At 37.6% G+C, this 246,797-nt stretch overlaps 6 protein-coding genes across 12 annotated transcripts in view; all 6 read right to left on the minus strand.

Moving 5' to 3' along the window:
* LOC132156296 (hepatocyte growth factor-like) overlaps window positions 1-2,694 on the minus strand; it is a 31,868-nt gene extending 29,174 nt beyond the window's left edge. Inside the window, exon 1 of the mRNA XM_059565238.1 lies at window positions 2,478-2,694. Within this exon, the coding sequence (XP_059421221.1) occupies window positions 2,478-2,526 (49 nt within the window). The 5' untranslated portion in view covers window positions 2,527-2,694. The remainder of the gene's footprint in view (window positions 1-2,477) is intronic.
* A 19,232-nt stretch (window positions 2,695-21,926) lies between these two features.
* On the minus strand, window positions 21,927-119,830 carry LOC132156297 (voltage-dependent calcium channel subunit alpha-2/delta-1-like). Of its 2 annotated transcripts, XM_059565239.1 has the most exons (38): window positions 119,365-119,830; window positions 111,845-111,926; window positions 111,515-111,631; window positions 89,106-89,165; window positions 86,720-86,755; window positions 85,925-86,057; window positions 81,036-81,167; window positions 79,331-79,400; window positions 79,141-79,191; window positions 78,808-78,907; window positions 71,496-71,654; window positions 70,934-71,038; window positions 70,160-70,238; window positions 69,977-70,026; window positions 69,799-69,882; window positions 69,638-69,715; window positions 66,322-66,402; window positions 64,618-64,692; window positions 55,955-56,026; window positions 52,074-52,145; window positions 51,929-51,990; window positions 51,752-51,828; window positions 37,568-37,628; window positions 37,170-37,267; window positions 36,038-36,119; window positions 35,403-35,465; window positions 33,395-33,498; window positions 32,785-32,871; window positions 32,174-32,241; window positions 31,947-31,985; window positions 31,774-31,845; window positions 31,515-31,667; window positions 30,961-31,013; window positions 30,815-30,870; window positions 30,008-30,134; window positions 24,746-24,858; window positions 24,116-24,198; window positions 21,927-22,741 (listed from the first exon to the last, which is right to left on the minus strand). In XM_059565239.1, exons 1-38 carry the CDS (start codon window positions 119,484-119,486, stop codon window positions 22,625-22,627), a joined length of 3,273 nt encoding a protein of 1,090 aa, XP_059421222.1. In that variant the 5' UTR covers window positions 119,487-119,830; the 3' UTR covers window positions 21,927-22,624. The 2 variants fall into 2 exon arrangements, with proteins under 2 accessions (XP_059421222.1, XP_059421223.1); XM_059565240.1 differs by lacking the exon at window positions 71,496-71,654.
* A 3,828-nt stretch (window positions 119,831-123,658) lies between these two features.
* On the minus strand, window positions 123,659-130,309 carry LOC132156298 (uncharacterized). 2 transcript variants are annotated; one of them, XR_009437398.1, is made up of 8 exons: window positions 130,172-130,309; window positions 129,659-129,717; window positions 127,093-127,307; window positions 125,879-126,885; window positions 125,718-125,787; window positions 125,371-125,545; window positions 124,536-124,647; window positions 123,860-123,993 (listed from the first exon to the last, which is right to left on the minus strand). XR_009437398.1 is itself a non-coding variant. In XM_059565241.1 (7 exons), exons 3-7 carry the CDS (start codon window positions 127,292-127,294, stop codon window positions 123,828-123,830), a joined length of 1,620 nt encoding a protein of 539 aa, XP_059421224.1. In that variant the 5' UTR covers window positions 127,295-127,307; window positions 129,659-129,717; window positions 130,172-130,309; the 3' UTR covers window positions 123,659-123,827. The 2 variants fall into 2 exon arrangements, 1 of the variants encoding a protein (XP_059421224.1); XM_059565241.1 differs by lacking the exon at window positions 124,536-124,647 and having other exon boundaries at window positions 123,659-123,993.
* A 4,930-nt stretch (window positions 130,310-135,239) lies between these two features.
* LOC132156300 (protein piccolo-like) lies at window positions 135,240-185,949 on the minus strand. Of its 5 annotated transcripts, XR_009437399.1 has the most exons (25): window positions 184,925-185,949; window positions 172,614-173,078; window positions 166,172-172,406; window positions 164,118-165,850; window positions 161,817-163,953; window positions 159,264-159,290; window positions 151,362-151,450; window positions 150,967-151,042; window positions 150,610-150,735; window positions 148,953-149,061; window positions 148,554-148,621; window positions 147,869-148,080; window positions 147,690-147,740; window positions 146,657-146,787; window positions 145,683-145,709; window positions 145,032-145,125; window positions 144,103-144,174; window positions 143,557-143,836; window positions 142,632-142,826; window positions 140,826-140,931; window positions 139,641-139,708; window positions 138,848-138,976; window positions 138,564-138,709; window positions 137,698-137,900; window positions 135,240-137,256 (listed from the first exon to the last, which is right to left on the minus strand). XR_009437399.1 is itself a non-coding variant. In XM_059565242.1 (24 exons), the coding sequence occupies exons 1-24, from the start codon at window positions 185,930-185,932 to the stop codon at window positions 137,757-137,759; spliced, it is 13,728 nt and encodes a 4,575-aa protein (XP_059421225.1). In that variant the 5' UTR covers window positions 185,933-185,949; the 3' UTR covers window positions 135,240-137,756. The 5 variants fall into 5 exon arrangements, 4 of the variants coding, with proteins under 4 accessions (XP_059421225.1, XP_059421227.1, XP_059421226.1 ...); XM_059565242.1 differs by having other exon boundaries at window positions 135,240-137,900; XM_059565244.1 differs by lacking the exon at window positions 159,264-159,290 and having other exon boundaries at window positions 135,240-137,900.
* Window positions 185,950-186,305: 356 nt separating this feature from the next.
* Window positions 186,306-216,051, minus strand: LOC132155775 (mucin-17-like). The gene is made up of 14 exons (XM_059564468.1): window positions 215,221-216,051; window positions 202,578-203,399; window positions 201,666-202,490; window positions 200,674-201,573; window positions 199,625-200,509; window positions 193,777-193,935; window positions 192,604-193,365; window positions 191,549-192,373; window positions 190,590-191,366; window positions 189,644-190,411; window positions 188,674-189,498; window positions 187,617-188,510; window positions 186,396-187,415; window positions 186,306-186,326 (listed from the first exon to the last, which is right to left on the minus strand). The coding sequence occupies exons 1-14, from the start codon at window positions 216,049-216,051 to the stop codon at window positions 186,306-186,308; spliced, it is 10,314 nt and encodes a 3,437-aa protein (XP_059420451.1).
* Window positions 216,052-216,539: 488 nt separating this feature from the next.
* Window positions 216,540-217,473, minus strand: LOC132156301 (spidroin-2-like). Its single transcript, XM_059565246.1, has one exon. It carries the CDS (start codon window positions 217,191-217,193, stop codon window positions 216,546-216,548), a length of 648 nt encoding a protein of 215 aa, XP_059421229.1. The 5' UTR covers window positions 217,194-217,473; the 3' UTR covers window positions 216,540-216,545.
* Between the last annotated feature and the right edge of the window lie 29,324 nt (window positions 217,474-246,797).

Consider the following 246,797-nt stretch of genomic DNA (forward strand, 5'->3'; position numbering starts at 1 on the left):
TTAATCATTCTTATGACGCTTTAAAGCTGTATGCGTTTCTTTCTTCTCCTCATCACAGGAGATATTTCCAAGAACGTTTCATGACTTTTCTTGTGTAAACAGAAAATAAACACATATTTTCCAAATATCCTCTCTTGAGTTACTTAGAAGAAGAACGTCATAGAGATTTGGAAAGACATGAGGATGAGTAAATGATGAAAATCTTCATTTTAGGGTGAACTATCCCTTTTAGGAAACACTCTGTCATTAGGTGGACTCAACTACACAAGGCCCTGGTCAGACTAAACCTTTAGTCAGTTTTACCAGGCTGTTGAATGTTATCATGGTAAAAATCTCAGTTATTTAAAACTGCATCTATCTTTAAATGCAACACAGCTAAAAAATATCACACTTACAAAGATCCTAGTTGCCCCAAAACCTACTAATAGTAAGGTCACGAATTGAAAAGTCAGTTATAGGTTGGGTAGAATACTTGAAACAAAAGAAATCTGGCTCTGATCCTAGTGTGCGGCACCAAACCTTCTCAATTCACCATCCAAGCACATCCATGTCATGAGAACTGAGTTATCTGTCAAGCACATGGACGGAAAGCTCACATGATGTAAGCCTTTTTATCCTAACATATGCAAAATGCACATTTAGCTAGGTTTTTTTTTAACATCTACATGATTCTCTATCTCTGAACAAAGGATTTTTACTCCATTATACAGAATATATACTCTAAAATCAATAAAAACTGAACTGATCTAAACGTTGTGCAAGCAATAGGCCACATTGATCCTTCAATGTCACAGATGTACTGCAGATTAGAAACATAACAACTAAACACAGAATAATTAATAGGATCTGCGCAATAAAGCGGTTCTGATTTCAAAAGAAGAGTTTCAGAGTGCCACACGCCAACACTTCATCTCTCTCTTCAGCTCCATGCACACTGTCGTGACTCATTTATCCAGATGTTTTGCGAAGAAACAGCCCACTCACCATGAATGTCAACAACTGTGGAGTTTTCCGCAGTGAAACGTAATACAATGTTTGGGAACTGTGACACTTTTGATACATTTTTGATACAATTTTGATGCTATTTGATTCATGAACTTCTATTTGTTGGCATACTCAATGTATTTCAATAGTTTTAAAATAGATTTAAAAAAAATAACAATACTAATTTAAGAGATTATTAATGATGAAAAATAATAGTGTTTAATCTGATGATAAATTGTATGTAAAACAATCCTTAATAGTATAGTTAGCACTGGTCTTCAAATTTGATTGGCTGAGGGACGTTCCAATAGTGCTGATATACATTACAGTCCAGCAACATGTTTACGGTTTGCATTACTCTGCAGATCAGAGTATGTGATTTGGCTTCTTTTAGAGCTACTTTTATTAGTGAAAAAACAAGGCAAGACAACATGCCATATTTTATCAGAAACATAAAAGAAACATTAAAGTCTGTGTGAACCTGAAATTGCGACCATTTTTTATAGATTGTTTTGAGGCATTTCAGAGTTTAAAAAAAAGGAAAAGAAAAAGGAATGATAAAAAAGAGGGTGGGGCTTCATTTTAGCACACCTCCTCACCATCTCTAGGTCACAACAGACTGAAGATTGGAAGTAAGTTTTTAAGGATGTCCAGCCCAAGCCGTGAAACTGACATCATCAGAAAAGGCATGCCACTTCAAATGTGAAGCAAATGTCTGATTTTGAAAAAAAATTACGAGTACTATTTAAAAAATTATTATTATTAAATTTCATGGATTATTTGTTCACTGCAAGACTAGTAAGGTGCACTAACAATGTAAACAGATAATTTTAATTTAATTCATACTTTAACTATCCTATGAATACACTGTGCATTCAAAGTGATAATGCTGTGAAAAAACATGTTCCCATAAATATTTACATACTTATAGTAATATTATCCACAATTTGTAAATAATCAATCTGTAGCTTAAAAGTAAACAGTGATTTTTAAGAAGCACGTGAAATAACACATTTTAATAATAACAATGTTGCATTAAAAACCTATTGATACACCCAAACATTAGACAGAAGGTTGCATTAATAGTATATTAGGCTGTTGTTTATTTGTCCGTTACAAGGTGGACATTTGTCTCAGACTCAGTCCTAATTTATTAAAATGTTTCTATATGAAAATATAAGTAAACAAACAAACAAGCAAAAACAAACAAACAAACAAACAAAAAAGATACTTATGAGTTAATTTTTCAAATCCCACAGGCACCAATAGGAATGACCCAAAAATAGCATCATGTAAACTCGCGCAGAGATTGAGGTTATCTCCAGAACACTGTTATAAAAAAATTAACCATGTTAACCACAGTTTATTACACATTTAAAACACATTTACTACAGTTATTGCTATAACTGTAAAACATGAAACAGTTATTAAAGTAAAACAGGGCACATGATACAAAATAAGAAGATACTGAGAAAAAAAAAATTATAACTTACCTGAGTAAACCAAAACGGCCACACAGAGCAAAATTTTGTAAATCCACATGTTGTTTTGGATAGTTTTACGTGACCCCCAAAAATAAAAATGAGACGTCAGAAGTCTTGGCGTTTTCCCGCTTTGAATAAGACTACTTGTAAGACTGAAGTATGAAGGCAGCACGGTTGAAGCGGTGCTCGAGCGGACAGTGAGCAAGCGCGCGATGGACTGACTGAAGATGAGCGCGAGCTGAGATACTCTACATCACGCGCTCCCTCCCCTTTCTCTCAGCCCATTTAAAGTCGCCCTGCCACTGTCCATTCCGCCTCATAATATTATCGCATCCTGATAGACACCGAGGCCGTTGAACCGATCCGGGAAGTAAAATAAATGGAAATTGTTTATATTTGTTGCCTGTGTAATTTATTGGAGCGGATGGAAAGTGTTGAGGAGATGTCAACACAGCTGTGTGATGCTGACTAACCTCCCTAAGGATGTTTGAGAGGAAAGTTGTGAATTCATAAACTCTGGGCCACTCACGTTGTTTTAGTTTGTAAGACGAGATGGCTTATTTTACATTTGGTTATCGGCAACCCTCTTAGTCATGAACTCGGCAAGAAATTATTAATCACGTTCACTTTATCATTCACAAACATGCTATCATTTCACTGCCTTTCAAGGGCACAAGTTATTGAATGAATGAATGAATGAATGAATGAATGAATGAATGAATAGTCAGATACTACAAATGTACTGAAACTATTAAAATCACCAGTTTATTAATTGACTACGTAACCAAGCAACTAAATGTAGTAAGTAATATCTCTGTTTATATAATCCATTCGCTTTATCATTCACAATCATGCTATCGTTTCACTGCCTTTCAATCTACAGCAACCATTTCTGTCAAAATATTATAGATAAAACAGTAATAGTTTCCACATAAAATTGTATTACATAAAAGTATGTAGGGAAGTCGTGGCCTAATGGTTAGAGAGTCGGACTGGCAATCGAAAGGTTGTGAGTTTGAGTCTTGGGCTGGCAGGAATTGTGGGTGGGGGGAATGCATGTACAGTTCTCTCTCCACTTTCAATACCATGACTTAGGTGACCTTGAGCATGGCACCAAACCCCCAACTGCTCCCCGGGCGCTGCAGCATAAATGGCTGCCCACTGCTCTGGGTGTGTGTTCACAGTGTGTGTGTGTGTTCACTGCTCTGTGTGTGTGCAATTTGGATGGGTTAAATGCAGAACACAAATTCTGAGTATGGATCACTGTACTTAGTTGAATGTCATGTCACTTTAAAGTATTAAGTAGCCTAATCTCTCTGTTTATACTTTAAAGTATTAAGTAGCCTAATCTCTCTGTTTATACTTTAAAGTATTAAGTAGCCTAATCTCTCTGTTTATATTATCCTTTCAATTTATCATTCACAAACATCGAGCTGTTTTTCTTGAAATTTGATTTATGGATTCATCCCAACAGGCAGCACATTAAAATCCTGCATCTATGAAAATTCATAGAACCACACAAGATGAAGCTTTAAATTAGCAACTGCTTTCAGTTGGGGGATGGAGATCTACTCATTGTAATCAGAAGCTTATAATATTGATGTCACGATGAACGGAACTCATATTCCTGTGCCACGCATTTCAGATGGAGGGATGAGAGCAGGTTGGAAGCAGGAGTTGTTTATTAAACAGCACTACACTCAAGATGCTCTGCTCTTCTCTTGGAACGGAAAGAGCTCTTCTATTGTGCTCTGTGAATGAAATACACTCCATCCGTTTATTTGTAGTACATTCGTTTTTAAATAGGTATCCCAGACTGTTTTGCGTTTGGATGCATTTGAGCTTCTTTTTGTTTGGATAGAAATTTTTCTCTCAGTTTGGCATGTTTGTAAATGGCTGGTTTTTAGCCGCACTGTGTTTGTATTAGTTTAGTTAATAGGAACAGTGTTTAAGTAAATGTCCTCCGTGACTCTGTGATCATATTGCTTCTCCTTCCTCTGATGATGGAGGTACAAACCACAAGTGCCAAAGGACATGCCTGATGGCCTCATGGGAGTAATCAGTCAATGTGTGCATGTATCTAACACTGTTTCCAGGAGTCTCATTCCATATCAACATATCAACATATCTAGATCACATTTTACCCATAAAATTAACAGAAAAAAACCTATACAAAATTATATTTTTTCCATAATGAAAATGAAGGCTATTTTAGGGTCAAGACTTTTTTATTATTATTATTATTATTATTAACATTTTGACAATGTTTTCAAGATCTCAAAATTTCTCATTACCCTGTGTCAGGACATTTCCAACCAATTAATTTCAATTAATAGGTTATTCTTATTATAGTCCCATTATTTACTGTCATTTAAAATAATATAATATAATTACATATAGACATTCAAAAGTCTGCAGTCAATATATATATATATATATATATATATATATATATATATATGTGTGTGTGTGTGTGTGTGTGTGTGTGTGTGTGTGTGTGTGTGTGTGTGTGTGTGAATGTATGTATGTATGTTAAAGAGTGATAGGAATGAGAGACGAGTGGATCCATATGCCAGCATTTTATTTAAAGACGTGGTCACAAACACAGGTGGGGTCGAAACACCAGCAAACAGACAAGGCTTGGAAATAACACAAGAGCAGTCCAGTAAACAGGCATGGGTTGATTGACAGTGAACAATATCCAACAGGGCAAGGCAAAGAGAGATAGTTCTGGTAGACTACACAGCAATAATCCGAGCAGGGGCAAACAGAGTCCGAACGACAAGACCAAAGGGGTAATCGGAGATACACAGGCAAGAATCAGAACACGGGAAAACAGGCAAGGCAAGACTAAGACTCAACTGGGAAAGATCGAACAGGCTCCGTTAAGAAGCTGTCAACTAAATCAGTGATAAACGCTAAACAATACTGGGCGATTTGAGCAGGATCTGGGTGGGCGTTATATATTGTGTGTAATAGCTTTCAGGTGAGCATGTGATTGGTTACAGCTGAGTGAAATGGATGATGGGAAATGTAGTCCAGGGTATAGAGTAACAGTCTGAGTAGTGTGAGAGTCCATGTAGTGAGCAGGTGACCTCTGGTGGTGAGTGAACGGAAGTTCATAGACCGGATTCGTGACAATATATTGTAAATAAATGCCATACTTTTGAACTTTATATTCAGTCCCCATCTGTTTAAAACAATGATAAATGATAGAAATTTGAAATATCTCTTGAGCTGGAATAAAGTACATTTTATAACATGGTTAAAATAGAAAAGTTTTTTAATAATAAACAGCGGTAAAAACATAAATTAAATAATATTTCACCATATTATTGTTTTTACTGTATTTGTAACAAAATAAAAGCAGCCTTGTGTGTGTGTGTGTGTGTGTACATGTTTTTTTTTTTTATCCTGGAGATAACTCATATTTTTTCTTTCCTTTTCTTTTGAGAATGTGAAAATACATAAAGTTTTCTTTGAGGGGTAGGTTTAGGTTTAGGAATATACAGTTTATACAGTATAAAAACCATTACGCCTATGGAGAGATAATCAAATAAATGATTATCAGTGCATACTCTGTCGTAACATTTTCTGAAACCGTTCTTAACATCTCTTATGTTTACAAATTTATATATACATATATGTATATGTCATTTGAGTTACACTGACTTCACCTATATTAGTATTCGAAACTCAGGCTAACATCCTTCATTGTCGCATCATGCCCAGATGAATGACTTCTAGTTGCTTTACTGTTGCAAATCACTGTCAGCATGAATGTTCCGTCACTCCTCTACTCTTCCTGAAGCGCTGTCTATCTCCTTCTCTGCCAACATATGAGTGACTCTCTACAACACAAAAACAGTGTAGCAACATGGATCAACATGTCAGGAGCCCTTCCTCTGTGTAAAGAGGGTTCAAACCACCATAACTAAGAGCAGATGCATGCAGATTGCACAAGTTTACATCTGAAGAATCCCACCGTTGAAGTCAGAATTACGATATCTGTGGTCAGCCAGGCCTCTTAGTTGCAAAAATTGTGTACAACACATATGTGGAGACTGACAATAAATTAAGAAGCATTCATTAAAAGACATTTATATGTATGAGAAAAGACATTGATCAGCTTCAGATTATAACATGGAATTTGATTCACAGCCACATCAGTGAATAAGTGTAGTGAATGATATGTGTTCAGGGTGGTCAGAACCACACATCTAAAGGTCACTTTCAGTCTTCAAGGGAGAAGTTTTGAAAAAGTTCCTTAATTAAAGGGAACGTTCATAAATTGTGCATGTGGAATCTGTTACTTCATAATGACAGCACAAAGGTACAGCTGTGATTCCCACAAAACATGCTACTTTGTGAAAGTGAATCACATGAATCATATTCAGAATCTGCTGAAGTTGCAATATCTGGATCGCAACACAAACAGCGATTTTACCACATGTGGTTTGGTCTATGTGTTTAGCCCTTATTCCCACAAATAAACAAAACAACAGACTAATTCACTGTGTGTGTTTGGTGTCTAATGAAGACCATGTGCAGTGAACACACACACACACACACACACACAAATAATTCAGTGTGGTGCTGATGTGGTAAAGATGTGCAGAGCTACAGAAAACAGACTAATTTACCTTTCAATCATCAAAGGATGTGTTATTGCTGCTGTGCTTACAAACACAACCATACACATATTTACAAGCACACTTTAGCATCTATCTATCTATCTATCTATCTATCTATCTATCTATCTATCTATCTATCTATCTATCTATCTATCTATCTATCTATCATTGTGGTCGTTATGTTTAGGGATGAGGTTGGTTTAAGGGATCTAGATTATGTTCATGCAGAATGAAGCATAAATATGTGCTTTATAAATCCTATTAAACAACCAATATATAAGTAATATGCAAGCTAATAAGCAACTAGTTAGTAGCGACTAATGTTTTCTAATCTAAAGTGTAACCCTGCATCCTTTTTGCCACCTCAATTTAAATTAAATCCAAAATGAGAAATTGAATTGGAAATTCAAAGACATTTTCAATTCCGTTCTGGGTGGTGTACAGACCTGCTAAATATATTTTAAAATCGGGTTACATAAACCTTCTAAATCCACTGTACCACTTTAGTAATTTGAAACATTGCTGATGTATACCTGCACTATGACTTCTGAAAATTACGTAATGTTAGCCAATGGGATTTAAGCTTGCTGTTTGAGGATATACTTTATGCTTGCAACATTTTTCAGATGGTCTGTGAATGGTCAGAAAGCCCGACATCTCAATTCGAAGCTACACACACATATACACATAAAATGATGTAGCGATAAGGAGGAGTGGAAAACAAGGCAGACAGTAAACAGAAGAGTCCACTCCAAATAAACACACACTTCCTGTGTGTGACTCTCACTCTGGATTAATGATAGCTGAGAGTTGACACTCTTTCTTGTGATGCACTTCCCTGTGATAAAAAAAAAGACAAGACAAGACAAGACAAGAAAACACAGAAACCAACTTTATAAATTAGTAGAAATCTGTAAACTGACTTTTCATGATTGATGACATAAAAATTAAACCATGCATGGGCTGGTTTCACAGAAAGAGCTGAGATTAAGCCAGGTTCTTAGTTCAGTTAGGACATTTAAGAAGCTTTTATAAACATGTCTTAGAAAAAAGAAAAAGACACTTCTGGTGTACATCTTAACATGTAAATGACACTTGCATATTTCACGATAAGTCAGTGCAAGTTTATTTCACTTAATAAAGTTCAACCATACATTTTAGTCTTGGACTAGACTTAAACCTTGTCTGTGAAACCAGCTGGGAAATGGGTTAATTTTACATAAATTATAACACCCACACACACACACATATATTTCTCAGTTAAAATTCTCTCTTTCTCTCTTTAATCATAATGTTTTGAAATGGATATAGGAATCAGTCTATTAGAGGAATTTAAATAGTAATCAACATTTAAAAACATGTTGAACAGTGAGTTTGTTTCAGTTACAATTAATTTGATTATTTTGAAGTAGTTTCACCAAAGCAAAGCCATAATACATTGTATCTAGAGTCGACAGATCGGTCTTATGACAAAGCCATTGTGTTTGTGTCAAGAAGTGTTTGGACGTAGCATCCTTTATCATAGACCTGTCACATCACATGACCTAGCAAACATCCCAAGAACTTTCAGACAACACAAAAAAACATCAAACCAAATCAATTAAGTAATACAATTTACCTCTGTTGTTCCTGAAAGACCAGAAAGCTTCATGAAGGAATCTTATGACTTTCTTTTTGAAAATAAAGAAAAAAATAGATGAAACAGGTGAACAAATCTCATAAATAGATTTAAAACAATTCGCATGAAAACAAAAGAAAACAAAGCACACGGAATTAAATGAAATAAATAAATTAAATAAATAATAAATATTAAAATACAATGGCAAATTTTATTTGGGGGAAAAATAATTGTTTTAAAGTGTGAGAACAGAGGACTTATTTGTTTCACAGATCACAAAACATTGAAACATTTTATTGTGATTGATTTATTATATGGCCACACTGAATACCATACATGTGAAAGTACAAAATAATATTGACTTTGGCTTAGAATGAGAAACTTTGTGAGAAGGACAAAGTGAGCTAGCTCGTGTATGTGCAGTATACAAACATGTTGTTCTTTCTTTACAGTGTCTAATAGACCTATTAGAGTAAAGTGTTTCAATCACTTAAGGCGATCCAAAGGAGCCTGGGTAAATGCAAACACTAATGAGACGGTCGTAAAGCTTGTATCTTTCACATGGCGACTGCAAATGTTTGAATGCATCCTTTTAGGGGACAGTTTGGGGTACTGTTCAAATGACAAAATCAACTTTTTAATTCTTCAAAGAAACAAAACCCCGGCCACCTCAACTTGCACCTGAACACACAATAAACACACACACCAGTCTCTCTCAACCCCCTAAGCACCTGTCAATATGCATCCCCATAATTAGTTCTTTGATAGTATCCAGATTTGGAGGGTTCATTACAGGCAGCTGCACACAAGTCACAAGGTCCTGGTTGACTTGAAAAAAGGAGCCAGCCTGAGGGGAACACCGGTGAACTTCTGCAACGGGACCTGTGCGCACAGCTGGCCACTGACAGACCAAAGAAATGGAGAATGCCAACTCACACAACTGACTAGCCCCAAACGGAATGTGCAGAATATTTTTTTCACTGCATAGATTTTGGGGGGGAAACTGTGGAACATATTTAAGCACACGTTTATTTGTACATGCAAATGTAAATAGTATGTATATATAAAATAAGTCCTATAGAAATACATATTATATACTTATATGTAAGATATATAGTTCCTATGATTTCACGAAGTACAACATGTTCCTGGATCAACATCCTTGTTGATCCTGGAACAACATTTCAATCAACCAATCAGAATAGAGATTACATTTTTCAGAAAATATCTGTTTTAAGTTTACAATTGGGGTTAGGTGCTTCTAAACTCTAGTTACTCAGCCATCATTTCCCACTGATTTTAGGAATAAATTATGGGTAGGGTTCGGTTTAATGGTAGGGATTGGGTTAAGTGTTGATCCAGGATCATCAAAAGATGTTGATCCAGGAACATGTCTTACTTGGCAAAATCACGGCGACCATGCTGATAGAAAGCTCAGAATTCCATAGTGTATCTTCAATAAACAACCATGCAAGGGAATGCAGATGCTGCAAACTTTGTGGATAACTGTCATTCCAAATCTGTGTAGGGTTAAGTGGAGTTCTGCTGGCTCATATTTTGTGTGGTCCTGTTTTTGACACCTACTGTACGCACACAAACACACACTTCAAGGCACATGCAGTGTACAGACACAAATCTGTGGTTATAAATACACACGGCACTCTTGGGCTTTTGGGAACCATATCTACAACGGCCCCATGTTTGCGTGATTAGCTCTTGATGAGGCAGTACTAACGCCATCTGTAAATGTTTTAGCTTACGCGGACGCACACACTCGCTCTCCTTTCAGCCCGATTAGGTCTGAAATAAGCACGATAGAGGTGCTTAAAACAAATGTCATGGAGGTTTGTGTGCTTATGGCCCTGCTAGCCTGGTATAATAATTACCGTTGATGCTAAATGACCAACAGATGAGTCATTAGCACGTGTGTTATTCTGTCTTACATGTTTTCTTATATGTACGACTTTAAATTTGTGTCTGGGTGTGTTGAATGTGGGTGGGTGGTTTCGGTTAATGTCACATAGTCATGGTTTTGGTACCAGGAAACCAGTGGAACTAGTCGTTGTTGACAGAGCATCATCTATCAAGTGGTCATATTGAATGCAGCGCCGGAGGTCTTGTTGTTTGTTTTGCTCATTGTGGTTGATGCTAGGCCTTTTTTTCTACTTCTGATAGGCTGTTTTAACATTGAAAAATACTGACAGAAAAAATATAAGACTTTGTTCACACTGACAGTACACATGTTATTTTTAGGCAAATCTAACTGAAAACAAATTAGCATTTGTAGTCTGAATAGTAAATAAGCATTTTGGTCTGTTAGTTAATAAGCAGATTTGGACTTATATTTCACGCAAATATGAAAATCCTGAAACAGGATTTCTTTCAGCTCTGGAACACAAATGCAGATTTTTTATAACATTTCTTAAATACAGATGTCCAATATAAATATTTATCTCTTGATTAAGTTACCAGTTCCTTTTCCGGAAAAACTTTTTTTCATTCATATTTTAAAATAGGAAATTTAGCATCATCTTGTTGGCCAGCAACTCTCTGAACGTTTTGCATTTTAAAACCAAATTGCAATCTATTGTTTTAAATTGTGTATCATTCTATCAAATATTCTCCAAGATGGCATGGAGGGAGGCCCTGGTTTCCTTTTCCTGATTGTGAGAAATTCCCAAGGTGGAATGTCATTAATCTTGATGGCAACAAGAAAACTAATAAAGGAGAACTTTGGAATTTGTAATGTAGATGTAATGGCTACAAATCCGTCCTATGGCTTATTTGGGTCTTGGCAATTTAATGCGTCAAAGAGAATGAAATGTAATAGTCAATAAAGTAAGAGAAGAGGATTACGTGATCATGTTTCAGCCTCTGTTCTCCGATCGATTTTACACATGAGTGCATGCACTGCGCAACTGCCAGTTGAAGTTATGCTTATTGCACGTCTACTAGATCTAGAAAAGGGGGCTGCTGGAACATTGAGTGTGCATGTTTATTTGACTGGTTCTACATTGCTGTCTTACTCTATCCTTACTCTCTTATTCTACCATTAAAAAAGCTCCAGAGGATCATTACAGGCCCTTTACATATTAATGACTAATTACCATACAGCTCAGTAATGAGAATAACATGTTTCTCCTAATGATCTGAAAGGTCTGGCAGTCATGAACACTGGCTCTTGCTTTAACACAGCACATAGAATACAATATATACTCATCAATATTTCATTGCACCTAAATTAGAACTAATTCTCCTCTCTCTGTGCAAGAAGACTGTTCAATTTGAGTGGTTGCACAGATCTTTACAATTAGCCACTGAGGCGTGGAAATTACCTAAGGAGAAAGATTGGGCCCTGTTGTATTGTTTAATAAAGCCCCACATCAATATTTGCCAGAGCTGCACTATTAAGACTCTCAGCTAGTTTGATGTACGTTTGTAAGTATGTGCGTTTATTGCTTACAGGTGAGTCTGGCAATGGTCACTATTCCAGTGTTTGACTGCCATTATTCATGTATTCAAGTTGTTGCACATGCATCAGAACAGTATTATATATATATATATATATATATATATATATATATATATATATATATATATATATATATATATATATATATATATATACACTCACCTAAAGGATTATTAGGAACACCTGTTCAATGTCTCATTAATGCAATTATCTAATTAACCAATCACATAGCAGTTGCTTCAATGCATTTAGGAGTGTGGTCCTGGTCAAGACAATCTCCTGAACTCCAAACTGAATAGCAGAATGGGAAAGAAAGGTGATTTAAGCAATATTGAGCATGGCGTGGTTGTTGGTGCCAGACGGGCCGGTCTGAGTATTTCACAATCTGCTCAATTACTGGGATTTTCATGCAAAACCATTTCTAGGGTTTACAAAGAATGGTGTGAAAAGGGAAAAACATCCAGTATGCGGCAGTCCTGTGGGTGAAAATGCCTTGTTGATGCTAGAGGTCAGAGGATGGGCCGACTGATTCAAGCTGATAGATAAACAACTTTTACTGAAATAACCACTCGTTACAACCGAGGTATGCAGCAAAGCATTTGTGAAGCCACAACACGCACAACCTTGAGGCGGATGGGCTACAACAGCAGAAGACCCCACCGGGTACCACTCAACTCCACTATAAATAGGAAAAAGAGGCTACAATTTGCACGAGCTCACCAAAATTGGGATGTTTTCTTGGCACACTTTAGGCCCCTTAGTGCCAATTGGGCATCGTTTAAATGCCATGGCCTACCTGAGCATTGTTTCTGACCATGTCCATCCCTTTATGACCACCATGTACCATCCTCTGATGGCTACTTCCAGCAGGATAATGCACCATGTCACAAAGCTCGAATCATTTCAAATTGGTTTATTGAACATGACAATGAGTTCACTGTACTTAAATGGCCCCCACAATCACCAGATCTCAATCCAATAGAGCATCTTTGGGATGTGGTGGAATGGGAGCTTCATTCCCTGGATGTGCATCCCACAAATCTCCATCAACTGCAAGATGCTATCCTATCCTATCAATATGGGCCAACATTTCTAAAGAATGCTTTCAGAACCTTGTTAAATCAATGCCACGTAGAATTAAGGCAGTTCTGAAGGAGAAAGGGGGTCAAACACAGTATTAGTATGGTGTTCCTAATAGGGGTGTAACGGTACGTGTATTCGTACCGGACCATTTCTGTACAGGGCTTTCGGTACAGTGCACGTGTGTACCGAATGACCGAATGCAATATTTTGTGTGAGGAACATTGGTACATTTTCGTGTTTCCAAACAAACATATTAAGTGGCGGAAGTCTCCGCATTCAGCTGATTCTAAGACCGGTGACACACTGGCTGCGTGGCGTGAGCGTGGCGTTTCTGCTGCTTCGTGTTTTCTGTGTCTTTACACACAGCCTGACACGGTGCTGGCGCGCTGCTGCTACTGTAGGTGACATAGAGGGAGGCCGCCGACAGACCAGTGAAAGTGACGTGACATTCAGCCAAGTATGGTGACCCATACTCAGAATTTGTGCTCTGCATTTAACCCATCCGAAATGCACACACACAGAGCAGTGAACACACACACACACTGTGAGCACACACCCGGAGCAGTGGGCAGCCATTTATGCTGCGGCGCCCGGGGAGCAGTTGGGGGTTCGATGCCTTGCTCAAGGGCACCTAAGTCATGGTATTGAAGGTGGAGAGAGAACTGTACATGCACTCCCCCCACCCACAATTCCTGCCAGCCCGGGACTCGAACTCACAACCTTTCGATTGGGAGTCCGACTCTCTAACCATTAGGCCACGACTTCCCCTAAAGGATCTTGTCTTCACGACAACAATATCTATACTTCATGTTGAGCATAAATATAAAGCCTACTGATATAGGACACCGTCAACAGTATTGACGGCAAAATAGACTATGTTTGACAGGTGCAATATGCCAGTGTGTCACCGGGCTAAGGTTTTCAAAAGGCATCACGCGAGTATGAACATCACTACAACTAGGAAAAAAACGATTGTAATTCAAACGCAGCTCAAGTCGACATTTAAACAGACCTTTGCTCTTAATTCCGATCGGTGCAACGCAATAACGAAATATGAGCAGTCCTACAAGCTGGGATTGGTAATGCTGCACTGTAATCATAGTTATTTATTTATATTTTATTATATGATATTGGTTTGAGACTGAGAGTATTTTATTTAGTGGAGAACTTTGCAGCAGTATTTTATTTCTCATTCTTTTTTTTAATTTTATATATATTTTATTAAAAAGTATTTTTAAAAAGTGTAAACAAATTGTTAAAAAAAGTTTATAGTAATAAACAACCTGCAGTTTAATGTTTGCATTTCTTTCCCTTACTGTACCGAAAATGAACCGAACCATGATTTTAAAACCGAGGTACGTACCGAACAGTGATTTTTTTGCGTACCGTTACACCCCTAGTTCCTAATAATCCTTAAGGTGAGTGTATATATATATATATATATATATATATATATATATATATATATATATATATATATAAAGGTGCATCTCAATAAATTAGAATGTCATGGAAATGTAAATTTCAGTAATTCAAATCAATTTGTGAAACTTGTGTATTAAATAGATTAAAATCACTCAGACTGAAGTAGTTTAAGTCTTTGGTTCTTCTAATTGTGATGATTTTGGCTCACATTTAACAAAAACCCACCAATTCAATGTATACATTCTAAGGATTGATAAATCGAAGGATTTTTAATTATTTTAATTATTTTGAGAATTTTTTTATTTTTTTGTGATCATAGTTATTATCTGAGAAATTATCTAGCATTATCACGAATCATTCCTTACAAAGCTCAAAAACGTGTTTTTTTATTTGATCTAAAAAAAGAAAAAAAAAGAAGTGCGCTTCAGATTATGGGAAGGGTAATCTAAACATATATAAATAAACAAACAAATGTGTGTATAACTTATTTGGTGAAACAATATATTCTTCATACTTTACACAACGTACATTCTCCACCAAAATGGGGTTAAGTCTCCTCTTGTTTTTCCTTTAAAATTAAACACACAACACTTCACTTGAACATCCGCTCTGCTAATCCAGCCTTATGCAAAGCATGCTGGAAATTGGAGAACCAGTTTCAGTTATTGCTTTGTTAACACCAGCAAAAATGGTTACATGTAATCTTAAATCAATCAATCTTAAATGTCCAAGAATTGTTTTGAATTGCCTACCTAGAGGTGAACACACCATTCTTTGTGTCCTTGGTCAAATTTGTTACTCGAAGCACAATCTGTACTTTATTAAGGGACAGGAACTAATCCGTGACCCTCACACTCTTTACAGAAACAAACAGCACCTTTACAAATCTCAAACCAGCACTGACCAATTAAGTTTCAGTGCACAGAGGTCAGGTGTGAATTAAAATAGTATGTCTGGCATTGTGGTTGTATAACCTTCTTTAATGGTAGCTACTAGACCTCCTGCATCAAATAGCACTAAAATTACCATTAAAAAAATAGAACAGCTATAATCTGATCAAGTCATGTTGAAGGAAAGAAGAATATTGGGTACTTGTGGCGCATTACAATTAAATTCATAGAACTGTGACTTACCAGCAAACTATTTAAAAAACCGGACGCTATACTGTTCAAAAGTTTGGGGTCAGTACAGTTTTTAATGTTTTAAAAGAAGTCTCTTATGTTCATCAGGGCAACATTTAATTGGTCAAAAAAATACAGTTAAAAAAGTAATGTGAAATATTATTAAAATTTATTTTAATAGATTTTAAAATAGATTTTTTTTTCCCTGTAATGGCAAAGCTAAATTTTAAGCATCATAAATCCAGTCTTCAGTACAGTATCACATGATCATTCAGAAATCATTCTAGTATCTATAAAAGCAGTTTGAAATGCAATGGAGGATCACACTGCATATTGATTTGATTAAGGAAAATAAAGTTAATTTACTGGCACTATTTCCAAAAATATCTATACTTTTCCCCACAAATAATAGCTTAAACAAAAACTATAGGCCTACAAATGTCACGCTGCAAAACCTGCCACTGGGAATGTCTTTGTACACTGCCACAAGCCCTATAATTGATTGCTGAGACTATAGTCGGGGGCCCCAAAGGCCTCTGTGGCCCCACACAAGACCTCAGTACTGGCTCACATTAAAGGGCCCAATGTTAATCCAGTCCCTCTGATGCCTTTGCAATCTAATTCTAAGAGATTGTTTGCCAGCCAAGAGAATATTGCAAGTTTGATTGTTTAGAAAGGTAATAGCACACATAAAATCACACCTGTCCTGCCATTGTGTAATGACTGGAACAGAGAGCTTAGACTAAACCTAAATAGATTTATCTGTATTTTATAGATACACACAAAAGACCAGGTTTTTAATCTAAATATAAACAGTATGTACATTTTATAAATCCCAATGGATAACCTAAACATGAATAACCTACACGGATCTATGTTCAACCCTCTGACCGTTTCTACAACCTCCCAGTATCCTTGAAGTGTAATGAATACTGTTATTATTTAGACTTTTTATTATCTATGCTCAGGTTTGGCATAGGATAGATTTGTGAGGTCATATCTATCGGGAAGCAGAGCGATGGAGTGTCTCTCATATCACACCATGTTTGTTATTGGTCCATGACATGCTTGTTTTGAGATGGTAACCGTGCTCTGGGTCACAAGCTGTGCATCGACGACAAGGCATATCTGATTACGGTGACCCCATGCCCCAGATAACCATCTTAAACCCATCCGCCGGCCCTAAAAGCATCCTGCACATCCAGTAATTTGCTCTCCAAACACCACTGAAGAAATTAAATGATAGTCTGTTAAAAGCCAGAGGGTGGTGCATACACACACATGCATCTGGACCTCTTCTGCTCAATGGGTCGGAAATAACAGCCCAGGCCTGTCGTCATAGATAGCCTGTTAAAAGCCATCAAGAAGTCAGAAAAGTGCTCCAGAAGATTTGCTCTCCCAAAATCTGGACTAAGGTCCACGCTCCATCACCCTCAATAAAACGTTGTTTCATCTGCAGACGGGGATGTCCTCTTAGTGGCCGGGTGGGGTGTGCTTTCTGACTCCGTCTGTTCATAAGATGGGGAGAGTGAACAGGAAATGACTGTTTCATGGTTGCGCTAACTTTTAAAAGGCCACATTCCTGGGTGGGCATTCTTTTAGCAACTGACACAAAAACTAACAAAACAAAACTTGAATTGTAAATGTTTGCTAAAAAGTATTTTACTGAAAAAGGTAACGACCTCCTGAATGAAACTGGACATGTTCCAGATAAATTTTTTAAAGGTAATTTATTTGAAAGTCTTTTATTCCAATTGAAGGCAGTTTTTTTTTTTTGCATTACAATGCAAAAGTCTTACCGCCACTTTTGAACAATTCAGTACTTCCTTGAATAAAAATTATTGATTTCTTTCTAAAAAAATAATCTATAGATAGAATGATAGGTACATACATAGAACGATAAATAGAATGATAGATAAAACAATAGACAGAACAATAGATAGATCAGACAGCATGATAGACCGATAGATAGACAGACCGATAGATAGATAGATAGATAGATAGATAGATAGATAGATAGATAGATAGATAGATAGATAGATAGATAGATAGATAGATAGATAGATAGATAGATAGATAGAAAACAAAATACAATAATAAACCTGAGGTAGTAATGATACAATTTTATTGTGAATATATTGTATTTGCACAAGAATTACACATTCGTAAACTTTACAAACTTTTTTGTTTTATTTTCTTGAACAACATTGTTGTACAAATGTATACAAAATCATTTCAGGCGTGTCAAGTTCCACAAAAGAATATATATATATATATGTGTGTGTGTGTACCCAACCAAGTGAGGTGGGTGGGGCTTTGAGGCACATACCACGCCTCTTCCCCCTCCCCACCAATGAACACACACAGCACACACAGATCAAAAAGTGACTTCGATAGACATTCAGAAAAATAAGCATAACCTCAAGAAAACTTTCCGGCACACCAAGCACCAACACCAGTAAATACAGACACATGGCAGCCCTATGAGACAGCACAGCAGCTGAGAGCAGCATTCAGAAAACATAACAATAAATACACGCATCCAATTCCTCATTACATGAGTGGGGCACGTCTGTACATGTCTGAGCTTTAATGCGAAGGTTGAAATGTGAAAGAGCATCGCAGGAGCACCGTGCAAACCTGAACACATTTAAAGATGTCTGTCCCCTCTCATGTAAAGTGGAATGCTTTTTACAAAACAGATTTTATTGATTTAAACTTTTTGGATATATGATGTAGATTTTGGAGTGTCCTGTTTTCACTACATACACTTTTAAAAATAAAGGTTCTTTATTGGTATCTATTGTTTCATGAAGCTGCTTTAACATCCATGGAAACTTTCCACTCCCCCAAAAAAAGAGGTTCTTTATACTTGAAAAAAGGTTCTTTAGATGATTAAAATATTATTCATACCAATAAAAAATGCTCTTTTAAAGGAATAGTTCATCCATAAATACAAATTTGATGAAAAGTTACTCAAAAGTTAGTGAATTTGTCTCTTCATCTGAACCACCAATAGACCCTCTGCAGTGAATGGGTGCCATCAGAATAAGAGTTCAAAACATCACAATAATACACACGTTAAGACTTCTGAAGCAAAAAACTGCATTTGTAATAAACAAATTCATCAAGTCCTCTATTCATAACGTTGCCTGCTCCATTAAAAAAAAGTTTGTCTGAATCAGGAGAGAAATATGCACAGATTAAACGCTGTTTACAAGTGAAAACAATCCAAAACAATTTAAAACAAATAGGGCTGCCCCCTATTAGTTGACTAACAGTTAGTCAACGAGAAGAGGCTTAGTCAATCAAAATTTATTTTAATATCTTAAAATCACAGAAAAAAAAAAAAAAACCCGGAAGGGGCGAACGTAGTCCATGACAGACCGATTTTTAACAGCTGGTCTATTTGGTAATAACATTACATCTGACATCCAAACGTTTGTTTCGATTATCGACCTTAAATCTGGCTTTTCATCTGAAAAATTTAAGTAGTAGCAACATTACATTTCATAATTATTACTTCTGCCGGTGTGCTGTGGCAAGTTTTATGCATGCACTTGAGCAGTGATAAGCTATAGGCAATGAAAGGCTCATTATTATGAATTATATGGTTTATTAATATAAATGTGTGATTAGTCAAATCATTGCTAAAAAATGAATGACTACTAGTCAAAAAATGAAAAAAAAAAAAAACTAGCTGAAAAAAATATGTTCTTTGATTTTGATGTGAAAGGACAAAAGTGGATGGACTGTTTAACTGGAGGAAGCGTTATCATGGATTATGGACAGAAGCGATTGTTTGAAGTTAAAATGCCTTAATGATGGATTTATTTCTTAAAAACACACAGCTTTTCACTTCACAAGACATTAATTTATGGACTGGAGTGGTGTGGATTTCTTGTGGATTATTGTGATGTTATTATCAGCTGTTTGGACTCTCATTCTGACAGCACCCATTCACTGCAGAGTGAACTCCACTGCAGAAGATCCACTGGATCCAAACTCCTCTACATCTCGAATAGTCTGAGGATAAGTACATTTTCAGCAAATTTTCATTTTTGGGTGAACTGTTCCTATGAGAAATCTTCAGTTTGGTTTTTATCCTATGGGTTTATTCTACATTTTTAAATCAATTTTTTTTAAACGTGGCATTATATATATATATATATATATATATATATATATATATATATATATATATATATATATATATATATATATATATATATATATATATATATATATATATATATATATATATATATAAAGAGTGTGTGTTGTGTGATATTAAAAGCAAAAATATAAATCTCTTGTACACCATCATGATGCAGAACATATGAAAACACTTTGTTTTGAAACGGGCCAATAAAATCCCCAGCTGACTGCTACTTATAGGTAATTCGCTATTCTTGACTAACCGTGTAGGCACTGCCAGATTTCAAGTTTTTAGTTTTACCATAATCATGTCATTAACCTGTTTCATGTTTTGCGGACGTTCTTTGTCGGACAAGGCATGGGATCAATTTGCATTCGAACGGTGAAGTGGCCTCTGTGGGGTTTGTATACATTTCGCTGGCATTTTAAACCTGGTACAGTTTGTAAAGAGGGAAGTAAGTTCAGCTCTCTTGAATCAAATCACATCTCACATTGTCGTTTAGTGAGGTATTTAAATGTTACATCCTATGTCCTCCACCCCAGGCCTGAGATGAGAAATCCAGACACCGAAAGCCTCTGAGGAGTCCAAAAACGTCTATAATGATTCATAAATGCCCTGCATATTTAGTTCTGTAACTCAATGCTACATCAGTGAAGACAGAAAGAAAAATGCACCTCATTCCGAAGGAAAAAGTCTGACTTGGACACACAGGTGCAAGCGATATTCATGGATATCCAGTAAACTAAACACACACTTATTTTAAATCTACCTTGAGCATTTCTTTACATTTAATTGTCATTTGACAATTAAATCACTATGTCTTTAAACCTTCCGCCTTTAAATTCAGTTGCACTTAATATTATCACTGTAATTACGTCACTTTAACAGCCTCTTCGTCAAAAAGGCTTTAAAAAAAATCTATAAAGCTCCATAGTGTGTAATAAAGCCATCATAATTTACTTTTTTTTTGTATGAATAAAAAGCTATAGAACTCAACACTGATTTAAAGTTTATATTTTAGAATAGACAAAGCTTTTAAGCCATCGAATGTTAAAACTTCTCTGAAATGGAGAGAGAAGCATGTTATTTTATTCCTGGATACTTGGCTTTTGACTTGTGATGGATAAATATTTCTTTTTTCATAGCTCTAGGCATTGCCATTGGTTTTTGTTCTTCTTCCAGAACATTCAAAGGAACATGGAAATGTTCCCCCATTGGCAATAGTTTTGATTGATACCATCTAATCTCATGCATGGACCTTCTATCAAATAAATAAATAAAACAAACATACATACATTCATCCATCATAAATGCACAATTCTCCAGGGTTGAGCATTTTTATAACCTGTCATGTGCTATGTTTTCACATAGCGGTTCAACATGTGGATGTAATAGCTGACACGCTTGTGATATCATGTCTGTAGTGCTGGAACAAAATCTGACAGATGAAGTATCTGGACGACATACAGTAAAACACGCAATCGTCTGATAGCAGGGGCCCTGTGGACAGGATGGGGAGAGTACAAAGCATATTCAGCATGCTCTGGACACTTAGACGCAAGCGTGTGACTTCTGACACAACAAAAAAAGTCTTTGCTATACTAATTGGAGACTGTTCAGACTTAAGAGTTGTCTGCATTTCACATCAGATGATGCACTCATATATAGTTTGATCGCATATGGAATTTTCCTTAGCGAATCATGACATTCAACATGGCACTTTTTTCTATCGTTTATATCAGATGCTTACAGTTACTTCAGATGATCGAGGTTCATAATCAGCAACAAAAGAACGCTAAGCCCAAAATACCTAGCAAAAATAACGATAACATTTGCATAAATTAAAATTCATACTGAGTGAATCGCACAAATACTGCAAAGAAATGTCCAGGTCATTTGTCACCTCAAAAAAAAAAATAATAATAATAATAATTAACTTTTCTGTATGAAGAACATTTATACTAAATCTAAGATTTTGTGACTTTAATTTCTCCCAAAATCTTTTTTGTAATGTGAAATGCAAAATAATATTTTAAAATGTACATTTCTGAAATATAATACATAATGACATATTTCTTCATGAAATTTCCCCTACTGCACATACCAGAAAAAAAAAAAAAACATAAAACAAGAAAAACAGCCCTATGAAGAGCCTAAAGGGCTCGGGTGTGACTTCACTGACCTACTACTGGTGCAAAGCTGATTTCGAGCAGAATTCATATTGAGAAATTCAGAAACCAGAGCTGAACAGTCTTTCCTGTCCCATTATACCCTGCTTCATATCCAGGCTGGTGCTGTGAGCCATCTCTGATTATATTAGCCTGTTTATGGCACTAAACATTTTGCATGAACCATTATGTGATCATAATGTGGTTCTGCGTTCCAAAGTCAAAAAGTAAGCATACAGTATATACGTCTCTCGTGTCTGGCTGTGTTGCTGTTTCAGGTTGGTCTAAGAGGGCAGTATTTGGCAGTGAGTTGAGTCCTCGGGTCAGTTTTACAGTAGAGTTTGTAACTGCATAAGTTGTATTGTTATGGGTTGACTAACAAACAATCGTAGGTCATATCGTCGATGTGTGGTTATGTTGTGGTCTGTATAATAAGCAATTCAGTCATTAGTTTCTAGTCTGGAGATTTGCTCTGGTCAGGACAAATAGGTTCTGGTTCCAGTAAGCAGCCAGAGTAGAAGAAGCTGAAGACCCACCAACGGCCAGAGAGATGGACTCAAACTGCAGCCACCACCACAGTCAGTCGCATCCTCCTGCGGTCAATACAGAGACGTTAGTGACTTCTACCTCACATAAACACAAGTTTATAATATAGTTAGGTCATTTCAGTTTAGACAAAGCAGGAATCCAACTAATTTTTTAAACACCACATCTGGTTTGTTTATGGTTCAAGGTGGTCTGTCTGCTTTAACCAGTGTTATATTGTTAACTAAAACTAAAATTGAATTAAGGCTGAAGTCAAATAAAACATGAATAATAATAATAAAAAAAAACGCTCAACAATAAGATTTTTTTTTTACCTTGCTTAAGAAACTTACTCTATCGATTTAAGCCGAAGAACTAAAATGCTAAAACTAAAACTGATACATATAAATCTTAAAATAATAAAATTGAATAAAAAAAATCAAATAACAATAATAAAATGACGAAGAAGACTCAAGAAAAAAGCACCAAAAAATTACTAAAATTACAAAAATAAAATGAAAGCTGACATATAAAAATAAAAGGTAATTAATAAATACTATAATGATATACAATAATACTAACATAACATACTCATTACCAGGTTGGACCAGTGTTATTTTACTATCACTGAGATTTTATTAAAAGTCTATATTAAAGTTTTTCTTTTTTGTCTTTGTCATTTATATACAGTATATATATATACATGAATATATATATGAAACTGGATTTAGTTTGTTTTCCCAGCAGAAAGAAGATCCATAAAGGATGCAACTCAATCAATAGACAGTCTGATATACTTATATGTGAAATGAAAAATGAAAATCAAAACATGTTTTGGCTGAACTGAGAAGGAATTAATCAAACCAATGGCACGCATGCATAAACTTGCTGTAGAAATAATGCATGACCAATAATGACTGATGGTCTATGTTCTGGTCTTCTGAAACACAACTTGCGTGCTAGAGTATGTGTGTTGGAGGGCTTGCCAATGAAAGTCCTGGGATGCCCCTGGTTTGAGAGGCATAGGGGCGTATCATTAATGTTGCTGTCAAAAGGACGGAAACACATCTGGAGTTTCCTATGTTTATTCCACAGAAAATCTCTCAGGGAACTAGCTGAAAATGCACTTCCTACTTTCACAGCAGGAGGAAAGAAGTGACGTCCTGCCTTTAGGTCCATACTGAGGCACTGAGTAAACAATATAGGCCATTTTAACCTAGGTCTAGCCCCTTTTATGATATGATAACCAGATATTACTGTAAGTCCAGCAGGCTACAATTAATTCTCAGTTGGAGTTGTAAACAAGTTAAAAGAAAAGTTTGAAATATAAATGGCAGCAAAATAATAAGATAAAGATAAAGAAAAAAGAAAAAGAAGAAGGAAAACAAGCATTGAATGATGGAGATGCATTCTGATCATTGCCCATTTTGGCTATTACTTACATCTGCATTGTTGTCAAAGCAGACGTCTGGTCCTTTCCTGTACCGAGGGTTCTGGGCCAGCACACATGGATCAGGACCAGTAGCTGAAAGAAATCGATAAGGACAATAGCTAAGAAAAAATAAATAACACGCAAAAAAAAAATAATAATAATAAAGAAGAGAGGGAAAAACTTGGATTCTTAAGGACTAATTCATTCAAAAAATAACAAATTTCTTGGATACTTAGACATAAATAAACAGTCCTTTCACTTTGTTTGTCGGTTCTTGGATGTCTTCCATGTGCTCTATGATTCCCATTTGAATTATTAAAGACTCTCATTTCATGAATTCCTCATCTTCTCGTTCCTGGGTCCTTGACTCCTCATGTAGTGTGACATTGCCATTATAAAGCTTGGAAGAGTCAGGACATTTTTTTTTATATATAACTCTGATTGTATTCGTCTGAACGAATAAAGTCATATACACCCAAGATGGATTGAGAGTGAATAAATCATGAGGTAATTTGGATTTTTGGGTGAACTATCCCTTTAAGAATTAAACCCATGACTCTGTTGTTTCTAGCACCATGTTCTACTGTTTGAACACTACAAGATGACACTGTAAGAAACAAGTGAATCATTTAAAGGATACAGGGCTGTTCGGCTTGTCTCAGCGGTTTGGGATCGCAGGAGAGGCAGGAACTCTTTGCGTCAGAGATCAAAAATACTAAATTCGTGTTTGGAAGCTTCTCCGCCCGGTACATTCTTGAAAAAAAAAAAAAAGACAGGAAAACGGCAAAGTCATTAAGACTAACACAGTTCTTACAGGAACAGCTTATATCATAAGACAGGTATCATGGTTTATGCAACTCTAAAGTAAGCAGACATGAGCTTCAGCGAGACCACCCATGTATGACATTTTACGAAAGAAGCAGTAAACATAAGCAAGTATAAACGGGTGCCGACTCAAAACATTGTGTGTAAGTCAGCATAAGCTCTTTGTCAGGAATCAATTATACACATCTTACATATCCAAAACCATCCCAACATGTGTGGAAGTCTTTAGTAAGTGTAACAGGAGATGAGTATATTATATTGGAAATCTGCGTCAGTTGGCAGTTTGTTATGTACTGTCATCGCCGAATGAGTTTCAGCCGTGAGTTTTCTTTATAGCGTTCTCTTGTTCTCTTTTACAGCTCTCCTCCCTCTCTTTAAAACAGAGTGACATGGGTTTTTGCAGCAGCCTGTGTGCATGTAAACATATGTATGGTGATGTGTGCGTAAAGTTCTTTGTTACACATCACCTGCTCTCTTGGTATGCACAGGCTGTTTACCGCTACCCAGCATGCTCGGCGGTGCATAACGAACCTCAGATCTTAGCGGCCATCAGGGTCACACTCACACAAACACATATGCACACACACGGAGGGCTTGATGATCACAAAGAAGCTCCTAAATTTCAGTGGCTCACATCTGTGCGCCCTCTAAGGAATGCTTTATTCATGAGAGCAGGATAGGTTATAAGAGCACAGAAGAGTGCTTCAGGTGGGTTTATGTGGTCTCCATGAAAAACATCCTGTGAGAAACTATAGTGATGTTCCAAAACCTAGTGAGCTGCATACTTAGACTTCATTTTAAAAGGTTAGTTCACACAAAAATTACGTCATAATTTACTCAAACTCATGTCACTCCAAATGTGTATTACAAGACTGGACCTCACTGACTATTATTGTATGGAGAAAAAAAGACCTTGTTCAAAACATGTTCTTTTGTGTTTCACAAAATAATTATAGCAGTGCAAGCTATTTTGTGACCCAGAAATAGCAGCTTTGTGATCGCAAAATAAAGGTTGTAATGAGTTGTTGGTGGATTTTTTATGTTTAACACATTTACTGAATTTGACATACTTGTTTCATTCTGTAACTTATCTACTAGTCAAATCTAGAATATACACTACCAATCAAAAGTTTTTTTTTGTGTGTGTGTATATATATATATATATATATATATATATATATATATATATATATATATATATATATATATAGTACAGACCAAAAGTTTGGACACACCTTCTCATTCAAAAAGTTTTCTTTGTTTTCATGACTATGAAAATTATAGAGTCACACTGAAGGCATCAAGGGCTATTTGACCAAGAAGGAGAGTGATGGGGTGCTGCACCAGATGACCTGGCCTCCACAGTCACCGGACCTGAACCCAATCGAGATGGTTTAGGGGTGAGCTGGACCGCAGACAGAAGGCAAAAGGGCCAACAAGTGCTAAGCATCTCTCGGGGGACTCCTTCAAGACTGTTGGAAGACCATTTCAGGTGACTACCTCTTGAAGCTCATCAAGAGAATGCCAAGAGTGTGCAAAGCAGTAATCAAAGCAAAAGGTGGCTACTTTGAAGAACCTAGAATATGACATATTTTCAGTTGTTTCACACTTTTTTTTGTTATGTATATAATTCCATATATAATTCCACATGTGTTAATTCATAGTTTTGATGCCTTCAGTGTGAATCTACAATTTTCATAGTCATGAAAATAAAGAAAACTCTATGAATGAGAAGGTGTGTCCAAACTTTTGGTGTGTACTGTATATATATATATATATATATATATATATATATATATATATATATATATAATGTGTATCAGTCACTCCTATCGTCCTTCTCTGCTAATGTCTCCACTGCTAAAATGACATACTACCATAACAAAATTAACAATTCGTCTAACTCACGCATCCTTTTTAAAACATTTTCCTCACTTCTTTGTCCTCCTCCTCTCCCTCCTGCTTCATCTCTAATAGCTGATGACTTTGCAACGTTTTTCATTAATAAAATTAAACACATTAGTGCACAATTTTCCACACCACAATCAGTCAAGCTCATTTCACCAGCAACCTTACACTCATTTACATCCTTCTCTTCACTCTCTGAGGCAGAAGTCTCAGAGCTCATCCTTTCTAATCACCCTACCACTTGCCCGCTTGATCCTATTCCATCTCATCTCCTTCAAGCCATTTCTCCTGCAGTTGTACCTGCACTCACTCACATCATCAACACATCCCTCCACACTGGTGTTTTTCCCTCATTTACATCCTTTAGACAGGCTCGTATAACTCCACTACTTAAGAAACCCACCCTCAACCCATCTCTTTTAGAGAACTACAGACCAGTTTCCCTTCTTCCTTTCATGGCAAAAACACTTGAATGAGCTGTGTTCGATCAAGTCTCTACATTTCTCACACACAACAACCTTCTTGACAGCAACCAATCTGGCTTCATAAGTGGACATTCAACTGAGACTGCCTTGATCTCAGTTTTTGAAGCCCTAAGACTGGCAAGAGCAGAATCCAAATCTTCAGTACTTATCCTGCTTGATCTGTCCACCAGATCCTCCTACCAACCCTATTGGCAAAAGGTATCCCAGGAACCACACTTCAATGGTTTAAGTCTTACCTATCAGATAGGTCCTTCAAAGTATCTTGCAGAGGTGAGGTGTCCAAGTCACAACATCTAACTACTGGGGTGCCTCAGGGCTCAGTTCTTGGACCACTTCTCTTCTCTGTCTACATGGCATCATTAGGTTCTGTAATTCAGAAACATGGCTTTTCATACCACTGCTATGCTGATGACACTTAACTCTACCTCTCATTCCATTCTGACGATCCGACAGTAGCTATTCGCATCTCAGCTTGTCTAACAGACATTTCTTCCTGGATGATGGACCATTACCTTCAACTCAACCTTGTCAAGACAGAACTGCTTGTGATTCCAGCAAACCCATCATTTCATCACAATTTCACCATCAAGTTAGGCACATCAACCATAACTCCTTCAAAAATAGCTAGAAGTCTTGGAGTTATGATTGATGATCAGCTGACTTTCTCAGACCACATTGCTAAAACTGTACGATCCTGCAGATTTGCTTTATTCATCATCAAGAAGATCAAGCCCTTTCTTTTGGAACATGCTGCACAACTCCTTGTTCAAGCTCTTGTTCTGTCCAGACTGGACTATTGCAATCCCCTCTTGGCAGGTTTTCCAGCCAATTCTATCAAACCTTTACAATTAATTCAGAACACGCCAGCAAGATTAATTTTTAATGAGCCAAAAAGAATACACGTCACACCTCTGTTTATCAATTTGCACTGGCTTCCAATAGCTGCTCGCATAAAATTCAAGGCATTGATGTTTGCCTACAAAACTACCACTGGCTCTGCACCCATTTAACTAAATTTGTTACTTCAGACTTATGTGCCCTCTAGAAGCTTGCATTCTGCAAGTGAACGTCCGCTTGATTGTGCCATCCCAAAAAAGCACAAAGTCACTTTTACGGACTTTTAAATTAAATGTTCCGTCCTGGTGGAATGACCTCCCCAACTCAATCCGAGCAGCTGAGTCCTTAGCCATCTTCAAGAATCGGCTTAAAACACATCTCTTCCATCTTTATTTTACCCTCTTACTTAAACACTCACTATTCTAATTCTATTCTTAAAAAAAAACAATAATAATCTAACTACCTTACTAATCTTTTTGTATTCTATTTTCTTTTCATTTATTATGCAATTGTATGTGTGTGTATGTGTAAAGACCTCTAAAACTAGCTTGCTCTATTCTTTTTTTTTATTCTATGTTTTCTTTTTATTTATTATATTATTTAAAATCCCATTCTACGTGTACTGTGTTAACCTAACTGAGACTTGTTATAGCACTTATATATCATTGCTCTTTTTGTTGTTTTTGATTGCTTCCACTGTCCTCATCTGTAAACATTAATGTCACAAATGGTTCTATTTCAAATAAATGCTTTTCACATTTAAATATATTAAAATATTGTATTTATTTTAAACAACAAATATTGTAGTTATTTTAAACAACAAATATTGTAGTTATTTTAAATATATTTAAATTTAAGTTATTTTAAATTGTGATAATATTTTTAAAAATATTTAATATTATTGACATCACATTATTGAATCTATTGACACTTCTTGCAGTTTATCAGTCGGCTGAGGCTTTTTATTTTTTGCCTAAGGTCTTAATTCAGTATCAATACCATGGGACCAGAGGAATGTAATGTCAGCCAAAATGTAAGTAATGATTCAGACCTAATGTATGTAGGCAGTAGACAGCAAGGCAGCTCAGTAGGTTTTAAAACAGAGGCATTATATAACCTTTGAGGTGAGTGTGTTAAAAAAAATATATTTATATCCGTAGTGCTGAAAGAAGACAAGCAGACCTTAGATAACCAATGCAAAAATCGAAATAAATATGAAGTCTAATTTGCTGTAGTCTCCTTGATGTTCTGTTTAAGACATACTTTCACTGGCAATTCCTGCAGTCCTCTCATCGGTACATGCGTTCCTTTAGCCTGAGCTGGTGTTGATGTCTCAAAGACCAAGTTCTCAAAGATTGAATTACATATGCCGAAGCTCAGGTCTCGAGCTCCTGAGATCTCACAAATGGATTTCTCTTTATGGATCTTGTTAAACTTTACATGTCTAAAGTAGTTAACATGGAAGAAAAACTATCAAACGCAGAGTCACACGTGGGGCTCGTAAAAGAGGCATAGAGTTTCTGTCGGGCCGAGCGCCCCCACCCACCCCAACACGTTTCGCTTTAGCGGTGTAACATTAAACAGCACGGCCGGTGGGATTTATGGCCGGCTGGACGTCGGACGGATTGGGGGAACGAGGGAGCGGGCAGAGGGGATGGAAAGAAAAAGAAGGAAAACTGAGCTGCTCGATCCTTGGAGAGATGTCTTACCAGGATGAGCAATTATCCAGGAAGAGACAGAAAGACAGTGCTGACATCATCTGCACATGCTCACACGCACTCCCACACACACGGACTGAGGGAATGCGGATGGATTTATGCGCATACAAACATAAAAACAGTCCTCACCTGGAGCAGTTTCCACAGTCCATAGCTCCAGAGAAAGATTTGTTCTCGTTCTCAAAGAAATACTGAGTCTGTTCGGTGATACAGCTCTCTTTGGAGAACGCATCTGAGAGGTCATCCTCCGAATACACTGCAAACACACAAATACACAAGCAACACACTGTATGTCAAAACACACACGTAAATAACAGCTTAACAGTATGCATGAAATCAATTTACATTTTGCTTCATTTAAAATATAAAGTTCACTTTGACACAAGTTTGTTTATAGTCTCTTTATGACAAAAATTATGTATAATATTATTATAAATTAAATATTATATAAATATATTGTAAATGTTACATATATATATACACACACATATATATATATATATATATATATATATATATATATATATATATATATTTATAATATATTTATATTTATATAAATTATACTGTATATATATATATATATATATACACACACTGTGTATATACGGTATGTATATATCATTTTATTCTAAATTATATATTAATACTGCATTTATATAATTACTTATATACTATATATATTTATATACACACACATTATACACACACACACACAAACACAAATACATTACATTACAACACTAGAAAAAAATATATTTTATTTATATATTTTTTGGTTGAAAGGGTTTAAAGTAGAATTAAAAAGTTGAAAATTTCTTGATTAATAAATAAATAAATAAATAAATAAATAAAGTTTCTTGCTTTAAAAAACCCAAAGTTCCATGAATGCAAATAGAAGTGCCAGAATTTCTGGGTTTTGTTTCTGAAACATACCTGTTCCCACTATATTTGGGAGAGTCAGACTGAGAAGTAGCTGCTGCAGGACTGACCTAAAAGGAAGAAACAAATGAGAACATCCACCTCATCATGCAATCCTTCACCCTTTTATTTCTCAGCGAGTGGTGTCCATTTCTTCTTACCAGACCACAGTGGAGGCCCACCAGCCTACAGTCAGCATATCCGTGATTGTTGGCTGTCAAAAAACAAACAGTGAAAGTGACGTGACATACAGTCAAGTATGGTGACCCATACTCAGAATTCATGCTCTGCATTTAACCCATCCAAAGTGCACATACACAGCAGTGAACACACACACACACACACACTGTGAACACACACCAGGAGCAGTGGGTAGCCATTTATGCTGCGTCGCCCGGGGAGCAGTTGGGGGTTCAGTGCCTTGCTCAAGGGCACCTAAGTCATGGTATTGCTGGCCCAGGACTCGAACCCACAACCCTAGGGTTAGGAGTCATACTCTCTAACCACTAGGCCACAACTTCCCACGCACAAACATACAAATATATATGTATTCAGACACTCAATTCAAAATTTGGACTTTGTTTCCTAATTTCAGAAATCCACCACAAACCCTGCAGTGCATTGATGGTTTTCTGAAGCTGACAATAAAAAGTTCTTGTTGAAGGTTCTCCTATTGATCTGAAACCCTTTTTTAGTAGGACCAATTCAACTTTACCACGTATACAGAGCGGGGTCCGGCAGCAGCTTTAGTTTCTCTCTCCGGGTCGCAGACAGATTGGTAATCGTAGGTTTTATTAAAGGAGAACAGTGAGGTGTTGACCAGAGTAATCATCAGAACAGGGTCCACTTCACCAAAGAACTGACCTATCTGAAACATCAGAGTGCAAAGATGTTTGAAAAGAAACTGCTTCTTTATGTGATTGTCAGCACACAGTACCGCTGGACCTGGCATTAACCTTGTAAATATATTCTACCTGTGTGATATATTCATCTTGATTGGACATGAGCAGAAAGCCGCCATCATCCAGAATCACGCAGTCCACTTGCTGAGGAGTAAAACCAGCCATTCATCAGAAACCGAGAGTGAAAGCAGCTTTAGATAAGTGGCTGCAGAGATCAGAGCAGCATGAAGCAGTCAGCACCCTACCTTATCATTTCTGAGGCACCCGCAGATCTCATCCTTGCACTACGGAGAGGAAATTATGTGAGGAGAGAAGTGAGAATTCATGAAACAAGCCTTCTACAATGTTTATTAGAGCGAGTCAATTCATCTCCGCTCTCAGATGGCAATATCGGCCTATCTAGAGAGGCTGTGTTTGTGACTAAACAGCTTCCACATGTGCCGATAAGGAAATGGGAGTCATTTCTGCTTACATTTTTCTTGGTGGTAGCATTTATGAAGCTGTTCATCCAGGCCGTTACGTTGAGTTTGACTCCCACCACTGTATGACAACATAAAACACACACTGTCAGTGTGTTGAATGATTTCAATGATTTCAATGTGTTGAAATCGTACTCGCGTTAGGAAAAAAAAACATATAAAGAAAGATGATGAGACAAACTGAGACCCTGATGAACACAAAGCTCTGAAATTAATTCATGTAGAGGATGACCAAATAATGACCAAATATGATATATTTGAATATATCATAACATTTAATTTATTCATATTAGCCTTCAGTCTTCAGTGTCAGTTTCAGAAATCATTCTAAATAGCTGATTTGGGGCTCAGGAAACTTATAAGTGTTTAAAAAGATGATTTGTGGAAACTGATAGGTTTTTTTTTTTTGATGAATAGAAGTTAAAAAGTACAACTTTAATTTGAGATAGAAAATATTTTGCAACATTATAGAATGCCTTCACTGTCACGTCTGGCCAATTTAATGCATCCTTGATGAATGAAAGTATTAATAAAAAAATAAAATAAAATCATACTGACCCCAAACTTTTGAAAAGTAATGTAGCTGAACTTTTTAAGAGCTCACCAGCAGGTTTGAGTCTTGCTCCATTAATGTCCAAGTCCACTGCTTTACTGACAAGGATACCAGACTCAAAACCAGACTCTCTGCTCTCTGTTCCAAAGGAAAATACAACACAAATGCAGAACAATAAAATGCATTTAATTTCAGATTGGTCCTCTTTGCTTATTTAAACTAATCCAAACTGGCATGGTTTAAGTATCCAAATGCAATTCTTCTGGAAACACCTGCCAAGGTAGACATGTTACATCTCAAATCAAAATGTTTGCGAGATCTACGGTATAAGGGTTTCAGTCTGCTTTCACCATTAGCTTAAATGGTAAAACCTTCCATAAATACAAGGACCAGGTGTTCCCCTGGGGTTGCATTTTGGCACATGGGTGCTTCTAGTTCGTCTGTGTATTAGTCCTGCAGACCACACGTGCATGAATGTGAGGTAGTCTCAATGAATGGTAATCCCCCAGTAATATAAGCTTACGCGACCTTGGCAGTAGATCTGTAGGTACGCATTTCAAGTAGATCAACAGCTGTCTTTGTAAAGCAGTGTGACAAAGTGAGCACACGTCCATCCAAATGTAATAGAGGGGATGTGTACTGTGTAGTGTGTGTTTCTTACTGTTGATGAATGGGGCGGTGAAAATGTATACGTCATTGTCCAAACTCCTTTTGTAAAAACTTGAGTCATAGGTCTCAGAGTTTTCAACCCATTCTTCCCCAGCACTGAAAAAAGATTGAGAGAAAGACTTAAATTAAAAGGCATTTCAAACAAAATGATGAAATAAATAATATATAAATAATTTAATGATCAAACTCAAGAATGAATGAAAAAAAAATCCTACAGGAATCAAACAGCAAATGTATGGTTTTCATTAGAAAAAGGCACCAGGTTTTTTATCTTTATAGTGTAATGAAATCATTTAAGAATGAATACACAAAAATGTCTACTTTAATGTGTTTGTTCACTTTTCATGTACATATACTGCAAAAAGAAATAAAATTTAAATATAACTGTAAATTAGGTTTCTAAGGCTCACATAAAAGAAATAAAAATACATAAAATAAAAAAAATTAATAGAGCTGCAAGCAGAAATTAAGGGGCCAAACACAACAGAGGTAAAATGAAGAGCTAAAGAGCTGTCTTTAATTAATCCGTAAAGTCCAGGGTTCTCCAGCCCTGCTTCTGTAGAGCTACTTTGCTGGAGACTTAAGTTTCAACCCTGCTTCAACACACCTGTCTGTAACCCTGAACACCTTGCTTATCTGGTTCAGGTGTGTTTGATATGGCTTGAAGCTGAACTCTGCAGTATGGTAGCTCTCCAGGAGCAGGTTTGGAGACCCCTGTTCAAGACATCTGTTGATACAGAATTTTACAACTAAACTCAAAATGGCTGATACCCAAAAAGGCCAAAACAAGAAAAATAGGTATCGTTTGATTCGATATGCCATTCAGAATCTAACAAGAACAGACTTAGGATTTTTGGCCAAACAGTTCAGAAGTTATAAGCTTTATATATATATCTTTTGACTAGTAGGTGGTGCTGTGCCGAAACTACTTATGTGCCCTCAGGTCATGCTTGTTATAACCCATACCAAGTTTGGTCAGAATCCGCTAAAGTGTCGCAGAGATACAGCCTCAAGTCTATTTTTGCACAAACTGTGTCAAATTTGTTAACGCACTTTTCGAAAACGGCTTGGTAATTCAAAAAGCTTTTGATAAGTTTTTGTCAGAATCCTCTGAAGATGATATGAGCCAATTCCAGTGAAAATTGGACATACCATCTAGGACGAGTTTGAAAAAGTAGATTTTTCTGAAAATTCAAAATTGAAATTACATTTTTGGTATGCGTTCAACTCGGTATGAGCCAAGGAATCATAGAAACAAAGAATTTTGCTTTTAGACTTTATGGTTCTAGCAGAAACATGAATGCAAATTGGCCTGTTGGTGGAATTAGGTATAAGAGCTTGAATTAGAGACTCCAAATTTGCTGTGGTTAATGAAGAGACTGTTGCCCTATCTGTAGGAAAAAAATCATAACTTTCCTGGAAACAGTTCTATAAGATTCATAACAATACGCTAAAGCTACAATACGCTACAAAATTTTAAATGGTCCATGCTCAAAATAGCTGACATAGGAAACCTATGTATCATTTGATTCAGTATGCCGATGATGATTGGCAGCATGTACATGCTGACCTATGCCAGAAAATGCAAGCAAATAATAGCTGGGGCCGAGAAGTTACAAAAGAGTGTTTTGTTTTTAGAACCGAGGTGAGTAAATATGAATTGTGAATAAGTGCACCATTATAGCTTCTTAAACAACATCCTGCTGTTTTACACCACCAGGGCAAGTTTATGAACTCAAGCACTCACTGTTATAGATTTATGCTAATAAAGACAGGAGAAAGAGAGCAAGAGCTGCACATGGCTCCCATAAGAATTGTCAAAAGAGTCACTCTGTACCAGAAACATCCTCTCTCACTCTTTCTTTTGGTCTCAACCACAGACCCCTGCGGGGCTTGCCGACAGAGGAAAGATTGTAAAGAATTTAGCATCTCTCAAACATGCATGCACACATGGGGATGGAGAAGTGCACATATTTCACACAACTGTGAATGGAATTTACCTTTTAGGATACACACGTGTAATGCCTCCATCTGTAGCCACAAACCGGGCCAAAACTCCATCTCTAAAAAAAAAAAAAAAAAAACACCTCAGTATGTTTAGCATGTAGTTTAGAATGTTCCCAAAGACCACAAACAGAAACCAAACAACTTTGACACCTGTGAGTGTTTTGTTTAGGTATTCTAGCCTTGTACTTTAAATTCAATCACTTCAACATTCAGAGTAACCATTAACACATTCATCCTATAAATAAATAAATAATATAAATAAATAAATAACATAGGCCTAATGTGATATTGGGTCATTCTTCAATGTAAACATTTTATTGAAACACCATTTGTTTAATTGGAAACAGTTTTGAAATGTGTCATATGCATTGTGTATTGTTTTTGGACTCCCACATGGTCGGGTTCTTTAATCCTGGTTGTAATTGCTAGACTCTAAAAGTTTGCTTTTGACAATAAGACAGCAGTCTTATTCATGTCAGGACTTTAAATGGAGCTTTGTGTTCAGCAGCTTTATGAAGGCGTCTCTCTGGCCTGCAGAGATCTTTGTACTTGAAAACTCAAGACATTTTACACAGACGAAGATGATTGTTTTACATTGTTCCATGTGTGTGTTTTGCTCTAATCTTACACATTCTGATCCTTCCAGACTTTGACGAGGTCTGCCGTGAGACCGGCATCCAGCAGCAACCGGTTTACAAGAGTGAGATTACCTGAACAATACAGACAAAGTTTTTATAATCGATAGTTTTGAATTATGTCGTGGAAAACAGGATTTTCCCATGCTCGAACTCCAACCCCTGTTGACCCAAAAATTTGGAAACCAACTGCAAAACTGCAGAAATCTTCATTTACACAATTGTTGAGACAATTGAAACTAGAAAAATGAAAACAGAAATTGTTTGTCAGTTTGGTGTATATGAATATATTTTGGTCTGTAGCTAATCATAATAAAACATTAACATTAATAATAATAATAATAATAATAATAATAATAGTAATCTTATCTTATAAAACATCTTATAATTATCACAACAAAATTTACTGATGAGCCAGAATTTTCTTTGGAGCAGAAAACCTTTACAAGCATTACATAGACAAAGGAAATTTTTCTAATAAATAAAGATATGGTCCTTTAAATTTAAAAGCAACAACTTGATGACAAAATCCTTCCATACTTCTCAGGAGAAAAATAATGCCTATTTAGCAAAGATCTTTGGGTGTGTGAGTGCTGTAGCGATAGCATCTCTTTATAGAAAACAGTGAGTCACGATGGGTAAGAAGATTAGGATGACAGTGCTAGAGTCATTACAGATCAATTACAGTGTGATTAAACCGAGCACTGGCAGGGGTCACCTTCTCAGACAGCAGGACCGCCACACACGCTGACATCATTTGAGTGGGAATCAACCTGAGTCAGCCACTTAAAGAGAGTAATCTGAGCCCTCTTACCTCTGATATTACTACATCATTTTTCTAAAATAACCACAGTGGTTTGTTTTTGCAAAGGATAGTGCTATACAAGGGGCTGAAAAGTATTGGAAACTTTGAATATTTTAATATCACTGCAAAAATTACTCAGAAAACATTATTTTTGCTTTTGGAAGGCTGACCAAATAAGGGGAAAATAAATAAATAAATAAAGCAAGTAAGCACAGCTTATATTCATCACACAAGAAAAGGAAGGTCAAGTTGAGGTTATTGTATTGTGGGCCATACTCATATGCTCTCAGACGGATAAATGTGTTGAGGTTTGCACTCACACAGAGAACGATTTGAAGTTTTCCTGTCAATGTACTCATTGAAGTCCACCAAAAATTGGGTGTTGTTGGATGAGACTTTAAGGTCCTTGCAGTATTCCCTAAAAGAAAGAAATAAAATAAAATAATACAAAAACTAAATAAATAAAACAATCTGACAATCAGACAATCTGTCTGATGACCACAGTGAGACCTGTGTATTCATTTCACCAAACATATTTGCTGCTGCTGTGTTTGTGGGATCCATTGTTAATAGGAGTGAAATGTGGGTCTGAAGGTGTGAATTTATAGGCCTTGAAAGACCAATGGGGTCTAGATACAGTGAGTCCATAAACATGTCACTTCTAAACCCTGTGGGAGGTCTGCCATTTCTGCTCCATGTGTGTGTGTGTGTGTGTTACCTGGGTGCAATAAAGGTGTACCCATATTCCTCAAATTTCTCCTGCTTCATGGTTTCAAAGGCTACAGAAAGAGAGAGAGAGAGAGAGAGAGAGAGAGAGATTTAAAGACATCTGTAGACAGAGCATACTGAAAATATTACTATAGAGTAATATTACTATATATATTACTATACCATCGTTTCATTACAATTTCACCAAGTTAGGCACATCAACCATAACTCCTTCAAAAACAACTAGAAGCCTTGGAGTTATGATTGATGATCAGCTGACTTTCTCAGACCACATTGCTAAAACTGTCCGATCCTGCAGATTTGCTTTATTCAACATCAAGAAGATCAAGCCCTTTCTTTCGGGAACATGCTGCACAACTCCTTGTTCAAGCTCTTGTTCTGTCCAGGCTGGACTATTGCAGTGCTTTCTTGGCAGGTCTTCCAACCAGTTTGATCAAACTTTTACAATTATTCCAGAACTTGACAGCAAGATTAATTTTTAATGAGCCAAAAAGAATACACGTCACACCTCTGTTTATCAATTTGCACTGGCTTCCAATAGCTGCTCGCATAAAATTCAAGGTATTGATGTTTGCCTACAAAACTACCACTGGCTCTGCACCCATTTACCTAAATTTGTTACTTCAGACTTACAGTATGTGCCCTCTAGAAGCGTGCACTCTGCAAGTGAATGTCGCTTGATTGTGCCATCCCAAAGAAGCACAAAGTCACTTTTATGGACTTTCAAATTAAATGTTCCCTCCTGGTGGAATGACCTCCCCAACTCAATCCGAGCAGCTGAGTCCTTAGCCATCTTCAAGAATCGGCTTAAAACACATCTCTTCCATCTTTATTTGACCCTCTAACTTTAACACTCACTATTCTAATTCTATTCTTAAAAAAAAAAAATCTAACTACCTTTATAATCTTTTTGTATTCTAATTTCTTTGCATTTATTATGCAATTGTGTGTGTGTGTGTGTGTATGTGTGTGTGTGTGTGTGTAAAGACCTCTAACACTAGCTTGCTCTATTCTTTTTTTATTCTATCTGTTTTCTTTTTCTTTTTTCTTTTTATTTATTATATTATTTAAAAGCCCATGCTACGTGTACTGTGTTAAGCTAACTGAGACTTGTTATAGCACTTATATATCATTGCTCTTTGTTGTTTTTGATTGCTTCCACTGTCCTCATTTCTAAGTCGCTTTGGATAAAAGCATCTGCTAAATGAATAAATGTAAATGTAAATGTATAGAGATTAGAGTTGTATAGTTTGAAGTGGAATACAAGCAAATATGGCATAACAAAATGTTCATTTCATTTCATTGTATGTGTTCCTCTCGACTGCTTTAATTAAATTTTACTAGTCTTTCCCTGCTGTTAAAACACACATAAAACTAGTTTAAACTAGTCTTCAGTTGATCTAGCCGAACTGGTCTTCAGTTTATCTAGCTGGTATCCACAGCCCCAAACCTTCTAAAACCAGTCAATAGTCAGCATGCAAGACTAACAAAGACCATCAAACCATTTTAGGCTGGTTTAAAATAATTTTTTCAACAGAGATATAACATGTATCATCACTGCAGCTGCCATGTCAATTTTTTTTTTTGTTATCTGTATCAGCTTTGTCCATTGAAAACCCTATATGGGTCATTTAAACCAAACATTTATTAGAGAAGACACTCACATGCTAATAAAAATAAAATAAAATTCAGCATCGCGTTAGTTCAAGCAGGCTACATCAGTCAAGCTGTCCCTGACGTATACCAATCCAGCATTGGCACCTGTCACATTATCCTATTTAAATTCCCATTCTTCAGCATCTCTTCCATCGCATCGCTGCTTGCAAACTAAACTATTGCAGCATGTTTCAGAAAACTTATTGATTATTGAATGCTCTTTTAACCCATATCGCTGTGTATATTGTCTTGTCTGCTAATTGTAATATATATATATATATATATATATATATATATATATATATATATATATATATATATATACAGGTGCTGGTCATATAATTTGAAATCAATTTGAATCAAATCAATTTGAATCAAAAAGTTGATTTATTTCACTAATTACATTCAAAAAGTGAAACTTGTATATTATATTCATTCATTATACAATCACTGATATATTTCAAATGTTTATTTCTTTTAATTTTTATGTTTATAACTGACAACTAAGGAAAATCCCAAATTCAGTATCTCAGAAAATTAGAATATTGTGAAAAGGTTCAAAATTGAAGACACCTGGTGCCACACACTAATCAGCTAATTAATCAAAACACCTGCAAAGCCTTTAAATGGTCTCTCAGTCTAGTTCTGTAGGCTACGCAATCATGGGGAAGACTGCTGACTTGACAGTTGCCCAAGGAGGGCAAGACACAAAATGTCACTGCAAAAGAGGCTGGCTGTTCACGGAGCTCTGTGTCCAAGCACATTAATAGAGAGGCAAAGGGAAGGAAAAGATGTGGTAGAAAAAAAAGTGTACAAGCAATAGAGATAACCACACCCTGGAGAGGATTGTGAAACAAAACCCATTCAAAAATGTGCGGGAGACTCACAAAGAGTGAACTGCAGCTGGAGTCAGTGCTTCAAGAACCACTACGCACAGACATATGCAAGACATGGGTTTTAGCTGTAGCATTCCTTGTGTCAAGCCACTCTTGAACAACAGACAGCATCAGAAGCATATAAAGACAAAAAGGACTGGACTGCTGCTGAGTGGTCCAAAGTTATGTTCTCTGATGAAAGTAAATTTTGCATTTCATATGGAAATCAGGGTCCCAGAGTCTGGAGGAAGAGAGGAGAGGCACACAATCCATGTTGCTTGAGGTCCAGTGTAAAGTTTCCGCAGTCAGTGATGGTTTGGGGTGCCATGTCATCTGCTGGTGTTGGTCCACTGTGTTTTCTGAGGTCCAAGGTCAACACAGCCGTATACCAGGAAGTTTTAGAGCACTTCATGCTCCTGCTGCTGACCAACTTTATGAAGATGCAGATTTCATCTTTCAACAGGACTTGGCACCTGCACACAGTCTCAAAGCTACCAGTATCTGGTTTAAGGACCATGGTATCCCTGTTCTTAATTGGCCAGCAAACCCACCTGACCTTAACCCCATAGGTATTGTGAAGAGGAAGACGCATTATGCCAGACTCAAGAATGCAGAAGAGCTGAAGGCAACTATCAGAGCAACCTGGGCTCTCATAACACCTGAGCAGTGCCACTGACTGATCGACTCCATGCCACGCCGCATTGCTGCAGTAATTCAGGCAAAAGGAGCCCCAACTAAGTATTGAGCGCTATACATGCTCATACTTTTCATTTTTATACTTTTTAGCTGGCCAAGTTTTCTAAAAATCCTTTCTTTGTATTGGTCTTAAGTGATATTCAAATTTTCTGAGATACTGAATTTGAGATTTTCCTTAGTTGTCAGTTCTAAACATAAAAATTAAAAGAAATAAACATTTTAAATATATCAGTCTGTGTGTAATGAATGAATATAATATATAAGTTAAACTTTTTGAAAGTAATTAGTGAAATAAATAAACTTTTTGATGATATTCTAATTACATGACCAGCACCTATATATATATATTACATTTATTTTAACTTGATGGTGAAATTGTGATGAAACGATGGTATAGTAATATATATATTACATATCTTTTATCCAAAGCGACTTACAAATGAGGATAGTGGAAGCAATCAAAAACAACAAAAAGATCCATGTTTTATAGCTCCTGCAAATGATGCAAAACTACTAGCATCATTATATATATACAGTACAGACCAAAAGTTTGGACACACCTTCTCATTCAAATAGTTTTCTTTATTTTCATGACTATGAAAATTGTAGATTCACACTGAAGGCATCAAAACTATGAATTAACACATGTGGAATTATATATGGAATTATATACATAAAAAAAGTGTGAAACAACTGAAAATATGTCATATACTAGGTTCTTCAAAGTAGCCACCTTTTGCTTTGATTACTGCTTTGCACACTCTTGGCATTCTCTTGATGAGCTTCAAGAGGTAGTCACCTGAAATGGTCTTCCAACAGTCTGGAGCAACACACAGAGCATCTAGAGCATGTAATGGCTCTGAGGACATGCCGATAGTTAGTTGGGGGTAACTAAAACCAGTCAACAGAACAGCACAGGAGACCACCAAACCACTTTAAGCTGGTTTAAGTATTGTATTGCGGCCTAGTAAGTCTAGTTATCCATTGTCCACTGAAAAACCTGCTTTACAGGAGAAGCTGGCATGCACGTTAAGCAAACAAAAGTCATAATTAACAGCATGCAGAATGATTGCAGTGTTTACAGTTAAAAAAAGTGATATGAAATTCATGAAGGTCAGAGAAGAGAAGGGTGCAGTACTTGCCCTTGTTCCCTGTGGATGAAAATCCAACCAATCAAAAGACAAAGAGAAAGACAGTCCATCACAGTACCAAAAGACATCCAACATTGTAAACGGGATACTCTGGTAAAAAGCATTTAATATAAAACATGCTCATGAGGGATGATGGCGGTTTCAAATTAAGCGAAATCCTGGACACACAACAAAGACATGAGTTTGAGATTACAGACGTGAAGAAATGGATGCACACAGTTCTTTCCATTCAACACAGAGAGTTACGAGAGGAGCAAGTGGAAAGTTTGGCAGGCATGGTAAAATAATTCTGATGCTTGATGAAAACATCAAATGACATGATCGTTGAACAAATTGGCATATGGTATTCACGGTCAGCAAAAAAAGGGTCATCCAGTGTTTAGTGAAGTCACATCAGACTCTCTTTGTACATCAAAGGTGCACACGCAATCAGTCATTGATGTGAGCCAGTAGATCATCTCATAGGCCAAAACAGAACCAGACCATCTCAGCATACAGGAGAAGCTGATTTGCCTAGAATCTTCCGGACTCCACTTTCACCAAGCCAAACAAAGAATTAACCCTAATCTTTTATGTTAGAACAATGAAAATTGACTGCGATCGTAATAAAATCACTATAAACAAAAGAGCTAGACAAAACAACTCAAACAGCTGGTCCTAATATATTCTTGAGAACTGATGGCTTGCTTTGCGAACACAACATTTTGTTCATGGCTGATGTTCGAGACAGTTACTTTAGAAAATTGCTTAATCTAATATAAAGATTAATCACTAGAGGGTCAAAAGAAATAAAGTAGTGCTAGATGCAAATTGCATACTTTCACTAGAGCCATGAGATGCCATGCATTAGAAAATTTACTGGGTTAAGGTGTACATTTATTGGCTAATTTAAAACAGCTTTGAATGTAGCTCATCGGAATGGATATTAGAGCCAGAAATAGTCATGTTTTATTTTTTAAGCGTTCATCAAGTCTGGAGTTTATGTTCAACACTAATTAAACACACCAGAGCAAGCAAATCAAGATTTTTAGGATTACAAGAAGTTATTATAGGCAGATGATGTTGATCAGGGTTGGTGCTAAACTCTCCAAGGCCAGATTTGAAGAACTCTGTTTTACATTTTCAAGTGATGCACTTGATGTCAGGGAAACACACGGATTCAATTTGCAGGTACAACTCAAATTTATTTAAAGTCTCAAGCACCCCTCAGCTGAAGCCGAGATTAGGGGAAGGATAAGGGGTACAGTCACATGAGCCTTCAGCCCCTCCACCAGGCAAGGTAATTGAGGACCAGGGCACACAGTCCCAGCGTCAGAGCCGATGCAACGTCAGACGGAGTACAGCACAGAGGGGCCAATCGTCATTACTGACACAACGTCAGAGCTGAGAGTCTCTTGTAGGGCGCTGAGTATTCTGGCGATATCAGGGCAGGAACAGAAGACTGCAGAAACAGGAGGCTGAGAGCAAGCACCAGAAAAGGTGAACAGAAATCACTAGACTGAACTTGGAGCCTAAGAAGACACGACAAGACTAACTATAGGTCACAAAGTGTAGCTCATTACACCACAACGGTCGGACACCAGACTACACACGAGGGGAGCTTAAAAAGAGGAAGAGTTAAGGAATAAACAAGTCACAGGTGTGACAGCAGCTGAGGTAGAAATTAGGATAACGATGGGGAGGGAGTGGCAAAGACAACGAGCACATGGTGAACTGTCAAACACAACAAAAACCTGCTGATCAGACCGAAGTCATGACACTTGAAGGTTATTCTTAGGATTTTCAAGTATTAAACTTTGGTTGTATTACATTTATTTTATTTTATTTTTTAACCATATTTCTAAGTAATATGACTAAAGATTTCTGCTTGGCATATGACAAAAAGGGCAAAACAATTTCACTGGAAGAAAGAGGGACCACAGCCATCTAGAAACCAGAATATCATATACCCTTGATGGCAGGTAAGATCTTGACTTGGGCTACTACTATTTACTAATTAAATAGGGACCATGGTTCAAATAAATATAGAAGTTTTAAACCTGGAAGATGTATCACAGAATTAGTGCTGTTATTGTTAACAATAAATAAATAAATAAATAAATAATATATATATATATATATATATATATATATATAGCTGATAAAAGACAGGGATGCTGGCTTGATATGGTCTGTGCAGGCTACGCATCTGCTCCAAATTTGCCATCAATATAATTAGCACCATGTCGAATTCTTTTCTTCTCAAACCAGTGCTCTGGCATCTCTGATCTACAACAAAAACTTTCCACGGCAGCAAATAGTCTCAGTCTTGTTTTCCAGTACAAACATCAAAACATTCTTAAATGAACATACAATTTCTTGAGAAGATATTGTCGTTTTTTTGTTTTTTTGTTATTTATTTATTTTTTTAAATGTAGTGAGGTTTTGCTTTAAACAACAATATTTCAATATACAAATATTTTTCAAATTTGCAATTTTAGAAAATTTGTTTTAAACTGAGGTAATTTTGATAATTTTTTTTTAGAAATCAAGACAATATTTTGTCATGTTGGTTCAAGTAAATGTATCAATGTATGACAAACACAACAAAAATCCTGAGTAAAACCCAGCTTACACCAAGAACGATAACTATATTAGCGTCCACACAAACCAATGGCTGGTATATATTTAATATTAAACCATTTTAACTAGCCTATACTTTCTATTAATTAAAAAATAAGAATAATAATAAGAATTATTATTAGTAGTATTAGTATTATTATATAGACAAAAAATAATAAATGTAATTTTTGCAAAATTATCGTCTCTAGTGCTATTTTTTTCTCGCTAGTTTATGAATGGATTTTCTGAGGGTATGTGACAATGTTTTCAAGCTGCTGTCTTTCTGTGGCTGAAACAATCATTGAATGACTACATGATTACAACATGCCCTCGGATGTTCATTCATGTTTATTTTGTGCTAATTAGAATGCACTCCCTCTTCGCATGAACTGAAGCAAAGCAGAAGCACATGCCTCTAAAGAGCTCCACAACTGTATTTATCATTTGAAATTCTTAATAAAAATAATAGAATTTGAATGCTGAGACTTTGTTTCCTATTATCAAAAAAAACCTGCTCTGTCTTTTCTGTCAGCACGTTGTCCGTGTCCTCTTTGCTCGCAGTGTTTTTCATTCCATAAAAAATGAACACGTGGCATGAAGTTATGCGTTTGTTAGTTAGCTGAGGCTGGAAGGTACACCGGATGAGATGAAGCATGATGCAGCACACCAGATGCGTTCAATATTGAGCTCAAGGCTAAAATAACTGCTACTTTCAGTATGATTAAATAAAGGAAAGTTAAGTAGTAGCATATTAAAATTTGGGGTGGCACCCCTCCGGCTCCACCACTGACACCAAGAGATGATATAATGTTACGTCTTTCACCATTTTGGGAAGTATTGCAATGCATATGCACACTTTCCCCTAAGCGTAAAAAATGCTTTTTATGTCCAATATGTTCTTGGATACTCTCCAAAATGGCGGAAAACGTTGAAGAATGGGAGAGTTGAGCCAACTAATGTCACATGGACTGTTTTACCTATGTAGAAAAACGACAAATTTCAACCATGGTTGACAATAAAGATGTATTTTTATTGTATTGTATTGTATTGTATTTACCACATTTCTGGACCTGGGAACATTTCGGTTGAATTGCGTTTCTGTCTATTTAATCAAAAATATCTTAATTTTTGTTCCGAAGATGAACGAAGGTCTTACAGGTTTTTTCTTCTACATTTAAAATGATTTTCAAAACTACTGTATATCTTTCGTTATTGTTAAAGTTATCAGCCTTGGTGTGAACGTGCCTTAAGAAAATCATTTTTTGCAGTGTTGAGTACCTGGTGACACACACATGTGAGGCTAATCATGTAGAAACATCCACAACTTGTAAGATCCAGGCAAGTCCAGGGCCTGCCAGGTCCAAGCACCCGGGTCCATCATCACAGTTTTCCGTTACAACCAGCCATAAGGACCCGTCCCTCGAGAGAACTCCACATTCCACCTGTTCTTCTCATTATTTGCTCTACATGGCTCCCAAAAGCCACACTTCTCTGGTTCTGCCTTTCTGAAGTTTACATTTGGCTTTCGGCTTTGGTCATACAAGCCCTGTGGAGCTCCCAGAGTGCAGAGTCGGGCACCTAAGGTCTCCGGGAGCACTCTGAAGACCACTGCAAAACCTGACCCCTGCGCTGCTGCCTCTTTCCCCTTTCTCAATAACCATATGGACCTGCCTCTTTACGAGCCTGTAAACCTATCCCAGAATCCTTTAAATGGAGAGAGAGGGAATAAGAGGAGGAAGAGCGAGAAACAGATACCACATCTCACACATATCTGCATTAGCACTCGCCAGGATACAGAAATATCAGTTTTAGCACATTATAACACACACCTGAACATGCTTGCACATAATAAATTAGATGCACAATTATAACTGGCATACAAAATATCAAATTTCTGTGACTGCTTGTGCGGTGAGAGTTTGCACAAGTAGCTGATTGTTACTGCTTACAAGCCACAATATGACCTTCTGTGGCCCCTTCCAGTCTTCAAAACCTGCTTTACTCATTGTTTCACAAGCTAAAATTTCCTTTGTTGGCTTTCTTACTTGTAATGACTCAAGTTAAAGCTATGTGATCTTACAAAGCACTGTTATGCTAAAATAATTATGCTGATGAACAGTGAGAAGGGGGAAATAGCTTCTGGCTCGGAGCTCTGCATTCTAATATGATCCTTCTACACACATAGCCTCAGTGCAGTGTTGTAAGGATAAAAATAATAATTCATTTCATACTCCTTCACACTACAGGTCTATATAAGAAAACAAATGGCTTGTTGTGGAGAGGTGTGCTATTGCTTTTCAAAGCTATTAAGGTTTTTTTTTTATTAAAAAAAAAACATAATTAAAAGAGTGACCTGTGTCATACTGTATCTAGGGAATTTAATATAATTGAGACTTGTTGGTAGCGTCCAACCAACCAAATACATAAACACACTGTATATACAGAAAAGCACTGCAAATCCTCACAACACAAATAAATAACCAAACCAAATCTTTGATTGTGTTGTGAGAATTTGAACAGTTTTTTTTTTTTTTTTTCTATTGGCATGTGTTTTTTTCATTTGCAGCGAGTTGAGCTCTCTTGACTACCATACATATGTGCGCATGCATGTTTTGTCACGGCAGGGATCCAATGAGGCACGGAGATAGAACCAATTGCAGATAAGTCTTTATTCAAGGGTTAATCCAAAAGAATAACAGTCCAGGCAGGGGTCGAAACCAAAACATCCATCCAAACATAAACAGAACAAGAACAAGAACAAGAAGACAAGGCACGGGCAAGACAGATTGACGGACATGAATTCACAACGACTCCGTGACACATACTAAGACAGACCGGGTTATGTACACAAGGAGAGACAAATGCTAATGGGAAACTGACAGGGTGTGATGATAGGTAATTAGTGACAGCTGGGTGCAATAATTAAGCAGGGACGTGATGAATGTGATTAATGAAGTGAAAGACACCCAGGGAACACAACCCAGACACTGTGACAGTACCCCCCCCTCTACGGAGCGGCTCCCAGACGCTCCACGACAAGACACAACACAGAGACAAGGAGGGAGGCGGACAGGTGGAGGCTCAGGGGGAGGGACGGAGGGCCAGGCTAACAGAGGGGAACCGACAGAAAACAACAGAAAACGAAAAACCTAAGTCCATGAAGGACTTCACGTGGCGCCCACCAGGGCGGAACAGAAGACCACCACAACCGTGTGGTCAAGGCGGAAACCCTCCAGGGTGGAGCAGAAGACCACCACAACCGTGTGGTCAGGGCGGAAGCCCCCCAGGGCGCAGCAGAAGACCACCACACCCCTGTGGTCAAGGCGGAAACCATCCAGGGCGGGGCAGACGACCACCACAACCCTGTGGTCAAGGCGGAAGCCCCCCAGGGCGGAGCAGAAGACCACCACAACCTTGTGGTCGAGGCCAGAGTTCCCCAGGGCGGAGCAGAAGCCCACCACTTCCGTGCGGCCGGATCAACGGGAGGACGAGACTCTGGTAATTCCATGGTGTCTCTACTGGACTCCAGAAGATCGGTGCTGACCTGGCTCTGCTCATGAAGATTATTGGTGACTTGCATCTGTTCATGAAGGTCCCCGGTGACTTGACTCAGTCCATGAAGGTCCCCGGTGACTTGACTCAGTCCATGAAGGTCCCCGGTGACTTGACTCAGTCCTTGAAGATCACCGGTGACTTGACTCAGTCCTTGAAGATCACCGGTGACTTGACTTGACTCTGGAGGATCAGCGGTGACTAGCCCGGACTCTGGAGGATCAGCGGTGACTAGCCCTGACTCTGGAGGATCAGCGGTGACTAGCCCTGACTCTGGAGGATCAGCGGTGACTAGCCCTGACTCTGGAGGATCAGCGGTGACTAGCCCTGACTCTGGAGGATCAGCGGTGACTAGCCCTGACTCTGGAGGATCAGCGGTGACTAGCCCTGACTCTGGAGGGTTCACTGGCACCTGACTCGACTCTGGAGGGTCAACTGGCACCTGACTCGACTCTGGAGGGTCAACTGGCACCTGACTCGACTCTGGAGGGTCAACTGGCACCTGACTCGACTCTGGAGGGTCAACTGGAACCTGACGCGACTCTGGAGGGTCAACTGGAACCTGACTCGACTCTGGAGGGTCAACTAGAACCTGACTCGACTCCGGAGGGTCAGCTGAGACTCTCATCCTGTACAGCAGGGCTGGGCAAGCAGCCATCTTGGGCCATGACTCTGGACAGGCGGCCATCTGTACTGTGGTGCTGGGCTGGCGGCCATCTGGGGTTGTGGCGCTGAACCGGTGGCCAATGTGGGCATTGGCGCTGGGCTGGCGGCCATCTTGTACTGTGGCTCTGGACCGGTGGCCAATTTGGGCATTGGCGCTGGGTTAGCGGCCATCTTGTGCTGTGTCGCTGGACTGACGGCCATCTTGGGCTGTGGCGCTGGAACGGTGGCCAATTTGGGCATTGGCGCTGGGTTAGCGGCCATCTTGTGCTGTGGCGCTTGGCTGGTAGCCATCCTGGGCAGTTGTGCTGGACTGACGGCCATCTTGGGTTGTGGCGCTTGGCTGGTTGCCATCCTGGGCAGTGGTGCTGGGCTGACGACCACCCCGCCGGAAGAGACAGGAGTGGGTGGGGCATCCCACAGAAGCCGATGCTGCAAATAGTACACAAACTCCCAGAACTCCAAAGTTTCTAAATGCGCCATCTCCTCCTGAGAAACTGGATCATCCAGCCCGCTGTTAAAATAATCTTTAAGGGCTGCGTCATTGTATCCCATGCCCTCGGCCAGGGACCAGAACACCTGTGCCAGGGCACCCACCTCATTGCCCTCTTGGCGGAGGGTGATCAACTTCAGATACTTCACCCTCCGCTCCGCCATCCTGGCTGGGGAGCAGGAAAAAGACATACCGCTGGTTCCTTGCATGACGGAGTCGTTCTGTTACGGCAGGCATCTAATGAGGCACGGAGATAGCACCAATTGCCAAGTCTTTATGCAAGGGTTAATCCAAAAGAATAACAGTCCAGGCAGGGGTCGAAACCAAAACATCCATCCAAACAAGAACAAGAACAAGAACAAGAACAAGAACAAGAACAAGAACAAAAGGCACGGGCAAGACAGATTGACGGACATGAATTCACAACGACTCCGTGACACATACTAAGACAGACCGGGTTATATACACAAGGAGAGACAAATGCTAATGGGAAACTGACAGGGTGTGATGATGGGTAATTAGTGACAGCTGGGTGCAATAATTAAGCAGGGACGTGATGAATGTGATTAATGAAGTGAAAGACACCGTGGGAAAAGAGGACATCTAGTGGACACCCAGGGAACACAACCCAGACACTGTGACATGTTTAGACAAGCACCAAACATTGTTTAATAATTGACAGGTGTTACACAAACCATGCATTAAAAATATATAGGCTACTAAATTAAACCACCAAGTTAAGCATAGAAAATAAATACTAAATAAATCTAAGATAAATCAACCTGTCCTCCAACCAATACGCTTGTATAGGTCGTTTGTCCAAATCCCTGAAATACGACCCATCAGAGCGTATACTACAATTGTGCCCCTATCGGCAAAAGGTCTTTTTCATTTTAATGTTTTGTACTCTTTTATTTGCCCTCTGGTTTGCGTTTTGTGTAGCTCAGTTAGTAGATTATTGCGTTATACCTTGATATGTAATCATGCTATCATGGGATCGATCTCAGGGAACGGACGTGCACGAAAATGTATATGCTCAATAAATCTTAATTTAGCATGATTTCTGTGAGGGTTAGGAATAGGGGTGGGGTTAGGTGTGGTCATTCGAACGAATAAGCCACCTAGTAAAATATGTAGGAAATACTGTGAGATCGGTGTAAAACGGCCACACATTGCATTTAAATAAACGTGCGTTTTGATTGGTAATGACGTTATACATTAATTCATGATGACAGACGCAACGCGATACTGTCATTATTTTTACGCCTGCTAGAGGGCGCTTAACTTAAAAACATAAATATAGATCGTAATAAATGCTTGCACAAACAACCTATATGGTCGTTTTTTGTTGGAGGACAGGCTCAGATACATATATGTTAATAATTTCAATAAAACTGGCTAAAATAAGGAGAATAGACAGGAAGGAACTGTAAAAGACACTGAGATTTGCCCTATTGTGCTGTGCCATTTAAAGATATAACGATAGAAAGGATGGATCATAGAAAGATTTCTAAAAAAGTATCTTTCACACGTGCATTTATTTAGAATAAATGTGCATGTGTGCAGGTTTGTCTGGTAATGTACAGTATCGTCGTTGGTTTAAGAAACAGTTCAACTACAAAAAAAAAGAGAGCGAGAGAAATATAGTCACTAGTTACTCACCATTATGACATTTTTAATAAAAAACATGTTTTGATTAATGAAAGAATCATTTTTTTGCTACAGTTCTTTCAGAGTCTGATCTGTTTCTCGAATTCACCTGACTGATTTGAATGCCTAGGAGTCATTTAGACTACATATAATCATATAGTGATATTTTAGGTACTATAAACATTAGTTATATGAAAAGGAGCAACAGTATATAACAGTATATAGGTTTTGGAATGAGAAGATAAAGTCAATTTTCATGCAATCTTCCTTTAAGGAATGTTCTGGCTTATGTACAAGTTAAGCTCTATCGACACCATCTGTCAATTACCACGGAAATAGAAGTCTATGGAGCAATGAGATATGATTCTAAATCATTTTCAACTCATCTGCTAAACTGACAGCAAGCTACAATGCCATTGATAGAGATCAACCTGGAATATTCCTCCAAATGAGCTGAGCGCCTGTGTATCACACAGATCTGGACCTCTGCAGCACTTGTCCAGAGGGGAGGGAACGTTCGCAGTTTCTCTTCCCAGCCGGGGCCCCTGTGTGCTAGGGAGAGTCAGATCAAACGCCTGGCTACACTGCTCAGGATGGGTGGAGACCAGCTGGACCTCAGTTTAATACAGAGAGCAGCCCTGACAATCGAGGTCACACACACAAACAGGCAGAACTCTCTCATGAGCCGACAAAAAATATTTGCAAGCAGTCTCAATTATTTCATAAAACAATAGCTTTGCATGCCGAAGGCTCTATCCGATCTTTAATAAATGATAGTGTGTTTGTTTAACATGGGGAGCTGGTTTGAGTGTCTTGGGCGAGCAGACAGTACTCACACATGGCTTGTTTTATAGTGTCCCCCAGGTTTGCCTCGATGTAATTCAGACTGTATTCAGGCAAAACCAAGGCCAGGCTGCAGAACACCCACACACAAAGGAAAAAGACAACGTGTTTTATACACACAAATATTTAAGAGAGTTCTGAAACACTTTGAATAGGTAAAGCCAACAAACCTGTAGTCTGTCCCGTTAACCGGCGCCCAGGTGTACGTCCTGATTCCTCGATCAATGTATCTCTGATATTGTGAATAAAATGTAGAAGTAAAGCAAAAATAGGCAAAATATGATGCAGAAGAAAAACTATAGAAGAGCTACACACCTCATCTTGAGATTTAACAAGCGTGTCTATTGTTTTCTCCCCAGGGTCTCTGTCAATCATCAGAGTCCGTATCTGAGAAAGCGAGAGAGATCAGAATAATCAGTGTTAACTATAGTAATGACTTGAACCTCCGTTGTACTTTGACTTTTACACTCGTACTACAGTGGCTACGTTTACATGCACACTTCTGAATTAATTATGATTGATGAATTTGATTGTAGTGTTTACATGAACGCTAAATAAAGTGATCGGGTTGATGTGCGGGTTTATATGTCACAAGCTACAAATCGGAATATTTTTTGTGCACACTGCTCAAATAGGGAAAGTGAAAAGTGAAAGTGACATAGATAATATAGAGTTTTTCTAACTGTTTGCACATAATAACCACTCTCCTACACGGTTTTTTTATTTGTTTTAATATTTCCCCCTTTTATGGATAAATATACATATAACCCGCTGTATGGAAGCACATGGGTAGCGATATTCAATTTGGAATGTAATATGCAAAATGACAATTCAATATGTAAAATGACAATGCATTTCTGTATTTACATTTTCATTTTCCAATACATTTGTGCAACGTTTGGTGCAAAATGAAAATGAAAATTATATTACATAATTTTCATTTGCCATTTCATACACCAGTTTTAATATGCAAAATGAAAACTAATTTTAACGCTTTATAAGTTGCAAAATTAAAATGAAAATGTATTACAGAAATGATTAGATATGTATAACATGTTCAAGCAAAAACTGTGGCAAAATGATCATTTAAATGCTATTTTTCTTAAATGCATTAACACTCACAGTCAAGACACTTACGATTGCATTTTCATTCAGTGTCCCGCAATGAATGTAGCAAAATTCAATGTGCACATTGAAAATGCATTCCGAGCCGATCACGTGTCCGCCCCCTCGCGCCATGTCAATCACTGCGTGAACAAGGCGGGGCTTGTAGAAGGTCAGAGACTCAAATCTCAAGAAGAGGATTCAAGTGAGAGAACATGGACAAGACCGTTGGTCCGTGTACGTTTTGATCATTTCGGCTTATGGCTTCAATATTTCATTCGCACTTGTGGGCGGGGCTGAAACGCTGCTTTCATCTGATTGGTCGAATGGCTCAACCTTCAACTCGGTCTTTTCATTCTTTCAGGCAGAATAAGAGTCAGTGCGAGTGAAGCACTGTAATGTCTGAAACCACCTCTCACTGTAAATTAACATAATATTTGAATCAGATGTAGCTGGGCACATAATTCGTGTTGCTGAGATCTGCAACTACTAGGTTGTAGTATTGTATGAATATTGTCCCACTGATAAATACAGTGCAAATAGTTCTGTCTCTTTGGATAAAAGTGAAGTGGAAATAAAAATCAATAATAGACTGAACAGTTCCATGTCTGTAACATTTACTACTCTCATCTTTTAAGTCATAAGGCACTAGGTATGTGTGTGTGACATTAATAAATAATTGTAAAAATTAATATTGTTACATTTCTGAAATAAAAATAGTAAAATTAGCTCTATGCTGCTCAGTGCTCCTGTAGCCTACCCCAGAGTGCCCTCTCGCGGCTGTAGACGGTAATGTTTTCTCTTGGTTCTGAATAAATGCGAATTATATATGTTTTTTTCCTCGTCATGACGTATTTTTGGACTGATGCAACTTATACCAAAAATACTGGTAACATTATTATTATTATTTATTATGAGAGTAACTGACACAGACTAGAACTTTAATGTTTCACCAAATTCAGCTCAGATCTTGAGACTCGTCTGACTCGTGTTGCTGTATAACTGGCCAGACTTACCTACCCAAAAAATCCTATTTAATTTTATTTCATAAATTTAACTATATTTATTTCCACTTCACTGTTATCCAAGGAGACAGAACTATTTGCACTGTTTTTATCAGTGGGACAATATTTATACAATACTATAACCTAGAAATAATTAACAGGGTCTCTTGCAAGTCGCAGCAGCACGAATTATGTGGCCAGCATCATCTGATTCAAATATTATTCTAATTAACAGTGAGCGGTGGTTTCAGACATTACAGTGCTTCACTCGCACTGACTCTTATTCTGCCTGAAAGAATGGAAAGACCGAGCTGAAGCTGGAGCGATTCGACCAATCAGATGAAAGGAGCGTTTCAGCTCCGCCCACAAGTGTGAATGTAATATTGAAGCCATAAGCCGAAATGATCAAAACATACACGGACCAACGGTCTTGTCCATGTTCTTTCACTTGAATCCTCTTCTTGAGATTTGAGTCTCTGACCTTCTACAAGCCCCGCCTTGTTCACGCAGTGATTGACATGGTGGGAGGGGGCGGACACGTGATCGACTCGGAATGCATTTTCAATGTGCACATTGAATTTTGCTACATTCATTGCGGGACACTGAATGAAAATGCAATCGTAAGTGTCTTGACTGTGAGTGTTAATGCATTTAAGAAAAATAGCATTTAAATGATAATTTTGCCACAGTTTTTGCTTGAACATATGTTAGACATATCTAATAATTTCTGTAATACATTTTCATTTTCATTTTGCAACTTATAAAGCGTTAAAATTAGTATTCATTTTACATATTAAAACTGGTGTATGAAATGGCAAATGAAAATTATGTAATTTAATTTTCATTTTCATTTTGCACCAAACGTATTGGAAAATGTAAATGTAAATACAGAAATGCATTGCCATTTTACATATTGCATTGTCATTTTGCATATTACATTGCAAATTGAATATCGCTACCCATGTGCTTCCATACCGCTGTGCTGTGCTGCTCATATTTATCACGTAAAAAAGCCCCTTCCCGCACCTGAAAAGGGGTTGCCTTTCGATGAGCCTCCAAAACAAGGCTGTCCTGCTCACTTCACAGTTGCCGAGTGAAAGGAGAGTTTTATAATGAGAGGACACACATTTATACAACACTTTATTCAAAAGGAAGAGCCGCTTGTTCCGTGCGTCAAACGTCATTACGTTATTACTGCGTCATTGCACATGCGCAGTCCTTTCAATTTTGTGGTTCATTCCGATTGAGTGTTTACATGCATGCTCAATCGTATTAAAAGAGGAATAAACCACTGCCTTCAGTCCAATCGAAATTTCATTCGGATCGAGCTCAATCGATCGATTAAGGCATTTATATGAACGTTTTTCAGTCCGATTGAGCCGTCAATCCGATTACAAACGCATTATTTGGGGGCATGTAAACGTGGCCACTAGTGTTGGGTAAATTACTCTAAAAAAAGTAAATTATTACATAGCTACTACTTATCTTAGTGTATCATTGCAATTAGATTACTGCACTAATTACTCTCTATAAAAAGTATTGCATTACTTTTTACAAATTACTTTCTAAGTTCCACATCAACGTTGACCAGTAGAACAATACAAGGATAGATATGAAACTGCTGTGTTAATTCTTTCAAATTCTATAAAAATTATCCTTGAACTGACCAAAGTATTTAAAGGGAGAAAGTTACATTAAAAACATTAATTTTAACATTAGATACATTTTTATGTTAAATCCACTATTGTTTTAAATAGAATTTTAGTAATGTATAACACCCATCACTGCTCCTAAAGTAATTTTTTAATCCACAAACGCATTTCATTTTGTGCAAAAAAAAAAAAAAAAGCCTCAGTGACTTGTGTGGTCAGGCATTGTTAACTGCTATCATAAATCACTACTATCTAAGCTAACTATGCATCCCTTTTTTAGCACATGTTCTGTAACCTAAATGTAAGCATTTGTAAGTATTGAAGCACCATACTGCAAGTGTTTGCACATGAAATCAAAGCCTCTCAGGTGTTTCATCAATATAGCAATAAAAAAATGAATACTGTTTTGTGTTTGTATGTGTACATTGTGCCATACCTGGACTTTAATATCATTTTCCAGCTCTGCATCCAGAAAATCCAGTGTTACAGGCTCCTGGAATTTGGGGTTCTAAAGAGAAACAGAATTAGGTTAATATTTCTCTCTATAGTTTACGTTTAGCTTTGGGTTGAGTGTTAATGTACTCCAGGTCTAAAATACATCACAGTGAAAGTTTCTATTGAGCTACAGAAATATACAGTGTTTAAAAAGTTCATTTATGTAGGCATAAATCCGATTAATACGTTCTTCTACAGAGAGAAGAAAAAAATTATAATTCATCTCAGTTCTTTCATGAAAAAAAAAGTATTTTATTTACATGTAATCTCCTTTGTCTCCTTTTCATAAACATTCACATTTTTAGAATAATATAGAATGCACAGAATGTGTTCTGTATTTAACTATGCTAAGTTTAAATATAAAATAACTTAACATTCAGATTTAACCAGAGTAAATCTAAACGTATTACATCATAAAATATAAAATTGAGACATTGCGTCTCAGTGCGTACCTATTTCATTAAATGTGGCTGTCGAATTATGATTCATGTTCCTGAGCAAGAACCATGCAAATATTAAAATACAGATTGCTTAAAAAACCTTGCCTCGCTCCATTTTATGAGGTAATAAATAATTCCAAGAAAGAATGTTTCCCCTTTTGAAAAGAATGATTTTGTTCATCTGTATGTATTACAAGTCACATTGCTCATGTACACATTAACAACACTGACACCTACACCAAATCTATAATGTGAGAAACATTATAAGGTGAAATGAGGCAATCTGACTCTTACATGCAAAATGCAGTTCAAGCATGAATGCGGTCAGAGGAGAGGATGAGGAGGACAGAATCAAAAACAGAGACAATGAATGACATGAGACAAAACAATCCCATTACAAAAAGAAAGAAACATGGACAGAAAGAAAGAACAAAGAACGAAGAGGGACATATAAATGAGAAAGAAATCAAAGGGAAGCACTGAATATGAAAGCAGGAGCGTAATGAGAGACAGACGACACTGAGGAAGGATTTCAATGTGTCGGGGTCGCCCTCTGCTCCGCTACTGGCCCCCAGGGGACCCCCACATCGCCCAGATATGACTGACATGTGTCTGCTTCATGTGTCAATCTAGCAGAACATAAGAGAGACTGATGAAAACTATGTATGGCACTTCTTATATAAGCTGTGCAAATATGTCAACTATTTCTTTTCTAACATGTGCGAAGATATTCTGTGCTTGAATAGTGCCGGAATGCCCAGCGTCAGGCATACACATCCAGTCGTGGGCGTCACTGTTTACGTTGATTGTGATAATAGCACACCGCTGAGAATCAGTGACTAACCCCATTATCACACTAATTACAGTGTTCAAGAGAAAGATACAGAACTCAAGGCAAAAAAAAGGCCTCACTGAAAAATAATCTCATGCACACAACTACTGATCTGAAGCACAGCGCATATAGTGGCACCGGGTTAAAAATACCCTCTTGTTCTTTTCTTGCTGAAATAACACAAAACTGAAATAACTAATGTCTTAATAATCAATGTCCCCTAAAAGTATTTGGACATTTATGCAATACTTGAAAACTATTATTATAACTATATTACATCAGACAGTAACATAAATAAATAAATAAGACACTATTTCACTTATTTGGCTGTTGGTTTAGAAAGGTCAATACTTTTAAAAAGTTACATTTAAATAAAATTTTAATAAATAAATACATTTCTGATAACCTATTTCTATTTTTGGATTACTGTTTCGGAAGGTTGTTTTAGTAGAGGTCAGTTCACCTAAAGTGATCTACTAAGTCTCACAAAAGTTTTTAAACAGTATATTTATTGTTTTATTTAAAGCCTCTCAAACTTCCTTTTGTGAAATTATTTGCCTTTCTATGTTGTATTATTATTGTTGTTTTTTTTTTAATAAATGACACTTGGTTTGATATCTTATGTAATGCAATGACATTCAAGCATTTTTAAGTATGTGCATACTTCCTGAGGCCAAATTATGATTCTAAAACGCTATCAAAGAATTACCATCTTTAGCCAGTCCAAATATCTTTCATGCAGAATATGTTGACTAAGCAGCAGCCATTTTTATAAACAGGAAAAGAAGATTTATACAAGTTTGGTGACCCACCCAAATCACTTCCTCACCCTGAAACACACAGCTAATATCAGTTTTACAAAACATGTAACACATGAAACAAAACAGATGTATAATGATTGCAAAAAACAGATATCCTATCATATTATCTCTTGAATTGGATCTATGTTATACAAAACAAGTATTAGATTAATACAAATTAATATTAGAAAGGAAATCGTTTTTTAGTCCAAGTAAAAAAAGCAAATACATTTTGCCAATCAGGATAAAAAAAAGCAGCAGAATTTGTAAAACATGTCAGGCAGTCAATTCCCCCATAATGCCACTGTGGGACAGGCAATGTACCGTCTCAGCAAACATTTTTCCTTTCCCTTTTCTCCTTCTCATTTTTCACTTGTGTGTTTTCACTTGGACAGTAAATCATCTTTTTGTTGTTCGCATTACAAATGGAGGTCAAGTGAGAACACAGATCTGCTGTATGAAAAAATCATTACTGTATCCTTCAAGATTACAAGCACATGACATGAATACCAACTGTTTGAGATACACATTGGATGCGAGAGCTGAACGTGCTACGGTAGGCTGAACTCTCTGGTATATCTGGTAATGGTTGGAACACATAAAAACCATTATCTTTCTGATCCGCCAGACAGGAAATAACTCAATGAACTCTCATTCTGTAGACGCAAACAAACATCAGATGGCATGCTAGCACTCCTGATAACCGTTACACACACTTACTGAAGTCATATTTCTGCTGAAAACACCAGTATGACTGATCATAAGCATATGCTGTGTTTTGGATGCTGTGTTGTTGTGCTGGAATCCATACTAGACTGCTAAACTAGCTTAACTAGCAGGGTTGGACTGGTAAATTCTATCATTTAAAAATTTGGGGTGAGCAAGATAAAAAAAAAAGAGAAAGAAACAAAATAAATACTAATTTATTTCGCAAGGATGCATCAAATTGCCAAAAATGTCAGTAAAGACTTTTTTTCATTGCTGCAAAACATAATAAATGAATAAGAAGTTCTTTTGAACATTTTGGTGATCTAAGAATCCAGAAAAAACGTTTTATTGTTTGGGAAGCTTGAATTTAAAAATAAATAAAATAATAAAAGACAGCTTTTATCTCACAATTTAAATAAAATTAATAAAAAAAGTCATTTTAAATATTATAATAAAAATATTATATAAATTATAAATAAAAATAATTAAAAAAATACTTTTTTTATTTTTTATTCCCGGGGCAAAAAAAAAAAAAAAAACCTGTGAGATTAAAGCCTCATCATTTAAAAAGTCTGAAAATCCCAGAAAAAGAGTCAGAATTCTCTCTCACAATTCAGACTTCATCTTCTTGCATTTCTGAGTTGTGAGTTGTACAGTCAGAATTGCGAGAAAAAAAGTCTGAATCAAGAGATAAAAAGTTCCAATTATATTTCTTATGTTTTGTTCTGGGGCAGAAAAAAAATGCTGAGGTAACCTTGGAATTGCAAGAAAAAGAAGTCTGAATTGTGATTTGTGTGAGTATATATAACAAATTAAGGCAGAAAGAAATTGATTGGATTTATTTATTCTTCCTCTTGCTGAGTACATATGTGTTGTGTACAAAGTGATATAGCAAAGGGGTTCTAAAACTACAGTATGCTCAGTAATGATTTTTTGGCAATATATAAACTACAGTACAATGCCTCTAAGATTCCGATTAGGAAGGCATTCTAGATATCATACTACAACACTAGTGCAAAGTCACTCTATTTCTATGACAGAACGGACTGGATCTACCACAGTTTGCATGGTCTCACCTCAGGGAATGTAAGAGCAAGCTTTTTACTTAGCCTGCGGCGACGGCTCTGAATCCTGTTCTAATGAGAAATATGGAGAGGATTTCAGTGGAAACAGAAAGAGGGTTATTTATGGGCGCCAAATAGTGACTTGAGCTTTGAAAGAGACCACACTTGTTAACAATACCGTCATTGTAAAACACGATAATCCATCATAGATGAGACCGTTTGAAAGAAATAAAAGTGCATGCTATAAATCGATTGCCATCGTGTAGGCCTTCCTACTGTTTGAACACAATTATTTCGATCTCTGGCGAGCAGACAACATATGGCTGACATACTATGAGGGTTTGCTCAATTTCTACACTGTCAAAATCAAATTAGCCCTTCCTGCAGTGTTCAAAGTCTCCTTGATAGACTCTCCAAAGTTCGTTCAAAGTAGACGCTTTCTCTTAACTTTAGCCGACTAATTCAGTCATGTGTTTTGCACTGCTGGATACTGGTGGAGCACTTTGAACTGTTTCCAGTAGATCTGGCACCCCATGGTTTAGGGGCTTGTGTTTGCATATCAGCGCTGCTCTGGGTTAAGTATGGTATCCACGGTTCAGAGATTCAATCCATGCCTACGTGTCTCTATCAATCAGCCTGCCAATCTGCGGCTGCACCAGATCACATCTCAACATCTGTCCTTGAGAGATCAAGCCTTCAGATGTGATCAGAGCCGGCTCACTAAACTAAAGTAAAACCGACCGGATCGCACAGTCTGTTCCGCACATGGAGTCCGCTGGGAGCAATAAGGCTGGTGTTTATGTTTGTCATGGCACATGCATTTTGCTCATTTTTATGTCTTTAACGATATAGATGAGCACATTAAAAAATATATAATAATAATAATATTGTTTGCAAGTTATGTTACGAGTTTGTTTCGATGAAATCTTTTCAAAGGCTCTCCCATATGAAAGACAGGGAGTGGAAGAAATCTCCAAGTCTTTGTCGCTTCTTTTAATCCAAAAGCTGAAGGATGGAACTTTGAGGCAAGATGGAAGAATGTCATAACATTTGTTCTTACTGACGCCAAGGATGGAAATGTGTTCTGTATGTTTGATTTGACTGGCTTGTGGACTGAAGTTGATATTCTCGATATATAAGACCTGGAGCTTTGTTATTTTAATGTAGATTTAACAGCAAACATCGTACTTCTCTGACCTAGCATTTAAGCAATAACACTGACATGTTTCAGCAGATGTACCAGAATCACTACAGTTTAAAAGTATGGTTTTTAATAGTTTAAAATATTTCATCTATTTATTTAATTTAAAGTAGCCAATTTCCATTTTAATATATTTCCCTATCATTACCAATTTTGAAAACTGTTTTCCTGTTTAATATTTTTGTAGAAACCATTACACTTTTTTTCATGGTTTTTTTTTGTCCCACTTAATATTTTTATACAAACCATTACACCTTTTTCAGAATTTTTTTCTGAAAACCCTGAAGATCTTTTTTCTACGCAGCCATGATGTTGTAACTGATGCAGTATGTGGTCTGGGATTGTCATGTTGGAAAATGCAAGGTCTTCCCTGAAAGAGACGACGTCTGGATGGGAGCATATGTTCTAGAACTTGGATATACCTTTCAGCATTGATGGTGCCTTTCCAGATGTGTAAGCTGCCCATGCCACACACACTCATGCAACCCCATACCATCAGAGATGCAGGCTTCTGAACTGAGTGCTGATAACAACTTTGTTTTGGTTGTCCTTGTCCTCTTTATTCCGGATGACATGGCGTCCCAGTTTTCCAAAAATAACATCAAATTTTGATTTGTCTGACCACAGAACAGTTTTCCACTTTAAATCCATAATCCATTTTAAATGAGCCTTGGCCCAGAGAAAGGTTTGCACTTGTCTCTGTTTCCCCATTTTACCTAGCCATCCGTCCCTCCCCCTTGTCCTCCGCCGCTCCACCTCCCTCCTGGTCTCTGTATTCCTTGGTCTCTTCTTGGGTTCGGGTGGAGCATCTGGTAGCTGGTCCGTGGAGGAGGGGGTAATGTCACGCTGTCTGGTCTCTGTTTCCCTGGGTGTCCACTAGTGGTCTCACTTCCCCATAGGCACCTCACCATAGGCACTACAATTCCCACTCGCTTTGTCCCTTCATCACAGTAATTGCACTCCTGTTAATTGCACTCAGGTGTCTTCACTTGTTAGTCATTATCCTCCCTTTATTAACCAGTCCTTTTCTGTTTGTCTGCATGGAGTCTTTACTTTCCATCACCGGGTTTCCTTGTGTTCCTAGTTTTCTAGTTCCTGTTCTTGATCCTGTTTGTTTATTTGTTTGTTTCTGTTTTGGACTGATGTTTGGTTACGACCCCGGCTTGTTTTGACTCTGATTTTGGATTGCCCAATAAATCTCACACTGCTTTTGGATCTCACGTCTCCTGTGTACCCGAACGTGACAGTCCTGCACATGTTGAATTCTTTGCGATTGCATTTTGAGCTTAAATCAGAGAATGTCTAAACTATTTTTAATCTACAGCCAACCAGATATGACATATTTAATACATTTAACTTCGTTTACTTATGAGATTGTCATAGTGGGCTGGGATTGTCTAAGACTGCGTGATGGATGGTGCTTTTACCATCCAGACCAAGGATAAACTATGACCCTGAACACACACACATGATCACATTTCTCTTTCACATACTTTGTTTAAACGATGAAATACAGACTGGCCTGTGTGTTTGATGGGATACCAGAATCAAAGGAACCTGCAAACAGACTGGTATGTAAAAAGTTTAGTGGAGCTGCATTGAGAAACATGTATGCAGGTTCGCTGCCAGAAGCACGTCATCTTACTTTGGGCAATTTTGCAAAGGTTATGTGCAAAGCTCACACAGCAAAGAGGCTGTGTGCGCCGATCCAAAAGGAAAAAGCTATATGAGCGCCTGTTTACACACCGCAAATGCATGTTCGTACATTCTAAATCTACAGCTTTACATATGAGGTCAGATGCACTTGTCAATAATGATATGAGCTGAATCACTCGCAGATGCTTGATTTTCCTGTTTGTGTCACAGGAAAGATAACTGTAATGTGATATTATCGATTAAAAATCATGATTATTCACATCCAAAATAAATGTTTTTGTTTACATAATATATATGTGTGTAATGTATTATGTATATATAAATACACCCACATGCATGTATATATTTAAGAAAAATATGCTTTGTTTATATATAACTTATAGGTATATATATTTTATAACACCTGTACGTGTGTGTATTTATGTATACATAATAACACTGTACACACACATGTATTATGTGATCAAAAACTTTTATTTTGTATGTGATTTAAAAAATGCGCTTATAAAATTTACATGAATGGATATGAAATATATAAAAATGGGTGATATTAGGGCTGGGTATTGAAATATGTCAAAATTCAGTGCACTGCAATCAGAAAATTGAAACTGCACCAAATGGCACATAAGAAAAAAAAATGCCACAAATCATAAGTATGACATACAAAACTTAAATGATGACATAAGGTTAGTTTTCTGACATAAAGGTAATTACATCTGACATAGTCAAAATAGTCTGCCATAAGGAAATTATTTAATCTTATAATTAAGGCTTTAAATCTCATAATTATGATTTAGTATATCATAATTATTACTTAATACCCTGTATGTAAAATTATGATCATATAATTATTTGATCACAATTTTGGTATTTTTTGTCTTATGTGGTGGAAATGGGCTTCCACACCAACCTGCTTCTTCATTAATTAACCTGTGGGAGGTTAAATTAATTCTGATACAATGACTTGAAGTGTAAATGCAATACTGAGAGCAAATTAACTATAACACATTAATATATGATTATATTGACACAGCTATACATTGCTCTACCGTTCAAAAGTTTGAGGTTGGTAAGTTTTTGGTCTCTTATGCTCAACAGTGCTGCATTTATTTGATCAAAAATACACTGAAACAGTAATATTGTGAATTATTAGCACAATATTATTAGAGAAGATTATCTATTATAATATATTTCAAAATGTAATTTATTCCTGTGATGGCAAAACTGAATTTCAGCATCATTACTCCAGTTTTCAGTGTCACATCATCCTTCAGAAACCATTCTAATATGCTGATTTGGTGCTAAAAAAATATTTATTATTATTAATATTAATAATATTATGTTGAAAACAGTTGTGCTGTGGAAACTGTGATACTTATTTCAGGATGAATAGAAAGTTTACAAGTAAAATGTTAGTCCTTTTACCAGCAACTTTTAATCTGTTTAATGCATTCTTACCAAATAAAATTATCTTTTTTTTTTTAAATAAACAAAATATATCTTACTGACCCCAAACCCCTGACCCCTAAAATAAAATTAAGGCCCAATATATTGTATTGTCATGTGACCATTGATCAATTTGAGACTTCAACGCTAGATTCGTAACTTAAATGTGGTCCTCTGTAACATATGCTTGATATAAATGTGCACATAAACACACAGACATATGTGAACATGCCATTCAAAAGCACACACATAAGTGTGTGTAGGTGAGAATGAACATTAATATACAGCACATATACACCGACAAAAAAGGGAGGGGGATATAGAGATAAAGACAGAGATACAAAGATTAAAGATGTTAAATAACACCAATCTCAAACAAGGAAAAACCTTTTCCTGTGTCATAAATGTGCGGTGATGTCATATTTGAGGTATTTGGGTGGGGAAAATGCTTCAGTACCTTTGGTTGCAAGTTTGGATGGAGCAGCACGTAACCGTTAGGATCAATTGCGAAATAATATCCATTAGGACCAATCTGAAATGCAACAAAATGGAAAGAGGAGAACAGTGAGGACACCTCAAAACAGAAGACCACCATCAAACCCAAGTCCCTGCTTGGACCAAATGGGCCTGGTTCCTCAAAGATGCTGTGTTTAATCTCTCACTAGCGGGGTACTGTCTAATATCCCTGGAGAACACCGGCCCGAGCTGTCAATCACCCCCCCAGCACTTAGTGTTAATCAAATGTGTCGGTTCATCTGGAAACATTCCTCTAAGCTTAACAGAAAATCACAACCATTTACAAATCAAATGTAAGTACAAACAGATGTAATGTACAAGGGCTTACGTCCTCTTAAGAGCGATCTTACTGTAAGGAGGCAGACCGCAGAACAATAGCGCATTTATCTTATGCGTGCTGTGTTATTCTTATTACAGGGACTCAAAGAGTCCACAAAGAAAACATCTAACACATGAGCTTAGCTTTGTTCTCTTATAAATTGAATTATGTAGCGTTCAAGGAATAGTTCACCCTAAATGAAAACTTGTTGCCGTTTACGTGCCCTCACATCGTCCCAAAACCAGATTTACTTTCTTCTAAAGGTTTTTTTTTTTGATTTTCTTTTTCAGTGCAATGAAAGTGAATAGGGCTGTCAAGCACCAAATCTAAGAAGAAAGTACCATTGAAGCAGCATAAAATTAGTACATTTGATTCAAGCGCTATATACTATGTCTTTTGAAGCCATACAATTCTTGCATGTCTTGTCTTTGACATCAAACTGGTGCGACACAACTGACACTTCATATTTTATTCTACACTACTGTTCAAAGGTTTGTGGTTGGTAAGATTGTTTGTAATGTTTTTCAATGTCTCATATGTTCACTAAGGCTGCATTTATTTGATCAAAGAAAAAAAAACAGTAAAAACTGTGAAATATTATTACAATTTAAAATGACTGTTTTATAATTTAATACATCTCAAAAAAGTAATTTATTCCTGTGATTTAAAGCTGAATTTTCAGCATCATTTCTCCAGTCTTCACATGATCCTTCAGAGATCATTCTAGTATGCTGATTTGTTGCTCAAGAAAAATTTCTTACTATGGAAATAATGAAAATGAAAAAGATTTTTAGAATTATTTAATGACTAGAATATTCAGCAGAACAACATTTATTAAAAAAATAAATATTTTGTTACATTATAAATGTATTTGTTACGTTTGATCAACTTAATGTGTCCTTAAAATAAATTTAATAATTTCATTAAAATAAACTTTACAGAGCCCAAACTTTTGAACAAATAGTGTACATGAAGATTATATGTAAATGAAGACTGAAATGTACACTTTTTTTATTTCACCAGTTTTGTTTGATTATTTTAAGGCGCTTTATTATTATTATTATTAGTATTATTATTATTGGAGATTGTCTTCAAGGCCTCATTCACATTCATAGTATTAAAAAAGTGTGATCATCATAACATCATCTTTGTTGTTTCACGGAAGAAAAATGGATTTGGACAATCTGGGTTTGAGTAAATAATGATGGAATATTCATTTTAGGTCAACTATCCTTTTCACTTTCATTTATTTTGTATTTTTTATTAGACTGGAACACAAATGCTCACTGTGTTTGAGTTGAAATAACATGTGTTTGTGGTACTTACTGTGAAGCGGGGCGTCAGTCTTTTGATATCATCGAGAGACACATCCACCCCCATCACTCCTAAAATCAACTGGTTCTGATGCTAAAAGAGAGATAAAAAAACACAAGGTTTCCACTCTGACATGAAATGGAGTGACATTTACAAATAACTATGATGCAAAACTGTGCCTGGAAAGCATAAGACCTGGAAATTTCACAACAACACAAACTGTTGCAACTGTTTAAAAATACAACCCGAATTCCGGAAAAGTTGGGACGTTTTTTAACTTTTAATAAAATGAAAACTAAAAGACTTTCAAATCACATGAGCCAATATTTTATTCACAATAGAACATAGATAACATAGCAAATGTTTAAACTGAGAAAGTTTACAATTTTATGCACAAAATGGGCTCATTTCAATTTTGATTTCTGCTACAGGTCTCAAAATAGTTGGGACGGGGCATGTTTATCATGGTGTAGCATCTCCTTTTCTTTTCAAAACAGTTTGAAGACGTCTGGGCATTGAGGCTATGAGTTGCTGGAGTTTTGCTGTTGGAATTTGGTCCCATTCTTGCCTTATATAGATTTCCAGCTGCTGAAGAGTTTGTGGTCGTCTTTGATGTATTTTTCATTTAATGATGCGCCAAATGTTCTCTATAGGTGAAAGATCTGGACTGCAGGCAGGCCAGGTTAGCACCCGGACTCTTCTATGACGAAGCCATGCTGTTGTTATAGCTGCAGTATGTGGTTTTGCATTGTCCTGCTGAAATAAACAAGGCCTTCCCCGAAATAGACGTTATTTGGAGGGAAGCATATGTTGCCCTAAAACCTTTATATACCTTTCAGCATTCACAGAGCCTTCCAAAACATGCAAGCTGCCCATACCGTATGCACTTATGCACCCCCATACCATCAGAGATGCTGGCTTTTGAACTGAACGCTGATAACATGCTGGAAGGTCTCCCTCCTCTTTAGCCCGGAGGACACGGCGTCCGTGATTTCCAACAAGAATGTCAAATTTGGACTCGTCTGACCATAAAACACTATTCCACTTTGAAATAGTCCATTTTAAATGAGCCTTGGCCCACAGGAGACGACGGCGCTTCTGGACCATGTTCACATATGGCTTCCTTTTTGCATGATAGAGCTTTAGTTGGCATCTGCTGATGGCACGGCGGATTGTGTTTACCGACAGTGGTTTCTGAAAGTATTCCTGGGCCCATTTAGTAATGTCATTGACACAATCATGCCGATGAGTGATGCAGTGTCGTCTGAGAGCCCGAAGACCACGGGCATCCAATAAAGGTCTCCGGCCTTGTCCCTTACGCACAGAGATTTCTCCAGTTTCTCTGAATCTTTTGATGATGTTATGCACTGTAGATGATGAGATTTGCAAAGCCTTTGCAATTTGACGTTGAGGAACATTGTTTTTAAAGTTTTCCACAATTTTTTTACGCAGTCTTTCACAGATTGGAGAGCCTCTGCCCATCTTTACTTCTGAGAGACTCTGCTTCTCTAAGACAAAGCTTTTATAGCTAATCATGTTACAGACCTGATATCAATTAACTTAATTAATCACTAGATGTTCTCCCAGCTGAATCTTTTCAAAACTGCTTGCTTTTTTAGCCATTTGTTGCCCCCGTGCCAACTTTTTTGAGACCTGTAGCAGGCATTAAATTTTAAATGAGCTAATTAAGTGGATAAAAGTGTAAAATTTATCAGTTTAAACATTTGCTACGTTATCTATGTTCTATTGTGAATAAAATATTGGCTCATGTGATTTGAAATTCCTTTAGTTTTCATTTTATTAAAATTTAAAAAACGTCCCAACTTTTCCGGAATTCGGGTTGTAACCGCCTTGAAATTATGTGAATGTGTAGAGCATCCCTTCTAAACGGCCTCAGTGCTTGTCATCCATACTGGAAATGGATATTAACCTTATCAAAGAAGCCAGTGACGCAGTCAGTGAGTGGAAAATAATGGCAACTTTCAAAGGGTCAAACGGTTTACTAGACAAACAACGTACTGTATGGATCTTATGACCCCCAACTGGGAAAGTTTATGATAAGATACTGTTACTTTTCCATATCTGTTACTTTCGTAGTGTTCCTGAGAAGGTCACTGTCCACATGGTTAATACATTCAAGAGATAATGAGGTTTGCGTCAGTAGCTTTATCTCCTTTAAATGTGACAAAAATAGCAGTTTATTCCAAGAATTGGGCTATTATTAGAGCATTGTGCCTGTTAATGACACATCTGGTGTTCTGGTGTATGTTCATTCAAAAGTTTTTTTTCCTGCTTTTGGGGCACAGTTTGAAACATTGATCTTGTTTGTGCAGTTAAGGACCTGTGTGCATTTAAACCAATATATACGCACACTGTTTATTTTGTAATGTAACAACACACATTAACAAATCAGAAGTAATCTTTGCATTTTCTATATAGGCTGCGGTTAATGTAGAGAGAATGTAAACCTTTTACATATATAGGATCAATTTGACAAATACTTTTTCAGGTTTTATACAAAATTGACCATAAGACAAGCACTACTGAGACTACCATTGATAAATCTGGGGTCAGTAATATTTTTATTTTTTGTAAGAAATTAACTCTTATCCAGCAAAACTGAATCAAAATTAATACAAATAATAAATTATATATATGTGTGTGTGTGTGTGTGTGTGTGTGTGTGTGTGTGTGTGTGTGTGTGTGTGTGTGTGTGTGTGTGTGTGTGTGTGTAAATAGAATGAAAATAATAAGAAATGTTTCTTGAGCACTAATTCAAGGATGATGTGACACACAAGACTGGAGTAATGATGCTGAAAATTCAGCTTTGCAATTACAGTAACAAATTACATTTTAAAATATACCACAATAGAAAACAGTGATTTTAAATTGTAATAATAATTAACAACATTACAGTTTTTACAGTATTTTTAATCAAATAAATGCAGCTTTGGGCAGCATAATATACTTCTTTCCAAAACATAAAAACAAATATCATCAACCTTAAACACTTGAATGGTATCGTATATGTGGATTTAATAAACCTATCATTTATGTATAACTGATATTCCAGATTTTAAACGTCTTGTTCGGTCACCCGTTTTACCCTGAAGAAGCTCAAATAGATTTGTTTCGATTTTTCTGTCAATACATAATGCCCATATTTCATATGTGTCACTCCACATTATTTATTGTCTTAATTATTTCACTTTCATCCAAAATTATGCAAAGTAATACTAACAAAAAATGAGTGAGTGCTTCCATACTTTAGAAATAAACTGGAAAATCAAGAAAAAATCCATGGAAAATCCATCAACAATGGACCGACCTGGTTTCCAGATCCGCCCTCCCTGGATTTGGTCTTGTTGAACACAGGTAGCGTGCCAGTGATGACGAGGCCCAACTCCTGAAGCCATGAAGAGAACACAAAAGACAATCAAACACAATGCACTTACAGTTTCTATGATGTTTATTAAAAAAAGGTTGTACCAGAGCATCCAGGTACACGTTGGTCCACTGCACCTGTTTGGCATCTGCAAGGACCATCGGCCTGCCCATAACATCTAGATACTCCTAAGAAACCGTGAACACAAAGCATTTAACAGATGGTCATCCTTGGACCATATGAAAACAAATCACATTTGAAATGCTTTGGCAATACACAGACCTGTGTGTTTATGCGTATGGCTCCAATGGATGGGATTTCGTAGAAATATCCTAGAAACATATCATTTAGTTTATTTATTTTTAGCAATCCAGTGCTGAACCTGCTAAAAGGAGACTGTGAGATGTAAGAATGATTTCTGTGCTTCTGCCACTAGGGGGCAAACACAGACTGAGCAATACTTACCTTTATTAGCGCAGGCCATCCACTTTATTGGCCCGGTGTCATAGTTGTGTTGACCCACAGAGAATGTGAACACACGTACCTGCAATCAAACAGCTTAGTATATTAATTCAGAGCACCGTTTATTGTATTATGCCAAAAAGTTCACGCTTGGTCATATTTAGCTGAAAAATAAATAAATAAATATTACTCCAATATTAGTGGCACACCAAAAATGTACTATGGTGTGTTATAAAATGTGTCTAAATATATTGCATTGTAAAATAAACACTACATATAATAATTCAAATTGCTTATTTATTTAGAACCAACATTTCCTACAAAAATGTAGTTTCATTATAAGAATAGTGTATTCTTTAAAAAAAAAAAAACATTTGGACCAAAATTATTGGCACCCCTAAAGAATAAATTGGCATACAATCAAGAAAAGTGCATCCTGGAAGGGGGAGTGGCATTTAAGGCTTCATGTTTAAAATCATTTTGACATCCAACAATGTAGGCTGCCAATAATTGTGGGTTTGCTGCATATATATTACATAAAGCATGTTTTATTATGGATGACACTTGTTTTAGGACCTACTATATAAAATGTATAATATGTGTGTGTGTGTGTGTGTGTGCCCGTATATATATATATATATATATATATATATATATATATATACACACACACACACACACACACACACACACACGCAAAGTGTATTATTTCAACATGTTACACGTTAGTTAGAAATGTTTTATTACAAACCGTGTAAACTCCAGCTTCACACGCACCTTTTTGTCAATGTTGTATCTGCTAAAGACCTCCTCTGCCCTCTCCTCGCCCCCATCAGTAAATAACATTATGATCTTGTTGCAGTTTGCTCTGGTGATGTTTGGCTGAAATAAGCACAATCATAGCAGTTACACAGAACGACCAGCAGAAAGCAGCAGAACACAATAATACTACTACTAAACCTTCATCAGGGTTCATCAGAACCCTTCAAATACTAAGCAGAGGTGATTCCAGGATTTCAGCCTTCGACTTGTGGCTTAGTACAATATTTCTTACCTTAAGTCAGCTTATGACTGAATCCATCAGTGACTGTGGGAAGAATACTATTTAAACTGAACTTATCAAACTGTACAGTATTTTAACATCAGGTAAAAAGAGGACCCAGAGTGAAATAAGCTTTTACATTATTATAGACATTCTTTTGAGCCAGTCTGAAAGGAAATCACACAAAGTGCAGACTGAGGGACTGAGAAGAAAGACTGAATACGTGTTCAGTTTTTTTTTTCTATTTATAGATACATTTTTCAAACAAAATCTCCCAAAAACAGCAAATCTTCATACATTTGACAGCTGATTGAAGGCAAATTCGAAGCCTTTGGTATAGTTGGTGATGCCCTTGGCTGTGATGTTCTGCACTGCATCTTTTAAGATCTTCTTATTGCGAACGTTAGCTTGAACCAGGTGGTCGAAACACGCTGTGTTATTCACTTTTGTGTTAAACTGAAAAAGAAGAGAGAGAGGAAGAGAGAGAGAGAGAGAGAGAGAGAGAGGCATACAGTAAGTTAAAAACCATTGGCCTTCTCATTGTTCATTCAAAGCAAAATAATCACAACAAAAGTTACTTAAAAGATCTGTATACTGTGGTCAGAATCTCTGCAGGTGTTTGAGAGTATGCACATGCGTTGTGGTACAGTGATGAAAATAATTTGAGCTGACAAGCTGGATACCCTTACAAGTTTCTAATTTTCTGTTCAGATAGGGCTCTCTGTGTTCTGTCACTTATTGCGACTGACCCCTGTGAACCTGCTACTTCAAAGCATGAGAGACTGAGAACAAGAAAATACACTTGGGTGGAGGATGGAAATAGAGGGAAACAGAGGAAAAAAGAGGAAGAATGAACGCGGGAGGATAAAGAAGGGAAAACAGTACATGGTTTACTCCAGGCTCTAATAGTCCACAAATAAGGAAAAAAATCCTAAAAATAAAGTCACTTTTTATGGTTTCAACCTCATGATGTTAAAATCAATATTAAATTAACAGTTTATTTCTTATCTATTGTAATGAGCATGAAAATAATCAAATTTAAATACTGTAGCTATAGATGTATAGTAACAGATGTACCCTAAAACGATTAATCAAATAAGTTAAAATGTAAAGGGAATTTAGGGATCAAAAGTAAAAAAAAAAATAAATAAATAAATAAATAAATAAATAAATAAAAAAAAAAGTGGAGAGAGAAATAATAAAACAAAAAGGTAATAATAAAAAAAGAGTTGATAAACATATTTCTGTAAGTTTACGGATATATTCAAGACCTCTGTAAAGAGATTTATTTAGTTAGTTATAGTCAGCAAGTTATTTAGTGTTTATTTTCTAATAAAGGAAATAAAAGTTGGTTGGTGAAAGTAAAATTATATATATATATATATATATATATATATATATATATATATATATATATATATATATATATATATATATATATAAATATAAAAATTGGCAATTAAAACTAGAAGAGAGTTAGGGCAAAATCACCATATTAAAGGGGAAAAAAGACACTGCCTGTGTTTAAAACTAGCTACTTTTCATTTTATGTAAATTTTTAGACACTTAATAGTTAATTTAACTTATCAAACAGTTCTCACTACAAAAAAAAAAAAAAAAAAAAAAAAAAAAAGATGCTTTTTGGACACTAATTTGTACCTTATCCAGTGACGGTGCCTCCTGTAACACCAACAATGTGAAAAGTCAGAATAATTAAAAGGTGCAAGTCAATTACGGCTAATGAGGAGGTATGTGCAAGCTCATGCAAAAATTTAAATGATTACTATATCTCCAGCTCTCCCCGAGGATGTGAAAAAGCACATGATGCACATTCTGTGGCAAATGCCGTAGTGCAGTTTCCATCTATTTTTAATGATCCAGTGCTTATTTGTCATTGATGTCAACTCAAAAGGCTTCCCGACTTTGATTTTCTGGCCGGACAGAGAGTGACGTCTGCTTCATTAGGACACATGCGCCAGTCATTGATGTAACTGTGGGATCAGGTGTCTGTGCTCTGTTGAATGAGCCGGATGTCACAGTGTCTGCTGAATGAACCATAGAGTCACGGTTCGATTAGTCGCTCTAGCGTTGACTGAATATTTAATTAACGCTCTGAATTATCGCCACAGAGGCCCGTGACTCACTGCTCTCAGCATACGGTGGGTTATAAATAGAGGAATAGGACACACTGATGATACACAGACCCCTACACACACCAGACGGCAAACACTCGCGGTGTAGACGGCTTAGTTGATTATAACAAGAACACTCTAATTCCGTCCTGTCACGTCTCACCCCAGAGAAACGTTTTATTGCTCATGGGTTGCTCGTTCACAGCTCAGGGGAATTAAAGGAGTTTTCAATTATGCTTTAAGTTAAGTATTAACATTTCCTCAGTTGCTTCTTTGAAAAGTCCTATGGAGAAATAAAAATAGAATTAGGACCTCAATATGGAGGTGAAGGGTCTTTTTTGGAACTGATTAATAATAGGCCTCATTGATCTGAGCTTATGCACCTCCATATTTGAGTGAAATAAGCATTATTTTTGGATGATTTTGAGAAAAAGTTAAGTAAGCATAAGCTTAGAACAATAAGTTTTAGATATTATTATATACATATAAATAAAATATTTTAAATATGGATTATGCAGAATAATGACATATTACATAGCTACTCACAAAATTAAATCAATATTTTATTTTCATTTATTAAGTAGCCATTTAATAAGCATAATATATTCACTAAATTTCACATGCATGATGCATTGCATTGTTTGTTATATAATTTGAATCTAATCAAATTATTATCAGAGCAAATATTTATGCCTTTAATTAAGTTGCATAATCCAGAGTTAAAATATTTTTCATTAATATTTATATTAAACATTTTTTTTTTAGAAAAGCCAACAATCAAGGCAGGTGATACATTCCAAACTCTCTTTCTTCTCGCGTATTAGAATATTTGAAAATTAAATGGTAAGTGGAAATAAAATATTGCTTTTATTCTGTATTTAAGTTTAAATTAGTATAATATGCGAAAAGAAAGAGCATGGAGTGATACAAATTATTATACAAAAATAAATATAAAAATAAACAGGCAACCACTGTGCTTGATAAACCAGAATCAAGCAGTGTAGACCACAGTGTAAATAACAGCTATTAAATGAACTGGCTTGATATGCTGGATAATGTAAAAGCAGTTAGATACATGGTTAAAATCACTTTTGAAACCTTAGAAGAGACAACCAAAAATAAAAATCTGAGAAGCACTCACTATTTAGTCTCACTGCTGTATAGAGGAAACAATTAAGATATTACAGAGATTCCGGAAGCATAAATTTGATGGTAGATATTAAGGTCACATTTGCAATTTTTTTTTCTTTTTAGAGAGGGAGTAAACCCTGTACAGATTGTGTGTGGGAGGTGGGGGGGGGGGGGGGGGGGTTCATAAACTGAAAATCTTATTCCATTCTTCATCTCCAACCAGAGAAAGGGACATGTTTCCTGCAATAAATCCAACTATTGAAACCAGTATAACCACAAGGGACCAATTTTAAGATGTAATCTTATGTTCAACGTTCAAATTATTTGTCATGCTGCAGGTCAATTGCACTAGTCAATCATTTCCTATGAAAATCATTCCTATACTGATGAGTCAATATAAGTGATGAATCTGGTAATATCCTTGAACAATACAGTGGTGGTTGCCACAGCAGAGCCCTAATGAGCATCAATAACCTAAATATTTTTTTCGGACAATAACGGAAATTTGACACACTTTAGCTGGTCAGCAAAGAGAAAGAATGTTTTATCATTAATATGGCATACAGTATTTCCTTTGTCTCGTCTTCCTATAAATGTCACATTTGCATGGATATGCATCTATAATGATTACAGCTCTTATGTTAAGACAAGGCTGAATGTAGTGTTATCTATGAAAGAAGAAAGCATGCATTTGTTTAACCTGCTTTGACTAAGCCTTAAAAATATTTAAATACAAATAAAAAATATTTGAATTATATGTAGATTCAATTAATTATGGATTATGCAGCTGATTAACAGTGTAAATAATTGCTTTGATCATGGTTTGATTAAAATGGTTTGATTAAATATGCAATGCAATGTGTGAAATTTAGGCAATTTTATTCACATTTTATTATTTTGGTGCACCATAGTAAACTGAAAATAGATGAGAAATTCTGTTTTGGATAGGGAAAAAAAACTATGCATAATGTTTGAATATTATTGTAAAATTAATATTAAATTGTATAATCAACACATTGTTCTCATGAATTGTTTTCATTTAGATGTGGTGTATTTTACACTCAAATGCATAACCCAAACCCATTTTTATGATCCTATGTGTAACCGCCTGCATCACTGGCCCACAAATACTGTATGATCAAATGACCAAATCTCATCATTTCCTTCAAATGGCTTTTCAAAAATGTATGAAGATTTATGAAATCCTTGAGATGTTGTTATGAGAGCCTTGGTTACTGTGTATGTGGCATCATATTACAAACCCTTGTTAAAATGAGCAACATTTGTTTGTAGGAGACAGTCGAGAGCCCCCGTGCTGCACTCACGCACACACACACACACACACACACACACACACACACACACACACACACACACACACACACACACAAACACCAGTAGCAGGCATATATTGTGTATACATATCTACTGTGCTGTATGCAGTAGGCAGCACACTAGTATTAAATTCCAAACGCAGCCTGTATTACAATATATTTTTATTCCAAGACTTATTCTTCACTGTAACTTGACAGGAATGCATGATATATTTTGCAAAAGAAGGGCTTGGCTTTGTTTATCAAGCAAAACGTATACATATTCATGAGGGGAGCTTAATTAAAACCTTAATTAAATTATTAGATATTGTATTTGTATTGCATTGCTAAAGTCATAAAACTGTATATTGATCATAATAAAAACTAAACAGCTACCATATTTATTGCACTTGTTGTTTACACTGGTGGTGATCAATAGTCTATAAAATCACTACCATATTATAGATTTATAAATTCAACCAACACAATGCTTACAAAGCCCTTTTATTTAAAACCACAGATGCTCTCAAACTACTGATCTGTAAAAACACACACTCTATTTGATCTTCGGGTATCCAACTGATGCATTCTCGCTCAAATACACACAAACTACTCACACACATAACCAAACGCTACACTCTCATTGGCATATGCTCCCTGAAGCGAATCCTGTTGACAGATCTCACAGAGCTAATCCTTTATCGGAACAGTGATTCCCCAATGCAAGAAAACCTCACAATCCCCTGAGAAGTGAAAACAATAAATTAATCAAACTTTATTCACTGAAGATTAAGAAATGTGGGATGCCAAGCATGATTTTTGGGGTAATATAACCCTGAGTAAAAAAACTGAACAAGATTTTTCATTTCAAACCGGTTTCACTATCTTTTTATGCTCTTTTCCATGTAGTTACAATAATGGGGACTGAAGCTTTCCAGCTTAAGGCCACCAAAGCAACATTAAAGCATCATAAATGTGGTCAAATGAACTTGTCCACAATATTCCAAGTCCTTTGAATTCATGCAAAGTGTGAGAAATAAACATATTTTAATTTATTATTCACAATATTTTTCTCAAGTGAGCTGTCAGGAGGAACAGACCATTGTGATTAATAAATAAATCTAATTATGTGAAAGAATCAGAATCATTTGACTGACTCTGATCTGACTCAAATGAATCATTCATCAGCTACAGGAGGCTTGATGTAAAGTACTTACATAAATTGCTTGAAAGCTTTATGTTTATTTTAATTGAAAAGGACATAGAGGCAAAAAGCAATTAAGGTTTGGAACATCATAGGTGTAAGTAAATAATGAAACAATCTTCAATTTTGGCTGTAATAAAATGAATAATGAAATAATGCACTCTGCTACACTCATGGCAGGTTCAGACACGAGCATACTATGAGCTCCTTTGGCCAGAGGAAAAGTTGAGAACAAAGCTGGCAGCACCCAAGAAAAAGATCAGCTAGCCAAGATGGATTGGAGGCTCCTTCCAAGACGAATGATATACAGCAATTTCCTCCCTCTTTCTCTGGCCTTCTCTTTCTCACTCAGGCTGATATCTTCCAACCATTTTCAATTCAGCACACAGAGCCAAGAAGCAGCCTTTTCGTTAAGCGCCTGTTTTCAAGTGGCAAGCTGCAGCCAGATCCATATTTCATTACAACTCCTCTGTCTCTCTCTCTCTCTCTCTCTCTCTCTCTCTCTCTCTTTCTCTGTATCACACACACATACTCTTGTTGCATCGCTAGATACTCCTCACTTAAAATTGAATTCCAAGTAACAGTGTCTTGTTACATTTTTACTGTACAGCTGTAGCTAAATACACTTGTCACACTCTTCTGAGCGATTAATCCCATTCTGTTCACACAGTTTGTTATTTACACACACATTTTTCTTCTTAAAGCACTTTCTACAACCAAATTTTGTCGTCCAAACTTCAAGTAGTGAAAACAACTTTTATTAGATCCACAAAGTTGCTAATGCAGTGAAGCGACACTTTTTGGATACTAACAGATCAACTGAAATGCATATTTCTTGGAAGAACGAACTTCACATAGGTTTTGAATGACATGAGGATGAGCATCATGATGGTCTACCAAAAAATGAAATTTGCTGAAAATGTACTTACCCTCAGACTATCCATGATGTATATGAGTTTTTTTTTCCTTATTTGGAACAGATTTGGAGAAAATAGGCATTAAATCACTTGCCTTTTAATCTTCTGCAGTGAATGGGTGCCGTCAAAATTATAGTACAAACAGCTGTTAAAAACATCACAATAATCCACAAGTAAAACACATGTTTCTGTATGCTTGATTTGTGCATATTTCTCTCCTGATTCAGATGAGTCAATTTTTGACTGGGGAATGCATTATTATGGACAGTAGACTAAATTTTGAACTGGAAGCCACAGTTTAAAAATAAAAACATCGTAATGACAGATTAATTTAATACAAACACACAGCTTTTCACTTCACAAGATGTTAATTAATGGACTGGAGTTTGTGGATTGTTTGTGGATTATTGTGATGTTTTTATCAGCTGTTTAGATTCTCATTCTGACGGCACCCAATCACTGCAGAGGATCCATTGCTGAACAAGTAATGTAATGTTACATTTCTCCAAATCTGTTCTGATAAAGAAACATACTCATCTTCATCTTGGATTACCTAAGACTGAGTTTATTCTATTTTTGAGCAAACTATTCCTTTAACAACTATAAAGAAAACAACACCTTTGTCAACAGAACTCTTTGTTCAACGAGACTCCAAATTGTTGCTACCATTATCGCTATTCACATGTAGGCTACTAATTTAGCAGATGCTAATTGGATGCTATCCTAAGCAAATTACAAACGAATGTTACAACAAAACCGACAAATTCTAGAAAAAAAATTTACTGGTGCAAAACAATGTTCCAGAATTGCTTGGAAAAATATGGAAATGTGAAAAACAGAGAAAATGCAATGTTACTAGTTACAATGTTACTTTGCAAACAGTGTGCACACATGCCACATGATCTTACTTACATGGACAACATTGACATAATCATCATCAGAAAGTGTCTCCAGCATTTCACTGACAGAAGTTCGGATCAATTTAAGGGTCAGTCCAGACACACTTCCACTCCTGCAACACACCAGTACAAACACAACAGCAGTTAAAAATAAAGTTCACACAAAAAAGAAAACTCTTGTCATCATTTAACAACATGAGGGTGAGTCAAATGATAACTATGATATTTTTTTTTTTTATCATCGATGGATGGCTAGATGGATGGATTGAGCATGTAAGACTAAATGCAAATTGATGCAAAAAAAGTTTATAATATAATTTAAAAAGCACATACACATAATACTCACGCATCAACAAGAATCAGCATGTCCTTGGGCGAAGCGGCACCTTGAACATACCTGGATACAAAGAAAGAAATATTCTGGATCTCTTTCAAGGAGAATTTTAAACTGAGAGAACAAAGAATAGAAGGTTCAAGAATAAAAGGGAACAAATACAAATAATTCAGAGCGCACACACAGAACCACATATTAGTACCAAGGTCGCCGGCGCACATCATACAGGTCGATTTTACTGGGTGTTTTCCTGGCATCCATCCAAGGGGAAGCTGAATGGACAGAGACAGGATATGGAAATATGAGTGACCCCTGATCCCAAAATCCATTTGATTTGTCACATCTATGTCATGAGCACATCAGCAAGCCTCGCTAGAAACCTGTTTCTGTGACCAGTGGGGGGTGGTTTGTGGTTCATATTGACTGCAGTGAGCCGACATGTGGGGGAAAATAGGGCTTTGGTGGCCCCAGTAGAATTTCAGCTTCGATTTTTCTCTTTAATGGAGAAAATAACCTGGTGCAAATGAGGGTGCTCACCTGTGACTATATCGCAGCTGAACATCTAACAAGACGTGTTTCTTCATAAATGGCATCCCACTTTGGTTCTGACATTTAGTGAGTGGATTGCAGATGTAAATGCTGACAGATAGTCTGAGACACTGCGATTTGGCTGTAACAAAGTAATCGACCAGAGTTCTGCCGGCTTTAATTAATTGAAGTTTACAAGAACATCAATATTTTATAAGCGCATATGTATCTATAAGGAGACAATCAATAGTTGGGAGCCCACATCTTATTATATTACAGTCTTAAAGGAATACTTCACCCAAAAATGTGAAACCACACAAGCCCATATGACTTTTTTCTTCCATGGAATATAAATGATGAATTTCTGAAGACTAAACCAGGCTTTCCTTTCAATATAATAAAAGTGAATGAGGACTAAGGTCTTTAAGCACCATAATAATAATAAAAAATAAAAAAAACCTTACATAAATCATGAAAGTGGTCCATATTACTTGTGCACTATATTCAGAGTCTGAAAAAGAGAAACTGACTAATATGCCAGTAACAATAAAAAATTGTGATGATGCAAGTTCAAGTAGGGTTTTTTGTAACATTCTCTTAAAATATTGCCTTTTGCTCTTCATGCTGCATTCAAAAACATTCATGAGAAAAACATTTGTGAATGAATCATTCTTTTGAGTCAATTTGGTTCATACATCAATTGAAACAATGATTTGTTCAATTATCTAGTTTTCTCCAGTCCAATTATTCAATGACCCAGCTTTAACTGTTTATAGCCCAGTGGAGACTATCAGTGAATAATTTTGATCTGTTCCTCACACAAAGTGTTTGTATGGCTTCGGAAGTTATATGGACCTCTTTTATGATCCTCCTTTTTTGAAGATTGACAGACATACATAGTTTAGCAAAGTCATACAGGTTTAGCAAAAACATAAGGGTGGCAGAATTATTGGAGAATTATTCCTCTACAAGCAACACATATTCATTTCAGAAATGTAAACTCTTAGGGGACGGAGGTTCAATGGTGGCTGATACACTATTTATATGCAACGTTTTTTTAGTAAAGCCTTACCAATTACAAATCTGAAAGTAATGAAAATGAATTGAGCACCTAATTACTTTTCTCCTCTGTCATCATTAAATCTCAGAAGAATACAATAAGCTCTCTGCTGAGCTGCTGAGATATTTTATATTATAATTTGTAATGAAAATTTGGTGTAATCTGAGCTGGGACTGCATGCTATGTTTACCAATTAGAGACAGCGGAGTCTTGCAAAGGGATGGGGAGAATGTTTATCTGTGTGTTTGTGTGTGATTCTGATTGAAACATGCACTGAAATGTGTGAGTTCAGAATAAAACAGACACTACAAGCACTTACCTGGGTAATAGCGAGCTAATCCAGTAGCACTGCCGAACACTTGCCATAGTAGCGTAGGATCCTCTTCTCGGTTTTTCTTAAAGACATCCTCCAACGCTTCAGTCCAGTTCAGCTCATTTAACACAATGGTTGCTGGAAAACAGGCAATAATTTACAATGTTTCGTATTTTTCATTGATCATTTGTTATGAGTTCAGTCTGGAATCTAGATGAAACAAAACACTTTGCTGTGCTTTGTTTTTTTATTATTCCAATATGCAGGTTAGTGGTCAACAAAGGTTTTTTGTTTTGCTTTTTTTTTTGTACTATGGTAAACTCTTATTCTTAGATGCACTATAGCACATCATAGCTTATGTATATCTAAACAGATAATTTGGTAAATTAATTTGTAACTTAAAAATAAAGGTCCTTCACCATGCCATAGAAGAACCTTTTTGTCTGAATGGTTCCATAAAGAACCTTTAACATCTGAAGGAACATTTCTTTTTCACAAAAGGTTCTTTGTAGTGAAAGAAGATTCTTCAGATTATAAAAAGGTAAGAAAGAAACAGTTCTTTAAAGAATCTTTGATTGAATGGATCTTTGTGGAACCAAAAATTGTTCTTCTGTGGCATCACTGTGAAGAACCTTTAAGCACCTTTATTTCAAAGAGTGTATTTGCACTATACCAGTCAAAAGTTTACAATAAATAGTTTTCTTTTTCTTCTTCTTTTTTTCTGTCTGTCTCTTATGCTCATCAAGGCAACATTTATTAGATGAATAATATCACGGTTACTGTAGTAGGCTAAAATGAAAACCATTAATAAAAAATAATCACTCTGAATAAAATAAATGTTTACTGAAATAAAACAAATGTTAAATAAAAAAAACTAACTTTTTTTACTATAATTATTTCAGCCAGTTTCCAAGGCAATGTCTCATTTAAATGAAGTTTAACTTGAAATACTTAACTAAAACTGAAAAATTAAAAAAAAACTGTATAGACATAAAATATAAAACTGATTCAAAACAAACTGTCATTTATTTCTGTTATAATAAAGCTGAATATTGAGCAGCCATTACTCCAGTCTTCAGTGTCACATATATAATCCTTCAGAACATGATCCTTACTAATTCCAAATTTGACCAGTACTGTACATACAAACAAACAAACAAATTATTTATTTACTTCAAATTGAATTCAAATTACATCAAATTGAATGCAAAATGAATTCTTATAAATTATTTATTATTTATTTATTTTTACATCACCATTAACTAACGTCATAAAATATTTGAATACTTTAATCTATTTATAGAGGTCATGGTTATAAATGGTTATATTGACTTGCACAGTCCACAGAGAGGAAATGAAGTGAGAGAAGGAGGAGAGACACAAAGAGAAGCGTAATTTACTCTCATCTCAAATGCTGTTAACAGAATAATTCTGTGCTGTGCAGGGGCTCTTCATCTCCACACCCGCAAACAAGCTGATTGACTGTACTACATCATCACTGAAGGAACCATGGAAACCTATAATCATCCTATCAAACCTTTTGCTTCTGAAAAAGGCCGTGTGCTGATAGGCAGTCAGAATTGCCAGTAGAGATATGCTAATCAGGTGAGAAAACACCCTGCGTGTCAACAATTATTGTAATGAAGCATGAAAAATTCAGTGTTATAACAATCATAACTTCAGTTTTATTGGTTAGCATGGAGAAGAGGCAGGAAGGCAGGGTTGAGAAAAAGAAGCAAATGAGAGGCATATTTTCTTCATCCTTTTGTCTAAAAAGACAAAAAGACTGATCAATGACTTGAGAGGAACTGCAGCCTGTGCAACAAATCAGGTTATGTTTGAATTGAATAGCACATATTATAGTAATACTGACATAATCAGATTTACACTTTCTCTGAAGAAAAAATGTGAGCTGTGCCATATCCATCTGTTCACTTATCTATCCATCTATCAATTCATCTGTCATCCACTACCCATTTATATGCCCATTCATCCATCCATCCATCCATGTTTAACTAGTTTAATTAAACCATCAAAATATGAGGAACGTTATATTGGGAAAAGGAAAAAATTAAACTTGGTTAAAGTATTTAACTGACAAAATTATTTGGCTAAACGGCAAACAACAGCTTATCATGAAATATGGGGTTTGTTTTACCATGCAAAAAAAAAAAAAGCACAGAAAATAAAAAGCTCACCAAAAAAATTACAGTATACTTTGACTATAATATAATCAGTTTTTAATATTTGAATAAAGGGGTGAAGATAAAACTTCTACACACGTTTAAAGCTTTTTATGCACAAAAATTTGCCCATTAGCCCTTTTTGATTGAGGGGTAAAACATGAACACAACAATAAAAAAAAATAATAATTAATTAAAAAAGTGCACTTTGCTTTAATTGAATACAAACTGAAATCAAATTCACACCTCTAACATGCTCTGGCCACAGTACATTACGCCTTTTGACAGCCTTGCACTATTTGACAGTCAATATTATTTCTTTATAACATCAAATGTAAAAAAATAAATAAATAAAAAGATTTTTTTTTTCAGTACAGTATTGTGAAGTAACAAATCTCAACGCTTCAAAGTATTGATTATTTCATCAGGCTCTACTTATATTACATCAACCCTTTTGGATGTGAAGGAGGGTAAATTTGCCAGCACCCACTGTGAGTTGTCTGTCTTAATCATGGTTAAGTTGTTCTTGGTGTAAGCTGACTGTGGCACTGGGGGCTCACCCACCCTCCTCCATAGGAAACCCTAAATGATGTATTTCTTTATCCACGAAAATCCAATTTTCTCCCCGACGGGAGCAGCAGATCTGTGTTATTTCTGTGTGTCTATGTGTGTGTGTGCTGGTGGTTCCAGGCTATTTGTGGTTTCTGAGTGTTTGATAGAGGTTGATGTGTGCAAACTTCTTTTAGAGTCGCTAGAGAAAGCCACTAGGTTCTCATTGCTCATTGAGTCAACAACCTCTGGAATAAATGGCCATTTAGACACTTCAGTAATATTGGACATTCCTCACACACAACTGTGTTTCAGCACAGAGTATGAGAGGGCCTGTCGCCAACTCGATTCTATACACGTACTATGTTTCCTTCTGGCACAAGGTCGGGTCAGACCCAAGACCACACCAATTATAGCTCTACCTTTCTCGCCTTCCATCTATGTCTCTTTCTGTCACTTTGTTATTTTCCCTCTCGCCAACCATAAAATATAAGTTTAAAGGAAAAGCTTATACAAAAGATTTAATTCTGCCATCATTTCTTAAACTATTTTTTTACATATTGTCTCATCCATACAATTAACATGAATGGTAAAGAGACCTGGCAAGATCCAAAAATAATGGAAAAGTATCTAAGCAACTTGCAAAAATAGTCCATATGATGAGGTTGGCTGCAAAAGGGAGTCAATGTTAAAATGCCCAACTTCACAGCAGAAAAAACATGTTTACAGCCTGGTGCAAAAAATGATTTCAGTCTAAATAGCTAATTTTCCCCTTTATGACAACTGCGAGGGGGGTGAATGTTTTTATAACTCATCCGTTTAAATTATATTAAGACTTAAAGTTCTGCATAATTAAGGGCGTGGCCACTTGAGTGACAGGTGGATTGCCGCTGCTGACACTGCCGTCGTGCTAGGTGGCCGTGGCTTCAGCAGGTAGCTCCCGCCTTTTTGCCCATTTTTGATGGTCTGGGAGAGTCGCGCGGTGACGGGCTGCCAAGATGGCGACGGCCCGCTCTGCACACTTTAGGCTTTAAAAACACACTTCAGGAGTCTACGGGTGATGTCACGGACACTACGTCCATGTTTTTATACAGTCTATGCTCAAAATCGACAAAACAAAAATCTTTTGTATTTTGATTTATTTTTAATATACAGGTCTGTCGGAATCAACAGTATCCATGCACGTAATAAATGTACATAAAACAGCAGTTTTTCTAGGATTCATGCAATTTTAAGCAGCCCATACTTCAAAGTTCGGAAAATACTTCTGTAAAAATTTGAAAGAATCACATTTCAGAGTATAACAATATTCATTTCTGAGTGTGAGTGGGGGAATCCCTGGATCTTTATATGCCAATAACATTTGCTTTAAATCACAAAATTAACAGACTTTAATAACCAACACATAACCAGATGAAACAACCCTACCCAAAATGCCTTAATGACTCACACATTGAAGAAATAGCAATATAGCATTAGGAAATGACTCAGAGATAATTGCATAAAATAGTATACAATTACAAGACAAGTGTCAAGGAAACTCCCTTCTTAAATTACAGGGGCAGCCACCTCTGTAAGCATGTGCTGGAAAGACTGAAGCATCACTTGATCTCTGAACTGTTTCAGTATTCTTTATTTAAAAATAAGGCTCATCCTCCATATAACATAATGCTTAATACAGGGTACACCTGTCTACCTTGGGGTCATTTCAAATACTCTGTTTACCAAAGGCCACAATGGCCAAAGTAATTACCTGAATTTATTTGTCTTCCATTTTGTGTGCATGTATGTGTATGACAAGGTCAATAGGAAAGAGCCGTCTAACTCTATGGCTTGGCCAGCCTACTATCCCTGCTTAAAAACCTTTGTGAAATACGGTTTAAATAGATGCACATGCATACAGTAGGTTTTTTCCAAACAATCACACCTGCACTTATTCTGACAAAAGTTTCCTTAGAGAGTCTTTGCTGTCAAATAGATTCTCCTCCAAAAGCTCTTATAAAGACACACTTATACTCCGTTTTATAACTGACATCCAAAGCAATCAGCAGCAGAGCGTCTCATTAGATTCCCAGCAGTAGATAATATGTTACAGCGGAGCGGGCAGAGCGCTATGGAAGTGTGTCTGTGCGGGGGGGGGGGGGGGGTTGTTGGGTTACTTACAGCCGTCATATATGTCCGTGGGGATATGCACAGCTGTATGGTTGTAGGAGGTGAGGCGGTTTTTGAATGACGGGTCTTCTTTAAATTCAGGTCTGATCCGGTTTTTTCTTCCTTCTGTTTCATTGGCTTCAAGCTGGAAGAGAAACAACAACAATCAGCTCTGGTATTGTACATATTTCCATTAAATCCAGTTATGAACTTTCTGTTCATCAAAAAATGTATCAAGGTTTCAACTAAATATAATGAGAAACATTTCTTAATCACCAAATCAGCATATATATATATATATATATATATATATATATATATATATATATATATATATATATATTACACAAAATTTTCTATCAAATAAATGCAACTTTGATGAGTGACTTCTTTCAAATTTTGAATGGTATATGTACAGAAAAATCAGTCCTTTCTGATAGATAAAATAATAATAATAATAATAATAATTAAATAAATAAATAAAATTATTTCAGGTTCCTTCTGCCTTACTTTCCATATTGTACTTTTACACACTAGTCAACACACTCCCTCCATGTGTTTTACTCAGACTCATCCTAATTGTCAGCTGGGATGTATGGCACACAGCGAGTGGGTATACGCCAGCTGAGTCTGCATTAGCTGAGAAGATATATTCTCATCATATTTTGACTGCCTGAAATACTTTGACTGCTCACTGCCTGAAATACTTTGACTGCTCACTAACGCATGATCATAACCGGACAGAAGAGCTCATGTTATTCATGTTTGATGTAGTATCTGCACTTGAAAAAAAAATTGTTTACTCACATTATCCTTGGCATTATAGTAAACTATATCGTCCTCCTGCAGAGAAAAAGAAAAAAAAAATTAAAAAGAAAGGAACATTTTTCAGGTTTCATAAGGGTTATAAAAGCACCATTAAGATATGTGTTCCTTAACCACTGGGGGGGGGGGGGGTTCTCAGAGGTAAAAAAATTTTGTAACTTATGCACAACCTATTTTCTATTATAGGGTTCAAACCTGAAACCTTTTGGTTACCAGCCCAGATCTTAAAACACGTACAGTATGCCTGTGATATGTCCTCATAAAACCTCCCCATCATGCGAATCATACAGTGGAAGTATCACTGTACTAAGCCAACTATGCATACAGCATGTGTTCCACAGATCTGAACTTTCAGACATTTGCTTTGTAGCAAGTGGGAAATATATTAAGGCGATCTAAAGAAAGCCTGGTCCTACAGCAAGTGGTCATGATGACCAGCTGATGTTAAACTGCTCTGGGCCATCAGTGTTGTCGGGGTCAGGCATTTTTGAACATTCACAGCATATGGTGGGTGTGTTTGTGTGTGTGTGTGTGTGTGTGTGTGTGTGTGCCTACAGTAAAAATAAATCCGTGGAAGAAATGCAGAATGTATATTCAGTGAAATCAAATCTTCAGACATCTGCAGGGAGTGTAGGAAGTGAAATTAGATCCAATAAGCTGCAACACATTCCCCCACTTAAACACAAGACACATAGAGGAAATACACTCTGGTCATTGGTACAATCAGATTATTTATTCATCAGTTTATTCACTTGTTTGCATTTAATTGAAAGACTCTTTATTTGATTTAAATAAACAAAGAGGTCTAACACACCAAAGCATTTAGCAGTGAAACCGAGCGGAGGTATTATCAATTTCAATAGCATCTCCTGCCAGAGGTCTTCATTTGGAATGATTTAAATAAAAATCTGCAGAATTCAGAATTTATTCTTGTGATCAAGTAAGTCATTTTTGTTCTGCCTTAAATAAACATTAATGTGCAGGATGTAAACTGATACTTTGATTATTATTATTTATTTGTATTTTTTTAATGAATACAACTGTTAAAGTGATAGTTTGCCCGAATAATGCAAAATCTGTCATCATTTACTCGCCACCATTCCAAACTTGTACGAAATACCTTGTTCTGTGGAGAATTAAAGAAGATACTAGAAGAAAAATAAAGAAGAAAAATAATATTGTAGGGACAAAAAAAAAAAAAAACCTGAGACATTTCTCAAAATATTTTATTTTATCCTCCATAGAAGGAGAAAAAAACATACAGGTTTGTAACAATATAAGGGTAAGTGAATAATGACATTTATGAAATTTAGATTTTGAATTTTTGGGTGAAAAAAACATTCTAAAACAAATATGTCGGTGGACATTGATGCGAGAGGACAGCAGCGTGATGTTTTCACTGGATGAAGCGTTATTATGGATTGTGGACTCATATTTTGGCCAGAAATGGTGATTTAAATAGCTACTTTTCACTTTTGTGAGTGAACTATCCCTTTAAGTCTGGATATGCGATCTGATTGACTGAAAGGTCACACAGAACCATGCTGTTAGACCACCATAGTTGCATGATAAGTCACTTGTGAGTAGATATGGTTGACTAGTCATCCAGCAGCCAGCTAGCTAGTCGATTAGGGAAGCTGGCCAGTTAGTGTTGATATTTTTGGCAGCAGTGTTTTAATGAGCATGCTGACAGTGTGCTGTTACACAGTTGCACTGTAAAATTCTCCACCAGAAAAGTATTTAAATTCATGCCACCACTAGATGCACTAAGATAGATCTCTTTGGACTTTGCATTGCCGCATTACAGCATTGCATCTCGTGCTGTTTTTGAGCATGTCAATTTAAAAAAGTCAAACTTTAAAAAAATGTGTCTTAAAATCCTTGCTTTCAATTTGATCTATCTCTTTTTGAAAGCAAAAATGGGTCTTATGTAAACAGTACCCAAGAAATGTGGGATGCATGGCAGATTTTAATTTCAATGTATTTTTATATTATAGTATTTGGATACTCAAGGTGATGCATGAGTAATTCCAAATCTGTATTCATTCCAAATCTATATCCTTTTTTTTTCTATGCAACACATAATGTTGAAAAAAAATGATAATTTGAAAAATGTCTGTATTTTTTGTCTAAATAGAAGTCAGTGGGTTCTTCAAAAATTCTTCTTTTGTTTTGGTTTGGAACAACATGAGGGTGAGTAAATCATGACAGAATTTCCATTATCCCTTTAACATCTTTTCTTCTAAAGCCACTTTATGTCCTTGTAAAAGGGTGATAAAAAACAGCTGGATTGAATTGATTTGAAATGATAAATCAAAGAGAATAATTGAATATGCACCTTGCAAATGTTCAGTGTAGAAGTACTTACTTCAAATTCATCTTTCCATTGATGCTCCATTTGGAAATTCTCAGCTGCGGTTGCCAAAGTCTATAAAAAGAAAAAGAGAAAATAAATAATTTGAATTAGCATCAAAATATCTGTGATGAGGATCAAAACAACTCTGATAATGAGAAATTAAATGTTTACTGTAAAGCTGTATTATCTGGCCCTACTAGATATGTATAGTTCAGTTTTTTTCCATCACAATATAAAAAATAAAAAGACTCAATGAATAACATTTTACAGGACTAAATATGTGATTAGACAGACACCTTAATCATCCGAACAACTACAACAACCAAATGAACTGCATATGGAGACAGATCCTAGTCATATAACATAGAAACTACAGAACAGACATTTTTTTTTTTAGCAGCCTTGGTTCTTGCCCAAAAGGTGACACCAAACAAAAAATGCGGGCAAGAGGTTTGACATGATTTGGTTCTGTTTAAGAAAAGGGCAGAACAGAGCAAAAACAGAACGAACATTCAGGTCTTTGTTCTGTCACCCGGAGCTCTCAGCAGCTCAACCCCCGCAACACACTCAGTCTGAGAGTCTTCCCAGAAGGAAATGGTACTGTAACATGATGTGACATTTCAAGAACAAGGACGAGGATTCATGAGTTCTCAATCTTTGATACATACAATATTTCTGAATATATGCTGGGATTTTTACAACTCGGACACAACAGAATTAATTCTGGTGTTTCTGTCAGTTACACACATGGTTAACCTAAATCAGCAAATGCATAACTCAATAGAAAAAATATCAGTCTCAATGCTGTGCAGAATATACAGAGTATATTTTCTAAGTTACAATGTAGTAATATTAATCACTTACAATAGTGTTTAATATTACACTGCAGCCCCGCTAGCTACTAACTATTAACAGATTCATTCATTATTTATTCAGTTATTTAAATTAGCAATTATCAATGTTGAATTTAGTGTAAACATATCTGAGTTCATTGCTTTTAGTAGTAAGTTTGACTGTATTTTAGCCATTTTAAATAATGAGCAGCTTGTAAGGTTTCACTAACTTTGACCCATATTCAGCCCATTCAGCAAAATAAATTAAAACGGCCATATCCTACATGTCTTCATGTAATTTAGTTTAACATCGCCATTTTCATCACTTATACCACCCTTAGAAGTAACCAGGCCATGTCAGGGAAAAAGAGATAAAGATGGCTGAAAAAATATAATTAAATAAACAAATAAAACCATTATGAAATAAAATAATTTTTTTATTTTAAATGCATTAGTAAAATAAATATAATTATATATATATATATATATATATATATATACTTTTTTTTTTCAACAGGGCAGGCTGAGTTTCTAAATAATGAACAAGTGTCAACATGTAAACACAGACAGTCATGTGCTAAAACGCGCATTGTTGTGATATTCCAATTTGTTAACCAGATGTTTCTGCAACTTAGTTTCAATAAATGGTCTGGTTAGACAAGGGAGGAAGCTTCGGCTAGTGAACTTTAAAGAGCCTGTCTACATAATACATCAAACTCAAACTTATTTCAAAAGATCAAAGAAAATGATATGACAAGAAGATGGAATCATATGAGCCTTATTCGCTTTAAAGGTTTCCTAGTTTGGAGCTTAGCTAAAGCTGATGTTTAGTAATGTGAGCTTCCCAACCCAGCATTTGCCTTAAATAAACAGATCCATCAAACTTCAAAACCTGCCAACTAACACAGATACCTGAGATCATCAGATATTCTCTCAATAAAGCCATTGCTGCTCTGAAATCCAACCCTTCCTCTACAACTTTGTATAATTGTACAATGCCCCACTTTTGAACCCCAAAAAGTTGTGTAATTTTGTAAGACCGCAAATGTGAGTTTGTAAGGTGGGAGATAACGACTGCATTTCAGAATCCACTCATTCCAGTCTGCAACACCTCTCACAGTTTTGTCAAAAAACTTACAACAATGACACCCACCATCGAGGGGGAAAAAAAGCACATCAGCCTTTCTATCCAGACACTTTGGATGCTGTTCTTATAAACAGATGGACACTCACACACATTATTAGACACTCTAGAGCTAGAAGTCTGGGCTAAGATCCAGCAGTCTCTGCACCTCCTCTGCACAGTCTGGGAGAAACTAAAAATACACTGTTTCACACTCCAGCACGTACACATTTAACACATGCACCCAGGACTTGTTATGCAGGATATGTAAGACTGCGTTCAGTCTAAACGTACTCTTAAAATACGGCAGCAAAATCAGAGAAATGCAAAACAGCAAGTCACTCGTCCTCGTACAATCGCACTACATTTATAACACACTGTCAGCGTGGCAACAAGTCAATTTATATCTATGCCTCATTGAACGCATGCTGCTGCCATAACAACCGTTTCCAGGAGAGACTCATTAGTGGCCTGTGGTCATTACAGGTCCTCAAGGAGTAAAGGTTCATGGGGTTCATAATGGAAGCTAACACTGAAGTATTTCTGCTGCTCGTTATAGAGAATAATCAATTCCGTACAATAGAGATAATGAAAGATGGAGGATGAGAGTTCCATTGATTCAGATGTTTCCTGGCAAAAAGTAAAGGTAGGCAAAGCTTGAGAGTTGAACTGATATGAACTGTAATTTCTGCAGCCACTCAGCAAGAAGACATCATCTTCAGATGACAACTAGGCAATGTAATGAGTAAAAACAACACTGGAGACACCCATTACTGCAGGTAACATGCAAACGCTATTTACAACTGACATCAATAAAAGATGGGGGGGGGGAGAAAAAAAAAAGAAAAGAAAAACAACAGAGAAAAAGAAAAAGGAGAAAAGAAGTTAAAAATAAGTAATTTCTATCAAAACAAAAACCGTAATGGCCCCAAATTTTCTCCGCAGACAGTTCGTTTTGTGCATCTCCAGAGGACATACATCATGTAACAAAATTGTTAGATTTCTAAGCAAGCACTGAATGGAGCACCCATTAAAAGATGTTCAGCTAACTGGAACCGCTATAGGGTGTTAGGTGAACTCGATTCAACAGGAGGACTGAATTGTCCATGAAAACGGTTCTAGTAGTGTGAAGGCAAAGTGTTATAAGAACTAATGCATTCAGTAAATCATGACCTTTGTGTATAGGTGTGTAGAACTGACAGTCCCAGTAATAAACTACAGCCATTCCTGCTACTTCACTCCCCTCCAATTCATCAAGCTGATTACAGTAACCACAGTGGAGCAAGTCAATACCCTCACAGGAGGTCCATCAATACCTTTACTCCACTTTAATCTAGCCAGACCGGAGAGAGAGTGTGGAGGGTTGGGGTTGAGCGAAAGCAAAAGCATTTAATTATAGACGAGTGAGTGTCACAAAGGTGCTCACTGGAATATCTTGCGAATCTCATGTGAAACACTGCATGCATATAATGTCCTGATGTGGTAAAACTCTGTTATAAAATTCACTCTTATGGATCTGAACTAGCCCGGAACATTTGTGCTATAGATATGAATGATACCTCAATTCATGTTGCTTATTAAAGGGATAGTTCACCCAAACCTGTCCAAACCTGCATGAGTTTCATTCTTCTGCTTCTTCAAAAAACAGGGGGGGTTATTTTGAAGAATGTGAGTAATAAAACAGTTGCTGGTCCCCACTGACTTTCATAGTATGGAAGAAAATATTATGGAAGTGAATGGGGACCAGAAACAATGTGGTTACCCACGATCTTCAAAATATACTCTTAGATGATTAGCAGAAGAAATAAATTAACTTAAGTGTGAGTAAATGATGACAGAATTCATTTTTGGGTGAACTATCACTTTAAGTAGAGGTGTGATGTTAGACTGGTTATGGTTTCCATATGGAAGATGATAAAAGACGTGAAAATCAATCTGACTTGCATTGAAGGAGGGACCTGAGCCATATCTAGAGACCAGAATATCAAAGACATGAGGGTAAACTCTTTTAACTGGAGCCAGTAAGTAACCACCCTGAACACCCTAGCAACAGCATAGCAACACACTAACAACTACACAGAGCACCTTAGTAACCACCCTCAAATCACCTTTGAAAGCAGCACGTTTTGTACACAGTCTTCTTCTGAAGAATTAAATTAAAATTTCCTCTTTTTTTGAGTGTTTGGTTTCCTGTGTCTTTGAAGTTTTAAAAAAATGGTCACATAGGAAAACTAGACATGCATTTCAAGTAGAAAACATCAGCGCTTGCAGCACAGAAAATCAATAAGGTAACTATTTAGTCATAGTTCAAAACTTTAAAGTAAATGCAAATATAGATGGAAGAGGAAGAAAGAAAGATCGGTAGTAGTTGGTAATGCAGTACTTGGGTGGAAAAAAAGCACAGACTACAATTTAGTATGCAAGTATCACCAGGAATTCAACTACAAGTGTCAATCAGAAATGTACAAACTTTCTTTTTTTTGTACAAAATGTATTTTTCAGTGACCACTGCTAATACCAATATTTCGATGGTAGGGTAGAAGATGTTTGTTTGACAGCCGATGCTGATATAAAGCCTATATATATATATATATATATATATATATAATTACAATATATATATATATATATATATATATATATATATAACAATATATATATATATATATATATATATATATATATATATATATATATATATATATTACATTTAAGAAATTTGAAATCATTTGACAATGTATTAAAAAATAAATGTGCAAAATACCGATGCAACCGGTTCTTCACTCGTGAACGAGTCAATGTTTTGTTCGTTATCTGGCTCGGCTCGGTGTTCATCTTCAGTTCTCTCTTCACAGCAGTTCAGTCAGTGTACTGTTTGAGTACATGAATTACTCCGGGATATTGGTTTGTTTGAACTCAGAGGGAGTGTCAGCAACATCAGGGTAAGTTATTAATTACATAAATTTGCTATCTGGGTGAACTAACCCTTTAAGCCTCTCATTTGCTTCCAGAAAGCAAAGCTACCTGCTGCACAAATACTCCGTGCAACTGACAGCCTCATTTATTCTGCACGCATCCTGAAAACCAGCAACAAACACGGTGCTTTTTCCTCAGCTCATCCCGATAAGAAGATAGGAAAAACTATCTAAAATTCACCTTCCTGTCACCTGAATGCACTCTGGTGACCTTACAGTACAGTTGGTCCATTATTCCAGGACAAAGACCCAGACAGACCGCAACGTGACACAGGCTATAAACTAAGCAAGGCCAAAGGTATATTGCTTTCTAATGGGAAACTTTGGCTGAGAGTCGTCATTGAGTTACAGCAGTCGTTCATAAATCCTGTTTGGGGCTGCTCTCCTGGGTAGTGGTGAGTTTCATAAATGATTCAAGATCTGATGTGCACGTCTATTCACAGATGAAGATGTCCTCTGCCCTGTGGTGATGGACTGCAGCGTCAAACCCCCACACTAATATGGAGCACTGCCATGTCCGGGCAGACGTTTAGGCAAGGACATTCAGTTGTAATTATTTGCAAAAATAAAACAAGCTTTTAAATTAAGTAAAGTGATGGGGAAAAAACTAATAAATAAACAACAAATATAATATAATATTTGTATATAATAATAATAATAATAATAATAATAATAATAATATACTATTATTATTATTTATTTAGCTACAAAATATGCATTATTTTTGTTTAATAAAACTATTATTATAAAAAAAGCTAAATTGATACTATAAATGGCAATAAATAAATACAGAACATCTAGAACATAAACTTACTTCGTATATTTTTAATCAATGCTAGATTTAGTAACCCATCTTCAAAGTCTGAATCAAATATATATTTGTTTTATTATTTAAACTGACAGTTTAAATTCAAGGACAGTAAACCCTCCTCAGAAAACTTCATAGCAACACCCTGGAAACCACACAAACAGCACAATATCAGTGCATCAACTTTTCCACGTCATTTAATTTATTAAGACAGGTTTTTGAAGTCTAATGAAGTCTGTGTGCATGCCGGATTAACACTGAATTGGGCGAAAGCAGCACGAGAAGAAGTGTTACGATAGGATTATCCACTACTGTCAACAAAATATTCTTTAACAATTGCAAATGGGATATTCAAATAACCTGGCAATCCAGAGATGGCGGTTGATTATGGTGATGGAAGTCGGTAGAAAGGTGACTTTAATAATGCAGATACTCCCTGGGGATACTCAGGCTGACAATAATGTTGCATTCATGACTGGATCGAAACACTGCTTTTCTTTTCCCCCAGAGGAGGTGAGAGGAACGATCCAATTACCTCCAAGACATTACATCTGGTTCCATTATTTAAGGGGCATAATCGTTAAACACGGCAGCCAACATTAGGCAGATGGTTTAGTGTGACGCCTGATTGGAGAAATCCCTTGGCCAATAATAACATGGACACAGATAACAGGTCCTAATCTACTGTCATGCAATTTTATGGTTGATATTTTATCTACCTATTATTTTCCTTGGCTTCAGGTACATAACCAGAACATTACCCTAAAATAAAAGTGTCATTTATTCTTTAAAATAATGCGTGTTCAATGCATAATTAAGGGGCAATAAGGTTCAATAAAAAATAGGGTTAAAAAAAAAAAAAATTCTTTGAAGTTGTCAATTATGGTTTACAAGATTTACAAGTTTTCCACTTTTACAGCATTAATTAATCATTTATAAACATCATTTAATAATAATAATAAATATAGCTGCAAGCAGCAATTACAGGCCAAGCACTTCAACAGCAAATTTAGGAGCTAAGCATGGCATGGCACATCAGACCAAATGCATTATTGAGAAACGGTTTTGTCTATCGATACAAAATCCATAACATTTTGTCAACATGGTCTGAAGATTATATGATTTTGTTCAAAAGCAGACCAACGGTTTAGGGTTTTTTTTTTTGTTTCTTTTTTTTTTTTAGAAAATCAAAATGGCGTAAGGGAATTTTGGCTGAAGCAACATTGGTATCACTGTTCTAAGCATGACCCAAGGAATCTATTAATATGTCTCTTTACAATAGGCAAAATTCACAGAAACTATTAGCATGTATTTAAAATTCCATTATAACTGTATCAAAACTATTTGAGTACTTTCAAGTCATAGTCACGATGGTACATACAAAGTTTTGTAATGGTACACCAATGCATTTGTGAAATATAGCATTTTATATTATAAAACTCTATTGTAGTCAATGTCAATATCATGTTTTGTTCAATTATAGCTCCACAAAGAGGAGCAATCCCACCAATTTTTTTTATGTGTCCTTAGACTGTGCCCATACATATGTGTGTAAAATTTGGTGAAAATGTATCATTTTGTTTGGGAGTTGTAGACATTTTTATATATGAGAACAGAAAAATTTACCGACTGCCAACTTTGTTTGAATTTTTCTACCATTTACTATCAAAATTTTGGCAATTGGGCAATGATATTTAGCTGGCACACTATGTTTTCAAATTTCCTACGTTGGTTTCGTGTCGATCGGAGTAATGGTTTCTAAGATACTGGCTAATGTTTTATAAGTGCTAAAATGCAACGCTGCACAAACTATAAATCAAAAACCTGGCATGTTTGGTATTGCTGGACTTGGCAAGGATTCAGGAGTCTACAAAAGTGACACCAGTGAATATTAGTTGACCACACCTTAATTTACAAGCATGTGAATATTCAATTTTATCACTAGGTGGCACTGACTCAAAACTTTTCAGAGTCCTTCAAGGCATTGTGCTGGCGACCCATACCAAGTTTCGTGATGATACTTCAATGCGTTCGTAAAATACAGCATTTAAGTACATAATTAAAAATGGCCGACATCCAAACGGCTAACTTGGGACAATGGGATATCATTCAACTCAGCATGATGCAACCGATCTAAAGAGACAATATTAGTGATTTTGGGCCAAACCATTTAGAAGTTACAAGCAAAAATATATATTTTTTTGTATCTCCTGACCACTAGGTGGCATTGTGCCAAACCACTGTAGTCTCATGGCATGCTTGTTATAACACACACCAAGTTTGGTCTCAATACACCAAACCGTTGCGGAGATATAGCCTCACATGCATTTTTGCATGTTTTTTGTTGAATTCACTTGCATGTTATTCGAGAATGGTTGGATGAATCAACTTGAATTCCATAACTTTTTGCCAGCATGGTCTGAAGATTTTTCATAAAAATCGGCGCAACGGCCAAGGACGAGTTTGAAAAAGATAATTTTTAGAACAATTTAAAATAGCGAAAATACTAAACCTTACGATTTTTGAATTGTGGTGTTCACGAGCCAAGGATTCAGAGGAAAAAATATTTTTTTCTTTTGTGGCCAATGGTTCAAAAGATATTAGCATAAAATATTTGAATTTTTGGACATGTGGTGGCACTAGAGAGTTTGAGTTAGAGACTTCAAATTTGCTATGGTTAGAAGAAGAAGAAGAATAATGCCAACGGATACAATAGGTTCCTACGCACCTTCGGTGCTTGGCCCTTAATAATATACATTTTCAACACTTGTATAAATGTTGTTTAAATTGTTTCATAAATTATCATTAATTCAAGCAGAACAAACATGATTTCCCAATGAACATGGGTTTATTTAGAAGTATAGTTATACTTAAAAGGTATATAAAATACTATAATACTGTTTTTTTGTTAGTCCGTGATAACTAAGACATTAATTTACGTTAACAGATTGAACCTTATTGTAAAGTGTCACCATTATTTTAAACCAAAGACATCATAGCCCAAATTTTACAATTCAATCAAATCGTGATGGATACCTGTACTGCCTTGCATTACTTGCCATATTATGAATGTTAAGTCTGTTTTAAATGCTGCTAAATGTTGTCTTTAATGTTCAAGTCATCTTAAAATGTACATTATAGGTAAAACACCAGTTCTATTGGGGATGCAAGCCATAATTAACAATAAAAGTAAAAAAAAAAAACCTTTCGAGGACACATTCTCCATGCTTTTCACTTTATGAAAAGTTTCCCGGGAGCTATACAGTGCACAGTTCATTTCCTAAGCTCTCAATGCCGTGCAGCGTAATCGCATCTGTTCGGGGAGAAGTGTTTGATGCATATGGATGTAGAGGTGCTCAGACAGCTGTGACTCAGAAGCAAACAGAGTGTGCTGAGCATCCATCGCTCTTGCCCTGCCCTCATCGGTGGGCCTCCGGCTACCTTCACACACATGCCGTTATCGACAGCCCCCTCGCTAATGAAGAAGCCCATAGGCTAGAGCAAAGAGACAGATACGTCCCTCGAGTCCAACTCGCCTGAAAATCAATGAGCCATTTACAACAGCCTGCATCCTGTGACACCACATACCAATTTACAACCAGGGATATTAAGCCATGTAAAACATTGACCAATAAATAAATATATATATCAGATATATCATATATATCAGAGGTGTCAAGTAACGAAGTACAAATACTTCGTTACCTTACTTAAGTAGAAATTTTGGCTATCTATACTTTAATTGAGTAATTATTTTTCAGCCGACTTTTTACTTCTACTCCTTACATTTTCACGCAAGTATCTGTACTTTCTACTCCTTACATTTTAAAAATAGGTTCGTTACTGCCATTTCATTTCGGCTTGTTTTCATTCCGGCTTGTCATCATTAAAAAAAAAAACCTATCCAGATAAATCGCGCCATCCGGATTAAGTGAATTTGATTGTGGTTGGATGAGCAGTATAAACCTATACCATTACGACACCCTATTGGTTTGTACACAAATCACATCACACTCCTGCAAGGACATAGCCAGTGTTGGGTTCGTTTATCAAAAAATATATTTCTTAAAAGTAGGGTTGGGTATGGAACCGGTATGCACTGAACCGAATAAGGACGCAGATTTCGGTGCCTCATTTCGGTGCCTCTTAAATGCCTGAGCGATCGATTTAAATGTTTGTCCTGGTTCTCGGAAATGTACACAAGAAGCACGGGTATCGCTACGCTTTTTTAGTGGGGCTCTAGCTTTTAGCTCCATAAACTGTACACAAATTTGCGATCGCCTCAGAGTCAGTCCACTTAAGCAGGCTATTTTCATAAGCGTTAAAAATGAATAAAACGTTGACGTTATTCCTGAGAGGCGTGTAAAGGGCGTGTTTTAGTGAAGCGCAGTGGTGCTTCAGGCTCAACTGTGGAAACCATGCGCTATTCCGGCCTCGGTGCTACTGGCCCGAAGCTATCAGCCCTGGCTCGCACTGGCCCGACAGTGGAAATGCGGCTATTATGGCCTATGGCCTTTAGAATGTTTTTTTTTTTAGGAGGTGGGGTAGTGCAAAATAGGCCCCTGTGGCGCGGCCTAAGCTTTTGTTCTTAATGGAATTTTTTTTTCCTTACATTACTTTTACTTTTATACTTTAAGTAGTTTTGAAAAGTTTGTACTTTTACACTTTTACTTGAGTAAAAAGCTTGAGTTTATAATTCAACTTCTTCAAAAGTCTTTTTAAACCCTAGTATCTATACTTCTACTTGACTAATGAATGTGAATACTTTTGACACCAGCGATCAAACACGTCGAATCTGATCTGTAACGAGCATTAGTGACAGAATCATCAGCCAATCAAATTTTGATGTTACATGACAGCACACCCTTTGGGACCAGCGACGTGCCCAGTGCTTCCCCCAGCTAGAGTTGTCAGGTTTTCTCGATAAAAACCACCCAATCGCATTTCTAGGTGTCCCCCATTAAAAATTGCATTCCAGGAGTAAAATACACATTCTGATAGGGTTCCGCTGGTAAAATTCACATTCCATGGGATAAATATCATGTCACTGAGATCGCTTCAACCAGCAGACATGAAAAAATTTGTTAAAGTAGCCCAATTTGGCAACAATGCATCCATCGTTTAGTTGGGAATTTCCAAGCCCCTGTCACCAGCGCCTCTACACAAGACCTTGTTGCCACTTTTTCAAGCACGCTTTTGTGCACAAAAGAGGAATAACTGAAGGATAACCTACTTAACCTGAATTCGCTAACACCGGTTTTGTGCACCTATGCACAACAGATTGCACCTATGAGTGGCTAACAGCTAGCACCGAGCACAACAAGGTATTTGGCTGTTTAATTTTTTTATACGAGTAAAGGGACATGGAATGACAGACGGACAGACTTTATTTACAAGTGACAGGTGAGTGCTTAATTATTTGTCGAGTTCATGCTCATTGTTATGGAGGTGTGTGTGTGGTTTGATAATACTTTGGCGTGGTGTGTGGATGTCCAGTATTTGTACAGTTCTGCTGCATTTTAGAGTGTCGTCATTTTAGAGTGACGTGAATGATCATAGTGAATCGTGTATTGATGGATTACTTTCACTGATCCATGTAGGGAAATTTATTCCAGTTTAACCCACCCCCATCTAGTCTACTGTTGAAATTGTTGATCAGCGGTCATTGTCGTTGAGAGCCTGCTTGTGGCATAATATGCAAATTATATGCAAATGGTTGCGTTAGCTGTTACAGAGATGTGTAAAGATAGATGTGTAAGGGTATGTAATTTATTATTAAATTAATTTATTTTTATCATGCCCCATTGGCAAATTGTTTTTATTTCTTTTTTAGTCGTTGTTGTTGAAACAATAAACCTCTTTAAATTTAAAAGAAGTACTACAATTTTATTCAATTTTGCTTGATTAAATACATTTAATTGTGCTTTAAAGATATTAAGATCTTTTACCAGAAAATAAGTCTAAAACACTGATGAAAAAATCAGTGAAGCAGACAAATAAAATAGAATTGTGTATATGAATAAAAATAACAAATGAGATCTCTTTTATATCTTTGTTGTTGTTTTTTTCCCTAAAATTAAGTCTAGAAAATTTGCCCCCTGAGAAAAACACCACCTGCCAAAAAAAAAATAAAAAATAGTCAGTCTGCAAAAGTGCAAAAGTCTCTGTCTGTCTATTAACAATGGTCGATATTTTTTCTTTCTTTTTTTTTTTTTTTACTTTTCTATAATTTTATGACATAATTTCTTCATGAGTATCTATGAGTGCATCCAACCATGCATCAAGACATGAACAGAAGGGGCTGAGATATCAAAGGAATAAGAATCACAGAAAGAAAGACAGAACGAGTGTCGGTGGTTCAGACTTCAGACAGCATGTGTCTCAAGTGAAGCAGGCCGAGAATGCAAAGCATCCAATTTGGTGCATTGGCCAATAGAGACGAATCTGGGAGTATTAAGAGTCGAGGATTTATGGGGCTGTCTGTGGCCTAACTGAGCTCTAGGGATAGATTCCCTCTTTCCAGTGGCCTTTCACAAAGGCCAGCACACACTGCTGGGCACAATAAAGATGAGCCATCACCAACGGTTATTACTTGTTGACGTGAGTGTGTACTCATTTATCTCATGATTGCAAATCACCACACACACGACCACCCACACACACACTCTCACTCTCACTCAGTCACAACACTAAAATTACAGCTGTACAGACAAATGTACATGTACAGACAAATTCTGACAAAGTGACCCCAATACAGCATAACACAGTCCATTCAATGATCGCTACTGAGGGATCATTCAAATAGTTGAATAGCAAGCATTACAAGTGAAGTGTGTGATTTTTACTATGAAATAAACTGCAATATAATTTCTCCCATCCCCATAATTTATCCCATAATCCTGTTTGAGATTATATGCTGCGACAACTATAGCAGGTAAGAAATTTTATACTATAGGTTAACCTGCCTGAAAAGAGTTAACAATGGATATTTACAGTCATTTTGTCATAAAGACAATAAGAATCTACCCAACAATGACATTACGTGCTTGCCAGCTTCCAACTGGTCTTAGTTCAATTGCATTAATTTGCATAACTAATTCTCAATGTGCAGCTGTTCAAAAGATCAAGTTGGCAAAGATTTTTTAAATGTTTTAAGGACTCACCAAGACCGCATTTATTTGTTCAAAAAGATTCACCACTCTGCAGACTTGCTCAATGTCCCGCCCACGGCGCTATCTAATTGGTTACACCTCACGAGTAATAGCCTATCAACACTTACGAGACGGTTGAAGCCGGTCCGCTGGGCAGTGGAGTTGCTAACTTGGCGTCTTTGTCGCTAGATTTAGTGACTTTTTTTTTTTTTTTTCAAAAAAGTGACTAGCGACAAATCTAGCAACTTTTTGGACAATCACTATTTGGTCTCTGAGACTCTCTGGTGCTGCCGCACGAGCGCGAGGTCTCTCTTTCTCAGCGCGAGCCTCTGCATCTGCTGTGTTCAGGAGCTGCTAAATTAAATTGCAGTATGTGAGCATAGGGAGGCAATACAATACGACGCACTTACGTCATAAATATGCTAATAAGTGCATGACGTCATCTAGTTCATGTTCTCATGATTTATTTTTATGAATTAAAATGTTTCAAAACATCCCCCCCTCTGGTTTTTCACAAATTGCACCCTGGGTAAATATATTTACTCAATTTACTCAACCTTAAGCCATCATACAGTAGGTGTTTATGACATTCTTCTTTAAGAAATTTTTATTTTCAAATGAACCATCCCCCATATTAATATATTTTAAAATGTAATTTATTTCTGTGATGCAAAGCTGATTTTTTTTTGGCATCATTACTTCAGTCTTCATTGTCACATGATCCTTCAAAAATCACTCGAATATGCTAATATTCATATGTAAATTATAATATATAACACATGAGTTGTGACGTGTGTTGTAGCGTTTTATTTATTTATTTATTTATTTATTTATTTATTTATTTATTTATTTATTTATTTATTTATACTTTATTCATGGAGCTTGAAAGCCACTGGTCATCATTCCCTTTCACTGCATGGAAAAGAGAAGTGTGAAAATTTCCTTTTTTGTGGCCTTTGGAAGCAAACAGGCCATACAGGTTGGAATAACATGAGAGTGAGTATATGATAACAATTTAAATTTTTGCATGAACTGTTCCTTTAAGTTGGGATAGGAACACACACACATACAGGTGCATCTAAAAAAATGGAATAACATGAAAAAGGTCTTTATAAAGAGTTTTATTTTAAATATGATTGTTAAGACTTACAGCTTAGGAAAATTAAAAATTCAGTTTTTCAAAAAAAAATTTGAATTTCCATTTTTAGCTTAATTCGTTTGAGTAATTTTTTGTATAAATACTGGGTACCTCTTGGGCTAGTTTAGAACATGCAACCACAATTATGGGAAAGACTACTGACTTGACAGTTATCCAGAAGACAATCATCAACACCCTCCACAAGGAGGGTAAGCCACAGAAGGTCATTGTTGGCTGTTCACAGAGTGCTGTATCAAAATATATTCTGCTTGAAGTCCAGTGTGAAGTTTCTGAAGTCAGTGATGATTTGGGGAGTGATGATCTGTGATGATCTGTGACGTCTGCTGGTGTTGTTGGTCCATTGTGTTTAATCAAGTCCAAAGTCAATGCAGTCATCTACCAGGAGATTTTGGAGCACTTTATGCTTCCATCTGCTGACAAGCTTTATGGAGATGCTGATTTCATTTTGCAGCAGGACTTTAGCACCTGCCCACAGTGCAAAAAAACACTTCCAAGTGGTTTGCTGACCATGATATTACTGTGCTTGATTGGCAAGCCAACTCACCTGACCTGAACCTCACAGACAATCTATGGGGTATTGTGAAGAGGAAGATAAGTAACATCTGACAAACAATACAGACGAGCTGAAGTCCGCTATCAAAGCAACCTGGGCTTCAATAACACCTCAGAAGTGTCACAGGCTGATCGCCTCCATGCGATGCTGCATTGAAGCAGTAATTTGTGCAAAAGGAGCCCCAACCAAGTATTGAGTGCATAATTAACCCTTCTTTTGAGATCTTTAACATTTCTGTTTTGTAAATCTTTTTTTGATTGATCTTTGGGAAAATATTCAAATTTTCTGAGATACTGAATTTTTTATTTACCTAAGCTGCAAGTCATAACTATCAGAATTAAAACAAAAAAACTCCTGAAATACAGTATTTCAGTTTGTGTGCAATGAATCTAGAATATAATAAAGTTTTTTTTGTTTTTGTTTTTTTAAATTAAATTACAAAAAATGAACCTTTCCATGATATTCAAATTTTTTGAGATGCACCTGTACACACACCATCTTTAAATCACTGTTTGCATACAGATAGCAGGTTGAAATCCTTTCTACAGGAATGAGTCCTTCCATAAACAGCATGAATAAGCAGTCCAAGCCTGATAACATGTCAATGAAATGGGAATCTGATCTGTGAATTAACAACTCCATTAGAGAACAAAGTAAAATAAAAAATAAACAACAAAATATAACGCAGATGTCACTGAGCTGTCTGGGCTTATTAAAAATCCTCAATACACAGCGTACATTGATATGAAACTGCTGGTCGCTTGCACAGACATCTGAACGTGATCGTTTCAAGACAACCCCATCTGCCCGTAGCCACGTACAACACATTTCACGGAGCTGAGCTACGTTCAGCTATGCTGAGTATACATCATCCTGTGCTGTTCAAGACTGCGTTCTATGTTGGCTTGTGCTTTGAAAAGAACTGTTGTGTGGCTCCGACGGTTGATTACATGTGTGTAATGCGAGTGAAAGTTCCTCTGGGCTGCTCCCGTTTGATGTGAGGATATTCACAGGAGGACGAAAAGCAGCATCTGCTCCAGACACACAGATTCAGTAATCAAGCACACTCATTACAAGCCACAAACACACACACAAGGATGCAAGCTGATGTCCCACAAACACTCACACACACACACACATAACAAGATGAAATACCAATAAACGAGAGACGATACGACTTATGTATATAACGCCACTGAAAATAGAGCAAACGGCACCAGATAAGTGGCGTCTGACAGACGTTAGATTACATAACCGATATCACAGTCTGGCAGATATGTGAAAACATCCAGATTTATGTTGGAGAGCACACATAGGCAGTGTTTGATTTTTATTTCTAGAACAATTCTCCAAATATCCAGAAATTTTCAATACCAACATTAATTTTACATACCCTCAAATATGTCATGCTATGTCTATTTAAATAAATTTTAGGAGAAACATCAGAAGAAAAAGTTCCTAGAATAGAAAATACCAATTATAAGTAGGCTTTTTATTCATTACATTGATAGCAAATTTGATTGTAAACATTTAATTTAGCATTTTTATAATTATAATTTAACATTATAACATTTATGATTACAAAGATTTTAAATAAATGTTATTATTCAAAGAATAATCCAATTAAATGTTTCTTGAGCAGGAAATCAGCATATTAGAATGATTTCTATGATTTCTGAAGGATCATGTGACACTGAAGACTGGAGTAATGATGCAGGAAATTTAGCTTTGCATCCCAGGAATAAATCAAGTTTTAAAATAAATTAAAATAGAAAACAGTTATTTTAAATGGTCAATAATATTTCTGTATTTTACTGTATTTTGGGTCTAATAAATGTAGTTGTAGAAAACATAAGACTCTTCTTTTAAAAAACATAAATTATCTTACTGACCCAAAACGTTTAAACGGTAGTGTATTAACGAATGATCAACCCATGTCACTTCCAATTTATACCATCCTATCAACTTAAAAAGCAAGTCTTTCCCTGCTTTGTTTTTCTCATTGAATATGGGAGTATTCCAATAGCAAAGTTTCTAGTGTTCATGCATTAACATTAATCCACTAGGTTATGAATGCAATTTAGAATGCACCCTTTTGAATAATGCACCAGGAAATGTATCAAGAAAAAAAAAAAACATAAATTTTGATTTCATGCTGACTTTAATTCTTCCGAGCAGACAGAGCAACCTTTGAGCAATAAAAGTCTCCTCTGGGGGTGGACTTCATGCCATTTGTCTATAAGAAAGGACATATTTCGCCTAGAGGTGAGAGATCCCAATTTGAGATGGTGTCAGAAGGATCACACTTTAGCTATGCTTAATGATCTGACAGAGAACAGGCAGTTTGGGATGCATGCACACGGGGCAGAGAAATCATTTCAAGTGTCAAACGAAAACCATAAGCAAGAGACAATAGCTTTGCTCCAAGCCAACCCTAAATGACTAATTACCTTGCTTCAATCCTTTGTGTACAACTCTCTCCCACATACACATATGAAGGTGATTTTATTCAGCTCTTAATTACTTTTCACATGGCTCTTATAAACAGTCACACACAAAAATACATTAATAATTCAGTTTTTGAGAAGATCCACACCCAGCACTCATTATCCAAAATAAATAACACGGCCAGACTTAATAAACACCAACACAAGAACTGGAGGACAAAGGCCATATCGCTTAGATGTCACCGCTGACACTGTAATAATTTCAATAAGATTAAACGGGTCAAGAACTGAGTATGATTCATTAACTGGGGTCATATTTCAGCAAGAAAGAAAGAAAGAAAAAGAGATATTTTGTCTGGAAAAATGCCATCAAGATCTTCTATGATATTTTGTGGAAAAAATAAAGGTATACCACCATTGACATTACCGTAATACAAAAAAGGCATTGTTATTATTGTCATTTGCAAAAAAAATTGCATCACAACAAAAACATTGATAATGGAAGTTTTTTACTGTACTGCAGTTACAAATTACTACAAATGCGTATAGGGGCAGAACATTTCCAATAAATGTCCAGGAAACTTTCCAAAAAAAATCCTAAAAAAGTTTCAGAAATGTTCCACCCCTTTTCAACCATAATCAAATCATCATGGACAATAATAAATGCAATAATGCAATAAAGTAATTAATTTTTGGGGCAAGTATGATAACTTTAAATGGCAAAATTACACACACACACACACATATATATATATATATATACACACACACATACAGCTCATATATCAGGCTGTTACTTTTTATTACAACGTCATTCTCTTTTTTCTAGTAAAAGGGTGGAATTAAACTTCAAACAAATCATTATTAAACAACTGAACATTGAATGATTCTATTAGATAATTCTCTGATCTAGCTATCCATCCCCTTTTCACAAACCTCTCAAACTGCACAGGGAGAACAATGATCTATTCTCAAACAAATGCCTCACATCTATTATAAATAAGAATATGAAGTGGGGTGAATTATTCATTGTGATTGTCTGTAGATAACAATTAGGTGAAAAATTACAACTTCCACTGCATGACAAAATGTATATTTACTGGAGTGCAATGCCTAGAAGCAATAATTTCCACAGTAATTCTGCTTGGTCTCAGTATGATATTCAACATTGTCTCCTATGAAAATCGGAACAGCCCCCACTACAGTTTGGGGAAATGTAAGTCAATTAGGCAATAAACATTTCACTATCTACTTTGCTGGACCGAACAGACAAATATGTACAGTCTAGAGAAAATAATTAAACAACCAAAAAACGCCATCCCACAGATGGAAGAAATGCCTTTTAATTAGGCAGTAAACATTTCAGTAGCTGGGAAAAGTTGGACTGTAGGCACGAGCGGCAAACAGTAACATATGATGGGGCGTCTGGTCTCAGTAAAGCATCCGAAATAATTTGAAGTCATGGGAATTATGGGATGTACAGATGGTGGAGAGGACCCTTCCTGAGCCCAGCGTGCGACAGGACCCTGCGGCTCAGTACGGCCACTTAAGTGTACGACCTGCTGAGCACCAACATGCCCCAGGATGAGTGTAGCCGGCTGGAGGCTGGTTCTCTCAGATACGGAGCTGATCAAGGGGAGGAGAGGGCTGTTTAATAATGCATGTCAAACCAGACAGAATCAAACACAGGGCTGAGACCGGACAAGTCTCAGACAACAAAGCCTTAGGATCGATCACCTTAGCCCCCTGCACGCACACATACAAATACAGTCACAGCTGAAAATGATGATGGTTGTAACCTGGCTTTGATCCCTGTCTTAGGATTTCAAATACAGTATGTGACACCACTAGTGAAAATGCTTCAACTTAGCAATTTTCTATTTTAAAACTTTTAAAGTAAAAAGCTGAGATTATTATTATTATTATTGGTGTTATTGTAATTTTTAATTATTCTAAATGAAAATTAACAGTATTTCAAATAACAATATTAAAATAAAATTTAATAATAATAATAATAATAATAATAATGTATTATTATTATTATTATTATTATTATTATTGCATTTTAAATAGTTTTAAATAAAAAATAATAGTGCATGTTTAATATTAATATTAATTCTGAATAATTACAAATAATAATATTAATAATAATAATAATAATAAGTACAAGAAGAAGATTAATCATATGAATGTATTATTATTATTATAATTGTAATTTAAAACGATTTAAAATGAAAATGTATAGTGCTTTTAATAATGATATTAATAGGAATTCAAAATAATTTGAATTGATATAACAAATTAATTAAAACAGATTAATCAACATTGTATTACTTTTATAGAATCATTTAAAATGAAATAATAATCATAAATCTTTTTAAGTTATTATAAATAAAATAAATACAATGTCTTATTAATAATAATTTGTTGTTGTTGTTGCTGTTGTTATTAAAAAGAAAATATGCACAGATATTAACCACAGCTATGATTTCCACCTTTCCACACACCAGGTAAAGCCAAAGCTTGCTCCTGGTAAACAGTCACATACCTAACAAATAAACACAACACATGTGAGAGGCAGCGGCTTATTTACAAGCTGCACAGCTAGCTCTAGTGGCTGTTGACCTGTGATTATTAAAAACACACCATAATGAGGAAAAGAGCCTTAGAGCATATGTGACACACAAGCATCCGTTCCCAAGCTTGAAACCAAGCCGTGCAGCGTTTCATCTGCATTATCAAAGCAGATCACAGAGGTTGAAGCTGAGAAGGCTGAGGGTTTGTGTCTGTGTTTTCAGAATGGTGCAGGGGCTGAGAAAAAGAGAGAGACAGATGCTAAGATAGTCCTTTATTTAGTCAGCTGACGGGAGCTCTAGAGGAAGCTATGCCTCCGATTAAATTTTTTAAATCACAAAAACAAACTGGAAAGGAATTTGGAAAAAATAATAGATTTGCATTTCCTTAAGGAAATAGCAGTGGCTTGGAAGAAGAGAAATAATGGTGTTTAGCCAAAAGTTTTAGCCAAGATTAGATTCTAAGCTTTAGTTCTGTCAACGAAAAGCCAGAGCTCAGAATCTTGTCAGCTGTGCATGAGAATCAGCACACAGCTTGACACCATCTTTGTAGTGTAAGGGCGAGTAAGGTTAAATAGATGCAAAAAAAAAGAAAAAATGCATCTATGCAAATTAATGCAAAAGACTAATCACAATTCAATACGCAAAATATAATAAAGTCATCACTGTCAGTTAGATTTCCAATGCCAAACATTCTACAGTGATGGGGAGTTGTTCAAGATTAATTGCAAAAAAAAATCACAGAGAAGAAAAAAATAGATAAACAGCAACAAAACTGGCAATAAGTAACTAAAACTGAACTAAAAAAAATATGAATTGGTTATACTAAGTACTATTTTTTAAAGCACATAAATTTTAATAAATGACAATCAAATTAAAACTGAAAAATAAAAGGCTAATTCAAAATATTAATAAAAGCATAATACAAAAAAAAAATAGTAAAATAACACTGAGGTTTTTTTTTTACAAATATATTACAAATATTACTAAAATAAAACACTTCTATCAAGATTTGATAGTCCACTAGGTGTAAACCTGAATCTTAATAAAAAGCAAGAGTATACATCTGATTTGAGAAGTCATTCAAACACGAACAACACAGGGTGAGTTACATGACAAAGTTTATTACTCACCCTTTGCTTAATGACATCACACAAAAAAAAAAAAAAAAATATATATATATATATATAAATAAAAGCAATCAATACTGTTTACACCAAAAGCCTTTATATACAGCTAAATACAGTAGCAACACATCTCCCAATTAGTGTCTTAGCGAAGGACTTCCTTGTGGCATTTCCAAGAAAAAGAATCAATATCCTGTCTTGCAAAACCTCAAGTGAAACCATCACTCCATCGGCCTTCTCTAATCTTCCTGTCCGTATACATAAGGCAATAGTGTGACAAATTGTAAGGTAAAAGGAGATTTAAATTATTCTAGTGAAACATTAAAGTCAATGTTCTGGAGAGGATGAGAGCTGGGTGGATGAGAAACAAGAACACAAGTGTCTTATTGAGATAGATGTGAGTGAAAGAGAGAGGAAATTCCCAAAGGTCTGTCTGTCTGTCACTAAAAGACGAGTAATGGGCTGAGAAGGACCGGTCCAAACATCCCTGTCCCTCTCTTGCCTCTCTGCAAAGACAACAACATTATTCATACAAACTAATACAATCATCGGCCTACAGCCTTGACCATTACTGAGACTTTCTCTGCATGCTGATGGACCCAAGGATAGACAAATCCCACACACATAAACACAGCAGCCATGCCAAACCCCCTCCAGGTCTGCAGATTGGCATCAGTGAACCAGGGAAAGCCTGACAACATCTGCAGCGCGTGCTGACAACCAGAATCTTTCAAAGGATGATAACAATTATAACCCGCAGGCATCCATCTTTCTGCGGCTGTGCCAAAGGATATGCCAGCTGGCGTGTGCGCAGACACACATGTGAACAAGAGCACACACACATACTCATTGATGCTTAGATCAGATGCAGGTCAGTACAAGCTAGAAGAGGGTAGATGCAATTTTATTTTGCTGTCTATGGGGCATCGTCAACTCCAAACAACAAGCAACTCAACTATCTATCTATCTATCTATCTATCTATCTATCTATCTATCTATCTATCTATCTATCTATCTATCTATCTATCTATCTATCTATCTATCTATCTATCTATCTATCTGTTTGAATATGTATTTAAAAAATCTGTATTTTATATATGGGTATACAAAATATAAAAAATAAAAATTTTAATAAAAAAAAAGACGAAAAGGAATTTTCACTAACAAAAAGTTTATTACAGCTTTAAAAATATTTTGTTTCATACAATTAGAATATGTTTTGTTTAATGAAATTTTTTTCTGAGCATAAAATAATGATCATTTTTACCATGATTTTTTTTCAAGTAAATATTCAGTTATGCTGAATCTGGAACATTAAAGAAGACACTTCACTTGCATTCAATATGCTTTCTATACATATAAAATCACTTTTATACATGTAATTTCATGTGGACACCAAAATGGGACATCTCGTATTTTACCCATAAATACACATAATATTAATCATAATCATGAATTATTAATTTATATATGTGTATGTGTGTGTGAGAGAGATTCATATTTTATGTATTCTGTTATGTACTTTGAATCATAGTAAGCGTTATATGATGCACTTTTTAAATGTTCTATATGTTAACAAATTTACATCATGTATATGTATATAATCATGTATATGTATATAATTTGATGCTTATGCAACAATAAACAAATAAATGAAGCAGGATGGTTTTACCTCTAGAGCTGTGGCTCGCTTCTTCAAAAAATCTTCTATATTCCGTGCCGCTGTTTCCACAAGCTGTGCAGCATTATTTGTTTTCAAAGTGAAATAATTCTGATTATCCATAAAGATCTGCCATAACGGAGAGAAAAAGACACTCATTAGGGCCTCTGGTAATAAAGTAATGAGATGATGGTTTACTGGTAATGACTGCTTTGATAATTAAGCATGCATAACTCTCACTAATGATTTATTGGGGTGAATAGACATTAAAATACACATACAACAAGATGTATAGGAGAGTGTGTTTGCGTGGTAAAGTGTGAAGGCCATTGGACCTCTGACCTGTCTTAGATTATTCCCAGCGCTGGCTGTGTCTGCTAGAGAAACCAGCTCCTGCTGCAGCTGATCTACCCATTCTTTTATCCTGCAAACACAAGCACTCATATTAAAGATACAGTTGCAATCTAAATATATACCTAGAGGGGCCAGAAAATGTGAAGGAAAAACCTTAAAGTCTTAATCAAGTAACTAAACCACAGTCCTGAAGACAGCTACATATGTGAGTCAAATTGAAAGTAATTTGCAGTATGAATAAAAGTTATAGCAAATGTGATCTCATGACAGGTGCTTTTAATATGAATGTTTTAAAAATAGCACGAAGCAGCTACAGCCAAATAAATAGTCAGTTAGCACACTGCAAGCAAGTAGCCTACTCAAGATGAATAACCTGGTGAATGCACAAACAACCTGTCCTTCAGAGCAAACACAAGGCGCTTAAAAACGAGTTTCCATCAGCAAACATATGCAAAATAAGAACATTCAGCAAGAACTTCAAAATAAAAAAAATAAAAAAATAAATCTTATTTTTTTTTCTTAATTAATCTTTTATATCTGTAAGTATATATTGCAATTCCTTTTTAAACTGTAAATGGTTGTTTTTCTGCTATACATTAGACAAAATTCTGGGAAGTCTCTGGTTCCAGTGACTGCTCCACATGGTTATACAACATCCAATTAAAATGAATAATTAATACTACTGTACAACCACATTTGAAAGGAAACTCCCTTTCTTTATAATATTCCAAGATGTGCCTATATACACTGCAAGATGAAAAAGAGAGTGAATTCATGGACATCAGGATGAAGTCACATGTCTATCATGGCCTCTGTGATCACAGATCTAAAATGACCAAAACCATGATGAGAAATTCAGGAGGTGTTTGTGAAGTGTGAAGTCCATCAGAGAACTATCTTATCATTAAGTAAGTATTAAGTAACATATCTTGAAGAAATGGATTTATGAACTTTGATCCTATTTCAAACACTACATTGTTTTTATTTAATATTAATTTTATATTTTAGCGAAATATAAAATATTCAAAAGTTTGTGGTGAGCAAGATTTTATTTATTTGTTTAATTTAATAAAATTTTTATTTTTGAGGACATAAAAAAAAGTATTTCCTTAAAATTAAATGTTTCCTTTCCTTATTATTATTATTATTATTATTATTATTATTATTATTATTATTTAAAACATCAACTAATAAAATAAATGTTTCCACAAAAATATTAAGCATCACAACTGTTTTCAAGATTGATAATAATGAAAATTGTTATGCCAAATCAGCATATTAAAATTATTTCTGAAGGATCAAGACTGGTCTAATGGATACGGAAAATATTGCTTTCACAACACAAAAATAGGGAGGTGGAAAAAAATCCATTATATATTAAAATAGAATACAGTTATTTTAAATTCTAATAATATTTCAAGTACATTACTGTTTTTGCTGTATTTTTTACAGAAAAACTGCAGCGTTAGTAAGCCTTTTTCAAAAACATTATGCAGTGTATATTAAATCCTTTTTTTATCTTTACTTATTAAGCATTCTCAGTCACTCTCACTCACTTAAGCATTCTGTCCTCTCGTGTATTATTTTTGTGAGGGAACAAAAGACTGCTGTCTGCATAAAAGAAGCTGACTAGCAAATGTTCAGTGGTTTTGTGGTAACAGAGGAGGCCAAGGTCTTACTATCTTTCCCAAAAGAACAAAAGCACACATATCCACAGCAGCCGTCCAAGTTTAATTCGTGAACCCAAACCGTCAATACTAGTATAAAAGAAACCCTCCGGTGCCCTCTGTATTGGGGCCAGAACCGAATTTGCAAAGGGAAGTGAAAAAAGATAGGTAGGCTGCAAAGAATTCTGAATTAAATATAGGCTCCTCCATTCTTCTCCTCTAGCGCTCATTCTATTGTTCTGCCATGGACCTTTTTCCTCAGGGGCTGGAAAAACAGAAGCACAGATGTAGGTTGCAATGAGACAATCTGCTGGATGAGGTGCTTTCTAACGAGCAGCGGCTATGGACAGATATGGTTATAGCAGCACTTTTTTAAACTAAGTCTGCCAAGTCAAAATATCCTGTTTGCAAGTAGTTGCCTCCAGCAATGTAAAGTCCCACACTCTTTTAAAACCCCTGTAAATAAGCCATTACCAGTCAGACCTCCTTCACTCACAGGGCTTTGGCTGGCTCACAGGATGTTGCACACTACCTAGTAAACTTGCAACCACACATGTTGCCAGGTTTTATAGTGGAAAAAAATCTGTTAAGTTTCTCACAACCGCCATGCTTCACTAATGTACCCAAGTCTAAATGTCTAACAAAGTAATAGTTCACCCAAATATGAAATTTTGCTGAAAATGTACTCACTGTCAGGTCATCCAAGATGTAGGTGAGTTTGTTCCTTAATTGGAACAGTTTAGGATAAATTTAGCATTGCATTATTTGCTTACCAATGGATCCCCTGCAAGTGAATGGGTGCCGTCAGAATAAGAGTCCAAAAAGCTGATAAAAACATCACAATAATCCACAAGTAATGTACACGACTCCAATCCATCAGCGAATGTCTTCTGAAGCAAAAAGCTGCATGTTTGTAAGAAGCAATCCATCATTACAGAGCTTTAACTTTAAACTGTCACTTCTGGTCAAAATATAGCCATAATCCATAATTACACTTTCTTGAAGTGAGATAGTCCATCCCCATGTTGTCCTTCCACTTCAAAATCCACAACATATTTGTTTAGAACTGTTTTGGAAAGTTTTCACTTGTAAAGTGTGCTTGATCTGAGCATATTTCTCTCCTGATTCAGACCAGATGACTTTTTCATGGAGAAAGCAATATCATGGTAATAGATCTCTAATTTTATCAGTATGCACGTTAAAAACATCTCAATGATGGATTTGTCTTTTACAAACAAACAGCTTTCTGCTTCACAAGATGTTAATTTATGGACTGGAGGGATCTGGATTATTTGCGGATTATTGTGATGTTTTTATCAGCTGTTTGGACTCTCATTCTGATGGCACCCATTCACTGCAGAGGATCCATTGCTGAGCAAGTGATGTAATGCTACATTTCTCCAAATCTGTTCCAACAAGGAAACAAACATTTAGCAAATTTTTATTTTGGGGTAACTATTCCTTTAACTTGAAGCCTGATGCAAAATGCATAACAGAAGTATCTACTGTATAGTGTACAGCTAATTGCTTTAGATGTTTTAAGCATAATTATAATTTCAGTTCAATTATATTAGAGTACTTGCATTATTCTTGCTATGCATCAAATTGTTTTTTTTTTTAATCTCTTTAAAGGTGTAGCCATGATGTTGCAGTTATTCGTGAGAACACACAGTGGTGCATTTTGAGGCATAATTAATGCAATAAGAATACTTTTATAATGTATAATACATATAGGCCTCAAGTTATCAAGCGTTATCTTGAATTAAAAGATATGTCTGTCTAGTACTGTATGTTAGATAAAAAGTCTAGTCATAGAAACAGCCACAGTTCTTTACATGAATTCTGCTAAAAAGGTAATTTGTCTGTAATCATAATGAGTTTATTTTAGCAAATTTGTGCTTTCATTCACTTCCATTTCCAAGGTCCATTCAGAGATTTCCCTGCGCTCCTATAATAAGCTATGTAATCCCTTTACAGGCTGAGGATTAGCGCTCATCTGACAGGGGATCAGAACTTTGCCTCTAAGCTTTTTTTTTCTTTTTAAAGAACTTATGTGTAAACTTACACTATACAGTTGCTGCTAGGAACAATTAACGATTCTAGACCAGTGAACCACAAACCTATTTTTTAAGCCTATTTTAACCACAAACCTATTTCTATTCGAATGTTTGGGGTCAATAAGAAATTTTGAAAGAAGTATCTTATGCTCACTTAAGGCTGCAATTATTTGATCAAAAATACAGCAAAACAGTAAAATATTATGACAAATTAAAATAGCGGTTTTCTGCTTAATATGTTTGAAAATGTAATTAATTCCTGTGATGACAAAGCTAAATTTTCAGCAGTCATTACTCAAGTATTCAAAGTCACACGATCCTTCAGAAATTATTCTAACATGCCGATTTTGACCTGCTTGTCTGCAAAGCTTCTATTATAAATACTTCTAAAAAAATAAAAAAATAAATAAATAAAAACACGTACCACAACTAATGAAATGAGGTTGAGTAAATAATATAATTTTTCTTTTTTGGGCCGAACTATTCCTTAAGATGGTGTATGTCTTTTATAACATATGCATTTGTGTGCTTCTAAATATACTGTTTATTACAGCATAACATATATCTTGTCCTCTCCACAGGAGAGTGGCATCCCTGTGTCATTAAGTGGACCAGTGTGGGACTTAGGGACAGGTGTCTCTGGCTGTCAGGAGGACAAAGTAACAGTGATCACCTGCATCATCTCTCTGTGGGAATTCTCCCTCAGTTCCCTCTTGAAAAAGTCTGTTTCTGCACTAATACTAGCAATCGAAAGAATCCAGAATAGCAGCGTGGCTTATGTCGCTCCAAATTGAGTGGATTAGTTATTGAGTACTCTCACTTCTTTTACAAGTCTGAAACACAGATGGAAAGGGAAGCCAAAAGTGTTTTATTTGTTTGTTTGTTTGTTTTCTTTTGTCTTCATGTACCTTTTTTCAACAACAGAAATAAAAGTAATTGTGGCATGCAAAAATGCACTAAACTGTAAACGATGAAAAAGTATTCATCTAAAATTATTAAAGAATTAATCCAAAAACACAAAAAGGAAATATGTGTTGGACTGAAAAATATTTGTATATATAAATCGATTTTTTTTGTGTGTTTTAGGATTAATAATTTATAGTATCTCTCACAACTAATAAAAATGGTTAAGTACATAATGTAAGTTAACATTCACCCTCAGGCCATCCAAGATGAGTTGGTTTCTTCATGGGAACAGATTTTGAGAAATTTAACATTACATCACTTGCTCAACAATGGATCCTCTGCAATGAATGGGTGCCGTCAGAATGAGAGTCTAAACAGCTGATAAAAACATCAAAATAATCCTCAAATAATCCACACCAGTCCAGTTCTTGTGAAGTTATTTTTTTACTTAGCTGTACTTTTTTTAACTTGTCTGCTAATTTCTCTCCTGATTCAGACGAGATGATTAATTACATGTGAAAGCAATACTATGGATAGAGGACTCACATTTTAGCCAGAAACAGTAATTGCTTTTCACTTTACAAGATGTTAATTGATGGACTGGAGTGGTGTGGATTTCTTGTGGATTATTGTGATGTTTTTATCAGCTGTCTGGGTCTCATTCTGATGGCACCCATTCACTGCAGAGGATCCCTGGGTGAGCACGTGATGTAATGCTACATTTCTCCAAATCAGTTCTGATGAAGACACAAACACATCTACATATTTGATGGCCTGAGAGTTTGTACAATCTAAGCTTTTATTTTTATTTTTTAGGTGAACTGTTAGGTTTTTCCCCTGTAATTTAATTCACACTGTACTATTCTGCTGTAACCTTTTCAAGAAAACCTTTTCAGCAACTAAAAATAACACAAAGGCATGTAATTTTTCACATTATTTTAAAGCAATGTATTATTGATGTAATTTCTCAGAAATGTACCGGAAGAACCCATTTAACAAAAGCACGTGTTATGCAGCACAATTACACCCTGGTTTTTATGGCCATTACAAATGTATTGCTCTATGTCAGTTCAGGCCACCCAAGAGGTTTCTTTTCCCTGAACGCATGTTCTAATGCAGAACAAACAGGTGGACAAATCAGATCCAGCTTCTTACATATTTATTTATTTTTTAATCTGTTTCTTAAAGCATTGCATTAATGCTCTTCATACCATGCAATAAAACACATTGCGAGACCACAGTCACAATGTAAAAATACACAAATTCTGTCTTTTACTGCATTTAGAAATGACTGTTAATAGATTTATAAAAGCGTGTAAAAAAATATGTGGCATGTTAAGACCGTATAGCATGGAAAAGACTGACAATTCCCTTGTTCTGCTGTCACAACCACCTGCTAAAACCATCACTTTTTAAGCAGCAGTGCAGACAAAAAGGGCAATTCTTCTCAGATGCATATGTCCTGACACATGCTAACAACAGGAATACATCAACATACATATCTGGAGAATGGGCCTTCTGTATGAATTCACAATCGTTTAAACTTACTTTTCTCACAAGATACGTGTCTGCTAGTACTAATTTAATTATCAGGTTAACAAAAGACTTGCCAGCTCAAACCAAAAAATGCTTAACCATCTGTCAGGTCACAGCAGTCTCTCACAAACATCATTTGTTTGCCATACATGGTAACAATGCGACTCTGTTTAATATTTTATGATCTGAAGCAATACTGAGATTCAAGTAACATTGGGGGCAAATATTATGGAAATCTGTAGCAAGGTAATAACGACTCAGCTTTCAGTTAAATATTAAGTACTTAATGATATTATATAAAGTGAAACATCTTAAATCATAGGAAAATATTATTTAAAGAGAAAATGAAATGGAAACCACATGAGGTAAAAGCTTTAATCTGATTTAACCTTTAAGATTAGTGTCGGTACTAAATTAAACACATTTACACAACACATTTACGAGATTAACAGATCATATCATTATTCACAGATTAAATAAAAAGAGAGCGATTAGCTGGAGAACCATTGCAAACAGATCACTGAGTCAGTGATTCGAATTCAAGAACTGGAGCAGTGAACGAATCATTCGTTTGAGAAAGTTTTTTTCAATCAAAACCAGCTCACAAATTGTATTGATTCATTTACGAATCATGGTTCAACTCCGACTCACTGATTCAGTCACACAGGTTCTCAAGAACACTAGAGGAGAATATCATAATCAGAAGATTTGGGATATAGCTCACGATTCACATGGAACGCTTTTATGGTGTTTTTGGTTCTTTTGCTTGGAAATAATCATTCACTGTACGTAAAGACTTACATGAAAAATAAATGTTCCACACGTCACACAGGCTTGGAGCGACCTGAAGGCGAGTGAATAATGACAGAATTGCCATTTTCGAGTGAATTATTCCATGACTTGATAACCCCTCCCCCAATCATTCAACATAATTCACAATATTGTGAATTTGTCTGCTGTATTATTAAACAACATTACCTGTTAACACAACAACCAACAAAATGTATGTTCGTTTAAGCGTTGGACGTTACTGACCATTATTTGGGCATGCAGGCGTCGACAATTATTGTTTATAATAATACTATTTAAAACTTAACTAAATAAAGTGTACAGATTGCATACGATGCGTTAAATTTAACTTAAACTGTACACAGGTAAACAAATAGTTCAGTGTATTGTGCACCCAGCACGATTTACACACTCACAAAAACTTACAATTACACTTGCGCACGTCCGAACAGATAGTACACAGAGGCTGAATGAAAGAAAGAAAAACTGAATTTTAATCAACAGCTGAAACGCTGTGACGCTCTTCTTGCACAGACAACGTTAAAGTACTTACATGAGCGGACTGGGGAACTGCGATGGGCACGAGATATGAACAGTTGCGAAGAGGAACACCATCAGCACGGAGATTCTGAACGGATTCATTGTCAGATTCGTTGATCTCGAGCGCACCACCATCTGTCAATCCACACCAGTTACTTTTCTCCCGAAATAGGCCTATAACGTGTTGCTCTCCTGTCCTGCTGGACAATCTTATTATTTCCCGTCATCAGGTTAGAGACAGACGGGATCGGATTGGTGATGAGTGTCCTGTTGGATGGCTCTATACGCACCGCTTCATTTTACAAAAGCGCGTGTGTGGCTCTTCTGTGTGATCCTGCGCGCTCTCTGATCAAACTACTGACCCCATATAGAGGGGAGGGAGGGATCAATAGCCCAGAATCAGCGTCATTCTGCACCCACCCCTCTCTCTTGCCCTCTTATTGCAATATCCTGCTATCTTTCATCGGATCTTCGTGAAATGCAACCCTCTCCAGTCCCTCTCTCCTCCTCCTCATCCTCCTCCTCCTTCTCTTATGCTTCCTCAACACATAAGTAGCCCAGCACCCTACTGAAATCAATTAAGAATGAGCACAAAATTGACTTGATACCCCCTGAAAGCCCAAAAATTATTTAGCATTTACATTTTACGCGAGAAAGTGTTTGGCGCATAAAAATAAACTGCAAATATTTGTTCAAAATATTTATATTTTATAGTTATTTTACATAATACTTGTGGTTACACAGCGTAGTCCATATAAATACTTGTTATATTAATTTATATTAGGCCTATTAACAAAATAACGCCATCTGCATGTAAACAAAAACAAAAAACTAAATCGATTATTCTATTATTTGATAGAATATTTATTTTAATACAAATTATATACATATAAAATCTTTGCTACTACTACTACTACAACTACAACTACAACTATAAATAATTATTATTAATATAATTATTATAACTATAATTGTATTACTATTATATTTATTATTATTATTATTATTATGACAATTAAAACAACGCCTTCAATATTCTACATGAAAATATTATATTTATTATGTTTATACATATTTTAATATGTACATTATATATAATAAAAATCATCATCATCATTATGAACATTAAAACGCCACCTTTATTCTATACGGAAAGTATTTCTTATATTTATACATATTATAATATTAATATACAATGGTTTGTTATATTGTAATCAGTCTATATTAAATTATAAAACTAAAATCCAACGTAACTGCAAAGAACTATTTGATCAATTAGCCTATTGCCTTAAACACACTCCATTGTTATGCATTATTTGCACCTGATCAATATCGAAGGCGTGCAGTAGCTGGTTTTCCACATACATTCGTGCATTATTCATTTAGGGCATCACTGAATGATGCATCTCCTTCATAAACACATGCGTCCACATATCATGCACAACACCCTCTTCTTTAATATGTAATGCAATGCTATACATTGCACCTTTATATAGCTATAAGGCTTGTTTAAATTAGATACTATTTTCTCTCTCTCCCCCAAATGAATTAAAGTTAATAAGCCAGCGAGCAGGGATAGAAGACAGGTCGGGGCAGTAAGCGGTGAGTTACCCAGGGATTTCGGCTTTCACCCGTTGCCTAGCAACCACGCTCTCCGCGGCAACGATGAGTGTCAAGGCGAGGCACGTGCAACAAGGCGCAAGACTGCGAGAGAGCGCGAGCTCTATAATAGGAGAGGCCTTGTGCCCGGTCTTTATGCAGGTCCATTAGCACCCATCGAACCGCGGATCCAATAGGGCCTAGAGGAGGTTTTGTACTGATGCACTACCACAGAGAAGAGATACAGCGTGCCCCTGTAGTAGCTTCAAGCAGAGAGAGTAGCCAACTACATAACAAACCAGGATAAAAGCTCTGGGCCTGCACTCGGTTAAATGAAAAGATGCCGTCCCATCATCACAAACACACTTTCTTATTAAAATTCCATATAGGTCTTAAACAGACAGCACTGTTGTGACCTCTTTCTTCTTATTTACGGCCCAGGTGATGATTAAAGGATGCTGGGAAGCAGAGTACATGTGCACTTTGCTTGCAACCAGTTTAATGTGTTCACCCAACTCTCTTCAGTCAGTTCTGTGTTTATGGGGTCGGGCCTGCACACACTCTGGCAGTGAAGTGTATTAGACATCAATGTGCATTAAAAGCATTTCCAAAGGATAATCCAGGTGCATTTGTGGATGAAACTCTTTATGCCGGCTGAGTGTTGGTGTGAAGGCAAACCTTCTTCACAATGACAACTTTCTGGCAGAGGGCAGCAGATCTTCCTCAATAATTTGACTGTATTTTGCCCCATCCATTTTTCCTTCTATCCTGACAAGTGCGACAGTCCCTGCTGCACAGAAACACCCCTATAACAGGATATTTCCACCTCCATGCTTTACTGGAGGAATGCTGTTATTTGGACGGTGAGATATATTGGATTTCCACCAGGCATATCGTCTGGTGTTGAGGCAAAATAATTCTATTTTAGCCTCATCTGTCTCAGAATCTTCAAGGTGTGTTTTGGCAAAACTCAGTCAGGACTGCAAGTGGCCTTTCTTGAGGAGTGGCTTTTTTCTTGCAACCCTTCTTATAGTCAAGTCAAGTCTGCTTTATTGTCAGTTTCCACATGTACAGTACATACAGAGAATTGAAATTGTGTTACTCTCAGACCCCCGTTGCATACAGATAACATTAACAGTAGAGCCTGAAATTCTAGATCAAATATAAAATATAAGAAACAACTATACAATAAGGGAATGTAAAAAATACATAATAAAATGAAAAAATAAAGTTAAATAAAGCAGCGCAAGGCACATGGCAGATAAAGTGCAAATCAGTGAAGTGAACAAACAGTGCAGATAAAAGATTTTTAGTGCAAAAAAGAAGCTTATTCAGTCTGATAAATTGACAAAGGGCTCAAGAGCAGTTATTTTATTTAACTGACTGATGAGGTAGTAGAATGACGTCAGTTCCATGGTGAATGAGGGAGTGAGCAGACCAATGCTGCACAAAGTGACTGGTGCATGCCCTCATATATTAGTGGGGAGGGGAGGGTGGAAGGACCTGGGGATGTGGGATCTGGGGGGGGGGGGTTCATAGTTCAGTGGTGCCTGGGGCATAAGAGGGATGGGGGGGGGCAAGTTCAAGAGTGAGTTCAGCTTCCTGACAGCCTGATGGATGAAGCTGTCTATCATTCTGCTGGTCCTGGCCTGCTGTGACAGGTGTGTGGGATCACCTGTGATGCAGAGGGCTTTGCGAGTGAGACGGGTTCCGTAAATGTCCTGGAGGGAGGGGAGAGAGACACCAATGATCTTCTCAGCTGCTCTCACTATGCGTTGCAGAGTCTTTCGGCAGGACGCGTTGCAGGCGCCATACCACACAGTGATGCAGCTCGTCAGAATGCTCTCTGTAGAATGGTGCCTCTGTAGAAGGTGTACATGATGGGGGCGGGGCTCTGGCTCTTCTCAGTTTGTGGAGGAAGTAAAGATGCTGCTGTGATTTCTTGGCCAGTGCTGCTGTGTTTTCAGTCCAGGAGAGGTCCTCTGTGATGTGCACACCCAGGAACTTGGTGCTACTCCACTGTAAAAAAAAAATCCTGTTAATTTACAGTAAACAGCTGGCAGCTAAATTTTCCGGCTTTGAGCTGTAATTTTACAGTGCATGTACTGTAATATGGAATGACAGTTTATTACTGTAAAATATATTACAGTACTGAACTGTAAAAAAAATATTATGTACAGTGTAATACTGTAATTTATTGGTTGGTATTATACAGTTTTTTATGTATTAGTTTATATTAAAAATGTTTGTTATTTATGATTTAAAATTTGTATTCTAAAAAGAAAATTTCTTAAACACAAAAGATGGCCTTAAAACTTTGGACTTTTATTAAAGCCAATATATAAAATACATTTAACATTGTTTCCACTTAACAAATATGTGGACATTAAAATAATGGACAAAATACAATTCTCTGAACATGTACTGTAAAACAGCAATACTTTTTTCTGCAATGTACATGCACACTGAAGAGCAGCATACTGAAATCCTGTGAATTTAAATATGTTGTTGCAAAAAGTGCTGTCATTTCAGATTTCACATAAGAATTCAACAGCAGAACACTGCACTGACTTTGCATTAACACTCAATCGCAGAATACTGCACTGACTTCAACTGAACACTCAAATGCAGAACAATGTACTGACTTTGCATTAACACTCAATCGCAGAATACTGCACTGACTTCAACTGAACACTCAAATGCAGAACAATGTACTGACTTTGCATTAACACTCAATCGCAGAATACTGCACTGACTTCAACTGAACACTCAAATGCAGAACAATGTACTGACTTTGCATTAACACTCAACTGCAGAGCACAGCAGCGACTTCAGCTCTGAAACAGGATGTTGAACATCAGCTGTACTGGCTTTGTATTACTGCACAAAACCCCACTCAAAGTCCAAAAGATTTTTTATCAGGTTGGCTACGTGGACATTCACAGTTGCAGTCTTTTTATGGACAAGTTTCCCCGTCTTTTTGGAGATCACCTTCACCTGGCTGGCCTTTGTCCCTCTCTCTGGATTCAAACCAATGAAGCGCCTAAAAAGCAATGTAGAAATAACATATATTAGGCTTGGTAAGTCATGATGAATTTTATATAAGACTATTCGAAGAGGTTTACTCATGATAATAACCTCTGTGTATATTCATTATGAAAGAATGATCTCATTTCAGAGTCCTGACTGACACCTGTGACGGATGTAAAAAGCCACCTCGGAATCAAATGAAACTGACATATTTTTTCTCAACTGTAATGTAACTACTAATTTAATATCTTTATTATTTTACATTAAGTGCACACAACATGTGCATGAACTAACTGCATGATTTGTATTTTGGACATTTCTGCCATATGAGTGTAACAATGTGTATTGATAAAGCACTACATAAATAAAAGAGACTTGTATTAAATATGGATAATATATTTTTTCCAAACATAATATGTATGAGAACAAACATTAAATTATGGTGGTGCATGGTTTATGTTATTGACAGTTCTCTGCTTTCTGTTAAATCATTGCACAATTTATATTAAAGGGCTAATTCACTTTGAAATTAAATTTTGATATGTTTTAGCTTACCCCAAGGGCATCCAAGATGTAGGTGTCTTTGTTTCCACAGTAGTTTCAATTTGGATGTTTTTAGGTCCAGCCGTTCTTGTCTGTCAGTCATATAATGCATGCCTATGGTCACCTCATAAAAGAAAATACACAGGTTCAAATTAAACAGTCCAAATTAAACAATTCCACATCGTAAGTACACATTGATGACCTAAGACATGAAACGAGCGGTTTGTGTGAGAAAACCAACAGTATTTATATAGTTTTTTACCTCTTGAAAAACATCATATCCATGTTGAGGGCATGAGCTTCTTGGTGTGTGAGCGCGTTCGGCTTATCCGGGATGTTTTAAACAAGAAATGTTTTTTAAAAAAATATATGTTTAGGGATGTTTAAAAAGAAAAGAATTGCGTATGCTCGCGCGAGAGGCACATACAGCCAGGAGTCGCGCCGGCGCATCAACAAGCCAGTACGCGCAAATCACAAAGAAGCTCGTTCACTGCAACATGGACATTATGTTTTTCAAGAGGTAAAAAATGATATAAATACTGTTGGTTTTCTCACACAAACCGCTCGTTTCGTGTCTTAATTCATAAATGTGTACTTACGGTTTAATTTGAATCTGTGTATTTTCTTTTATGAGGTGACCATAGGCATGTATTATATGACTGACAGACAAGAACGGTTGGACCTAAAAACATCAAAATTGAAACTACTGCGGAAACAAAGACACCTACATCTTGGATGCCCTTGGGGTAAAACACATCAACATTTAATTTCAAAGTGAACTAGCCATTTAAATGACAAGCTCTTAACAGATCTGGGAAATAAGGCACAATACCAAAACAATATTTACCTTTGTACAAACTCCAGGGTCCTTGAAGCTTCTTCTTGGTACTGTAGATTAAAGATGTAGTAAGTAGAGAAAACTGCAGCTAGCCCTGTGATGATGCTTTGGTCGACACCTTCACAGATTACATGATTTTCGATGGTGATCATCCATCCTCCAATTGTGGCTTCATCACCGGCAACTGATAAAGACAACAAATTGCAGCTAAAACAGTGTCTAATATGGTCATCAGTACTTTATTCATTGTAAATTAAATACATTTTTTGCAGATCAGAAGTTGTCATGGCCTGGGATGGCTAAAACAATGTTGATGAGGTAGACTGATGTGAGAACCTTGCTTATCTGACACTTACACAGCAGTATCAGTCGTGGAGAGGCGGGGATGGTCAGAGTGCTCTCAACATCTGCTGCCGTGGCAGATATCTGCAGAACACAGACAATTGTATAAAAATTATACATGACAGAATAACAAACCCAGTAATAGCAAGTATTATGTAAATGTAAACAAACATACATCAGCACGGAGTATTAGTCCCTCTATCCCTTCATCGAAGTAGGCCATCAGCAGCTGTATTAGAGTCAACTCTCCATCTTCATCCTGGGTGACGATAGACTGCACATCTTTGTTCTTTGATTTGGTCTGCAGGTACTTCCTGATTCCCTGTCCACATTCCTTAATGGATAGGTCCAAGACACGTAACACGTTAATGTCAGTTAGTAACTCGAAGTGAATGAAGATACCTCTTTGTGTAAAAAGGTAAGGCCACTGGATTCTCATATCTTCGATGGACGGTGATGGAGCCTGATTTATGTGTCTACGCTGAAGACAGAATGTTGTTTTCATAAGGTTAATCACTTCCCCCTTCTCACCACTGCGAATACCTTCTTGTCTATAAATGGTCTCCAACTGTTGCCTCTTCTGCTCCAGTGTTTCATATGTTTCTTCTGGTGGCAGTTCAGGGTTAAATTGTGTGCATCCATAAGAATCACTTGGCCTCTGATGCTGTTGTCCAGGCACTTTTGAAGTTCGGAGTCTGTTCTTTGTCCCTGCACGGTTCATGTTCTCAATTCTTGTTTTTAATTGACAAAGCAGTGAAGTACATCCACTACCAATGATGACACCGCTTGGTGTCATATCTGCAAAACTGTTGGGGAAATGCTTAACAATGTTGCGGCAGATGATGAGACATTCATTGCGTGTGGGGTTATTCTCACATTTCCTGATTTCATCAGCTAGGATACGTATCATCTGGCGTCGCTTGTCAGGAGCAGGGCGCTTGCTGTTGGCAATAGCTGACTGCACTTCCACAGGCATTTTATCCCAAGGAATCTCAAAATTTTCATACCACTTACTGGATATGTTGGGTGATTGGCTTGCCTTGCTTAAAGTACAAGGTGTTGATGCTCGTGAAGAGCTTGAGCTTGAAGATGTGCAAGGCTGTGGACTGGAGAGTGAAGACATACTTGTATCTGTTGACTCATCTGGCAATATTTGGAGATCAAGTGTGACTTTTGTAGTTTCTGAAACACATACAATTAAAATACAATTTTTTAAAAGCTAATCCAATTTCTTACCAAGATGTAGGTTAATTTTTTTTTTTCAATATAACAATGAAAATTGAATGATAGAAAATCAATGGTTAGCATCCCTTTGACAATAAAAAGCATATACATGTAAAACAAAACAATTAATAATAATAATTATTACAAATAGAAACAAAACCTTACCAAGTTTGAATGCCTCCAAAAGTTTCCTTTGCTGTATAATAGGCAGGACATCTTTGAGATCTTCCTGTTGTACATATACGAGGTCTTCTATAGATTCCACACCTGAGCGTTCAAGTGAAGTGATGACATGTTCTCGAATCTCCTCAGTCAGACTGGGCAAAGCCCTGAGGATGATAGCCTTTATCTCGTTATGGATTGACATGTAGGAAAGGAATCTAAAATGTGGGGACAGAGTGGTGAAGAGTTACCAAAGACATGCCACAAACTGAATATTTAGGCAGTGGGTAATAATCAAGAAGCTCTGATTGACTGACACAGTAATAGGCCTCCTGCATTGGTGTAGTGCAATAACTGTTACTGTAAGGTTGACGAACAGCCTGGTATACCTCAGTGATAAAATACACAGCTGAATTGTTATGAATGATAGCCTTTTTGATTTGTCCTACTATAAGTCCGTCATCATTATGGCCTATCACCACAAACATGTTGCTCTTATAAGTTGTCCCTTTTACAGTCACACTATGACTTATAAGTGTATGAAGAGGATCAAAGTTCAGATGACCAACTGACTGTATTATCTTGGCATTGTAGTCTCCAGCAATGAATTCAGTTCCCTTCTCTACTACTACAGAGGGTGGGAACAGTGACCCAGTACTTAGAAAAGATTGTAAAAGTTGATGTCTTTCAGCAAGAGTTTTGCAGAGGTTTTTGAAGTTATGAAGCTTCCTTGCACATTGTTTGAAGTAAGTATGCTTACTTTCAAACCTTAATGTGCATAAACGGATGAGTGGCCCAAACTGAATGATAAGTTCTGGATAATGATTTAGGTAGTGATGCTTAGGCTTAAGTGGATGTTCCCCAAAACTCTGTGTTCTGGTATGCAAATATTCATCTATCAGAACTCGTAAATAGGCTACCTGACCTGTGGAAATTGCTGGTGCACAAACAAGCTCTACAATTTCTCTCAGCTGTAAGATAAGTTGCCATGCTACACTATCTTCAGGACATTTTATTTTATCACCAATTAACACTGGCAACATTCGCAGGAAACACCAATTTTGAACTGCATGTCCGGAGAGTTTTCCAGCCCCTGGGTTCACCTCAGAAGGTTTGTTGTTAGCATCATTGCCTAGATATTTAAATTGATTTATGCGCCGATTCAACTGAACATAAGTAAAGTTTTTCTCTTTTGACACAAGGTGGTTGAGGTATAACACCAAATCAGTTGAGACAACGCCCTCAAAAAGGTCATGACCAAGGCAAGGAGGTAATCCGGGCTGACATACATGAAAATATGTGAGCTCATTGAAGATGGAGTCAAATTTAACACCACCACAGTCACGTGATTCTACGTTACAACTCAGATCCTCAACATGTTTCTGAAATGACTGTGGTGTGCGGTCAGGGCCCTTGGCCAGAGGGTCTGCCAGAAATGCTTCCCGATTAATCTCACAATACCTGCAAAAATATGAGCTTCTGCTAAAATTTTCAGTGAAGCCCCCAATATTGTGTGAACCCAAATTGTCACCTGAAATTGCATAAAGGGTTCCTTTGCAGAGCTGGCCATCTGGCAGTATTACTCCATTTGTCTCAAAATCCTTTAAATCTTTCACCAGAGAGCCAAACACTAGATTCTGTCCAAAATGCTTATAGTCTTGTTCTCGACATAACAGTACAAGTTGCATCTGATCAAGACTCAATCTGTTGTGTGGTAAAATGTTTGCAAGTGTCAGATACATGGCTAAAATCTTGTGCTTTTTCCTCCCTGACCCTAGGGGGTTTACTACTTCAAAGGCATCCTGATAAAGGATTATGCCAATTGAAGATGTTGTGTGCTTGAGTAGTAAGTTCTTTTTAATGTTTGTGCCATCCCACAAATCCTGAAAAATATTATCAGTCTGGACTCTAGTTTGTATTTGCTGTAGCTGGTCTCTCACTGACTCTGAGGACAAAAGGGACACAATCGTGTTTTTCACAGGAATATATTGCACAAAACATTCGTTGCCCGACTCATTTTTACCAAGACAAATGGATTCGGGCTCTACATAACTAAAGTTATTTTTGAAAAATTTTTTTCTCTTATGGTCAGATTTAAGTGCATGAGTATTACAAGCCCTGTGGAGATCCTCACTTTTCATGGTATCAATCACAGTGTTTATGTCATCTTTAGTTAGTCCAAGCAATGTCAATTTATCCACAAGTTTGGAAATTAGATGTGACTGATTTATGTCATGTATTTCCTGATAGTGTTCAATGATGGTTTGAATAGTAGAAGATGGAAGGAGCAATTTAGATTGAAGTTTCAGATAAAACAAGGCCAAATGTCTTATAAATTCTCCTTCATCTTCCTTTTCTGGGAACACATCCATTTCTTCAGGACAGAAATCGTCAGTTTGCATATCACAACTTGTATTATTACCATCACTAGTACTGGCAGGATTTGCAACTGAGTCAAGTAGACTTTCATTAGAACAATGTTTATGCTTTCTTGAGACATGTGATGTGAATGTAGACTTGACAGTAAATTTTTGGTTACATTTTCTGAATGGGCATGTAACAGTCTTACCTTCAGTAATGTGGTTTTTCAGGTGTAAGATTAGACCCCGGATATCCTCACACTTCGAGCTACAAAAGTCAACGTGACACGTTAAATCATCAGTTTTATGCAGTTTAGTCTTATTCTTTCCAAATTTATGACCATATGTGTGACACTTAAAGGCTGAAAATTTTGAAAAAACTCTTGTGCACTGAGGGAAACCGCACTTAAACGTTGCATTAGGCAAAAAACTATGCATCCGCATGTGCCTGACATGCGTAAAGGAATTGCTGCAGGTTTTATTGCAAATATTGCAGATTAACATTTTATAATGCAGTCAGCAAATATCAACGGCAAAATAACCATGCTAGTTTAACACAAGCCCTCTTTGAGCTAAAATAAACTAAACTTACGTCGAATGCAAACGTAGCTAACATGTTGCTAATTCAGTACATAATACTCAGAAAAATCGATTTGTTATTAGCAAATAATATAATAAAGGTTAGTACAGTGTAACATTGAAAATGATAAAATTGCATTTACCTCAAGCAAGGAGGGAAAACCCAGTGCGGGAATGCCGTTTATCTCGACCAGTTCAGCTTCAGCCGTTCAGTTCATAGTCGACTCGGGACAAACCTCAAAATTGTTGTGTTCTAAAACTCTTTATCCTTCGTTCTGCAATATTTACGTACACCAGGTGAAAAGATGAGGCTAGATTTGATGATCTTGCTCAGATTAGACCTGCAGGTTTCTCTTCTGAGGAGTTGTGAGCATTCGAAACAGCTTTGGACACGTGACTAGACTTAAAAAATACTGTTCTGTACCGTTGAATTAAACAGCAGTTTGCGATTAAAAGTTTTTTTTCCAAAAACGGTTTGCATTCACAGTATTCAACTGTATTTTTGAATAACAGTGCTTTACTGTTGGAAAATCTCTGTTTTTTTACAGTTTTTTTTTACAGTGTACTCACTCTCTCCACAGTCGCACCGTTGATGGTCAGAAGAACGTGCTGAGTGTGTGCTCTGCTGAATTCAACAACAATCTCCTTCGTCTTCTCCATGTTCAGAGAGAGATTGTTGTCACTGCACCACCCGGCCAGGCGGCTCACCTCGCTCCTGTAGTTTGACTCATCTTTGTTGCTAATGAGACCCGCCACAGTCGTGTCATCCACAAACTTGATGAAGAGGTTGGAGTTGTGTGACGGTGTGCAGTCGTGGGTCAGCAGAGTGAAAAGGAGGGGGCTCAGCACACATCCTTGGGGGGCCCCAGTGTTCAGTGTGATGGTGTTGGATGTGTTGTTGCCGACCAGTACTGCCTGAGGTCTTCCAGTCAGAAAGTCCTACAGCCAGTTGCACAGGGAAGTGTTGAGCCCCAGCTGGCCCAGTTTGTAAATGAGCTGTTGAGGGATGATTGTGTTGAATGCTGAACTGAAGTCTATGAACAGCATTCTGACGTATGAGTCATTTTTGTCCAGATGTGTGAGTGCTGAGTGGACGGCAGTGGCGATGGCATCATCGGTCGACCTGTTGGACCAATATGCAAACTGGAAGGGGTCCAGAGGGGGGGGGGGCAGACTTGTTGTGGTGCATGACTAGCCGTTCAAAGCACTTCATGAGGATGGGAGTAAGTGCAACTGGACGGTAGTCATTGAAGCAGGATGGAGATGGCTTCTTCGGAACTGGAATGATGTTGGTAGTTTTGGAACATGTGAGAACAACAGCCTGACTAAGTGAGATGTTGAAAATGTCTGTGAAGACATCAGTGAGTTCTGCTGCAAAGTCTCTCAGTACATGCCCAGGAATGTTGTCAGGACCCGGAGCTTTGCGTGCATTGATCCTGCTGAAGGATCTCCTCACGCTGTCTGGGGTCATTGTCATCACCTGCTCGCCGGGAGGAGGTGGAGTCTTCAATGCAGTGGTGCTGTTTTGTTGCTCAAAGTGAGCGAAGAAGGTGTTCAGCTCATTCAGCAGAGAGATGTTGCTGTCACAGGTCCGTGGTGGGGTCTTGTAGTTCGTAATGGTCTGTATCCCTTGCCACAGGCTCTTAGTGTCTCTGCTGTCGCTGAATTGATGGACTACCCTCCCGGAGTGCTGTCTCTTAGCCTCTCTGATGCCGCGGGACAGGTTGGCCCTGGCTCTTCTCAGACCCACCTCATTTCCAGCCCTGAAGGCAGCGTTCTGTGTCTTCAGGAGTCTGTAGACCTCCCCTGTCATCCACGGACCGGACACTGATGGTTTTTGTGACTGTTAAATCATCAATTCACTTGTTGATGTAAGCAGTGACAATCTCTGAATACTCCTGGAGGTCAGTGGAGTTATTTTATGTGGCAGCCTGCTTTTATGGTTTTAATTTCAGTTAACTATAATAACCCTGGTGCTAGGTCAGTGAAGTTTAAAGAATTAAAAAATAAATAAATAAATAGACTTAAAAATATTATGGATTTAATAGATTTAAAAATACAATTATTCAGATAAAAATACACAATAAAAATAATAATAAAATAAATATATATATTTAAATGAATACATCTAAAAGTACAGTAAACTGTATAAACAACATATATAAATACTGTCTTACATATTTATATTATTATATTTTTTCACAGTATAAATTGTGTCCTTACATGAAAACATATAATTGCCTTTAAAATTATAGGATGGGGTGCCTTCACATGAGAATGATCATGTGGTCCGCAGCATGAAGTTATATTTTGTGCATTTATGTAGCCTATTTATAACAGCCTGGTTTTGGTAACTCGAACAACGCGTTGATTAAGCCTTAAACAAACACAGCAGTGCCTCTTGGGAGAGTTTTGAGGAAACTAATTAACTTCAGATATTAGATGTTTGTCAAAGCAGTCCTGCTACGGCTATCGAGCTAAAAATTTCGGTTTTTAGGGAAAGTGTTCTCATTTGCACAGTACTTAACGAGTAATACTGGCTGACTAGACGGATCGAAAACTAGAATTTACCACGGTCTGCTGAACTGAGGATGATGAGTATCACATCCTGCTATCCGAGCTACATCGCTCCCCTGGGTCCTCCTACCCCTCACCCGCGTCTCCATGGCAACATGCCCTGCCTCACGTTACCCAGAGAGAGAATCTTATTTCGAGTCTATATGGTTCTTGTTGCTCCTGCTTCGAAACAAATCTGGTGAGTGGTAGTGGCAGGATTTATCGTTCTGGTAACGCTGCCTTGTGTTCTTTAATTAATTTAGCCCTGACAGAGAGGATAATAAGGTACGTATTAGTGAAACTCCCTCTTTCTCTCTCATTTCCTCTTTTACTTATCAAATATGTGCATGTTTTTTGCAATTCAAACATTGCTCATTAAGAGATTTCAACAAAATCCATGTAGGCTATTTCAAAACACTGATTATTTCGTTTCATAAACATAAACGACAAACAGAATCGAACAACTGAGATGAGATAATCAAGTTGTTGAAGTTTTTTGAATTCTCTTGTATGTCTAGTCTTCCTGTGGAATTATTAGAATTCTTCGATCTCCCTCTGCTGGCCAAGCACTGTAAATACAAGAGAGTGGATCAGCAAAACCATTTCATTCACTCACACACACACACACACACACACACACACACACATACACACGCACGCACGCACACACACACGCAAGCACACACACTCACACACCAGGGCCGTCGCAAGTGGGGTGAAAGGTGGTGACGATTATAGGGGCCCACGGTCGAGGGGGGGCCCCCGGCGATCTCAACCGTCTGGCTGAGTCTATCCTAAAAAGACGACCAGGACAGTTGACAGGCCACTGCTCCGTGTCGTCACGAATTCATTTTCATGTGTTTTTAAACCTGACCACTTTCCAATTTAAACATTCAAAAGAGTTTAAATCATTCAAACACAAGACGCGAAAAATCTCAGCTCGCGCGCTGTGTTCGTTGCGCACGCATCTCACAGTCTCAGAGCCGTGTCTCACAGACAGCGACACTAAACCGAGCTCTTCTTTGCGAAGTTCTCCTCGAACTTCCTCCTGTACCTGAACGAACAAACACAAATCGCAGTTTAAACAAACAGAAAAGGATGTGAAAAAGCCAATTTCAGCACCACTGTGTTCTGGTGTTCAGGGCTCAAGCAGGGAGAGGCGTCTCAAAACAATTGTTTAACACAGAATTTGCCTTTTTTTGCTCTTGTACCGACAAAAACATACAAAATATGTCAAAATATCCGTCTTGGAAAGTATGTTCGAAAAAACTGTCGGTTATGTCTTAAGTGAAAGTAAACAGTTGAGAAAAATATCGGATGTGTATTATATTGGATGCTTCATCGTCTCTTAAAGTGACCGCGCCTAATTTAGCTACTAGCTGCTGTAATGTTAATCCAAGAAAATAAAAGAAAGACATTTTGGTGCAGGACACTATAATTAATTTAGGTAAGAGAGTATAGCAAAATAAAGCGAGCTGTGACATATTATACCCCAAAAATCTTCATACTGTACATTGGACTACTAGTGAAATTGATAGAAAAAAAATGGGACCAAAAATTATTCACTTTGACCTCAACATTTTTTGCTTACGTGTTTTTTTGCCTGAATTTCTAATGCAACCTTTTCACACCACAGACTGATCAAAATTAAGCATTGCTTGGTAATTTTTCAACAAAGTATTGATAGTTGAGTAAATATTGTCATACTAACAGTTGTCTTAATCCATTACATACATTTCTATCAAAGTTATCTGACTTTATCAAGATGAATTTCTTCTGACAGTTCAACTCTGAGTTCTTGTCATATTTTATTACCATTTTATAAACTAGAGCAAATAAACTGTGATAATGTAAGAAATGTTGAAGGTGTCTGAATACATTCTGGTTTGACTGTTAATTTAATTTTTACAGTGAAGACTATGCAGTGCTATTTTATATTTAATTATTTGTTTTCTGTACCTGGACACCTACAAACATGAAACAACCTAAACATTGTGCAATTAGCACAAATAAATAAATACAATGAACATATAAATTAAACAATTTCAAACAGGGCCCAGAAAAAAAAAAACTGACTGACCAGTGTTATTTTTGGGTTTAGACATTACACTAATAATAAATTGGGCTACATATGCAAAAATAAAATAAAATAAAAAATAAATAATAATAATAATAAAATAAAATAAATAAGAATCAGTAGACAAAAACTCCAATAAAAAAGCTTTGAAAGTTGGGAGTTGAAAATTAGAAACTATAAGTGATCTAGAACCTTTATATAGTGAGTGCTATTGTAGAGACCATGTTGATCCCTCACAGCATCTTTTTCACCCACATTCGATTCAATATGGCATCTAACCTGACTATGGTCTGTGGGCTGAGACAGCGCTCTGCATCGTATCAATTAATTCAACAACCAACCATCGAATAAGATTGAAAAATAAAACATTTCACACGTAGCAGCTGACAAGATACAAGCATCAAAGAATCAAAACAAACAAAATGGATGTTCACATTTGAAATAGAATCTATTATTTATTATTTAGACACAGGGAGAAAGTTTTTTATTTCTTAGTTTTCATATTTCCCATCTCTACTGCACAATTTGCATAATTTCATGACATCATGTGGACAACCACAAAACCATAACATTAGATTTTTGTCTTCTATTTTTTTTTTTACACGAAATGAAAAACAAGACTCGTTTTACAAGCATTTTTACAGTCCGCATACAACTTCAGATGATGTGTTCAATTTTTCTTTCTTTTTAAACTGAATCCGGAGGCAAAATATATCAACATACATCTAACAAAACATGCAACATCTATGTGAAAACATAGAAACTCTTTGTCAACCATTCAATTTGACAGGGAATTTTGTGTCGTCTTTTTTCCTTTTTTAATTTTTAAACCATCTTGTTTTAATTCTGAGAGATGTTGTTGATTTTGTCAAACAGGTTGGAATGGATTGATCGAACACATGATTTCAAAATGATCCAGATATTACTTTCTTACATAGACAAATACAATATGTACAGACGGAGTTTGACCTTGATCACAATCACATGCTCAACGTCAGGCCAAATAAATATTTAGACCTCTTCTCGTAGAAAATATCCTATGTATTTACAAAATCAAAAAATAACCAAATCACATTCACACGGTTTACAGCAAGTGAATTCATCAAACGCATCATGATTTTAAAAAGGATTGGGGTAATATTAGAATAAAAGTTTATATTTAGCAGTTAAACAGATTGAATGAATGTGCTTGTTTAAAGGGAACAACTAAAAAAAAAAAAAACATAAAAAAAAAATCACACTTTGAAAGGTGTGATGATCTAAATAAAACTGATGACACTTTTTACAGGTTTTAATAGGCCATCATAACTATGCACAACAAAATATGCATTCTTACATTTAAAATCTGCACAGATATATATTTTTTTACCTTTTACAAAAAAACAAACAAAAAAAAAAATTTAAATTTTCAGGTCAGCATATTTATTTTGTCATTATTTACGATTACATTTTGAAACCTATGAAAACAATAATGTAAAGTGCATATGAGTAAAATGTACTGTGCCATAAAGTGGAAGTAATAAAAAAAAAAAAAAAAAAAAAACACTATACAATATTCATATAATTTCTTTTTTTTTTCTTTAACAGATATACATATATTCAGACACTCGCTTGACGTCGCATGTTAAGGTTTATGCATTCAAAGAACATAATGCATGTTGCATAGATTTACCCAAACAGAACCAGTGGATTTGGTTAAAACATCAGGTTGGCACACAATAGTTGATCTTACTATGACAGCAACCTTATATTCAGGTACATCTGTGCACCACTTGTGCAAGATGCAGATTAAATCATATAGAAATGTTAGTGTACATTTTATTAGCCAGGTAAGAAAACAGTCTGTTTCCATGTGTGAAATATGTCCAGTGATATTGATAATGGAAACACTGACTGTTAAGTTAGAAACTCACTGTCTTGTGCTGAGATCCTAGACGGACAAAACACATGTGCCTTTATCCATCAATGGCACATACTAGTGTCATTACACACTGATATGGCGGAGGTTAAAGAGGCAGTGATCATAATGAAAAAGAACTAAACTGACATGAACAGATGAACTTTACAGCAGAAAAACAATATCAATAGTGCACCACCATGGAACAGAGACACGTGACGCAGGACAGACACCTTAAACAACAAAACGTTACATCAGGATTTCAATCAAGCCAACTGAGCCAGAATCCGTATATAAATGCCAAGGAGGACTCAAACGTACGTTAATTATTATCATTATTATTATTATTATTATTAATCTTTGCATATTTGGAGTCACATTTGGAACTTGGTCACAAAACAGAGACAACATCTGACCACTAACATGACATTTACTTCAAGATGCTGTTTATAAAACAAACACACATGGTGGAAACGTACAATCATACTTCTGGGAAGAAAATAGATGCTTTTTAACCTCAGAGAACCATATTTGAGGACTTGAGACGCTAAAACAAAGCACACCTCCATTTAGCGTCCAGCAAACAGCCATTCTTGAAATGATCAGGAGGAATGTGTGAAACCCAGATCATCTCGACTTCATTGACCGATCCATGTCCAATAGCTGATGTCAGTCACAACCTGAAGTTTCAACGTTCCCTAAACATTGAAGACGACACTCAAGACATGATAAACGGAGGAATATTGAACTGTGTGACTGGATGTTGCATTCAAAGAATAGAATCCATTATATTTATGATTGTCTTTCTTCCTTACAGTATAACATCCGTACAGTGCATAACATAGTCTGATATGGTCATTATATATGACATGATTGTGTCAACTATATGCTACATCTATCCTCTTACGAACAATGTTTTTTTGCGAGAAATATATATGATTTCGGATTTTAATAAAAGCAGAAATGACATTGAAATGTATTCCTAATCGGCCCATGCCTAAGATATTTTAGATATGTAGAATGTAGTTGCAGAAATGACTCCTGCAATAGCAGTGCTCTGGGAGTGGACATAAATGTCTCTGTCTTGGTGAATGGACTCTTTCCATGATCTATCAGTCATTCCAGACTCACAAACCCACCTTTTCCTGTTTTATTTCTCTTTTTTGGAGGGCATTGATGGGAGATGGATGGCATGTGGTTATGGCTGTGTTTGACTGGTTGTGGCCACTAGCTTGTGCCAGCTGACGGCCCGCTTACGCATGTCCACATTGTCCAGCCAGATGTAGGCCTCACCAATCAGGGTCTTCTTCATAAACTTCCCTCCATTTGACACCAGGAACAGCTGTGAAGAGGAAGGGGATAAAAGACAAAGAGAGAAAGGAAGTAAATTAAATAATCCAATACATACACTATCATTTAAAAGCTTTGGGTCATTTAGATTATTTATATTAATATATATTACAAATCAATATTTTTATGTAGTGACAGCAAAGATTGTCACATTGCTAAAAAACAAAAAAAAACTAAATTCAAATAAATGTTTTCTGTTCGTCAAAGAATCTTGAAAATAATGTATCCTGGTTTTCTCAATAACAATAATAATAATAATCAGAATAACTGTTTTCAACATTGATTATAAGATTTTTATTTATTTATTTATTTTTCAAATCAGCATTTTAGAAGATTTCTGAAGAATCATGTAACAGTGAAGACTGAAGTAATGGCTGCTGAATATTCAGCTTCGCCATCACAGGAATAAAGTACATTTAATTATATATAACTATATTAAGAAGTAAATAATTATATATAAAAAATATGTATTAAAAAGGAAAAAAGTTATTCTAAATTTTCACAATATTCATTTATTTAATCAAATAAATGCAGCCTTAATGCGCAGAAAAGACTTCTTGTGTATTTTTGCTACTGGGTATATAATGATACTCATTGTTCAGCCATATTGACTGTCTGTCATTTTGAATTTGCCTCAGTTTATAATCTCTCTCACCTGAATAGAGTGGCCAACAGGATTCAGATTCAAACGAAATGTCTCATTGAATGATGGCTCTCTGTCGTGCCGACACACTCTGGTCTTCTTCTTTATGATCTTCTTTTGAGTGGCCACATTCACCACATAAAGCTTTACATACAAGTCTATGACGTGAAATAGTGAAATAGTACAGATTCAGTACACTATCAAGATATTTCTCAGTGGACATTTTACTTATCTCGACTACAATATTTGTATATCAGTGCCATATCTAAGGATGTGTTTGAGGAATGTTTCACTACCAGGTAGGTGGTCAGGAGATTTGAACTTGTAGGTGATGTTTCTGCACTGCAGGATCTCAAGAACCAGCTGCTCTCCTTCTGTCTTCATTTCCTTCTTTAAAGCAACCTTGATCTCACCCATCATCTTACCTACAGCCACAGACAGATAGATAGATAGATATTTTAAAATGTATTATAACATCATATGTTCTATATATTTGTTGTCTCTACTCAATTTCTGAATGTGATTTTTCTTTTGTTGGGAGGCTGGAATGTTGCTGTAGGTTGTCGTTTGTTCAATAAAAGCTTATATAAGTGGTGAGCAATGGCGACTTCTAGTGTACACGCATGAAATTACAATTTTGCACTGAGCGGAATGGTAAAGCAGTGATCCTTCATTAAACTGTTAATACAATATATATATATATATATATATATATTGTCTATGTTTTGTCATGCCGACGTCTGTCTCCTTTGACAGCAACAAAAACACACACCCTCTGCTGTGATGAATTATTCAGCAGTGCATGGCAGTGACAGTGGCACGTCTAGAACAGAACAGAAGGGGATGACTGCTGTTTTCCTCTGTCTAACAGGTTCTTAGTCTCCTCAACAGCTTTCAGACAAGTGCTAATTCAACCACAGGGGTGAACCTGACCTGTGGAACACGGTTTAAAAATCTATTATGACTCACAGTTTGCCAATTTTATTTAGTTCTCATGAGGTTCACTGTTATGAGCACGGAAAGAACTAAAAGTAGACTGTGTGTGAACTGAAACCTCACATGATACTGGAATATGAAACAGATTGTTACCTTCTGAATCAGACAGGTTCAAAGATTCAATTCCACTGCCTTTATCTGTTCCATTTGGAATGTTTTTCCTGATAGAGAATCAGATAAAAAGGTGTCAGAACTAAAACCTTTTTACTATTTGGGTATAAAAGATTAGATGTCAACTATTTGGTTTTCTTACCTTTTTGTACAAAGTATTTGTGTGTGTACTGTGTATAATTATTGTGAATATAAATAAATACACACATGCATGTATATATTTAAGAAAATAATGTTTAGATATTAAATATATTTATATATAATTTAAATTGAATGTAATTTAAATGTATATATATATATATATATATAAAATATTTAAAAATGTAAATACATAAAATGACTAGGAAATATCTCTGATTCTGCAGATAAAAAAAATAATAATTCACTCAAAATAGGTTGATAGCATATACAACCATTTAAAATTTTGGGATCAGTAAGCTTTTTTAAAATGAATTTTTTTTTTCAGCAAAGCCATTAAATTGAGCAAAAGTGACACTAAATAAATTTGTTATGTTACAATTTATATTTAATATAAATTCTGTTCTTTTGAACTTTCAACAACACATTGATGAACATTGATCAAAGAATCCTGAAAAAATTACACGAAAATATTAAACACACAACTTTTAACATACAACTGATTACAGTAAGAAATATTGTTAAACACCAAATCAGCATATTAGAATAATTTCAGATTTTCTTATACATTTTAATCTAGAATATACAATACAAAACAGTTATTTTAAACTGCAATACAGTATTTCACAATAGTACTATTTTTTTTATCATATTTTGCATTTTATGCATTAACTTTTAACATTAACATTATTGATCTAAATCTTTTTAAAGATAGTGTATTATTTAATTTAATACAATAATAATGATAATTTTAAATAAAATATGTCATTATTTAAATAAAAAATACAATAAAATAAAGTTAGTGTCAAAACATGTATTTCACACAAAATAATCATGATTCATTCAAAGATGATTGAAAACAAACAAACATAAAATGTGCACTATACATTAACAAAACTGTTTAGACTAGTAGAGTTTAGAACTGACATAAGGAAGCACTAACACTCAGATACCAAATATCATCCAACATATCAATCAGTCCACTGGATACACTGAAATCCATCTAATGAAATCCACAGGCATACTTACAACTGAGGGACCTGAAATATGGCACTGTCCACAGCGTTAGTGCCCAAAGTATCTTCACTGTCCAGAGTGTATGCATCCCCATCAATTATTTTGTGGCTTGCTTTATCTGTAGAAATACACACATACACAAACAGACAATTAGACATGAGCCATATTAAGCAAGGGACCTGTTATTTACACTACTAACTTAAACACCATGTATGCAGAAAGAATGGAAATGCACTTTGCACACAAAGTTACATATGGACAGAAAAGATAAGAGAACTAAAAAAGAGACCACAGTGAAATTAAAAGTAATGCACTCTTTTTTTAAAATTACGTTAAACATCGGTTTAAAAACACAACATTCTTCCATGCAAAGTTAATGGCTGCCTTGATTTTAGATTTAAACATTTTTGTGTTTTGCTACTTTAAAGGAGGCGTGGTTTGTGCAGATTTTATTCAAATTTAGAGAGAGGGAGGAGTCACGTCTCTCACCTCCTCTAGCAGAGATCCCTCCATTATGGTCATCTGACTCGATACTTTGCTCTCATTGGCTGGAAGCTGTAGTGTGATCAGTATAGGGCCAGTTCTGCCTTTAGATGGGGCAGTCTCTACACGGACTCATCCAGAGATTGCATGGCCGGCCTCACATGAAACCAGCTCATGATTTTTACACACCACAGTCATGCGGACATAGATATGAGTTTGAATCGGGGATAAGGGCCTGGGATTTTACTTGCAGAGGGAGGAATGAGGTAACAGAGGAGTGCATCATGCTCTGGATGTCAATGTGAAGTGTTTTCCAAAATACACTCAGGTTTGGCTTACGATTAGCCTCCCTGTGATGTCAGGAAAAAAGTTCTGCTGCACTTCGAGGGATTTTTTTATTTTTTAATGCAAAAAAAAAATGCCTCCTCTGCTACTAAAAAACTTGCTATTACAAAGAAACACTAAACCTGAATGTCTGGCATTACATTTTATCTGGGAAATAAAATCTTAATCTATCTCTCTTATATCTAATTGCTGACCCAAGTTTTACGACAGCTGATGGCAGGTTTCTGATATTCGATTTACAGATGGGAGTTTAACAGAGATTGGTTGTTTAAAATATTAGGGTTTTATAGGCTTTATTAAAAATTAAGATCTTTATAATGAGATAATTTCTATATATTTCTTTGCCACTCTTTTATTTCTTTCACTTTTCTTAAAGAAATAATTCACCCAAAAATGTAAAAAAAAAAAAAAGCCATCCGTTTCTTCATCCAAACAGATTTGGATAAATTTAACATTACATGACTTGCTCAACAATGTTTCTTCTGCAGTGAATGGGTGCCGTCAGAATGAGAGTCCAAACTACTGATAAAAACATCATGGTAATTACGGCAAAATCTATTTGTGAAGCGAAAAGCTGCGAGTTTGGATTCTCATTCTGATGCCACCCTTTCACTGCAGAGGATCCATTTGTCTACAAGTGATGTGATGTAATGTAATTTCTCCAATTCTGTTCTGATAAGGAAACAGACAAACAAAGGTGAGTAAATTTTCCAAAAAAAAAAAAGTTTTTTGATAAAATATTGCTTTAATAGTCAATAAGATTCTTTCTGTGTTGTGGATTATTAAGTTTAATGTTTAATTTTGTCATTTTAATGAAGGCTTCAACTTATTAACAAAATGATGAAAACAAAAACGAAACTATGTGTCAGAAAGGTGAGGACGAGAGGGAAAGGAAAAGAAATAGCGGAAGAGTGCGAGAACGAGAGGACAGACAGAAAGAAAGACAGAGAACAGATAGGCTGTGAGCTCATGTGAAGTAGTAAGTGTTACTTGGCTGGAGTCGGGCCTGTTGCACCGCAGCCTCAGCTGCAGCGATGGCGTTCCCGGCTTCTTCCAGGTGGGCCTGGGTGACGCTGCCTTTGCTCTGGCTGCGTGAGGGGCCGTGGGAGCGCAAGTGACCCTCAGAGGAAGATTTGGAGCTGCCGGGACTACTGTGGGACTTTTCTATTGTAAGGACCTGTGTATCTGTGAACATACAGAACATGCCCTCCATTAATCCAGCACTAATCCCAAATATTAAACCGTCCATCTCCTGTTCATTATACACTACTGTTCAGAAGTTTCAAGTCAGTGAGTTTGTTTTTTGTTTAGGAAAGAAATTAATACTTGTATTCAGCAAGAATGCATTACATTCAAAAGTGACAGTAAAGATATAATATTACAAAATATTTCTATTTAAATTAAAGTTATTTTTAACTTTCTATTTGTCAAATAAAATAAATAATAATAATTTTTAAAAAAACTATCATGGTTTCCACAAAGATATTAAGCTGCACAACTATTTTCAGCACTGCTGATAGTCAGGAATGTTTCTTGAGCAGCAAATCAGCATCTCAGAATGATTTCTTAAGGATCATGTGACACCGAAGACTGGGGTAATGATGCTGAAAATTCAACTTATGAATAATAGGAATAAATTACTTTTCAAATTATTTTAATAGAATTAATTTTCTTTTAATATAATTTTAAAATCTGTTAAAATAGAAAGCGGTTGTTTTAAATTGCAGTAATATTTCACAATTTTACTGTTTTGACTGTTTTGGTCAAATAAATGCAGGCTTGGTAACTGTAAGGGGAAAAAAGTTGTAAAAAATGTACTGGCTGCAAACTTTTTTAAAGGTATTCTAAAACAAGTTACACTAATTCCCACCTGTGTGATTCCTGTGTGTATTTCTGTTTAGTATGCATGACCTACCTTTAGCAGGGTCAGGGAAAATGCCATGACTTCGGCTCTTAATGACGGCGGTTTTAGGGGACTGCTGGTTCTCTGGTTGCCCTCCTTGACCTCCAGAACCTCCTGGCCCTCCAGGGCCCCCCTGACTGCCAGAGCCGCCCTGACCTCCGAGTCCCCCGGAGCCGTCGGGCCCCTGAGGAGGGTGTGTTCTTCCATGGTGAATACTTTCACTTTGCTCCTTTAGGGGGTGCCAGCGAGGTGTGTTATCCAGCTGAGCTGTGTTTGAGAGATCAATGAGCACCTACAAAAAATAAAAAAAATGTCAAAATAAACTCGTTAATAACGTGTTAGATTTCTATTTACTCATCTGACTTAATAGAAATTTCTGTTTTCTATAAACTGTTCTATGGTGGATAATAATGTAAACAGATACTGACAGAATAATGACTTAACATAGTAAACCCTGGTGGAGAAGACAAAATGCTAGCATACTTTACATTACTTCTAAGGAATTATGCAAATTATGTTTATCTGTGTTATTTTTTCGGTGCACGGTATGACACTCACTTCTCCCAGAAAATCATTTGAGGAATATCTGTCATAATCCCACACAGTAACCTCCAGAGTTTTCTTCTTCAGCTGAGGTGAACACACACACAAACAGACACACAAACATTTTCAGTCAGATGCAGGAAAAAGACAATTCATCAAGGAATAAACATCTTTTAACATAACATCTGTGACTCAGTAAACAGCATAGCAATGCAAAACTGGATTAACTTTCAGAGTTTTTAAGCATGTAAAGCCAAGTTTGGATGGAAAAAATGGGACACATTGGTGATGGGAGTGTGATGTAACATCCCTTGTGTTTTTGACTATAATTACATGGTAAAGATCTGTGCATATTTCTTGGACTAAATAGGCTATAACCTTATATAGCTAGAGAGGGAAGAAAGATGAACTCTAGAGAGTAAAAAGAGAGAAAAATAGAGAGAAAAGCACACACACAGGGAAAGTTACATTTTTCATATAGATCTTTTAGAAGAGAAATTCAGAACAATTAATTTAAACTGAAATGTATGGTATCCAAATAGGAACTAACTATATAAAATCTGAACATTTATAAGTAAATGAATAGGTACAAAGAGTTATAAATAAACTAAAATATAAAGCATATTTTAATATAATTCAAGACAACCACATTTTCATGAAATAGAAATCTTTCGTAACATTATAAATGTCTTTACTTGAATGTGTCATTAAGAAAAATAATCAAATTATTGACCCCAAACTTTTGAACAGTAGCATCTATTTAAATATATGTATATACATATAATACATATATAATAATATAAATATAAAAATAACTGCTATCATAAAATATTTTATAAATAAATTAAACATATAATACATTTATGATATAACAAAAAATATAAATTAAAAATATATATAATAATAAAAAAATACATATATATATAATAATATGTCTTACTTACCTGCTCCAAATGGATGTTTTTATAAATGACGGTCTGGTTCCACTCTGGGTTCTGGGTCTTCTGGACATATTTAATCCTTCTCTTGTTTTCAGCACTGCAAGGTTATCATGTTGAGACAGGATACAAGGAGCAATAAAGTTAGATGATGCACTTCAAATGTTTTTCGTAGCATATTTTTAGCCACTTGAGGCTAATGGAGTTGAGATGACCTCACAAGAGGCAACACCGATGCAGCTACGGTCCATGCCACCAATGATGATAATGACATTATCAGATCACAGAGTAAAATGTGGAAAAAATCCAACTTCTATGTACATGAGTATATGGGCGATCTATACAAGCATACAATAGCACTAGACTCTTACAATGAGCTGACGTGAATTTACACAATGGTAGAGTTGCACAACTGTACTTAATATTTACTGGCTTTGAGGGAATCATTTCAAGAATTTATTGACTTAAAATAAAAAAATTCAGAGGTAGAGGTTGCTTTGAGGTAGATCTGAGACACTTCACAGATGACACAGTAGCCTTCACCACATGAATGACAGCTAGATAATTAAAGAAAGGAAATCCAAACACACACACACACACACACACACACGCACCAATGAAAAAGAAAAATGAAAAGAAAAAGAAACACCACACTACCTTGCGTTCTGGACAACCATGACTTGGCTGAACCAATCCGGAGATTTGTATGGAATGCAAAGTAAAAGTAGACAGACAAACAGACAACAGTCAGAGAATCCAAGGAAAGGGGAGACAGAAACCCCTCAAAAAAAGTTGAGGTCCGGAGGTTGTGTCTGTCGGGCTTTTAGCGCCAGACAAAAGAATAATTTGTGCAGGTAATAGGAACTAATCTCATAAACACTGGAGATATGGCCATTAGGAGATGGCAGATATAGTATTACACACACCATACTGGTGGAAACCATATCGATTGCGCTGTCTCCGCAGTCCGAGACACTGAGCTTGATTACTAGGTAGCATGTTAAGAGAGGAAGGCTAAGCTAATAAAAATTGACTTCTCTAAGGAAGATCTCTTCCACTTTAGTCTTCCAATAAGTCATTTCCATACTAAAGTGGTGAGGACTTCTACCAAGGAAGAAAGACCTTTTAGGCCACTGGATATGCCAATTATTACTGGTGACATTTTTATTCCGGCATCCAGCGATTCAGTTTATTATTAAAAACATTTTAACACTTTCTTTCCATTGTAATTATTATGGAATAATTTGTAGAGGGTATAATGGAGCTAAAGGCACACTTGATTTTATTTAGCAGAATCTTGATATTGAAGAAAAAAACAACAACAGGAGCTATTCCACAAACAAACAAAAAACAAACAAACAAAAAAAACTGATTCAAAAAAAATCTGACAATAAATTAACCACAATTACAACATTTATATATGTGGACAAGGACACACATAAAATAAATATTCGTACTGTAGAGATTTTCTAAAGCTTTCATTCTTCGCTCTTACTGTAATTTTAACACTTGCACGCACACACACACACACACACACACACACACACACACACACACACACACACACACACACACACACACACACACACACACACACACACAGAAGGAGCTGTGTACACAAGGATACTTACCCTCTCCCTGGCAAGAGATAGACCTTAACAAAAGGGTCTGTGTATCCATTGTTTTCTCTAGGAGCGAGGTTTCTTGCTTGTAGCACGTGAACAATCAGATTGCCCATATTCCTGTCATAGTTGATTTGAAGCTGAGGAAAAGATATATTATGAGACACATAATACTACAGGCAGTCTATTCAAATTTAATTTCACTCTAAAATAAGCACTGGAAAGCTGCAATTTAAATTCAATAAAGCAGTCAGTACTGGAGTGAGTCAGTAAAGCTGATAGTTCATCATTTTCTTTAATTTTTTTTTTCTACATAAAATGTATATTTGGGGGCAGTTTTGGCCTAAGGGTTAGAGAGTTGGACTTGTAACCCAAAGGTTGCATGTTTGGGTCTCGGTAACAGCGGGGATTGTTGGTGGGGGGAGTGAATAACCAGCGCTCTCTAGCACCTTCAGTACCACGACTGAGGTGAGACCCTTGAGCAAGGCACTGAACCCCCTACTTCACAGTGTGTGTGTGTGTGTGAGTGTGTGTGTTTTCACTACTCACTGCTGTGTGTGTGTGCACTTGGATAAGTAAAATGACAAATTCAGAGTATGGGACACCATACTTGGCCATGTCACTTTAAATATTATATTTTAATATATTAAAATATTATCATTTTTCATTTATTTAAATTAATTCTTTTCATAAACATAACAGTAAAATAATATTTTTCTTTAACTTATACACTGCAAACTTCTGCAACCTTTCATCCCGCACAATTAGTTTTGCCTGGACATTAAAAATAAATAATACAATTAATTAATTGATTAATTAATCAATTTTAAAAAAGTACTCCGTTACAATTGATATTCCAAAGTCAGTTACATGATTTTTGCATTGTTTGATTACATTGATTAATATAGTAAGCTGCCTTATTCAGATATGTAGAAATGGAAATAATGAACACAGCCAAAAAACAAACATATAATTCAAATTAATTTTAGAATGTACTTTTTTGTATAAATGTATTCATTGTGAAATTGGTGCACATACTCACTTGTATTTCACCAGTGATTGGATGCGGTTGTGACTTCAGAACCTCTGCTGACTGAAAAACAAAATAATAGAAACTAAATCCATTTCTGATTTAAATCTAGTTTGAAGTTGCAAAATTTAGACACATTTGATGTATGCCTATATACATTAGGTGGCATCTTCATGCACACTTTACAGTACCTTGCTACTATGACGCTTCTTGTTGACAGAAGGGGACCCGGGTTGCCCAGGGCTGGGGACCCCACTTGAAGCGGCAGATCCGGTGCCAGAGTGCAAGTGTCCCGCTCTCTCCAGAGCAGACAGCACGGAAGCAGGAGTCTGCTGCTGCGATACCTTCTGCAGCTCTGCAGCCAGCTGCTTTGGGTCAACACCTGGAGAACGCTGATGCTCACCTACAACACAAACACATACAACAACTATATCACAAAACAAACCCTTTTCAGCTTACTGATTTAATAAAGACACACTTGCCACAGTAAGCAGTACAAGAATTTTGATGCACAAAAACCATCCTAACAAAGAGATTCATGACCTGGGGTTAAAATCAGAAAGCTGTAGGAAAGGAAGTGACAACTTCAGATAACAGCGCTTGTTTTATCAGAAAATCAGAAAGCTGTAGGAAAGGAAGTCACAAGTTCAGATAAGAGCACTTGTTTTTATAGCATGCATGCATATGCATCCCCTCCTCACTGCCACACCTCGTTCTTGCTCCGAGTGAGCCTCGAACCCGGGTCTCCGGCATGGGAGGTGGACGCACTAACAAGGAGGCTAAATGATCGCTCGCTCCTGTGAAAAGCTTATTAAAGGGATCACGACATGTAAGTATAGTATGAAGGGAAGACCAGAAAATGTTGGAGACACTCACCAGTTCTCAACTGAGTATGGTGCTCCATTTGCTGAGGGTGTTCTGTGCCGGAGAGCATGTTTAGGTCTCTAAACAGCAGTCAAGATAACAACTGTATTAGCATATTGGCTTAAAGACCACAATTTGACCATTTTTGACATTTAAATCGATGTCTCACCAATCAGCATTAAATAAGACACAGTCTAGAACCTGAAAAGTTATTTCAAGTCTAATTGTGTGAAATTATATGTTCTTACATAAATGCACTGAACTACCACGGTACAGTGAGGGTATCTGCTGGTAAACCATGGTCCTTAAATATACCATGTTCATATATTGATAAAAACAAATGTTTCTAGGGGCACCAAATCAGCATATTATCATGGTGGACTAAACATTGAATACATTATTGAAACATACAGGCGCAAACATATTTCTGCCTCTCCATACTGCTGACCCACAATGCTTTGCGCTTCTTCGTATGTTTTTCCCAGCAGAGAGATTCCATTCCACTCTAGAACCTGCATTCCTGAGGAACACAACACATATCAGATCCAGTGAGTGAAAAACATGTTTTAGGTTAGAACACAAAAAACAGATACTCACAGTGCACCTTAGCAAGAACATTATTTGTTTGCAGATTGTTATGGAAAGTATTTAAAATAGGTGTTGTTTATAAAAGTCACCAAATGTATGATTATTTTTTAAAAACCTCAAATCTAGAGCAAAAGTTTGGATTCTGTGCACTCTATATTGGGGAGACACCAAAAACTATTATGATAGATTCACACACAGATAGAAAGATAGATGTGCTATTGTGATTCCTGAGGATAAATTCAGGAAAAAACTATCACTGAATTAACCACACAAATAAATAACACACACGCTTTTGCAATAGCATGCTTCCCTAAGCACTTCACTCACTACAAGGAAACAGTCCTGGAGCTTCAGAGCCCGAGAACAAGGGCAGAAAACAGAGAGAGAGAGAAAAAAACAATTTAAAAGCATCACTGCAAACTCAAGCCCGCTTCAGGCCAAACCCCGAGCACTTACACAAATAAAACCGAGTCTTCAGATTGGTCTTTTGCATTCGAAGTGCTTCAGCGGATGATAACAGCAGGGCATCATTCAAATGTCTGTTCATTTCTACAAAATCAATGCCTTTAGTTTCCACTCAAAAACCTCTCAAATATTCAGCAAGTACGTCAGTCATATCTCCATATTACTCTGCAAGATTACCACTAGGCCAAAATCATTATTTCAGCTTTGAAATTTGTATCTGAATGATTTGTGTATGATTGGGATTGGATTCAGTTCATATGTTGAAAATATTGTGAGCTATAAAAGGGAGCGTCTTCAGAGGCTTTAATGTCATATGAGTATGCATTGTGCAGTTGTGTATTCACTCAACTCTTGGCCCAAGTAATAATATTGCTACAGCTATCAGATATTAAATCTGCTCTCTAGCATATTTTCCACTGTGGCAGCAGACATTATGCTGTATTAAGAGAAAAGCATACTTAAGATGCTAAGAACAGATGCTTGTGTAATTTGCCAGAAGATAGGTGCTTGCATATTTCAGGAACGAAACAAAAAAGTAGACAAAAGTTTTGGCACTAAAAAGGAAACATTTTAATATAGCAAGTCTTTGCTAAAAACACAAGTTACGAAAGAATAAAAATCAAACAAGCAAAAACATGTTCAGGTAGCTGAGCTTTTCTCACAGGGGCTCATCTAAATTGACAGAGCATGCTGAGCCAGCATTTGTCAACAAGGAGAGCAATCATACCACAACAATAGCATACTGGAATGAGAAAATGAGCCTTTTAAATTAGGTACTTTTCCCTTTTAAAGAATACTGAATGCTTAAAATGAATGATTTTTGCTGATACTTGCTTTTTTTAAATACTTTATAACATGACCTTTAGGAATTGCATCAATAAAAATGCTTCAATGTAAATTTTTTTAACCACATTTGCTTATTTATTGCCTCTCTTTCACTTCTTTAACCCCTTATTGTCTGTAAGAGAATTTAACTTGCTAATGTTATCAGATTAACTAACACAGATGTTCTTACCTTCAACAACTTTTCCCGTATGCTCAGCACATCCCCCTGCTGAAACCTTGGCAATGTAGGCTCCGATCTCACCGTTGGTCCCTGGAATCTCTTTTCCACCCACAACTCTAATTCCCAGCCCACTGCCTGAATTCAGATGAGTTCAGTTTAGCCGATGAATGACCAGTTACTAATGATTAATTAGATCCTAGTCAGAGCATTTCAGGATAATTTTAAACACAATCTCTTTGTCAACATGGCTTCCATGAGATAGATTACATTTGTTGTTATGCTTTTTCTTCCAGTAATTTAACTTGCAGGCCTAAATGCTACATTTCGCTATGTGTATCTTGTAGAGTAATTGCTATGAAAACGTACCTGAGACGGTGTGGTCCTTAGGGTCCCTTTGCAGTTTAATGCGAGAGTGTGGGAAGGGGTAATTGCCGCCTTTCATCTGTAACAACAAAAATAATCCAAATCAATAAACAGTAGCTGAAGTTCTAAGAGCAATTTTGAAATAACTACGCATACGTAGTTTGGTGTTCTTTCAAAGATAGGTGCAGTATATTCATGTGTGACTTTGGTTAAAGTAGAACATGTTCCTGGAATAAAATTCGGATTGTAGGGTTAGCCCTACAGTTTGGGTTGTGGCTAAAACATAACTCTACTACTATAATCTACAAATAATTTTTTTTAAATATTTTTGTGGGTACATTATTCCAGGATCAACAAAGATTTCCAGGAATACATCCTACTTGGCGAAACTAATTTACCTGTCTTCTCTCTGCCCCAGCTTCTGGTCCACCACGTCCCTGGCGGGGTTCGTCAAACCAGTCTGTCTCTTCGTGCTGAAGTTGATATGCTAAAAGACAGGAAGAAAGCATCCACTGTACCATCACAAGTGACAAAACTGGGCCATGTGTCCCACTCCACCACTTTTCTCCCAGACAACCATCCCTTCACCACCCCCAGGTGGGGACACTCCTTTGCTTGTGTGTTTGAACTGACAGATTGATGGATTTGGGTCAGGGTTTCCGAGAACAATATCTATGTTTCAAAAGGGTTTGGACACTAACCTCCATTCTGCAAAGCTTCAAATCAAGAGAGTTTGTTTAGATAAATACTAAATGTACTAAGTACCCTGACCCCAGGGGAAGCAGTGACAGAGGATGGTGAGGGCAGAAAAAGCAAGGATCTGAGATGTGTGTAGAGGCATGCACACATGAACATGCATGCTGTCTCTCTTCCAGACTGGGCTACATGTCATGCGTCGAGAATTTGATAAGAGAACTGCTGTGGGAACTAACCACAGCGGAAACACGCACATACACACACCATCATACAACAGTGTGATGATGAGATGCCTTACCAAATGTCTAATGATTAGTACGTTTTCTGTTAGTACACTAGTTAGCATTTACAAGTGAAACACTACTCAAACAAAACTACAGCTTTTGTTCTATAAAACCAGACTTTCATGATGCAAAAAACTATTTCCTTATTCCAAACTGCAATCTGAACGCCAGAACCTTTTCGTAATTAATTAATTCAATATTCTTAGAGATAAATTTAGTTGAGACACAAAATTGTGTAACCAATCTAAAACTAAATCACTTTAAGCACAAATTTCATTTAATTTTGTTAGATTCATGCTTAAAATAATGGATATGCTCTTAAAATAAAGGTTCCAAGAAGAGGGGTTTGTAGTGATGCCATAGAAGAACAATTTTTGGTTTCCTAAAAAGGATAAGTTCTTAAATATTTTTTTTTCTTAGTGTGAAGCACATTTTAATAATCTGAAGAACCTCTTGTACAAAGGAAAGGTTCCATGGATGTTAAAGGTTCTTTATGGAACCTTCAATGCCAATAAAGAGCCTTTATTTTTAAAAATGTAAGATTTTTTTTCTAAACATAATTCTAAAATATGCAATTTTGTCTCAAGTAAACCAATCTTGTTTTTTCTTAAGAACGTTTAGATATTTTAGTTGTAAAATACAACAAAAATACCAATTAAAACAAGGATTCTTGCCGAGTACTTGTTCTCGCCTACAGAGTTGCAATGCTAATATGTTAGATTTGCATCCTTCAAGACTGTACATAGGACTAGTGCCGTTTTCCAGTTTCTATTTTAAGTAGTCTAGCACTTTCTTCAATGACATTGGCAATTCCTAGAATAATTCATAACTTAAGCTAGGGCAGACATGTCAGCATATATACCTAAAATAGGTCAGGCAAGCAATATCTTCTCTTTTGTTTACTCTGTAGTTTGCACAACCTGCAGATGCCTTGATCACAATACTGTGTAAGCGAAGCATTTTTTATTCATGAGGCAGCACTACAATATGTCACAAATCATCATTTAACTCCTAATAGAGTGAGAAGAAAACTGACAACTTGATCTGTCCGCAGAAGTTTTGCAATATAGAACTTGACATGCTGTCATTCTGCAAGGAAATGTCTCCTTAAATCAACAGTGCCTTCCCTTTATTACTGAAGTTAGAGGATGCACTGACCATGGCGAACATATGACCTATAAAAAACTGGCATTCTGGCCATAACAATACGAGAAGGATATTTCGCTCTAATAACTTTTATCTTGCACCACCAAAGCAGCACCTTTGTCCTGTATTTTGAACATCAACTAGTTTCAGAGGATTCCATTACATTAGTGATATTTTGGTGGGGCAAGATAAGTTGCTAGAATGACTTTTCCTTATGAGATTAGCTTGTTCTAGGAAACGTCTCAGGTTACGAATGTAACCATGGTTCCCTGAGAGGGAACGAGACACTGCGTCCTCTGAGGGGACACTATGGGGAACACCTCGTCGTGACCCGTGTCTGAAGCATACTTTGAAAAACGCCAACGTGTTGGCCGGCGACAGCCTCTGACGTCACTACCAGCGCGACTATAAATACGCGCCCGTAGGACCCGTCAATATCTTCTTCGTGAAGCTTGCGTCCGAAGCATGGCAGGGAGCTAGAGGACGCAGTGTCTCGTTCCCTCTCAGGGAACCATGGTTACATTCGTAACCTGAGACGTTCCCTTTCAAGGGAACTTCGAACTGCGTCCTCTGAGGGGACACTATGGGGAACAGTATACCCACGCCGCCATGCTGAGGGGAGTGCAGACCAGAATCATGGCAAACACTAAGTACCAACTCTACCGCTTTTCTCTTCACCGGGAGTCGCCCCTGGGACGGTCTGACGGCTGCCTTATGACATTATCCCTTACGGCCAAAGGCCTAAGCTACATACCCAACTTATCCTGTAGGGCCCTGGCCCGGGGTAGAGCTAAAGGCTTGGAATCACAGAGATTCCTTTAAAGGGATACGGCTAAGAGCCTGGCACTTTCCTCTACCAAGTCTTTGCCTGTCACACAGGGGCTACTGCTAGCTTTCGCAAAAACCTGCCGAAAGGGCTGTCCCCACAGCACTCTAGTAGCGGCGCCCTGTTCTAGATAGGTATCCGAGGATACCTAGGTGGAGTGGTGCCCAAGATGAACGGGGCTTAAACCAACTCAAGAAAGGGCACGAAGCAGCAGCGCGAAGCCCTTACCATCTAGGGATTTTAGAAAGAACGCAGAGACTAGCGTGCGAACTTACCACAATGTGGATTTTAGAAAGTGCGCAAAGACTCCCGTGCACACTTACCATAACATGGATTTAAAATACTGTTCTAAGGAGGGGTTCTCGTGGGACTCTGTCAGAGCAGCTCGTAGAAGAATGGCCCGGGAGCAGAGCAATTGGAGGCCTCAGCCCCTGCCTCAGCAGGATGCCTGCTCTCACAGAGCGTCTCAAACAGTATGTGGTACTGGAGCTCTCTGAAGAACCGGGAATCAGTCTCCCAAGAGAGGAAGACTCCGAGCTCCGAGCAGCATGCTCATAGGTGACCCTTTCAGAAAAGGGGAGCGCTGCTGAACTACCCGAGAATTGCCCACACAGCCCCCCCAAGTTGAGGGGGCTTGGGGGTGTACAATAAGTACACACCGGTTGGATGAAGCCCAAGGAACACCGGGGCGAATCATCCCGAGAAAGGGAACGAAGCGGAGCGCGTAACCCTTACCATACAGGATTTTAGAAAGGGCACAGAGTCTTGCGTGCACACTTACCACCTTACGTGGATTTCAGAAAGTGCGCAGAGTCTTGCGTGCACACTTACCACTTTACGTGGATTTCAGACAGTGCGCAAAGCGTTAACGTGCACACTGACCACCATGTGGATTTGAGAAAGTACACAGGCAAGCGTGTGTACTGAAAGGTTACCTGACAACCACAGTATGTGGGAGCTCACATTCAGAGAGGCCTGTGAAGCCTGCTACCTGATAACCACAATATGTGGGAGTTCACCTACAGAGAGGCCTAGAGAGGCCTACTATCTGTTACCAGATAACCACCTCAGTGGAAACTGAAAGCAATATGGAACTCAACTCCAGGGAGGCCTGGTGAGGCCTACTACCTGACAACCACAAATCGCGGGAGCTCGCTTTTTAGGAAACGCACAGTATGTGGGAGCTAAATCTCCAGGTAGGCCTGGTGAGGCCTACTACCTGGCAACCACAGTATGTGGGAGCTCACCATCAGGGAGGCCTGATGAAGCCTACCACCTGACAGCCACAATATGTGGGAGTCCACCCAGCCCCTCATGTTAAGGGAAGCGATGCTTGAGGTGTATAACAAATACACGCTGGTTGGATGAAGCCCAAGGAACACCGGGGCGAATCATCCCAAGAAAGGGAACGAAGCGGAGCGCGTAACCCTTACCATACAGGATTTTAGAAAGTGCGCAGAGTCTTGCGTGCACACTTACCACTTTACGTGGATTTCAAAAAGTGCGCAGAGTCTTGCGTGCACACTTACCACTTTACGTGGATTTCAGACAGTGCGCAAAGCGTTAACGTGCACACTGACCACCATGTGGATTTGAGAAAGTACACAGGCAAGCGTGTGTACTGAAAGGTTACCTGACAACCACAGTATGTGGGAGCTCACATTCAGAGAGGCCTGTGAAGCCTGCTACCTGATAACCACAATATGTGGGAGTTCACCTACAGAGAGGCCTAGAGAGGCCTACTATCTGTTACCAGATAACCACCTCAGTGGAAACTGAAAGCAATATGGAACTCAACTCCAGGGAGGCCTGGTGAGGCCTACTACCTGACAACCATAAATCGCGGGAGCTCGCTTTTTAGGAAATGCACAGTATGTGGGAGCTAAATCTCCAGGGAGGCCTGGTGAGGCCTACTACCTGGCAACCACAGCATGTGGGAGCTCGTATTCAGAGAGACCTGATGAAGCCTACTATCTGAAAACCACAATGTGCTATTTAGTGGAACGCACAATATGTGGGAGCTAAATCTCCAGGGAGGCCTGGTGAGGCCTACTACCTGGCAACCACAGTATGTGGGAGCTCGTCTTCAGAGAGACCTGATGAAGCCTACTATCTGAAAACCACAATGTGCTATTCCGTAGAAACGCATAGTATGTGGGAGCTAAATCTCCAGGGAGGCCTGGTGAGGCCTACTACCTGGCAACCACAGTATGTGGGAGCTCGTCTTCAGAGAGACTTGGTGAAGCCTACTATCTGAAAAAGCCACAATATGCTATTCCGTGGAAACGCATAGTATGTGGGAGCTAAATCTCCAGGGAGGCCTGGTGAGGCCTACTACCTGGCGACCACCGAACGTGGGAGCTCACCTTCAGAGAGACCTGGTGAAGCCTACTATCTGAAAACCACAATATGCTATTTAGTGGAGACGCACCGTATGTGGGAGCTAAATCTCCAGGGAGGCCTGGTGAGGCCTACTACCTGGCAACCACAATATGTGGGAGCTCACCATCAGGGAGGCCTGATGAAGCCTACCACCTGATAACCACAGTATGTGGGAGTCCACCCAGCCCCTCATGTTAAGGGAAGCGATGCTTGAGGTGTATAACAAATACACACTGGTTGAATGAAGCCCATGGAACCCAGGGCTAATCATCACAAGAAAGGGAACGAAGCGAAGCGCGTAACCCCTACCGTACAGGATTTTAGAAAGTGCGCAAAGTCATGCGTGCACACTTACCACTTTACGTGGATTTCAGACAGTGCGCAAAGCGTCAACGTGCACACTGACCACTATGTGGTTTTGAGAAAGTACACAGGCAAGCGTGTGTACAGAGAGGTTCCCAAGCATCGCAGAGGCGCTGAATCGTACGGGAGCGGTGAGCTCCAACCCTCTTTTCTAGGCGAGGGGAGCATCACCTGAGGCAGTAAATACAGAGCTTCTTGCCGTAACCACCACCTCCCCGGATGCGCCAAGCGGCCAGGCGGCCCCTCAGGGTGACCTGGCCGGACATCTATGGAATTCCCTGCAGTGCTGTGCCAATTCTTTGGCCACCTAGCTACTGTAAAGGAAACTCACAGAGATTGTTAGTAGACATATAACCACCAGCAACATAACGTCCATAAACCGGTAGAGCAAGGGTTACGTACTCACCCACCCTCCTGTACTGGAGTCCCGCTGCGGGGCGCCCCCTTCTGGTCCGGACCGTCAGTAAGGCGGTTGCTATGAACATAGAACCAACCAAAACATCATAGGTCCAGAAGGAGACTGTTATGTGAGAGACCGTCCACCTAACCTCGATCAGGTGGAAAGCTGGTGGCTACAGGGGAATTAGGCAGGGGAGGACAAAAACAGAGGTTAAAAACCTCCGGAGCTACTAGGTCATCCTACCGCTCTGACCCGGGCGAGGACGCTGCCTCGTCCGAATCACGTCCCTCAGACCCTGCTTACTGTTCCGTGACCCGCGGTTCCTCTTGCCCCTGCCCTTAGGCGGGGGAGGAGCGCGAGCCGCAACACTAGCCTTCTGCGCCCCTCTACGACCCTCAGATCGAGATGGGCCAGGACCCCTGAGTTGCTCGGGCTCGGACCTGGACCTTCGTGGAATGAAGGATTTAAAGGCCGCTGAGCGCGCCCTTGCCTCCCTGAACTTCCCGACCACCATCTCGACGGAGGTACCAAAAAGCTCAGAAGGCGAGACCGGAGCATCGAGAAGAAACCCCCTTTCTTCCTTCCCGATGTCAGCCAGGTTCACCCACAGATGTCTCTCCGTCACCACCATGGCCGCCATAGACCTGCCCATGGCGGAGACGGCCTGCTTGGTAGCTCGGAGAGAGAGGTCTGTGGTGCGGCACAGCTCGGCTACCTGGTCAGGTGAAAGGCCCTCACCTGTATCCAGGTCCTTCAGCAGGTCAGCCTGGTAGGCCTGGAGCACCGCCATCGTGTGCAGTGAAGCCACAGCCTGACCAGCTGCCGCGTATGACCTGCCATTTAAGCGGGATGTGTCTTGGAGGGGCTTAGATGGCAAAGCGGGAGATTTAAGAGAGGACGTTTGCCCCACAGAGAGATAGCAAGCCAGCGTCTCTTCTACAGGGGGCATCCTCTCATAGCCGTTCTCATGCAAGCCCTCGATATTAGCATAGCTCGTATGCTGAAACCGGTGGATGCGAGAGGAAAACGGCCTCTTCCATTCCTTTTCGACTTCTGCATGTAAGTCAGGCAAGAATGGAAGGCTCACCTGGGCTGGAGGGCTATGGTCAGACAAGTACCGCTCAGCGAGGCGACCTCGTGGCGCCACCTTGCTGGCACGCTTCCATGGCAAATCTAATTTTGCCGTGGCGCGATCCATAACCTCTAACAGCTCCTCATACGCGGGACAGGAGGATCGAGAAGGCTCAGCCTCAGCTTCTTCACCACTCTCAGACATCTCCTGCTCTTCCTGGGTAGAACCCAGCAGAGCACTAACTTCAGTGTCAGAATGGGTTAATGATACCACATCTGCCTCCCGAAGTTCGCTCTCGTTCGCCGCCGGAGAGTGTGAAAAGGAAGGTCCCTCTCTACACTCCTCAGCGAGATCCATTTGTGATCCCCACGAGCTCATTCTCCTCCGTGCCTCGGCAACGGCGGGACCTGAGCCGCGGGATCCAGATGGCTGTCCCTCTTTCCTCGAAAAGAGAGACAAACGAGAGTGGAGCTTTCTCAGAGAGAAACGCTCGCAGTGCACGCAGACCGCCCCCTCAAGGACATCGCGCGCGTGCTCTTCGCCCAAACAAGAGACGCAAAGAGTGTGTGTGTCATCGGGTGTCAGATAACGCTGACACGGATGCACACACTGTCTAAACGCCTTGCTAGTGGAAGCCATGATGAAAACAGTAATAGATCGCTCTTACCGTCTTGGTCGTTTCTCAGATGCACGCTTCAAACAAAACAGCCAACTGAAGACGAAGAAGGTATTGACGGGTCCTACGGGCGCGTATTTATAGTCGCGCTGGTAGTGACGTCAGAGGCTGTCGCCGGCAAACACGTTGGCGTTTTTCAAAGTATGCTTCAGACACGGGTCACGATGAGGTGTTCCCCATAGTGTCCCCTCAGAGGACGCAGTTCGAAGTTCCCTTGAAAGGGAACTTCTGCTACAGTATGCTCACATATGCACTCATGTATGTAGACATGTATGTGCCCTGGTTGATATGATAAGGCCATGTCAGAGAGACCTTGAAGAAGTGCAGTGATAATGAACACCAGGATGGGTCTGAGGTGTACCACTGAGAAATGCCCATCACTCAAGACTATGGCACGCATGAAAGTAGGTTTATGCTTAGTGATATTTTGAAGGTTGTTGAACAGCAGTTCTCACCTTTCACATTCCAGCTAGGACGTCCAGCTGTAGTACAAACATTGTATTTCAGAGAATTCGTAGTCAAATGTGCCTTAAAACAGAGCTATGTTTTGCCAATAAACACACAATCCGTTATATTTGCAGTGCAAGTGAATGATGTACTTTAGCAAACATCTAATTCATGCATTTTCTATAATACATAAAGCACACCATTGTATTCAGTGTTTCACTCTAGACAGCCTTTTACATAAATTCTGAATTCTGTAAGGTAGCCCAATAAAAATAATGATAATTCTATATAATAATATTTATAAGATGTGCAAAAAAGTTTACACAAAGCTATACAGGAAATTATTAGGGATTAGGGATCTTAAATAAATGCCCCAGGTTCAAAATGAACTAAGCTCTATTGACAGCATTTATGGCCTATTTGCAGAAACCACATAAAATCTATTTTAAAGTAAAATTGTTGGTTTTAAAATTTTTATTATTTATTAATTCTGCTTGTTTATACAAACTGAGACCACTGAAAAAGCTTTTTGAGCCTTGAATGTTTCTTTGACTGTAAACTAAAACAAAGCTAAACAGGTTGCATACTGAGACACCAATCGTTTCTGATATTCTGAAGACAGAGCCTGGGGTCATATCTGTGCAAACCCAGCAGAGCATTTAGTCTTGTAAACCAACATATATTCACACTTTGCACATCTTTACACCTGGCTCACGTTAAACTTCTCAAAAAGATTGACGTTTCTCAATGCTGTCGTCTTAATGGAAATAAGAGCGCCATGAAAGCATATAGATTAAAAATATGTTTTACAATAAATTTGAATGAAGCATTATTGTCATTAGACAAATAATTTGTGTAATGATCTCATCTAATACCTATAAGACCTTCAAAACACTTTAATACCTGATTTTAAATGCAAAAACTTGCGAATTGTTCACTAATTTAAAAAGTACAAAATATATGATATAGTTCAAAATCTATAAAGCACACAGAAAGAGAATTAATACAATATTCACTGAAAAAAAAAAAAAAAAAAAAAAAAAAAAAAAAAAATATATATATATATATATATATATATATATATATATATATATATATATATATATATATATATATATATTCATGTAACATGCAAGATGTTTTTACATTTCCATTCTTTAGCCATGCAAAAAAAAAAAAAAGAACCTGAAATAGCAAGAATTTATTAAGGATGAAATTTGGAAACACCCATTACAGACATTAACATCACATGAATAAAATTGTTAAACAACTGAGTTAAAAGTAGTAGAGTTGAAGGTAATGGAAAATTAATCTTCAGTGTATGCATGTTATAACCAGATTAGCTTCATGAATCTTTGACTAAACTTGTCTAAACAAGTTTCTCATTTAATTTACAATTTTTTTATCATCACTTGTCAAAAGCACAGATTTGTCTGTTTTATTGTCCACAAGGACAGAAACGGTGAAAACATAAATTCACTACATTAATTTTGTCCGATCAATGTGATGACATGCTTGCATTTTTGCAATATGAAATATTCTGGATTAATGAAAACAAGACAAACTGAAGCAGGTACTTGCATGAATATAACATTTGAGAATATCTTCACAAGAAGACAAAGTTTAATTCTGATTTAAATGAATGGCTTAATATCCCATAGCTGCTCGAATTATAGTGAAAGATACTGGCAGCTTGTAGATAAATTTATATTCTACCGATTAACCGCATGTGGCGAGTGGGGCGGGGCAGAGAGCCGTGGGAACGGGGCGAGGCCGGTGGAGTGATTGGAAATGAGAGACACCTGCTTGACCCACAGGTCTCGAATCCCACGGAGGAGATGGAAGGATATAAAACAGGAGCGATGACAGTGAAGGAAGTGGGGCCAGGCCAGGCCCCACTTGCCACACCGCATAACTTTTTTCCCCCAACATACAGCATAAAACAAAATTATCACAATTCCATTTATATATTTCATAAACAGTCTACTGCCTTCCTAAGATAATCAGTCACTAAATGATTCTGACAAAATTACAGGATGTTGTAACTTCATAGACTAAAGGCAGAACAGTCTCCTTGTCAGCTGCAGGGCTGTGATAAATAGCATAGGCACTGAGTGTATAATTAATTAAAATAGCTGAATGAATAGTTACGAAGATATCCTTAATCGCTTCTCTTCTTATATGTACTGTATATGACAGAACAATAATGGTAAAGGAAACAAAATGATCTTTTATCTTAATTATCAAAATCATATATATATATATATGTGTGTGTGTGTGTGTGTGTGTGTGTGTGTGTGTGTAAGTGTGTGTGTGTGTGTGTGTGTGTGTGTGTGTGTGTGTGTGTGTAGATGAAAATGTAAATTTAAAAGGATGACATTATACAAATGTGACAGACTGCAAAGTGTAAAGCAAAATTCCAAGACAAAAGACGAAAAAAGAAAAGGAAAATGTAACAGCTGAATTTACACACAGATTTATGTTATGAATTCAGAGCCATACAATATATGCATATCAACAGAAGCTGGGGTTGAAGATAACAGATTTCATAACAAATTTACCTTCGCTATCTGACATGGCCCCCTGAAGGTCATCCTTTATAAAAGCAATGTCCCGTTTATAGCCACTTGTCCTGGACTCCTCTCTCATGTGCTGTTGGACTTCTGGAAGAGAGTGACTGGAGCCAAACTGGTCCCGTGAGTCTGCTGAGATGGGTGGGAGTGGGCCTGCAGATGCCCTGGCCATGCCCATGGGCTGACCTACAGGGCTCAGTGGACTCTCCTCTTCAGAGTTTTGTGCAACAATGGGAATTCGACCCCTGCTCTGACTAATTGGCAGACTTGTTGGTTTAGCCCTAGATACAAACTGGGAATCCATACCCTCACCCTCTGTTTTTAGGCGTAATGATGAGTTTGACAAGTCTCTTTTGATAGACAGGTCCAGTCCATATACAGAGGAAGGTCTAGAGGAAGGTCTTGACCGAGTGCCACTGGGGTAGGTGCCATCATCATGAAGGGAAGACCTTATGGTAGGCCCTAGATTGAGAGATTGGCCATAGTTGAGTGACTGAGACAGGCTAGCTCCAAGATCTGAACCCAAATATTTATGTTGCTCCGCAAGGTTCTTCCTAAGACCAAATGTGATCTCATCCTGCAGTAGCCTTGCCCTGGCAGACAGTCCACCAACTGATGAGCTGGCAGATGATAAAAAAGTGCTGTAATCTAGCTCATGGTCCCTGCTCTCTTGGATAGGCAAAAACTTTGTAATTTTGGGGTCAATTAGTGCTTTTTTATTCTTTAGCTGTTTCTGGTAAAGAACTGAGGCCGGAAGTTGCTTGGCAGCTTGCTTCTCTAAAGTTAGTCTCCCAATGCTATATTTGTCAGCTTTGGGCAAATGCCCAAAATTAACGTCAGAGTGGAGGTAGTGAGGCAGGCCTGTAAGCTGTTCGAGACTATCCATACCACGTCGGAACTCCTGCTTAATTTGTTGTTTCAACATCTTCAATTCATATGGCTCTTCCATGGAATCTTCGTCTGCTTTACCATATGAATGCAATCGAGAAGCAGCCTGAAGAGGTCCAAGAAAGTCTGCCACATCTGCTGTCCGACGAACATCAGCCGTCCGGAGAAGTCGGTCAGCTTTGCTTATATCCTTTTCACCGATACTGAAGCTTGAACCAAGACCTGCAGAGCTCTTTGTGAGTTCGCCGATGTCATCAATCAACACATAGTTCCTGGCATTGTGGTGGTCAAGGTCTGCATAGAAAGACTCAGCTGATATGCTGGACATGGGACTGCTGGCCATGCTGGCCCTCTCTTCCAAGCCCATCCTCAGATCAAGGCTACTGTATTTGCCACCGAGATGGGAAACTCCGTACGCACTCTCTGTGGATGTAGGGACAATTAGGAGGGGCTGGTTGCGTACAACCTCATAGTTTGTCGTAATCTTTGGTTCTAAATCAGACAAAGTAGTCTGACTGGGTTTCTGATGCATCAGGAGGAGTGAGGAATGGTCATAGCCAGTCTTCTGGGACTGCTGATTGAGTGAGGGCACTGATGAGTAGATGGATTGGTAGGGGGACACCTGCTGATGGTAAAGAGACTGCTGCTGGTACAATGTCGTTTGAGGACACTGACTTGTTTGGGATTCATACTGATAATGGGAGTATGGACTCATAAGCTGTGCATACTGGGACTCAGACTCAGTCTGTGGTGGAATGAACTGGTTAAACTCTGACTGTGGGGCAGTCCGTGGCCGTTCTAGTCCATGACCATTACCTCGTGCCTCTCTGATGTTGCTGACCTCGCTATCTGACATGTAGTCTCGGTCTTCTGCTACTCCCTGTAAGTAGGCTCTCTCTCTCTTCTCTCTCTCTTTCAGTAAAGCCTCTTTTCTTCGATTTATACCCATCTCCAGATACCTCAATTTAGCATCTATCTCTTTCTCCTCTTCATCAAGTTCTGCCTGAATCTTACGGAGTTTTGAGGACTCACGTTCAACTAAATCCAGCTCTTTGTCTATGTCTTGGAGGATTTTGGCCCGTGCCATAGTGGTGTTCCTGCACAATCGTCTTCTGGCAGAAGCAGTGGTGTACCCAGAGAGGCCAATGAGGGTATCTTCTTCCGGTGGTGGATGAGGTAGTGTGCGTTTTACTTTCTTCTGAGTGCCAACTGGTGTGCCGCTCTGAGAACCTTTGCTCTGTTAATAAAACAGAAATAAAACAGAAATAAAAAGAATAACAAGAAGCAATATATTAAGCATGGACAATTTACAATGCAATCATTATAAGAGGACAAAATAGATCAAATATTTGCTTCAGATAAAAAAGAAAGAGTGAATCCATTTTAAAGTGCAGTGCTTACTGAGTAGGTGTCTGAGTATTGGTACATCATTCTGTCCTCAGTGGTCGGACTGAGTGTCTTGGGGTCAGATAGAGATCGTTGTGAGGCCCTTAGTGATTTTAGACTACTGAGATGCCTCAATGAATCAGCAGTAAGCATCTTCTGTGAGCTTTTTCCAGGGGACACTGGTGAAACTGGGGAGCATAATATCTTTGGAGATTTGGTAACTAACAATGTTCCAACATCATCAGCTGTCAGATGTGTGCTGACACTTATCTCAGAAGGAGCTGGACGTCTTTTATCTCTGTCTGACATAAATTCTGAATCACTTTCTGTTTGGCCCTCTCTGTGTAAATCTACTTTTGTGTCCACCTGAGCCCGCACAGGAGATCTCCTAATTGTCCCTGAATGCTCTGTCTGAACTGAAATCTCTGCTACAGTCTGAATTGCAATACTTGATACCTTGGAGCTTTTTCCCTTCTCTCCATCAGCATATCTACTGGAACGAGACCTGCGTCTGCTCCGAACGGGGACATCCCATTCATACTGATCCTCATCATCAGTTTGCACACAGCTATCTACACTTCTCCTACTTCTTCTCCTTCTACCAGAAGGAATCTTTTCAACCCCATCTTCATCATCCGTTTGAACACCACTCTCAACCAGTTTCTTTCCACTTAACCCCACACTTTGATCTTGCTTGGCTGTATCTGGCAAGTTTGTGGACAACTGCATTTGATCCTTTGTCTGAGCACTCACTGATGCAGGAATGCTTGAACTATTCTGTGTAAAAGCCCCAGAAGTTGTTGTTTGCCAGTTTTGACCTGATGTGGAGTCATGGGTGGACACTGCAGATGATGCTGAATTGTCATCCTTCACTGGCCAGTACTGTCCATTATCTCCCCCAGAATATTTTGAGTCAAGTATGATGTCTGAGCTCAAGGGTGGGGAAATACACTTACTTGGCCTGAACCCGTATGGGTATATCTTTTGCTCTTCTAATTGTTGCTCGAGTTGCTGCTGTAATCGATGGATTTGCTCTAACTGAAATTGCTGCTGTGCAAAAGTTTCTTGCTGAAGAATCATATGGGTTTTGCGTTCCTCTTCTTGCTGCATTAGAAGTTGCTGCTTCATGTTTTGAAGTTCCTCCAGCTCCTTCTGAACAATGATCTGTTCTTGCTCACGGTAACGCTGTATCTCTTGCCTCTCCCATTCAAGTTCTTCCGCTAAACACAGCTGTTTCAATTTCTCTAATTGTAAGAACTCATGTTCAGCCTTGTACTGTTGGCTCTTGCTGTCATCTAAATCAGGGAAATTCTGGGATACCAGCATGTCCAGGGAGGCTGCTATTACCTCAAGAGTAGCATCTGAGTAGAGCTCAGGGAATGCTGTCAGGGAGGGAAGGAGATTGGCTAATGCAGAAGGTAGAATATCCTTTGATATATCAGGCTGTGGGAATATTGAATGGTCTGTGGCTGTGGTGTGTACAAAGCCATATGGAGCAGGCTGATTTTGAAGTGCTGAAAATGGATCTGTAGAATTGGTGAGACTATTGTATGTTGTGCTGAATATTGAACCTGGTTGGGTGGTAATTGCATATGTGGAGGGAACAGGTGCAGCAACAGATGAATAAACGATTCCATTTGTCGATCTTAGTAAACTACTAATGGCAAATGACGTTCCTTCAGAATATGGAGTAGTGGTGATCCCAGTACATGCCAAAGTGCCTTTCTTTGAGTAGTCTAAGGCTTCTTCTGTTATTTTAGGAAAACAAAAATAGTAGCATCATCAGCAGTATCTAAATGAACACTTGCTCTGTTTCATGCAACATTAACTAACGAACATGAAATGAAAGTCAAATAGCATGCAAAGATCTTGTCAGTGTCATCAGATTAGCAGGATGCAAAGCCAAAACACTGAGGGACAACATGGAGGCAAATGCATGCATCTGTGTTTAAAAAAAAGAACAGAAAAAGACAAGAATGAAAATCAAGACATTCAGTGCAAACATCACAAAAATAAGAGACATAACCAATAAATAAGACATTAACATTCAAATAAAAAGTCATACTGACCTGTTGACATTTTAGCTGATGTCAAATCAATAGCCCCCTCAGGTGCCCCATTCTGATATGTGAATCCATTCTTTCTTTCATAACCAAAGAGTCCAGCCTCTCTGAAATCACTGTCAGATATCGAAGACTTCATGGTAGTGAGATCTTCAATGACAGGTGTTGTGTGATTTTCAATTTGATAGCCAATTTGATTGTCTGGTTGTGTGGTCACAGGAGGTTGTGTTCTACAGCTCCCTGTGAAAGGAAACCTGTAAATAACATCGCAGCAAGCAGTCCGTCTTCCAGATGTTAGATCAACTGGTGTACCATCATCTTCCAAAACAGTTGTGACCACTCCAGAGGATGAGGACAAAGCAACCATGGTTTTCATTGGCTTAGATGTGGTGAGGTCTACAGGTCCAACTGCCGATGGCTCTATATGTATTGGTTTACCACTAGTGCCATTTGTGAAGCTCACTGGGGCTATAGTTACAGGCATAAGAGTAGGAGCTGTGGTTGCAGCTCTGTATGAAAGGTTAACAGGAATCTCTTCACTGGTTGCAGGCTTAGGCTGTGAATTCACAGGTCTGTACACTATCTGTGCAAGTGGCTCAAATGGATTATATGTGGTAAGTGGAAGAGGCACTGAAGCAGCATGTCCTAGGTCCAGAGGCTTGTCAATTGGGTTGTTGTTGTAGGCAACTGTAGCTGTGCAAGTGACAATTGTTATGCTGTCAGTTACAACAGAGAGTGTTGTAGTGGGGATTATTTCAGCACTAAGATTCACAATTTCAGGCTGTACAGCAGTGGCCTGTCGCCCACTTGAGTCACTTGACAAGGAAGACTTATTTAAATCTGGAGCTGTCAGATCCATTCCTTGGTCAGTCATTGTAACATTGACTTTAAATGTGGTAAGATCTATAATGTCACTAGGGTAGTGTATTCTTCCATTTTGTTTAGGCTTTGGATGGACTTCTGGCTGGATTGTGACTGTAGCACCCACAGGTTCATGTATGGGTTCGACAGGAATCCTCTCCTGGAAAACTGACACAGTTGTAGTTCTTTGTACTTCAGTCGTGACAACTTGGGTTACAATATTAGGCAATGCATCAGGATGCTGCTCAGTTGTTGAGATTGCAGAGTAGACTTGGCTCATGCTTGATATAACTTTATCTTGTCCACAGATTTCTTGACTCTCAATAGATTTTGTAAATTGTGTAAATGTGACTGGTACTGGTGGCACAGTTGTTTCAGAGTTCATTAATGGGATTTCTTTTTTTTGCTCATAAACTGCTTGGTGCCCTCGAAGCTGTGTTATTGGTACTGGTAATGGACCCAGTTCGGGTAAGACCTCTTCAGAAGCTGAGACTATTAGTACTTCTTCCATATCCAAACCAGGAATGTCTTCATTTTTAGTTGGGATTGGAATCTGGGTTATTGTTATTGGAGCAGAATATGTTGTTTGCATTTGTTGCATTTCAAGTTCATGTTGCACATCACTCACTGTATTGTGAGGAACAGAATCAACAGAAACTCCTGACAGTGGAGCTAAGAGAAGAGGAGAAATCAAGGAAGGTTTGGGGTACACTATTGCTGGATATGCTGTTGGTTCCATAGCAATGGGCGGTGGTGGTGCTGCTGCAACAGGTGCTGCTGAAATCAAAACAGTAGGTGCAATTACAACTGATGCTGTATCATGTGGTGTTATAATTGCAGATGGGGAATTAATTGTATTCTCCATTGTGATATGAGGAACAACAGCCATAGACTGTGCTACTCCTGATGATGTCACTACAAGAGGTGCTGAAACAAATGTTTGTACAGAAGCCACTGGCAGCTCTGGGACTGTTACACAAGGTTCCGTAATACTTTGTCTTGAAACAGCAGCTAGAGTCTCTGTTGTGACTGAAGCAAAGTCAGGTGACATCACCTCAATGGGCACAGCTGTATTTAAAACTGAGGAAAGCTTTGGTGGAGCTGCTACAATTTGTGCTGAAATTAATGACACAGGTGCATCCACTGAAGCTGGAGCAAACACAGATTGAACCTGCTGTCTGGGAGTTGGCAGTGATGATCTTCTCATCGGTGCTTGAGTTGTAATGCCCTCAACAGGTGATCCTGGTTCTGAGGGCAATGTTATCACCACATATGTTTCAAGAGTTCTAGCAAATCTGGGTGACAAAGGTGATTTTGGTGATGAAGCACTGTGCTTGGTCTCTACAGGGGCAGTCAAACTTAGTGACAATGCATTTGGAGGTTCCCTTGTTCTTGGCAAAGTTGCAGCACGAACTGCTTGAACAACTACTGTCTCAGGGCTAACTGGTGGCTTAACGCTCTCTCTTGATCTGTGACTAAATACCAGTCCTGGTGGAATGCATATAGGTTTGGGGGGAACAGCGGGTGGTGATTTGTGTGTTGGGGTCACAGCTGGTTTTATATTTATACTGGCCACATTTGGTGGGGGTTTGGGTAGAGTTGCTGTAACTGATGAGGGAGTTGGAATAGTCTTTCGCTGGTTAAAATCAGCCTTGGGTACTGCGCTATATGGCAATTCTGGTGGTGAAGCTTGAGGAGGTGGTGGAAATGAAATCACTGGTTTATCTGTTCTTTCATGAGAAACATGGGGTTTTGCAGATGTCACACAATGTGGAACTGTTAAATCAGTGATGAAACTTGACATTTCCGCTGGATAGGTAAAAGGAGAAACACTAACAATAACAGGGTGGCCTCTCCCATCTTCAATAGTTGTTTTAAATGCCACATTTTCAAGATTTGGCAATTTGACAACAACTTGACCTTGCTCTGTCTGTACAGGAGAAATTATTTGTGAATCTGACTGTTGTGGAGAAATTCCATCATCTGGTACATTTTCCTTCTGAATTTCCACCATTGTTGGCTGAATATTGGTCAGCATTGATTGAACTGGTTGGGAGGGTGAAGTTCCAAAAGCAACAGTTGTAGTAACAGTGGGAAAAACAACAGAGACTGTCTTTGCAGCAATTTGCTCTCTATGACTTGCTGGAGGTGAAATAGTGACTGCCTGGCCTAACTGGGGTGCCATGTCTGATCTGGTTTCTTCTGGCATCTGAACAGGAATCTGAATAGAAACACTGGTTGGTGGTTGAGTCTCTTTTGCTGAACCAGGAATACTGGATTGAGCAGATGGTGGTGTGACCACTTCAACAGCTGAGCTAGTCTGGTCTGTAGAGATAACCTTTGCTGGTATCGCGGCTGATACCATTGTTGGAACAGAAATAGGTGCTTGATCCACCGCTGAAACTGTAGCTGGAAGTGGGGCATAGGTTAGAGAAGGTACTGGAAAAGTCACAGAGATTGATTGAGATGGAGATGTAACCAGTTCTGGCATTTGGACAACAACGGTGGTAGCTGTAGGAATCTGATTTCTGAGTGCAGTGGATGGCAGGTTAGGTGCTGAAACTTGAGTTTGTTCTAGAACTGGATGGTCTAATGCAGGGGACACAAGATCGGGCATTTGAACAACAACAGAGGTTTGTGTTAAAGGTCTTTTCTGAGACTGAACAATGGGTGTAGCAACTGTAGTATTATGAGTTTTTACATAGTCTACTTTTGGATCAATTATTTGTGCAAGAACTTGTTTGTCTATAGAGTCTGATTTAGAATCTGAAAGTGATTCATGTATTGCACTGGCCAAAGGTTTCTGAGCTAAATCTTGATTAGCTGAATTCAGTATAAAGGATGAAAGACTATCTGGAGTAGGGACTGTTTCCTGTTTAGGTTTTGGTATAACTGTTGGTTTTGGTGCAGGAGTTGGTTTTGGACCTTGTGTTGGCTTTGAAACAAGAATTTCAGAAGGAGTCGGAGTGCCAGCATTTTCTGAGACATGTGGTGAGGCTGGAATGACCGGTGAAGGGGATCCAATAATATGTGTGGAAGGTGCAACAGGAGCACTTGCTGATGGGTATGTTGTGGCTTGCTCAGACACCAAGTCTGGCATGTGAATTACAACTGGGGCAGAAATTTCAGCAACACTGGGGCTAGCTGGAGTGGTTACTTCAGATGTCTGGTCAGAAACCGGAGAGGATGATGGTGCTGTTGTTAGTTCTATATTTGAATCTGGGGATGAGACTGTTGGTGGAGATAGTGGTGATATTGCTGTTGTCTCCACAATATGTTTTGATGAGGGAACTTCACAGATTACAGAAATGGGAAGAGTCTCAAATGATTCTTCTGGGTCTTGTGGTTCCTCTTCACTTTGAGGGATATTAGTTGGCTCAGATGACATTTTTTCCAATGTGACACAGTACTCCTCTTCAACTTCCTCTTCACCAGAGGAGCACTGAGTGATCTTTAAGTCAGGAATTGGATATAACGCTTTATTCCCAAATCCATCCTGAGTCGATGTGGACTCTGTAATATAAGGCTCCAAAATGCAATCTATAGGTTCAGCAAGGTTGTCTTCTTCCCCACTTGAAGGGATAAGAATCACCTCAGGGGAATCATATGATGACTCAGACACAGTTAGAGGGGAGGCAGGAGACACAGGAGTTGACTGTGTTGGACTTGTTCCCGGTGTGAAAACATCTTGTTGTGTCTTCAATTGCTCTCCATAGGCATTCTCTGTTGGTGACAGTGGCTTTGCATTTTTATCTGTAATAAGTGCATAATTTCCAGAAATAGTCACATAACAAGTGTCACTGACATCAAGTGGCAAGGATGTGACAACCTTTGTTGCATGTGTTTGCTGAGCCTCCTTCTCTTTTTGCATGATCTTGCTCCTTTTATGCAACATCTCCTCATAAGCCTCATCTGGTGTCATAAGTATTCTCACCGACTCATGTTCAGACAACTTTCTCAAATCTTGCTCATGGGTGACTTTACCCAGAGCTGTTGCAGCCTGTTCTTGTTCTTCAACTAAAGTTTCATAAGCATAGTCCTCTATTAACATGCCTCCGTATAATGGTTCAATATCGGGTGGTGTGTATTTTTCTGATGTTTTGTATTCCTGTGCTTTCTGCAGCATTTCCTCATATACCTCTTCAGAACTCTTTAATGGCTTCTCTGCAGCATCATGTGTTTCAGATGATAATGTTCTGTATTCTGCATTTTCTGGTTCAGATTCAAAACTAGGTGAAAAGTCAGAGAAGGAAGAGGACTTCTGTTCATCCATCCCTGCTGCCTTCCTCAATTTATCAGTTTTAATCAAATTATCACGTCTCCTTCGCATGCCCAGATCATCTCTTTCCATCTTAAATTTTTTTGTGGCCTTTCTTAACTGCTGCTGATCATCTCTTTCATCTTCTTGATCCATGTTTTCACCCTCCTCACGTAACTCATCCTCAGACGAGTCCTCTATAGTGAGAAGGGCCTGGCCATGAGGTCTGTGTTTTGCCTTTCTTTGCTGTCTACCCTCTGCTTGTGCCTTTTTATGACTTGGGCTACTATCACTGTCTTCATCAATAGAGGATACGGAAGTAGGAGAAGCTGTTCCTGGATTGATACTAGACACCTGAACACTGGACGACCCATCACCCTTAGATGAGTCTTCAATCAGACTCTCATGTTCCTCTCTGGTGTCATTAGCTATGATATGTTCATTGTCATTTGACACATCTATTTCCACTCTGATTTCTTCTAATGCTTCTGGGACAGGGATGGCTTGGGCAACTTGATCATCTTGGTCATGAGAAGACAGACTGATATCAGAAATCTCCTCAGGCTCTACACTAAGTTTCTTTAGAGCACTTTTAGTCTTCATGGAATCATCAGATTTTTCGACGTCTCTGGTTTCTTGCTGTGTTTGTTGTTCTTCTCTGTGTTTTTCCTCAACAGAAGGTAAGTTCTCCTCTTCACCCATGCACATAAGTTGTCTTCGTATGAACTCTTCGTCATCTCCGGAATTTGAACTGTCTAGTTTGTAGTCCTCACTGCTGGAGGAAGCAGGCCTCACTCTTCTTCTCTGTATCTGAGGGGAGGGTTCACTCTCACTGCTGTCCTCATGGTATTGTTTTACACTGTCTGATGTTCTGACAGGCAACAGTTTTGTAGTAGTTTCTTTTATGGTCATTTCACTGACTCTCTGTATCTCCTTAAGCTCCTCCTCAGCCGAGCTGTATGATTCTACTGATACCGGAAAGATGTCCTTTCTATGTTGCTCTTTAATATCTGCTTTTAAGGTGTATACTTTAGAAATTTCTGGAAGACTGCTATCTATCTGTACCACAACATCTTTTTGTTGTCCTTCTATTGCAGGTTGAGTGTATGTATCCTCTTTAACCTGCGGAAAATGAAGAAAGAAAAAATGGAAAATACATGAAATTACTGTTGTAGTAATTCCAGTATTGTCTTAAGACATGCTTGCCTCCTACTCATGCTTAACAATTAATTTTACTATAATACAATAAAATAATATAAAACATTTAAATAATAGAATAAAAAAAATATTGCATTGCTCAATAATGTCTATGTAATAATATATCTTTACCTTATCTGCCTCAGTTGACACTGCTGGAAGCATAGACATCGGTTCTTTCTCTACTTGTGACTCATCGGGGACTTTGTCTTTGACTGTTTCTTTTAAAGGGACTGCAGCAGCAGTAATAACAGTTTTTTGAGTCTCTGCAGCTGATACTGGTGCCACCACAGCTGTCATCTCTGTCTGCAGCATATCTGCAGTAGGAACAGCAGGGAGAGGTGCAGGGAACACTGGAATGGTCACCACTGCCTTTACAAAAGTAGTAGGGATGGTTTTCTCCTCCTCTGCCTCTGATAGTTTTGGCTCAGATTTTGGAATAGGTGTCTGTGCAGAAGTCTCAGACAGCTGTGTTTTGGGTGTGACTGTAGGCTTTTCTTTTGTGGATACTGGGCTGGATATTGTTATTTTTCCCATGTCTCCCAGCTGCCCAGCTAGAGCTCTCTGTGTTTGACAAATCAAACACAACCACTCAGTCTGCAAAAAAGACATACAATGAGATTTGATAAATATATTACAAATCATTATTTATATAAATAATATTAATAAAATATCTCAGAAATACAGGTGTCCTATTCATTTAGTGTCACAAAATATTCTGATGGTCCTTACTGTTGATGGTCCATACCTCCCACCCAAATTAAATATATTTTTTAATAAATTACTAACAACCTTATGCCAGGGTTCTGCCCTGGCAGCTTTGTCTGTGTTGTTTTTGTTTAATGTTTTTTGTTTGTCATTGCTTTGTCTTTGTTTATGCCTGCCATGTGCTCCTGTGGTCCTTCCTTGTTTCCCTTGGTCACGTCCTCTTGTTTAGGCCTCGTCTTGTCCTCGGTTCTGTAATTGTGCTCACCTGGTCCTTGTTTACTTTCCTCCCATTATATTGTGCTGTTTTTCTTCCTCTGGTTACTGGTTTGTCTTGTGCCATAGAGAACAAAACCTGGTGCTGAGTACCGTATCTCTGATACTGCCTGCTTTGAGCCCCTTCACTCGACTTGCATGCTATGCTGTTCTCTGCTCTGGTTTTCTCTCCATCCTTATGCCCAGATATGACCAACGACTTAGCCCAGATTGTCTACCTTTCAGGGCATTGATCTCTCCCCTCTGGTTGGAGCTGCCCCAAGATTGTCCACCCCTGTGCTGTGAACTTGTGTTTTCCATAAATCTTGTCTCAGAGGACAGTGCACTTTACTAAAAAAAGAACAATTTACAGAGGCCCTTCTCTTTTTTTAAGTTCATTCTCTAATTTCATTAAGTTAGAGCAGCACTAAAACATCTGTCTCTGTTCCTACAGGTGACTGTGCAAGGTTTTGATGTGTATGGCTACTTAACCATATTTTAGGGACAAATTTGTACCCAAAAGTGAGCTAAACCTGACAAAATCTCCAAAAATCTCTCGTTGTATTTATATATATATATATTGTAAAAATGCAGACCAAGGGGTTGGTTTGGGTGTAGGGCAATAGCACATACAGTTTGTACAGTATAAAAAGCATTACACCTATTGAATGTCCCCATTTAGTTAAGTAAATGTGTGTGCGAAAAAGAATGAGGAAAAAAATAAAAAATTGAGGACATGCTATGATTCAAATACACACATAGAGAGAGCTTCTTAACAGGAGATTAGGGTTTATTCCCACGTCTAGTGACGCAAACAAGCCATAATTCGTAGGCACATGGTCTGACTTGAAAACTCCTCTTTATCATGTAACACTCCCTCAGTCTCTTTTGACATACTCAAATGCTTATTCACAAAGCAGTGATTATAGAAACTACATTTTCTTAGAAATTGCATTGTAAATCACATAATTTCAAAAGCATGGGGCATGCAAATGCAAATGCATTACAAAGGAAAGAAATTGAAAGACAAATCCCAAGACTAACTCTAGACTGTAGCCACAACTCCTTTACAACATGGCTATTCTATAAAAAAATGCTGCTAAATCTACTTATCTGTAGAATATTTGTATTTTATTTCTCTCGCTCTAATGACATATTACTAATGATTGCAACAGAAAGCTGAAAGATGTATTCTGGTTCTTTTTAACATTATGTACTAGAAAGAAGAAATAAGGCATAACCAGATGATGGTAGACACATGTAATCACAGACAAAGAGGATAAGTCAACGAGGTAGATCAAGACAGCCTTCCTCTTCAGAGCGCCTGAATTACAATAAAATATCAGACTAAAGAACAAGGGTTTGACTGGGTCATTACAAAGTGTCACCATGGAAACCAGAAAAGATTTATGTCCCCAACAGCTCCTTTAGCTCTGTACTCAAACCTAGTGAGCTGCCTACCTAGACAGCATTTTAGTCATGCTTAGGTAGACTGAAAGCATTAAAACTACTCTTCGGACAGAAGGCATAATTGATAAAAAAATAAAATAAATAAGGAGAATTCATTATATAAATAAAAACATTAACCAAAAAAAAAAAAAAAAAAGATTATAATGTACTAGTTGGCTCAATATTGTATAGAAGTATTTTTATGCTATTAAACTGTACTCTTAGCAATGAATTCTACTGAATTAAGAAACTTAATAGACAGCAATTGATTGGAAAACTTTGTAGTTCTTATGAATTTGGGCAAATTAGTGAATAATTAGTAGTAACGGAGTCACATTGGTGAGACAATTGCCTAGAGCAGCTTATTTATTGAGAAAAGCTCAACACTTCTGAGCAAGAAAAGCTTAATGAGACTTAATAAATCCTGTAAATAATACAGGAAATATGAACGTGATATACTAGAAAACTACTAGCTTACCAGATATTCAAATTTCCCTGTTAGAGTGAGATAAATTATCTCACAAACACAGCCATAAGATGAACAGAAATGCCCATGGTTGCATGCTAATTTCCACACTGGCTGTGGGTTAAGTCAAAGGTGCAATAATCACGTCTAATGGAAGCTTGACTGGCTTATCCATATGCAAATCAGGAGAAGCCTAATTCAATGCACAGGCCCATCAGAGCAGGGAGACCAATCAGAAGATTAATCAACAATAAAAGGAACCAATCAACTTTTCCAGCATTTACGACTTTGTGAAAGAATCCTAATCACTGCTGATTTTCAGTACTATGTATGCCGGCAATGTAGAGTGATCACAGCATACAAATAAAACCACAAAAACAAAAAGACTGAATTCTGGGCACTACAAACAGAAAAACATCAAGCTGTCTTATCTTAATCAAGGTGCTAAACAAGGATGCACAAAACTGCATATTTTCAAACCTGTGTGTTGCCTGAACTACATCAATCTGTCTTTAAAATTAAAAATTTAGATTTTTTTTTTAATTCATATTAATCTAAACAGCACACCGAATTGTATATTATTTTTACTTTTGCAGAATAAATAGATATGCAACCTCTATAAACAGAATATGGCGATTCCAGATTTTCATTATAAGAATATTTTGCTAACATTCAGAATCCAGTTGCAGAATATCTTTAGTCATTTATAAAATTCTTCCTCTACATTATCTAAATGCTTCCTCAACTTTACTTTGTCTGGGAAAATAGAAAAGGACAACAGCAGAAGTATGCTTTTCAGATCAATCTAACTAATGTCATGGTGATTACTTTCATTCTACAAAGAGTAGTCAAGGAGAGATATCATTCTCTAAGATCAATTATGTCTGCTCAAGCATTTGGGAAGAAATGTCAATGTCAGCATCCTTGAATAACGAAGACATGATTCATTTGTGATACATATATTATTAATTGTTGGGTGATTTACACTTCTCATTACTATGGAATATAAATGCCCAAACTACTAGTACACTGGTACAAACTCAATCTTACAATTAAAAAATAAATAAATAAAAAATACTTAAGAGTTAGTTGTCCTACAACATCACATTCATAGTTAATTCAGTACTTTAGAATGTTTGATTGACAAAGACTTTCTTTAGTATGCTTGAAAGAAACTTTTTCAGAACTTCCATAATTTTTTCATGACTTTTCAGTTTTTTTTTTTTTGTGATGACTAGTTAATAATATTTATTATCTTTATAATATGTGTGTGTCTACCTCTCAATTGCAAAACCACACATCTTAATTTCTTGAAATACTGACTATAACCAAAAATGTATTCACTACAGAAATTTTTCAGAAATTAATTTAATTTTACCTTTTATGAAACAATTACATTTGTATGGCTTTTATAGTCCTAGAAATCACATTTTAAATTCTTTCATATTTTCAGATTTGGACTATGGAAAACTTGCCCTCAAGGGCACTACTGTGCGAGAGAGGCTTCAGGAGGAATAGTGCTTCTAAAAAGGTTCAACATTCAGTACTCTATAAATCCAGTAAAAAATATAATAAAAAAATAAAGATGAGATACTTATGTATACTAAAATTTACTGCTGCATTATATGTCCAATGTTCTTGTCTGTCATTAACTCTAATTGCTGAGTTGTTACCATCCAAGCACAATGACCGCAAATGCATCTCCCTGCCTGCCACAGCTGGTTCTGAAGCAGCCAGGCCTGGCTGAATGCCATACAAAGTCCTTTTTAATTACAGACAACCAGCAAGGACCAGCAGGCCTGGACACAGGCCTCACATGAGCCTTTGTTCTCAGCGATTAACCCCAGAAAAAACACAATATATGAATCATCAAGCCTTACATCAAAACAATAAGGCACTCCGCTGAAGGAGATATCTGACCTTTTACCTGTTAAATCTGTTCAACTTCAACCAGCCAGGATGACCTGGAGTAATAGCGAATGGCATAGCGGATGGCATAGCTATACAAGTTGCATCTTTTCAATATCTGAAAGCTTTACTCAGTAGAACCTGTTACTCTCCAGCCATCTAGACAATTGCATTTTCCTTAAGAGCTCCTTAAAATATAGTTGTTCTATTCATCTGCTAAGGGTTGCACAATCTGCAATGCCAAAAGCCATTAGAATAATAACACTTTGTATTCAACATTCATTGCTGCAAAAGCTTGCTCCCTAAAGCTCTGTAAATGAATGCATACTGACTGAGTTCCAAGCTGCAGCTGTTTCAAAGAGCCCAAATATACTGTAATTGCATTTTGTAGTCACAAATTTGCATAATATTCTAAAATATCTCACACGACATACCAGGTGAAATAAAGTTGCATTTTGTCATCCTGTCTGTTCTCCAAGATTTGGATTTGAGAAGTAAGATAAATTTATAGCCAAAGTTGTATATAAGAATTGCTATTCCTTCATGGGACCACAGCATTGCAGAGCTGTGTCTGACACTGTATTGATTCCTGGAAGCTGCCTTTGGCAACGGTTGTAACTGGCTAATATAGTGAGCTTTAAACCACCCCCGCAGTGGTACAGTCCCAATAAATCAGGCCCCATGATAATAGAGAATCTTGACCTACTAATCTGTAATAAGCAGAGTGCTCGGGCCCTGAAGGCACAGAGCCAAACCTTGCTGCCCTACGGTGTGACAGAAAGCAGATAAACAGAGAGAGAGGTGTAGAGAAGGGTTTTTTTTTTAACAATATCCTCTTTTTATTCTTGCATGCATCAGCAAAATGTATAATTGAAGACACACAATTTATCTTGGGTACAGATTTAAAGACAGAAGATGAAAAAGAAAATATTTCAAATTTTCTTTATAAATGACCAAACTATGCTGAGTGTTTCAAAATGCTCTCTGTTTGTGCCTTAGTGATGTTCTTTTGACTGCTTTTATTTGAAGAGTCAAACATGCACAGGCACGCTGTATGAGCATCTAGAGAGCTCATTTGTTTATAAAGCAACTTGTGAGAAGGGAAAAGAGAAAGGTGCATCTCACTAGTCTCGCCTCAGACTATTTATACACTCACCGTCTCCTCCAGGGCAGCTCTCCTTTTTGACTCGGGAAAAGTTGCCGTCTGCATTAAAGAATATGAAATATCTCTTTCTGCAGCTATCCCTGCAGCATTTGCAACAGAGCCAATCTCATGCACTGGGGTGTGTGCAACCTATAAATGTAATTAAGACTGTGTAGGTCAAAGATTAGGAGAATTAAATTAGATTTGTTGCAGTGTAATTCCTGAAAATTGTGCTTGGTGCAGAATGGTTCTAAAATCATTCCAATATCATTTGTAGAAATAAATGAAAGCAACAGACTTATATCTTGTTATCTATTTATATTCCTATGCATTAAAAACATTGCTGCAAGCAGCAATTATGGAGCCAAGCACACTTGTGGAGTGGAATATTGTAATGCAGAGTAGATTTGTGGCATATACCTTGTAAGGCTGCACAGATTTGTGTAGTCATGACAACCGCTGACAGCTAGGGTTTTGAAAACAACTGGTTCAAAGGCTAGAAGCAGATTTATTATTGAATTATAGCTTTTTACATAAAGCAAAGTGTTCATGGCAATTACAAGGTGGCTTTCCAATACAAAATATTTTGTTTCAATATCCTCACTATTAACTTTATAACAAAGATGTTGTAGATTGGACGAATGTTATTTGTGGTAAAGAAAAAAACCCAGTATGCTAATTGGTTCAAATTTGTTTGTATATGATTGATTCTGAAAAAACTGGTAGTCATAGTAGTCCCTGGTCTTTGACAGAAAAAGCATTATCATCAATATATTGCACTACTGTACACGCAAATTGTTTGGTATATCATTATATAAATTAATACATACATACAAAATAAGTAGGAATCCCATTAAATCTGTTAGCTGAGGTTAAAAATATGCTTGACAAAATTAAAACTATATATCTGTTTTGAATAAATTGAAATCATCAGTTCTTGTGATGTACATGGAATTAAAAAAAAAAGAAATTAAAGAAGAGCTTTTTTTAAACAGAAATCTTTTGTGATATTATAAATGTTTCACTGTCACTTTTAATCAATTTAATCCATCCATATAATCCATAAATCATACTTACCACAAACTTTTGACAAGTAGTATATCTAAAACTTATTAAGTGGAAGAATTTTGCTATAAAGAATAACTAGACACTCTTCAATCAATGTGCCAATGATTTACTGTACATTTCTAGGGGCTGCCACAGACTAACAGGCAGAAAAAACAGCAAAGGAACAATAAGATGCCTAACAGATATAATATATGCCTACACACCTTTGATGCTTGGCCCCATAAAAAGATTGGCTGTTGCCCCATGCAGGTCAGGTTATATGATAAAAGTTAGTTAATGGCATTAAATAAGTCTAGCAGGTTTTATGTGCCTCTCAGAGTCTCAGTATAATAAACATCATTTATTAGCAAGCAGAACACCTTGAACTCTTCCATGCACTGGGATGATCATATTACTGTGCATGAAGCATCCAGGGCACAAACACACAGACACACCAAAACACTGCATGTGCGCACACACAAGACTAAAAGGAGAAAAATAGAAATAAAGAAAATGTGCACGTAGTGACAATGCCCATGTTGTGTAAACCACCAGAGCATTGTTCTGTGTTAATGACATGACATAGAAAACTCGATCCCATCGAGGGCATACACAACTCTCTTGGGCACAGCTGGGCTCCAGTGTATTACCACCAGAGGAAAAATGAGGAAGCACAGCAGACAGTAACCCCTGCAGCTCTGTCAATTATTGCATATAAGACCAAACAGAACACTTTGTTCTTGAGTTTCATATACAGTAGCTATGTAAACAACTGCAAGGAACTGAAAGCTATGGAGTTAAAATGACGTCATAAAGATTTGCATACGAAGGGTAGTAGTTGTGGAAGTGTACATAAAACTGTAAGCGTAAATTAAATTTGCATGCGTCAGATAAGCTTTTTGAAGGCGTAAATCGCGTTTCAAGCGTAAGAAAAAAATGATTTGCAGAATTTTACTGTCACTCATAAGTGTAATTCAAGTATTGTGAAACTGCAGCTGCAAGCATGTGAACAGTGATTTGCAAAGAAGAACTGCAAAACAGATCAACTGCATTGAACCAGTCTGTGTGTGTTAAAAAAACCTACTGTTGCAAATGTCTAAATGACGTGTTGTGCACGTGGGACAAAAAGTTCCCGAAATAAACCAATATAAACAGCTCCATCTTTCTTTTCTCTGCGCTTACAATTTTGGCACAATTCTCTCACTGACTGAAATTTGCAAGCGTGAGGGAGAGGGCGGATCCACCACCTTCTAGTAGCCAATCACATGAGGCTCTGCTGACTCTCCATTTACTCTTATCTGATTGGAAAAATTAACATATCATGTGCCAAATTTAATTTACGCTTACAGTTTTATGTACACTTCCACAACTCCTACGCTGCGTATGCAAATCTTTATGACGTCATTGTAACTCCATAGAAAGCTTAGTCTCAAGACCAAACAGACTATCCATTGCAATGAAGCTGCAGTAAATAATTCGGAAACAGCTGGATTTCTGACATCAGAAAAAAGGGAGATATATAATACCAGGAGAAAACTACTGATTTGCATTCCCATTCATCTTAATGGAAGTTGCTTAGCTATTGATTGACATTAAGCACTAAGGTGGAAATGGTACTGTAAACTAAATGATGAATGAACACAGATGCTTTTGGTGAAAGAAACCTTGACTATCAAAAAATAAATATACAGCTGGAAGGAACTGAAAGCTTAACTACTGCAATAAAGCAGCACTAAATAAATCAGAAATGGTTGGCTTTCCGACATCAGAAAAAATAAAAAAAGATCTACAATACCTAAAGAAAGCTATCAATTAACAGTCTCACTCATCTCAATGGCAGTTGCTTGTCTAGCTCAAGTTATTACTGCGCTACGGTGGAAATGGTAATGTAAAACTAAATATCACAAACATTTTTTGTGCAAGAAGCCTTGACTTTCATGTTAAGTGGACTTGTAAATATATAAAATGTAAATTATAAATATAAATATATTTATTTTATTGTATATAAAAAAAAATTGGTCATATATATATGCTAATTTTGTATGATATGACCCCTTTAAAATGTATGAATATGTATTATCACCCTAAACTTGGTTAATTATAATTTACCTAAATATAACAACATTATTCTATCATTCACATATAACTACTTATATAAAAAAAAATGATTTATTTTTCGTTTGTCATAATTGCAAACAATAAGACATCAGCATAGGCTGTTAGATGGCATACAAAAATGCATAAGTCCCCTTGGGTCCAGCGACAGCTTTCTTGGAACTGCTGTCACAATGCTAGCTGTGGTAGATTAAATCTAAATCTATTTTTGGCCAATAGTGTGCCAGATGCGGACATGGCATATCACTAAATATCTTAACATCACACATCAGCATTTGAAGCTATGCCTACAGCTTTACAAATGACAGATAAGTGAATGTGCAATGTCATTCAAAAGGTTGTTTGGGCATACACTGTATTTTTCAATTAACATCAGAAGGTCTGTTTTCTTGTGTGAAGGTGCAGGATTGTAGAGGCCAGAGTTAAAGTCTCATGTTAAGAGCATATTACAAGAGACTGACTGTGTCATATCCAAAAGGGCAGGACGACAGTGCAGTGCCAAATATGATTCAGCACTGAAAAATGCAAGGCTGTCTGTTTCTAAGAGGACCATCTTCCGCAAATACTTTATATATATACACAAATAAAAGAAAATGTTCTAGGCAGTGAGACTCATAGGAAGAAGGACTGAATAATAAAGGGACAAAAAAATCTATCAGATCTATGAATACAGTAAATAGCCTGTTTATAAACCACTAACTTTCAAAATATATAGAAACACTGCAAATTACACCAACTGATAAAATGTCCACATAATGGTGCATACTTTTTCCATAAGCAGACATCAAATTGTATCATCCTTTAACTGGATCTACAGTGGACACAGGTGTATTGAAACCCCCAACAATGTTGATTATATCATAGTTAAATTTACCCATCTATAGCTGTTTCTACACTGCACACAGCTGCAAATATACTGATTACAATTATGTGGCATAAATGTATTTGCACAGATTCACAATTTCTGGAAACAGTAGATCACATGAGACTTTTCATTAGCATGCACAGCAGGCAGAAAATGAGATGCAAGGTGACTGTCAAAACAGAGCTCATATAGTTTGTCAGAGTAAAGGCAGCATATGAGCATATTTTACCAGGTTGACTACACAGTCAAGTGTTTAATGATTAATTCTAAATATAAATGTCCAAATGTTAGCCCACTGTAGCCTATTACATTTACACATTCTAAATAACTAAAATCAAAAAAAGAAAAAGAAAAAACAATACAAAAAAAACATGATTTTCAGTACACCACTGAGAGAACAACTGAAGCTGCAAACTGAAGTAATGATCATTACAGAATATTAAATACTGTAAAATGTCTTATTCTCATACTATTTCCTTCAGTGTGCTGTAATAATCCACCAATTCATAAATCAAACCATTTTCTCATTAAATTACTTCTGCAATCAAATCTCTGATGAAAGCAATGACCAGCTTGTTGGGGTCACAAGCACAGGAAGTTACATTAGCATAAATGGTGGACAGCTGACATGCTGTGGAAGTGGCCATGCACATGCTGCAGATGGCATGGGAGCTTTAGTCCATCAGACCACAAGAACAAGGTCATCATCTGACAACTCACCCTGCCTCCACCCTCATCACAACCTCCTTTAAAGGGGTGGTTCGGGACTTTTGACATCGGACCTCATTTTTAGGTCAGCCTGGTTGTTATTCATCAGTGGAGACATTTTTAAAAAAAAATTATCCAGTCCTTATATTTGGATAGTTGGCCGATGCTAGGCTAGCGCGAGTCAATGGGTATATGTTAGCCAGCCATTAAAAACCGTTTTACCCACTCCACAGTGCACCAAACGCAAATCAATTATAACACTAGACTATCGATGCAAATGTCCGTTGAGAGAATAATGTTAGAAATCAAACTTACCTTTCATCTCAATGATCCTAAAGGAACTAGTTTCTCAGCCGCTGCAGAATTTTACTTTGCTCCGGTTAGAAATGATCAGTGTGCCAGCGGCAGGTAAATACACTTGCGTCATGTGTGGACCGGCTCACTCGGTTGCCTAGGTAATCAATATCACTCCGCTGCTGCTGTCGACAAGGCTTATGATTACAGGGAACAAATTATAACTAATGCAATGTGATGAAAGGTAATTTTTATTTCTAACATTATTCTTTCAACGGACATTTTTCATCGATAGTCTAGTGTTATAATTGATTTGCGTTTGGTGCACTGTGGAGCGGGTAAAATGGTTTTTAATGGCTGGCTAACATATACCCATTGACTCGCGCTAGCCTAGCATCGGCTATCTATCCAAATATAAAGACTGGATAATTAGAAAAAAAAATGTCTCCACTGATGAATAACAACCAGGCTGACTTAAAAATGAGGTCCGATGTCAAAAATCCCGAACCACCCCTTTAAGGATATCATGAGGCACACCACCAGTCTCCATATTCAAACCTTTGATCACTTTAACAGTGAACTGCAAGCTATGGCTCTCTTCAGTCACCCTGTTACGTAACCACCCATTTTGTCCAAACACAGGGATTCTTCACCCAGAGTCAGCACTCAGCACGTTTTAGCATTAGCATGAAGCTATACTCTCATAAATACCCCTCATGCAGATTATCGCCTCTGCTCTCTAAACTTAGTGTTAACTCAAGGACTGGGCAGCTCACCTAATAAAAGTTTGCAATGCAGAGTACATGCATAATTGAATTTTTTTTTTTTTTTAATGGTCTTGTTTTGCATACAAACAGCCGTTAAATCATCACAACACCACTACTGCCCACTTTCATTTTTTTATGCTTTGAATTCCCAAACAGTTTAATTTATTAGCAGTTTTCAGTCAACAAAGGGACAATGGTGCCCACTTTCATTTTATATGCTCTAAAGTCACAAGCCACTTAATTTCTTAGCAGAGTTTTGTTGACTCAGTCAACACTGGCTGTTATTGGCCAAACCTGACAGAATTCCAATCACTCATTGTTCCCTGCAGAATGCCAATACATTTATTGGCTCTTCTACTGCATCCTCAGCCCTTGTGGAGTTTGTGATATTACAATAATTTGGAAAGAGCCATCTGGAGAATGAGTGGGCATAACAGAGGTTGCGAACTGCACATTGGAGAAGCCACCACTCCAGATTTTCTGTCTGTCAGACTCATGCACCCAAGAACATTGGCTCATTTGTCATCAATACATAAGAGTTAAGAATAAAAAAAGATATCAGTCAGAGGAGCCTTTTGGGCAGTGGGTAGTGACTCCACATAATAAATGTATATCTACTAAAGATACATATTAAAAAGAATAATGGAATGGACACTATTCATGTAAAAACCAGACCTTTAGAAACAAATACTTCAGACAAAGAAATAGTCAATGACTCACCTCAGCAAGGTGAGGCACAGGGTTGAATCCACAGAGATCACATACAATGTTTTTACATTCAGTGCAGGTGTTGTAATTAGCAGGGTCCTTTGAGCCCATGTTAAGATCCACGTTGCAGAGTGGGCAGGTGAATGGTTGAGGTAAACTTTCAGGATGTTGTTCAGGTTTATCCATTTCTGAAGTAGGTAACCTTGATACTTTGCTTTCATTGAGCTGCTCAGGTTTCTTTCCGACAGGTGCATTGTTCTCTTTTTCAGGAAGTACTTTGTTGGGTTCTGTTGCAGCAGATCCTTTGCAGGATGCTGCCGGTGTAGTCTTGGCAGAAGCCACTGAGCCTTTGCGAGAAGCTGGTGCTGTGGCAGATTTACCAGACTCAATAGAAACTGTGGAGCCTTGTCGTGGAGTTGGGGGTGTTGTAGATGACTCATCTTGAACAGCTGAGGAGATAAGATTAGATGCTGAGCTAAATAATGAGGATCCAAAACCCAGAACTTTTCCAGAGACAGCAGAAACTGACTGTGGGGATGGTGATCGAGATCTAGCTGTTTCTGTCAGGCCACCAAATCCACCAAAGAACTTTTCTGTGTTTGACTCAGATGGTTTAGAAGATGTAGGCTGTGCTTTAGGACCACCTAATCCAAAACCCAGAAAATGTGATTCCTGTTTTGGGGGTCCAAGCTCGGTAGGTATAGCAGATTTTACAGGAGTGGTTGTATCCTTGGGTGGCTCTTGCTGAGTTTTCGCATTATTTGGTTGAGTTTCGTTTTGCTTAGGGGGCTCTTTTGTTGGGGTGATTTCATCAGTTGCCTTGGCATCAGTACTCTCTACAGTAAACTCTGTCTTTATTTCTTGATGAGAGACAGCATTCTTTTCATCTCCAGCAGGCTTCTCATCCAGTTTGGTTTCAACTGGAGCTGTAGATACCATTTCAACTTTAGATGGAGTTTGGTTGTCTTTCACCAAGGGAACTAGCTGAGGTTTCACTGTGGGACGTTCAGATGTTTTCATCCCTGCCTGTGCCCGTTGTACCTGGCAATTTAGACAGAGCCATTCCTCAACCTGCAATAATTATAAGAAAATAAGATATTACATCCTCTACTCTAATGTCTTATAGTAGGTTACTACATTGAAAAACTTATTTGTATACTCCATAATTACACAAAGTAACTTCCTCAAGACACACTACTACAGAATATGTCTTTGGAATTGCAATGGCTTGCCACATTTACAGCATGAATACAAATGGCCACTCTTAAATATTGTTTTTAAAAACAAATAAAGCAATCACGCAATTAGCAGACACAAAGTCAAAGATGTACTGTACTTAACAGTATTTTAAGTAAACAGACATAAAACTATAAGAAATTGAAATATAATAAAATTAAAGCTTAATGACAGAAGACTAAAAACAACAAGAATGGTACATGGTACATGTTGTTAAAATGTTAAAAATAGAGGTCAAATATTTTACCTCTGCTTGATGAAGCATTAGATTAAATCCACATTGGCTGCACACTGTTGTCTTGCATTCTGTGCATGTGTTAAAATTCTTGACATCTTGTTGCACTTTGCATAATGGACAATTAATCTTGACTTCTTCAGGAGTAGGTTTTTGAGGTGGTTTGGGTGCTGTGACTTGCTTGATTTCTGGTTTCTTCTCCATTGGTTCCCCTGCACCTTGTTGTGCATGTGGTTTGGTGTCCTCTATCTTACTACCATCTAGTGCAACTGCAGATGTGGGAGGAGTAGTCTTAACAGAGGTCTGGGACACTGTGGATGCCTTTCTAGAAGTTGACGGTTTAGTGGAAGGTTCATCTTGAACAGCTGAGCTGATTAAATTCGATGCTGAGCTAAATAAAGAGGATCCAAAGCCCAGAACTTTTCCAGAGACAGCAGAAACAGACTGTGGTGATGGTGATCGAGATCTTGCTGTTTCTGTCAAGACACCAAAGCCAAAAAGTTTCCCAGTGGTTGACTCATATGGCTTTGAAGCAGGTTGTACCTTAGGACTACCAAATCCAAAACCAAAGAAACTGGATTCCTGTTTTGGTGGCTCTGCCTGTGGAGGTGGAGCTGCTTTTTCTGGGGACTTTTCAGACTCCTTTAAGACTATGTCCGATTTTTTATCTTTCTTTGAATCTGATGTTTCTTTCTTCTGAGAGGATACAGATTGTATCTTTATGTTAGTCACTGGTGGTTTTGGTAAAGCTAAGACTGATGCTTTCTTTTGCACTTCCAATAAAACAGGAGTCTTAGTTTTATCAAGAATGGCCACAGCTTGAATCTCTTTCTTTTGGGTTTCAGCAACATCTGGAACCATTGTTGACACTAATGATGGTGCACCTTGTGTTGTACATTCTGTTCTTGGAGGTGGTGCTGAGATGGAGAAATTTTCAGATTGTTCATGGGTCTTTATTTTGTGAGGTCCTTGTGGTTCCATTCCATTTAAAGCTCGCTGTGTTTGGCAGTTCAAACAAAGCCATTCATTGACCTGTAAGGAGATATAAAAAATGAATCTTTGAATTGTTTCTTCCATGTTACCGATGGATCATTGACATGATATTGATTTTGCATGGCGACCACTACACAAAATTATGCTGGAGCGATCAAGCATTTTACATAGGTGTAAATGCATCTTATGTATTAAAGGAGAGTTAGCAACAGTTATAACATAATAGTAGTATTCTCTTACCTTTTTATTGGGTGTTGGGTTGAATCCACAGAGGTTACAAACAGTGTTCTTGCACTCAGTGCAGGTATTGTAGTTAGGAGTGTCCTTTGAACCCACATTAAGATAGACTTTGCAAAGAGGACATGCTTTGTTATCTGCTTTAGGAGCTGCAACTGCTACTACTGAAGCTTCAGGTACTGCTGAAGCCTGTTGCACCTGCTTCTCATTTGTTTTGTCCTCCTTTGGTTTGTTTGTTATAGGTGCTTTTGTGTCAGTAGGTGGAACTTTTTGTGAAGTAACAGATCCTTTCCTAGAAGCAGGTGGTGTTTGTGAAGTCTTAATTGAAGCTTGGGAAACCACAGATGCCCTGCGAGACGTTGGTGGTGTTGTAGTCTTTGTAGATGTTTCAGAAGCTGTGGAAGCCTTACAAAAAACTGGTGGTGTTGTGAAGGACTCATCTTGAACGGCTGAGGAGATTAGATTGGATGCAGAGCTCAAAAAGGAAGATCCTAAGCCTAGAACCTTCCCTGAGACAGCAGTCACTGAAGGCTGAGGGGATCCAGATCGAACACCGCCAAGACCGAAGCTAAAGAAACCTGATTCTTCTTTAGAAGGTTCTGGTTTCTGTTGTACAGATGATTTTGCAGGAGAAGGATCACGTTTTGGCATTTCAGTTGATTGTGCTGTAGCTTGTATAGGTTTGTTCTCTTGATTCTTTGTAACAACTGATGTCTTTATCTTCCCAATGACATCTGGCTTATTTTTTGAAGACATTGGAATTGGAGTATGTATGAGAGCCTCCTTGTTTTCTGGTATTGTTGGTGAAGGTGCTTTGCTAACCTGTGGCTGTGGTTGGGCAGAGGAAGACACTTGAGCTTTCTTTCCCTGACAGTTCAAACACAGCCATTCCTTAACCTGTAGGGTAATAATTGGAATTAGAATAAAAATACTAAAATAAGCTCCTGAAATTACACTGAAATTACACTGAATTTACACTGAATTAATTGAATTTATGCAATAACTGATTCATGTGCAACTCACATAGATACATCTCCCTAAAAAAATTAAGTACTCTCACCTCAGATTGATGTGGCATGGGATTAAATCCACACATATTGCACATGATGTCCTTGCATTCAGTGCAAGTGTTGTAATTTGGTGGAACACACTTTATGTCCACTTTACAGATTGGACAGGTTTTTGGAAGCTCCAGGGCTGCTCTGTTAATTTTCACATCAATGACTGGTTCTTTGGTCATCTCATCCTGTGGTTTATTTCCTTCTTTTTTCTCTTCCTCCTGTTTTTGTGCATTAAAGAGTTTGGCTTCTTCTTGTGGTTTATTTTTTTCTGTGAATTGTGAAGATTCTGAAACTTTTCGAGAGGTAGGTGGTGTTGGTGTTGTCTTAAAAGAACTTTGGGACACAGTGGATCCTTTACGAGAACTTGGTGGGTTTTTGGGGGTTGACTCATCCTGAATGGCTGAGGATATCAGATTAGATGCTGAACTAAGGAACGACGACCCAAAACCCATACATTTCTCAGAGACAGCAGATTGAGGAGAAGGTGACCGGGATCGAGCACCTCCCAAACCAAATCCAAAGAAACTAGACTCTTCCTTAGTCTGTTCAACTTTATATGACGGACTAGATTTGGAAGTAGAAGCTTCACCAGTAGACTTTTGAGGATTTGGTGTTGGAGTAATTGTAGGTTTTTTAGTCTCTACTGGAGGTTTCTTGTCCTGCTCAGCAGGAACACTCTGCCTCTTTTCAGGAGAAGGTAGAATTTGAGTTGCTTTCTTTTCTATAGATGCTGGTGCTACTTTGTTGGATTGTGGTTGTGGCTGAGCAAGGGGAAGTCCTGAGGTTCTCTGTACCTGGCAGGTCAAGCATATCCACTCCCTCACCTGTTGATTAATAAATAATAAATTAAATAATTAAACATTTTCTTTTAAATGTCTAACCTTAACCGTAAACCAACACAAAATATTCATTTTTACATTTTCAATCGAGCCTTTAAAATTATAAATGTTAAGGACTGACATATGGTACCTCGGTTTGATGTGGATTGGGATTGAATCCACAGAGATTACAGACAATTTTCTGACAAGAACTACAAGAGCTGTAGTTCCGTGGGTCCTTCTTGAGGGTTTCTTTGCAAAGTGGACAGGTTTTCAGAAGTTCCTCTGGAGCATGTGGAGGTCTGGCCAGATTAGGATCTGGGGTTTTCTGTACTGGCTTTGGTTCTTGCATTGATGTAACAACTGGCTTTGATTCCCCTTCAGGTGGTTTTTGTTTAGCATCCTGAGGAGCAAATGATCCTTTTCGTGAAGTGGGTGGTGTTGGTGTGGTCTTATTTAAAGTCTGTGAAACTGTAGATCCCTTGCGAGATGTTGATGGAGTTTTAGTGGAGGATTCTTCCTGAACAGCTGAAGATATCAGGTTAGATGCTGAGCTGAGGATAGAGGATCCAAAACCAAATACCTTATCAGAGACAGCTGTTTGAGGAGAGGGAGACCGAGATCGGGCACCACCAAAACCAAAGAAACTTGACTCTTCTTTAATCTGTTCACCTTTAGGTAGTGGAGCAGACATGGAAGGAAAAGCATCACTTTTAGATATTTTAGTATTTGGTGTGGCTGGTGTTGTGGTCTCTACATGAGGTTTCTTTTCTTGCTCATCTATAACACTTTGCTTCTTCTCTGGAATATCTTCCTTTTGTGGAAATGCTGGTGAAAGTACTTTATTATACTGTGGTTGAGCTGGGGGAGGACCTGAAGTTCTCTGCATCTGGCAGGTCAAACACAGCCACTCCTTCACCTGTAAATAAGAAAGATTACCACCTGTGACCATACAGACATATTTACCCATAATTTTAACCTTATCTTAACCGTAACCTTATCTTATCAAATAAATTAAAATTCTGTAAAGAAACATTTCTGGTAACAAAACAAGAGTCTTCATTAAGGGATATAATAAGTGTAAAACAGAGACTTACTTCAGTTTGATGTGGATTGGGATTAAATCCACAGAGATTGCAAACAATGCTTTTGCAAGAAGTGCAAGAGCTATAGTTCAGTGGGTCCTTCCTAAGAGTCTCTTTACAGAGTGGGCAAGTTTTTGGATGCTCCTCTTTCACTTGAGCTTGTATAGGTTTGGATGATTGAGCATCTGGTGGCTTTTTCTGTTCTTGGGTTGGTAAAGAGATTAAATTTGATTCTGATGAAGGAAGATTTGCTTTATTGTCTTGTGGAGCTACTGATGCTTTTCGAGAAGTGGGAGGTGTTGGTGTTGTCTTATTCAAAGTCTGGGAAACTGTAGACCCTTTGCGAGATGTTGGTGGAGTTTTAGAAAGTTCATCCTGGACAGCAGAGGAGTTCAGATTGGATGCTGAGCTAAGGAAGGAGGAACCAAAGCCTAGAACCTTCCCGGAGACAACAGACAAAGTGGGCTGAGGAGATGGTGACCTTGAATGAGAACCACCAAAACCAAAGCTGAAAAAATCTGAATCTTGTTTAGAAGTTTCAGATTTAGGCAGATTATCAGATTTGACAGGTAAAACATTTTTCTGGAATTGGGCATCTAATGTAGTTTGTTTGGAATCTGCAATATTGGGTTTCCATTCTTGTTTCTTATCCTCTGCTACAACACCCCCAGTGTCTTGTTTTTTTGGGGATGCAGGTGGAGGTAATTTAGTAGTTTGAGTTCCTGGTTTCACAACTGGAGGTTTAGGAGCTCTCTGCATCTGGCAGTTCAAACACAGCCATTCCTTCACCTGTAGGGTGTTTAAAAAGGTAACCACATAACATTGTGAGAAATAATGACCACTATTGTTTTATTTTGATATATTACTGCTTTTATTCATTCATGATAAATAAATGACCTTGCCAAAATATATTTTCAATAATTGTTACTGAGAAAAAAATAACCAATCTGTATATTTAACAATTTTCTCACCTCAGTTTGATGTGGCACTGGGTTGAATCCACAGAGATTACACACAGTGCTCTTGCAAGTAGTACAAGTGCTGTAATTTGGCGGATTCTTCATTATTTCTGCTTTACAAAGAGGACAAGCTTTTGGAGGCTCTGACTTCTGGTCAGCCTCTTTTATTACTGCTTTTTCCTGAACTTCAGTTATTTTCTCTTCAGGTTTCTTGTCTTTCTGCTCTCCTTCAACAGATTTAGCTCCCTGTTTTGGTGAAACATCAACTGATCCTTTCTGAGAAGTAGTTGATGTTAATGTTGTCATCACAGGAGTTTGAGAAGCTGCTGAAACCTCCTGAGTTGCAAGGAGTGTGGTGGAGGATTCATCTAGTACGGCAGTGGAGATAAGATTAGAAGCCGAGCTCAACATAGAAGAACCAAATCCAAAGACCTTTCCAGAAACACTGGAAACAGCAGGTTGGGGAGAAGGTGATCTAGAGCGTCCAAAACCAAACAAGCCACTCTCTTCTTTTGTGGATGGAGTCTTTGGTGGGGCTTTAGATTTTGTGTATACAGTATCATCCTTCTGTGTTGGCTGTACTTGATTTTTGATGTCCTGCTGCTGGGGTAGCTTTTGTGTTGGTGGGACAACACTTGCCTTTCTAGATCCTGGTGTTAAACCTGCAGATAGTGCAGTCTTTTCTTTTTCAGTAACATCTGTGTAATCAAGTGGCTTCTTCTGTGGAGGAACTGAAGTTGGTGTTGCTTTCTTTTGTGGTGATACTGGTTGAGATACTTTATCAGTCTGAGCTTGAGCTCGTTGCATCTGGCAGTTCAGACATAGCCACTCTTTTTTCTGAAACGGCATTCCAATAATCAGTTTTGAATTGAACACAGAATATTACAAGAAGCATATATAAAATACTGAATTATATATATAATTTTATTGCACTTTTTCATGTAAAAAGTCAAAGTCTATAAATATTGTTGCCTATAATGACATATACCCAGATACTACCAAGGTTCTAAATGATTATAATAATGAGTATAGGGTGTTTTATGTTCAAGCTAACAAAGGTTGCTTACCTCTGTCTCATGGGGCATGGGGTTAAAGCCACATAGATTACACACAGTTGTTTTGCACTCAGTACAGTTATCATAATTGGGAGGCTCCTTCTGCAAATTGACTTTACATAGAGGGCAGGCTTTGGGCAATGATTTAGTGGCCTCTGTCCTTGTTGTTTCTGGTAGGTCTGTATCTTTTTTGTCATCTGAAGGAAGCATTTTAGGAGAGACATCAGATCCTTTTGAGGAAGCAGGGGGTGTGCTGGTCTTGAGAGATATCTGAGAAACTCCAGAGCCCTTTCGTGAGGAAGGTGGACTGGTAATCTTGTCTGATGTCTGGGAAACCGATGAGCCTTTATGAGAAGAGGGTGGGGTTGTAGTTTTAGCAGATAGTTGGGAAGATGTGTAACCTTTAAGAGACATGGGCGGTGTTGTAGAAGGCTCATCAACAGCTGATGAGATCAGATTACTTGCTGAGCTAAAGAGGGAGGAACCAAATCCAAGAACCTCCCCAGAGACTGCAGATGCTGCATGTGGAAGTAAAGGAGACTGAGATTTAGACTCTTCTGGGATGTTAGAGGCGACAGGAACATTTCCATCTTGGGTCTTTCCTTGATCTTGTTGCTGTGGGGTAGCTCCTTTAGTGGTTTCTTCCCCTTTCTCTGAATCTGTAGTTTTTGCCCCATCTGTATTTTCAGTGTTTTTAGAGTTTACTGTAGCTTCATATTCCTTCTGTGAGGTTGGAGGAGTTGTTTTAACAGACATCTGAAAAGCTGTAGAACCCTTACGAGTGGAAGGTGGAGTGGTATTAACTTTATTGGAGATTTTTGAAACTGCAGAACCTTTACGAGAGGTTGGTGGTGTCTTATCAGACATTTGAGAAGCTGTTGAAGCCTTGCGAGAACTAGATGGTGTTGTAGAAGTCTCATTTTGAACAGCTGTTGAGATTAGATTAGTTGCTGAGCTTAAAAATGAAGAACCAAACCCTAGAACCTTCTCTGAAACAGCAGAGACAGTAGGCTGAGGAGAAGGTGATCGAGATCTAGCTCCTCCAAAACCGAACCCAAAGAATCCAGATTTGTCTGGTTGCGGATCAGTTTTTTTAGATTCTGACTTTGGAAATTCTGCAATATGATGTTGTTTTGTTCCTTGTTGGGTGGATTGTTTATCTCCAGCTAAAGTTTGCTTATTTACTTGTTTGTCTGCAACTTCCGGTTTCTTATCCTTGTGAACTGAATCTGCTGGAAGATGTGGCTTCTTCTGTGAAACATCTAGATTGGGAGTGCCCATTTTAAGTGGTGCAACTTCCTTAGCATGTGGCTGAAGCTGTGCAGGGAGAGGTTCTGGTGCTTTCTGGATCTGACACGCCAAGCAAAGCCACTTCACCTGTAGTTTTGTAAAGTATATTGAATTAATAATTGTTTAAATGAAATTTACATTGTGTATACAGCATCCCAGAGTTGAGTGGACTAAACCACACTGCTTATTAACTTGCTATGTTCCAAATTTTGATTAAACAAGAGATGAGCATTGTTATCTCTCCTGTCTACATGAAAATGTTGGTTTTCAAAGCGTATCATGATTTTTCCATTAGTTTTAAATCAGCATTAAAGTCATCATGAGCACAAATGTAAACTATTTATTCTCCTAATGCATACCACTGGTCTTACTATAAAAAATTAATTCATAAATTTTTTGTATTTGAATTTGTAATATTTAAATCAGATGGTTTTAACTTGCTTTTCTTGTGATTTGCTCCCTTCTCTCTGCTGGCACATGCAAGACCACACAGCATTTAAGATCTGTCTCCATTCTGCTATGCAACGCTCACTCTTTACAATCCAATCAACAAATGAGGGTTGCCCTCCTTGTAGTTTTTTTGTTTGTTTAATAGAAGTTTGATAGAGCGGTTTCGGTAACACTTTATTTTATGGTGTCCTTATTACACATAACATGTACTTACTATTATAATAGCAATTAATTATGCATAATCACATGCAAGTTACCCCAAGCCAAACCCTAATCCTAACCCTAACTATAAAGTAAATACCTGTAGTTAATTAATATAACTCAGTGCTTAAATGTACAATTATACTGAAAAAAGACACCTTTAAATAAAGTGTAACCATATATATATATATATATATATATATATATATATATATATATATATATATATATATATATATATATATATATGTATGGAAATCTATGAGAACAGTCTGGGCTGTTCTCAGCCAGAGTGAAATTGGCAAAAAAAAAGGGTGGTACTCCATAGAGTTTGACCTGACAATGATTGGACTATATATCCAGAGGCAGAACAAACACTCTAAAACAGTGACAGCTGTGTTTGAATGTGATGGGGGAAAAAATCCTCCCTTTTGTACTTTCACCCTAATTAAGAAACCACCCCTTGTCCACTTCAGACATTCTACTAACTGTAAGTAAATTTGCAACTACATGTCAACGACCAGTCATTAGAATATTAGTAGGCCTATGTTGTATTCTTAATATCTACTAACACTGTATTTTGATAATCCCCCAAAACACAACAGATACAAGTACACATCAGCTCATTGTATTAACCTCTAACCCAAGGGCGTAACTTTGGGTCTACCATTGGGGGGGTTAAACTCGCGGCATATTTATTTATTTATTAATTTATTGTATTATTTTCTTGTGTAAAAGGTAACATGCTAATTTGCATAATTTAATTATGCAATCCCCCCCAAAACGGGTGACTGTATTGGAGCAAACAGCAGTTACAATTCAGTGACATTGGTTCTACACAGTCCCTGGCACCCTCTGGCTTTACCTCATAGGACACTGGCAAACGAACATCTAGCCAGCCAACTCCAGTCAACAAAACAAATCATCAGCTAACTCAGTGTTTCTCAAACTTTTCTGCCATTCCCCACTTCAGAGGTAGGAAAGGGTTTCGAGCCCCACCTGTCCCCAATCACCCCAACAAAATGTTAATAAACTAGGCTTTAAGTTTAACTGTTAAAAAGTATTTTATTAACATCACATTTTAAAAACTTAACATCAAATAACAGCATTAAAAAATTTCAAATAAAGAAAATGAAAGTGCAATTATATTATCACTTTGCATGAAATAAGACTCAAAATTAGATTAAAAAATAATAATAATTGTGTTTGCATTTAGCTTCTGATAACATCAATACAAGTGTGGACTAACATTAACCTAGTTGTGCTTTGATTCATTTTGACACTTTGCAAAATCCATGCAAAAAGAACAACAACAAAACAAACAAACAAACAAAAATTCCTAATAATGTACGTATTTTTTTAGGTATTTTAATAAGATAGATAGCTAAAATATGTTGCGCATACAGCTCAAGTAATGCGATCGTTATAAAGGTGTTTGAACAACAAAACACATCCACTTGCACATATTTGACAATCGGAATATCAGATATATCCTGCTATAGCTAACACATTTGTGAAATTTTGAATAAAAAAGGAAATAAAAACAGATCATCAGTCATTCAGCACTATTGTGGCTACGGTGTGACAAGCAATGAATGGCGCGTCTCCATGGGAACCATAAAGCGATACTACGATCAATAACGGTAGCCTTGAAATACTTTTAAACTTACGTGTGAAGAGGTTAAGTAACGTCAAGGCTTACATTTAAATGTGTCTTTGTTTTGAGTGTATGGTCAATAAATAACGGAATTTAAAAGATGGGCACAAAACCTGTTTGTCATGTTTCTATTCCCCACACTTTGAGAAACGCTGAGCTAACTTAACAGCTAACTTAAGGGTACCTCCGTTTGGTCAGGATTTTTCGTTTTTCTTTTTTTTTTCTTTTTTCTTTTTTTTTGGCTGGTGTCGACAAACAATAAAAAATCGTTGTCTGGCTGCCTTTCAGTGTCCTTTTCATCTTTCCGTCAGCTTTCTCCAACCATTCATCCCATCGACTGCGCAAAATAGTGAACAAACTTGGTACAGAAAGCGGGTTGGGTAATACCAGAGACTTTGGTAATACCAAATCGGTGCGGTGGGCGGGGGGTACATTACAGATTATTTAAAATATGATACTATCTTTCTTGCTGGCAAATGAAATTAATAAAGAAAATGAACAAAAGTATTCATTCTGAATATTTCATATCTATTTTAATCTGAATGATGTGATGATATTGGGGGGGTTATATTAGCTGGATCTGATTTTTGGGGGGGTCATGACCCCCGTAACCCCCGTGCAAATTACGCGCATGCTCTAACCTTTTGTAAGCCCCCCATAACTAAATGAAGAAAATATGCAACACAAATATCCATTGAAGATACAGAAGATATGCCAGAAAACCCTGCTCTAATGAGTTAGTTGGCATGTAGTTGCAAATTAATGAGTTAGTTGACAGTTAACAGAATGTGTCTAAAGAGGACTACTGTAATAAAGAGTAAACTTAACTGGTTTAAAACTTCCATAGCATGCTGACTGTAAAGGCAATTCAGAGAATTCTTTCTAAACACATTATAAATGTTAGAAATTTACTGCTGGAACACGTTATAAAGACTGTGAAATATGTAAAATTAAATTGTGGAGTTTGACCGTTAAACAGTTTTTCAGCATTTTTGTATTCAGGATTTTGAACACTATAAGAGGTGTGTTAGGCTTGAAGCGTCACTGTGCAAATCAGTGTATGACATCAAAGTACAGCGAGAGCGATGCGAAAGTATGCAGAGTCATCTGCTTTCTAATATTTCTTATGGTACTTTGATGTCATACACCAATCTGTCTGCGCAGTGCCGCATGAAGTGGAACACATTTAATAACTAGAGTGGATTAGCATCTGTGGTTCGCCCGCTAAATTGCGAGTAATTCATTAGCATTAATTACTACAGCCTACAGTTTGCTAGCTAGAAATGTCTTCATCACATAAATACATGTATGGGTGTATACAGTAAATCCAAATAAGCTGCTAGAGAGAGAATCCATTCAGGTTGTAGCAGTATTTGACAGTTGAGAGACGGCAGCTTTCCCACGAGTGGGTGTGGTTTCAGCGCAGACCAGAACATGCCACCAGCATTTGAGAGTAGAGAATACTGCATATTTATTCAAGATTTCGAAAAATTTGTATTTACTTCGCTTTTTTTAATTATTATTATTATTTTTATTATTTGGCTGGGTGGTTAATACATTTTTCTGTGGTGTGACAAACTCATAGCACATATATAATATTGCTTTACATAGACTTAAACCATATATATATATATATATATATATATATATATATATATATATATATATATATATATATATATACACATACACACATACACACACACACACACACACACACACACACACAGTTGTGGCCAAAAATATCGGCCCCCCTTGGTAAATATGATCAAAGAAGGCTGTGAAAATTCATCTGCATTGTTAATCCTTTTGATCTTTTATTTTAAAAAATTCACAAAAATGTATCCTTTCATTACATAATAATAATTTACAACGGGAGGGGGGAGTGGGGTACAATTATGAAATAAAGGTTTTTCTCAAATACTCGTTGGCCACAATTATTGGCCCCCCTAGAAATTCTTATGAGTAAAATATCTCTGAGGTATATTTCCATTCATATTCACAATTTTGAGCACTCCAGCGTGATTATATACATTAGATTATCCAGCCATGGCTACCTGTTTCACAGAAATATAAAGAGGAGGCAAAGCAAAGCCCAAATTCCCTTAATCATCCATCACAACGAGAAAAAACAAAGAATATATTTCTGATGTGCAGCAAAAGATAATTGAGCTTCACAAATTGGTGAAGTGGTTTTAAGAAAAGAGCTAGAGCAGTGAAAATTCCCATTTCCACCATCAGGGCAATAATTAAGAATTTCCAATCAACATAAAATGTTACGAATCTGCCTGGAAGAGGACGTGTGTCTATATCGTCCTAATGCATGGTGAGAAGAAGAGTTTGAGTGGCTAAAAACTCTTCAAGGAACACAGCTGGAGAATTGCAGAAAATAGTTGAATCTCGGGTTCAGAAAACCTTTAGAAAAATTGTCAAACAGAACCTACATCACTACATGTTGTTTGGGAGGGTTACAAGAAAAATTCTCCTAGTTCATCCAAAACTACTAAACTAAAAGCATATTCAGTTATCATATATGACTGGAACTTCTAATGGGACTGGCTTCTATGGTCAGATGAAACTAAAAATGAGCTATTTACAGTAGTAGCAAACACTCATTATGGGTTTGGTGAACACAGAGATAAAAAGTACCCCATGTGTGCAATGAAATATACAGCTGTATGTTTGCTGTCGTGTGCCTATATTTCTGCTGGAGGTCCTGGACATCTTGTTTAGACACATGGCATAATGGATTCTATCAAATACCAACAGATAAAAAATCAGTAAGTGACTGACTCTGTTAAAAATCTTATAATGGGCCATGTTTGGATCTTCCAACTGTACAATAACCCAAACACAAGCCTCAAAAACAACACAGAAATGGGTCCCTGAGCTCAAAACCAAGCTTCTGCTATGGCCATTCCATTCCTCTGACCTGAACCCTATAGAAAATGAGAGGAGTGAACTGAAGAGGAGAAGCACCAACATGGAGATGGGAATCTAAAGGTTCTGGAGTGATTCTGGATTAAGGAATGGTCTCTGATCTCTTGTGAGGTGTTCTCTAACCTCATCAGGCATTATAGGAGAACATTTAGACCTCTTTAACTGTCAAATGGAGGTTTCAAAAAAGTATTGAATAAAAGGGGGCCATTAATTTTGGACAATGTGTATTAGAGAAAAACATTTATTTCATAATGGTATTTCCCCCCATTTTAAATTCTTATTATCTAATAAAAGGATATTTTTTGTGATTTTTTTAAATAAAAGATCAAAAGGATTAACAATGCAGATAAATTTTCACAGCCTTCTTTGGTCATATTTACAAAGGGGGCCGATATTTTTGGCCATGACTGTATATATATATATATATATATATATATATATATATAAATAAAAATAAAATCAAAATAGTTCAACACAAAAGTGATATTTTCTTACCTCATTTTGATGGGGCATAGGGTTGAACCCACACAAGTTACATACAATATTTTTGCATTCAGTGCAGCTGTTATATTGATCTTTCTTTAACTCCACCTCACAGAGTGGGCAGACCTTGGCAAGAGGCTTGGATATAGGTGTCTCTCCAGCCTGTTTCACTGTATTTGATGGCTCCTTAGCTTGTTGAAGTAATGGTGTCTTCTCCTCTTGTTTCTGTTCAGTTGATGGTTTAGTATCTTTACTAGGTTGAGCTTTCTGAGAACCTTTTGTGGTTTCAAATCCTTTTTGTGAGCTAGGTGATGTTGTGTTGTTGTTGAACAATGACTGAGATACTGTAGACCCTTTACGGGAGTGGGAAGGTGGTGTTGTTTCTGAAACTGATGAACCTTTGCAGGAGGTTGGTGGTGTTGTGGAAGGTTCATCTTGAACAGCTGAATACATTAGATTAGAAGCTGTGCTAAGGAAGGAGGAACCAATGCCCAAAACTTTGCCAGACACAACCGAAGCAGGCTGAGGAGAAGGAGACCTAGATCGAGCCACGCCAAAGCCAAAACCAAAAAATCCAGACTCCTCTTGATTAGGCTCAACCTTGGGTGGCTTGGATTGTTTTTCTTGGGGCTTGTCCGATTTCATCTGCTGTGAGGTCTTCATTTGACTGACCTGTTGTGGTATCACATCAGTTGGCTCCTTTCCCCCAAATACAGCTGTTTTCTGACCAGTATTGGTAGCTTCCTCTGCATTTTGTTTCTTCTGCCTAGTTTCTGGAACATCTTGCTCCTTCTTCTTTGGCACTGGGGCTACTTTCTTAGTTTGATCTTGAGGCTCTGCATAGGATAGGACTGATGCTCGCTGCACTTGACAGGTTAAGCAAAGCCACTCCTGTGCCTGCCAATAAATGAGAGAGTTTGAGAAACCCCAGACAAAATGGTTTTCTACATAGCGATACTGCTGTATTAGCTGCAGAATTATAATTATATCAAAATAATTATTAACTGAAGGAAAATAGAGTAGAGCCCACAGCTCACTTCACAAATACTTCATTATCTTACCTTGATTTGATGAGGCATGAGAAACCCACAGAGGTTACACACAATACTCTTGCATTCAGTGCAGGTGTTGAAGTTAGGAGGATCTTTCTTGAGCTCAACTTTGCAAAGTGGGCATTCTTTAGGGAGAGACTGAGAGGACATATTAGCTTCTTGAAGCTTTGATGGAAGTATAGATTGTGATTTAAAAGGCTGAGACTGCATGGGCTTCTTGTCTTCCAATTGTTTTTGAGAAAGAGGGTTATTTCCCTCAGCATGCATATTTGTTGAGTCTTGGGATGCTTTGGATCCCTTATGGGATGTAGCTGATGCTGCCACAGCTGATGTGGTTTTGAAAGATGTCTGAGAAACCGATGAACCCTTATGAGAGGTGGGTGGCGTTGTAGACTTCACTGAAGTCTGGGAAACTGTTGAACCTTTACGAGGTGTTGGCGGTATTATGGAGGATTCATCTTGAACTACAGAAGATATGAGATTTGATGCTGAGCTGAGAAATGAGGAACCAAAGCCTAGAACCTTCTCTGATACAATAGGTTGAGGAGAAGGTGATCGAGATCGAGCACCACCAAAACCAAAGCCAAATAAACCTGTATCTTTTTTGGAGGAATCTGATTGTGTTGTTGTTTCGGATCTGGCTGGTGCACTACTTTCTTTTGGCTCTTGAGATTTTATAATTTCTTTCTGTGCTGGTTTTTCCTTTAGGAGATGTTGTATTGTAGATTTAGTAGTGTGTTTTCCAAGTGCTGTTTTTGACTGGTCCTCAGTTCTACTGGCTCCTGGAGAAGGCTGATGTGGAGCTGTTTTGTCTTGTCGTGAACCAGCATTAGTCTGCTGCTGAGGATTTAGACTTGAAGGTTCGGATGCTCTCTTTATCTGGCAATTCAAACAGAGCCATTCCTTCACCTGCATGACAAAAATCACAACCGCAAATCAACATGACTCTCCTTCAATAAATAAATTATGACCAGTGGAGTAAAATAAACTCTTTTTCTTACCTCTATTTGATAAGGTGTGGGGTTAAATCCACAATGGTTGCACACAATGTTTTTGCAATTGGTGCAAGTGCTGAAATTAGGAGGATCACTGCTAATATCTGCCTTGCAAAGTGGGCAGATTTTGGGAAGAGGCAGGGGAGTTTTGTCAACTTTTGCAGACAATGTTTGGTCTGTTATTGTTTTCACAGGAGATTTACTTGCTAGCTGAGGTGATCCAGAAATCTTTATTTCTTGTTTTTGTGCAGTAGGTTGATTAGTATCCCCTGCATTTAAAGTCTGTCGAACAGCAGAGCTCTTCTGAGATGTGGGTGGTGTTGAGGTCTGGGAAACTGTGGAAGCTTTGCGGGAGGTTGGTGGTGTTGTAAAAGTCTCATCTTGCACAGCTGAGGATATTAAATTAGATGCTGAGTTGAGAAAGGAGGAACCAAAGCCAAGAACCTTCCCAGATACAGCAGACATAGCAGGCTGAGGAGATGGAGACCTTGACCTAGCACCACCAAAACCAAACAATCCAGAATCTTTCTTGGCTGTCTTGGCAGGAACTTCAGATTTGTCTTCATTTTCTTGCTGCTGGGCTTTTTGGATTGGCAGAGTACCATTTGGAGTCTTGGCTTGTTGTTCTTGTAATTTCTGAGGAGGGTCGGTTATCTCGCCTAACTTTTCTAATTCAGAAACACCTTTCTTTTGAATTGAGGGTGAAGCCAATGGTTGAGTGGTAGGGATTTTGTTGGGCTGCGCTGCGGTCTCCAACTTTGGAAGTCCTGGTGGCTCCATTCCTCTTAGAGCTCTTTGAGTCTGACAGTTTAGACAAAGCCATTCTTTCAACTGAAAAGTAAGACAAATTGATTAACTCATGTTAACATATATCATTCAAAACTTGTAAAAAAGTATTCAAAGCCAACATAACATTACCTTAGTTTGATGCGGTGTTGGGTTGAATCCACAGAGATTGCAAACAGTGTTTTTGCACTCAGTACAAGTGTTGTAGTTGTCAAGGTCCTTTCGGATTTGTACCTTGCAGAGTGGACAGGATTTGGGAAAGGTTTGAGGGCTTTTGTCTGATTTTGGCATCTGTGAAGAAGTTTCTGTTTTTTTTATTTGAGATACTGGTGCTTTGTTCTTTTGGTCAGCAGTTAGCTCTGTCTTTTTCTCTTCTTTCTGATCATCTGATTGATTAGCCTTTCCTGTAGATGCTGATAAGGCAGCCCCTTGCAATGTTGCAGACGTTGGTGGAGTAGTTGTCTTGAGGAAAGTTTGAGAGACCAAAGGTGTTGTAGAAGGTTCATCTTGAACCGCTGATGAAATAAGATCAGATGCTGAGCTCAGAAAGGACGACCCAAATCCTAGAGCCTTACCAGACATGGCTGAAACATTGGGCTGAGGGGATGGTGATCTTGCTCCACCAAAGCCTGAAAAGCCAAAAAATCCTGACTGTTCTTGCTCAGTATCAGTCTGTGGTACTGCTTTAGACAAAGAAGAGGGGGCATTTTTTGCTGTCAGTTGCTGTAAAGACATAGAGGAGAGAGCTTGCTTTGCTCCTGCTGCACCAGGTTGGTTGGCTGGACTAGTCTTTGTTGGCTGAGACGTGGGATATTTCTCTAAAGGACGATGTGTAGATGTCATCTTTTGAGACTTGCTGGGCTGTGTTTGGGACGTTATTGTGGGTTTTTCCACAGGCTCTATTCCTTTCAGTGCTCTCTGTGTCTGGCAGTTTAAGCAAAGCCACTCTTTTGCCTGCAAAACATTACAATTATCATGAGTAACTTCTCCACATTTTTCATTTTCAACATTAACCCTTGTATGGTGTTCATATTTTTGTTATTCAGCCATTGTTTGTGGGTCTGGTTGACCTGCTGCATTTTTGGGTTTTTAATTCAACTTAATTTATTATTATTATTATTTTTTACTTCATCCCAATTACAAGAAATATAAACAGCAAATATGGTTAATATTTGCCCTTTACCTTTGTTAGATCACATTTATGAATTAAAGTGCTACAACATTGTGTGTGAATGACAGGGGCATTTTTTTCATTTTTTATTTAAAAAAAAAAAAAAAAAGGTCCCATAGACCCGAACATCATACACCTCACAAGCAGATATCATTACATTATTACTTGTAGCTTTAAATAAATATATTAAGATCCTCAGTGAGCCTAGCATTTGTGAAATGTTCTCTTTTTGGACTTGTTTTTAGTGACTGATTACAATAAAAAAATTAAAAATTGGTCTGCACTCGGGCCATGTATATTTATTCTTAATAACAATATTTAAAAGGTACAAAAAATATATAAAAACCATGATCTGTATTGTGCTTTGTTTTGGCAACTTAGAAAAATGTTGTAAATGCTTTCTTGAGAACCCTTCCCAGCAAGCTGAAATTTGAATATGTTCATGTCAGAGCAGCCCTAACAACTATAGAACTTTCAACTATAGAGTAGAGGTCTTCACAGTGCACCCGAGACCCGTCGACCCGGGACCCGTACGGGTTCGGGTCTATATTTTAAATCATCAGCCGGGTCCGGGTCGGGTCCGAATCTATTACCTCGGGTCCCGGGTCTATTTAACATTGTGTGTAATACCCGTGCGATCTGAGTCATCAGACTCGGAGAGCACCCGGCCGTGATCAAAGACTGCTTGTGTTTTTTGTAACTTACAACTTGTAAAATTAGGAAAAGAAAAGAGTGAGCCAAAAAAAGTGATCGCTCTCTGTCTCTCTCTCTCTCTCTCTGCTTTTAGAAGCAGAGCTCGCAGACTCAGAGTTAATACAAGTGCACGCACGGTATTAATGCTTGCAGACATGACACACTCATATTTAATATATTTCAAATCAGCAACACAATCTGAGGTGAACTGTCACATGAATGTTTTCTATGACGCTCAAATTGCGTTAAAGCATATTTTAGGTTGATACAGCTAGCACGCATGTGCAGTCTCGAGCGCATTTCTTGTTTCTATGGCAACCAGTGAGGGACATTTCGACCGCCAAACCGCGTTTTACATTTTCTCCCATTTTTATAATATTATAAATGAACCGTTTAATCTTAAAGTTTTATTTGTCAGATTCAGACTCGATGCAGAGCAGAGAGCACAGAGATCAGATGATAGCAAATAAATAACGTCAGCGGCCATGGCATTGCACGAGCGATCGTTACTATAGTTCAAAAGGGCAAACAGTCTAAGTTATTATGCGAATTAACTCGAGTCAGAATGTACATGTGCACAGTAGCATTTGTCATCCGTCACCGTGACATCAAGTGGACTTTTGAAGCTGAAATAATGAGTGGATTCAGCTTGGACTTACGAGTAACGAGAATAACGAGAGGAATAACATGAATAACTTTCTTGTCGGAGGATTGTAATGCATCACAGGCAGGTACAAGGAAGAGAGACTACGGCTCTTTAAATTAGGTAAGACAAAAAGCTGTATTTTTCGCTACAGGTTTATTGACTTGTAATTTAAGGTGGAATATGTGACAGTCGGGTCCAGTCGGGTCTGTGTCTTCCCTGCGGGTTCAGGTCCAGATTTCAAATAATATACGGGTCTGGGTCGGGTCCGGGTAGGCATTTCTCGGATCTACACGGGTCCGGGTCCAGCTTTTGATATATTAGACGGGTCCGGGTTGGTTCGGTGTAGTACATTACGGGTGTCTTTCGGGTTCGGGTACTAATTTTTGGACCCGTGAAGACCTCTACTATAGAGTTTCATGACCCTTGGATCCTCCTACACATCACAGACAACTAGAAAAGGATACTGATAATGCATATTCTGCCAGAGGCCTAAAGGACTACTTTTATAAACACATTCCAAGTTAGAAGGATGAAACCTCAGCATGTTCATCTCACACCAGCCCTAAGATACTCTTAAATGTTTTATTATCCAGAAAATGCATGTTTTACAGCCATACAGTGCAGTCTCTCTAACTTTCCTGTAAGCTAGAAGGCTGAAACAAATATTTTCATGTCGGAGCAGTCCTCTGACAATTCCTAAAGTCTAATTTGGCTACAATGATAATGAAATACTTATCAATGGATCAATGGTCTCTTCTGTGGTACAAACAACAATACAACCATAAAATGTGGATTACTAAGGCTAACTAGTATTTGCGTAACATTCAGAGAAATTGTCTTATTTGCATAAGCTTATATATAGCTACACACACAAGGGACCCTATCATACACCCGGCGCAATGCGACGCAAGGCACAGCACAAGTGTGTTTGCTAGTTTCAGTCCAGCGCTATTTGCATTTTCCCGTCCAGCGCCACATCGTTTAATTAGCAAATGCATTTGCGCCCATTTGTGCGCCCATGGCCGTGTTGGTCTAAAAAAGATGTGTGTTCAGGTGCATTACTGGCGCATTGCTATTTTAAGGAGCTGAAAATAGACTGCGCCATAGACCAACTCAAACCTGGTCTAAGTCCAAGTGCCCTATTTTAATGATCTAAACGCAAAGTGTAAAGCGCACGGCACAGGTGCACTCAGGGCGTGTCCAAATCCACTTTTACTATTTTAACGACGGAAAAATGGTCCTTGCGCCGGGGCACATTTTTGGAATGCGTTGTCCCTATTCTCTTGATGAGTAATTGGCGTAACGTTCATTAAACCAACCAGAGTGTAATTGTCACCGGAGCGGACTGTGATGACCAACCACCCCTGACTTAGACACCACCGTGAGGAGCCGACACCACAGGTCCACAACAGATGGACAACACAGACAAGAGGTAATTTCAAAGGGATAACAATCTTTATTGAACAATATATCAATGAGCACAAGCGTGATAGACTTCAGTGTCCTCTAGGTCTTCTTTGGCTACGGGAAGGTACAGATCGTACGTCGCAGTTTCGCCCTGATGGCGACTTCACCAATGGGCGGCTCACTTCAGGACTCGGGCAGTGAGTATACAGGTAAGGATGCTTCTCAGTCAAGGATACTTGCGTCAATACACAGTAGTGAGACAGTGGTTTAAAAGCTTACTTCACCAGCAATGCTGCATTCTTCGGGACTCCGACAGTGAGTAGACAGGTAAGGATCCTTCACAATACAGAATACTTACGTTGGGGCACATTAGAGAAAGAATGATTTGAAAGCTTACTTCAGCGATGCTGCGTACTTCCAGACTCAGACGGTAAGTAGGGAGGTTAAGAAGTCTTCTCAGCACAGGATACTTGTGTCGGTGCACGTGAGTGAGACAGTGACTTAAAAGCTTACTTCCTCAGCAATGCTGCATTCTTCAGGACTCCGACAGTGAATAGACAGGTAAGGATTCTTCGCAGTACAGAATACTTTCGTCAGGACAAATTAGAGAAAGAGTGATTTAAAAGCTTACTTCCTCAGCAAGGCTGCATACTTCCAGACTCAGACGGTAAGTAGGGGGGGTAAGGATTTTCCCCACAGCAATATGTTCCTTCCAGCTCAGTTGTATCACTCTGGGATTCCGACGGTGAGTAGGTATCATAACTTTTCACAAACTTATAGGCAAGGGTTGGGACCGCTTCTCAGCAAAAGCACACCACACTCGTGTTCACCACAAATCCACTATAATGAATCAATGTGTAACAATAAGGCAAAAGCCTGCAATTCACTCACACGATAGGGCTGATCAGAGGCCTCAATCCATTCGTTACACTCCCGTGGGGGATATTCAATCCTCAATTCCTCTTCAGCACACTCTGAAACACATAGCTTCCCCAACAGTCAGATTTACATTCACTGTATCCTCTTCAAGCTTTTCGAATGTTTGTAAGATGAAATCGATTCACTTATCTTTCTCTCTCCCTTTCCAACTCAGATCCAATCGATAAATCAGTCCAGCAAATTCCCACCGACGAACTCTGTTCCAGCAGACTTCAATGGGCGGCCTTCACCCCAACGAGGCTTCACCACAGCCCAGTACACTCCTAATGCAGACATCTTCAATAGGGAACCTTTTCCCCGGAGACTTCATCAGGAAACCTGCACACCCCCATAACTTCCCCGAGCAAGCTTGTGCCCAACTCTGCTCCGGAACAAAAAACAACTCCAAAACTTCTCTGAATAGCCCTTTTATCTTTGGCTTGTAAAGCAGGAAGCCTGTGTGAACGCCGCTCCTCTCTCTCTCGCACCTGCAGTGCGTTAGCGCTAATCAGGCCGGACGATGTTTCTGCCACACCCGGAACCGGAGTGGGATGTGTCGAAAGAAAACTTATGACTCGTCATGAAGGAAACGCTTGCTGAGCGTTTTTTTTGTCACCCATGACATAATCTCCCATTCCCTGTAAGAGCGAGATGTGCTCGCGCTATGGCAGATCGCTATTTACATGGCGGAATTTGATGGCGGAATAGCTGAACACTTCTCAAGCGATGAAACCAATCTGCTCATGCACAAAGTTAAAGCACGCGAGCAGATAATCTACAGGACATGCAGGAATCTGCCAAAGCTCCACGTGATGAGTCGGTTTATATATATATGTGTGTGTGTATTGGCACGATTGTTCAATGAATTAGCCAATTTCATTCATCATTATAAATAGTAATAGGCTGAACTGCAAATAGGTAGCCTAATTCTAATACACGCAATGACTATCCATCATTACATTTTTATATTTATGTAGCCCACACAATAATATACTTTTACACTGTAATCCTTTTGTTTTTAATATTTGGTATGTTTGTGTGATGCGCATCCCTGTGTGTAATAAGCAAAGTCAGCGCGCACTGTGCCCAGAGGCGCATTTTCTACCAACGAGCTCTTTAAATAACCAAAAAATATTTACTCGCGATTTATTTCTTCGTTTGAGAAGCATTCAGCTTTTCCGCCAACAAATTCCGCCACGTAAACAGCGAGCGCATTTGGCTCTTAACGGGAATGGGAGATGACACTCTGATTGGTGTAATGAACGTTACGCCCATTACTCATTAAGATAATAGGAACAACCCTTTCCAAAAATGCGCCGGCTTAATCCTTAAAATAGCAAGGCGCCGGCAATGCACCTGAACACACCTCTTTTTTAGACCAGCATAGCCATGGGTGCACAAATGGGTGCAAATGCATTTGGTAATTAAACAACGTGGCGCTGGATGGGAAAATGCGAAATGGACTGACACTAGCAAACACACTTGTGTTGCGCCTTGCTTCTCAATAGCAAAAGTGGATTTGGACACGTCCTGAGTGCACCTGTGCCGTTTTACACTTTGCATTTAGATCGTTAAAATAGGGCCCAAGGCCTCAATTAATGAAACACGAGCAGAATACATTTTTTTTGTTAATCATTCGTAAAATTGTTCTGACATAAATTTTGGTCATATTTTAGAAGTGACTATAAAACTATTTACCTTACATAATCACATATCAATATAATTTTGATATTTTGCATATATAATCTGCAAAGTAACACTTTTATCAAATGATTAATTAGCTACTTTTTTTAGGGATGTAATCCCCAATGAATAATCCCCAATGAATGCATGCTCCCCACATTTACAAATGTTTTAAATTCATGAACATACACGATTAACTATCAAATATGATATTTACGATGAGTTTGTGAATCCGGAGGAGAGTTTTCGGGAAGGTCTGTTTTACGCTCAAATTTCTCAGAATTTACTCATTTTAAAAAAAGTTCATGAATGAGGCCCGTACTGTGCACATAAAAAAGTTCAATATTACAGAAAGATTGTTTCTAAAATTTTATCAAAAGCAGCTAACACTGTTTTCAGTAGGCAGTGACAGCACTGTGTTACTTTTGGCCAGTAAAAAAATAAATAATAAATTGCACAAGTTCCTTCCTGCCACAATTGTTGTAATACATTTTAGTACACTAGAGTGCAAGCTAGTGTTCAATATGTATGAACTGTTTTTAACATATTATGTTAGCTTTTTGTAAGTTTGCTACAATGGATCTCTGAGGGTTAAATTAATTCCCCTCTGTATCTCAAAGTTTTATTTCTATTTGTGCTGCCTACACAATTCTCAAGCTCACAGCTCATCCTGAAATCCACATTTAATCTCTGGAGAAAGCCAGCAGCACTCTTTTTAGACCTAAGGAAACAGATTAATTCATTTAGATACTTTTAGCATGGGATAAAAATATGCACAGATGTGTTACATTAGCCAATTCTCTAGATTTAAGGCAATTCTCGGGTTTGAATATTTCATGATTAAACACCAACCACACAGTTGTGGCGATGAATGAAGGTGACCTTCATATCTGAGACATATTTTTTCCACTATTATCTCATTTCAACAACTTGCACTTGACACTGAGCACAACCGAGTAGCAGATGCCACTGTAATCTACACCTCATCTCTGTGCTTTGGAACTCTCTTAGAAAACTCTTAGATGTTATCTCCAAGGACTACCCACTGATCCTCTGTCTGCCTAGTTTTCGTCACACAGCCAGCCCATGTGACCCAATAGCCTTGGAGTCTCCATGCCAGGCTGCATGTAAACTCTGAATTGTTCATTACAGAGTCAAGTGTCTTTTGTGCTCAATACATCTTAAAAGATGAAATGGCCATTTAGGGGGCAAACTGGTATGCTCATGGCTTCCAGATGATGACAACAGAGGTGGTAAGGGCTCTCTAGGGGACATAGATTATTACAGCAGCTTCACTGCTAAGAATAAGCACATGACACATTGCTTGCCTCAACTATACTGGTCCCTAAATATAACACCTCATGGCCAAAATACAAAAGTTGGTTTGTGTTTTAGAAAATATTTGGTTGAAAACACAAACATTATTCATGCTAAAAATAGACAAGTATGATTTTTGTAAAAATTAGTATGTGTATGGCCTCAAGAGAAAATGGTATTCAAAATAGAAACTTGACTTGACAAAACAGTGAAAGACAATGAAAAAAGGACCATCTATAATTGATAACTAACTTGCAGACAAAATAAAGTCATGTGATAAGGGAAACCAGCAACAGTGGTGAGAAGTCTAAAAAGACATGAATTCACTAGGACTTCAAAATAAAATACACAAATGACACTAAAGCATGAAAACAAAGACCAACCAATTGGTTACGATGAAACAGTAGATCTTACAACTTCTGTTATGAAAGAAAATCAAAAATTCCCTTGCATCAACACAGAAAACACTAAAGCCCACAAGATCATGAATGAACCTCTCTTGATGGCTTTGCTGGGTCTGGAAAGTGGCTAAAGGCAACAGACTGCGTGGAAAGCTTGTAGGTAAAATAGTCAAGCCACTAAATTAAAATTAAATTTAATTAAAATTAAATATAGGCATTTAGCAGATGCTTTTATCCAAAGCTACTTACAGTGCATTCAGGCTATCAATTTTTACCTATCATGCTGTAAAAAATTGCTGTAGTTTCTACAGCAAATTTTTACATAATTTTACTGTATAAACATTTTACAAGATGCAGCTGTAATTCGCAATGGATTATGGGTAAAATAATGTTTTACAGTTGTTAACAGTATATTTCCACGTCAACTGTAATTCATTTACAAGAAGCAGGTATTGTCACTGTAGTTCCTGCTTTTTACACTAATTGACTGTAGTGTGGCATTATGGGATTGCGCGCGCATCATTCAAATCAGAAACCCAGCCGACTGGAGCAGCGTGATAACGATTGAAGATTAGAGGCTTTATTCATAATTCCTGGTAAGTTCACTTAATTATACTTGAGGAATATATCCTTTTTATATTTATTTGAGTATATACTTATAATGTATAAGCGATATCATGTCACAATAGCCTCCTATCCTGACATTTAGAGAAGTGGCCTTGGTAACTTATGTGCAGTACTGGGAATTGCTATCACAGCATAGTTACGCCAAATTTTCGATTTTTGGAAGTTACATTTTCTTATTGAGAGCATTTAAAGTACTGTTTACCTAACTTTTATCATAAAGCCCAATGCGAACAATTGTCATAGTAACTATACTAACGTTATCTGTCGAAATAACTGACAAACAGCAAAATATGTGAAATTTCATTTGTTTATATGTGTTCATTTGTTTATATGTGTTCAACTGTCCCATATTGACGTGACGCCTTACTATAATAAGTGAAAGACATCTTTATATGCCCGACTGGACAAGTTAGCCTGATTAAAAAAAAAAAAAAAAAAAGACTGAGGAAGCATCGAAACGCGATCTGATTCTGTTTCATTCAACTTCAAAACAAGCTTAACCGCACACATAAACTCACGGAATATACATGAGGTAAATGTTCAACTGTTGAGTTTATTTATACCATATGATATAAGTAGCATCACAAGTGAGCTGTTTGTGTGAGTATCACGATTGCAAATACATAGTTCAATAAACAATTAGTTAACAAGTTACTTACTTTTTTAGACACAATATTAACTGTTGTTCTATTTCACCAACGAAAATAGTTCCAAACAACGATCCAATCAAAACTATTTTGCTCATCCTCAAACAAAAACTAAGCGGTGTTTTTGCTGAATGATTCAGCTTTTTGAACGGATCGGTTCAATGAATGACTCAGTTGATTCACTCATTAAGTTATTCGCTGCCACCTAATGGCGGTTTAGTTTCACGTTTAAAAAGTATCATTGCATTTTTCCACCATTTATTAATTGAATTTTCAAAAATGAATGTAAAACATCAATGTCATTACACAGTTGTAATTTTGCACTGTAAATTATTTAATGTGATTGGTGGTACAGTTCTACAATGTAATATTAAAATGTATAATTATAATTTATATAATTTATAATAGTTTGTTTATTCTATAATATATGCCATTTTCGGTGTTAATTTTGGTCTCATTTATGTAAATGCTTTAAAGAAATCACAAGATTATTTTCTTTATGTCTTGTAGGTGCAAAGAATAGCAGCTGATGTGGAGAAATGTTTGATGCTTCAAGACTCTGAAGCTGATTTTATTAGGTAATGTATTCATTCTTTAAATAATTTGATAAACTTGTAATTTAGATTACATTTTATATTGAAATACTGCATTGTAGGTTACATTATTGCTTATATTTCTTAATTTCAGGTCCACCCAGTGGTTTTTGACTATTTGAGGGTCAGATGGTTGTGAATTCATACCTCAACTTTGTAGCTGGATTTGGAGTCTTATTACAACTTCAGTCTGGCATCCCAGGAGCAGGCATCTTTTGCACACTTGAATTTTTTCAAAGGTAACAAGTTTTACTTAAGTAATTTCATTTGGGAAAAAGGTTACTTATTTAGTTTAAAGGGTTACTCCACTCCATAATGATAATTTAGTCATTAATCACTGTTAACGTGATTAACAGTGATTAATGTCATTTCAAACCTGTAAAAGCTTTGTTCGTCTTCAGAACACAATTTAAGATATTTTGAATGAGAACCGGGAGGCTTGCGTCTGTCCCACTGACAGCCAAACAATTAACAATGTCTAAGCCCAGAAAAGTATGAAAAGCATCGTCAGAATAGTCCATCTGCCATCAGTGGTTCAACTGTAATTTTACGAAGCTACAAGAATACTTTTTGTATGCAAAGAAAACAAAAAGAACAACTTTATTCAACAAAGACGTTATTTTTGTTTTTGTTCAAATCAAAGCGTAAATAAACATAGAAAGCCTGTCCATGTGACCCAGCTGACACAGAACAGCAGTTGCAGTTTGTGTCCAACAGATATTCTCCAAAATGGTGCTACACTGATGCGTAGAGGAGGCAAATTGTTAATCGTTATAAATCGTTATTTTTGTTTTCTTTTCAAACAAAAAGCATTGTCGTTGCTTCATAACGTTACAGTTGAACCACTGATGGACTATTCTGATGATGTCTTTCATACTGTTCTGGGCCTTGACAGTGGTATTTACTTGGCAGTCAGTGGGACAGTCACAATCCTCCCAGTTGCATCCAAAATATCTTAAATTGTGTTCCGAAGATGAATGAAGCTTTTACGGGTTTGGAACGACATTGAGGTAAGTGATTAATGCCAAGATTTTCATTTTGGGGTGGAGTAACCTTTTAAGTACTGGTAAATGCTGATTGTATTGCATAAGTGGCATTTTGACATTTATTTTATTGCGTTAGTTTCATTCAGTTCTTAACTTTATCCTGATGCTTTTGCTTGTTTTTATGTGCAGATGTTTTCTTGGAATCACAACACTCACTGCATACAAGACGGACACATAGAGGCGAAACAAGTGGAAAAGTCTCAGAGAAGAGGAAAAACCCTCATGTGTGCTCATCTCAGAAAGTTGATGGACTTTCAGTATGTATTTATTAAAGTGTCTTTTGCAGGAATATTCTTAATTTAATAGAACATAAGCTCAAACAACAGAATTTGTGATTTAATGTTGATTCCAGCATTTTTTTTTTTTTTTTTTTTACAAAAATTATACAAATTCTGTTGATTGACCTTCATTTTTATAGAAAGTTAATCTTCTACTCTGAATATGGCTTATTTTTTTTAACATGTATTTTTAGTTATTTGTGATGCTATGTTATTTTCATGATAAGATTTTAACTGTTGAAAGACTGACATTTTTATTTTACCAGTAAAAGCCTTGCAATGTCTTTCTGCCAGTTTTAATAAATACTTATTTGCAACATCATTGACTTTATTCATTTTTATTCATTTGTAAATGTATTAAGATAGAGCTCATGATAATGCATTTATATCAGTATTTTATAGTTTACTGTTAAAATTATTCTTTAAAGCAGTTTCATTGTTAAATTATTACAACATCATATTGTATTTAGGGGTATTTACAGGATTTTATTGGCAACTTTAGTTGCCAGTTAAATACTGTAATTTAATGAAATCACAAATAAATGCTGTAAAATATATTTACAGGACTTTATTGGCAACTTTTTTGCCAGGTAAATACTGTACTTTAGTGAAATTACAAAATATTGCTGTAAAATAAACTACAAGTTAAATTCAATGTTACTGTAAAAAATACTACAAACTACTGTATTCCACACACAGCAATTAACTGTAATTTGCTTTGCAGTAATTTCCTGTAATCCATTTTACAGCAATTAACATCATTTTTACAGGATTTTATTGGCAACTTTTTTGCCAGTAAAATCCTGTAAATTCTACAGTACATTTTTTACAGTGTGTGTTCCCGGGGAATCGAACCCCCAACCTTGCGCTTGATACCAATTGAGCTATAAGAACACTAACTGCAATGTTTCACCCAGATCAATCATTAAACTTCATAACACAGGTCACTAAACACAGAATGTCTATTCATTCATACTATATATTTATCACCAAAGCCCTAATGGATACAGTATGTTAATCACTCTAATGCATTACTAAAAAGGGAAGAAATTGTACAATGATGTTTTCTTTTTCTGTCTTAAAAAAATAGCACTTTATTTTGTAAGTTTAGGCAGGGAGTAGTCTGAGGTAATTGAGAAACAAGGCACTTTTTTTTCTCTCTCACAGCCATTTTCAGTTTGCCTTCCACAAGACTGCCTCCACACAAAGCAAAGAGACTACAAAATACATCCATCTTTTACAACAGAATCACTGAGAACATGTCCTCTGACATTGCTCTTGACATTTTCTGCCAGCAGTTCATTGCACAAACCATAATGTGAACTTACTGCAATTAAATGTTTCTTACCTCTGTTTGATGAGGCACAGGATTAAATCCACACTGATTACACACAGTGGCCTTGCATTCAGTGCAGGTACTACAGTTGGGAGGATCTCTTCTCAGGTTTGCCTTGCAAAGTGGACAGGCTTTGGGAGGAGGTTTCGGGCTTTGATCTAATTTAGTTGCCTGAGCAGGTGAGGATTCCTTTGTTGTCGTTGTTTTTTGAGTTAATTGGGGTTTATTTTGTTGCTGTTGAATTTTTCCCTCCTGTGTCTGTGATATAGGAACATTGGGGGAGCCCTTAGAGGCCTCTGAGCCTTTTCTTGAGGAAGGGGGTGTGGTGTTCTTGGCAGAGGTTTGGGAGACAGTGGAACCCTTGGTTGGTGGGGTTGTGGAGGGCTCATCCTGGACAGCTGAAATCAAATTGGATGCTGAGCTTAGGAATGAAGAACCAAAGCCTAGAACCTTTCCAGAAACAGAAGAGGCACCAGGCTGTGGAGAAGGAGAGCGGGATCGAGCACCACCGAAACCAAAGAAACCAGACTCTTCTTTTTTAGAGGGCTCTGTCTTTGATGGTATCTCAGTTTTGGCAGGAGGAGCACCTTTTGTTGTCTGCTGTGGAAGTGGTTTCTGTTGTGACATTTGCTGCGACGGATGAATTGCACTTGTGCGGGACTGGCTTGACAGTTTCTGACCCTCTGTTGGTTTGGTTGGCTGGCTAGCAGATGGTGGCATCTGCTTACTATGAAGAGTGTCTTTCTTTGCAGGGTTCTGTGATGGTACAGAGTCCTTGGGCTGTGGCTGAGCATTTAGTGTAGGAGGTCTGCTGTTCTCTGCCCCTCCCAGAGCTCTCTGCATCTGGCAATTCAAGCAGAGCCACTCCTTAACCTGCGTACATGGAGAATATACATTTATGTTATACAATTGCTAGTTTTTAACTTTTTACAAGTTTAAACTTTTTAACTTTTAACAATTTATACAGTAAAAAAAATGTCTTCTGAGGAAATAGCATTAGTTATTCATGGTTGCATCGATGAAAAACTCTGTGTATTATTTTAATGAAAGGTGTTAAATAACTGAAAAATATGAGCTTTTGGGGGGAAAAAAATCTTCTTCAGGGAGTTAAAATCATCACAGTCCAATACAACATGCTTCAGAGACAGTGGACTTCTGGATTGAAATACATAATGGGGGATCTTCACATGATAGTAAAAAGTGACTTTTATATCTAGAGAGGTCTATTCAGCAACTGGTATAGATAAAAAATATTGTTTCTTTTCCCTTTTAATAAAAAACAAAAAATAAAAAAATAAATACATTTAAATCTGCTTTATGTGTCACACTAATTAGAGTTAGGAATTTTTACTCACGGTTGCATCTGGAGGACTGAACCCACACATGTTGCAGACCACTGATTTACATTGTGTGCAGGTGTTATAGTTGGGCGAATCCTTGAATTTAAGATTGAGTTCTGTATTTTTACAGACTGGACAGAGGGATTTCACCCCAGCACCAGCTCCACCTTTCACCTGAGGCTCTGCTGAAAGAGGCCCTGAACCAACTGCACCTCCTGTATGAGACCCTGGTCCACTTGGGCCTTGTTGCTGAGGTTCACCCTTCCCAACACCCTGCTTAGGAGATCCACCGCCACTTGCTCCTTGTTGCAATCCTCCCCTGCCCACTCCCTGATGTGAAAGATCTCTTCTCCCAGCTCCTTGCTGTACAGGACTTCCCCGACCAGCTCCTTGTGGTTGAGATCCATCCCGTCCAGCTCCTTGGCCTCCCCTTCCCACACCCTGTGTCTGCTGTCCACTTTGCTTCTGAGGTCCCTGTGAGGCTGGTTGGCCATTCCCCTGCTGTTGAGGATCCTTCTGCTTTGAGGGTCCTGGAGGCTGCTGTTGTTGCTTTTCCTCATCATCCCCAAAACGACTGAACTTGTTTACGGCAGAGGACATTGCACTAAGAGGATTCCCCCCACTCAAAAAGTTTGAGGAGAACATGTTGGCTGTTGGGAATGGGGCTCTGAAGACTGGTGTAGGAGAGGGCTGGGATGGGGGGAGCCCAGTAGAGGGATTCTCTCACCAGTTTCAGCTGTCCCTCACATCTACCTCCAGTGTCCCTTAGGAAATAGAAAATGGAAAATGAAAAGAGAGAATTCACATATTACTTGTGTTTTTAATGCTTGCATATAATGCATTAAACATCAAGTAATACCATATACATGATAATATTAAAATATAAGTAGTTCTAGACCCCATAAACAAAAGGATGAAATACAATTGAAATATCTCAGAAATGCTTAATATACTGCATAAGGCACAATAAGATAAATGAGAATAGTACTTTGACTGGAAGTATTGCTTTTAGCCAAGTCGTCTTTTTCAAAGCAGGTAAAAACTTAATTTATGCAAGAGCGGTACATAAAACAAAAACATTTTAAACAAATAGTTATCAACTTCATAATCTGTCACTGACATGTAGAGGTTGTAGACTGTATGATCAATCTTGCATTGTCACGCAGTAATCACAATGACACAAAACATCCAGACATATGGTAAATAAAAGAGCTAACAGTGAGGGATAGAGTCTACCTTACTGCCCTTATAATCATGCATTCCCCTTTTACATAATCTAAAATTGTTTTAATTCAATATTATTTCTTTTGCATGATCTTATATTACCTTCCGAATGACATTGCGCTGGAATACATAAAATATTGACAACATATCTGTCATAGATCATACTATGAAAATAATTATCACCTAAAAAGATAATAAAAAGTATACTACAATCCAAATTGTGAGTTCGATTCAGCCGTTACAGAGACATAGTGACAATTTGGCAAAAACAATTTTACTACACATATTGTTTATCAACATGTGAAACACAGATTATATGTCTAGAAAGAATATGACTGCATTCGCCATGTAATTGACTGAGCGTTTGGACATTTCCCTTCAGCACCCTGGACAGCGCTCCACACTCAGCTCACGCATCGCGTAATTTTATACGGACACATTTATGATGAGGAACTTTAAAGGGTCAGTGGGTAGGCTACTCTGTGTGTATTTATTCGCAAATGTTTTACAGTATACCGCGTGCCATCAAAATGATATGGCGATCATTAACCTGAAATCAATGTTAAATTTTCACGCTGTGTTCTTCTAAAAAACTACAAACAAATGTTGACTGTTTGTTAAGGTTATTTTTTTCTGTTTGTGCTGCTTCAAAAGCAACATCTATAGCCCGTATACAGATATCCTCCGTCGGCATATCCGGGTTGTAAAACCTCTGCTGCATGTGTTAAACAGAAATGGGTTTAAAACATTATGTTAAAGAACATTTAATGTTTCGTTAGGATTGTCAGTCTTAGTAACAAAATATAAGGATATGTTTTTACTCAAATTTACCCCAAAGCACAGCCATATTATAGGTTGGTTATTTGATATGAGGTTGTACATGGTAGATGATCAATCGATATGCAGTAATCACATTGATCTCGCCACATAACAGGCATTAAAAAGGGAAATAAAAGATCAAACGGTGAGAAATTGAGGCTTCCTCACTGTCCCGTTTATGATGCATTCGCCCTTGATCAAACCCTTTCGGAGGATTTCCCAGCCTCATCACTAAAACCGCATCCTTCCAAAAGCATTTCCAGACTAGAAGTATCCAGTATACTACAACACACTATAACCATCCTTCTTCAAAACTCCAACTGGGATCACATGGAAAAACATGATTATTTTCATCATAACGGCCGGCTAAAGTGGTACAAACAACATCCTACCTTACAGCGTGCGAGCATCCCTGTTTATTCTCCCATTTCTGTCTCTCTAGTGCTGTTTGGTGATCGGCTGCACGGCGTCTAGGATTGAGGTTACGGCGATCTGAGGGCATGCATACCCACTTTCACAATCGCCCCCTCTGCGCATGCGCCGCACATGACAGATGATCAGCGTACATCACCTCGCGAAAATTGAATTTAAAGCCACATAACCATTCGTCATTGAAAAAACTGTCCGATAGTATCTACTAACTGTCATCTGTTAGGGGTTTGATATCGTTCGAGGCAAAAAAAAAAAAAATAAGTAAATAAACAAAAACGCCATAGGCCATTATAAGTATTATAGTATTAACAAGCAACCAATTCATCATAACAAAGAAACAATTTATATGATTTTGGGTTTAAAATTAAGTTTAATCGCTAACAAATTTCAATAACACCTTAGAAAATTGCATTTCTTGCAAGTGCTTTAATTAAAATAAATGTTTCTCCCTGAGGAAATGTTGTGCAACATAGGGTTAAAATAAATAAATAAATAAGTTATTATTATTATTGCTTCGCTTATAAGAAATGTGTGCACTGGATGCAAGCTGCTATAAATTACAATATGGTTTATGTTTATTAATTTAGAAAGTCAACTGCAGTCAGTAAAAAACACTGTGTCTGTGGCAATGGCTTAAACCAGTTCACCTTCAAATTCACAGTAAACATTGATGAGGTATAACAATTCCCTCTCTCACTTGTCTCTTCCACGTTCTCTCTATGCCTGCCTGTCATTTGTATGTGCATACTCACTCACATGCAGCATCATTCAATTCTCAGGCTGCGAGAGAAGCATGGTTTTTCTCTGTATGCATTATAGGTTTTTTTGCTTGGCAGGATCAGATATGGTCCTGAGAGAATGTAATGTGCTCCACTCTACTGCTAATGGTGAATCCATAAAAGACCATCAGTGCCGCCATGCTAGCACCATTACCTGAGTCTTGCTGCCCCTGTTTTCTTCCAGAATGAAGCACTCAACAGTCATCAGACTTCAAATATTGCAATAGCTGGCCAATATAAGAGCTCCACTTTCCTACCGTCTCTAGGTAGTGTTTTTGTGACATATCAGGACACAACTTTGTATAATGACATGGGTATGACACAGGTATTACAAGGAGAGGGTGACTTATGAGGACATAACCCATGTCCCCATTTTTCAAAACGCTTATAAACCATACAGAATGAGTTTTTTTTTTGAGAAAGTAAAAATGCACAACGTTTACTGTGAGGGTTAGGTTTAGGTGTATGGTTGGTGTAGGCCGATAGAATATACAGTTTGTACAGTATAAAAACCATTATGCCTAAGGGATGTCCCCACTTTTCACAAAAACAAACGTGTGTGTGTGTGTCGCCATTGAATCACCAATCTGATACAGTCTTTCTGAACTACCTGCCAGCCTATTAAAACAAAAAGCTTTCAAATCACAAAGGAAGCAAAGAACCATAAACATATAATAAATTGTTAAATGCGCAGTAAGTACAACTGCTAGCGGTTGAAATGGGGACTGTAGTCCAAATTCAGAATATTGTTTCTCCCACCCCCTCCTACTCAGACTCAAAGTTCATGTGGGTTGCCAGATTGAGGACAAGCAAAAGGAACAAGCGCAGGTGACAATGGAAGGCAATAAACCTTACACTGCAAGTTTAATTATCCATGTTTTAAAATGTGGTCATAGAGATTTAGATGGATGCCGAGGTTTTTTAGGTCAGGTAGAATCTGCTATCTCTGACCCAGTTCATTGCCTCCTTTGATGGCTTCTATACACTGATTTCCTCCAACTGGAAAACCAGGGATTTCAATGTACTCTTGGTTAAACTAGCAGTGGGTGAAATCACATGAACCAAAACACAACAGACATTCCGACACCCATGAACATCAAAGTAGAATATTTGGCTGTAGCATTGTTTTTCTGAGAAACAAGTATGTGAACTTAGCATGTTTCCTAAATACCTGTGAAAGTATTATTGTGTTTATGCTTTAGTACAGTCAAAAATACAGGACTTATAATCTCTTCTTTACTGAACGGTGATTCTTTCCCATGATATCCACATTTGAGCAGTTTTTTAAAGCATTACATTTAAAAAGGCCTGTTAACTGCTTTTACTTAAATCAATGTTTGCAGAGCATGAGTGGCCACCTATCACATCCACACTGAAAGGGACAGATGTTCCTTATACAGTAAGTGCTCATCTTTTGTCTTTGTTCGGGCTTTGAACTAGAGATGGTTCTCACCGCAGAACACAATATCCAGGGGGTGTGGTTGGATCCAAATCCAACTCCTCCCACCTTACATACACCTAAACCTACCTGTCTCCACCCCCTAGATGTGGATCCAACCATGCCACCTGGATCTTGTGTTCTGCATTGAGTGTCTACCGTTGAACTGGGTTGTACCTATTCAAGGAGTTGTACCTATTCAAATCAAATTATTTTATTGACTCCATATTCTCTCTCTATATTTCCTCTTTTCTCTAAAATGTCTCGTTGCAAGTGGAACCTTGTTCACTCAAAAGTCAGACTGAACACCATATTAAAAAAGAGGTCACATTAATCAGGAGCACCTGGCTTACAGCCCAGGCAAGTTTTCTACAAGAGATATTTGATTCAAGACAGTAGACCAAGCCTGTCACCCTGCAATGCGCTTAACAAGAGCAGTCTAAACAATCTGCCATGCTACACCAGAGATTGCAACTCTCTGGGAATTAAGGCCAAAACCATAACTGCCATTTACTCCTTCCAATGCAAATTACAGTTTTTCTCAGTCACTTTGGTGCATTTCTCAAATCAGAAATGAAATTCTCAAAATTACTTGTACAACCTCATCTAGTCATTTATAAACATCAAAACCAGTTTCACATTCTTTTGAACAAATTGCAATTGCTTTTGTACATTCATGCAATTGATTATGTACATTTATCTGCAGTTTCCTACATTATCAGTTGCTAATGTCATGTTGCTGAAAATGTATTATACAGTTTCCTGTGCAAATAGTCTTACCCCTCAAAACATCTAGTCTTTAGTTCATTGTATAAGTCATTCAATGCAAAATGGTTAATCTAGTTGTCATTAACTGCCAAGCACACTTTTTATTTTTACACATTATTATTAGATTTTTTGTAAATTTGGCATGAATTGTGCCAGTGAATCTTTACTAATGAAGATAATGTAGATGATAAACCAATGATAAACCATTTCTCTGAAATAGCTCAAAGGTTCATCTCATGAATCTTCAGTTGGAAAGCTTATTCTGTATAGACAGAGGACAACACAAGAGTTACAAATTCTGAAAATTGACTTATTTTCATCTTTGTGCCCATATTTCTTTTTCCTTTTCTATATATCACAATGACATTGTAAAGGTTTTTTTTATTGTTATTTTTTTGGTCAGACCACTAGTAAAAGTGTAAATGGGAATTGTATCCAGTCTCTTTCAATCAATATCCCACATACAGTAATGTGTAAATGTGTACTTTTGAAATGGATATATGGCATACATAAGCATATGGCATACTGTTCAATACAGTAGTTGACATCAGAACATCCCTCCAGAGTACACTGTTATATTGACAACATGACTAAGCAATTTGACTGTCTTATCCCGTAAACTATGACACAAGGACTTGTCATTCTGATGGCACTGACATGTTCATTGACACAGATATTTATTTTTGAGAGATGAACTAAGGTTTTTGAGCAAGAGACTGGCTTTTGCAGGTAATCCATGTTGTTTTGCTATTTGTACGAGTTGTTTTGAGAAATGCACTTACTGTTTTGCAAATCTCAAGGATAATTCGAGAAATGTACCAAAGCGACTGAGAAAAACTGTAATGAATTTGGTTTGAACTTGAATTGCCATAGAAAACAGGATGCAGATTTGACATTCAAATGTAAATATGAAAGTAGAATAACATTTATTTAAATTTCATTTTATTTTATTATTATTATATTAAGGCTTTTTCAATAGTCTTTGAAGTATGAACAGTAGAGAGCTAGAACGAGAATAATAGAACTAAATAATGATTAAACAACATTTAGAACAATAAGGAAATATAATGATAGACAAAACAACAGATAGAATGACAGATGATCGAATGATAGAGCGATAGAATGATAAATAGATATGACGATAGAGTGATAAATATGACAGAATGGTAGACATAGCAATAGAACAATATTTATAACAATAGAACCATAAATACAACAACACAACAGATAAAACAATAGATATAATGATATTTATATGGACAGAAGATAGATAGATAGATAGATAGATAGATAGATAGATAGATAGATAGATAGATAGATAGATAGATAGATAGATAGATAGATAGATAGATAGATAGATAGACAGATAGATAGATAGATAGATAGATAGATAGATAGATAGATAGATAGATAGATAGATAGATAGATAGATAGATAGATAGATAGATAGATCTTTAATCCAATATAAATTCCTATATTAGCATAAGGTTAGTGGTTTGTGTTGAAATAATGTATTTTTATAAATTATAACAACATGTTGGAAAATGTTCTACAATTGTTTTGAATGAGGTATGTGGTGAACGGCAGAAATCATCTGGAACATATGTGCTGCCAAATAAAGTTGGCTGTAATGTTAATATAAAGAAGAAATTTGCAGAATTCTGCCATTAAAACACACAGAGACTAAGCTATCCAGATAGAGAGTCACGTTTCTCCAGAGCCTGTTCCTGTGAGTGAGTGTGTGTACGGTGAGGACGTGAGTGAGTCGTGCATGGCTTCACTCTCCCACTCGGCCTGCGCGTCATGTGTTGGGGGAGGGCCACATATATGCATGTGTGGTGCTGATTATGTGTTGCGTCATGCGTGGGGAAGTGTAAACACTAGGAAGCTGGAATCATTTTTCCTCTCCCACCATTTGTCAGTGTGTGGGTGGATGGGTGGGTGGGTGGCTGTGTGTCTGTACACATGGCCAGATTGGATTGAATATTTCTCTAGACATGATTACAGCACCATTCTCACCCAGAGAAAGACTTGATTGCTCAGATATCGCTCTTTCAAAGCTCAGTGGACTGAATATTTTCTCATTTATTTTTCAAAATGCACACATTTCTAAAACATCTAATTTTTTTCAAGAAGAAATAAAAATGTACATAAATGAGATAATTGTTAACACATCAAGAGTAAAGAGAAGTGAGAAAAAAGAATGTGAATGAGTATCATTTGCATTTATATTGAAATCTACTTTTGATTGCAGCTGTCTATAAGCATTGTTGAGTTCTCACCTGAAACTCTAAAGACACCACGTGATAATACCATGGTACTGAATAAAGACAATATCCATATCTTGTTATTTATACTGAATTCCAAGAAACTTCACATTTCGTTAAAATGTTAAAATGTTTGGATTCAGGAAGATTATTTAATGTAAGTTTTCATTTATTTAATCGAAATACAGCAAAACCAGTAATATTGTGAAATATTATTAACATTTTAAATAACTGTTTTCTATTTTATATATTTTTTTAGTTTATTCTTGTGATGCAAAGCTGAATTTCGAGCATCATTACTCCAGATTTCATTGTGACACGATTCGTCAGAAATCATTCTAATATGCTGATATGGTGTTCAAGAAACATTTCTTATTGTTATTATCTGTGTTTAAAACAGTTGTGCTGCTTAATATTTTTGAGAAAACTGAATAGAAAGTTCAAAAGAATAGCATTTACTTTAAACAGAAATCATTTGTAACACCCTAAATATCTTTACGGTCACTTTTGATCAGTTCAATGCATCCTTTCTGAAATGAAACATAAAATAAAAAAGAAAAGGAGAAAAAAAAACTTCTGACTACAAACTTTTGAATACCAGAGTATGTACACATATGCACACATATGCAGTCAACTTAATCAGTTAAGCAAAATCTGAAAAAAACTTTTGACATTTTTCCTGAAACAAACTTTCTATTTTTTCTGTCTCTTTAGGTGTCTCAGCTTTCCACACATAAACAAACGTAGATATAGAAAAGGATGCAAGCATGTGTTAACACAGCTAAAAATATACACATACCAAAACATGAGGACATGAACAGATGGACAAGTTCAGATAAACAGAAGCCGACATGGACAAATACACATTCACACATGCACTCATCACATTAGGCCTTGAATATTCTTGCTTTGACTCAGCAGTATTCATTCAGGTAATATGAGTATATTCGAAGCGCACATGCTTATGTTATTAATTGGATGTTACAGTCTACTTATACAGACACACACAAAGGCAAACATGCACACAGACTTCTCTGCATGTGGAGTACAGCAGGGTCAGGCTGTAATCAATACTGTAACTTGATCACACACTGTTTGCCAGTTTCATTAAATTTAAATATCTGCCCTGGAGAGAAACAAGATGGACCGGATTGTCCAGCCAGAAAAAAAAAAAAAAATAGCTCGACAGCTAGTTCACACTGGTCAAAATAATCCCATCCATAACATCATTTCATATCTGCAAGCCAAGCGTGATGTAAAGCTTGCATGTATGAAAGTGTATGGTTACATTTTTGAATAGATAATCTTGGAGCCAATAACCTGTCCGAATTTCATTCTAGCAAAATAAGTAAATAAAATAAAATATATTTTATTTAAAATAAAAATAATATTAGAAATACATAATTGTAACCACTTACCTAATTCTAGTCCCAACAAATTAAGGTTGAACACATGCAAATAACCTAAGTCCAGTGTGCTTAATGGCATTAGGCTGTGTGAATTCCCTTAAAAAGCTGTTAGATCCACAGTACATCAACGTCTCTCCTTGTCATCCATGTTCACAGGCTGCCACTGCACTGCCGCCACTAACTCTGATTTTCCCCACCACTGACCATCATCAACCATCAGCCTAAAAATACTCTTAAAGAGACAGCATCACTCTCTCTCCCCTCGCACTCTTTGGACACCCTTCCAGCTTACTAGGGACTGCCCTAATCTCCTCCTGCTCGTACGGACCAATCAGAAGCAGCCAGGAAATCAGCAGTGATGTGTAGTGAGAGAGGAGGAGAGAGAGAAATAGGCAGCTGCGGATAATAGATATGGAGGAAGCGTAGACAAGAATCAGCAGGAGATTATGTACTTAAAAGATCCTGTCCGATATATGATGGCTTTGAGGATACCGTAGATGGCTTTTAACCATTACCAGTTCAGCTTATGTTACAAGAGTCACTATAAACTGCAACTCCAAATGTTAGATGGATGGATGGATCGATAGATAGATCATATTTAAACCTAATTTCAATTGTAATGTGGTATATTTCTATCTATCGATCCATCCATCCATATTTTGCATGGCATTTTGGGGTATGGCTGGACGGGGTACATGCCAAAGTTTACTATTTAGGATTAAGTTTTCATTCATATCCCTTAATCTAAGTAGAGTAATAGTAGTAATGATGCTATGGCTGTGGGACGACATCATGTCTCACATATTTACTGAAATAAAACATTTAAAGGCACATAAAATAGATTATCAGAATGGACTCAAATGTTTTTGTTTATTCATACATGCACCATCTACATATTCTATTTAAAGAAATGAACAGGATGAATCACAAATCACTGAGCGAGAGGATATTTAAACTGTGAAGGCTCAACTGACGTGATTTGTTGATGAATTTCGAGGTGAGGTTCTTACCCAAGCAGCATCCTCCTGCCACACACCGTCCTTGATGGAGTAATGCAATAGCAAGGTCTAGACACTAAGCACTGTATAATTGACGAAGTGTAAAACAAGATGGGCATAAAACCTACCTCAGAAGTCTTGCTCTCGACTCTCAATGTTGTTTTAATGAGTGACACTCTCTCCAGACCTCAGGCATATCATTCTATAAAAGGTCAATACAGACCCCAGCATGTCTTCAAGCTGAAAGCAAACATTCGGAGACTATCTGTTGCATTTTGTGCTTGACATTTGAATGATCCATTTTGTTGTTATTGGGTTTGTTACCAAGTTATTGGGATTGCATTACATCTTTTCTTTTTCTTTTATATTTTCTGTTTATTTTTTTATTTTTTTTGTTGCCTGAAGTACAATTAAAATGACAGTCAAGTGAGTTGTAAACATAGTGATCAGATGAAATGTGTCACAAAACTGTTATAAGTTTAAACACTTATAAACTTTATATTATAATAATAATAATAAACTTACTTAACATTGGAATCCTTTAAAATGATACTTGTACTGCAAATTAGCGAAATGATATCTGTTACTGACAACGGTACTGCTGCAAAACACTGAATAGGCTTTGATGATGTTTAAAATAGGTCATTCTTAATATTTTGTGCGATTTCAGTCTGGTGACTTTCTATACAAAAAAAAAAAATAATTTCAATCTCTGTGATTTAATCATTTTATCTGAAGAAGATCTTGTTACACTACAAGCAGAATACATTGGTCCAGCTAAGGATATTCTTCTTTAATATTTTTTTCATGAAATTCTTTGCACGTGCATGGGTCAAATGTCCACCCTGTTATAGGACATTCTCATATTGTTCATCTCATATATATATATTTTTTTAAGTTATTGCAATATTTACATTTTATTTATTTTAACAAAGTGTTCATAAACAGGCATTATCTTTATTTTTATTTTTATTTTTATTTAAGGCACAGTGTAATTGCAACTTATTTCTTTTAGAATAAAAATACATTTCAATGGAATTTTGGCCCCATTTGAAATTATTTAATTTTACCATTTAATTCCCAGTAACCACAAAGATATGCCTATCGTATGTTTAACTTATTTTATTAACATAAAACACACACACACACACACACACACACACACACACACACACACACACACACACACACAAAGAGGTAACATGGTGGACAGAGCGGAAACAGTGAGGACAGAACATATCAGGATGTACATCACACCACTGAACAACAAAATTTACAATCACCAAAACTGATATAAATCCTTATCTATATCTATAAATCTGTATACAACAATTTATAGGATAAAATGGCCAATTATCATGTTAAAGTTTTACTTATACCTTTTATTACAAGATCTCGCTTGTTATACTATCCATTTATTAGGCTACAATATATGTTTATCATTGTACTTTAAAAGTTTATAGTTTTAGAGAATATATATTATTTATTTCTCTCTCTCGGACACACACACAGACTCACACACACACTGGTATCCCTATCATTATGGGTTCATTCCATAGGTGTTATGGTTTTTCTACTGTTTAATCTGTATTTTCTATTTCCTTATCCTCACCCTAACCCTACCTCAAAACCTGTCCCTCACACAAAACTTTCTGCATTTTTAGATTTTCAATACACTTAATTATGTCTGATATATAAGCTTTTTTCCTCATGGGGACCAAAACAATGTCCCCACAAGGTCAAATTTTACTGGTTTTACTATACTTATAGGGGATATTTGTACCCCATAATGTAGAGAATACCAGTACCCACACAGACACACAAACACACACACCACTGAAACTCTGAAACAAACACTGAAACAAAGCATTCAATCATAACCTTTCATTTAACCTCGAGGTCCCTGACTGTGGGGCATTTCTTGGCTTCAAATGTTGTCTTGGCTCTGGTACAATCCCAATCCCTGTAGCGTCAGGGTACAATACAATAATAACATTTATGTAACTCTATCTTGAAGGTATGTAACAAACAAATGCTAAATAAATTAATTATAAGTAACAATACATGCTGTAAACGTATTTATCCACTGTTACAATATGTCAGTAACGGGAGGGATATTTCATTTTTGCCATTGACTTTACTTCAATCAATAAAAATATCTAAAAAACAAAAATTTATTTTGGTGAGGTTTATTATAAATAAGAAAATACAGCAATGTAAAAATAATAATAATAATAATTTGTATAAAAAATAATAATTTTTTACTCAGATTTGTAGCCAAAGTTATGCAAGCTTACTTGGGGACATAGCAGTTACACCTGCTTGCACTATGATTAATTTAATAGAGTAATTTTTTATTAATTAATTAATTTTGGGTACATATTTATTGTGTTCTATGGTAAAGGGGCAATAACTATGTAAGATGAGCATTTAGAAACAGTATACACCCATTTCTACACAAAATACTATATTATGTGGGGACTCAAAAAGCACCGAATGCTAGGATTTCGTGATTATGTTTATGTATTCATTTGATATCCGTTTTGCAGCTTAGTTTCAGTAAACTATATTTTTAGAACTAAAGGGGTCATAAGATGTTTTTTTAAAGATCATTATTTTGTGGTATTATTATGTGGTGAAACAGAATATGTTGACATTTTAATGTTCAAAAAACACATAATTTTTTCAAATACTTTACATTATTGTAGGCCCTCTATGCCCCGCCTCTCTCAAATGCTCTGTTTTCTACAAAGTCCCTCCTTCTGACAAGCGCAGTTTGCTCTGATTGGCCAACTGACCCAGTGCATTGAGATTGGCCGAGCACTGCAAGCACTCGTCGGAAATGTGACGCCCCTTTCCATAATCGTAAGCTTCATCTTTCAAAATAGATGTAAAGACAGTTAATAATGTCCTTAGTTTTACCATCAGTTCAAGCCCAAAAGTGTAACAGAGTGATTTGACAGACACAGTGATGAAGCTCATATGTGTTTGCAGTACACAAGCCACGGACGGTTAAGACAGCTGACTCCACTGTGTGACCCTGTCTCTCTCTCTCTCTCTCACACACACACACACACACACACACACACACACACACACACACACACACACACACATACAAGACACGCAAAAATCTGCATTTGAACAAATCAATAGCAAATACTTAAACTAACAACAAAACACACTTACAGTAGCTGATTCAGAAGCGCCAGATTGGTGTAGCAAAGTCAGAATTATCTCCTCTCCTAGGTTCACGAATTGTTCTTTGCATGAACATTTTGGCGGTATTACGCAAATATTTCCACATAGTGACGTGTAGGGGCGTGTTAGAATGAGCCGTTTTAGGGGGGCGTGGCAGAGGCTTAACTTTTATAAAGAATATCTCTTTGGATTTGAGACTTTACTCTTTTCAACTTTACAGATCTTCTTCCTGCACCAAGAGCTTGTAACACACCAAACAGAAAGGAAAAATTTAATCGCATCATATGGCCCCTATAAGGGGAAATTCTCAGTTACAAAAATATTGCTCATTGAACATGTTTTTTTCATGAGGCAGCCCAATTAAAACATTGAAGGCACTATTTAGTACATTTTAAGGGAATTCAAACTGCACATATGATGTTCGAACAAAATCTCAAAGCATTTTCTGGTGGTGAAGTACTGAGACGTTGCTTAGAAGTTCATGATTGTTCCCTATCTATAATTTGGAATAACAAAGGCAGGTGCATAATGACGCTATTCCCAACATGTGGAGTGGTGGTTTAACATCTGCACTGCTGGACGCCTTTCTGTGTCAGGACTGCCGCCAGTCAACTGCAGCCATCACAAAGAACAAACAAAATGCTTGATTTACAGTTAGGGATTTAACTTCGAAATATCAGACACACATGTGACTCTTTAATGAGCAGCATTGCCCAAATTGATAAAAAAATGCTGTGTTTTACCAGAGTAAACACTTGCTTTTTCTCTTTAATTAACCATAAAATTGCATAGCTGTTAACACAGTAAGTGTTCTCACACATTTTAGCTGCGATGCAAATATGGTTGAAGTAATTCTCTATAATTTGAGAATTCTCTATATTAATAATAAAATGTTTATTGGAACTTTTCCACCTATACTACAGTTTTAACCTAAAATATATTTTCATTGACTAAAGCAATATACAACCCGAATTCCGGAAAAGTTGGGACGTTTTTTAAATTTTAATAAAATGAAAACTAAAAGACTTTCAAATCACATGAGCCAATATTTTATTCACAATAGAACATAGATAACATAGCAAATGTTTAAACTGAGAAAGTTTACAATTTTATGCACAAAATGAGCTCATTTCAATTTTGATTTCTGCTACAGGTCTCAAAATAGTTGGGACGGGGCATGTTTACCATGGTGTAGCATCTCCTTTTCTTTTCAAAACAGTTTGAAGACGTCTGGGCATTGAGGCTATGAGTTGCTGGAGTTTTGCTGTTGGAATTTGGTCCCATTCTTGCCTTATATAGATTTCCAGCTGCTGAAGAGTTTGTGGTCTTCTTTGACGTATTTTTCGTTTAATGATGCGCCAAATGTTCTCTATAGGTGAAAGATCTGGACTGCAGGCAGGCCAGGTTAGCACCCGGACTCTTCTACGATGAAGCCATGCTGTTGTTATAGCTGCAGTATGTGGTTTTGCATTGTCCTGCTGAAATAAACAAGGCCTTCCCTGAAATAGACGATGTTTGGAGGGAAGCATATGTTGCTCTAAAACCTTTATATACCTTTCAGCATTCACAGAGCCTTCCAAAACATGCAAGCTGCCCATACCGTATGCACTTATGCACCCCCATACCATCAGAGATGCTGGCTTTTGAACTGAACGCTGATAACATGCTGGAAGGTCTCCCTCCTCTTTAGCCCGGAGGACACGGCGTCCGTGATTTCCAACAAGAATGTCAAATTTGGACTCGTCTGACCATAAAACACTATTCCACTTTGAAATAGTCCATTTTAAATGAGCCTTGGCCCACAGGACACGACGGCGCTTCTGGACCATGTTCACATATGGCTTCCTTTTTGCATGATAGAGCTTTAGTTGGCATCTGCTGATGGCACGGCGGATTGTGTTTACCGACAGTGGTTTCTGAAAGTATTCCTGGGCCCATTTAGTAATGTCATTGACACAATCATGCCGATGAGTGATGCAGTGTCGTCTGAGAGCCCGAAGACCACGGGCATCCAATAAAGGTCTCCGGCCTTGTCCCTTACGCACAGAGATTTCTCCAGTTTCTCTGAATCTTTTGATGATGTTATGCACTGTAGATGATGAGATTTGCAAAGCCTTTGCAATTTGACGTTGAGGAACATTGTTTTTAAAGTTTTCCAAAAAAATTTTACGCAGTCTTTCACAGATTGGAGAGCCTCTGCCCATCTTGACTTCTGAGAGACTCTGCTTCTCTAAGACAAAGCTTTTATAGCTAATCATGTTACAGACCTGATATCAATTAACTTAATTAATCACTAGATGTTCTCCCAGCTGAATCTTTTCAAAACTGCTTGCTTTTTTAGCCATTTGTTGCCCCCGTGCCAACTTTTTTGAGACCTGTAGCAGGCATTACATTTTAAATGAGCTAATTAAATTTCACAGTTTAAACATTTGCTACGTTATCTATGTTCTATTGTGAATAAAATATTTGCTCATGTGATTTGAAATTCCTTTAGTTTTCATTTTATTAAAATTTAAAAAACGTCCCAACTTTTCCGGAATTCAGGTTGTACCATCAGAGTGTTTGATGACGAATGAAAAAATGTCCAGTGAGAGGTGCTAAAAGATCATTTAGCTTTTATCCAAAACAGAGGGACGTGGATCTGGCAGCGTTTTTTTACACTATGTATCACAACACTTCAGAAATGAAATCTTTGTGATTGGCACTAAAAAGTTAATGTTCTATTACATTTTAAAATAATGTACCAACTACATTAAACCTTCCTAATAATGTAAAAAAAAGCAAATGTGAGATAAAAAAAACACATTTTCTAAAGCAACCTTTTCTGAGCTCTTTTACCGCGACTCGCGCTCAGCAGGACTCATAACAATGCTTCACATCGCATGTGTAATGCTATACCACATGAGCTACTGAGGTAGTTTACTACTTCAGAACAGCCATACATATGGAGCTATTTGTGTGATGCTAAAATTGAATTGTATTACTTTACAAAAAAATACGCTATGGTTAAAGCATTTTTAGGTCAGGGCATAGAATTGTGCAAGGACCCATGCGAAAATAAGTCTTTATTAATTGATAAGCTGCTCCAATGTGTGTGAATAGAAATACAATTGTTGTTTTTTACTGCCTGTACAAGTGTACACTTTTGTAGTTTTGTGTAAATGTAGGTAGAGGTACGTTATGTTGCCAATGAAAGTTCTTGGCCTTCTGGTAACACCTCAAAGCAACTTAACTCAATGACCTTGAGTTTCATGTCCAGGTTGTTGTGGAAGGGAACACAGAAGAAAAATAGCATCACATTTCAGGTGTAACTTTCATGACCAGGGGAGAAGTTATACTTCAATATCACCTTCACTGGCTCTACATGTCCAAAGGGGTGTAAAGTTAGGGAGGATACTGTACTTCAGTGCTATACTAAGAGATCGAGTCTCTTCTCAAATATTTATAGGCCGTCACTTGCCACACAGCTGTTGCTGCTGCCCAAACACAAACTAACTGGCCCGTGGTCAATGTGAGCCTGCCTGTCAATCACCACACTGATGCACTCACATAATACAGCAATATATATATATATATATATATATATATATATATATATGTATATATATATATATATAATGGTCATCACTTCAGCAGATTTTTGTGGGACTAAGTCTGTATGAAAGATGTTTGCTAGGTTAGCTGACATTTCAAGGGCTCGAATTCAGTCGCCTGTTTTAAAGAAAGTGAATACAATGAGAATACTGCGACTTCTATGATTCGACTGTCAGAAGACTTGATGTAAGACAGCAATGAAGCATATTTTCTTACACAATACAGCCTCTCATGTTAAATGACTGAAGCAGAAGTAATGAGACACTCTGTCCCTGTGCAAACTCATTTTCCTCAGGCTGCACACATCTCCGCCAAACATTCCAACATATCCAACACTCAAAGATTAAAGCTTTAGCATTTGAGCTGACCAACTGGTGGGTTTGTAAGAGATGACGTCTAAAAAATGTGGGTCTCATTCACTGTGAGGAGTGTCACATATATATATATATATACCAGAAAGTCCTGCACACATAATTGTAAAAGTTTGCATGAAACCTTTTCTGCTCACCTAAGGACACTTGACAACATTAGTAAAGAATGAGATCCAGTAATCCAATCCAGTAAAGATCCAATAACCCGTAATTGTGATTTATGACATGATGTGTCGAGATGTACAAGTCATGCAAATCTACAAGTCAATGCTGTTTATTTCAAAATAAATATTTCCTGCATTGTCTGTCTCCTTGTATATTTTGAGCTGTTAACATGTGTTTGCTGTCCCAGTAACAGATGTTATGTTTTTACAGAGCAAAGGTCGTGATTATGTAATGTGCGTACACAAGTATGTGAGATTACAGAGCGGAACTGGAGACATGAATATCCACATGGTGGGTTATTACTCTCAGATTAAACACATTCCATCCTGGACAGCAGCTTGGTTAAGCTTCCCCTATTGTACAGAGTGTAACAGAACAGGGGTCATGTAGACAAACGAGGCACACAATGTGATAATCTAGAGGACACCACTTAATCCTGCAAGGGCAAAAGAGTTTATCCTTCAATTTGAATTGTCCCATCATATTTTAGGATCTATATTTTAGACCACCATTTCATAATTTCAATTTCGAGCCCTCTGAAGTCAGAAATAACCTACAAATCTTTTTCAACCCTTTCAAAATAAAGGCCTGAAATGCTCCGGGCCGGGTTTCCCTATAACGATTGATCTTAGCGCTTAAGAACATTTTCTTAGAGTAATTTTATGATCATTCGCTATTGTTTCACATGCGTTTTACAACAATGCACTTAAAGCAATCACACGTACAGTAGTTGTGCTTTAAATGCTACTTAGGAGTTGCTGTCTGTTTGTCAAATGCTGAAATGTCGCCTTATTGAATTGCTCTTAATTGTAGTACATTATCATTTATTGATGTTAACCTAATGCTGCGTTCGAGACAGACAACTTGGATATAATAACTATAATACAATACAATATTATATTATATTATAGTGTACAATATTCTACATTACATAATAATATAATATAATAATATACTTTATATACTTATATATTATGTTAGGTAAAACTTGTTTGGATAAAAGCGTCTGCTAAATGCATACATTTATTGAAATGTATTTATTTATATACAGTATAGAGAGAGAGTTAGACGTTATTTCTGGGTCCAATACAAAGCTGGTTTTCATGCACTTCAGCAAGTCATTGACATACCCCCCCCCCCCCCTCCCCCAGTTTTTGAAGCATTTTCTACATTACTTCTTTTACTCTTTTTTTTAATTCTTTTTTTTAGTCATTTAAATTTGAAAAAAATATTTCAAATTTTTCCTGCCCTTTTTAATTAATTCATTTATAAATTAATAATAAAAGAGTTATAAAGTGTACAATAAAGCACAATCAAATCCTTATATTATAATCACGTTGCACTTGAATCAAATTAAAGGTGTAATCTGCCGATTGTCCTGAAGGTGACCGCATAAATCTGTCTTCTTACGATGCATTTAGGGCTTAACGATTACTCCAGAGCACTCGTAGATCTACGGTGATTTTCAAGTGCTACTTAAGTAACTATGCTTTTGGGAAACAGACCGTAATATTAAGATCAGTCGTATGATCGTTTTACGAACATCTTAGGCTTACGAAGCTTTTGGGAAACTCAGCCCTGGACTCTCAATGTCATATGTTCTCACTAATGATATCTAATGGCATCTGGGTTCAAATCAAATCAAAACTTGTCCAAAACCAAAACATACCACTTCCAAACCAAATACAACAGATCATAGATCATGCATTTTCAGATTTCATTTCATTTGTAGGCATGCTGAATAAGATAGAAGTTTTTGAGATAATGAAAGTAGAAAGCATCAATTAAAAACTGAGACTTGAAAAACCAACAATATTATTGCCAAATGTCAAACACTCAAGCTTTGAGAAGAACATAATTAGGCCACAGCATAACCGCAGACTTGTCATCATTGCACTGTATGACCTACTAATAACATTGCATTACACTTTCTTTATGGATGTCCCCCAGGACTCTGTATTCAGACCCTTAATATTCTCCATTTACACCAAATTGCTCAGTTTTCTCAGCTGCATGGCTTCATTTTTCTTTTATGTGCTGACAGAATGATTCTTCACTCAAATTATCTTTTTTCTTCTTCTTCTTTTCTGACATCAATGTGATGCCTGTCAGTCTGTCTCTCATAACATCTTGACCTGAATGACAAAAATCCATGTCATCCCTAGTCACAACCTCCTCAGATTAAACTATCTTCACCTCAACTGAAAGTCACACAGGTCCCTCTGAACATAGAAAAAAACCATCGCATGAACAACTCTCACTACAATCCTGCCGTTTCATGCTTTACAACTTTAAGAAAATGAGTCCCAGATCCTTGGTCAGGCTCGAAGTATTTTATGACCATATAACTTGTTGGCTTAACTAAAATTGCAACAACAATCCATGTTAAAACTACACAATACATTAATCTTTGCTCAAGTTCTAACTTACTAAATGTAAAGACCAGAATTGAATTCAAGGCACTTCCTCTATTCAACAGTCAACAATGTAGACAGTTTTTATCCACACAAACGTGCATGTATATAAAACATATTTTGTCATAAATTGAAAGCTGAAGGTTTAAACAATTTGTATAACTGAAAGTTGAGAGATATATTTTATAACATATTTTGCTCTATGGAGTACTGCTAATGTTGTGCAATTACATTAGCATTCTTTTAGCTGCTGAGATCTGGTGGTCCAGTGCATGACTTGCATCCATAATAAATGTTCATGTTAATTTATATTCCTCTTTTCTTCTCTGCTTTTCTTCTCTATCCTTTCTGTCTGCCAGTAGCTCTCCTCTCTCTGAGTCAGTGTCTGCGTTTTCATGCTGCGTTGTAGTGGGTGAAGTGTCACACAGGCTGATGAATTGTGGGTATTACTTCCACTCCCTCGCTGTCCTCCTCCATAACTGTGCTCCAGGCAGTGTGAGTAAAGCGAAGCCTTAAGTGTGTGAGTGTGGAGTGTGTTCTTTTTATGATTTGTGCTCTGCAGAGCAGGAACGGATGGCTATCTTATGTGTCCTCTGTTCTTAGTGATGACAACAGCAGCCACACTCTTAAAAATAAAGGTTCCAATGTGGAATTTTCTTAGAGATGCCACAGACGAACTATTTTGGTTCCCCAAAGAACAAATTGTTTTGTAAAGAACATTTTAATATTCTGAAGAAAATGTTTTACTATAGAGAACATTTTGTGCATTGGAAAGGATATGGATTGTTAAAGGTAATAGATTTGCTTGACCTCCTCCGGCATCATTCTGAAGTCAGAGACAAGTGTTTATTAGAGAGCTGATGAACTTTGATAAAGAGCAGTGGGACTAAGCCGTGCTCTGTGATGATATCTGCAGCGGAGCATCATACGAACGCCTTTCAAAGGATTTAACAAGTCTGAGAGCAACAGAGAAGGCCAGCAAGGATTACAAATAATTATTGGTCCTTACATTGGGTTTGAAGGATTATTACAATGGTAGAGTAATTGGATTTAGTTAAAACTGCTGCCCGTTTTCCTTTATGATTGATGCATTCATTAATAATATTTTACATTGATGGTGTCCTTTTTATCTTAAAAGGATTAGTTCATCCAAACATAAGATTAGTCATCATTTACTAACCTTTAACAGGTCACATCAAACTTAATTACTTCTCGAGAGCTACAATGGAAGGTGATGTTTTAAGTAACCTTGTATATTATGGTTCATGTGACTTCAAAAGTTAGAATACTATGGAAGCCTATTAAAAACACATAATTAAACAAACTTGAACTTACAATTCTGACTTTTTTTCTTGAAGTTCTGAGAAGAAAGAATTACACGATATAAAACGATGTAAACTCCTAATTCTGAGTTAATATCTCACAATTCAAAATCTTCATTGTCTTTTTTAATTTTTTATTTTTTTAAATCCATTCATTATTAGATTTATGGAAAACAACAGTGTGAACATTCTGCTAAACAACTCCTTCCATGGAAGAAACAATCATACAGGTTTATATCAACATGACTATGAGTAAATGACAATGGAGTTTTCACTTTTCATGGTGAATTATTCCTTTAACTTCAACAAAAAAAAAACAAAAAAAAAACTTTTTTAAAAATACATCAAATTACAGAAGCAAAATTGGTTGAAAAAGCAATTCATGTTGCCTTTAAAAGGCTTCCTCACTCTTTGTAATCACAGGTAAAGAGTAAAAGGTCACAAGCTAAAATGAAAGGCGTTTGGTGACTATGCTGAGGATTATTATGAGGACTATTAGGAGGATATCTGTGTTAAGACGAGATAAGACACCTCCACAAAACGTTGTTGCACTGTCAACGGAAGCATTTCATCTGCAAGCATACCACGATCACACACTTTTTCAGGAATCCTTTATAAAAAGATATCTGTGGGCGAGGTGAGTAAAACTAAAGACAGGAAGCCGGCTGTGAGTTCAATAAAACTCACTCTAAATGAAACCGAGCAAACATCCCTGCTTATGAGTGTGACTCGTTTTCCTTTCAAGGGGCTAAAATTAGGCTAAATCTACACCAACAGAATGAAAAGATATGCTCAGCAGGAAAGAAAAACTTCTATGTATCTTCAGAAAATGATTCATAGATAACTTTCAGCTTTGGCACCTTATTTTTTATTTTTTTACAATGTATTTTTTTCTTAAAAATTCTAAGACTATATAAAAAACCTTTCTCAGAGTTAAAACTGGCACAATCTAATAAAATGTGCTTCATGAATAAATGGGTTTGACAGAAAGACCATATTGGTGGATCTTCTATAATATAATATTATCATATATCATATCATATCCTGGAATACTGGTTTTGTAAACTGGGTAAAATAATAATTAAATAGAGTCAACTCAACACTTAAAGGGTTAGTTCACCCAGATAGCAAATTTATGTAATTAATAACTTACCCTGATGTTGTTTCAAACCCGTAAAACCTCAGTTTATCTTTGGAACACAGTTTAAGATATTTTAGATTTAGTCCGAGAGCTTTCAGTCCCTCCATTGAAGCTGTGTGCACGGTATACTGTCCATGTCCAGAAAGGTAAGAAAAACATCATCAAAGTAGTCCATCTGACATCAGAGGGTCGGTTAGAATTTTTTGAAGCATCAAAAATACATTTTGGTCCAAAAATAGCAAAAAAAAAAAACTACGACTTTATTCAGCATTGTCTTCTCTTCCGTGACTATTGTGAGAGAGAGTTCAAAACAAAGCAGCTGGATATCCGGTTCGCGAACGAATCAATCAGTTCACCATATTGAACTGAATCGTTTTAAACGGTTCGCATCTCTAATACGCATTAATCCACAAATGACTTAAGCTGTTAACTTTTTAATGTGGCTGACACTCCCTCTGAGTTCAAACAAACCAATATCCCGGAGTAATTCATGTACTCAAACAGTACACTGACTGAACTGCTGTGTATTAAAAATAAATAAATAAAAAGAAACTTAAAATAAAATCAGAAATGTTGCCTTGGCAACTAATTGAAAAATAATTGTAAAATTAAGTACAAAATTACTAAAACTAAAATGAATTTGAATCTATATAGATTAAAAAAACTAATAAAAATTACACATACTTTATTAAAACTTTAAAATTAAAATATAAAAATAAAGGCTAATAAATAAATAAATATAATAGTATAAAAATAATATAAAACAACACTACTTCTAATCTTTTAACCCTCATACAATGGGGGTGGGGGGTGGGGGGGTCGTGGCCTAAAGGTTAGAGAGTCAGACTCGCAATCGAAGGGTTGTGAGTTTGAGTCTCGGGCTGGCAGAAATTGTGGGTGGATGGAGTGCATATACAGTGCTCTCTCCACCCTCAATACCATGACTGAGGTGCCCTTGAGCAAGGCATTGAACCCCCAACTGCTCCCCAGGCGCCGCAGCATAAATGGCTGCCCACTGCTCCGGTTGTGTGTTCACAGTGTGTGTGTGTGCACTTCGGATGGGTTAAATGCAGAGCACGAATTCTGAGTATGGGTCACCATACTTGGCTGAATGTCACGTCACTTTCACTTTCACTTTCACAATGTAACTGCCTGGAAAAGAAAGACTAGCATAAGAAAGTCCTATTTAAGAGAGTTAAGAACAACATGAGGTCGAGAAAAATGAAAAATGTCATGTTCGGTGAACTATTGCTTAAAATGAATGGAGTCTTTTCTCTACTCATTGCAATTCTATTTTAGATTTTGGCTAGATATAGAAGAACTGACAGTAAATATAACAAAATTGTTTAGCACAGACTGATACACACCAATCTCAGTCATTTTAATACAATAAAAAATTAAGTAAAGAATATAAATACAGGCAAAAGGTTCTTGAACTCAGTGTTATGTTGGAATGTTTTAAATGTGATAAAAAATGAAGCACCTTGGAAGCAATCTTCATTATAATGAATCATCAGCACAGGGTCTGCAGCGTGTTTATGGTGAGACGTTATCAGCGACACACTCGGATGACTCGCTCATAAATGAAGCACATTATTTCCATTGCAGGCAAGCGTACATATCGCTAATTAAGAGGCCCATATGCAATGAGCAGAGATAAAAAGAAAGAGCAAAAGAAGAATGGATGTGGTGGAAAGTCACAGACAGCAATGACTGGAGGACCAGACTCCAATATTAATACAACATGTTATGGACCTCCATGATGTAATGACGAAGTAGAGGCAGTCGGATCCATCTGCAGGACTTTATTGAAGCAGGTATCAAACCAAGGATGCACAGAGCATAACACACTAAGGTAGCACGAAGCAACATGCAGCGTGGTAAAACAACACTTCACAGAGAAACACAGAACCAGGCAGTCCAGATAAAGGGGGGATAATGATTAACAGGTGGATATGATGATGCTGATGAGAAAACCAGACAGGGCTGGAAACTAATGATAGCAGAAGGGAAGGATGGGAATTGCAGTCCTAGAACTCAGGTGACAAGGAGCGCATGAGACCGGAGAGAGGTGAAGGCGCGCGCTCAGTGACAGGCGCGCTCCGTGACAGAGCCCCCACCCTGCGAGCGGCTCCGGAAGCGAGGACCTGAACGACGGCGGGGTCTTCCACGGGGTCTTGGAGCGGGACGATCTGGGTGAGTGTGATGGTAGGTGGTAAGAAAAGCAGGGTCCAGGACGTCCTGAGACCTGACCCAGGAACGTTCCTCAGGGCCATAGCCCTCCCAGTCAATCAAGTATTGCAGTACCCCGCCGCGACGTCTGGAGTCCAAGATGTCTCGTACCCGGTATGCCTCCTCGCCTCCGACCTCAATTGGGGGAGCCTGCACGGAACCGATCCCCTCCTGAGCCTCCTCTCTCCTGGGAGCGGCAGCGGGTCTGAAAAGACACATATGAAAGGTGGGTGAGATTCTATAATGTGCTGGGAGAGCCAAACGAAATGAGACCGGAGTGATCTGTCGAAGAATCTTGAAGGGCCCAATGAAGCGAGGGGACAACTTCTTGCTTGGGAACCTTAAACGCAGATCACGGGTGGAGAGCCACACCCACTGTCCAGGCCTATACCGCGGACCCTCACGTCTCCTACGATCCGCATGAAGTTGAAAGTGGCGGATGGCACGTCGCAGATGGACATGAGCGGTATTCCAAGTGGCCTCGCTGCGTTGCAACCACGTATCCACTGCAGGGAGGTCTGACGGCTCTCCTGACCACGGGAAGAGAGGGGGTTGGAAACCTAAGACACATTGGAAGGGCGTTAGACCAGTGGCAGGCTTTACCAGGGAATTTTGGGCGTACTCCGCCCAAACCAAGAATCGGCTCCAGTCCTGTTGGTTGGTTCTCGTAACAGTATGTCCGTAGAAACCGAATGAGGTCCTGGTTCGCCCCTTCAGCCTGACCGTTAGACTGCGGGTGGTATCCAGAGGTGAGGCTGATGTTGATATTGAGTTTGGAGCAAAGTCCCCTCCATACACGGGAAGTGAACTGAGGGCCACGGTCGGAGACTATGTCCTCGGGGAGACCAAACAGACGAAATACGTGATTGAGAAGTTCCTCCGCAGTCTGCATGGCAGTGGGTAGACCCTTAAGGGGAATGAAACAACAGGACTTGGAGAAGCGATCCACGACTGACAGCACTGTGGTGAATCCCTGAGACGGAGGTAAATCCGTTACGAAATCCACAGCGATGTGGGACCACGGGCGCTGAGGAACTGGAAGTGGCTGTAAGAGACCGGCAGGTTTAAGGTGGGAAGATTTGACAGTGTTACAGGTGGAACATTGATGGATGAATTTGATAACATCAGCCCGGAGTGTGGACCATCAGAAGCGGTTGGAGACTAACTGTACAGTAGCAGTGATACCTGGGTGTCCCGCGCTGGGTGTGCAGTGAACCCATTGAAGCACCCGCTCACGGAGCTCGAGAGGCACGAAAAGGCGGTCCACAGGACACTCGGCCGGTACAGGAAGAGCTTGTTGAGCCTCAGTGACCTCAGAGATAATATCCCACTGCACAGGTGCCACGATCAGAGTGGGAGGTAGGATGGGTTCTGGCTTGGTGATTTCGTTGAAATCCTCGAACTGACGAGACAGAGCATCAGCCTTCCCGTTCTTGGACCCAGGTCTGTACGTGATCCTGAAATTGAAACGGGAGAAAAACAGTGACCAGCGAGCCTGGCGAGCATTCAAACGCTTGGCAGACCTGATGTATTCAAGGTTTCGGTGGTCTGTGAGGATGGTGAAAGGTTGACGTGCCCCCTCCAGCCAGTGCCTCCATTCCACCAGGGCAGCCTTCATGGCTAGAAGCTCCCGGTCACCCACATCATAATTGCGCTCTGCCGAGCTTAACTTGCGGGAGTAAAAGGCACAGGGAAACATTCTTGCAGGGTTACCGTGACGTTGGGACAGGATCGCACCCACTCCAGTGTTCGAGGCGTCAACCTCCACGACGAACTCCCTCTCCGGGTCTGGATGATGGAGGATGGGTGCGGCAGTGAATCTCTCTTTCAGCTGATTAAACGCTGCAGTACACTCAGAAGACCATCGGAAGCGCTTCCCGCCCTGGAGAAGAGATGTGAGAGGAGCCACAATGAGACTGAAGTTACGAATGAACCTACGATAAAAGTTGGCGAACCCCAGAAATCGCTGTAACTCCTTCACAGAAGAAGATTGAGGCCAGTCCACCACGACCTTGACCTTGCTGTCATCCATGAGGACCCCCTCAGCGCTGATGACATATCCCAGGAAGGTGATGCGCGTCTGATGAAACTCGCACTTCTGAGTTTTGGCGTAGAGCTGATTCTTAATCAAACGTTTGAGAACTGCACGCACGTCCCGTACATGAGCTTCGAGAGTCTCTGAAAAAATCAAGATATCATCAATATAAACAATAACCCTCTGATTCAGCATGTCCCGGAAGACCTCATTAACGAAAGACTGGAACACAGAAGGACTATTGGACAGCCTGAAGGGCATTGCCCGATACTCATAGTGGCCAGTAGTCGTAGAAAAGGCCGTCTTCCACTCGTCACCTCTCCGTATGCAAATGAGGTTGTAAGCGTTCCTCAAATCCAATTTGGTGAAGTACCGGGCTGAGCGAAGCATCTCCAGTGCTGCAGGGACTAAAGGCAGAGGGTATCGATATTTCACAGTTACCTCATTGAGACCACGGAAATCGATGCAGGGCCGAAGACTCCCATCCTTCTTCTTGACGAAGAAAAACCCCGCGGACGCCGGGGATGTGGAAGTGGTGATAAATCCTTTAGCAAGCTGTTCCTCGATATACGCTCTCATGGCCTCAGTCTCCGGTTGCGAAAGTGGATACACACGGCCGTGGGGGGGAACGGCTCCAGGTACAACCCGAATTCCGGAAAAGTTGGGACGTTTTTTAAATTTTAATAAAATGAAAACTAAAAGACTTTCAGATCACATGAGCCAATATTTTATTCACAATAGAACATAGATAACATAGCAAATGTTTAAACTGAGAAAGTTTACAATTTTATGCACAAAATGAGCTCATTTCAATTTTGATTTCTGCTACAGGTCTCAAAATAGTTGGGACGGGGCATGTTTACCATGGTGTAGCATCTCCTTTTCTTTTCAAAACAGTTTGAAGACGTCTGGGCATTGAGGCTATGAGTTGCTGGAGTTTTGGTGTTGGAATTTGGTCCCATTCTTGCCTTATATAGACTTCCAGCTGCTGAAGAGTTCGTGGTCGTCTTTGACGTATTTTTCGTTTAATGATGCGCCAAATGTTCTCTATAGGTGAAAGATCTAGACTGCAGGCAGGCCAGGTTAGCACCCGGACTCTTCTACGACGAAGCCATGCTGTTGTTATAGCTGCAGTATGTGGTTTTGCATTGTCCTGCTGAAATAAACAAGGCCTTGCCTGAAATAGACGTTGTTTGGAGGGAAGCATATGTTGCTCTAAAACCTTTATATACCTTTCAGCATTCACAGAGCCTTCCAAAACATGCAAGCTGCCCATACCGTATGCACTTATGCACCCCTATACCATCAGAGATGCTGGCTTTTGAACTGAACGCTGATAACATGCTGGAAGGTCTCCCTCCTCTTTAGCCCGGAGGACACGGCGTCCGTGATTTCCAACAAGAATGTCAAATTTGGACTCGTCTGACCATAAAACACTATTACACTTTGAAATAGTCCATTTTAAATGAGCCTTGGCCCACAGGACACGACGGCGCTTCTGGACCATGTTCACATATGGCTTCCTTTTTGCATGATAGAGCTTTAGTTGGCATCTGCTGATGGCACGGCGGATTGTGTTTACCGACAGTGGTTTCTGAAAGTATTCCTGGGCCCATTTAGTAATGTCATTGACACAATCATGCCGATGAGTGATGCAGTGTCGTCTGAGAGCCCGAAGACCACGGGCATCCAATAAAGGTCTCCGGCCTTGTCCCTTACGCACAGAGATTTCTCCAGTTTCTCTGAATCTTTTGATGATGTTATGCACTGTAGATGATGAGATTTGCAAAGCCTTTGCAATTTGACATTGAGGAACATTGTTTTAAAAGTTTTCCACAATTTTTTTATGCAGTCTTTCACAGATTGGAGAGCCTCTGCCCATCTTTACTTCTGAGAGACTCTGCTTCTCTAAGACAAAGCTTTTATAGCTAATCATGTTACAGAGCTGATATCAATTAACTTAATTAATCACTAGATGTTCTCCCAGCTGAATCTTTTCAAAACTGCTTGCTTTTTTAGCCATTTGTTGCCCCCGTGCCAACTTTTTTGAGACCTGTAGCAGGCATTAAATTTTAAATGAGCTAATTAAGTGGATAAAAGTGTAGAATTTCTCAGTTTAAACATTTGCTACGTTATCTATGTTCTATTGTGAATAAAATATTGGCTCATGTGATTTGAAATTCCTTTAGTTTTCATTTTATTAAAATTTAAAAAACGTCCCAACTTTTCCGGAATTCGGGTTGTAGAAGTTCAATGGCGCAGTCACTGGACCGGTGGGGGGGTAAAAGTGAAGCCTCTCTCTCGCTGAAAGCCTTAGCCAGATCATGATATACAGCAGGAACTCCTTGCAGATTCACTCTCTCGGGGGAACTGTGACTAGATTCAGGACCATGGAGAGCAGGCAAGCAGTGGGCGTGACAGAAAGGGGACCATTGATTGATTCTCCTGTCGACCCAGGAAATGAGAGGGTTGTGTCTCTCCAGCCATGGCAATCCCAGAATCACAGGATGAAGGGGTGAGTTTATTGAGTACAACTGAATTCTCTCCGTGTGACGAGACCCGAAGTTGAGCGTCAGAGGCTGCGTGATGTATTGTACCTCCCCTGTCCCCAGGGGGCGTCCATCCAGAGCGGCCACAGCCACATGAGACTCACAAGGAATAAGAGAGATATTTTTAGACAAGGCAAACTCCAAATCGACAAAATTACCAGCGGCACCAGAGTCAATTAAAGCTCTTGTTTCACAACTACTCCCATTAAAATACAATGAAACTTCGAGGGTGAGAGAACGTGGAGAATTAATCAAAGGACTCACCGCAGAGGTATCACTGGATCTGGGTCTTACAGGACATGAAACTCTCTGATGACCGGCTTGGCCACAGTACAGGCATAATTTACTCCGCATCCTTCTCTCACGTTCCTCTGTGGTGAGATGTGTGAAGCCGACCTGCATAGGCTCGTAATCCGTGCCGGAAGGGGGAGGAGTGAAAAAGCTGGATGTGAGAGGCATGCGTCGAGAGCGGATGAGATTGTCGAGGCGAATGGCAAGCTCCATAAGTTCTCCGAGGGACATCCCATCATCGCGACACGCCAATTCCCCTTGCAGATGCGTTTGCAGCCCCCTACGATACAGCAGTTTTAGCGGTGACTCTGTCCACCCCGTCTGCGCTGCCAGGGTGCGGAAGGAAAGTGTGTAATCCGCCGCGGTGGAATTCCCTTGACTTAATGTGAGGAGTTGTTCCCCTGGTTCCTTGCCGCCAGGGGGATGTTCAGATACCTCTCTGAATTGAGACATAAACACATTAAAGGAGGGAAAGGTATGATGACCCCCAGACCAGAGAGCAGTCGCCCACTCCAACGCCCTCCCGGTGTGTAGTGAGCAGATGAATGAAACGCGGGACGCGTCATTGGGATACAGCTGGGGTTGCTGGCTGACAAATAATTCACACTGCAACAGAAATCCTCTACAGGCAGCTGGTGAGCCATTAAACTTCTCTGGTAGAGATAATTTGGGATTGCATGCAGCCGTACTCACGCTTGATGTGACGGGCACAGGTGCAGAGGGAGCTTGAGCTGAATTAGCGACCGCGCTCTGCAGAGTGAGAGTATGAATAGACCTCACAAGTTCTTCGGTGAGATTCG

Source organism: Carassius carassius, chromosome 13 (genome assembly GCF_963082965.1).
Source record: "Carassius carassius chromosome 13, fCarCar2.1, whole genome shotgun sequence".
Lineage (NCBI taxonomy): Eukaryota > Metazoa > Chordata > Actinopteri > Cypriniformes > Cyprinidae > Carassius > Carassius carassius.

Coding starts and splice junctions, on each gene's coding strand:
- LOC132156297 (XM_059565239.1), bottom strand. CDS start 119,486: ATGGTGGTGCGCTCGAGATCAACGAATCTGACAATGAATCCGTTCAGA. Junction 71,655..78,807: donor ATTATGTCAATGTTGTCCAT/GTAAGTAAGATC, acceptor CTTCTTTTTCAG/TTTAACACAAAAGTGAATAA. Junction 31,846..31,946: donor GGTGCCTCAGAAATGATAAG/GTAGGGTGCTGA, acceptor TTTACTCCTCAG/CAAGTGGACTGCGTGATTCT.
- LOC132156298 (XM_059565241.1), bottom strand. CDS start 127,294: ATGTCAATCCATAACGAGATAAAGGCTATCATCCTCAGGGCTTTGCCC. Junction 125,546..125,717: donor TCCACGACTGATACTGCTGT/GTAAGTGTCAGA, acceptor TGTCTTTATCAG/TTGCCGGTGATGAAGCCACA. Junction 123,994..125,370: donor ACCCTGGAGTTTGTACAAAG/GTAAATATTGTT, acceptor ATTGCTTTTTAG/GCGCTTCATTGGTTTGAATC.
- LOC132156300 (XM_059565242.1), bottom strand. CDS start 185,932: ATGAAAACATCTGAACGTCCCACAGTGAAACCTCAGCTAGTTCCCTTG. Junction 140,932..142,631: donor ACAGGCCCGACTCCAGCCAA/GTAACACTTACT, acceptor GTATTTCTACAG/ATAAAGCAAGCCACAAAATA. Junction 138,977..139,640: donor GAACCTGTCTGATTCAGAAG/GTAACAATCTGT, acceptor CTGTGGCTGTAG/GTAAGATGATGGGTGAGATC.
- LOC132155775 (XM_059564468.1), bottom strand. CDS start 216,051: ATGCAGAGAGCTCTGGGAGGGGCAGAGAACAGCAGACCTCCTACACTA. Junction 202,491..202,577: donor CAACACCGCATCAAACTAAG/GTAATGTTATGT, acceptor CTTACTTTTCAG/TTGAAAGAATGGCTTTGTCT. Junction 192,374..192,603: donor CCATGCCCCATGAGACAGAG/GTAAGCAACCTT, acceptor ATGCCGTTTCAG/AAAAAAGAGTGGCTATGTCT.
- LOC132156301 (XM_059565246.1), bottom strand. CDS start 217,193: ATGTTCTCCTCAAACTTTTTGAGTGGGGGGAATCCTCTTAGTGCAATG.